Source organism: Nesoenas mayeri (genome assembly GCF_963082525.1).
Source record: "Nesoenas mayeri genome assembly, chromosome: 13".
NCBI classification, from domain to species: Eukaryota; Metazoa; Chordata; class Aves; order Columbiformes; family Columbidae; genus Nesoenas; species Nesoenas mayeri.
This window is the reverse complement of record NC_137550.1, coordinates 18,459,735-18,748,092: the sequence shown is the minus strand read 5'-3', so window position 1 is coordinate 18,748,092 and position 288,358 is coordinate 18,459,735. Positions and strand designations below refer to the sequence as shown.

Below are 288,358 nucleotides of genomic sequence, written 5' to 3'. Positions count from 1 at the left end.
AACTATTCCCAATTGTTTCGGACATGGAGCGGTGGGTTATTTATCAGCCCCACGCCCCAGCCCGTGAGGGGTGAGGTGTGTGTCCTGCCCACGGGCTCCCGAAGGACGAAAAGCTGCAGACAGAGCACCAAGTCAGGCAACTACGGATGTTAGGACCAAACCTGTGGGTGAATCACTTCCATTCATTTAAAAAGTCCAACTAAAACATAGCTTTAGCGTAAACTATTAGCAAAGCTATTCTTGAAAGCACTGTAAGAGAAGTGCAGGCTCCCTGAGACACCAAGCCCAAGGCTTGGCTTCTGCGTGACTTTGCCGAAGGCTGGGCGAGAGCAGATGAAGGAAGAGTTTCAGCTTCCCTTCCCCTGTGAAAGAGCAGAAACCTGACTCCGTGACTGCACGCAGTGAAAAAGCAACATCGGATCCCTTACTCTCAGCCTGGTCCAAAGTTACGACTCCCTTGGGAGCCCAGGAAACCTTGCAAACATTGACTGTGCACGGTGCAGCTTTTACTGAAAATCACAGAGTTTTCACAAGTCTGTGCCTTTGGAGACCACAAAGCCCTTCAACCTGTGCTATTTCAGCCTTCCTGGGTTCTCCGACTACCTTTAAGCTGCCAGATGGAAGCCGACTGTCCCATGCCTGATAGGAAGCTGATGCCCCATGCCTGTCCCACGCCTTTTGGGAAGGGAGACAAAGAGAGGAAGCAAAGGCAGAGACCAGAAAGGGGAAACAGCCCAAACTGCAGAGCTTTCTTGCCACACAGGAGCTGGAGGGCTCCTCCGCACAGCGCGAGCAGCCAGCTGTGCCGAAAACGGGCACGCTGCTCGCAGCACACTGCTGGAGAGGGAAAAGCCGAGCGATGGCGTGGCCTGGGCACCCACTGTCCTGGTTTTGTTAAAAACAAGTTTCTCTTTCAGTGAATTTTGCCTGTCAGCTAAAGCTTCATATTACCTGCATTTTCCTGGAGAACCAGACACATGTTTTGGTAAACCTAGCAATGGAATGCAAACTTATTGATAAGCATGGATGGACATCTCGCGAGAGGGGCGACGAGGAACAACTGACCAACTGTGTGTAACATTCCATTCACGTGAATACTTCATATAAAATGGGAGATCACGAGGATCTCGCTCTCTTGTTCTTATGGCCGACATTAGGAGAGGACCTTGCTAGTCGTCCCTGCAACTGAGGCCAGTGACGGACTGAATCCAGCTCCGGTTGGCTGTGGAGTCTAATCCAGGACTTTGGGTGCCGGCTCTGCAGTTGCTGAGACTTTCAAGATTGGTTTTGTATGTTTTGTATGATTTTCTCTATTCTTGTTAGTAGCATTAGTAAAACATCTTTAATTTTTTCCAACTCTCTTCTCTCTGTTCTTCTTTTCCTCCCAATCACCTGTGCTGAGTGGGAAGGGGGGAGAGGGAGGGGCAAAAGGGGGAAGTGGGGGGGAAGAGGGGGTTAACAATACATCTGCCAGGGGTTTATTGTCACCCCGCAATCTTAACCCTCAACACCCACACAGCCCGGGGCTCGGCAGCGCGAGCTGGACTCGCTCCACGGGTCCGATACCCGGGACAGGCCAGACCTGCGGAGTCTCGCTCAGCCTGATCCGGCCCAGACGTGGACAAGGTGCCGGCTTTGGCCCCACAGGGTGCAGGGAAGCAGGCTGCTCCCTGCTAGATGTCAGTCCTGTGTGACTGGAAGCCCTTCCAGAGCCTGCACATCCCCAAGGTCTGGCCTGCGGTCCCGCAGCGCCTGCCTGAGCCCTGCGTTTTCAGCAAGGGGCTCACCCTGCAAAAGGAAACTCAAAAGCTGCCCTAATTTTAGCGGCCATGCCTGGTGCTTTAGGAGCCTGAGTAGTAGAAGGAGTGACCCGGCTGGACCAGGTCCATCACCAGCCCCGACAGCTACTTTCTCATGTGCTAGAAAAGGCAGGGCTGGCTGTATCAGGACCATGGTGCTGGAGTGTCTCTGTGCCCGGCTGTGCAGAGGCTCCTCAGCCCCTCTGGCCCAGGGACAGCCCTCCCTGAAGCTGCAGCCCCATGGAAACACAGGGTCAGGCAGCCAGTGCAGCAAAGCCAGAGAAAGAAATATTAGCTCTGAGCAGCAAATAGCCTCCTGGTAGCCTTTGTTCCACTGAAAGATGCCTGAGGACTTAAGAGGCCAAAAGCCAGGGAACGTCACCTTTTAGATCTAATCAGACAGACCCTCCCAAACCGATTGCAGTGCTGCCGGCTCACGCTGCCCGAAACTACCAGCACCCGTCCTTGTGCGAGACAGGCGTGCAAGGCTAAATGTCTCGGTAAGAGACCAAGCATCAGCGCTTTCAGAAACACTCAGCTGGGGTGGCCAGGAAGTTAAACAAAGAAAAGTCTTTCCTGAGCAAAAAGAGGAATCCATCCCTTCGAAGAGCTGCCTGATCCTGCTTTCACAGGGAAGGTGCTCAAGCATGGCAGGGATTCGGGAAAGCTTTGCAGCCACCCATCTGCAGGACAGCTCAGTCAGGATGTAACCTGAATGGGGTACGCAGCCCCAAGGGTGGCTCGGATACACCCCAGGGAAGGCACGAGGCCACCGAACAAACCCCTTTCTGCTTCAGCTGGGCAGGAAGGTGGACGCATTCTCCATCCGCTACAGAACTGGTTCTGCCGCGTTTATCACACCTTGCTGGCAATCGACACAACCTGAGCGACACAGCGTGACTGGCAGCTGCGTGTCAGTCGTTTTCATGGGAAGGGGGGGAGTAAAGATCCCATTAATCTCCCGTACTCAGTGGTAGCTGCCAGAGAGCTTGTCCTGCAGATAAAAATAACTCTGACAACTAACTCCCATCCCCATTAACAAAACCCCAACAAGCAGCAACCTATTTCTGGCTCCTGACAGCTACGCGTGTTACGCTGCCCTGCAGCTTTCTGCACAAGCACTCGGCCACCACAGCTCCTGCTCCTGGCCAAGGCTGCTTTAGGTGGGGGCCCCAGGGACCCCTCGCTAGCTCCGCCGAGCAGGGTGTGGAGCGGTAGCACGGCAGGGCTGGTGGAGCTGCACCGGGAGCTGATGCGGGGGGAACGGCACACGGAGGGCTGCTGAAAGCTAACAATTAAATGTTGGGGGCTGCTTGGCCCATGATGTCATGGTTTCCCAGCGCCCCGGCGATTGGCTGCGGGTGAGCATCTGCGGGGAGCTGGGGCTGGTTATTTGCCGGAGGTTCAGACCTTTCCCAGAGGCTCTGAATCAGGCTGGTTGTCGTGACAACCTGGATAGTGGCAGCTCCTGATAACCACGTAATGAGGCTGTCACAAAAAGGAGCCCCTCCATCAGAGGGGTTTAGGGATCATTAATGTTTCCGAGGGAGCGTGAGAGCAGAAGAGGTAAAGGGACCATCTGGCGATGCTGGAGCACGTCAACAGCCTCCCTTGGAAAGGAGCTTCATTAGACAGGAACCACCTACCGACACGTAGCGATGGGAACCAGGCCGGCTGGCTGCCAGCAGCGAGGGCTCCCAGCTGCTCCGCTCTGGGCTCTGGTGTTGCTGAGATGCAGGCACAGACGGAGCGAGGAGGACACGCGAGCGCTGCTTGGGAACAGCCCAGGCCCCTGAGCAGGGAGGGTGCCCGGGGCACTGACACAGGGCAGGTGACACGGTGAGGCTGGCACAGGGACCTTCCCGCTGTGCCACTGGCCTCACGTGCAGCCTCTTGGAGGGTATGTCACTGAACCGCTCTGTGCCTCGGTTTACCCTGTTTGCTGGGAAATTCTGCAAACATTTAGACGACCCTCCCAGCCCACGTGTCCTGCAAACCTCGCACGGGGCACGGCAGGGCAGGGTCTGGCAGCAAATGCCCCTCATTCAAAGAGGATTCCTGCATGACTGTGCTGTCCTGAGGATCCTCTCAGCTCAGGTGCAAGAATAACAAGACAGGACAGAGACATCCTCTCGTTGTTCCTGGAGACGGGGCCTCGGTGGTCACGCAAGGCACCAAGCACGTGTCTTCCCCTGGGACCTGCACATGCGCCGTCCTCTCAGCCCAGGAAGCTCGTCCTTCACTTTGTCCTTGTGAAACGCGGGTTTCGCCCTGTTCTCAACACACCCACAGGTATCTGCCCTGGCTGCAGTAATGGATTTGGGTGCTGCAGTCTCAGACCTCCATGGATGATGATCACACAGCCTGGAGAAGCCCTGTGGCCAAACTGCTGAGCCCTGAGACCGGGTCCCCGCTCACATCCAGGAATGCGCTTTGTAAAAACACCTTCCCACGAAACAACGGAGTCTGAATGTTTCCTCAGAGGAGATGGAAACTACCTCCATAGATAACTCTTTCTGAACCTACAGCAGTAACGGACAGAATGTTTCATTTATGCCATCCTCATCTGTTGTAAAAATACCTACTGTAAACACTTAAGTCAGTATAAGACTTCATTAACAAAGTCTTCATATTAAAAACAACTGTACTTTTATTTTAGTTTATATTTTAACCTCAAATCATAATTTTCCTACTCAAAATTAATGCTTCGACTGTGGATTTAACTGAGATGTAATAAGAATATTAACATATGCCAATTAGATACCGATCAATACCAAAGACTGCATTCAAAAGATACACTGCTACACCTCATCAAAATGTTGTTGAATCTTCACAACCGTTGTAAACAATCAAGTGGGATATAATCCACCTCCAGGAACATTTGTGATATAGAATTCAAAGCTCAGAGAGAGATATAGCTGATTACATATAACAGAAATACTCTCAGATTAATATTAGGCACCGGGTTCACAAATCTCTCGGAAAGGAACCAAGGGATGGGAGTGCCTGCAGGAGATCCCCATCCTGGAGCAGGCTTTACAAGAGGGAAACGATATAAGCCGAGCCTACTTAAACCTGCGCTCTGAAATACTGCCCAGGCTGTGAGTGGTGATGCCCCCCGAGAGGCCCCACAGCCCCCCAGCATCGCTGCTCCGGCCTTGGCAGAGGGGAAACTGAGGCAAGGAGCTGCTGCAGCAGCGCGGTGGCAGCTCCGCACTGACCTCCCAGTGATGTTCCCTCCCACAGGTCCCACTGTCACTTCCAGGCCCTTTATTTTTTGTTGTTAACTGTGATTCAAATCACCTTCCAACACAGCTGTAAACAGAACACATCGCGGCTTCCTGCAGAAATAGCAGCAGGATTCGGAACTTGGGACATGGTTTAGTGCTAGACTTAGGCGAGGTTACGGTTGGACTTGATGATCCTGAGGGTCTCTTCCAACCAAAATGATTGATTCAAAGCTTCTATAGCTTTTCAGGAGACCTCTCTGAAGACCCATCCTGTCTGGTTTGCAGTTAAATGTCTCCCGTCCTCCTTCATGCGGGACATCACATTTGACTGAACCCAAGCAAAGATGACCCACCTGCCCACTGGATTTTATCTGCTAAAGAGGTTGAATTCAATCTGCTCTCAAAATTTACCCTACATATCCAACTGGCACAAGGTTTCCAGTCCCTCCTGGCGTCAGAGAGCACAATTCTGTGCTACCCCAGGTCCAGAACAGCGCGGCCAAGCTCAAACACCAGATTTACCGATACACGACCATGCATGTCCCCCTGCACTGCAGCGTCTCGGTGGAGGTGACAAACTACTTCTCTTTAGGAACAGATATAAGTAACTATGCTCCCATATGCTGTAGGGTAAAAACTGCCAGTAAAACCACCACATCAAGATGGGCAAATGCAGCAAGTTTATCTTCTCCTCAGAAAATACTTGTCATTCAACATTGTTTCTTCACTGGAACTGCCATGAATGACTGTGCCTCCATTTTCAACCCGTAAAATGTCTAGAGCTGAGTGAGAGTTTTGAGCCCCAAGACTAAGGAAGGATGTACTCATGACACCCTCAACTCAAGAAAGTCCATAGAAAGTGAGACCTGTCCTAGATGTGGAGACCTTTTCATATCAATTTCAAGGACCATCTTCTTTAAAAAACTCAAGAAAGCATCAATTTTAACATGCACCCACAGGATGGCAGAACACTTAATTCATGGCAAATTTAGGAAGGTTTTATTCTCCATCTAGATCAGATCAAAACCAAATGCAAAAAGAAAAAGATAGTTCAAGAATCGCGAGCCTGACCTTGTGAGCAGCTTCAGCCAAGTACAGAAAGCGTGACATTTCAGCCCTCGTCTCAGAGAATATAGTCAGGGTTATTAATCTGCTGCTTAAAGATGCCACCTAATCAAGAGCTGGGATCAGGACAAAATCCCCAGCTGACATCAAAATGTGAAATGCAATGAACTGCATCCAATTATTATTTTTATTAGAATTGTTAGTGCATAGGGTGGGGCTGGAGGGTCTGATTTCCAAGATAAACACAAGATGCCAGTGCTGCGGGAGACAGGGATTGAGAGAGCTCTGGGCCTGTCCTGCGCTGCTGCTGGGCCAGGTTGGGGTCCCGTGTCCCCTCGGCCACTGACACCCCGGTGCTCACGGAGCTGCCCCGGGAATCCCTGCTCAGCTGCGGTGACTTGTGGGTCACAGAGGTTACAAACCTGCACGGTCACCCAACTGTTCCACTACCCCCATCTCCCATGAGATATTTCCCTCTTTTCAGATTAGATATTAGGAAATAATTATTCATGGAGAAGGTTGTTGGGCGTTGGAACAGGCTGCCCAGGGCACTGCTGGAGTCATCATCCCTGGAGAGCTTTAAAAGGCGTTTAGACGAGGTTCTTAGGGACACGGGTTAGTGCTGGAGTTGGGTTATGGTTGGACTCGATGATCCTGAGGGTCTCTTCCACCCAAAATGATTCTGTGATTTTATTACTCTTTTGGTACCCATGAAATCTGAAGCTAATGGATTTATGGTCCCTGGCAAACTTAGCATATAAATAGAGAAACCATCTCCTTCCATGAGCAAATGAATTCTCTGTGAAAAGATCTCACAGCAAGCCTTCATCTCTTCAGGTTGCATGTGTGCGACCTGTAGCCAATGTACCAAGATAGCCTTCTTCGTCATGAAAGTGCCCTTGCAGTTAGCTGGTACGTTCCCCTGCCAGTCTGAGCTGCTTCAATGCACGGATATGTCATAAACCTCCCTCCCAAAAAACCCCTCACTGCTTGAGAGGAAAATGACTGGGGTGTGTTGACAGCCTTCAACTATCTGAAATCACTTTGTGAAGTGTTACAGGGACCCAACCCAGCCAAGAACAATCACTCTTAAAATAGAAATTAAAATTAAATACCTTTCCTTTATTATTTGCACAGCAGAACAAGCAACCTGTTTCACTGCAGCACCCGCTCCACCTCTGTCTCTCTGACACCTTCACTGACAATCTCGCTTGTGCCAGTGCCACCCAGAGCCCACCAGGATGGTGTCACCACACTCAACACCCACCTCTCTGCTCCGGGTGTCTGCTGAGCAGATAACGGCGCCGTATGAACAATCTTCCCAAGGGAAGGTACCGTCCCGGATTGAGGCCACAAGCAGAGAGGACCAGAGCCAGCACCGGGTTCGGTGGCATCCGCCCCGCTCTCCCGACACCGTGTACCCACGCTGGACTGCAGACAAAGGATACAGCCAAGTGTAACTGGTGATTCCATGACATGGCTCCAGTTTACACCAGTGTAAATAAGACTGGGCTCCTGCCCTCAATTTTCCTGTGCTACTGGAGTTGCTTTACTGTACGACCGCCAGTCTGAATGCCAATCCAGTCTGCCTCCGGCTTACTGCGGGACCTAGATTCTTATGCTTCAGTGCATCCTTGCAGTTGAAACAAGATGTTTTTTCGTACATATTTTTAATCTTGTTGCTACCCTGGCTGCTTCTTGTTAGCCGCCTTGCACAGCTGCTGGTTCCACACCAGGGAAACAGGCCAATTATCTGGCACAGCCCAAGAGAGAGCAACTGCTCAAGGAGGCGACGGGTGCTCGCCCCGGCAGGAATAGCTGTCCCGTGGTGAGGGGCGAAATCCCACACGTTCAAAGTCTCAGCAAAGCAGGGGAGGAAATGCCAGATCAATTCCTCATCATCAGAGGAACAGAAGCACCATCCTCTGGCAAGGGCTGTCTCTGCTGCACCTCAGAGGGCTGCGTGCAGCCCTGCAGACCGCAGGTCAGGGAGCAGTTCCTCGGGCAGAGCCTGGGGACTGACACAGGGCTGGGCATCGTCTCCAGGGCACGCTCGCTCTGCACAGGGCAGCGTGACACACAGACACAAAGCTGGCAAGTAGTGACGATGTCACTGTGCAGATCAGGCTCACCCATCACTGTCTCAGCTCCCGTTAACTGAGACTGGAGGTCCCAAGGGACCACCAGGCAAGCCCAGTCACCCTACCCACACTGTCTCCTTGGAGCTGACACCTGCAAGCCAAGCTGCAGTGGAGCCCATGAGCCTCACCTGGCTCTCCCCGTGTGCGGGGCAGACACATCAAGCCGGGGCTGCAGTCTGCGACACTGAGGAAGGTAAGTAAGGGACGGGCAGCGTGGCTTTCAACTAACCCAAAAGCTCTCTGTTCGCTTTGCTACACAGACATCATTAGAGAGAGCCAGCCCCAGCTCTCATCCCGGAGAGATGTGATCTGTCAGTTCAGGCTGAGGCACGCAGAGCCCAGCTCCTCCTCCTCACAGGGAGGTAAGGGCTTGTACAGCCTGAGCTGCACTTCCCAGCATCTGCAGTGAGGAACAGAGAGGGGAGAGGAGGGTGATTTGCTCTTTGCAGGTCAGTCCTTCACCAGCTGCCTCCCACAAGCCCTGCACCAGCAAAACACATTTTCACACTAAATCCCGCACGCAACCTTTGAGCCATCCCGCTTGATTTCAGGTGGCAGCCGCGCCCCGTTCCAAACAGTGCATGGTCCAGAACAGACCGACTGCGTGGTAAGGTGAAATACAGCTGTGAACAAAATGTCTGGACAATTGCAATGGCAAAAGGGACTGGCACTGCTTTGTGCTACTGCTGCCAATTATCTCCTGCTTGCACAATGAATCCCTTATCACCTTCTCGCACCAGTGCTGGGCAGGACAAGCTTCGCAGCCTTTGCTTTTGCCTCACTCATCATTGCTGGGCTGACAAGTCCCATGGAGTGGGAACACAGTGCTCTTCTGGCTGAGAAACAGAGCCCACACCTTGTGCTCACTGGCTGCTGACACTGTGCCCTCAGGTGGCCTGCGGTGCCATTTCTGTCTTCTAATGGCAGCTGAACCTCGCTGCTTCCCCCACCAGCAACGAAAGCTGGCAAGCTGAAGCCACTTGTTGCACCACACAGCAGGTAAGCAGGTCTGTCTGAGGACGGGGACGCTGGGACGGCACAACTGGAAGCCCAACTCTTCCCAGTGCCAGGGAGTGCACTCCTTGGAGAGGTGGGAAGTCCAGACGCCAAGAGCAGTCCCCTTGGAAGGAGACTAAGAAACGGTGTTTCATTTATACCCAAGTGATCTGCTCAGGACCAGCTGGATGGACGCAGCAGACAGGAGGAGAAGGGTCTCAGCTGTTTGCTGTGTAGTGGTTTGATGTCAGAAGGCTTTGGGACTGAAAGCACCTCAAGCTTCATCACCTTTGAACTCTTTTGGTTGTAGTTCAAAGAGGCAAACCCCAAACCAGAAGAGCTCACACAGGAATGTTCCTACCTCGCTTATCTTCAAAAACATGAAGCCAAATCCTAGCTCAGGTGGGCTGCAGCCCCAGGGGTGCTTCAATGCAGGGTGACATCGGCATCTGCCCTGTCCCCTGCTGTCACCTCCTGCTGGGGTGCTGGCCCACAAGCAGTGGCGGATCTGTAGTAACTCCACTCCATGAGCTACCCAAACCTGATGTAAACAAGACAAACACATCAATCCTACATAAGGGAAATAGGGAGGCACAGCCAGTCCCATTCACACATTAGGACTGCAGAACAACCCACTGTACTTTGGATTCTTGCTTCCTATACTAACTGTTCCACTTTGTAATTTTCCAAGCAAAAATAATTTTGACCCTCTCTGTCCGGAATGGCCATCAAATCCAGAGGCTGCTGCTCCTCACCCCGGGCTCCCCAAGGCCTCTCTGGCTGCAGCGCTGCCCCGCCTGTGGATTCCACATGGCAATGCTGCGCTTTTGCTACACATGGCCAAAAGAAGTGATTGTGACCCTGCAAAACCCTGAGATAACGTTGTGTATTCGTGGGTGCCATCTACTGGCACTTCTTCCTTTAATTAACCTTTAGGAAGCCGCTCGGTGGGGTGTGGAGCTCTCCAGTGCAGAGCAAGGAATCACCGGCTCCTGTCCCTTCTCTAGCCAGGGAAAAAAGTCTGTGCCTTTGCCAACATCCCAGCCCCTCGGGTGGATCTATCCTACAATCTGCTACAAGGATTGTTTAGTCTTTATTTAGTTTTAAACAAAAGCATAACGAGAATCACAACAAAGACTGGAGGCTGGAAAGAAGTAAGGGGAGCAGTTTTAGACCAACGCAACGCACCACTGAAATAATTTACTAAGTGAAGCAGTAGATTTTCTGAGTTTCTGCCTCCCCACCAGACGTCTGTGCTTGAAGCAGAAATCTCTGGATAGAAGTCTGCAATGTGTTTTGCACGAGAGGTCAGAGTGGCTGGTCAGGACCGTCCGTCCCTGCGAATGGGGCTGTGAGGCGGCAGCTGCAGCCTGAGAACTGGCAGCCGCACAACAGCACGAACAGCAGGAACAGTTTCCCATTACCTGCGATCACAGCACTGTTAAGTCAGTACTTTAGGAGGTAAAATATTCATGTTGCCTACCCAGGGTTTCTCCAGCAGTAATGAAAATGAAGGAGATGTATAGTGTGACTCATAAAGACTGTATGCAGTAAACAAATAATGAAAAGAAACCATCGCAATATGCAGTTTGGGAACTCCTGTACCATATGGATTATAATTTATTAATTGTATTCCCACAGCAATATGCTTCTGCATCACCCTGGAGCCCCTTGTGCCAGGGGAGGTTTAGATTGGATATTAGGAAAAAATTCTTCATGGAAGGGGTTGTCAAGCATTGGAACAGGCTGCCCAGGGCAGTGCTGGAGTCACCATCCCGGGAGGGGCTTAAAGATGTTTAATTGAGGTTCTTAGGGACATGGTTTAGTGCTGGAGTTGGTCAGGTTACGGCTGGACTCGATGATCCTGAGGGTCTCTCTTCCAACTGAAATGATTCCATCATGCTATAAAGCCCCTTGCCTTCTAAGTGTTAATTAGGGCTCACAACAAATGCAGGGAAGCAAGGGAAGTGTGTTCATCTCTCTCCTGCATTTGTAAAGCCCTACAAGCAAACCCCAAAGGGACCTCCACAAGGTCACAAGTGAGTCGATAGCACCGCCAGAAACACAGCTCAGAACTCCTGGCTTTCAGGTTCCTAACACAGAGGAAGGTTGGTAACAAATCCCCAAAGAAGTGGGAATGAGCAAGAAAACCACAGTGTGCAATCTGTGTTCACCGGTGAGTTAATTAGACTGTGCCCTAATTAAAAGACAGCCTTTGCATCTTGCTTGTCTTCCTTCACGACGTGGGCAACAGGTACAGGTTGCCCATAAGTTTAAACTTTGAGCTGGGAGACAGTTTCTCAGCTTGGAGAGAGAGGAACAGCCCTACGATGGGGCAAGAAACCCAATCAATGACTTTGTACAGCCCCGCAGATGCTCATGGAAACGATCAGGGACTATCACTGCCTGCAGTGGGAGAGGAACAGAGACACAACAGGCTTCCCCCAGCGCTCCCTTCCACAGGCAGCACCAAACACTTGCCACTTCAAATGAAATTCCCAGGTGTTGGGCACCTCCTGCACATTAGCAAGTATAACGGACTGATGAGTCCAATATGCTTTTAATGGCCGGAGTTAAAGACGATTTCTGCTGAAAAATGCAAAAATAAGTGACAATCATGCACCTCTGTGTCACAGTGAAGCTGGGGAAACAAGGGCATTGCTTGTGTTATATCTCTCCACCCTTCTTGCCAGCAACACAGTAGGGATGGAAAGGAAACACCAACAGGCCATGAAAATGAAACATAAAGCAAAGATTTGACGTCCACACACAAAACCTAACAAGTGGGAAAACTCTACCACAATAAAAGAGCTTTTTAGTCTCATCAGGGAAAGAGCTCAAACCTGCGGTTCACTTGAGGATGAATAGTTAGAAAATGAAATCCCGGAGCCCAGCACTGCAGGATCAGCTCACGAGCGGTGAAACGCCGAACCGAGCGTGGCCGGACGGAGCCACATGAGGTGCCCGAGGCAGCTCCGCACGGGCTGCACGGCCGGCATCATCCCCCAAGACAGACCCCTCCGGATGCAGACAATGCCGAAAAGCGTTTGGCAGATGAGAAGGGAAAAAGTTATCTGTAAACTCTGAAGGTGAAAGACATTCCTCTCGCCCTTAATAACTCACAGATGTTTTTCCCCTATGTTGTCTGCCAAACATTTCAAACCAGTGTTGCATTTCCTACTAAACCGTGATGCCCACGCAGGGAGACTCAAGTGAGCGGTGGCCCATGAGACGGTACGGTGCTTTGAAAATGAAGTTTCCTAAAGCATTTGAGATAATGGAAGAGAAAGGGAGGAATCAGAAGCAGCAATGAATGAACACAGAGAGACAGGATTTCTCTGTTCATCAGAGCTCTGAGGTTCAAAATCACGTGGAAATCCCAGCTTTCCTGGGTTTAACAGGAAATAAATAGCCCAGGAGATAGACTGAAGGCTCTGAGGCAATGCATTTCCCAACACGACAATGCGGTCTACAGCCCGAGCATCACATTGCAGTCATGCTGCCTGCTACCCAGCGCGAAGAGAGAGGGTCCAGCGTAGGGCAACAAAGATGATTAAGGGAGTGGAGCATCTCCCTTATGAAGAAAGGCTGAGGGAGCTGGGGCTCTTTAGTTTGGAGAAGAGGAGACTAAGGGGGGACCTTATTTATGTTTATAAATATATAAAGGGTGAGTGTCAGGAGGATGGAGCCAGGCTCTTCTGGTGACAACCAATGATAGGACAAGGGGCAGTGGGTTCAAACTGGAACACAAGAGGTTCCACTTAAATATGAGAAGAAACTTCTCCATGGTGAGGGTGTCAGAGCCTGGCCCAGGCTGCCCAGGTGGGTTGTGGAGTCTCCTTCTCTGCAGACATTCCAACCCGCCTGGACACCTTCCTGTGTAACCTCATCTGGGTGTTCCTGCTCCATGGGAGGATTGCACTGGATGAGCTTTTGAGGTCCCTTCCAATCCCAAACATACTGTGATACTGTGAAGAAAGATCCCAGAGCAGGAGGGACGGGATCCAGCGGGGCACGGTGCAATCCTGCAGCTGCGCTGTCCTCGCTGCCTCACAGCCCAAAGCAACGACTCTGCTCAAGCTGCACCTACACAGAGGAGAAACCAAGTAGCCCCTTTCCCCGCTCAGAGCCCCGCGCACATTCCCTGGGCAGGCGGCACTGCAGGTTTAAATGAGCCGTACCTCCAGAAAGGTCTGGTTGCAAACAAAAGTCAAGATTTTATCAACTTCCAGTCCCTTTTCTCTTCTGTTTTGCTGTCACCTACCACTAAAATTAAACAAAGTTCGGTATTGCCACTGTGTTAAGCAAAAGACATATGGATGAGATTCTTAGGGACATGGTTTAGTGCTAGAGCTGGGTTATGGTTGGGCTCGATCTTAAGGGTCTCTTCCAAGCAAAATGATCCTACAATCCCGTGACTCAGAAGATCAAACTCAGTCTAACCTGCTGGACACTCGCTCCTGGTACATTTGACGGGAAAACACAGTCTAAGAGAGAACAGGGGACTTGGCTCTGGAAATGTAAGTGCCTGATGCCTACTCATCTCATAAAAGAAACATTGCAAAGGGGATAGAGCCACAGAAGACTTGTAATCGGGATGACCTTATACAGGCATATGAGTAACTAAAGTTAAGCAGTGTGGAAAAACCTGATTCACAGCCCCGCAGAGGATCTGGGACAGAGAACATGAGCAGCACAATGTCATGCCCAGCCTTCACACGCGGTCTTTATAACAGGTGGTCAATATTCCTGCAAAGTTGCCTGCTTGTGTTTCATACCTGTATTATCCTCCGCAATCATTTTAGTCCTGATCTCAAAAAGCTGCTGTTTATCCGTTCTTCCCAAACGTCACCTCCCCAGTTCCACAAAGCCACAAGCCGCTCACAGATTTGCAAGCCTTAAGAAGTTAGGATAAAGACGCTCCAAAACCCAAAGGAAAATAAAACAGTGCTGGATGCTCCTCAGGTCACCAAAAATACAGCACGGACACAGTGCTTTCTGCTCCTCTGCCAGCACTTTAGGAGGATTCCTGTTTTTCTTCTCTCCTCCTGAAGCTTCCTTATAAATCAGTCTCAGCCCCACCTGCTCCTCCTGCGCTAAAGGTCTCGTTGCAGCTGCAGGGAAGACAAGCGCTCCCCTTGCATGGCTGCCTCTGCGGTTCACCCGCTTGTGCGAGACGCTGCCACCCAGCACAATTTGCGTACGTACCGACACGCGAGACCTGCACAAAACGCAGCAGAAAAGCCACTTGCTTTTCCTCTCGGAAAAGGCGAACGGCACGGATACTTTGCAAATGTTTACTAGGAAGCGTTTCCTCTGAGCTATAGAATTTGGACATAAAAGGAGGTTCGCCCTCTTCCCCCAGTCCTACGGTCCTGTTTGCTTCAGATTAACACGAGTGACCTCTACTTCACTTGAGTTTCATTCATCACCCAGGGAGCAGGGCCTGGTTTTACTGAATTATCTCCCTGCCATCACGAAATGCTATTCAGCCGCACTGGAGGCTGCAGACGCAGGTGTCAGCTTTCTATTACATTAACCATTCAACACCCAAACAAGGTTCCTACTGAACCCTCACTCAGATCAGGAGGGTTGCAGAAAAACCAAGACCCAAGTACAAGATACCTGGACCTGACACCCCAGAACACTAGGCCCAAATATGCAATACAGAAAACGGGGTGAACTTCACCGTGGTGATTCCATGGGATCACACACATCAGAGACAAAGCAGCCTGTGAAGCGCATCATCTCAGCTCCCTCCCTCCCTGTCCCCAGCTGTGTCACCCAACGTGCCCCACAGCTGCCACCTCCAGAGTGTATCAGAGGCTCTGGGATGGGTGCTCTTTGAACTGGCTTAATTTAAATTGACATATGCAGTGTCACCTCCAAATTAAGCCAGGCTGAAGAAAACCCTTCAGGACCTTTCTGTCCCTTCTCTCTCTCCTTCTTCCCCTCTCACGTTGCATAAAAAGAGGGCTTGCATGTCACTCACCTCTCTGGCCATGGAGAGGAAACAGCTCCTACGTGCAAGGTGTCTCCAGCTGCAGACGGTGAGGGCAGGGAGGAGATGCTCTCATTTCCCCAGTCCTCCACGAATAACAGACTGAAGTCCCTCCACAAGTCAGATCTCCTGTGTCAGACACAAACTCAAATTATTCTGGCACATAAACACAGATCTGCGCTGAAAGAATGGCCATTGGGCAATTAACAGAACGAGCATTAAATCTGTCTCGCTCCTTTGTTCTCCAGGCAGGCTGCGAGATGGGCTGAGCCCTTCTACTGGGGAAAACAAGTATTAGGCCCAATGTGCGGCTGGCAGAAAGCCACGCTGTGCCAGCAGCTTCTCTGTTACCTCCACTCAAATTATGACCTATGGCTTCCAACCGCAAAGCTCTTACTTGCTACCTGCACCTCCCATACCTCCAAATGGCACAATAACTCCACTCGCTGTTTTTTGCACACCAGGGACAGATTTTCCCAGACTTCACTTTATTTATTGTGTTTTGTTTTGTACACCTTGCAATTCGGTTCTGCTTTTCCTGCCAGCTGGATGCCCCTACCAGGCCTCTACCTCCCCACCCTGTTCTGCTCTGCGCACGCCAGCTGTGCCGAGCAGTTTGAAGTCAGAAGGCAGATGCCCTCTGGTCCGCTGGGCTCACCCAGGCTGCCCCGATACGGGGCACACTGCGCCACGTTTGGGAGCTTTTGCTGTGATCTGTAAATAATCAGATAGTTCAGACACAACCCATAAATGCTGTGTTTAGATTATCCCCTCATTACTACAAAATACCATCTTGCCCAAAGAAGCAGAGCCCTAAACTTTAAGTCTATAAAGGGCTGGCAGCAGTACTTGTCCTGCTCTCCCAGAGCAAGGGAACCAGACTATTTAAACACCTTCAGCAACCAGACTGTCCCAAGAAATATTCCATCCCTTAGCTCTCCACAGAATTACACACCATTCCTTCCTCTTCACAGACAATCATTTGCTTTTGCATTCATTGAATGGTGGTTGGGATTTTTGGTTTCTAAAACAAACCCATGTATTTACTGAAAATCACATGCGACTCTTGTGACAAGCGAAGCCACCTCAGCCCAGAAGCCGGGGGAACCAGCCGGGACACTGAGGGTTTGCATGGGCCCCTCTTCCACACACACTGAACTCCAAAAAAGCCAGAGACCGACCAAGACTGGTGGGATAATCAGAACTAGGGAGATTCCTCTATGGGAGACCAGAGTAGCCGGCTTTTTTTAGCATAACCAGAGACTGAGAGGGGTCATCGCTGCAATCCAGAAATAACTCAAAGGCAAACATCAAGGAAGAAAAATAGCTACTCAAGATCGGCGACTAGAAATAAACAAAGAATAAAAAGGCCATAAGTAAATTTGGACTGGAAATTATAATGTTTCTATTACCAGATGTATGAGGCAGAAACTACTTTTCAATAGAAATAATGGGGCAAAGAAAGCACAAACCATCTTTGGGAGTTTATAAAGCAGCCTGTAGGACACGGTACCTGCTGTCAGAGGGGCTGAATCAAGACACCCTCGAGCTGCTCGCTACACTGGGTGCTCAGCTCAAACCCAAAGAAGGACAAAACCAACCCTAAAATAGAGGAAAATGTCAACGTCCACCACTGCTGTCAAAAATCCCTCATTAAAACTAGGGCACACAGGCAGCAGCGCCGCGAGGAGGAATGCCCAGAGGAGACAACCGGCATCTCGGTGAACTCGGGCTCCCCGACCGTTTGTGCTTCTCCATGGCAGACACAGACACTCGCCCCGGCCTGCGCTCCAGGTGGGATTTTCCACAGCACATCTACAGTGAGGCACCAGGAGACGCTCTGTAAAACCTACCGGAATAACTCTACCCAAAAACACGCTCTTGCAGGGAAACGGTTGGGCTGGGTGACAAGGGTTCAGTTCCCTGCTCTGAGACTCTTTACACAATTTGGAGGCCGAACTTTGCACAGGCTCCACTCTCTTGTTGTATTCTACAATTCCTCAGTCCCACGTCCCCATCCCCATCGCAGGATGGCTGACTCCTGGTCCTGGCTCCACCTTGGTCTGTCTGTTCCCCAGGTCATTATCAGTGCCTGTTTCCTCAGCTATGAAGGAGAAATTAGGCAAGTGGCCTCATTTATAAAGCACTTGGAGATGTGCTGATGACAAGTGCTCTAGAGGAGTGATTTATTTTTAAGGCGTGACTTCTGATCTCAGTGGCCTCTCAGTCTCTCAGCACATCCAGAGAGCTTAGGACTCAGAACGAAAGCACTGAGGCTGTCTCTGCATTACATCTCACAGACTTTGCACATTAGCTCCTCCTCCCAGAAGCCAATGGGTTTGCTTTCTTCTGCAAAGCTGATAACTTCTCCATCACAAAAGCATTCCAAGTCAGTCGGAATCCAAAACACGGGGGCCGGCTGTGCCTCTCTAGGCTTCCACCTACAAAAGAAACCCTTTCTCAACAGTGAGGCCTCGGCAGCTACTGCCCTCACATGAAAAACCACTGTCCTGTTTGACCAGCCTTCTGCTTCAGCTTTCCCGTTGCAGTGTGGCGCTGAGGAAGCAATACCAGAGTAATCTGCAGCTCAGCACACATGAAGTTGATTAGCACCATATATGAATCACTGTCTGACCTTTGCATCCCTTTATTTCAGCACCAACACTCATTTGAATTGATCTAAGGAGCTGCTTTCTGAAACGCCGGCACACCGATGCAAATAGCTCTTATAAAATTCCTATACAAAGCAACACACCCAGCGCTAGTCGGGAAGCCATTCACCGAGTGCTGTCTGTCCTGGATGGGAGAGCAGTTCATACATGTATGTGTATATATACATTTGCACATACATATGTATATATGCTTGACATAATGGTATGAACTGAAAAAGCTCAGAACACAGGCTCAAGTGGTTTAGTCTGAGACTTTCCAAGCCCAAAGTATCTGGGTGTTCTTCTCTCACTGGTCCAGCTGTGCCAGCAGAGGAAACATTATCCCGCCAAGACCGCACTTTTAACAGTACAGAGCGTTTGAGGGGGCGGCTGTGGGCAGTAAAAACACATAATTTTGCTAGAATCACTCTTTGCCCCCAAGAAATGACGAGAGGGCGGGTGTGGGGGTGCTGCTCTGGTGGTCCAAGCCCACCCCTAGACCAGTGTTAGCCCTCATTCATCCTACAGGTGTATCCACACAAAAGAGATCAAAGAACCCAACCCCCAAAGCCTCAGTCTCTCTCATCTATTATTTTAACAATTTAGCTCAACTTTGCCACCTTGCGAATGATTTTGTGGTCCAGAGATGCTTGCTGAGGGCAAAGCAGAATTAGAGTGCCATTTTAAATACTAGTTGATTAGATAACTTGTGCTTTTAAGTATGTTGCATGATTATCGGCACACAATACACCATAAAGCTTCTGAGCTCTGGCAAGACCTATGCCTCGCACTAACTGCACAAGCTATAAGGTCCATACAGCCTCGGGATATAGGGAATATTCAAAACCTTACCAAGTGCTAGTGCAAAGTTCTATCACCTTATTCGTGTAGTCTCTCCCAGAATGGTGACTTGAGATCCACCCTTCAAATATTTACACACACACTTGACACAGCAGACTAGACGCTGTTGAAGCAGAGCTCTGGCTATGCATAATACACCTTTCCTTTTTTCCTGGGATATTGTTATGAAGTAGGAGGTGAGATTATTCACATATTAGGCCTTCAGTCTCCAGGAAACTGCCTGTGGTTTCTATATTTATACTTTCAGGGTTGTCACAGAAAATACTGCAAGAGATTTTGGTCTTGAAAACTAATGCAAATTATAAAATAAATCTGTGGTGTTTCCACCTCGTCCCCAAAGCTGAAGGAAACAGAGTCTCGCAGAGTTCTGCTCTCCTCTTCCTTAACACAAAAGGACAGAGTAAAGCAGCGGGAGGCCACCACACAAATGGCAATCATAAAATTGATCGGGCTATCAAACAACTGTCATCAAGAAGCAGAAAACAGATTAATGAGCATTGATTATTGACTGGTCAAGTAGCCTGGCAACAGCTCTCTTCAGTCGCTGACAGCAGCAGGACTCGACGGGATCTTTCTTACGCCACTGGTCAGCACAGCTCTGGGATTTTGCTGTTCCCCATGTCAGGAAGATGAAACAGGACTTAGATAAAATAACTGGCTGCTAAGCAAAAATATGCCAAACTTTGAATTTCCTATCGTGTCAGCACCAAGAAAAAGGTGACAATCTAGATGAAGAGACGCACAACTAAGTATTTTGAGCCGTTTATCACAGGTTATTTCAGAGCAGGTGATCTCTGAGGTCACTTTTGCATCAGTGAGAAGCCCTATGACTTGTCCTCTAGTCCCAATCACCAAACGATTATAAAGGGATGTACGGTACTTATGCTTATTTATGCCTATTTAAAAATCTACACTGCGGTCCACATTTGCTCGGTAATTTTACAGAGGTGATATGAAATATGGGTCGATATTTAATGTTTCTTAATGTTAAAAGATTGATTGTAGTAGGGGGTAATTAATAGCGCAGAACATGCAAGTGTGATTCAACGGTGGCAAGTGCCCGTTCCAAAAGAGCTGAGATGCTGCTGCACAGAAAGGACCAGCATTTATGAGTGTCCTTAATAACTGAAGAGTTCACTGCTTTTGTCAGCCAGCTCTAAAATAACCATCATCATTGTCAGCAGTGCAGTGGGGCTGCAAGACCCATCTCCCAAGCCAGGACCCAGCAGGACGAAAGGAGCAGAAGCAGCTTTGGCCAGGGAGCTGATAAACAGAACAGAGCATGGAGTAACACGCGGCTGCAGCTAAAGATCCCCAAGGAAATAAGAGGAGGATTTAGGTAAGATATGGGAATAGTGCTGTCCACTGTCAAAAGAAGCTGAAGAATAGTCTTTAATAAATGTTGCTGTGGAAGATGGAGTTTTGAGGCAGGATAAGAAGGAAGAAAACAAATCTTTACTGCGGAACTCAGAGGAAAAACTTCCCGTACGGAGCCAAAGTCTGACAGTCGGTGAAGTGCGGCCTCCCAAGACGAAACAGCCTTTCAGTTTTCCATAGCTAGTGGGACAGTGGGAGCGAAGTGACTTCCAGGGGGGCTGAGCCAGAGCCTCGTGTCGGGCACTTGGCTGGAAGCGGCTTCGGGGAACAGGCAGGTAGGAACTGGGGAAAGGAAGATGGACAGTTTGTGTCTGACAGGAGGGAGAAGGTGATTGCAGCGGGGAGATCAGCAGAGAAGAGGGAATCACAGAATCCCAGAATGTCAGGGGTTGGAAGGGACCTCAAAGCTCATCCAGTGCAATCCCCCCATGGAGCAGGAACACCCAGATGAGGTTACACAGGAAGGTGTCCAGGCGGGTTGGAATGTCTGCACAGAAGGAGACTCCACAACCCCCTGGGCAGCCTGGGCCAGGCTCTGACACCCTCACCATGGAGAAGTTTCTTCTCATATTTAAGTGGAACCTCTTGTGTTCCAGTTTGCACCCACTACCCCTTGTCCTACCATTGCTTGTCACCGAGAAGAGCCTGGCTCCATCCTCCTGACACTCACACTTCATATATCTGTAAACATTAACAAGGTCACCCCTCAGTGTCCTCTTGTCCAGCTCCAGAGCCCCAGCTCCCTCAGCCTTTCCTCACACGGGAGATGCTCCACTCCCTGCAGCATCTTGGTGGCTGCGCTGGACTCTCTGCAGCAGTTCCCTGTCCTGCTGGAACTGAGGGGCCACAACTGGACACAAGATTCCAGGTGTGGTCTCCCCAGGGCAGAGCAGAGGGGCAGGAGAACCTCTCTGACCTACTGACCACCCCCTTCTAACCCACTCCAGGTACCATTGGCTTCCTGGCCACAAGGGCCCAGTGCTGGCTCACGGCCATGCTGCTGTCCCCTGGTCCCCAACTCCCTTTCCCCTACACTGCTCTCCAACAGCTCGTTCCCCAGCTTATACTGAAACCTGGGGTTGTTCCTGCTCAGTTTCAAGACTCTACACCTGCCTTTGTTGTATTTCATTAAATTTTTCCCCGCCCAGCTCTCCAGCCTGTCCAGGTCTCTGATGGCAGCACAGCTTCCAGCGTCACCCACTCCTTCCAGCTTGGCGTCACCAGCAAACGATGCAGCCATCGTGTCTGGAGCGGTGAGGGAGCTGAGGGAAAATGAGATGCGACAGCTTTCATTGCTTTCCATGAACAATGCAGGGAGCCGAGACAGAAGATAGAGGGGACCTGGACGGAAGAACTTAATTTGTACCTAGGCTTAAAGACAAATACAAACAAAACCAGCAGCAGCCTCTCTATATGCTCTGGATACACTTGACAAAAACACCAAACTAAAAAAAATGTCTGAAGACAACCCAAGCACAGATCATAATTTATTCTAAGCCAGTGTCAATGATTCAGGTAACTCCAAGCTCTACATTCACTGAGACAAAACACCACTATTAGCAAAGAAAATTAAAGCCATTCGCTCTGAGGTCAGTGAGATCAGAACACATGAAGAAATCAAGTTCTGCTACCTCATTTTAATACCATATGTTTTCCAAAATGAATAAATCCTCACGCCATAAACCTGGTTTTTGTAATGGGGGCAAACACCCTCTGTACTGCCCGTCCATCAGTTCAGTCCTCCCCCTCCGCATCTTCCTTACCAGCAGCACCTCTTCTTCTAAACTGAGTGGAAGTAGAGGTAAAAATACCATACCAAAATAAATAAAATAAAATAAAATAAAATAAAATAAAATAAAATAAAACATCCCAGCTCTTGCAGCTGTTTGCACTGCCAGCGTCCCCCTGACAATCCGTCACAATGAACCACTCCCCAAAGAGAAGCTGTTCTGAGATGCTGATGGTTCACAACGTTGTGAAGTCCTGTCTGGGACCAATTTGAAAATAACATTTGATCAAAGATCTGGAAAATGCCCCGGGATAACCTTTCGCCCAAATTGTCAGCAATAGCTTTACATACTCCCGTTCACCACCCCTCTGCTTCTGGCTTCAGATTTCCACAGAGAAAATAATAATAATAATCACAATCCTCATGGGCCATTTTATTATTAATAGGCAACATTCTCTCAGTTCCTTCACTGCTTTTCCCATAGCTGCCAGACAACATTCAGATGCTCTTCTGCTTGTGTTATCCACATACAGCTAAATTTCATTTAATTCAATTAGGAGTGAAAGCCACAGGAAGCCAATGGGACAATAGGACAACTCCACCAGATAATTTCCCACTTATCTGCCACAATTTCATCTGTAAGGTCATTTTCTCATTTTGCTTCAAGATTCCTGACCGCCTCATGGTCTGATTTTCTCATTTTAAGACAAAAGCAGTGATTTGTCTTTTCAGTCATGTCCAAGGTTTTTTGATGTGGGTGGAGATAAATGAAGTTTTGAGATGCTATATTTCTGAAATAGCAAAAACACCTGCTTTTTATACTGCTAAATGAGAAAAAGTAAATGGTTAATTTTCAGCACTAGGAGGGACATTAGTCTTGCTGAGCGCTCCTAACAGAGATTCATGCAAAAAATTCAATGTGCATTGCACAAAATATAAATAACTAAAATAAAATAAAGCTATATAACTATATGGCATTTTAATGGGTCTTTATAATTACATTGCATTTTAATGGGGTTTGGACAATTAACTCCCTTCAGCTCTTTGCAAATCTCTGCCTTAGGCAATAACCTTGTGCCAATGTCCACGCCAAAGCAATGTGTAAAACAAACTCCAGGGTGACTTATGTCTCCACCGAAGCAGCGTCACCTCTGCAGCACCTGCCACTGCTGGGCGGCCAGCACACAAACCCCATTTCGCCACAAGCCAACAGGATTTGACCACACAACATGTAATGCCCCATCCTATCCGCTTCCTTCTGCTCCACAGCCCAGCAAGGCAGACTGAGAGGGAAAAGCATCGTTTCATCTGTCGCTAATGACACACATTAAATCCACATGGAGGGGGATGTTGCCTTGGGAATCTCCCCACCGAACACCAACCTGTGCCAACGTGTTTCTCTTTTAAGAGCTGGTGAGGCAGGACAAGTTCACAGACAAACTCATGGGTCAGGAAATCTAAATTCTCCCTGGGAACAACATTTCTAAATAAAACCCACCCTTTCAGTGCAGTGCTATTTATACGGGCTGCATGTTTATGCCGCTCCTTCCCTATTTAGTTTAGTCTTTCTCTAATATTCATTATCTCACTCTTGACTTCTTGCTGTCTGCATATCCATTGTCACCTCTCATCTAGGAGTGACTCATTCTTAAAAGGATTTAGTCAGCTGTGAACAGCCAAGCTAAGTACTGTGCATGGCACAGCCAGGGAAAGAGAAACTCTAGAAATGTCTGGACAGATCTATTTGGACAATCTCCACGGCAGACAGAGCAAGCGGGCGGTCCAAACAACCCACCTTGAGTCTTTGGCAATTTTGCTCCCAGAATTTAGTATCAAATTATTTTTGTGCCACGTTGACTTCAGATTGGGTAAAGGTGCGAGAGCCTTCTGCCCCACTCCATGACACCCGCCGTGTCCCTCCAAAGCAGCAGTGATTTATCTCCCTTTCTCCTAAGCACAAGAGGCAAAACAGAACATTTCCCCACCTGTCCAGCAGCAGTGTCTGAGAGCAGAATTTTGACCCACTACCCTTCTACATGCCATAAAAAAACCCTTCCCTGAGGAGCTCACCATGTTGGAGCTGTTGGGGCTCATTCCTTGGCCAGGTGGTGATGCCTTCTGAAAACAGGGCTCTGTTAGATCTCATCTTGGTTTATGGCCACCTTCTCCCATGAGGAGATGGCCAGGTGGCTCATGGGTCTGCAGGTGAGCTGGGTGGGTGGCTCAGGGTCTGCAGGTGAGCTGGGTGGATGGCTCAGGGTCTACAGGTGAGCTGGGTGGATGGCTCAGGGTCTGCAGGTGACCTGGGTGGGTGGCTCAAGGGTTTGCAGGTGACCTGGGTGGGTGGCTCACGGGTCTGCAGGTGACCTGGGTGGGCGGCTCAGGGGTCTGCAGGTGAGCTGGGTGGGCGGCTCAGGGTCTGCAGGTGAGTTGGGTGGGTGGCTCACAGGTCCACCCAGGAAGGCACAGGAGGTCAGGAGAAGTGAGGCTGCTTTGGGGCTGGAGGGAAGCGTGCGCTGTGCAGCCCTCGCCTCTGTGGGAAACAACAAGGCAGCCTCGGGGTCCAGGAGAGCGGGGTGTCCTCTCCCATCAGCTCTGTGCTTACTCACTTGGGAAAGGAACAGTAAACCCTCTATTAAATGAGAATTTATTTTAAGGTTGAAGAGCATGGCTGAGGATCACAGAAGTGTCCAAAGTGCTGCACCGGTGAAATGTATCCAGTTTCCCCTTCAAATGAGTCTAATACACTGGGAAAACCCTGTCAGTCTGGATATGCTGTGAGCTGGTGAGACACGCGTCCAGTCCCCACCACGCCTGATGCCACGGAGCGGTCGCGGGTAGTACAACCAAAGCGGGTGACGAGTTACCACAACAGCTTATCTCTCTGCGGCATAGAAGTGCCTCTGCTTTGTTTGCTCCTGCTTTGGGGTTTTATTTTTCTTCAGAAGGACAAATCAACTCTGCCTGGTTCTCATCGCCCGCACAGGCTGTGTCCGCAGGGACCGTGCACCCGGTTCAGTGGTTGCAGGTAGCGACGGGACACTTTCTGCAGCCATGTCCACCACAAGGTCCGATCTCCCTGCGACTGCCCTGCCAGTTCCTGGGACTCAAAAATCAACTCTGCCTTTCAAATTCCCATCTGCAAAACAAAACCATCCCACAAAAACCACAACCAAAGAGAGATAAAGGATGGGAGAGAGCAAAGATTCGCCCTGTTCTTCCACCCTTCTTCCTAGAAGAGGACAAAAGTCAGAACTGGCTTTGACCAAGGCGTTGTTGTAGCTGAAAGTGGTATGTTTGAGGGATGGAAAGGGCAGGCAGATAAATGGTTCTAATTTGGGCATATCCTACTTACAAATGCACCGCGTAGTAAATCACCGCGAACCAAAGCAGATGCCCACAGAACCAGGAGCAACACTGCGACCAAGTCCTGGTTCCAGTATCGACACCGGAATAAAACTCTGCACACAGATGTCCACACCGGTACGGTCACTGGGACTGTGCTGGTGTTCCCATCACCTTCTCCTTGCTCACATCTCCTGGCAAATGATGCTCCGGCGAGGGGGAGGAAAAGTGGAGAAAAAAGAAGTTTACTTAACCTAGAAAACTAGACTGTGTGCTGAAACCAGATTGTGCGAGTATCAGAGACAGCTGCACCTGCGAAGAGGAGCACTTCCCTGCAGAACTAATTCCAGAGGCAATTTTCATCCAGTTAACAAAGTGAAACAAACTTTTGCAAGGCCTAAGGAATTTGCTCAGCCCATCTCTTTGGACGTGGCTTCCGCAGCTTTCCTTATAAGAAGCTGGAGACATGAGTTCCCTTTCCTGATATAGCAGGATCAAACACCAAATAGCCCCTCATGGATCAAATCCACACGTGATGGCAACCGTTATCATCCACATCACACAGCGGCAAAACAACTGGACAGATACAGTCAACCAGGTCACGAAACTAAACCCGCTTTGTTGGTGCAAATCTCAAATCCTTGAGGATTTGTCACAAAGTATAGAACCACTACACTTCCAAAGCAAAATAAAATTGAAGAAAAATCTCTTCCTACAAAACAAGAAAACAAATGAACAAACAAGAGAATGGAGAACTCGTTTTGTAAATAAGAGTTTGCTAAGGCTTGTTCGGCTGGCTCTGTTGCCATATGTCAGGCAAATCCTGTGCATAAGAGATGGGACAGAACCCTGATCAACCTATTTCTTCTTCCTACTTAGGGGGAATTTACTATTCACAAGGCAAGTGCACTAAATGGAACAGCACCGGGCAGGGAGCCCCATTCCCACTAGTGCTTTTCCTGCTCTTATTTGTAACAGCCTATGAGAGTCTCAAAGGAGACGATAAATCTGTTTTTGCTAACCTATGGTATTATAACTGGTATATACACCAGTCTGGTGTATAGATCATATCACAAAATAAAATAAGATCCTGTAGTGCTTTCAGACTCCAAATGGTGGTTGTCTCATCACTGCACTTCAGAAACAAAAATTCATTTGCACTCATCTTCTGCAAAGTTCAATGTTTAGACCATCTCTTTGGCATCAAACAATCCAGGTGCATCTCCAGCCCTTCCTGCATCTCCACACAACACGAACAAACAGCCCCGAGCAGCAGCGACTTTCCTTCCCATAGAAACTCTTCGCCCAACTTTTACACCACTCCACCTCGCAATGATTCAGAAAGAGTTTGAAAAGTATTCCTTGTGATTAGCAATCCAGTTAAATTAGATCCACGTTCTTTCTCCTTCAGCTCAGCTGTGCCCGCAATCCTCTCTTTAGCTCTGGTTAACCACTGTTTGTCAGCACACAGATTGAATCCAAGCAGCGTGTTCCCCGATGGCATCACCACCCTGGAGACTCGGCTTCCCCAGCGCCAAAGCTGCTCCGCCAGGAGACAGAATCACCCACGGTGCTTCCCATGAGAGCTGTTGAAACTCATACCGGCTCTCGTCTTCCAGCTTCAGTCCTTGAACCATCCCGAGAGTGGGAAAAGCTCTCGGAGAGACGGGGAGGGCGGGCACTGCAACCAAACATTTCCATCAATAACTTTCTTTTTGAAGCTTTTTCTCTGTTCTACTCCTGAATGTAAAAATAAGAGTAAAGAGATCGATTTTCCTCCTCTTTATTGTCCCTCATTTTATTCCAAGCTTCCCCGCTTTTGGCAGTTAGAGTGGCAAAATTCCACTGTTGCCTTTTTCCTCTTCATTTCACTTAGGAAATTTTACAGAGAAGCTCGTATTGTATTTTGCTCATTGGTTTGTTTTGCTGGTTGGTTTTGTTTTGATTTTGGTTTGTTTGTTTTGCTGTTGTTTTTATTATGTTTCGTTTGTTTGTTTTTCCCACAAAGCGGGGAAAGGAAAATGTAAAATATCCCTACAAAACCTCCTAAGCTTTGCATTGGGAGTTTAAACTACATTGGGAGTTTAAAATGTTGGAGGTGGTGGAAATAAACATTCAAGAAAACCTGAAGGAAAAAAAATATCAAACACAAAAGTATCTTGTGACAACCACAGGGCCAACAAACTGCAGAACACCGCCGTCCTTCTCTGTACCTACAGAACCACCCGGTGAGATCAACCGCATACAGTGAAAATATTGCGAGCGCATTAGTGGTCTCGCCGCATGTTACAGGTAAATAACCAGCGAGTTCTGTGCGTGCACGCTACACCAGACCTTGTAACCAAGTCAAGGGTTTTCAAACAATCCCGGGAGCCAAAAAGCAGCTTGAACTGTTAGATCAAAAAGTCCTGATGTACACAGGAATGATTTTATTACAAAGATACTCACCCTTCTAAAGGGGGAGCACGCATGACCTGAGCGTTCACCTTCGGTTAGGAAATTCCCTTGCCCCGCACTCGGAGCGCACGTGCCGCTCGCTTTCATCAAAGAGAGATCCAGCAGGCGGGGGAGAGGTGTTGGCACAGCGGCAATTTGTGGGCTACAGAGTAAGCAAGTAATTTCTAAAACCCTAAACACTTCAGCAATACGTGTGCGTTCCCTGGCAGGCGCAGGTCCTGCGGCTGCCTCCCCATCGGCGAGGAGCAGGACACAACCGCGTCTGCTGAAGGACAACCGGGAACGGGAGTTCAGCCGGCAGGGCACACAGGGAGGGGAACACGGCAGCAAAACAAAACTAGCACTTTCTGCTCGCTTGGTCTGTAACGCAGCAAGCCCAACATGACCCCCATTGCGCCCCCGCTCACACATCTCACCTCTCCTCTTGTCCCTCTTTCCTGGAAGGGGAGCGAAGGGTGAAGCAACCTCTGCTTTCCCTACCTCTGCTACAGGAGAACAGCCTCCAGAAAGCCAACAGAGGGCCAAGCAGCAAGAAATGAGCTTTAATTAGCCCCAGCACCAGCTGCCAGCCTCTCGTGGAGCTGCACACCCCCGCCCTGGGCTGACCCAAGGCAGCAGGTGCCTCGGGAGCAGGCCATGGTTGCCATCCTCAAAGGCCTGATCCAAGTCACAGAATCACAGAATCGACTGGGTTGGAAAAGACCTCAGAGATCATCGAGTCCAACCCTTGGTCCAACTCTAGTCCGTTTACTAGATCATGGCACTAAGTGCCGTGTCCAACCTCACTTTAAAAACCTCCAGGGACGGCGAGTCCAGCACCTCCCTGGGCAGCCATTCCAATGCCTGACCACTCTCTCGGTAAAGAATTTCTTTCTAATCTCCAGCCTAAATTTCCCCTGGCAGAGCTGAAGCCCATGGCCCCTTGTCCTATTGCTGATGCCTGGGAGAAGAGCCCAATCCCCACCTGGCTAGAACTGCCCTTCAGGTAGTTCTAGAGAGTGCTGAGCTCACCTCTAAGCCTCCTCTTCTCCAGACTAAACAAGCCCAGCTCCCTCAGCAAGTGCTTTTCTACAGAGGCAAATCCAGACCCAAATTCAGGCCCAAACTGCCGTGGTGGTGTGGCCAGCATGTAGGTGTGAGAGCAGCTGTTGGGGCTTAGGCCACCTCACATGTTCTTCTGCTGCCACAAATGAAGAGGCCGCAACCCGGAGGAGTCAACCTGGGAAGTTGCTTTCACACCATCAACCACGGTGGGTTTGCAGGAGGTCAACTGGCCAGAAAACAAGGCCCTGGACAAAGGGAAATGGAAGCCAAATGGGAAGAAAACACAGATAGATGGGATGCAGGGAGCCACAGGATGCATGACCAACATTTTATAGCCTCCACTCCAGTTTGCTGTCCCTAAAAGCCCTAAATATGGCAACAAAGCATTTGGGGGCCCTCTCCAAAGCTACCAGAAGCAGTGGGAATCACCTCCCTGGGTTTGCTGAGGTCGGGCCCACAAGGCAGCGCACATTTGGGTTTCACTGGGTGCGGGCAGGTTTGCTGTCGCATCTCGGAGCAGCTGAGTCCTGTGAACTTCGCCCATTCCCCCCTGGAGCGCTGGGGACAGAATTCCCCATATTCTCTTGGGAATGGGACATCTTTCCGTGTCTCGGTGGATGCCCAGGAGCATGGACGATCCTCCTGATAACAAAGACTTGTGTTTCTGCCCGAGCCATCCCAGGCATTTCCCAGAAGCTGCTGTGTGGCTCAGAGCAGTTGCCTGTCAAAGTAATGTCTTTTTAATGTGCTCAAGGACACTTTGTGGTGCCATTAAAGTATCTCCCCAGCAAACATGCTATTACACAGCTTGGAAACTTAATTAATTAAACAACACGCACTATTTCTTTTCGGGAGCTGATGCAGCACAGAGGAGGATGATCTGCCGTGCTCTTGCTCACTTCGGTGCTGCTTCCAAGAAGCTCTGAAGACAAGCAGCCCCGTCCTGCCCCAGCTGCGCCTTGTTTTAATCACACAAAATGATTCTGTGCCAAAGGGGATCCTCTCAATGGGCAGATGCCGCAGCCTAAAAGCCCTTTGCATCGTCTCTGCTTCGCACCTGTCCGAGCTATAAGTACTGCTAACACTTTTCTACTTCTTCAAATCCTACTGTGTGGTTTTCCTTGAAGACACCTCTTGGCAAATAATTCCTATGGCCCAGCCTGCTGCTTTGTATGCAATAAGGTCTTTCAGCTGTTATCCACGGCCCATTTTTCAGTTTGAATCTCGCCTTTCTCTCTCAAGGTAAAATAGAGAAGGAATGGACTGATCAGGTTTTCTAATGAAATTCTTCTCTATTTCTCCGCAAGCTTTAAAAGTGGGCAATAATAACATGAAAAATCAGCAAACTGTTGTTAATTTGCCGCACTCCTCTGAGACAATAAACACCAATTTCCATTTTCTCCTCATTTGGATTTTAACTAATGCCATTCCTACAAACAAAGGGTTAAACTGAGTCACAGTTTCATCCATTTCCAATTATGCTGCTGAAATGAGCAAAAAAATGGTGAATCTTTGGGGAATCGATGCTTGGCTTCCATGGAACAAATGACTCCAGCTCAGCAGTTTGCTAATTTATCATTGTTCATTTTAAAAAGAAGCTTTATTGGAAGTTTAATACTATTTGTTTCCCTAGAAATGCAGGGTTTGCCTTGCTTCTCCTGCACAATAAGACAGAAGAGGGAGAGCAAATCCACCCTGAGTGATCTGACAGCTCTCAGGGTTACTAATACTACTTCAATACGAGCAGCTCCCTGATTATATCACCAGAAGAAGTCACTGATACAGGACAGCAAGAGGCAATATCCCCTGTGGAGATGGGGAGCGCCAGGTACATTTCTTCATTGTGCTCCTAAGTGCCCAGGGTTTATCAGCGAGACCCTGAGGACCGTGTTACCTTGGCAGGAAAAGGCTCTGACTTTCGGGGGCAAAACTCAGCGGAGTTCAGCCCGGTCAGCTGCAGGACACGCGCCACACAGGAGGAGCTGGCGGAGGGCACGTCCGTGCGGGGTCCCTGCTGGCATCACACACCGCAGACACAACCGCCGAGACAGCTGTTTTGTAGGACATCTTCCTCGTACCGCATGAGAGATGGGCCCGAGGAGAAGTTTAAGTCCTAAACGCCACATCTCCAAGCTGCAGCCATGCCAGAATCCTCCCTCCAGTTTAAACGTTGCCGTTGTTTAGCTCAAAATGCACAGGACTGGTTTGATGCAAACCCCATCTGCACCGAGCAGGAGCAGCTTCCCCTCCGTCCCCTATTCCGTCACCAAAGCAGCCGTGGCCAAGGGCAGCGAGGCCTCCCCAGCCCGAGCCCTTCTCCTCCTCCTCCTCCGTCCCTCAGAGAGGCTGGCAAAGCAGCAAATCTTTCTTCATCTTCTGTTAACAAGCCCCCTGTCACAAACCCATATTCCAACGACCAGGGGGAACACTAATTAAAGGAGCAAATATGCCCCGGTTTTGAATATGCAAGGGACTCAGGCACAGCCTGGATTTCAAACCAGCTGGCTTATTGTGGGGCCAACAGCTGCTTCATTTGTCAGGCTCCACCGCCCGTGCAGCCCCGCGCCGGGCTGCAAACACACTGAAAAAGAGATTTCCACCGGCACATACGAGACTCTAACTTTCCCTCCCTCAAGCAGGCACATAAGCCATCCCTTTAAATGGGGTCAGTGTTAATTAACCCACTTTAAGCCTCTTTATGGAGGAAAAAGAATACTTTTTCTGTGGACACACAGCTTCATCTGCCAGCTACCACCACCTTGCACAAAACTGAGCTCTCTTTCTTTCCTGGCAAAGAGGGGGATTCTGTGAACCCTCCAGGTTCAGGAAGATCTGCAGTGAACAGAGAACCTCCTGCAACAGGACAACACGGAGGTGCAAATACCATCTCATTTCACTGAAAAGCACAAGCAGAACTGTGGAGCGAAAGGAGCTCATTCAGAGCATCCTGTTAGGAAGGTTTGGCTCGGTACTGTTCACAGCGGGACTTTTGTCTTCAATGTGTATATATTTATTGGAAAGATGAGCAAGTAGAATATATATCATGTGCTCATGTTAGGGACGCTCTTTGCCGCTAGTCGCACACACATGACATTCCACCATCTCACTCAAAAGCCAATTCATCTTCCTTCTCTGCCAAAAAAAACCTGCACAGCCCGGGGAAACCGCTGGAAAAAGAAAACCAACACATTTCTGCCACAGCATCTTTTAAATAGAGAAGGTATCTTGAAATAAAGACTGAGCGTGTGACTTACTAATTTGTTGCCAGTAACTCAAACACAGACTCACACACTTCATGCCAGGCTTACCTGCAAACAAACAAACAAGTAGATTCCCAACATTTTATCAGGCAGTTTCTCCCCTTTCATTCCTGTTGCAAAATTTCAGGTGACTTTAAAACTACAAACCATTCAAAGCTCGGAGTGCTTCTATTATTTCTGGTGATTTGCTGCCCTCGAAGTGGACCTGCCTTCACTGCAAAAAGCACCAAAAGGTCTATTTACAGGGAATTGTTACCCTTAAATTGAAGCCGAGCAGGGATGCAGAACTGCGGTCCTGACCTGGAGTGCGCAACATGCGGAAAACTCCACTGAAATGTGTGACCAGGTTCACTCAGGGACCTTGGGGGAAACCTGGAACATCACTAAACCCCAGCACCCAAAAATCAAGAGTTAGGCCTCAAAATACATACACATAAACCAACAGCAGTCTTGGGGTTGGGGACAGGGAAGGTTTCTCCTCTTTAACGCACAGCTGGCTCAGATTTCCACTGACTCTTCCATGGATGAGGAACATGGGGAATTACTTCCTTAAGGGATACGGAGTATTCCCTGAATCCAAGAGCTGAGGCCATAAAGAAAACCTCAAACCAGCAAAATTTGTAATAAAATGACACCACGAGAAGGGCTTGTCTCCATCAGAACTTTGCAGTGGTACCCACACCCCCCTTTTCTCAAATGAAGATGAATTCCCAATTTGTGGGAAACTGCAGCGGGTCTGTGGAATCCTTGATAGAAAATATGAGAGTAGAGATCAGCCTTGAGATATTAAGATTTACCCTTGTGAAGGATGGGAGTAAAGGAGTATCCAGAGAGAGGAGAGATACACCCGTGAGAGAGAAGGGGATAGGAGAATAACATGGATGATAGAAAAATTAACCAATGAGATGTTAGTGCTGTAACTTGTAATCAATAGTGAAAAGACAAATGAACTGGCAGAATTGTATTAAAATGCACTTGTAGCAATAAATGGCATCTATTACTTTCATCTTGAAAGAATTTGGTCCATGTCGCTTGTCCGTCTCAACCGCGACACCAATTTGAGCAGTTTCACTTTAGGATACGCCTTAGAAAAAGATCCTTTCTGGCTTCCCTTGGTGTTTCTCTACCCTTTAACCTAATTAGTTCCTTAGATGTAAATCTCACCTATGCCGAGTTCATAATATTTTAACATTAATATTTTGTGTTATAGAAGACCGAGAAGACTAAAGGAAGAAGCCCATACTGTAATTTCTTGTTTCAGCCTCAGAGGAGACAGCGTCGCTTACCATAGTTCACCGTTCCGGTGCGGCGCGGCAGGGAGGGCAGAGCTCCGTCCGCGCCGTGCTGCCCCCAGCTGTGTCTGTCTCACTACTGGACCCCAGGCGTGATTTTAATGGGTGATTTTTATAGATGTGACAGCTGGAGCAAAGTACTTAGCACTTGTGAAAACCAGGTCTTTTGTCTCCAAAGACAACCTGGACGTTCAAAAAGCATTACTCACATCCTAAAAAATAATGAGATTGGCTTAGAAAACAAGATGGGTTTAGATATTATGTATTTTATTTGCATTGTGATGTTTATGCCTTTCGTAACTGTGTATTCAAGCCTTCCTTTTATTTTTCCTTCACAGCAAGAACTAGAAACATTCTTCTAAATGAAAATAGAGAATCTTCCCATAAATCACCTGTCTTCTGGAGATAGGATTTCAGGAAAAATATACAACCTCATCAGATTGATGCTAATTCATAGAAGTGAATAACACATCTTCTTGTACAGGTTTCTTCAGGTAAAAAGGTATTGGAAATGCCCTTGTGGATGCTGTTGGGACAGATTTAGCCTGTTACGCAGCCTCTCCCCGTTATCACAAAGGGGATACGATACCTACATCCAATAATTTGCGCTTGGACTTAGAGATCTACACAAAATGTATTTCAGAGGAATCTCTTACATTGTTGGAGCTGTCACACTCTCTTCATGCAGCCTGAAATAGTGTGGGAGACTTGGAGCCCTCTGGCTGTATGAGGGAGACATCAAGGCTCTACTAAACCCATCAGTTCGCGATGGGATGATCCCAGAGCCTGGAGCCCGGCTCTTCGGGAGGCCTTGATCCAAACACTTCCAGAGCTCTGAGGAAGGCTTAAGGCAAGACTTGGCTTTGTATCTTACTCATTGTGAGGGAGGGAGATGAGGGAGCAAACCACTAATTTTATGTATCACATTACACCAGCATGTCTAAACCAACCTACTCCTCCCGCACTCCCATAGACCGCAGGACAAACTCACCCTGAGCTGATAAAAGCCTACCAGACATCAGAGAGGCTGAGAAGTGGCACAATATGGATGGACTTTCAAGTTCCCCCTTGAATTAAAAAATGCAAATGATTCTACAGAGAGAGTGAGTTTTTAACATATATTTATACATTTAGGGTTGTTCAGCCTAGAGAAGAGAAGGCTCCAGGGAGGCCTTACAGAGCCTTCCAGTACCTAACAGGGACCCACAAAGAAGCTGGAGGGACTTTTTATAAGGACGTGTAGTGATAAGACAATGGGTAATGGCTTTAAACTGAAAGAGGGGAGATTTAGATGAGATATAAAGAAGAAACTCTTCCCCATGAGGGTGCTGAGGCCCTGGCACAGCCTGCCCAGAGCAGCTGTGGATGCCCCATCCCTGGAGGTGTTCACAGACAGGTTGGACGGGGCTTTGAGCAACCTGGTCTGGTGGGAGGTGTCCCTGCCCATGGCAGGGGGTTGGGACTAGGTGATCTTTTAGGTCCCTTCCAACCCAAACCGTTCTATGATTCTATTATTTCAGCCTTGCCATATTCTTTGAGTTCTGCTGCTGAATTCTTTTCAGGGAGAAGGGGGGATGGCAAGATGACTCACCTGTTAGTGGAAATAACCAAATAAAAGCTTGCCATGACACAAGAGTGCATCCCCTCGGGAAGCTGACAGGAAGGTCACACTTCCATCTCCTCCCTTATGCTTCAGAAGCTGCACCTCCATTTAATGGGACAAGCCGTGCCCTTGCGCTCTGTTGCTGGCAGCGTGTCACCGCCTGTCACACAGCACTGCCCACAGCAGCCTGGCCCTGCTATACATCCAGTACTGGTACATCACCCTGGAATACCAGATGTCTGAGAAACTCAACGAGTTACAGGCTGAAAGCTCTCAAGAGCTATCATGGCTGTTTCCAAGTTATTATTCCAAGGTGTAAGTCTACCTCCTTTCCCAAGAAGTTCTCCTAGAAGTAGACCAGCAACATACCACTGCCACAATAACACAGATGATCAGGACCTGCCAGTTGTTTATCAATGCTTCACTTCCTACACTATACCCAGAATCAGTTTGGGCTGGAGATGGTGCAGCTAAGGACTAATCATGTTCCTACTGAAGTTAATGGAAGTTAATTTTCCTACCGCTTTCACCTGTGTTGGAAACTTAAGGATATTCAGCTCTCAGTGCAATCAGAGACGGAGTTACACTAAGGTGGAGAAAGTGGCACATAGAACCACTGTGAAATAAAAACAAATGCAGGAGCAAAGATCACCACAACCCATCCTGCTTAAGATCATTTGAGAGGCCTATCTTTACATAACACATTTTTGGAAGAGATGTGCATACTTACTGCTCCGCTCTTCTCCCTGCAAACTCCCCATGCTGCTCTCATAAGCGTCCCCGGTAAAAAGAACTAAACGTGCACAGTGTTTCAAAGAAGGCATCAATGCCCTAGAATAAATAATTCTTTAAACCCTTGTGCATTGCAGCATTTGCTGGGCCTTAGGCGGGGGAAAACAAGACAAACTGCAGCTGTGAAATATGAAGCAAGACAGGAATAAGAAAACATTCCTTTCTCCCGAGGAAGCGTACACAGAGCTGCAAGCATTTTGATCTACCAGTTTAAATTAGGCCTTGCAAACCAGTGGCCTCGTGGACACGCGGAGCTGAGAAGGAGCTCTGGCTGAGCACATGCAGGACGCGCCTGTAAGCGGAAGGTGTCCCAGCAGCTCCAGGAGACGAAGAGAACCGGCAGGAGGAAAACATCAGCCGTGCTCTGCCCCTCTCCTTTGCTATCAGTGTTTTATCCAGTTTTCTTCCTCATCCATCTTCTGGTAAAACTTCTTCTCTTTCTGCTTAGAAAAGAACCATGACTGTGCACAAATAGAATGACATAAATCATGCCACAAGATGTTTTTTAAGGTTTAAAGATGTTCTAATCTGCAGGTAGAAAGTGAGTACTGAGAAGAATTCTGGGAAGGGGAGAACAAACTGTAGCTCTTGCTTTCCAGTCTATGGTAAACCCGACATGGCCACGTATGCTCAGCTCAGGAACGCTATTAGAAGCACTTTTGCTCAACCGTCTCCTGGTTTTGCAGGGTAGGGGGGAGCTATTCCCACTGCTGTTATGATTAATAGCTTACAAAGCCCACTCACCATCTCTAACTGTACATTAAGTCTGAAAACGCAGGAAAGAACAAGTTCTAAATTGCTGTTGCCAGTCTCTGGTTAACCATGAGGCTTTAATTCCCAGCTGGGTCATCACACCAAGCAGCAAATGCCGCGGTGTTTAGGCAGAAGGAAGAAGGCAGAAGGAAGTTTTGCTTTCCAAAACACTCGTGTAACACTGATATCTCAGCATCTTAGAACACCTCCTTAAAAACCAAGTACCTGGCTCAGTTTAGATCAAGTCAGAGACACAAAGATAATCAAGACCAAAGCTGAGCCACTGTCAGAATCCAGCATCTCTGAGACCATCCTTGTCCTCTGGCCTCCTCAACTGTCCTTCCCATCACAAGGAAAACAGGAGACGTCCAGTAGTTGTCGACAAGGGAATAAAAGAAATACGCTGTGGCAGTGAGTTAACTCAGCTTGAAGGAAGCAATATTAGGCATTCCAAAATAATAATTACACTATCCCTAACTAAAGCTGTCACTATAGAGTCTTGCACAGAAGAACCAAGATGTGCCCTTTTCTAAAATATATATGTCATATTAGATCCACCTTTGCTGAGTTTCACTTCACCATGGCACAACTTAGACAAATGCTGAGACCAAAGAGAAGCCTTCTCCTCATTGTCTTAATTTAAGTGAATGAGGTCCACCCAGCTTCATATTTGCAACATTTCCAGAATAAGCTTGTATGCTCAAGCACTTGAGACAGGAATGGGAAAGAACGATAATTGTGCAACAATCCCCTTCCACGGTGTCATTATCTCTCATCTTCCTTGGCCCTGGAGCGCCTCTCTCCTTCACCCATACCTGGAAAAAGCAGCAGAAAGCTCTGGAGGCAAGGGAGGGGACAAAAGCAGCTCCTGCAAGTTGTTCTCCCTGTTGGTTGTTGCTGACTTGGGTAACTGGAGATAATTGGTTCATTGGCCTTTTATTTTTTATCACAGTAAATAAATTCAGCACGCACATCATGCTGAAATGGGGAGATCAGGAGAGTCAGACTCACAAAGCCAAAATTACACTCTTTCTGGATCACCCCGCAGCCTTGGACAACCTGTTCTTTCCCAATTCCATCGCAAAATGCTCCTTCACCGGCAAACCACGAAAAGCTTGACGTGGGCTGAGCCCACCGCCTGTCCCATGCTGTGTCCCCACATCCCAAACATCTTCCCTTCTCCTTGTGCTCCCACCAGGAGCAATTTGGGGCTGAGTCTGGCACAGCCCTAACGCTCCCAGCGCTGAGTCAGGCCTGGGGACGCAAGGCGCAGCATTAGCCAAGCCTCACTTTACTCACCCGGACAATGGAAGCCGGGATGGTATTTTCCCTGGAAGGCTGGAGACGGGTGTGAGCGTGGGAGCTGACAGGGCGAGGGAGGAGACGTGCGGTGCTCTGCCCCTTTCCACAGCAGGTCCCGTGGACCTCGCTCGCTGGCGACCACTCCAACTGTCCTGATTTGTATCTCACAGGTACTTGATAATGAGCAATCGAAGCACTCAAGAGGTTTGAGCAGAAGGACTTGCTTTCTAATTTGAGCCATGGACACGAAAAGAACTATATAGCTAATAAGCACAAACAAAATCATCATTAGGGGAGACTTTATTAAGATACTACTGAGATTGTAGCCATTTGTTCTGCCAATAAGCTCAGGCAAAACTGATGCCTGGTGTCCTTTAAACCTCAACTGGCTCTAATTAGACTAGTTGAGGATATTTGATAACCCATCCCTTTTAGCCCCTCTACAAATAATCACATCTTATGTCCTATTTATTAATTTTGATTTATACCAAGACACTCCTCTGTTCCTCTAGGGGGAATTTACAGAAGTCAAAACGTGGGGCCAGCCAATAAATCCATCCTGTATATCATGAAATGACCTTCCAAGAAAGTAAAACCTACCTCCCTGAAAAGCCAGAGAGGCCTTTGTTGGATTTGCCGAAGGTAACTACAGCATGAAAGACGGCATCTTTGCCTAAGAGCTTGGAAAAAGTGGTAGCTATCACGCTGGAGTGTATTATTAAAAGTGACAATTATGTCTGGATGCTTACAGTTGCAACTTCTGATTTCACGGACTCTAACGAACGCGGCGCTGCTGGATGGCCTGGCGTTAATAAAGCAAACCAATTCTGAATGCCCAAGGCCGGGACCTGGGGGACAGCAGATGGTGCCCAGGACACCCATTCTCACATTAGCATGAGAATGGGCCGGAGCGGTCGCCGCCGCCTTTAAGCAAGATTCCCCTTGTCCATACCAGCTCTGCCTCCCACCAAACCAGATAACACCATTGTTTTGGGTTTCTAATTTAGGCAATCAGTGCTTCATTACATAAAATGTAATTCAAAAGCGAATCAAGCAATAAAGAAATCCATCTCCTTTATAACAACTTGCACTTCATAAGAACCTTATTCAAACTTTGGACAACAAAAGGAAATGAACAGTCCTTATTCATATGCATTAAAACATTTCCAGACAAATGACTCAGAGTTCTTAAAATTAGACTTTTTTTTTTTCCTTTAAATTGCTTCTAATTTTGTGTGCAATCAATTGCAGCTGTAATTGCTTGTAAGCACAAATGGTATATCCAAGGATATCAAACTTGACTTACTCGTTGAGAACGAGAACAAATGCCAGATAGAAAATTGGAAGCTGTGCCTCAAATTCATTAAAAAAATCATGAAATCCACATGCTTACCTGGATTCAAAAATGAGACTGTCGTTATCTCAAAAGAGGCAAAACTTCACCCTCACCCTCATTTCGGCCTCAGAGTGAGGTAAAAAGCGGCCAAGGCCTGGACTCTCGTTCAGATCGAGACTCAAGATACCGTACGCAATCTCTCAGGAGGTATTTCTAGTAAATATAGATAAATTCCTCTTTAAATACGGTGTTTCACATAATGAGTGTTTGGTATCTTAACATGAATAATAAACAGAGCTTCGCATGTTTAGATGTCTTTCTTCTCGGCTGAGCTAATTCAGATTTCTGAATTAATTCATTAATAATTAATTTCTGATTTCTGCAAATACGACTTTGCCGTCCTTTTGTAGTCCACACTTTGCGACCCTTGGACAGGGTTGCCAAGCCAAGTTTGTTTCCTGGCTTGTTATTAATCATCAAGAGAGTGTTTCAGCTCCTGTCACCACACACATCGGTCGAATAACATTTGGAAAAAGCCACGAGAAGCCAGTTTCTCAGAGACAGGATGCGCGTTCCTCAAGAGACAGATCCCACACGCTCTCTGCGAGAAACACACACAGGGGAAGAGCTCATTTATTTTCACAATTCAAGAAACGGGGGAAAAGAAGGGGGTCAGGGCGTGTTATTCTCGCTCCTAAACCCAAGGGATTAAAAAGAGGAGCCAAACCAATCCACACAGATCCCACGTGCCCTGCACCTCCTCATCATTGCGCTCATCCTAGAAAATTCCAATGGTGGCTTCATCTCCTTGCGTCCCCTTGAGGTCCCCATGATGGGAGCTTCTGAAGCAAAGACTGGTATTAAAAGCGGTGGGGTTTCCAATGGGTTGTTAACCTCACTCCAAGGCAGAAGTGCCAGATCTCAGGGATGGCAGCGCCGCGACTCACTCGCACGGGGCTCCGCAGGCTCCAACCAGCCTTAGTTTCCAAAGGCGCTCTCTGAACAAGCCTGACAAGGGGCTGGCAAAGGCCAGCAGCTCCCCGGCCCAGATTCCAGACATGGTGATGGGGAAGCAGCTGAGAATTACAGATTTACACTCAACACAAACTGGCACAAGGAACAGATGAAAATCTTTTGTTGATGTTGCTGTTCTTGTTTCTCATGTAACACAGTTTTAATTCCCCGAAGCCAATGTACTAATTGCCAACTGAAAATAAGTCATCTCATCATCTCACTTGAATAAATACCAATAGTTCTTGAGCTTGACTGCAAAATTCAAGCAGCTTTATCTGGGCATTGAAAGCAAATAACCGTTTCTGGATCTTTCTCAGTACATTTCCTTCTAAATGAACTGCTTGAAAATGATGAGTTCTCTAGAAATATTTTGGAATTAGGGAAAGCTTTTGAATAAACTGGAGCATCTTTTGGGTCACAAGATCACTGGACTCCACTGAATGATGAGTGTCCCTTTTTGGATGAGAAGTTCAGAGGAAGACAGGTCTCAAGCAGAGTTGCTACGGGTTTATTTTTCAGAACTGCTGAGCCTCAAGAATTTCAATTTTCACCTAACTTCCTTCCCATCAAATACTTAAGGGTATGAAATTTCTAAAAATTATATCAAATGAGAATTTGCAACCTGGCCACCGGAACGCAGCCCACTGAAGAGACCCACTGCATCGTTTAACAGAGAGAAAATGTACATCTAGCAGCATTTCTTGACACTACCTTTGGGGAAAGAGCTTTTCCCCGTTGCAGGTGTCTCCTTGTAAGTGGTTCCAGAAGGCGAGCAAATGCAGAGAAGGGGCAACATTCGCTGGGGGGGAGTTTCATCCCCTCCTGTCAGCGCTGAGACCTCACACACTCATCACGGAGGGAGGATGAGAGGAGAGAAGCGCAAACATTACAAATGCATATACAAAATAAAGATATTACACTGCATTTGTACTGGATATTTATAGATATAGAGTTGAGATGCTAGCCATAAGTCTTATTTTTAAATGATCTCTTATATCTAATTTATTCTTCTCAGATACTGCTAAGCAGCCAAGTTGGGGTGGTCTACAGAAAACACTGTAGCTAAAGCACTGCAGACAAGCGCTCAATGTTCTGTAAAAACATAAACAGGTTCTTGCCTGTAAACCTTCTCTCCCTCAGATTTCTCATCTTTCCCTCCTCAGTCCCCAAGATACCAGAATTTCCTCAGTTCTGTCGTTACCTGGAGTTTTCTCATGGAAACAAGCACCGAACACATCGTGAAGAAAACAAACAATAGGCAAAAATCCCCTAAAAACAGCCCTTTGGCTTATTATTCCCTCATTCTTCCTGTGCAGGCTCAGAGCCAGAGACGCTCCAGCTGCAGCTGACGGATCAGTGGGGAACGTCGCTGGCTGCTAGCGGAGGAAAAACCTCAAAATAAACAAGTTCTTCAAGGTCTAATTTTCCCCCTGATAAAAATTAAAGAGGGGCCAAACCAAGCGACCTCTTTATCTCCTCCCTTCATTAATTAATAATATAAGCAATAACTTGAAAATAATAAACGGACTGTTTCTTCGGCCCTATGGGAAAAGCCCAGAACAAGGCTTGTCCCACTCGTCCCGCGGTTGCCACCATGGCAGAAATGCAATTCCACACCGCGACATAACCTCGTGTCATCTGTCCTGGGCACTGAAGTGCCTTTTTGGACATGAAAAAGGAGGATATTCCATTTCAGCCCTTGCAACTATTAAGGAGTTCCAGTGAAACGGTGGTTAAAGATCTGTCAGGTCAAAATACGCTGCACTTATGGAGCTTTTATATGCTTTGCCTCTAGCTGTCTTTGCAAAGAGTGAGGGTGATACTTGGCATCCTTTGTACACAGATCTCAACGAGATAAACAAAACCGATTTTCTCTCTGGAACAGGCAAAGTGCAGGGGGGTTAACTGAACCACCCGGTCTCTCACCGCACGGAAACGGGAGCGTTGGGGACAGAATCCAAATCACCTGATTACAGCGCTGCCATCTCGGCGCTGAATTGGTATGTTCCTGCATTTACCATCCTCTTTCTCGGGCAGCCTTTCCAGGGCTCCTCGCAGAGGTCAGCGATCCTACTGCCTTGGGTGGGTTTGGGCTCTTCCTGGCTTTTAAGTTTACCCTGAAGGATTTGATTCATTGTTTCTCAGCAAAAAAGTGCTTTCCTTAAAAGGGCTAATCAAACTTTGACAAGGACCTTGTGCAATGGAAAGATTGATGGGATGCATTAAAGGTTATGCGTGGAGCAAAACTGAAGGGCAAAAATTCCTATTGAGTTCAATGGAACTGTGATTGCGCTTTCCATGTGTATCTTTTTCCCACTGCTGTATCTCATATTTTAATGTATTTGTGTAACTACCTCAGTGTGCTGGAACAGGGAAACGGTGACCTCTCCCATGCTTTGCTTTGTTTCTCTTTGTTTGCTGGTATCACCATGAAAGAAACGTGTTTCTCACGCTTTGCAGGGCTACAGAACCGCAGCTTCCTCTAGTGCTGATTAAAGCAACTAAGACATGTTTTCTGCCTAAACCATAGATAACGTAAACCTAGAACTAGTCACCCAAACCAGTAACCTAATGGCATTCAAAAAGGGATTAGAGACGCATACAAATCCAGCCCACCAAAGACCCCATGGGCTGGCACCCAGTACATCCCCACGCTCACCCCTGCTGCCCTAGTGCTGCTCAGATCTCCTAAACCCGGCACAAAAGCCGCGGTGCCCCAGGCTCAGCTTTGCCCCGTCAGCCCTGCGATGTACATGCACCACAATGGGATGAAAGGGACGTTTCTGATGGCAAGAGGTGGGAGATGGGCAGAGAAGAGAGTTCCCCAGGTGTGGAAGATGGGAGCTCTCACCTGATGGGGCAAACCTGAGCCCCCACTTCAATATTTATGTCCTCAGCATTACTTGGTTTCTTACTCCCAAAAACCTTCAGCAGTGGAGATGTTGCAGCCTCCCAAGGCAGCCTGTTCTAGGACTTAATATCACTGCTGGTGGAAAGTGTTCTTAAATTTATAATGATAAACTTCTGAAAAACATATTAAACTACAGGCTGATCTCTGAAGGCAAAACATGAGCTATAATGTGAGGAAATGGACCAGCCCGCAAGTTCCTATGGTGTGGTCTGTACACTGTCCCCTGGGCCACCCAGGATGAGCCGCATCAGGCCGGACCAGCAGAGCAGGCGACCTCCAGACCTGCTCTAATATGGCAGTTCCAATGCTTCCACAAAAATAACAAGTTCACACCCATAGCCAGACAGCAGGTCAGTATTTCCAGCTGATCTTCTGTCTTATTATGTAAGATAACACCGTTTGATTATTGCTCTCTGCTAACCTCTGCATAAATTAGCCATTAAGGACTGCAACAGAAATTATTACTGAAAATTCAATCAGTGTTTAACTGATTTTTAATACATCATCACGTGTAGGTCAAAGTGCATTAACCTGCTTGAGCCTATTGGAAAAGATTTCATTAACAAACTCCATACAACCTAACAACGACATTATAGAAAAGAAGCAGCGGTCCAGCAGATGGGAGGGACGGGGAAAATTAAGTCTAAATTGCTCAGCTTCAGCACTCACAAATGGTGTGTTTAGGGGAGGACATTATCCATTATTTCACCTGCAAAGGAGGTGTTCCAGAGCTCTTGTTCACGAGGCGCTAGTGCCCATACCTGTCCCCTTCCCACACACACATCCCTGCTGCAGCGCCCCACGCTCGCGCTCACAACCCGCCTGCACAAAATGCTGCCAGGTCATGGTATCCAAGCTTTGAAGTCTTCCACTGGTGGAAGGAGACAGGTTAATTCAGCACCTCGTCATAGTCCACAGTCTGCCACACAAGGCTGGATTCAAAGGCAGGATTGAAGGAATTCTGCGATGGGTTCATCGCAAGGCTATAGATGTGCTGGTCTTCATGTCGGAGAAAACCACATGAGGATCTCAATGCAAAACATATGGTCTCGCACTGCCACCACCGCTGCCCTAAAACCCTGTCTCAGCAAGGTCTAGTCAGAGAAAAATACATCAGAATATAGGAAAAACTGTAAGGCAGCCTGCACCTATAAAACGGTCCCTTTCACATCACTTCTAGCCTCACTCTATCTATATATGTATGTATATATCTGTATCTAATAAGAAGGTGTAAAAAAGATGGAGTCAGACTCTTCCAAGAGGTGTACAGTGAAAGGTAACAGACACAAAATGAAACACGGGGAATTCAGGTTAGATATTACTTTTTTCATGAGGATGGTCAAACACTGAAATGGCATTGGAGAGGCTGTAGGATCTCCAGTTTTGGAGATAACGTTAATTTAACTGAACCAAGTCCTGAGTAACCTGCTATAATTGGTCCTGCTTTGAGCAGCAGGTTGGACTAGATAACCTCCACAGGTCACTTCCATCCTAACTCATTCTGTGATTTTTCCTGGGTATATTTGGGACCATATCACAGGACCTTTGTAAATATTAATATTAATATTAATACATGTTTATAATCCTTCAACAAGGAGGACCATTTTAAAGTACTCAACCTTAGAGAGCAATGTGAGAGACTGGGAGTACTTACATATACTGGAATAGCTACAATCTGATGATTTAAAGTGATATCTATTGATGCCCAAAGGCTTTCTTGGGCCCGTACTTTCTTCTCTGACTGTCTGTTTTCATGTCGTTGTTTTGCCAACTACTGACAATCTGTTTAGAAATATGAGGAAACATGAAATCTGGAGGTGTATCAGTGTGTGAGCGTCCACTCCAAAACCTCTGTGAAAATAACCTTCCGAATGGCAACTGGCCAGAGATGCAATCTGAAGCCGGCTAAGATGTGAATATTCACATCAGCTAAGGATTTTGGATTAAATGCCATTCTGCTGATATAGATAAATATTCAGATTTCCTTGGCTTCTGTAGACGAAACCTGGTTTAAAAGAGAAATCCATACAATATAACGCAAATATCATTGCCACTGCTGGTAGGGGCTTGGGGAGAGGTGGAACAGGGTTATCATGATTTTTAAAGACCAGATTAAATCTCTGTAATTCAAACACCTATATCAGAAAGCAGATGCAGAAAGTCACACTTCCCAATGGCTGTGGCCTGCTGGCAGAGGGATGGGTCTCCTGCTCACACCGTCCTGTCTCCACCTCAAACTCTAGTCACACCACAGGCAGAAGGGACCTCAGAAGTTATTCCAAGGGAAGCAGAATGAAAGAAAATTATTTCCCTTTCTCTGCACACTCACAAGGAAAAGGATAACTGTGCTCTACAGCACCGTTAACACTCTTTGCAGCCAACGACGCCGTTGGACTCGCAGCCCAGCGGGGTGCTGGCCAAGAATGGAGCTGTGGGACCACCGTAAGTCACTTCACTCTCTCAGATAGAAGTCAGGAGCCTAATTCACATTCTCCAGAATATGAACTTTTCAAGTGCAGCGCCCTGCTCCCCACAGCAGCCCCTGCTCCCCACAGCAGCCCCTGCGCACCACAGCATCACTCTGCGCCCCACAGCAGCCCCTGCTTCCCACAGCAGCCCCTGCTTCCCACAGCAGCCCCTGCTCCCCACAGCAGCGCTCTGCTCCCCACAGCAGCACTCTGCTCCCCACAGCAGCCCCTGCGCCCCACAGCAGCCCCTGCTCCCCACAGCAGCCCCTGCGCACCACAGCATCACTCTGCGCCCCACAGCAGCCCCTGCTCCCCACAGCAGCCCCTGCTCCCCACAGCAACCCCTGCTCCCCACAGCAGCCCCTGCTCCCCACAGCAGCCCCTGCTCCCCACAGCAACCCCTGCTCCCCACAGCAGCGCTCTGCTCCCCACAGCAGCCCCTGCTCCCCACAGCAGCGCTCTGCTCCCCACAGCAGCCCCTGCTCCCCACAGCAGCCCCTGCTCCCCACAGCAGTCCCTGCTCCCCACAGCAGCACTCTGATCCCCACAGCAGCCCCTGCGCCCCAGAGCAGCACTCTGCTCCCCACAGCAGCTCCTGCTCCCCACAGCAGCCCCTGCTCCCCACAGCAGCCCCTGCTCCCCACAGCAGCGCTCTGTGCCCCACAGCAGCCCCTGCTCCCCACAGCAACCCCTGCTCCCCACAGCAACCCCTGCTCCCCACAGCAGCCCCTGCTCCCCACAGCAGCGCCTGCGTCCCACAGCAGCGCCCTGCTCCCCACAGCAGCCCCTGCTCCCCACAGCAGCCCCTGCTCCCCACAGCAGCCCCTGCTCCCCACAGCAGCGCCCTGTGCCCCACAGCAGCCCCTGCTCCCCACAGCAGCCCCTGCTCCCCACAGCAGCGCTCTGATCCCCACAGCAGCCCCTGCTCCCCACAGCAGCGCTCTGCTCCCCACAGCAGCCCCTGCTCCCCACAGCAGCCCCTGCGCCCCACAGCAGCCCCTGCTCCCCACAGCAGCCCCTGCTCCCCACAGCAGCCCCTGCGCCCCACAGCAGCCCCTGCTCCCCACAGCAGCCCCTGCTCCCCACAGCAGCGCTCTGTGCTCCACAGCAGCCCCTGCTCCCCACAGCAGCCCCTGCTCCCCACAGCAGCCCCTGCTCCCCACAGCAGCGCTCTGTGCTCCACAGCAGCCCCTGCTCCCCACAGCAGCGCTCTGCTCCCCACAGCAGCCCCTGCTCCCCACAGCAGCGCTCTGATCCCCACAGCAGCCCCTGCTCCCCACAGCAGCGCTCTGTGCCCCACAGCAGCCCCTGCTCCCCACAGCAGCACTCTGATCCCCACAGCAGCCCCTGCTCCCCACAGCAGCGCTCTGATCCCCACAGCAGCCAGGCCCAGCCAGCTCCACCAAGCACATGCGGGAACGTTTTCCATACAGACAATACTCCCTGTAAGCCCCACACTCACCAGATCCCCCAGAACGGGGAGACAGGGGTCTGGGGTGGTTTGAAGGCACAGATTTGGAAACTATCAAGAAGCGGAGAACTGATAAATACCTCAGGGGCTCTCCCCAGTCCCTCCCAACCCGCAGCCCCGCACGGGCCGCCCGGCTGGGCTGTGTGGCTGGGCCGGCTGGGGAAGCGGCCGCAGGGGCCTGCCTGTCCCTCCCCGCCCGGGACACGGCTGCCCCTGGCACGCACGGTAGGAAAGCGAAGGACAGACCTGCTCTCCGGCCTCCGCGCTGGGGAGGCCGCGCTCGTCCTCCCGCCGGGATGCCGGCGGGCCGCTGGCCGTGCTCACCGGCTGCGCATGGGGCTGCTGCCGGGAGCCTCGCTCGGTTCTTCTCCTCCCTCCAGCCCTTCTTTGCAGGAGAGACACAAAAAAAGGGTGTGGGGGGGAACCTTCCTATTATTATTGTCCTAATATATTCTGGGGGCTTGTGGTTCCTGCAAGCAGGCGGAAGTGAAACCCGTTTTCGCCCCCCTCCTCCTTCCGCGATGCTCCGGGCTGGGTGCAGCCCGGCGGCCGCGGGCCCGGGCCGGCGTGCGTGCGCGGCCCCGGCTGCCCCGCTCCCCGGGCGGCAGCGGCGTCCGGGCTGCCCCGCTCCCCGGGCGGCAGCGGCCCCGGCTGCCCCGCTCCCCGGGCGGCAGCGGCATCCGGGCTGCCCCGCTCCCCGGGCGGCAGCGGCATCCGGGCTGCCCCGCTCCCCGGGCGGCAGCGGCGTCCAGGCTGCCCCGCTCCCCGGCCCCAGGCGGGATGGGCCGGCAAAAAAACAGGAGGAAAACGGTTTTCTTCGCGCTGCTGAGCGGGAACCGTGCCCCACGCGGCCGGGGAGCCGGTGCCTGCGGGCCGGGGCAGCGGGGCCGCCCCGGGCCACCCGAAGGAGCGGCTGCGGGGCGGGGGCGTGCGGAGGGCTCGGCGCCCCGTGCCCGGGGACGGCCCTCGGAAGGCACCAGCTGCGGTTCCGGCAGTGCCGGGCAGTCCGGGCTCGTTAGCACGGGAGAAGAGCCGCAAAGCGGCTCGGTGCAGCGGCATCTGCCGGCTCCTTAGTGACATCCTGTGGCACAGGGACACGCTGCCGAGCTCTGGGCTTCACCGGGGACCCCGCAGCGCCGGGGCAAGTCACACCTTGTCCCCTGGGGTGCGTGGGAGCGGCCGCGTCCGAGCAAGGACCTAAATCGCTGTCGGTGTTCCTGGTTTAAAGCAGTTTGCTGTTTGTTTCCTTGCTGTGCTTCCGCAAGGTAACGGGCTCTCGGTTGCCGTGGGGATTTGTGTTTTATAGCATCTTCGACAGTCCATTACAGAGCAGGGAGCGCTCAGATCGAAATGCTCAGTTGGCCTCATGCCTCGACTGAGGCAGCAAATGAACATCCAGCGAACTAATGCAAATGTTGACTTCTTAATTCAGCATGTGTCATCACATTGAAACAGACGTGAAGAACTAAGGCTGAGAGAGTTGGGTGTTCAGCTGGAGAAGAGAAGCTCCAGGGAGACCTTATTGCGGCCTTTCTGTACTTCAAAGGGGCTGATAAAATGATGGGGACAGACTTTTGAGCAGGGCCTGTTGTGACAGGACAAGGGGTGATGGTTTTAGACTAAAGGAGGGAGATTCAGGCTGGACATGAGGAAGAAATTGTTGCCCTGAGGGTGGTGAGAGCCCGTCTCAGGTTGGCCAGAGAGGTGGTGGATGAACCATCCCTGAGACATCCCAGGCCAGGCTGGACGGGGCTCTGAGCAACCTGAGCTGGTGCAGATGTCCCTGTCATGGCAGGGGGGACACTGGGGAGCTGGGAAGGTCCCTCCAACCCAAACCATGCTGTGATTCACAGGAGTAGAGATGAAACCCTATCCCTCCCTAAGTCTTGGTCTGCTCACCTTGCCCAGATCAGAAAGATTAAGGCAGGCTTGAGCACACAGCAGACGAAACTGCTGGTAACTGTTTGGATGTGTGTGGGTGCTGGTGGTAGATGGGTTGGAGAAGGCTCTCCTAAGCTCTCCCTCACATCAGATGATGCAGACGTTCACAAGAGATGACTGGGACGCTCTTTACTGAGGTCTCTGTTGTCCCCAGAAGCCACCTGCTCACAGCATCGCGGTGGAACCTAATCCCTCCAGAATTCTGGCGCTGCCCCTTCTTTATTGTGGGAAAAGTTAAATGATTGATGATTTTGCCTGGTGACACGTTTAGGCCCTGCTGTTCTGTATTCTGCAGATTCATCTTGTCCAGGCAGTATTTCTGCACTATGGAACATATTTTGCCTCGCAGAGATACAAATATCCCAGATCTCAGTGCATTCAGAAGTAAATGCAAAATTTCTCAGCTTCATTTCTTCGCACAAAACCATGCAGAGAATGCTGGTACCCAGCCCAACAAATCTAAGCCCTTTAAACTAACCAAGCTATTCCTCTTATGGGCTAGAGAAGGAAACAGCTTTTTTCTATTTTAAAATACTTGGGAGGCACACAAGTTCCACAGAGATGGGAACCATCTAAATATATATAAAGACATAGTGAGATAAATGAATCCATCTGTTGTAATCTAGCAGTTTCATAAAACCAAGGAAAAAAATTGACAGTTTCATGAAACCACTAAAGCGCTATTGATACTTTCAAGTATTCAGAATTCCTCTCCAATGTGTATGGACGTAGGAAATCAACCATCCCCTGTTGGATTCCTGAAAGGAATGGAAAAGGAACAAGACTGTGCATGAAGCTGATGTAAACAAATCCACAATGTAATTAAAGCAAATTGCCATTAACAATCTAACACAGACTGTTACAAATCTCTCCTCACACCCCAAAATACGTTTCTGATTTCCATGGTATGTCAGCACACTCATTCCCCACTGCCCTTCTACCGCCCCAGGGATCTCAAAGCATCTCCCAGATGGTGCTTGAATGCAGCCTCGCGACACCTCCGCTCCGTGTGTCCACAGGGGAAGCCGGGAGGCGCAGAGATTTGCTTATCGACTGACGGGAAGAATTAAAACACCTGGAAAGACGTAAGTGTCCTATCTGCACATGTGCCTTGCTCTTACTACTAGATAGCGCTTCCAGTGCAAGTCTGCTTGTAATTAGAGAAAGTTGCTCTTTTAAAGACTGCACGGAGCAATCCACTGACAGCTTTACAGGCAGAGAAGGGCAAAGCCAACAGTGTTTTGCTTCATCCCAATGAGTGATGCCTTTTCTCAGCTCTGTGTCTGAAGAGCCACATGGCAGCTCTGCAACAGCGCTCATGAATATACTGTGGATTCGCACCAGCTTTTGTTGGTTTCAAATGTTCGTATTTTGGTACAGGCAGGTGACAGCCAAAGTTTGGAAGTGTTTGCCATTAAATGTGTGAGCAGGTTCAGCTTCCTCTCTTCCCTCTCCTACGCACACGTTCCATCTCGGTGTGATTTATGGTATGGTCCTGCCATACCTTTCTCTGGGTAAACCTCTGTGCATGGAGTGCAGGCAGAGGGCAGGAGTCTGAGGAACAGGCGGCACAGGAGATTCGTCAGCCTGAGTCCTGAAAAACTTCCTCAGTTAAAGCGCACAGATACCCACCAAAATACACGTGTCCAACACCACCACCCATTAAAAAGGCACCGGCTGCACTACTCACTGCCTTCAGCTACTGTCCTCCTGCGAGACAAGTAAAACTCGACAACAAACAGTCCCACAGCCCACGACGCAAAGTCCTCACTTGGTATTACTGTAGACACAGAGCATTCCCCACGGAACACACAGCTGCCCAGCGGCCACGGCCTTCACGTGCAATACAGTGAAAGAGGCAACAGCTGCTCACTTCTGGAGATGCTGCCTGGGTTCCTATCTTAATGTGCTCTACTATTTTCCTTTTGTTTGAGTTTTTCTTCTAGAACTTGGTAACTGATGTCTCACTGCTATTATCAGTATTTTATTAATAATGTCCTGTCAGTGTGTATAAAAATTACATATTTCTCCCCATAAATGCTACAATATGAAAAACCAATCTGCTGTTAATAAAACAGAGGCAAATTCCCAAAAGAAATGAATGCTTTTAAAAACCACAAACTTGAAGTAAAAAACCTCTCTGCTGCATTTGAGGTAATTACTGGAGAAAAATGACAAAGACTGTTTCTCCTCAAAACTTGGTAATTTTTACATCATGCTACTGATATTCTTAATGAAAAATGGTGCATTTATTCACTGCCACTTCTTTTACTTTGGCCAATGCCGTAGCCAAACATCTGCTTGTTAAGTTAGCAGAGTAAATGGATGGTTAGCAACCAAGTTTCCCAAGAAAATCTCCACAGCCATTTCCAAGGCAGCCCCTCTCTAAAGCTTCGTAAGGATGCACTTAGGAGGGGAGAAGACTATGAAGAAACACAAAGGTCTAGACAAAGCATCCGTGTGAATGTTCGGACCCTAAAAAGCCTCAACGGATGATCTAGGTGAAGTTTCCAGCTGACGGCATTGCAGAGCTAAGAGTGGAAGTTCACTCTGAACTTGCCACCAGGGCTGAAGAAACCTGTGAGCGCAGGAAATGAAGTTAAAGCGGTGGGGAGGCAGCAGATACCTCACTGCTCAAAGGATCCATTCCTTCCCCTTCTATCTGTAGAGAAAAATTAATCATGATTATTGTAGTTACACATTCTGTTCCTGCTGAAATGATGACCCACCTCTATACTGGAAAAATTCTTAGGAGGCAACCCAGCTTCACCCAATATATCCCAACAGACGGAATCCTGTATACCCAGGGTTGAAGAGACAAATCCCCAAAGAGCCTCTTGTCCAAGCAGATACAATGCAGGCAATTGTTAGCAAGTCTCCCAGGTTCTTGGCTTATGTTGTCCCTACATATTGTGGCAGGGCAATCGAGAAGTGTCAGACCTTGGGACGCTCGGGGAGCAGGTACAAAAAGGCCTCGTTATGCAGCCAGACTCCAGCGGCGTTCCCGCCTGGTGCCCTTCCTTCCATATCATGGACAATCAATTGTCAGACACCAGGGTTGAGACAAAAAAATGCTACTGGCAAAAAGACTCCCAGTGTATTGACAGAATAATGATTTGTAAAAGCTCTAAAAGAAGCCACACAAATAGATGTGTAAACAGTATTGCTGTCCTCACAAGGCAATTGGATCTGTTAGGCTGAGGAGTAGAAGATGACAACTCCTGGCTTATTTTTATCAGACATCATTAGTTATTGTACAAAGGGAGGACATAACACAAGGTTTTGCACACTCTGTGCTGCTATTAATTGCTATCAACAAAGACATTCGCCACAATGTAAGATAAATAACTGTGCAACTATTTCCTAAGCAATTCTTCCTCACCACCACTAAGGGACAGTGTTTCCTACAGTTCTACTAATGAGAATGACATATCTGCAAGTTCAGTTTTAACGAACAATGGTTGATGCCTCCTTTTAGTGTTCGAAGTGTTTTCTATTCTGTGTTGTTTGTTTAATAAGTGACTTCTTCATGACACAGTGCATTACAGGCCCACTTACTGTACGTTCACTACCACCAGCAGGCTGCACTAATAAATCAAAGAAGCCTATTAGTAAAGGTAATTTCTCCTATGAACTGATAAGCCTAAGAGGATGGCTAGTCTAATATAACTGGCTTACAGTCAGGTTTTAATCAAAAGGCACAAAGGGCTTTGCAAAACACATCACTTTCTGCATACTAATTCTTTTCAAAATACACAATTTCTATCTGCGAAAACCTCAGAAACCGTCCTCATCTGAGCTGGCAATTCAGTTATTGGTAACTCTGCAACCCGATGCTCTTTGATAGGTACTGATTCTGTCTCCATTTATACCAGAGACACTTCTGCCATTGACTTCCCTCAGAGCAAAGACAACATCTGCTATATTCAGAGGCAAAATTTCCCTAATGGTCCCATTTGTTCAGGCGTATTTTGTGTTCTGAAAAATAGTTTAATCAATTTGAAAGACTCTACCAAGTAACCTTCTTTCCATCTGTGTTTCTGAAAAATACTCTGGAAGTCCCACTCTTACCAGAAAGTAATTAATACACTATAAGGCTGTGGATTATTTTCAACAGGCAAAGGTTTTATAGGGTGGTACAGCAGAGGTACCTGGTTATCCTTACCTTCACACTCATGCAGCTAAGAAATGTCCATGAGGTAGTTGCTACAGTGATAATATATGACTGTATCAAGCCCGGTGCCGTGTGATTTCAAGACCATAATCCAGCATCTCATTTGGTGTCTCAGATATTCAAAGACGTTCAGATTTGGTGGCTACAAGATCAGTAGCTGTACAATCAAGCTGATACTGTAGCTGCACAACCAAAATCCAATCTCCCTGGCATCTCTTCAGTGAGAGAAAGCACAAGGTACATCATAACCCATTAATATGAACAATTCAAACATTTTTGTTTAAAAATCATGAGTCCAATGAACAGAGGTTGTCCAGATCCGGCACTCTGCTGAATGGTATATCTAACCTTATCAACATGGATAACTAGGCGCAATTAACCCCCACTGGTTCTAGCAAGAAACAGTGGCATAACCAAGCAACAGGTATTTTTTCTCCCCGCCCCGATTTCTGCCTGATTAGCTGTTTCAATTAACGAGAGGCTCCGGACGTGGCTCACGTGGATTCCCTGCCACCCACGGCATGGTCCTTGTGGCCACGCACAGCAAACCACGGGTGACACAGAGGACAAGGGGCTGCACACGAACCGGCTCAGCTCCCCGACTTCAGTCACACGTATTGAATGTTTTGGATGTTTGCGCACAAGGGAGCGAAACCTGGCAGTTCCTGTATGGTCATTACCCAAGATATAAAATGTTTGACTTTTAATTAAGGTCTACAATATCAGTGTCACAAATTGAGTCTGAAATTTCAAGAGCAGGAGCTGATGTGATTGTAAAAAGCTCAGCTATTCAGTCGAAGGCCAATGCTCGGTCATAACCAGAGAAAAGTTGAGGTCAGGAGTCCAAGTTCAGGAGTGAAGAAAATAAGAAGCTGAAGGAAACATTATATCCTCCAATAATCCTTGCAGGAGATATGATTTCAGCATGAAAGGATGCGGTCCAGCTTCAAAGTTTCCAGGCAAAAATCATTCTACTATAACTGCAGTGTGAGATAAAAGCAGACATGTGATCTAGTAATACTGGCCCCTTTCACTGCTGTTTTTACTGGTGCTGACCCCCATATTAAAGAAAACAAACACTCCGCTTTTAATATTAAAGATAACTCCAACAGGTCTGCTTTAGAGAACCTTTCTGTATTAATCCATTCCTTGTAATACAGTTCGCTTTGTGTAAATTTGGAAGGTGGCCTGTAAAAGGAAAAGCAAACAGGGGATTGGCTCTTTTTAAAACTTCTACCCGGCTTTTGGGGCTTTGTTTGGGTGCGCTTTTTATTTTTGGTTTAGTATCAGCTTCTTCTCCTTTCTCTGTTAAAGGGTCAGAGTATAATAGAAGAATGAGTCTGGCTGCAACCTCATACATGGTTCTCCCGTTTCTTAACTGAGGAAGAGGGAAATTTGGACCCTTCTGAGAGCTGAGCTACCTTATGGCATGCATAAATTCGGGAAAGAGAATGTTTATGGAGTAGAACTATCGTCCAGTCGGTAGCACACCGAGCTGAAACCCAGGAGACAGGGTCTGTTGTAATTCTGCTCTGTGCCTGACAGGCACCTCCACACAAAGCATTTCACAGAATCATTTTGGTTGGAAGAGACCCTCAGGATCACCAAGTCCAACCATAACCTGACCAACTCCAGCACTAAACCACGTCCCTAAGAACCTCATCTCCACATCTTTTAAAGCCCTCCAGGGTTGGTGACTCCAGCACTGTCCTGGGCAGCCTGTTCCAATGCCTGACAACCCTTTGCGGAAGAATTTTTTCCTAATATCCAATCTAAACCTCTCCTGGTGCAATTTGAGGCCGTTTCCTCTTGTCCTGTCACTTGCTACCTGGGAGAAGAGCCCAACACCCTCCATGCTCCAACCTCCTTCAGGCAGTTGTAGACAGCTGTGTCTCAGCTTCTCCATTTGTAGAAATGATAACCTGAAATGTGCACAAGTTTCAAGTTCCTTCAGACAAGGCAGTGCAGTGTAACAGCAGCGCCAGCCAGGAAACCACAGGCTGAGCGGTATTGAGAGCCCTGGTCAGCAGAGCCCCCTCCCTTCAGATGGGGCACAGACCTTTTGGCCGCACAACATATACCACCAAGCAGCTGAACTGCTCCATTCTCCCTCTTCTTCATGTGGCTGGATTCAAATGAAAAGGACTTTTAAGGATGCTACAACAGTAACAATTTTGCTCTCCCTGTACCTCCAGACAGTCATTTCCTTGTACTTAAATCATGCAATAGATACTGTTAAACATCCCTTAAACTAGTTCTGTCAGCTAGTCAGAAACTGTGGCACACGAGAACCATAAAGCCAGAAATTGCTGAGGTTAATGAGTTCAAGTAAACTGAAGTGAAATTTTCCTGCCTGCTTCCACTAAGCACGCATTTGGCCTGTAAAACATCTCGTGATCGATCACTGGTATAATATTTGTATTTCTGGATGTGCAGAAGAGGGTGGAGCTCTTTGGTGGCTGAATCAGTAGGGAATTCTTCCTCACAAAGCAAAACGAACACAAATCACTTTTGTTATTCATATAATTCTGCTAACGGTTGAGGTTATAGAACATTACAGAATAACAAGCAGAAAACAAGGAAGTCTTGTGAACAATCATGGGTACCCGTGTCAACCAAAACATACAGTGTATTTGCTGAAACAGAAGTTAGAAATATCTTCCTTTCTCTGTGCGGTGTGTTTGTCAGCTGCGTATAGCAATGGGCATCATGGTGTACACCACTTGTCCCTGGGAGCAGCGGGGTGAGCTGGGGTGCAAGGGACGATGCTGCTGACCTGAGCGTTTCTGTGGCCAAAATAAGTCACACATAACTTTGCAACACTAGTAACGTCCAGTTTTCCACAGTGGAGTCCTCATGAACCGCCCGAGGACAGAGTTCTATGCTATGTATTTGCCCATCATGGCAATAATGTGAGGAGCCGGAAAAGAATTAAAAAATGAAAACACTGAGGGAACCATCTCCTCTTTGGTCCAGAGGACCACAGCTGCTCCCCAAAGCATCTCCTCCTGCAGAAGTGAGACATTGGCCTTGGTAATTAGGCAGACATCAAAACCTTTGTGGGGAATTCCTCCTCCTGAGAGGCGCACACAGATCAGAAGAGGCCAGGCTGTCCAAACACCGCCAGCCTCCTCTCCCTCGCTGGGTTATTTTCCTTGTCCCTAGGAGCTCCAGCCAGGGGAAACTCCAGCCTTAGCAGAAGGTGGTTTGGTTTCCTCCCTGTTTTTATAGCAAGAACAAGCTACAAAGGCGTCATTTTGATAATGTCCAGTTCTTCAAAGTCAAGTTCTCTGCAGCATTTGAAATTTCAGTTCTGTTTTCACTGCAGTTTTATCTAGCTACACTATTTCTAACATACCTGGAAGGCTGGTACCCCAAACTGGAGTGTGCCGGTGTCAAACAGCAAAAGAGAACTCATGACTCTTGATTCTCTGCTCATTCCAAGGAAATGTCGAGATCCTCGCCCACAAACAAGATACCGTGTATGTTCAGCAATCAGAAATGCAACATCAGTGGTCACCACAGACCCAGACTGGGTTTGCCAACTCTAGGAGAGACAGGGACCCAGAGGAATAAAGGTGTCACCTCCAGGAGTTGAGGTCCAGGCAGATGGGTGCCAAACTCCTGCCCACTGCCGCTCAGATGCCAGGCCTGGACATACTTATAGGGAAATTGTATCAGCATTAAAAACATCAACATTGGATTATGCTTGGACACATGCTGGCAAAGTATTTCCAATGGATTCAGAATAGCTGGAGATTGGCCACATCCACATAATATTCCTAAAGTTGGATGTTATAAAATGTAACCGTAGTAAATTAGGAAACTTTGCCAACTCCAAAGCACTGCCTCAAACCTGGGCCAAAACGCACTGGCACTCCGGTTCTCTAGAGGGATTTCTCCCTCTGCCAAACGCTGTTGATCAGATAAGAGCCGGGCTGCGGAGCACAGGGATGGCAATGCTGGAGAAGGCTGGGCTTTGGGAAAGAGCCTTTGTGACAAAAACTAAGGAAGCTGCAATTAAAAACTAAAGCTCTTGCAGATCTCTGGGTAGAGAGCGGAGCAGCGGGGTGCTGGGGCATCTGCAGGTCTGGGCTGAAGAGCTTTCTGGACAGTGGGTGTTGCTCAGCCTGCTGCTGAGCTCTCCTTACCCACCGCTCTGTATTCCCCGCTCACCAATCCACAGAGGAAAACGGGAAAATGAATTGCTATGGTGTGTACAAATGTTCCTTCCAGAGAGATATTTGGAGTGCGATGGAGAGGGGAGGGAGAGGAGACAGAAAGAACAAAACAAGTACTAAAGCGGAGACACAATCTGCTGGCACTTAATCTCCTTTCAGACCTCAGCACTAGTGCCTGTTGAGCTAAACTGTGAAATGTGTATTGATCTCGCAGGCTTTGGTGAGGCTGTGGATACACGTTGCCCTGTCTGCCCGCTGGAGCCCCACAGAACCCTCCGGAGCAGCAGCAGAACCTCGCAAGGACCTGCCCTCTGCTTGGGGACTATTCACCCTGATCTTTAAGGGACTCTCCCCATCTCTTCGAATTGAAGCGGGGGAGGATCTGTCTGATTGTTTCTGTGACCCTGGCAACTCTTCACAAGCAGAGACAGCTGAGTCACTAATATTTAGAAAAATAACATAATTGACTGTATTCAGCCCTGTGGAGGAACCCTGCTGGGTATTCACAGTTAAGCATTAGCAACTCGGTCAGTTCTGGCAGCCTTTGTGCGGGGTTGCCAGGGCTGGAGATTCAATTAGATGACCTCCGACAAACCGATTTCCACTGCAAATATCTTTAAAAAAATACATTAAATCCCCAATAAATACAGTGAAATTGGAGGAGACAGCCTTTCCTACCTCATTGAGTGTCCCAAATCACCCTGCAGCCCCAGCTCCAGGTCTCGCCTGGATGTTATGTGTGCACGGGCTCTATTCTCACCACCTCCTAATGTGATTTAGCACTGTCTGCGGATTGTACTCCTTAAATCTGAGAATGTGACAGTGTCGCAGTTGGATGCAGATTAGGATAGAAAATGATGTGGAAAAGCTGAACTATTTGCATGTATCTTTATGTTCCTTTTCATGCGGTAGGGGGGACTATTCTTTCACTACTACTTTTTTATCCTCAGACGGCTTTTTTTCCATTACTAGCCACTGAATTATTTTGATGTAAGAGGAACTAAGATGAATTGCTAGATCTGGTGTTTTGTACTACCCACTGCAACACACCGCAGCACTGCGTTACACTGAGTTGGAATATTTACTTTCTTCTCAGTAATCCATACCAAAAGTGACCAATGTACCACTAAGGCAACTACAAATGAGATTTTTAAAGGTTGGTTTATGCACAGGGTTTTATGACAAACCCTACGACAAAACAACCAATGTGGACACTATTTGTTTATATTTCATAACAGAATCAGCTAACACCTTAATTACACTTTGCAGTTGCTTCTTATAATGTAATAAGGCATTTCTAATTCAGCTTTTAAACATGCCAACTGTATAAGTTCCTGCCCATCTCCTCAGACTACAGGATTTCATTTCAGCCAACATATCCTGCCCTGGTGAATTGGTTCTTAGCTCAACTTGTTGTTTGCTTTTTGCTCTCCTAAATAGCTCTGAAGGGCTACCAAAGCCTCACCTTTCTTGCACACATCAATGCTTTAGGAAATATAAAGAAACACAGCAGTGCTGGCTTGTCAAGATGACCCTCCAGAGAGCAGCTTAACAAAACAATGTTTTAAAATAATATATCCCATTGTTTGGGTTACAATCAGATATAAACTCAACAGCAAAAAAATTACAACAGGATAAGAGCCATTATGAAATGATTATCCAGAGAGCCATCAACTAGCATTTTCTCAGATGGCATTGTAATTATTCATTGTACATGGTGCAAAATATTATAGTAGGGTATTTACAGAGAGGAAACTTTTCTTTACATATAGTGTAAATTGGTATATGGAACAGAGACACTGCATGGAGTTTAGTCTGATTTTTTTCCTCAATGTTCCCTGCTGAGCAGTGCCACAATTAATCAGGCTTTCTAGGTTTTAGTTAATTGCTGGACCCCAATAAATTGGTTTGTACTGGCGCTGGTCCAGGTCTGATAATTTCACAGCCTTGGAAACTGCTGCTTGTTCACACAAGAACCTTGCGAGCAGGGAGCTGGGATAAAAGGAATAAAAGAAACTCTTGTTCTGTGAGGTTCCATTAATACTTGAAAAGCCAGCCCACTAGCAACAGTGTCTTCACTGTTTGTTTTTCCCCACGTGTTTTACACTGATGTTTTTAACGATGAAAGCAAATCCCCCCTACTTTCCTTATTTTAAACTTTTTTTTTCTGTAGATACTGACTCTCAAAGAGGCATTTCTAATTTCACACTGTCTTCTTAGAAATTTCCACTGCTCCCATTCTCTGCTGAAAATTCATTGTGGCTTTTTGACACAGCTCGGCTCCTTTTTCCCTCTTTCTACAATTTTGCTCATGTGAAAGAATCAGCATCTCCTGGTGAATCAAAGCCGGAGACCAGCGTTATGGACCAGACGGGAGACGAGCGGTCGCACAGCCCGGCCCAGCTCGGGGGATGTGGCCCCACAGCACAACGCGGCTTTTCCAAAGTGCGCGGCCTGAATTGCACAGACCAGCCTCACACTTCACACAATCCCAGAGTGTCAGGGCTTGGAAGGGACCTCAAAGCTCATCCAGTGCAATCCTCCCATGGAGCAGGAACACCCAGATGAGGTTACACAGGAAGGTGTCCAGGCGGGTTGGAATGTCTGCACAGAAGGAGACTCCACAACCCCCCTGGGCAGCCTGGGCCAGGCTCTGACACCCTCACCATGAAGAAGTTTCTTCTCATATTTAAGTGGAACCTCTTGTGTTCCAGTATGAACCCATTGCCCCTTGTCCTACCATTGCTTGTCACCGAGAAGAGCCTGGCTCCATCCTCCTGACACTCACACCTTATATATTTATAACCATGAATGAGTCCCCCCTCAGTGTCCTCTTGTCCAGCTCCAGAGCCCCAGCTCCCTCAGCCTTTCCTCACACGGGAGATGCTCCACTCCCTGCAGCATCTTGGTGGCTGCGCTGGACTCTCTGCAGCAGTTCCCTGTCCTGCTGGAACTGAGGGGCCACAGCTGGACACAAGATTCCAGGTGTGGTCTCCCCAGGGCAGAGCAGAGGGGCAGGAGAACCTCTCTGACCTACTGACCACCCCCTGCTAACCCACCCCAGGTACCATTGGCTTCCTGGCCACAAGGGCCCAGTGCAAGTGCTTCAGTGCAAGTCAACACCTTAGGGTCTGCTCTGAGCAATAGGAAATATTCTTCTCAATGTGAAAGACAGGTCCACAGCCATTAGTTCGTTTTACAGCTGGGCTCAGCTCCAGGCGGGGCTTTGCGCGCTCAGCCCGGCTGGCAGCGCTGGCCCCTGGCAGGCCCCGGCTCCGCTCTGCCACGCGTTTGGCTTTGCTCTCCCTGGAGAAGCCTCATTTGGCCAGTTCAGTTTTACTAATGGGTTTCAAAAGCTCTCTCACACCAGCAAGTTTCGGAGCAAAAGAATTACATAAGAGCCAAGGTGTTCGGTGACATCGTTGCTATTGCCTTTGGCTCACCAAGGCGAGATTAGCAGCGCTAATCGCGGTTTTATGAAAGTGCGTTTGAATTGCAATGGGAGCCTCGTTGGGTCTGCCCTGGCTCGTGTCACGCCGCGGAGGACAGGACCGACGGGGTGAAGAAACGCCTCGGCAAGTGCATCTTTATCACGGCGTGACCGACCCGCACGACTTGTTGCTGCCTTTCTCATCCAGAGCTTTATCCTCAGCAAGTGCAAATCACTGTGATTGTTTCAGGCTCCTGCAGAGTTCTAGCAAGTGGGATTCTAGTCAACAATTCCAATGACAGGGAGGATTGTCTGTTGTTTTTATGTGAACTATTCCACCTTTTGCTGTTTTCAAGAATGTGTGGTACTGGAAAACAAATGAAGGTGAAGCTCCCCCCAGACCTCTGAAAGAATCACTTGTAAGGATTGTTGGATGCTGCTTTTCACTTGCTGAAGATAGTAACTGAGATGCTGTTGCATCCTCTGTAGCATCACACTTTGGTAGAAGCAGTAACTGTATGTTGTGCAGGATTCCTGCCCACAAAATTCTGCCCATACAAGAGTTAGAGATGAGAGTTTGGACTGATGATTTGGACTTGATATCTCAAGAAAAAGAATGCTTCTTTCAGTCTTCTCAAATATGAGGCATCAGCTAGGGATTTAGAGAACTATTTCCAACCATTTCATTGATATTATGTCTCCAACACACATTACATTTCAACACAAGATTAAATAATGCAAAAGAAATTCATTACTACTATTAATCATGGAAAAAGACAAAAAAACAAATTTAGCATGTCTGAATATTTTTTTTAAGGTAAATGAGATGGATTAACATACAAAGGGGATAAATTAGAAATCAGTGGTTTCTGTCGAAGCTTACAGTGCATCACTGACAGTAAGATGTACCTGGTCAAGAATTTCCTAACTGGAAATTCAACTCTCTGGATAAGAAGGTACAAGGAAAGATAGGACAGACAGGAAAACGTTCTGGGAATATCACAATGATCAGCCCTTTCCCAGTTTCTTTGTAGTTTGTGTAGATTCCTTGGGCTCTTTCAGAAGTTTGAGTAATAACTGACTCTACATATCTTGATGATGACACTTCACTGCTGTTTAACTCTCAGTAAACCCCTGAGCCCTAGTGTTTGGACACATGGTGATGAAGCTCACAGAGCTCATGAATATACCAAAAATATCTGCGTTCCTAAAAATGATCTTGCAGACTTTGTTTGATGTGACGAGTACAAGAGAGAATTATAGGATCATAAGTACAGCTGCACACACACTGCGGTGGTGATAGGTATTTTATAAATATCCAGAATGGATTGGATTTAGATTAGATTAGATTAGATTAGATTAGATTCAGAACAGCTGCAGATGAGCACTTTGAAATCAATGCAAAATTCACGAGCGCCTCACCTTTGAGTGCATGTACATCTATTCTATACCTATACATTGATATTCTTGACATCGCACCTAGCAAAGCATCATCTGCTCTAGGATGGAATGAAAAATGGTGTGGTGCCCTTCTCCTGCATTTGCATGTTCACTCCTGGCAGCTTGTGTAACTCTCTTCTTACCTGTGTATTAGGAAGTGACATTTAGCAACACATATTTTACTTGCGTTTTCTGAACAATGACAGATTTTCAGCAGAATGCATTGAAATATCAGATTCATTCTATCCATCTGCCTCACTGCTAAATAAGTCAATTAATTTGTAGTGCTAGAGGACCGAAAGCCCACTGCGGATGAAGTCAGTGCTGCAGAATGAAGAGGAGGGTGGAGAATGCTCATGACCATCCTATGCCATAATCACAAAATCACGCACATCTGAAGGCCTTTTTGTTCCACAGTGTATGCGAAGGCTGCTTGATGAACATCCAGCCTGTATTCCCAGTCTGACAGCTGGAGGGCTGATCCAAACCACAAGAAGTAATTCAGAGATTTTTATAAAATCCTGGGAATAATATTTAGCATCTTAAGATACATTTTCCAAAGGGCTCTGCTGAATTTATAGGAATGAAACAAACAAACCCATTCTTTAGTTGAAGAACTCCCTTTCGTAGTTTTTCAGAAGTGAAAATTTGACCATAGATTATTGTTTTCTTGAAATCAAAGGAAAAAATAAGACAGGGAGGTAAATGAAAGTTGTGTCATGTGTTCTAACATCTTTTAAGGCTCAACATCTGCTCCAATTAAGAAAACTCCACATGGTGTATAAACCTGTTAGCACTGGCACAGATCTTTTATCCTGTTTTTTTTCCCTTGCAAGAACTGAGAAATAATAGGATAGCCACGCACTGCCCAGCCACTGTGAGGCACAGCAAAGCGATGGACTTCTGCGGTGTCACAGTTTATTGTCCTAAGTTCCATTGTCTTTAATGGGAATGGCATGGATAAGCCTGTGCTCTTAAAAACTTGGGGCATCCTTGAACCTCTAATGCCAGCTACTGGGAGCAATTCTTTCCTTCCAGAGAGCAGCAAGCAGAGCATGTTCGAGCAGTGAGTTCTGCTCGGCAGCACGACGGGAAACAACTACGTACTCGATGCTTCTCTGGGGCTCTGTGTGTCACACGTGGGCAGCAGCCCCGAACGCCACAAACTGGAACAGCAAGAGGTCAGGCAAGACACAAAGAGCACTGGCTTTAACTTGGGCTGGCTCCGCAGTGGTACTTAGGCGGGGTTGGGAAACCAGAAGCAGCTCAGGCGTGGGCGCAGCACTAGTGGGACACAAGGGCACTGGCAAAGGCCTGGAGCACAAGTGTGATGGAGCGGCTGAGGGACCGGGGGGTTCAGCTGGAGACAGGAGCTGAGGGGAGACCTTCTGATCTCTGAACTGCCTGAAGGAGGTTGGAGCATGGAGGGTGTTGGGCTCTTCTCCCAAGTAACAAGTGACAGGACAAGAGGAAACGGCCTCAAGTTGCACCAGGGGAGGTTTAGATTGGATATTAGGAAAAAATTCTTCCCGGAAAGGGTTGTCAGGCATTGGAACAGGCTGCCCAGGGCAGTGCTGGAGTCACCATCCCGGGAGGGGTTTAAAAGGCATTTAGATGAGGTTCTTAGGGACACGGTTTAGTGCTAGAGTTGGGTTAAGTTACAGTTGGACTCGATGATCCTGAGGATCTCTTCCAGCTGAAATGTTTCTATGATTCTATAAGCTCAGCAAGGGTCACTCACCAAGAGGCCACCTGTGAACATGTCACTCATGCACAATGTCCAGCGTGTGTCACATCATCCCGTGACCTAACAACCATAACACTTGCTGTGACACCGTGCCACATGTATTATGTATGACAAGAAACAGGACGTACATGACGGAGAAAGAAGCAGACCCTGACAACCGTGAACTACATGAGTGACATCCCAGCAACTGACGCACAGCACAGCCTGAGCAGCAGGATCAGGACTAGGAGCAAGACTAAGGCATCCTGCCCTTGGAAGTCTGGGTTTCCACCATGCTGGGGGAAAAAAAGCCCTCAAACCCCCTCATTTGAGAGAAAGGCTCTTTCAGCCCATTCTCTGCAATCTAAATCTGCCAAAGAGTGGGAAAGGGCTCCATTTTGTGCATTTCTATTTTCAGCAAAGGTCTTACACCTGAACTGGTATCTCCAGAGACTGTCTGACACTGTCATCTTCTGAAACAGCCTCACAGAATGCAGTGGAAACTGCTGGCATCTATAGCAACTTCCCCAAGGCGCTCTTCAGGCCAAATAAGGAATTTATTTTCAAAGAATCTCTCTGCAAAAGAATTCAGGTCACAGAGTCTATAGAAAATATTTGATTTCTCATTACTACCACACTGACGACGTGTAACGAGTACCGCACTGATTACCGGTGTCTCTCCCTGCACACACTGGACTTTCTCAGCACACAGAAGGAGACGCGTGTGGTGAATGCTGTTAGGGGGGGTTGACAGGGTGGGGAGCTGTGTTGGCTGGTGGTTTCAGAGGATATCTACACAGTAAAACTGCCCAGCCAAAGCTGCACCCACCAAATCACGTAGGTGCTGTAAAATCAAACTCTCAAGCCAGCCTACAAGGACCTATGGATTCTTGCTCAAAATATTTGCAGCCTCTTTGCTTTTCTAACAGAATTACTAATTGTGCATTTGGTTTTGAGTAGCACTGAATCGAACAGATACATTTCCCAGGATGCTTAAAGTCTTCTGGAAGTGACACCATACGTATGTTCGCTTTGGCGACTTGTATGTAAAGAGAATGCAGCTTCTAATCAATGACATCAACAACAGAACAAAAACCGGGTAGAGACCCAGCATGGAGAATCCAGCCTTCATTTGGCTGCAGTAACACAGTAACACCCTACTGGGGTTTGGACAGCCCACGAGATGCCCCTTTTCTATAAAGAAATGTCATTTTAAAGATGTTACTAATGGCATTTTAATATCTCATTAACTCCTCTGAAATCCGGTGCGGTATCATTTTAGCTCTAACACTGTAGGGAATGGATTGATTTTGATTTGAAAGAAAAACTTGTACATGCAGAGTAACCAGGACAACTTCAGCCTCCCGTAAGGACAGCAGGACAAAAGTGCAGAGCTTCTTGTAATTGCTGCACTAATTTCAAGAAACATCCCTGATGATGCAGTCTAGTTTAAATTTAGAGCTTTCAAGGGATGTACAAGACCTACGATATCTTGCTGGACTCCTTCAAGTTCAAATTACCATCATATATCTGATTCAGAGTTACCATTTGTTTTGCCCATCCCTATTTCACACAGTGGCTCTTGCAAAACGATCAGCCTGAAGCAGGAACCACCACATTCAGGACAAAGAGCTTTAAATGATGATTTTTCCTTAAGAACATGGTTACTGCCTGTGCATAGCGAGGCAAAGAGCGGAGGAGTGACAAAGAAGTGGGCACGGAGCAGCGTTTTCAAAACGCTTCGCTTCAGAATGCAGTTTCATTCTTCCTTTTTTAATATTAAGAGTTATAAAGTCACATTTTACTAACACACAGCCCTGGTTACTCACGAAGCAAACCCCTCAGTAAGTAAGCTATTCTTTCCTCATGCTAATATAAGCTTTCTCCATACACTGTATTTTCAGTATTTCATCCCGCTGAATTACAATGGAAGAAATGAAAGTTCTACTCAGTTTTCAGCCTGGGAGGCGTATGACCCCCAAGCAGTGCTCCCCAAACACCCTGGTCCCAAACTAGGGGAAATAGGTTATAATTTGTTTCTCCACATGATCTCTTTTCATACCTCACCCTTTTTCTCAGATCATTTGTCAAGGGTTCACTGATCTCTTCTTATTAGTTACAGGGGCTACAACAAGACAGAAAAAGAATGTTTGACCAAGCATATAATGTCATGAGTCATCGGTTTAATTTAGTTCCACCAGAATTTCAATGTGACCTTGAAACCTTCTAACACAATAAATCAGAGCAGAGGGTATCAGCAGAGGGTGTCTGACAAATCCCAGCGGACGCCAACTCCGCCGGGGCTGCTCGGAGGGCACCCCGCGTGTGAAAACCCATTAAAGAGCCATCTCGGGAGAGTCCCCCCTCTGAGCAAACCACCCGGGGCTCCGTTACCGAGGGGGGAACGGGCAGCTCTGTTGAAAGGAACCGGCGCAACGCCCGCCCGGTGCGGGTCCTGCGGGACCGCAGGTGGTTCCCCCACGGCGGGAGGGGAGGCCGGAGAGCGAGCACCGACCCCCCGGCCCCCCCGGCCCCCAGAGCGGAGCAAACTCCACCCCGGGCCGTGTCAGTCACGCTGCTGTGCCGGGCGGCGGGAGCGGGGCGCGGAGAGGAGAGAAGAGGAGGGGGCCGGGGCGGAGGCGACTCCTCCTCCCGCCGCCGCTCCAGTGCCGCGGGGCTGCGGGTCAGGACCCGCCGCCGAGCATCCTCCGGCCGCGGGGCCTCGCTGCGCTCCCCGCCGGGGCAGGAGGCGGCGGCAGGTGTCCCAAGCCGGGCAGCCCGGGACTTTCCGGAGCGCCCGCCCCGCAGCGTCCCGGAGGGTTTAGCGGATTTCTCTCTCCCCGCTCCCGTCCATCAGTCGGGGGCTGCCGCAGAATTCGTCGGTTCCCTGCTTGCCCCCTCGCCGCCGCCACAGCGGGAGCGAAGGGGAGACCTAAAAACCCGGGCGAGTCGCGGGAGAAGATTATGGCAACGTGAGTGGGAAGCGGAGCCGCCTGGCCGGAGCCCGCCCGTACCCCGGCGGAGCGGAGAGCGCGGAGCCGCGGCTCATCCCGCCGAAGCCGCTCTCCGCAGGCAGCGCGCAGGGCCCGCGGCGGAGCGGCCTCCAGCCCTGCCCCAGGTGGGTGAGCTTTTCTTCCCTAGGCAAGACCCGGGGAAGGCGCAGTCCCGCTGTCGGAGCCGCGGGCACTGCCCCGCCGACCGGGGTCGCCGCACGGGCAGCCGGGTGGGGGTACCCGCCGCCTTCCGTACTTTCCGTCCGGCCGCTGTCGCCCAGCCCGCGGCAGGACCGGCCCCTGCCGCCCCCCCGGAGGCACCGCCGGCACCTGGCCGGGCCCCGCCGTGCGCCCCGCGGCTGCGCTCCCGGGAGCCCGGGCAAGCGGCGCGGCGCGCTGCGGGACCCGCCGACGGCACCGCCGCACCTCAGCCTCCCCTGGGACGGCGCCCGAGGGACGGCGGTTCTGCCGAAGCGGTGAGAAGCAGGAGCCTCTGGGCACGGCTCACTGGGAGACGCGCCTGCTTCACAACAACCCCTCGACGGTAAAAGCGCAGCTTTGCGGGAATGGAAGCCGCGGGGAAAGCCCGTCCGGGCTGCGCGGGCCGGTCCCCGGTTCCCCCCATCGCCAGCGGCGGGGAGAACCCCCCGCTTTCCAGCGCTCCCAGCCAGGCTGTGTCCTGCTTTTTATTTATGTATATATTTTTTGGCCGGACTCTGCCACTTGTAGTTACTAAACCGGGCTCCTTGGAGGGCGAGGGGTTGAAAACAGACCCCCACGCCTTATTTCTGTGAGTAATTCATATAAGAAGTGCATCACTTTCATTGTTTCTACTAAGCAGAACACACACCAATAATTAACAGGTTAATCCTAACTGAGATTATTTAAATCCAGGAATATTTTTAGGACATTGCCCTTTGGGGAAATAAAGGGAGTGTGCTAACAGTGAAAAGTATGTGTTTATATTTGGAGTAACAACAATACAGAAATGAAAGAGAATTAAGAAAGACATCAAAAGTCCCCATCCCGTGTCTGTTGTTAACTCCTCCATTTCACGGTACTGTGCAGCATTTCTGAGCGCAAGCACTCCCAAGTTTTAAAGTGTTCTTCCTTTTGAAGAGCAGACATGTAAAATGGATGGATTTCTGAGCCGCTCTGTTTGAACTAACCGATCTAGTGAACAGGTAGAGTGCTGCACAAAGGATAATTGTGCTCCATTTATAAATACTGTTTGCCTAAGCAACCCACAAGAAAGCCAAAATATTTAAACATTCCCATTCTGCTAGTCCCCGTGATGTGCTGCTGTTGTTCTCAATGCATGCGTGATGTCCTGGGACTAAATTATGAAGTTTTAATTTTAAACAAGCTTTTAAAAGATTCTTTGGCTTAAAAATGTCTTATGTGATTTGAACATGTTAAAAAAAAAATACTTAAATCTTCTCTTCTGAAATTGGAATATTATTCTCAGCTTCCAAAACAAATGGAAAGTTATATCTTGTTACTACGTAGGGAGAATGCTTTTAAAATAATGTTGTTTTTTGGAATGTTTTCAGCTGCAATTTGCATTCTTTTGAATGAGCTTACTCGGTGTAGACATAGTGGTTACATAGATTGGTTGAGTTAAGGAAGATGTCCGTGTTGGTTGTGGTTTGGGAATGCAGAGCAGAGAACCCTTAAACAGTAAAGGCAATAAAAACACTCTGATAAATCACATCACCTGCCCTTTGTTACAGTATCCTCCACCTCAACAGATTTCCTTTTTAAGTGCTTGATAACTTATTGTTTAGTTCATTTATCTAAGTCATCCACCACTTGATTTTGAATATACATCTATACGTTATTATTTCTGCTTTGGTTATCTGTGAGTCGGGACGTATTCATGTGCAGTTCTGCTATTTACATGAAATCTGAAGAGGTAAAATTAGTTTACAAAGCAGATGGTTTATTTTTCCAATAGTGATTTTCTTTTTCGAACTTCACTGTGAATCCACATCAGGACTCTTAAAATCAAACCCAAATCTTTCCAGCACTATCTATTATGGACACATGTACTCTGGGAAGATAATATTTTTGCAATGAACTCTGATAAACAGTAAAGCATCAACATGTTTCTGAATTTAGAATCTTAGGTTGGCTATCAAAAATAAATAAATTCTACTCTAGTTAATTATTATTTTCTCCCTTTTTCATTATTAAAAAAAAAAAATCACCTTTTAGAAGGCAGGAGAAGATAATTGCGTATGCAGCAAATACGATACCACCTCTGCCCCACAGAGAGATCAAACCTTAGGCATGATTTTGACATGAAAGATGTAGCAGAATGAAGATGACATGTCATTCCCCCATTCTGCTCTCAGCTATCCAGGCAACGGAAGGGTTAACTCCAGGAAAATGAATTATACACAATCCCTGAACAATGGTGGTTGGGAGAGGGGAGGAGGGAATGGGGCTGGAAGCCTCTGAGATGCAGGGAGGGAAACTCCCATCACGGCAGCCGCTGCCATCGATGGGGCCGATATACCACGTGTACTTACACCACGTGTACTTACACCACGTGTACATACACCACGTGTACATACACCACGCGTACCCAAGGTTCATTTGATGATGAAAGGAACACATTACAAGCGACACCTGTGCTTCCTAAGTTACATCCAAGCTGCTGCTCTGCAAGAACATCTCCCAAACTAGTTTCCTGTGATAAAAGAACTTCAAGAATTTAGATTGCTTACTTACTGGCTTTCTCAGCTTTGGAATAAAATGAGGACTTTATTAGAAGCAATAACTGGTTTTCAGCTCTAATGAGTGGCAATGTGCCCCCTTTTCCAAAAATTAAATGATCTGAAGCCAAAGCTCTTTCTGTGAAAGGAAGATCCATCATATAGATGGAGTTTTTGGTTCTGGCAGTTGAAGATTTCTATGTGTTGGATGAAATCATGTCAGATAATTTAAGTATCTGCCAGGATTTCAGTTTAATTCATGTAATCTTTTCTTCTCAACAGCTCAGCGTTCTGGACTTTGGAGACTCGCTGCTTTCCTTTTGTCGATAAAGATGAGAAAAAAGTGGATATTGGAGGATTTTCACTTTATCTTTTGTGGTGTGCTCTGTCTCCTTTTAATAGATGGAAGTAAACTTGAACAAGTAAAACGTAAGTAGACTTCAAACAAAGCTGTCACATTCACCCAAATTTGACATTTTCCTTCTATTTGACAGATGTGGTTCAGCAAAGAGCTTCAAACAAGAGTGTCCTGAACTGCGGGACTGCGTTCAAAACCTAAAATTCTTCCTCCTTCTAATCTTACATTTAGTAGAATCAGGTCACATGCATGTTTGGGGCACATTTTCCTAAAGCTGCACAGGTTTCATTGCATCACAGAGAACATAACACATCAATTGGCGAATCTGTTTTATTTCAAATACCCTGAATCGCGAGAGCGCTTAATTCCATTTTAGTGACCTCTGTAAACATCTGACAGATTATCTGGATTTTGTCCCGTGTGTAAGACTATTGTGCTGAAGTTTTCAGCGAGTGTAAAGCTCGTCCAAAACTCCTCTGGTGTGTTCCAAAAACAACCTCATATGAACTATATTAGATACATCCTTTGAGAAAATTAAGAGTCTAAGCACTGTCAAAAACTTGATGAGAAGGACTGAAAAGAATACAAACAGAACAAAGGGGATATTTCTACAAAGCCTGTCATCTGCGGGAGGTGTTAACACATTGCAGAAATCATGGCAAGCAGGGAGGGCTACCCAAATAAGCCCAGGAGTTAGTGACTACTCAGCCTTATTCCTGCTCTTTGGAGTGCTCTCCCACCTGCACAGGCTTTGGCCGCCTTCTTCAAAAAGACATCGTGTGCCCTTGAGGAGCAGTTTAAATTGGCAGCAGCGGTATCAGCAGCTTCTGCTTCTAAGGCAGTAGCTTAAAAAAAAAAAGAGATCCAAAAAGGCCACTTTTTCTGCTGAACTTGGAAGAAAACGATGTGCGGGTATCCCTGTTACCCCTGTTCGGATCCTGCATTTCGTTTGCCATGCTTTTGTGTGACGTGAGCGCACATCACTTCCCAGTCGCTACTAACAATCCCGGCCTCTTGCTACCTCCTGTTAGCCCAGGAAATGTGAAGAAATGCCTCTTGCTTGCATTATCGCTTGGAAGACAGGTATTTTGTCTTACGCCCTGAAGTATCATCTACACTGAGGGTGAATTATGCGGAATTTGGATGTCATGAAGATAACAGAAAGGGTTTTGCTCATGGGAACACATGAGAAACACCCTTTTATTAAAGATATTTGAGTTTTCAATGTGAAACCATAATGTGACAGGGAGAGATAGGGCAGTAGTGTCTGACAGGTAGGCACATATCTGTAAAACTTCATCTAGAAGATCAGATGTGCTTAATGAACAGCAAGATATTAAAATATTGTGAATGCTGATACATAGGTAAGTAAGTCAGCACAAACTGTTCTGACATACTAGGACAAACTTACTTTTATTAGGTTGTTAAAATAGGGAGATACTGGACCTGCAGTCTAAATAAAGTGCATTTGTCTTCCTTCTGCAGTCTCCTTGCTCAAAATCTCTCTGGTGTACAACCTCAGATTCTCCTCATTTGAGCCAATTGCTTCAGTTTTGCAGTGGTTTTGTTTCCTATAAAGCAGTCTGAGTAATCAAGCACTTTAATTTTGTTACCTAGCAGGACATTAGCCTGTGTTTTCGCAGGTGAAAGGATAAACTTGCCCTGTATGAAAGCCGTTTTGTCAGCTATTTCATGAGCTTCAATTTGGGAAGATGGGAGGTCATGTCATTTACTTTGGTTTGGGAGGTCAGAAACAATAGCACATGAAATTAAGGGCATTTCTGTTCCGTGATTCTCCAGGGAAAGAAAAAATAGTAATTCTTTACTAAATTCTATGTATCATCCACAAACGTGGTCTACAGACAACACTGCACACCTAAAACCACTCTGTAAGTATGGAACGGGAACATTCACTCACAGCTCTTTCAATTCTTTACTGTTTTACAGATTCAGATACATACTGTGTGTTTCAAGACAAGAAGTATCGTGTAGGAGAAAGATGGCATCCTTATCTAGAACCCTACGGCCTCGTTTACTGCGTTAATTGTCTTTGCTCAGAGGTAGGACTGCTGAGTTATTGATCGTACTACAACTACTTGCTTAATTGACTAGAATCCTTTATGTTGTACCTACGGTTTGACAAAGCCCAAACGGGTTTTCACTAGTGGGTCCTGATCATGCTGCAGGAAACAGAGGCAGGTGATGCTGGTGAAAGGAAAATGTGAACAGAGAAGGCCAATACTAGCAAAATATACTTGCATACTTGCATTTCCACAGCCAAAGCATCTGCTGCCCTAAAGTGCTGAAGGAACACGCTTGGATATCCCCCTTTGTAAAAATCTGTGAAAGAAGAGTGAGGTGATGAAAAGTGAGAACAGGGTGTGGGGAGCAGAGGGAGTTGGGTGGGATGTGAACAGACACGTCCTCGGCTACTGTCAGTTGGTGCCTGCTATGAAGAGACAGCGGTCATAGATCCCCTCAGTATGTCACATACAGCTGAGGGGGGACAGGAAAATGAGGGCAGAATATGTCCCTTGGAGTACTTTCAAATAGCTAAACAATACGGGATCTTAATCATTAACACATGAGACACTCCAGATGCTGAGTTTTGCCTGCTGGTTTTAATGCAGAATAAAGTTTTCTTGGCTATTTCCCCCCCTGCACGTGTAAAATATTGTGCCCCTGTGCAGCATTTGCTCTGAGGGATCTGCTACGACAACCGAGCGCAGAGATGCACAACCAGTAGTTCCACAAGCTTGGCTGCATCTCAGGTCTGTGCGGCAGAACACATCTGTATGACAGAACACATCTGTACGACGACAAGCAACGTCGTAGGAAGAAAAGGAAAAATCTGTGGTTACAGCAAAAAGGAGTTTCCACTCAGTTCGGTTGATCTATATGCAAAGTCTGTGTGTGGTAAAATACCCATTAAATTGCTGCAAGGCTGTGACTTGGGTGGGGATGCAATGCACTGGAAACCCTGGAGATCTGCATACAGATTATTGCTCAGTGATTTTTAGGAAGATGTTAGACAGTCTGAGGGATGGGAAAGTGCATGGTATGCTCCTCTAGAGAACAGCGGTGATCCAGGCATACCCCCGCACTGCAGGGCTCCAACAAATGGCCTATATTGTATTTCTTTCCTTCACACATGGGCATGGAAGAGCAGAGCGGCAGTTCAGGGCAACGAGGTTAGCGAAGAAGGAACCTGCTGATGGTAATTATCAGTACATGTGGCTCAGATGTGGTTCTGGACTCTCATTTCTTTGTTTGCTCTGGTTTACCTTTGTTGTACCGTGAGGGTGCAAAATGTAACTTGGGGTTATTACAGCAGGGAGGATGCTGAGGGATCTCTGCGATGTGACTCTTGTTGCCAGGAAGGAAGACCCCAAATAACAACTGCAGCATCCAGCCATTCATTCCAGTTTTGTCCTGGCCAAGAGAAATGCCCTCACAACACTGCCCTACAGGAGAAGCTCCAGATCATTAGGCAACTCTCAATAATTTATAATTTCAACAAAATTAAGACTGGATGACACATTATAAAACATGCCATGACAAAGCACACAAGCACAGCCCTTAAACCAAATATTACAGCATAAAAAATGAAACTTGTTATGTGCCACAGAGAAGATGTGTAATGCATCTGTGATTCCCTGGCACTAAATCAGTCAGACAAAGGATATGTACAGAGGCCGAAGCAGCAAACTGCTCCCTCACGCTGCAGAGAGAAGCAAAAAAAGCCCCAGGGTTCTTCATCACCAGTGTGACCAGAACTTTTTGCTGGCCTCACACATCACGATCTGTACGATCCTGCACAAAGCAAGTGGTACCAGCTGGGCAGCAGACTGAGAGCTCTGCCCCATCGCCAAAGAACAGTCTGTCTGTCCACTTCTCCAGCACAGACACTTGTCGTGTTTAAGAACAAGGAGAGGCAAATTAACTAACTAACCAGAGGCCAAATGATTCAGCCTGGAAATAAAACAAACAAACAGCATTGCTGGCTTTGTGTGTATGTAGTATTGTATTTTTACAAGTTATAATTTACATACTTAAACCAGAAAAAAACATAATTCAGAGCTCTCACCCTGTTCCCTGTTTCTTTTACAACCCCCCACTCAATATACAGTGGAGACAATTTACCTACTGTCAAGTAAATTGGAGCACTCACAGTTTGTCAGACCATTATTTTGCTCTTTAAAATACAGCAGCTTTTTGCTTGTGTTCATAGTCAAATCTGCAGACTGCAGGGGCTGAAATGAATGCTCTCCAGGCTTCGCACTGATAACACAGCTTGGGAGGAGAGACGCATCGTTATTCTTTGGGTATCCGGTGTAGAAATGCTATAATAACCATGGCCCTGACTCACAGAGGCCTAGTCCTGCTCTAGTCTCCCAAATATCACTGTGAATCTCAGCGTAAGCTCAGCCTTAACAAGCACAAGCTCAGTTAGAACAGCTCTGTCGTGCAAAGAGTAGAGTGCTGCAGGCAGCGCTCAGAGTCCCCATCCTGCACAGAGGCTACAGCCTGAAGTTTACTCCTCCTCTATAAAATCAGTATATTTAATTTCAGTCATCATTGGAAACAGATGGTGATATCATTTTTAGTGTCTCTCTCCAAAGCAGATGCGCAAATGTAGTTCGTGGGTAGTAATGATCTAACAGTGTGATTCCAGCTCGCGGTCTGCAGATACTTAGCAGTCAATGGATTATTTGGAAAGAGATGGCTAGAAAAACCCATCCATGTGCTATCTAAGGAAGTCTGCACCTCCCCTGGAAACATTTCAGTGCTCCAGAAGGCATATGAAAATGAAGTGGGTTTATTCCTGACACCACCAAAAACTACAGTCGTAGCATAGTATCAGTGTTCATGCTGAAAGATCTTTCTTGCTATAAACATGAGCAACTCAGAGCTAAATGAGGAGGATGAATTATAGATGGGAAATGGGAATTTGAAATGGATAGTCTGTGCTGGTTACAGACACTGGAGAATGAAAATTCCCTGTGTTTTAATTACAAATCAAACTTTGATGTGGTCAAATAGAATATTATGTTAATGACATGAATAATGAACACTATTCCCAAGACTTGCTCATATTTCTTAGAAAAAAAAGCCTACTTACCAGCTAGTGGTTTTTGTCTATTGGGGAACCCATAAAATGAAAACAAAAGACTCTCCACAGTTTTCAGGAACAATTACAGACGCTATTGTCTCTTGTGGTCTTGAACTAACCCTCAGTAGGGGATATCTCAGAGACCTACCATTCATTATCTGTGTCTTAGTTTTGGAAATGCAATTCCGAAGCATAATCTGCTCAAAAGGAAAACACAAATGAAGATTGTTGCTATCCATTTTTAGACACTTCTTCTGATTTTAAGGTTTGTATGGATTTCTGCTACATTCCGAGCAGCATAAATTCAGAGGGGGTGCAAGCAGTGTGGGCTTATCCTGGTGTGAGTGAAATCAGGATGTTGTAAAAAGGCTTTTGTTTTTAAAACGTCTAGGTGCAGAACAGAGAATCTGGATATCAGTAAGACAGTCCGTTTCATTAAAGTATTGTATTATGTTCCACCTGCAGAATGGAAATGTACTTTGCAGCAGAATAAGATGCCCAAGTCTACACTGCCCTTCCCCGGTGCACGTACCACAGCTGTGCTGCCCACGGTGCCCAGGTAATTCCTGTTAATGACAAGTCTTTTCTGAAATAGTTATTTAATATGATGAGTAACAGCAGAATTAAATGTCCGTGCTGGAAAACTTATGAGAAGTAAAAATCCTTCTATATCCATTTAGGTCATGAAAGGCCTGTCCTTCAGTAAGTTATGGCATTTCTTATGGTAGTTCCTTTGTAGGAAATGGAAAGAATAGATTTAGGAAGGGATCAGGTAAGGTACCAGTCCGGTCCCCTACAATCCAGGCAGGAGGTAGCAGAATTGCCATTGGTGGGGCCTGTGGTCTGTCTGCTCCCCACTCCTTATCTCTGAACAGGATCACAACAAAAACCCTACAGACTTCCTAGGTTCCTGCTTTTGGTGCTTTTCATACGAGCAGGCTAAAATACATGGTTATTTGCAATGGTTCTCTGTTAACAAGCAATTCAAAATCGCTGTGGCAAATGTGCATTTGTGTAGTATCACTGTACAACCAGTCTGGTAACATTTGCCTTTTACATCTCAAATCCAGGCATAGCTTCATAATTAGTAGAGACTGTTGTAAATCATAGAAGCAGTGCTGTAGAAGTTTATGACTATATAAATCCAATTGGATACTGTATAGTAAATTCCTCCAGACTGTACATTTATTATACGCTCATTATTAAGAGCCACTGTATGAAAGAGACTAAGCAGGATCTTTCACAAGGCTGTTACAACATTCCCGACATGGCCTAATGGCTGGTGCGTTTGACTGGAGCTTTTTCCCTAAATGGCTGTCTTAGTGGCACCCCTCATTTCCACGTATAAAAGAGTATTCATGCAGCATCATAGAAAGGGGTTTTATGTGACTTTCTCCAGAGTTTCATTGTCTGAGGAAAACAGCTGTTCCCTGCCCATAACCTGTAAGCAGCGGGCAGCTGGCAGTGATGGAGGGACACGAGGGAACAAGGCAGCTTGCTGTTCAGCTTGGATGTGGTGCCTTCCTGGCACGTACTGGAGAATAAACGGCACCCATCCATCATTTTTTGGTAGGATTCATCTGTCCTGACAATTATATATATCTGTCTGTCAGATGTGTATATTGGTACCTGATCTAGGTATCTAGAAGTCTTGTTTTAATCAGTGATGAGGAAGAAGCATTTCAAGCACATAACTCATCTGATGCCATGATGCCACTCTTCTTGTGTCCTGGGATGAGATTCATCTCATGCAACTTTAGATCTGACACTTTGGCATCCAGTTGATGGTAGAGTTTCACCTGTGACGGTCAAATACATAGGAAAGAAAGTTTGTGGTCTTGATCTGACCAACTAGTACGGTTAGATGCTTGGAACATGAACCCCTTGTCTGTGTTCAGATCAAAAGAAGGATGGGTATGCTGGTGTTTTTCCAGCTAATTTAAACTTCAGTATCTATAGTCTATCTGCTACATATGGTAGGCCATTAAATTACTAGCTGAGCAGCACCTCATTAAAAATGAGAGTCCCACTAAAGGTTTATTCTTTTCCCTAATTGAATTTGTAATTCGGATAGTTCTGCACTAATGTTAGGCAAAAGAAGACCAGGGGTCTCCTGTGATTTCAGGGCTTATTTGCATTCTGCTTTCTGCAGTGATTATGTGTATCATATTTGGTGCTCTATCTTCCATGGTAACGTTCATGCCTGATCTGAATATGAATCTCAAGCATTCCTGCACATCCAGCTTTCCTTTCCTATGTGCCTGGCACACAGGTTTCCCTGGTTATTTTTTAATGGAAGGTGCTAGAGCTCTGGCCATTAGCCATCCATTCGAGTTACTCCCATAAATGCCCATTATATTCTGTCACGTTTGCCCCCAGTTTCTCAAGCCGTGTGTCAGACATGAGTAGCGCCAGTCACAGAGACTCGGGCTCTTCCTCCCGCCGTTCTGCTGGCCTCGTGCACTGGAGCTGCCCACATAACCGCCTCCTTATTTCGTGAAGCAGAGGTCATGCCAGCAGGCAGCAGCTTTCAGTGGAAACTGAACTGCAGAAGTACCTAAAGTGGGGGAGCTGTTGAAGGGATTCCTTTGAGAAAAGTTGGCACTGCTCTCCCCTTGGAACGAGCGCTCCTGCGTCCACAGTGACACTGGCCTTCTGACACAAAGAGATGCAGTGTTTTTATCCCCTCTCCCTGGCACCAGCCATCATGAATCTTAAAGGCTTGTCAGACATACGTTATGAAGCATCTTCTACTTTTCAGCAGTGGTTCAATCCTACCAGCTTCTACCACAGATTCGCTGCTAGCTTGTTTTTTGAAACCTGTTCTTTCTAGCATTGGCAAAATCCAGACCTTGTGGCTTAAACAGAACTAGATATTCCTCCTTTATGCAGCCCTGAAAAGTATTTTACTATCTGAATTAGATACTTAGCATCACACATATGTAACCAAAAATACTAAGTTCACATTCATTGGGACTCTCTTCACCATCCCTGGAGGTGCTTAAAAGACACATAGATGATGTTCTTAGGGACGTGGTTTAGAGATGGACTTGGCAGTGCCACATTAATGGTTGGACTCAATCATCTTAAAGGTCTTTTCCAACCAAAACAATTCGATGGTTCTATTAGCGAGACCCAAAAGGACATCACATGCTTCTGAGCTTGAGCTTCATCCTTTCACCTCAAGGTTCTCCAGGAATCATCAGGGGAGAGATGATTTATAGATTCACAGAGCGAATTCACCATCATTCTTAAGGGTTGGATCTGCTCTTGAGCTCCAGTGGACTTTGGACCTCCTGCCTTCTGTCATGAAAATAAACTTCATATAAAAGTTCTTCAGGCATTTAGCTGCAGCTGTCTCTTATGACACTAGTATGGAACACTTATTGTAGATTGTATCATTCTACATGGAACGGTTGCAAATCAAAGCATTTAGAGTCTAGTTAAAGATCTGAAATTTTTGAGAACTCTCTGGAATTCATAAATCTAAGATGGGAAGTTTACATCACAAGCAAAAATGCACAGTTGCAGGATTTAGAAAGGGTTTCCATATTGCACTTGCTGGTTTGATTTCTCAGCAGATAAGGCTGCACACTGATGTATGAATCAGCCCATCTAGCTCCAGGTTTTTTTAAGCTTGCTGCCCTGACTAAACACACTCGCTTTCAAGAACATTCATGATTAGTAACACATTGAAGTTTAACCTCCTTTGGTACTGTGATTTTTCTGTATCAAATTCAAAAACCACTTTTCGGATGTACTTTTCATTTTTCTTTAGATATTGAAATAACAACAACATGCCAGGTGGTACCTATATACATAGGACTAAACACAAAGATGGATGAGATCAGGTATCTCCCAGCACTGGTCTGAGAACATCACAGAACAATAAATGAGGCTGTGTCTGCACAATAGATTGCAGCATGACTTAGTAATACCTGTATCTTTGAACTAGCTATTTTAGATCCAAGAAGCAGCCTACTTAGGACAGTGCAGAACTCACTGCACCGCAAAACTCACCTTAAGCAGGAAAAACATGCCTGCAATGAGCTCAGCGCTACCTTCTCTCAATTCCTTCCAGGTAACGCGCCGCACTCTGCAGTGTAGACATTCTTGAAGACTCAGCTGTGCAAGGTGTTATGTGCACAGCCTCCTAACCTGGTCTGCATTGTAGATGTAAACTCAGAGGCATGTGCATAACACAATGCATTTTGCACTGAATTAAAACCAAAAACGTCGACCTGGGCAGTTGACTTTCCTCTGCAGAATGCACATGCAAGAAACAATTTGGTGATGAGGTTTTGGGTTCTACCCAGCTCAGGTACCAGAGCTCCTTGGCTCTCAGTTCCAGTCTTCTCACTTTACCTCAGCGCCTGAAGCTCTTGAGACCTTCAGTGTTTGCTGTTGCGCTGCCCACCTCTGCACTTCTCAGATAACGATAAAGAAATCTAAATTAACCTGTGACCCATAATCTCGGCTGTCACAGTATGGGAGACTGCGGAACGGGTTTGCCAACATACACAGCAGCTGATAGTAATAACTGGAGAGCTACTTACTATTATCTGTTGATAAGAGCAGATTGCAAATTTTTCCAGTCTGTGTTTGGTTCCTGTGGAGGAACCACAGAATTACAGAGCTGTGCTTGCTTTATGGTTATTCCACATATACAAACAAGGTGGATATTCATATCTGGAAAGACTCACAGAATGTTACACGGCAACAGAGATTAGTGAGATGCTCTGGTTTTTGTGTAGTCCCAACAATGGGTAGCTTTCAGATAGTTCAAATAAATGGTTTATTTGGAAGTAAATTTGATTTGGAAATATAATGATAGAGGCATTCAGGGGAGATGTCTAATATTTTCCTATTGACGTGCGTTCAGATAATTGAGTTTGGTTTGTGATTTGCCTTTGTTACTGGCTCTGTAAGGAATGTTTGCTATCACAGCCAGATTGGGGTTATCACTTGTTTCCATTCGGCTGTTTTGACCATAAAAATTCAAACAATCTATCTGTAAATCAGCATCCAAAATGAACTCACAATATATGTATCTTCCTGCATGGATGACAGAATTAGAACTTTCATTCTTTGGACTGACATGATAGGACGGGATAGGCTGCTCAGAATTTTTCCAAGATAACTTCCAAGAGCTTCAAAGTTACTTGAGAGGGGATTCAAAGTGCACCAAAGCTTCAATCAGTTTGTTTCCTTGGCTGGGAGAGCGATCGGTAGATTCATGTAATAGTTCAACCTTAGAGCAGGAATTAAAGTGGAGCAACCTAGAAAGTGTTTTATGACTCCTTTAGAGTTGTGCTGGGCATTTTTTTTATGCCACTATAAAAGAAAACACAGGAAATTAAGCTGCAGAAAATATATTAAAATAATGTGAAGAGCTTGGCTTTAGCTCTAGAAAGCTAAAAAACAACCAACAGCCTTTTGAATGTTTGAACTGAAACTACATCTTTGCCTTGAATGTGTATGAAAGTTCATACTGTCTAGATAAGGTGCTACTAGTTCCTTCAAGCAATGAGTTTCATACACTTTCCACCGTCTGACCATATTAAGGACGATTAACTCTGAATTACCTTGGAGTTTTTAGAGCTTAACCTGGTCCTTGAAGTTATTTTAATGTGAAGCATTTTGTGGCTTAATATCTTTGACACCTGCACCTCTGAGGGGCACATATGGATTCTGTTTAGAGCTTGTGGTTGCAGTTTTTGGATAGTGAACAACTTTTCAATGCAAATTTATTGTCAGCCTCAGTCACTGCTTTAAAAACAACATCATTACACTGTTTTGTGTTGTTTTTTAAAGGGACCTTCACACATCATCTATGTTTCTTTAAATCATAGACTTATTCTAAGTTGGATTGTGATGCATGACTGAGGGAAAAGGCTGAATGCAGATGGACCGAGGGTCGATCCACAGCCTATTGTAGTCAATCAACAGATTTCTATTAGCTTTGATAGTTTTTGTACTAAGCCTTCTATGAAAACAGATGCGGTTATTGGCTGTGATACAGTCCCCTCTGTAGAAATGCTAAGGAGTGTGGTAGAAATATGAGACAGAAGATGAAAGAGGAAACTGCCTTTGCGCTGTACCACACAGAGTAGGTGTTTGGGCCAAGTTCCAAATGTCTTTAGTTCAATGGACTTCAGATCAGACCTTGAGGTGACACATTCATGGCGACTGGAAACAAAAGTAGAGGGAAGAAATTAAGCAAAGGAATTTTTAATAGGAAAGAAATCCATTTGCTCTCTTACACTGTGCTGTAATCCCTCAAGGACCCCCAGCCACAAAAGTTATTTAAAATAATACTAGGTGATCCCTAGAAGATAACCTTGCGCTAAAAGAGTATAATTGGTTTTCTCATGTATTCTCATGAGATGATGCATCAGGATTTAGTTCTGGTGATGAAGCAGCTCTAAAGTGTTTGTGTTTTTGCTGTCTTGACATGACAGTGGTAAAAACATTCACCCTTTCGGCAGCTGGTGGGTTTGACCTTTCAACAGCCAGCGTGCAGAGGCAGTTTGTCCCGCAACGTGCCGATGGCACTCAGGGCTCGGAGTAGTTGTCCAGCCCCGAAGCCGCACTAGCACAGCAGATATTATTTATGTGATCTTTTTCCCATGTAAACATGAGGATCTTTTTAAAGAATCTTTAAAAAAACACAGTTTGGTTTGAACTCACAGCAATCAGGGTCAGTTCAATCAACAGAGTTGTTCCAGGTTTTTTCGACGTAACTGTGATCAAAATCTTGCTGTCATTCTCCTAGCAAGCTGCATAATCTCTTTCTTCGCTCACCTCTCCAAGTCTGAGGCTGTTCTGTTTTGAATTTTTAAGGATCAGATTATCAACACATACTCCTCCATTCCAAATATGTGTCTCGTGCGGAATAGCTGTTTCTTCTATATAATAACCGTATTCCATTGGCTTACATGCAGTCGAGGGAAGAGCCTAACACAGAGGATTTCTGCCTGGAGGCAGACTTCTTTATCCGCTACTTGGAATGATACTTAGATTTTTGCAGGAGTGGGCAGAGCTTTGGCTGCACCCCTTAGAACCAGACACCAAGGCAGCAGGGGTCAAAGGACTCGTTACCACTTGTTCAGAGCTCTAATTCTTCAGGTGAAAGGAGGCTGGTTCAGATCGCGTTCATCAGAGCAGCTCCCTGACTGCTCACATCTATACGTGCTTATCTAGCTGTCAAAACAGCTGTTCCAGCAGCAGAAGAGGCACATATCATTTTAGCTGGGCCTGCTTCAGTGAGATCCAGATTGAAGTCCGTCTCTTGCAATCAGTAGGAGCTGCAAAGGAGCTTCAGATTATCAACTATCATACACGTGTCCTTGGTGACACAGAAAGATAAGTCATGTGAGTTTGTACGTAGCAAACATGCACAACTACAAAGGAGAGTCCAAACCTGCTGCCAGCCAACGTGACACCAAAATAGCACTGGCTGTTCTTTCCCCGTACGCAGACACCGTCCAGAATGCAGCACGCCGCTTCATCTCTCAGGACCTTCCTTGTAGTTCAGTTTCTCCTGCATGAGGTGCAAAAGCATTAACTGCTGAAGAGAAATGTTTTGAAGCGAAGCGCAGCTCATGTGCTTTGAGTTAATGTTCAATATTGCTGCCCCGAAACTGAAATTAAAACATTACACCTTGTTCACTTAAGACTCCTACTCTGCAGTGTTATTCAGTGAGGAGTACATCCTTCTAGAAGCCATTCCCTGGCTTCCCATTTGAAAGAAATGGACTGATCTAGACTGTAGTTTAAAAGATCCTGTTCACCACATGCAAGGTAGGAACTCGGGGTATATCATTACCCTTAAGGATTTAAGATTCTGCACCAGGAATTCTGCACCCATTGTCATGGGCGTTTGGCAAAAAACAAAGGACAAGAAGTGGTTTTGGTGCCAGTCCCAGTTCCGCGTTCAGAGAGAAGCTGGAGTGGGAGGCAGAGTTTGTTCTGTCCGGCTCAGGACGGCGCTGTGAGTAACAGAACCCAGGTCGGCCAACGCGGGGAAGTCTTGTCCCGTCCACAGACACCAAGGGAGTTGCATTCTGAGACAGGTGCGCAGCTCCCGGGGGTGACAGCCTGTCCCGTGGTCACCACACATTTCAGAGGCAGAGGAAAACAGCGTTTCTCACATTGTGCTGGCCCTGGCACCTGCATTCCGGGAGCAGCTGAAAGCCGCAGAGATAACAAGGTGCAGAACATAAAGGAAGCTTCCAACATCTTATCTGCAACTCTTTCCTCCCTTTTATGCCTTTTATGCTCCAGCTCCTGGGATGAGCTGCAGTCAGAACCAGTTAGCATTTTATTCTACATTGCTGCCTGGATGTGTTTCTAAATTTCAACTCCACCTGCAGGTTTTTATCCAGAAATGTAATTTTCCGCACATGAATAAGTTACCTCATTACTGTTATTCCAGACTGCTTCAGTTAGTATTTTGGGGCTTCCCAGAATTAATCCTTCACAGTGGAACCTGAAGCCCATTGTGTTAGCTTTTAACATTGCTGTGAAAAACATCAGTAAAAGGTTTCAATAAGCAAGAATGGTCCCTGTATCTCCCCACTGACTCACGTAGAGTTACCTTACAGAATTATTTTGCTTGTAGGGAAAAGAACTGGATTCCACAAAGGAGGAGAATTAACAGTACATTTTTTTTAACAAGGAGACCTAAGAGTATGTGCAGCTCCCACCCCAGCAAACAGTTTTCCAGAAACAGCTGTCAAGTCATCAAAGTGCTGCCTGCTTGTGTTAGACTGTGTGGGTACCTGAGCTGATTCACGTTTCATAACATTTTCTATAAGCAAACCAGGGAGAATTGCTCCCACACTCTAGTCATGTTCCTCTTTGGCATTAGAAATGATCATGGTCTGCACATTTCCAAGAGCTGTGTTTGATTTTGACCCTCATAACTGCTCTTCGTGTGTTGCTTCTGGAGAGTTAACCTGCAATTCTTATGGCAATTTTAAATGTCAAGGCATGATGTTATCACAGAATCACAGAATCGATTGGGTTGGAAAAGACCTCAGAGATCATCGAGTCCAATCCTTGGTCCAACTCCAGTCCATTGACTAGATCATGGCACTAAGTGCCATGTCCAATCTGAGTTTAAAAACCTCCAGGGACGGTGAGTCCAGCACCTCCCTGGGCAGCCATTCCAATGCCTGACCACTCTCTCTGCAAAGAATTTCTTCCTAATCTCCAGCCTAAATTTCCCCTGGCAGAGTTGAAGCCCATGGCCCCTTGTCCTATTGCTGATGCCTGGGAGAAGAGCCCAATCCCCACCTGGCTAGAACTGCCCTTCAGGTAGTTCTAGAGAGTGCTGAGCTCACCTCTAAGCCTCCTCTTCTCCAGACTAAACAAGCCCAGCTCCCTCAGCCTCTCCCTGTAGGTTATGTTAGGATTTGGGGTGACATGATGTCTGTACAGAAGCAGCATGTGAGATGAGCAGGTAGCTGGTGTCCAAAGGCAGTTTCCTGCAGCAGGACACAGCCTATAGAGCTTTGAGGTACCTGCTGCAACCTTGCAGTAAGAAGCAAAATCCCTGGGAACACAAGGGAATATGTGGGAGAGATGGCAGTGCAAACCGCTGTCCCGGAATTACAGCGGAATTCAATTCTTTGCCTAGTGGCTCGGGTTCTAAACCAAATCACAGAGGGTTCTAAACCAAATCACAGAGGGTTCTAAACCAAATCCTCGCTCTCTTGGCCTGTACACGCTTATGCTCCATGTTGATTCAGAAAACACGTTTCGTAAAATCCTCTCTGGATTCAAATTCATAATCTGTCTACTTACAAAAGACCAGAGAGACTATGTGCAGAGCAGTTCCCACTGTGGTAAGCTTCTTAAGGCATTAGACCTCATGATTCATTTCGTATTGTTTAGCACTTGATTGTTTTTATTAGGGCGGTTAATAAAACAGACAAACTGCAAAAAAACAAGGCAGGCCGAGTGCCCAGTGTTTCTGCTTGACGTTAAAAGCCCATCCTTTTCAGCAAATGACACTAGGTGATTCTGAATGGTGCAGTTTAAAAATAGTTTCTTAAGTCAGCAAGCCAAGAGTCTGTAGGATTTTTAAAATATGATCTTTGCCAGATGTTCTGATACTAAAATAAGCAATAGTGAGAGTGTTAAGTACTAGCAAGTATGGCCAGAATATTGTACAAGAAAGGATCTTGTAGGGATAGCAGTAAAACCCCACGGACCCGTCCTGAGGTGGGGGGTCCCAGCAGATCCTGTGGAGGGGCGGGCAGCACACGGACCTGCCCTGCACCCCTATTTGTGTGAGCTGTGCACCCCCTGTTTTGGGAGTACACCCGATTCCCTGCAACCTGGGACGGGCAGAGCAGCCACACTCAGCCCAGGGACGCTCAGAAAGCCAAGACGCTTGGTCTCACCGTCCACGATGATGAGACCACCCAAAAGCAACTGATTTTCTTGTCTTGAAGGTCAGATGTCTCATCAGGAATACTTTGCTGGTTATCATGCCATGACTGTACTGATTCTCAGGTGGTTTTGCCAGCTTATTAGTGGCCTAAAGTTGTTTGCTGGCAATTTTAGCCGTACCCCCTGACTTTAGCCAGCAGGATCCAAGTTCAAAGCTTAATTGACTGTAGTGAGGCCTGGATCCTAAAGCCCTTCCTCAAGTAAGTCACCCTACAGGAACGTTTCCCAAAAGCCCGGTTTGCTCACAGCCAATTATTGCTTTTCACTCTGCACATAAATATTTTTACAGAAGTTACCACTGTTTCAAACACCAAGAAGTGCCCGTGGAATGTGTCTAAGCTATTCAAGGGATTAGTTGCAGATATCTGATGCTCTTCTGCTTCATATCCAAGTAAGGGTAAAGCATCTCAGGGCCAAGCTTTTATAAGAATCCTGGAAGGAATAGTTGTAAACAGAAAAAGCTAAAAGATGGTATTTCCCAAACTGACTGTGATCCATGTGACACAGCGTCTGTTTCCCCCAGGAGACTGGAAAGCCCCAGAAGCCAGGAAACCCTGGTCTGTGTGTGGTGTGGCTGCCCCCAAACCTCAGCCCTTGGCAACCTCCAGTCGTGGGGTGACCATCAGGAGCCCAGCAGGGTCCCATGAAAAATCTGTGACTGGACTAAATTCCACTGAAGCAGAAAATGTCCATAAAATATCTGCGGTTTATCAATCCCTGGCTAACTCTGGTCTGTCAGACGGTGAGGGAAGCACCGGTGCTGCGCTGCCCACCAGGCCGGCATCCCTTCATGGCAAACTTTCTGCCATACGTTTCTTCACATGCCCTGTCTAGTGGACGATAGTTCATGGAATACGTGAACTGGACCTACACGCAGTTCTATTTCCTAGTGAATCAGGCTGTACTACAGATCTGAACTGATACAAATCTTGTTTGTATAGATCAACAGTTCCTCCCAGTTCATGCATCCATCTCAAACATTAGCTTAAAACCAGCATTCAAGCAGGGACCTAGGCTGAATCCTGAAGGCAAACTTTCTGTTGGCTTCATTAAGACCAGGACTTGGAAGAGAGGAATGCTTGGATATAAGAATTCAAGCAGAGCCACCATAGTCTCCAGTTGCTTAAAAACCAATGTTTTGAAGCTAATCAGCTTTTGATACAGTTGTTTTCTGTTGCCTGTTTGTAAAACCTGAAAGATTTCTTCAGCCAGGTTCAACCTTTAAAGCTACTTACAGGATAATTTCAAATCCATATCAAGGCAAATGAAGCTTAGGTCGCACATCTTAGCCCCCTGCCTTTACCTAATGCTAATGTTGGCAATAAATCAGTGCTATCCATATTGCTAACTCATGGGCTTATCTTGATCCCACTAAAACCCCAGGCAAATACAAGCATAGCCTGTCAACTTCTATAGTGACGTCTGAGCCTTTAGAGAATAAATGCCAACCACAGAAACAAAGATACTTCCTTTTCAATTGATGCTATGATATCTTTACCCTGCATGTTTTATATTGCTTCCACTGAATGCCAGAAAGAAAAACTCAGATGGAACCCAGTTAATTAAAAGGATTCACACAGATGGTTTGCCTGGTACTTTACAGAGGCAGCTAATTAAAGCAATGTTAGTCAGCACCATTAAAATGCCTGATAAAGCTTTGTGAACAATCTTGATTAAGAAGCAAGGTTTACAAATAGAGCTTTGAGCAATGCAGTATATTTGCAGTTAATTAATCTAGTTCTGACATATCTGAACTAAGGCACAGAATAACGCATACTGATATCAGTATTAAAGCCAAGATTTTTCAAAGCTCAGACCTGGCACTTATTAAAACAACCCACAATGACTCTAATTGCATATTCTGCAGAACACGATATCATGAGGGAGTCTGAGCTCCTCTAATTAGCCATGATTTAAAGAGCACTAGAAAAGAAACCAAGGCAAGTCCTAGCAGTGGAAGTCAGTCACACACTAGCAAAGATAGAGAAACGGCACCAGACCCAAGTTATATTTAGATGTGCAATATAAACAAACCTTCCTCGCCGTTTTACACAGATGCTGTGTTTGGAGAGGATCAGTGGCACTCTCCAGTATGCTGTCTCCGATATATGTCCATATATATTTATATAGATATTTTTTGCAATAACAGTAGTGTGGTCTTGATCTGAAAACTTCTTCTCAACCTTATTTTGTGCAACCAAATAGCTCCGTTCATCTAATGTGCTAAAAGACATGCACAGGTATCTGCAGCACAGGACTTGAACCATGGTCTTATGTAATTAAAACTGACTTTTCTTATAATTGTTTCAACAAATAAGACTTCAAAACAGGATTTCATCCCATATTCCAAAGATAGGCAGATGTATATGAATTTTGGGCTTCATGTTATGATTTAGCTGTTATAGACCTAACTTCTGTGATCAACTTAAAAGAGATATAGATGAAAACAATTACCTACTGCAACTGTTCACTGTCATTTTCCGAGCAATAAAAACTTCACTATCTTTCTTCCCTTATTTAGAAAAGTTTAAAGGCATTTGGTGATTTCATAGTGATCTGAACAATGTGGCAAATACCCAGGGAAATCTGCGGTCAAACTGACACTCTTCATCCCATACTCTGAAGAGTCACAGTGAGTCCCTCAGGTACTGCAGGTGTCAGACCACAGTCCCTGGGCACGGCCACGTCCTGCAGAGCCTGCGGCAACATTTCGCCTTTCATTTGCATTTCTTTCCAGTTCTGCAGCAAGGGGATAACTCAGGGTCTGGCAGCCGCTCTTTCTGCTTTCTATGAGAACACTCCCAGAAAGCGCAAGGAACTACGGTGACCTAAGTTTCAGGAGGTAGCACAATCCTGAGAAGTGCCTCTTGATTTGTGTCTTCCAGTATTTGTGCCTAATGGGACAGTAGCTGAATTTGTCACTTGAATTGTTTGCTGATGACTTTCAAAGGACGTGTCTCAAGGAGAGCACGCATCTTGCCGTTCCAGCATGTGTATTACCAGCAAACCATACAGAAAGTGCTAAGCACAGGTGGTGTTAAAGCTCTGAACTACTAAGATTTTGGAAAGGTATCATTAGACACCCTTGATTGCACTGAAATAATGATGCATTTGGTGCTTCAAAGGAAGAGGTGCAAATACCATGTCTGTCTCTTGAAGAGAAATGAAATGTTAGGCAGGGAACCCAAAATGGATCATTTCTGCCATTTTCCTGCAGAAGGTTCTTTGCTGACCCACTAGACTCTCAGATACTGTGGTACCTGTATGTTCCATAGCCAGATTTGATGCTTACCATTCAAAATGTTATTAATTTTTATGGCCCAATACAGCTAAATATGTGCTTTTATGGAAAACTCTGAATGTCAGTATTTAATGCCAAGGCATACCAGCAGAAAACTGTTCTTTCACTTGAGCTCTCAGCCGAAAAATGTGTATTCTGTAATGGCACAAAAATCTCTGCAGGTTTATCTGATAGATAATGAAAGGGGCTACAGCAAGAGCTGAATTTTCAGGTCAGGTTTCTTTTACGTGAAAACCCAAACTCACTGAATGAAATTTCAGCTGCATTCCTAGAAATCTGCAGTGACTCAGGCACCAGAGAACAAACACCCCACTGTTACTTCCATAGAGCTCTTGTTCAAAATGCCTCTTCCCGTTCATGTGAATGTAAATGTATAGTGCCAGATTCGCTGCCCAATAGGTATCAGGTGACTTACATTTCATAGGTGAAGTCTAATCCCTTTGAATAGTATGTCAGCTACTAATAGTTAAAAAATCTAGGGATGTTTTAAGGTAAGATATGGGTTGCTTTATCTTAGAAGAAAATTTAACCCATGTGGTACAGAACTCCGTATGATCTTGAGTTGAAACAGGAGGTTTCGGGGTTGAATTGACACTGAATCCTGTGCTTTTGTCATATGCACTGAGTTCTGCAAACAAAATGCACTCGTTTGCATGTCTGGCATTAAAATGCATGTAAGAGAAAACTCAGCTTTTGGGTGGCTTTTGAAGTCTGCCTTTGACAAGTTTTGCCCATTTCGAGAACAACAGCAGCAATGGATTGTGAAAGCCGCTAGGAACAAACCACTTAGATAGTATATAGTTCTCTCTTGACACATTTCCATCATCAGAATCACTGCTCCTCTCCCAGAGGGTTTGTGCCTGTGGATGGCATGGAAGCAGCGTCACATATGCCCTGTGGCGCAACCTGCTGCCCTTCAACTGTGTCTTCTATGTGCAACAATACTACGCATCATTAATAAAATTATACCAGTACTAACAAGGGGGAAATCACACTAGAACGGTGCTATTGACAGTGGGATTCTGTGTGTATACAGGACCTAATGCCTTCTACATTAAAGCATGAAAAAGCCAAGTGAATACAACATGTGGGCACATAACTGCACCTACATATCCTAATACCAAGTGCTACAGCAGACAGAGCAAGAGAAAACGCAGCAGCATGAGACGTGGCCATCAGTGTTGGCATCCCAGTTGATCATCAGCATCCTAAGATTAACTGGGACAGTCAGTTCAAAGTGTGAATTATTAAAATTCAGCAAAATCGCAGCATGAGAATATCACTTATACTTTGTGGCATGACAAAACTTGGCTTTATATAATAAAGAGAAATGAGGGAGAAGGGAGGCTTTTCCTCCCCTGTATTTGTGATACTGCAAGTTGTCAAGAACGTTTGCATGAAGTGTTCCTTTCCCATTGCTTCTAGAAGACTCCCTTTTCTCAGTAAGCAGCAAAATCACCGGGAAATCCTGTGAATACAACGGCACCACCTACCACCATGGTGAAATGTTTGTGGCCGAGGGGCTTTTCCAAAACAGGCAAGCGAACCAGTGTGCCCAGTGCAGCTGCTCAGTGAGTACCAGGATTTCACAGAGCCTTGCTCTGTCTATGCTTCATTTGTCCTTTCTAGAAGGCATGACACTGAAATATAAGCAATACGTAGCGAAGGCTGGGGATTGAGAATTAATGCTGAAGCTCTTGAGAGTGCTCGGAGCCAGGCTGCAGCAGCTGGTAAATGCCAGGCTGCCTCTCAAGCACAGGGGACAAAGCTTACCCTGTCAGGCATCTGCTCTAAGGGAGCTCGCAGCACAGACGCAGCAGGTAAATATTGCTCCTTGGCATATACAGAGTATTTCACTTCAACCTGACTGGAAAATATAGCGCTAAGCCACTGACTGAAACTGAATTCATTTGGGCTGAGCTGATAAGTTGAGAGCCCCCCAGACTGGGAGAGGACACCTCTGTAAACTGGCACTGGGCCACGGAGCCATTCCTGAGATGTCACCAATTCAAATCCAGTTTATATTGAGTCACCCGGAGACCCTCCAGAGCCAGTGTCTGAGCTGAAACGTCCCTCTCCATCCAGCCAGCTCTGCAGTATTGAGTACTGGCAACTCTGGGCCTCCTCTGATCAAATCATCACCAGATTCTACATTAACTACACATTTAACAGGCCAAGTACTGAAAAGACGTTATGACTTTTAGTTACTGCTAAGCTCTTCCTCCACTTCAGTGGTGAGACACAACAGGGGGAGAGCAGAGGCGAGAATTTACACTGGGTGATTTTATTACCAACTATGCCAGGTACATTTTCAGCCTACAATAATTATAGTTCTTCTCCCCACACAGTTTTACTTCTTTCCCCCGTGTTTTTTTTAAAGAATGAGACCTTCCTCTGGTCTGATATTCTGCTTTTGCATGCTGGAGTGGCATTTATGTCAACACACATACTAAACTGAAGCATATTCATAGAAAATGCATATATAATACCAAACAAATTGATGACTCCTTCTAAATTCTCCTTGTGTTTTACTGGCAGGAAGGAAACGTGTACTGTGGGTTGAAGACTTGTCCCAAATTAACTTGCTCTTTCCCAGTTTCTGTGCCGGAGTCCTGCTGTCCGGTTTGCAGAGGTAAGCTCAAGCCCAACCACAGAAGGACGGGCTCTGAATTTACTCCTTCCCCTGTCAGCCCTGGCTGTGCCACCAGCAGCGTCACTCAGGACACGACCTGCAAGTGGCCCCTGTACTTACAGTCCAATGCACGGTGGGAAATGAAACCTCAAATTCCAGCAGGAGGATGTTGCTGCCTTTGTTTTCCTAAATCAAAAGGAGGAGAGAATGCACTGATAATAAACTTGCATCCTCAAATGATGTATTGAAATTGCTCTGGGTAGAAAAACTTAGCAATAAAAGACAAGCTTCTATCTGACAGGTTACCAGACCTGCTCAGGTTCTGCAAGACACAAGAATTTCAATTCAGAGGGTAAGGCAAATTACTCCAGTTTAAATTGGGTGTCAATCTATACTCAGGTGACTTCAGTATTTTACTAGTAATTACATTTTAGATCTTTTACACATAGGGAATTTGATTTTAGGGGCCTTCACAGTCTTTCTGAATGTATTTAATCTCACTATTGGTGTTGTGGCATTTGAATCACCACTTCTAGGGTATATAAGCACCTGTGGCCAGTTCGCAAAGATGCAGATAAGCACCTAAAGGTACCTGTGCTTTTCAAAAGTGCCACTCTATTGATATTGGTGATGCCACGCTGCCTTGAAAAACTCTCCTGCTTGCACCTTTGTGCACTTACACCCTTTGGAGATTCTGCTTGTTGGAAGTCAGTACTATTGCACGGTAAAAATAAGGAGTGTTATATTGTCAGTTGAATAGTTTTGCCCATAGTGCTGGAGTTGTGAAGCACCAGCTACCACAGTCGCCCAGTCCGTGTCCTAAGGAGTTTACTGAGTACATAGGCTGGAACAAAAGCTCGGAGCAGTGTAGGGACCGAGCCAGAAAGAGGGTCCTTTGGGTGCACCGGTGCTCAGTGATGCAGCACGATGCAGGGACAGTACCACACGCCGGGAAGGAACGAGTTCCCAGCTGGAAGCTGTGCTGTCATGTCGGTGTGGGTAGCTCTCTAAGCTACTGAACTGGCGGAGATGCAGCCGTACATGAACGTTAGTGGGACACCGTGCAGGACCTGGGCTCATCTCTCAGCAGGGCAACGCTGTGTGCTGCATAAATCCATCAGCTCCGGCAGAGCAAGGATGAGCATCTCTGTGCACGGCAGTTGTTCTGCCATGTTGTTCCACAGGATCTTTACAGATCATTTTGCCAGGCAAACTGCTTATAAAGCTTTCTGATCTCAAGCAGGCAAGGTGATAGTCCTGGCTTCCTACGGTGACATTTAGTGATATTCTGTTGTAATATATGGACAGTTAATTAAAGTAAATCCTTGCTAATCATATGATTCCTGGTATCTGTTCCCTGATAGTTATTTGAAACCAACCTCTTCCAGTTACAAAAATTAAACTGACTTTCAAACTATGAAGTATCAGACATAGTTATGCTGTAAATTAGCCCTATGCTGGAGAATCAGTCACTTCAGCCAGAGAGAATCATGAGAAACAAGTTCATTAGAATTTCTATAGGAGAGGTGAGATTAAATTGGATTATGCAGTAGAGATGACCCAGTGTCTCCACTGATGCAGGTTTTTCTAAAACATGTTCCACCATCTATTACTCTTATTTTAAAATGTTAAAATGATAGTTTATCTCGTAATCAACTCTGTCCTTTTCAATATATGTGTTCATGGAGTTTGCAGTCCTGAGGGCTGTGAGACAGGTGAAGACTAAAGTCAGGACCCTGAAGTTTAGGGAAGTCAGCTTCCAGCTCTTCAAGGAGTATGACACCTAAATAAGAGGGAAATAAACAACCATATAGATATATGGAGACAGGGATTTTGCAGGACAAAATATGGCTTACTTTTTCTTGACTTATATGATATGTATTAATGGCTACATTTCAGAGCTGACTACAAAATGTAATTCAGGATTCAATTCTCAGTCAGGTTACATTTCAGTTGAGCGACAATAACTGTGCTGGTGGGTTCTCTCAGCCCACAGGGGAAGGAATGTCCCACAACTGAACCCCTCTCTCTGTGAGCTAAACTGAGTCATGGTTGCTGGAAATCACTTTGCCCATAGCATCTTGTTAAGCTGCATAAATCTGAGAGTAAATCTTCATCCTGAGTTTGCATAGTGTTTGGGAAGGGATCTTCCTTTTGGTCTCTACAGAATCTAGTACAGCCAAGTCACACTACAGACTGACACCTCTACACACGGATGCAACATCCACCCTAATTTAGTGGTAAAGCTGAATGAGGCTTTTCCCCTGAGTGTCTCCCAGGGTGTTGTGCAATTACTCCCCTAACTGATACCGCTCTGCTTCCCATACAGGAGATGGAGAATTATCATGGGAACATTCCGACGGAGATATCTTCCGGCAGCCAGCCAACAGGGAAGCTGTAAGTGTGACCTACAATTTAAAGCTGCATTTTCCTGCTGCGCCGTGCATGCCGGTACATTGGGGAAAAGAGAAAAAGATGAGAACGGGTCTGAATATCTACTGCTTCATCCTGGGTTCTGTGAATCTAGCCCAAAATAGGTTTCTTTCACTTCTGCAAACCCCCTAATAAACTCAACCTGAATTCATGAATAACTCTGAATTATAAACTCCCACGAGCTCCTGCAGGCTCTGGATTTGGTCTTTGTTGTATATGGTCTATAAGAATAAAATTCACCAGTGTTTTGTTTGCTGTGCAAGCATCACTTTTAAATCATAATTGCAAACCGTTGTTTCCCAGTTGATATATACACATGTATAAGTTTGCTTTTGGGAGCTTCGCTATATCTGGGCCTGAAAGTATCCATTAACAACTTACTCATCAAGAGATTATTTGTATAATAGCATTTGGAGAGAATATGAAGAGCTTTTAAGCATTAGGTGCACTACCTAAATACATGAAACAACAGGTCTTTGGATTAGTGAGAATAATCATGCCTTATAAAATAACTGCTATACTATATACTATGCCTTTATGCCCGTGGATCTTTTGGAAAATAATTGTCAGAAAACAACCAGTGTTTTTGCTCTAAAAACCACGCTGCACACTACCACAACTACTGCTTTCCTCTGCAAATAAAATGAGGCTTCCCAGTTTGTAAGACAGATTGTAGAAAGGTTTTGTTCAGCGTGCGCAAGGTTGGCTGACCCTGGGGTGCAGGAGAGTTTAGAGCTGCAAGCAGACGAAGCTGCATGGTCATTCTGGACGTGCTCTGCCACTGCAGCCCCCATAGAAAGCAATTTTGATGAGGAAAACTAGACTGGCTTACAATTCCTCTCATCTAATCTTAAACTAGAGTAGATATCTGGCTCTGCACACCATTTTTAATACAAGGAGCACAACAGGCACTTTGAGGTTGTGATTCATCTCCTTATGATACAGAGATCCACAGCAGGTCAAGTTCTAAAATTGCCTCTGTGTCCATTGACTTGATTAGGGACTTGGGATGACCACCTACACACACCACAGGTATAGACACCTACACTGACATATACAGCCTGGTGAGAGGAGTTACAACTGCGTATGTGTAGATGACCTCATTACCACGTTAACTATTACATCCGCAAAACCTGAATGGCCGTTCTTTAGAATGGTGCCATTCATTACATGTAATGATGTCCGATGACAGTGGCAACTCTCTCGTTGCCTGTGTTAAGCTTCAGGTACAGCCTTTTTCCCATGATCGTTGGAATGAGACACTTACTTCCCTGCTCTCTTTCTGCGCCCAGAGACACTCGTACCATCGCTCCCACTACGACCTGTCACCCGGCTCCGCGAGGCAGGTTGTCAACATTCCACGATTTCCCAGTGCCAGGAGTAACCGCGGAGTCCTTCCAGATCCCCAGCAAGCGTCGGGAACAATAGTGCAAATTGTCATCAACAACAAGCATAAGCACGGACGAGGTAAAGATGAGTTATTATAGTATTACTCTGGGTCAGGAATCAATCACATATCGCTCAAAAAGACTTCTCAAAATATACAGCTGCATCTTGGGAATTCCCGTTGGTATCCAGAGACCCAATGTGAATCAGATTTGCTAACTGGTTCACACAGTGACTTGTCCCGTAGGAAATGATTTGTGGTCATTTTCTTTACGCTCTTATTTTGGAGCTAACAGATGATGTTTAAACTGCCGCACAAATCTCAGACCGTAAAGCTTTTTCATAGTATCAAGAGGCAAACCTTATCTAAACATGACTAAGCCATATTCCTGCTGCATTACAGGGGGGGCAAAAATAGAGGGAAAATATCAGTTCTCCAGTTGGTGGGACAGCAGGGTTTGTACAATAGAAAGGGTGGGATGCTCGGTTCCCACGGTGGGTGTATCACAGTGAACAAAAGTCTGCAGGAACAGCCCTAAGAGCCATAAAAAGCTGTAAAAATGCATGTTCAGAAGAGCATCTACCCACAAATATCAGTCAGTGTGCACTTAGAAACTGCCCACAAAGAGTTAAAAGCCCTTGTATTAGGGCCAACTAATCTTTTAAGGTATTAACTAACAGAAGGAATGTTGGCCATAGGATCTTTATTATCCACCTGAACAAGCATGAAAAAACATTCAGATCATGCCAGTGTTTTATGCTGAATCTATGAGCAGGAATTTCCATGCAGTGCAATATCTTTGACATGTAATTCACACATGAAGACATCACCAAAGCAATTTCTAACTGATTTGTTTCAGCAAACAGAGAGAATATAGACGAATAGCATAGTTCTGGATGCAGTGCAGAGTACGTGCCACAACCTCAGACACGTCTGAGAGATCCCCATGATGGAAATGGGAATGCTGACCATGGATTTTCTTTTGTTCTCGCGCAGTTAACAAGTGTTCTATTAATTAACGCCCATGCCCCTTGAGACGCATTTCAACAAGTTAAAAAATAAACACAAACAGTTCTGACATGCAAATACTGTGCAGTTGCATGGATACAGATTTACCGTTCTAAATATGAAGAGCACTAAAAACAGGTCATTGGGGAACTAGAAGTTAATTGCCATATTTTGGCTTCTACTGGAGGCTTCATCTGCTACCTCAGAGTAATTATTTAACTGTTCTGTGCTAAACAAAACCTTAAAACAGAAAGAATATGTATCTACACAGTGTTATGTATTATCCCCTCCCCTGCCAGGGAGAAGTAATGAAATATTTGTATCCATAAAGGATCTGGAGAACTCTAGCAGGGAAAAACATATCCATATAAGCATAAATATAACTAATAATATAGTATTTAAGTGTGTAAGAAGCCTGCTGAGCAGCCAAGTACTTACCAGTTTTCTAATCTGTAGTTTTTTCTCCCATGTTCTTAGGATACAGATAACACTTTGCTTTTATTTGAGAAAAAAACAACCAACCGTGTTGCCTACCTCTAAAATAAAAACATGTCTTAAGAAAGAGTTAAAAAGTAGCAAATTATAAACCAAATGATAGCAAAACCTCCTGAAAGACAATACTTTGCAAAGAACGCTCCCCATAAATCTCAGTAACTCAGTAAAGTATAACCAGTTGGTCACATCTGTTACCAGTTAGATGTAAATTTCAGATTACAGATAAAAATTAAATTGCTTTTGAAAGTTACAGGCAAAATAGGAACATATTTTACAAATAAAGGCATTAATAAAAATGATGGCATATTAGAAGAATTGGAAATATTTACAACATATCCCAGGTTCACTTTAGCTGCTTTCAGAAATCAGGCGGTGCCCTTTCTTTCACCTTGTTAGGATTAGTTTGCATTTTTCTTTGTGTTTATAAAATATTTTAAAAGAAAGATGTAAGGTTTATAGGACAAATGCAAACATGGTGTAAAGTGATATAATTCCCATTAACTGCCGGGTGACCCAAACTGGCTCCCACCAGGCATGGATTTTTCCACTCTCCTTGTGTCAGCTCTATTTCTCTGTCTCCCAAGGGCACTGACAAATAAATATTCTGAGGTGCTTCGATGCTATTGGAATGAAATTTCAGTCCCTTTCATGTCACTGTTTTCCTGTGATTCCAAAAGCCAAACGTCTCTATATAACTTTAGACATAGATATTCCCACAAAGGACATTAAACGTTAATTTTGCAACATTCCCTTGCTTTGTTCTGTGTGTTGTGTAGCAGGAGGTCTCACGCAAAAGCAATTCTTATTGCAGGTGGCCCCAGTCCCTCCTGCCGATACGATAGCGCGGCTCTCCCCGCAAAAGCCACGTTCAGCTAATGGTAGGAAGGTTGTGTAGATGCCGCAGTAGCAAATGTCATGATCCTGTCATCTGCAGATTCAATTCTAGAAGCCAGGGCCAATGTAAACAGGCTGTGTCCTGGGCGTGGAGTGAGATCAGGAGGGGAAGGAGTGAGTTTTATAAGGTGGTTAATGATGCAGAACTGAAATGTGTGCGTTGGGGAGGAGCTATTATAGTCAAAGACTCAGCAACCTCCAGTGTTCTCCTCAAAACAGTGTCAGCAGAGTTGGAGTCAAGGCAGCAAAACTGCTCAGGAAAGGGTGACCACAGGCTTAGACTCATTTTAAGTAGCAAAACTCCAAGTTAAAGTTCAAAAGCAGAGAAATGGGCCAGAGACGATAACAAGTTATGTATAGAGACCCTGCTTTAAACAAAAGTGCATGAATCAAATGGCTGTTCATAGAGAGGTAGCCAGTGAACATACCTTTTCCAGTTGTACTTTTTCTCTTCTTCCATAGTTTGTGTTTCGAACGGCAAAACATACTCACACGGTGAATCTTGGCATCCTAATCTGCGGGCCTTTGGAATCGTAGAGTGTGTGTTGTGCACCTGCAACATCACCAAACAAGAATGTAAGAAAATTCACTGTCCAGAACAATATCCCTGCAAATACCCTCAGAAAGTAGAAGGAAAATGCTGTAAAGTCTGTCCAGGTAAAACAAAGTTGATCACAGACACCTTTTCTTTGTGCATGTTAAGGGGCTCGGCTCAAGCCTTCTGGTCAGCAGAAGATGTGATGAAAGCGGCAGTAGCTGTGCCCGCGGTTCTCCTGGGGGTGCAGAGACCTCCAGGTGGGACAGGCGGAGCTGCCCATCACTCTCTGCCTGTCTCTACCTTTCCACGACTGACGGACACTCATTTCCAAAGAGAATATTACAGAAACCTACCCAAAAAGCACATTACTGTCAAAAGACTCTCCCAACCCTTTCCCCACCGCAGTGCCCTCAGAAGCTTCAAATCATGTTCTAGCTTGTGAAAATTTGCATGGAGATAGTATCGTTTCTGCTTTTTAAAATGTACCAGAAGGATTCAAAACCCCTGATTATAAATTGATTGGTGTCAGTTATGTAACCTAATCCTTACATACTAACTTTTCACAAATTTAGCATTGTTTCTATGCCGCACTAATGATTAAAATTACATAGACATTACTTACTAAAATCGATGCCTACAACTAGTGAAAAATCTGCTAACATGAATCTGCTGACAGCCTGCCAAACGCCCAGCCATGTTGTGTAGGATATAAGGGGTAAAGGAGTATCCAGTTCCCTTCTGTGCCTTTAAACTTCTTTTCGAATCTGCACGGCCCATTTCTGTGTTTGTTCGGTGACGCTCTGGGCAGAAAAGCTCTGAGGAAATGAGTTGTTTAGTCGTATACAGAAATCATTTGTAGAACACACGCCTCCCGTCTTCTCTGGCTGGCCGTGGGCAGGCGGGGGTGTTTATCGACATCCTTTTGGACACTTATGAATCCACAGCTTTTATTTGGCTCATTTTTGATGAGAACAGTCAGCAAAACCCGGCTAACAGACCTCAATAGAAAATTTAACAGCAAAAAGAAAGTTGCTGTGTCTTTCTTTGAGGTTCTATGTGCCGATTTTTAAGAAAGCCGAACCTCTTCCTGCAGTCTGCCCTGTATGTGTGGAGATGTATTAATTATTAGGGTTTTTTTTCCACAAACAGTAGCCTGAGTTTCTGAGTTGCATCATCTCCCTTACATTCTTGTCTAGCTTCCAATTACCAACAGAATAATTACAATTTCTGCGTATCTGCTCGGTGACTTTACCAGGTGCGGCCTGCTCAGGCCTGCGCTGCCCGCCAAAATGCAAACCTTGGAGGTTCTGCCTGCCCTTTTCCTCAGCGAAGCCTCATTTCTGGTCTCTTCACGCCATCCAACCACCAATTTTCATGTAGTTATTTTACTTCTTCTGAGACTTCTGCCATTATTGCAAATCTGCTTGAAAATTGGACAACAGGTTCAAAACCTGAGAGGAGTCTCACAGGCCACGTGGTTTTACACAGCTCATTTCCTTAAGAAACTAGATTATAAAAGTGAATACTGTCTTGCCACCACAGACAGGCCATCAGAATCTAGCAGAACAAAACACTATTAAATGGCTGGGGGTTAGCTGGAGGTGGGTTTGAGTGGCCATGCAAGTGAAAATTCTACTTTTAAATTAAACCTGCTTGGCTTTTGGTACCAAGTAAGTTCTGGAGGACTTGATTACAGCTGCAATATGTGTTTTGGGCTTTTTTTTAAACAGAAGAAGTGCCAAGTCAAACCTTTGACAACAAAGATTACTTCTGTGGGAAGGAGACATTTCCCGTCTATGAATCCGTTTTCACAGAGGAAGGGGAAACCATCAGAAAAATTGCCGTAGAGACTGAAAAACCACCTCAAGTAGAAATACATGTGTGGACAATTAGAAAAGGTGAGTGGAGCAAGTTCTTTCTTTAAACAGTGTATCATCTTCCATTAAAATCCCAGAACAATTTACAAACCCAAGCATCTTGAGACTGCTGTTCTGGCAAGCCGGGATATCGCCATTTCCAACATACTCAGGTTTCACTGCACAAAAACCATTAGGAACACAAAAAGCCCAAGTTCTGCAAGGTCTCACCATTGACTGTGAGCAAACGCACAGTGACAGACGGTTGTGAGCAAAAACCTGTGTAATTTATTGCAGAGAAATGGGTTTGAACCAAGTGCGTGGAGGTTCTTATTTAGGATGGACCAAAATGCTTTCCATTGACATCAGTCTGCCCTGTCTACCTTAGTGATGCTGCACCCATGATGGTCTGGAATACAGGCAAAAACGTGTTAAGGATGGAAACAATGTATTTTACTAGACCAACAGGTAAAATTGGAAAAAATAATAGAAAAGCATTCAGAAGCCCAAGCATTTCTGAAAATCCTTAATTTGTAGTATAACGATTATCGGGGGCCTCCTAAAAATCCTGTCCACGTGACCTACTTGAAGCAAAAAGCAAGTGATCCCCATAGGAATTGGACGAGATGATCTTTTGAGGTCCCTTCCAATCCCAAACATACTGTGATACTGTGAAACACACATATGGTACATTTCTAGAAAGCACTTTAAAGCACAAAGCCAAGCCCAAAGTGTGAGCAGGAGAACGTCACTCAGGGTGAGACGGTTAATAATGACCGTGTGTGTGCAAGAAGCCACAGAGCCTTGTGATGATCTGACAGTGCTGCTCATGACAGGCAAAATGGTACCTGACTGCAAAATGATAATGGTTTTACTCCAAGACGCTGGGGTTTTGGCTTCTGTTGTAATTCTACATTTACTCACGCCAAGGAAGGGTTCACACTATAGGTAAGGGGTTATTTCACAATGTGACTGGACTGGACAGTAACACTACACAGGGCTGGGACAGCAACTCAGTTTAGAACAGGCACATTTCCAGTAACACGCATTTCTCATTCCTTTGCTGAAGGGATTCTGCGTCACTTCTACGTTGAAAAAGTGTCCAAGAGAGAATTTGAAGAACTTCCTTACTTCAAGCAGATAACAAGGACAACCCCTAGTAAGTAAAACTGTGACCTCTTCAGGTTTCTATTCTCCATATAATCATAGCCTTGAAAAACATTCTCTCTTACTCAGCACAAACAGCTCTACTAATTTTTCCATCAGCACATGGCTCCAATCTTTTCTGAGTTGAAATTTAAATAATCAAAACACAGCAATTTAAAATATAGATACATATAATAGCAGTTTATGTCCATGCTGTATTTGGATAAAATGCAAGATCGGCTGTTTTCTGCCCATACTGCCGTAAGTCTGAAATATGACTGATGTCAGTACAGCAGCACAATTTGTATTTATTTAAGTAACATGATAAGATGCCCCAATTTTTTAGAAGGTCGTTTAGAAGGGAAAAAATTCAGAGTTGATTCAAGGAGTTCTCCTATATACATATAAGTTACATTTGAAAGAAACCTTTCCATGTTCTTAACAATATCTTCTCTATTAAAATCTGTCTTTTGAAGGGACCTGTAATTCTTTTGTCACTCTTGATTCCATTTTTTTTTGTATTTCATCCAGCTTGGGCCATGACACTTAATTTGATAGCTAAATTAAGGTATAGACATTTTTAGTTCCCAGTTCCTTTGCATTACAAGTTGTCATTTTTCTCTGAGGTCTCTCAATAGGCAATGAAGTATTTTCCCCAGGAATAATATATTCTTGATTACACAGGATTGGTGAGAAGGAGACACCTTTTCATACAAAAAGCATCCTAATTTTTTGCTGTCAACCATCCATAAACATGTCATTGTTATCTGTAGTACGATGTTCTGGTTACTAGGACAGCGGATATTTCTATTAACATCATCAAAAATACATAGAAATATAAATATCCAGCAAACACAGTTTGCATTACACACAGGCCAAGTCCACAGTGCTTGAAGCACTTAATACTTATTGCTTCCCAACTTTTAAATACTTTGGTTTACCATCAGTTAGATTTTCACATACTCTTGTCATAAAGCAGAGTATCCAATGTCATAAATGGCTGAAAAAAGAGGGTCAGCTCACAGTACTACTTCATTAAAGAAAGAAATAATATTCGGTCCTTGTTTATGATTTTTAACAAAGTTATTTTGCATGGAATATGTTACGTGATTGTAAGATACTCTGAATATTTTCCATGGGAGGACTGGACATTCTCCCTTTGATCACTGTGAATCAGCTGCTCTGGAGAGAGCTTGTAAATGTCTTCAGAGTTCCCGGTGCCCTTTTCTAAGTCAGTATCTGTCTTCTTTGTGTTTTTGTTTTCAGGCCAGTGGAAAATATTTAGCGAGGGAGAAGCTCAGATCAGCCAAATGTGTGAAAGCAGAGTGTGCAGGACTGAGCTGGAGGATTTGGTGAAGGTTTTGTACCTGGAGAAGTCTGAAAAGGGTCACTGTTAAGGGAGACAGCACTGGAGGGAGAAACACAAGAAAACTTATGAAAACTTGGATCTGCAGCTGGACTGCAGGCTTATTTTGCTTAAGTCAACAGTTGCCCTACAAACCAAAACTATAATGCAGTAATTATTCACATCATGCACAGCAAATTTGCTGCTTTATGTGTAGTGGTCTGTGTCAACCGTTCAAATATCTCCTTCAAGAGACCGGGAGGCTCTGTGCTCCTGGGGGGAAGGAGAAAGAGAGGCTGTACTTTCCCAGAGCTGCAGTTCTTTGCAAGTTAAAAAGAGAAAACAGAACATTTGTATTATTATTATTATTATTTGGGAAGTTAATCGAACTAATGAAAAGAAGGACACCTAATAAACGTGCAGGAGCTACAGAGAGCATTATTTCCTGTGCTGAATTTACACCATTTCTGGTGTTGAAAGGACTCAAGTTTTTGGTTTGGTTTGGTTTTTTTCTTTGGTGGTTTTTTTTTGGGGTGTTTTTTTAGTAGTGGAGGAAAAATACAAGTGATAAGAATACTTGTGTTGGAGACATTACAAACAGATTTAAACGAACAAACTCCTAAGCAGCCTGCCTTTGGGATGATGTCTTGTAGCTGAGCAAACCGAGTCCATAAACCGAACAGCAGGTGTTAGTGGCAATCACTGTATTTTTGTAGCAATTTGAGCAAATGTTCACTTTTAAGTGGTTTTCACTGTTTCCTCCACCCACTTCTCTAAAAAATGTGAAGTGTTAGCTCTATCATAGCCCTAATAACTTCATTCTTCTGGGCCCTATTAGCACATGGTCTCGGCTGGCAAACTGACGGGGCAGCAAGTGGTGAAGTACTTGCAGTACTTGCAAAACACCTAGAGGGTTAAACCTCCCTATTAATAACTCCTTAGGAGTTGCAACAGTGCTTAATTTATGCATTCTGATCTGTTACAAACCTAATCTTCTGCATTTTTCTGAGGGTGGCCTCTCAATTCTCACGCTCCAAGGACAGCTCTGTCCCATGACAAACCCCAAACAGCTCCAGTGGGCCTTTAGAAGGCGGCAGCTCTGTTATCATTGTGAAAAACAAATCTGAGAGATTGTTCAATTTAGTATAGCATGTTTACGGGGTGTTTAAGAAAGGTGGCTCTCAGCTGCTGAAAAAAGTGGAATTTTAAACATGGTTTCTCTGAAGAGTCACCAAAATAGTGCACAGCCTCACAGCTGCGGTGTTAAGCTGGGAGAAGCCTTGTTGTGTTGGTGACCCTGCCTTTGCTCCCGGTTTCTTCTCCCCAAGCAGACAGGAATAGTGCTGGTCAATCACATGCAAACGAAGCTTTATGGAAACGCTCAGAGCCAGAGGCTGTGAAATCAACAGGGAGAGTGAGGGTTTTGATTTTGCCGGCAGCCTCGAGAGAGCGTGATGCTGCTCTGAGAGAGCCAGGGAGGAGAACAGACACAAAGCTGAAGAAAGGCGGAAGGAATTAGAAGAACATGGATAGGGTGATCGCAGGTCCTTAGCGATCCTGTCTGTATGTAACCACATCGTTGTCCCTAAGCCTGGACAGAGAGCAGATAATATTTAGGAATGCTTCCCTACCTACCAAGCACGCGACACAGTCCACCGTGTAACAGGAAAACACGCTCAAAAGGGAGCTCCTCCATCAACCGCATGGATTTGGAAGAACAAAATACTTTGATCTGGAATCAGTAAGAATCACGGGGTTCTCTTTCCAAGCCCCCATGGGCTGCAGGGACGACCCCCCTGGTCCCTCCATGGCCACAGCGGAGTCTCTGCTGGGCCCTGCAGTGTCTCCTGCTCCCCTGCCCGGTGTCCCTGTCCCGGGGCTGTTTCTCACACTTTGTCCGTCACCAGCAGGCAGTGTTTTGCCCTTTCCCGACAGCACCGATACGGTGTTGCTGTGCACGGTCTGAACCGCCGCGAGGCCATTACAGGTCCCGTGTCACTGCTTGTTAAAAGGAGAGCAAAGTGAGCTGCTGTCCCACCGCCCTTCCACGGGACCGCAGCCTCTGCCTCCATAAATCCCGTCCGGGTGTTCGGAAGGGTGCAGCGTGTCCTAACTGAGGGCATAAGACCAGAGGTTACTGCAGTGCAACTGTAGAAGAAGCAGATTGACATCAGCAACACCCTGTGCATGTAGCGTCTACAGGGTTGAAATGTTCTGCAGACATGCAAAATGTTATTATAAATCTTCTAATAAGTCATGAATTAACCTTCTAGTTCTTTTGGTGAAGACGTTGTAAGGAGGAGGTTCTGAGGAACTCCAGTGATGTGCAGTTCACTCCTCACCGCACAGGTGGTGTCTGTTTGTAGCAGTAGCTGGTGAAAAGAGACTAAGTGGAAAGTGTACAGCGTTTGTAATTTTTTTTTTAAGAAGAAGAAGGCAACCTGCTTTCTGTGTTTGTGACAGGACAGGTGGAATCCAGATTGTGTATTTATTTTATAATAAACACTTTTTAAGAAAGGCAAAAAAAAAAAATCCTAAGCATCATTTAGTAAAATGCAGTGTTGCATTTTTCCAGTTTCTCATCACATAAGACAACAAAATACACAGTGCCATGTTCTTCATTCTCTTCATGGGATGTACGTCTGTTACTGTACTTATTTATGTACTTGTTGTATCACTTTGACCTGGTTTTATAAATTAATAAACTCTGACGTTGATAAGAAAAGATGGTGTGTATGATGCTGTTTGATCAAGACGTTTGGTTCCAGTTTGCTGGTGCTGCTGCCCCCTCGGAGGCTGCCTGGCCCAGCCGGGTGCTGTGCATGGGCTCAGGACCTGAGCTGTTCGAGGGTCAGGTTCCAGACTTAGGCTGCTGGGCAGGGTGCAAAGTGAGGCTTCAGCACCCACCCGTGTCCTCAACACTTCATGTGGGCGCTTGAGCGACAGGGACTTCAGCGTTGCACCCAAGATGCCACTTTATGGAAAATCTAAGAGATATTTGTAGGTTCTGAGCAGTTCTGACTTGCCGTCACTTAGAACCAGGCCGGAGCAGTTCTGTGCGGTGCACTCACCAGAGTCCCAGGGAACTCATCAGGATTGTGTGGCCCCCCACAGTCAAGTTCACTTCAATTTATTACCTGTTGCAATACATTTAACCCATAGGGATGGTAACGTTGCTCCCATTTAAGTCAGTTTTGGACCAAGGCAGTAAAAGCTTGCTGGAACTCAGCATCCACAGGGTCAACACAGCCCTGACTGCTCCCCACGTCTGAAAGTCAGACACATAGCGCTGGCGGCAGGACAGCTGTGCTCCCACGCCCCAGGGCTTCATTCTTTTCAGGTCTTCTCTTGGGAATGTCTTCTGCAGAATTCTGCAAACCATCTTACCCTAGCGCTCACCTGAGCTAAACTGAAAAGCTATAGAAATTATCTCAACCTGGGTAATGCAAACAGACAAATTAGAAGGACCAGAAGGATGCTCAAACTACCAGCTTATTTAAATTGTGCAATCTCAAGAGCCACAACTGTTTGCTTTCAGGATTCACTAGTAGAGCAACAGTACTATGCCAGGGACACAGCATAGGACCTGCAATATACAGATTTTCTGCTCAAAAATATGTTTGACCTTTGGGAAATTTAACTCAGCTTTCACCTACCCAGCATGATTAATTTTGAAAACTAAAGCACTGACATCCATATATGGAATCCAGCTAAGGATGAAATCAAGCATTGACAGCTGAGAGAACAGTACAGGACATATTGCTTTCTGGGCAATACATATTCTGAAGTTCAAAATGATTGGGGAAATGTTGATGGAATCAATCTGTGCTAATGACTAAAAAGAGATGGTCTTAAGAAACACAAGAAAGAAGTGTAAAACGTTAACTCAGCCGTGGCTAGCAGCGCAACGCAAACGGAGAGTATCAGCCTTGGGAAAGACCATTGTTCAAAGTGGTTCCACAGTAAATCCCGTTGAATCAATAAGTACATTAAATCTGAAAATCAAGATCGCTGTGGAAATTCTTCACAAGCTTCATTTCTGTTATTTCATCCCAAGCTGTATATTCACCTTAGCCACACTCTATTTTAGCAGGGCACGTGTTCCAAGAATCCTTTTGGTAGGACAGGTCCTGGGCAGGGTAGGTGCCCTGCTGCGGTGCCAGCCCCGCTCCCCGAGGGGCGTTCGCCTTCCTCATCCTCGCAGACCGAACGTCCCCGGCACTCGGGCTTGCACAGCTGCATCCCCATGGAATGCCTTCTCTTGATTTCTCCATTTCATAACATCCAAATGCTTTTTAGCAGCACACTAAATCTTATTGCTCTCTTCACCCCTATTTCCCTTTCATGTAACACAGATCATCTCTGACTCCCCGTGACCCCCCAGGCCCGGAGGGGCTGGGTACCGAGGGGAGAGCTCTGGTCGCTGCTGTGTTCTGCTGAAATGACTTTCAAATATACCTACACAAGCACAAGAGAAAGAGCGTGTCAGCCTAACCCTCTCATCTTCATACACTGTCCATTAGAAAAAAAAGCCAAACCATTTCACAACTCAGATGATGAATACTTCCAAAATAATTGATAGCACATGAAGCATTTGCGTAATATTGGTGTACCCTGGTGCCTATTGTGTTATCCATCTAAGATAAAAGCCAAGATTTTTGAGATTTATTGTGGGAGGGGTGAAAATTGACAAAGTTAAGCCTTATTTCCATTTATTGCTTTTGTTTGGGGTTTGAAAAATATCTTCATCTTCTGATCTGAGGTTTTGGAATGTTTTACTTCTTGTGTAAAGTATGTCTGCAACTACGTGAGTGTACGAGTATGAACCCACAGCCCTGCCCTGCTCACATAACACCAACCCAACTGTGAGCAAGAATGCAAAACATCCAAAGCCAAAACAAAGAATTGATTTTAACGCGGCAAAACAGTTTTTAATGTAGATGCACCAGATGACAGATCAGCGTGTTCAGAAATGGCAGTGAGCCCAATTTCACTACTGCTTAAAGCAGAAACTCCGAGTCGGTCCTCAAATGACCTTGGCTCAAGAGACAGAGCTGGTACATCCCCCTGCGCCTGAACTGGAGCCACCTGCTTCTCAAACAGCACCCACACTCAGCTCATGTCTCCGCCAAGATCAATTATATCCCCGATAGATTTGCTTCTCCTGTTTCTCCTTTATTCATTTGTTTCAGGATCACAGCACCACAAAATGAGGTGTGTTAAGGCCATGATAAATTAGAACTGCATTCTGTTCCCACTGAATAGCAAAACTCGCGATCCATTTAAGGTGTCCCTGAAGAGCTCCCACTGATACGCGCTGTACTGGCATTAAACAAGTCAGTGTTCTCTAGTACTCAGTGTGTACCAAAGGTACCTTTTACACTTTTCTCAGCCAGATTCCCAGTCACTCGATGTTCCTGAGCCAGCACCGTCACTCTGCCCTGTTCTTCCCCAGGTCACTTCTCCCCTCTGCCAACAGCTCGAGTGGGACAAGGAATTTGCCTCCTAATTTTAGAGGCATAAATAGGATGCTTAAGGTTTATGTACTGGGGTAATTTTGCTCCACATCTCTAAATGGTAAGATTCAGACCTTCTCATTAAAACGTCTCACTTGAAATTCATGCAGTATTGAATGTCGTTTGCTGTGCTGAAGTGCTGTGCGCTGTGGAACATGCGGCTTGAGGCAGGAGCAGTTCAATGGGCTGAAACAGTTCTGAAGAAACTCTTGGTGGTGTACGCAGGGTGGAACAGCAAACGCTGCAGAGACATCAAACGAGAAAAAGGGAGCTCTTGGGACGGTTGTTTCATTAGCGAAATGAAAGGACACCATGTAGAAGTATTTATAGTTATGGCTGCATAACTATCTCATCAACTAATAGACAACAGTCATCAACTAATCAATCTTCACAAAGTTCTTCCCAGAAAAAGGAAGATTTGACCATAAATATGGTTATTTAGTTAACAAAGAGCTCCAAGTGATGATACTTTCCAGAAATCTGTGTTTTGGTATCTGAGATCATGTTTTCAATTCTGTGCTATTAGAAAATATTCCCTTGGTTTGAGTGCCATATTATATATCCACTTAAGCTAAGTCTCACAACATCTTTGGGTTTAGATGTAGCCAGACAGTGGCGTCCTTTAAAAAATAGCCCAACAACTGCATTAAAAAACATTAGAGGATGTTTACAATCAGTACAGATCATTCCCTAAGTTTAACTTTGCCACTTAATTAACGCAAACCAGTTGTAAAATCATGCAACCAAATCCCAGCAGTAGCCCCTTCTCACTTCTCATTATGAAAATTACTAGAACCAAGTCTAAAGTTAAAAAGAAAAAAAAAAGAAAAAGAAGATATTTTGAGCTTCAGCAAATATGCCAAATTTCTGGAAATAAAACCCCTGCTGCTATTTTGTTTGAAAGACATAGTTTATAAATTACGGATTGTTTTCATAAGTGAGAGGGGAAAAACTGCAGATTTTTTTATTAATTCAAAGAATATTCAGCCTAGAGTTTCTTTTCTTTTGCAATCATGAACAACTGAAAGATCCAACCGATAATAATGGTCAAAGCCTACAGGGACTTAAGAACTTGTGACAGCTCTTCCCACCCTGATTTTTCATCTTAATTCAAAGTCAGACATTTTTGAGAGACTTTTGCACTGATGAGTCCCTGGTGAAGTGACCGGGCTCTTCCCATGACATCAGCCTACAACAAGCTCCCCATTTCTTTACAGTCAGCATGCACTGGGAATTATTTACCCCATCGAAATGATGTCCACGGTGAGGTCACTCTTACTAAGGCAAAGCTATCATAACCACCACGCTCGTGCTGATCGCGGCTTATATTAATATATAGAGTGCCTAAGAAAGCCACTAATTGACTTTTCAAGCAGGGAAGTTCAGCAAACTGAGGAGCAGAGAAACTCTGGACGACTCCAAAGTGCTTTTGAATGTGAAATGTTGCAAGCTGGAGCGCTGTTTTCTAGCCTCTCCACCATGATCTTCTCCAGCTCGTGGATTATTACACAGCTCAGAGGTACCAGGAACTCAGTGCCAGCCACTGTTCCCTTAAAATCCATTTCCCCATAAAGCTACATAATAGTAATCATAAACTCTGAAGGTTTTTGTGAAACTCAGTAGAAAAAGATAAATCAAGTAGGACTTCAAAGGAAATGATCAGATCAATTCTATGTAAATCAGTCTATTTGTACATTAGAGGGATGTTTGACCCAACAGAGGAACAAGTATATTCTGGACAGAAAGCACAGGAAAAAAATTAGGAAAAATTAGGAAAACTATGACATTGTCTGTTATAAGGAGAAAGATTTTTCTCATCTGCACATTTGCCTTTTAAATGGCAGTTTACAGAGCCACTGCGAATCATTCCTGCTGAACATGGGAAATCCTCAGAGACTCCCCAGCTGAGGTTCCCGGGGTTGCTGAGCCCAGGGAACCCAGGACCAGAGGGGTTGTCACCTGGACTTGTCACTTGGAGTTCTGCTCCAGGGCCATGGGATAAACCCAGCAGACTCACTTTTATTTCCACCTCAGATCTTGTTTGTAACTATAGATTGCTCTGGTCTAATACATGACACGTAGTCAAGGTGAACCCCAGGATGGCTTCTGGCGCTGCCTCCATCAGCCAACGTATCTTAAAGCCACTGCTACTGGTCTAGAATATGTTACCTAACGTGTATTAACAAAAAACTAGTAAAAAATATAGACTTCCCCCTTGTAACAAAATAACCTGATTCCTATCAAGCATCTCCTCTCTACCAGCATCCTTCTAGTCCTAAGGACACCCCTTCTTGTACCTATTCTGCTCTGGAAACAAAGGCGAAACAAGATTTTGTGACCAAAAAAAGCAGGAGAGCCAAAATCTGCATGCTAAGAAGTCCTGGTGCCATAGCTGGGACAAGCTCGGTAAAATTCCAGCTGTGCTGCCCTGGAAATCAGAACAGTGCAAAAACGTGTGAAAAGCCAGTGCGCTTCTGCCACCAGCACCACTGTCATTGGCACTAATGGCCAACTGGGAGAGAATCCCAAAAGAAAGTTGATTAGGCTTCAGAGACCTCAGAATGATGGAATGTTTGACAATAAGCTTTCCACCTAAAACAAGTTTGAAGCACATTTAATTGAAATATTTTATAGATCAAAGGGATTTTTCTTTCTGACAAAGGTACAGGTGCCACATAATCATAAACTTTTTAATTTGAAGGCCGGACCAAAATCAGGGAGGAAATGGGAAAAATTGACAAAACCCCTTCAAAGTGAGCGTTTAAGTTAAAATAGTCTGTCCTCTTTTCTATGCCTTACATTTTGCCCTATAAGCTAAGTACCTTGGATGTGCTTATATCTCTTCGCTCCATTATAAAATCTCGTTAACTGGAAACACAACATCTTCCACTACCTATCTTGTAGAAAATTCATTTTTCCAAAATAATAACAGATAAAATAGGGTGAAAACAAGCTTAAGGCAGTGATGGAACTCTTTTATGAAGTGAAGAGGTGCTCCTTGTGCCAATACAGTCTGTTTAATCACAGCTTAACATTTTAATTATGTATATAGCTAAGCAGACTTGCTTGCATTGGCTTAATTATTCTGCATGATAATCTGAACAAAGGGCCTCTGTTGAAGTAATCAACAAAAATTTTAGCTGGCTGAGTTTCCTCCAATGCTCCAGAAGCAATGAAAGATCTGATCATTAAGCATTTACTGCCTCTGAGAGCTATTTTAAACCTGCTCCCTTCATATCACAGCTGGCCCTTTGAGTAGCCTCAAATTCTTTTTATCCGAAAGCCCTAGTAAGGCAGAACAAAAGAACGTTTCTCGTTTGGAGTGAGCTGTCTATGTCATGTGTGTGATGTTCGCTAGCAGGAGATGTCTATCTTAATGAGCTTTTGGCCAGGAACAGCGCTGCCGCGTTCTAACTTTTGTGCAGTTCACAGGCCTCCTGATGCAGGGCGCGCTGGATGTGTCAGAATTGTAAATGAGCCCCGGCAACTGCACATTGCGTAAGGATCCCGCAGTAACAATTAAGCAACAGTCTCCGCTGTTGTGGGCCTCTCCACCCAGATAATTGATCACGACGGGAGCTATGCCGACAACCCACACTGAGGGCCAGGAGACACAACCGAAGTGAAGGTTCATTATCTTGCAATGAAAGGGAAGTTAGCACCAATGGGAATTGGCTTTCAAAGGACCAAAGGGTTAAAGCTTTCACATTTTGGAGGCATTTACTATTAATTTTTCCCTTGCCCAACAGAAGCCGAGTGTTTTGAAATACACTCCATTTTAGGGCACCCTGGGAATCAGATCAGCAGTAGCCACGTAAACACTCCAAACCTACCCACGTATATGGTAGAAGAGTCCAAGAACGCTACAAAGTTGTGCAGAATGTGTGTCTTTATTAGAGAGCTAAACATTCTGTCACTGTAAAAGCTTTCCATGCAACATCTGGAAGCTCAGGAAGAAAACTGAAGTGTTACAACAAGGGATGATCTCTCTGGTACCCTGTGAGGTGCTTGATGATCCCACTTCCTTCTGTGAGTCTCCCACATCACATCAATTCACATCAATCACATCCCATCACGTCAATCACATTCACATCAATCACATCGCACTGCCCACCGCACACAAGCTGCTCTCACACCCCGCAGGAGCACCTGTCCATGCTAACAGGCACATTTACTCCGGGGGGAATAGGAGCTCTACCGTACTTGCAGGCAGCCCGGTGCAGTATGGATTTCCTCCACGTGAGTGAGCAGGAGCTGTAGCACTCACTATATTATCCCCACGTCACCACCACAGCTAATTCAAACTCACACCCAGCATATATCAATGCGATATTCCTCCTCGTCAGTACAGTCTTTACCCCTGAACGAAACTCCTGTTTTGCGGTCCTGCTTCTGGCTCACCCTCGTTCCCTTCCCTGCCCCATCGCTCCTGCTAACAGACCTTATCGTTTTGCTCAGGCCTGGCCGTTCTCCTCGCCTTTCAGCTCCTCTGCCCCTCAGACTGCAAGCACATTCCTTTTCAAACATCTTCTTTATGCGGCAGATCGTATCAGTGAAAAGGCAGCGGTGACAGATGATCATTTGAATAAACTTGTGCCAAAAAGAAAGAGCAGAGCTAACAGGAGGTAGCGCGGTCGCGCTGTACAGCGGGGTAGCACCGGTCCCATTAGCCTGTTCTGTTATTGAGGAAAGTGCCTCTAGGTGACAGTGAAATTCTTAACACACTACATCATCAAACAAGGCAATAATCAATATGTATTTTTCAATTCACACTCATTAATAAAGGCAAAGCCATTCTAGAACTGACTGTTCCCAGGATCTTACTTCCCTCATCTATATTCTAGTCCAGTCCCTGAAGCTTTCCGCTTACCTCATCTGCATTTTTCCTCATTATTTTCACTTTCCACAAATTCAATTAGTTTTGACCACCAACTCAGAAACACTAAAGGCTGCGGGAGAATAGTGGGGTTTCTTTCTGTCATCTTATTGGCAAGGATTGCTGTTAGAAAGTCAGCCTGACGAATAAGAGGAGAAATAAACCAAGGGAAAACAATGACTGAAACTCCTACAGTGCACCTGTGGTTTCAGAGAGCTGCACGTTTGTGAGGGGTTATTCTACTTTCCTCCAGTCTGCCCTTCTGAAACATCGGCATTCACTCCCGACAGGAGATGGTTGGAAGGAAGGAAGCGAAGGAGGGGGGAAGAGAACGTTTACAGTTGTGCAATGGCCAACAGAAGGAGCTATATTGGTGAAGAAAGGGTGAAGAAAGCACCACACCAGTCTTGTCTTGTCTCTTACCGAACTACAGTTGACAGACTTTGCAGATTCTTGGGTGGTTTCTTATGTAGCCCTGCATTGTTTGTTCGCACTCAAGCCTTTCTGCTGTGGTCTTGGCTCCCCTGTTTGGCACATATACCTCCTCCGTGGGCTGCACCTTATTTCCAGACATACTTCTCCCACCACACGCCTGGTCACAGCACAAAAATTATGCCCTTGAATCGTTCACAAATGTCAATATATATGGCACAGCGATGGCACGATGCCCTTGGGGAGAGGGCACGCAGCAGGTGCCTACCGGTCCTGTCGGTAAGAGCTACACTGCGCTGAAGCCCAGACTTACAGTTCACATTTCAGATCATCCCCCAGCACATGCTGGGACAAACAAACAAGACATCTCCAACTTCATTGTGCTCTCACTCCAAAAATGCAAATCCCAGAATTGATCTGGATCATCAGATCTCATTTTTGGGTGTCTGAAAATATCTACGAAGCTCTGAAAATATCACAACCTGACCAGAAACTGCATGGAGAAATATTTTGTCATACTGTACATTTCTCTGGCCTGCAAATTCCAAAAAGTGTGGCTAACTCCAGAGTTTTCTCACTGAAGTTATTTTGATGCAATTCACATTCATTTATTAATCCTTCCATCTGAAAATACAGCTCTGTATTACATATGTTCTGATCTTCATTTAGAACCATTCATAGAATTAATAACCTTTGACTGGGGGTAAAAACCAGCCCCGGTTCTCTGTCGCGTGGATTTGCCTCAATACTCAGCAGAAGTCAGAAGGAGGAATGGATGTGATGTAAACATGCCACTACGTTAAAGTCAAACCGTTACCACCAGGAATGAGCTACACCCTAAGATCTTAACAAATCCTTGCTTTTCCCCTTCTTTGATTTATTGAAGAGCAGCAAATTCAAAACTGGTAAGAAAAATCTCTTCTGCCAGCAGTCTTTGCAAACAGTGCTGCAGGAGACCACACACAGCAGTGTTAAAAACAGATTGGAAACTTATGTGAATAATCAATAATTTAAACCCTAACCATTTCACTTTTATAATGGAACAGCAAGAAAGAAGCAAATTAGAGCTGATTTCTGGCAGTGTGCAGTGTTAGCATTCTGGCATCGTTTTCCATACACACAGATCTACCAAAATAGAAACAACAACCATTAAAAGAGCTTTAAAAAAATAAACTTGCTTTCACTAGAGATAATAACACTTCTCCCCACCCTGCAAAAACATCCTTTTATTTGTCAAGTCAGAAAAAAAGGTCATGACAGTTTTCATAAAATTTGGACCGTTTTCAGCCAGCTCGAACGACGACAGCGAAGAGACTTAAAGCTCATGTAGGAGGCAGAGAGAGCTCTGCACCGTGAGGGATTCGTGCTTGCCTTTATTTCATTGCTGTATTATTTCTACTTTATGAGTTTTGAAAAGAATCTATACACAGGTCTAAATTTAAGCCTGGTTTCAGGCAAGCTGTACCTCTGTCTCTCCTGCCTGCCCTGCCAGCTCTTACCAACTCCAGTCTGTCTGCGTTCATTCCTGAAAAGCCCCAACTATAGTTTTCTAATAAGGAAAACAAAATGTTTGTGAAAAAATTACATTAATCTTTCCTTTCTCCACTAAGTTTCCTTTTTCAAATGCACTGGGTTTGTCTGAGATAGAGTTAGTTTTCTCTGTAGAAGCTGGTATGGGGCTGCGGTTTGGATTTGTGCTGGAGACAGCGTTGATAACAAAGGGATGTTTTACTTACCGCTGAGCAGTTTTCATCTGTACCGCTTGTCTTTCTTGAGCTTTATTTTTCTCCTTTTTCTTTTCCTTTTCCTTGTCTTTTTTAAATTATTCAACTGTTTTTATCTCAATCCACAATTTTTTTCACGTTTACACTTCCGAATGTATCCCGCATCTCGCCAGCTCTCTGTTTATTTTACAGGAAGAAAAGACTAAGAATGAGTGTGGAAGCACAAGAGGGGAAGCAGCAGGTTTGGCTGGCTCGAGTCTCCCACTGGAAATGCTTCTCAGGCCCTTCCTGTGCAAAGGTGGCATCTCACGGTCCAAGGTGCAGCACCCAGGCTTATCACTCCTCATCTGCCAAATTCTGTTAAGTCCGTGCTGGATCACTTATAGCACCCAACTTGGATCAGTTACAAAACTTCCAAAAAAGTTATGTATCTATAAAGACTGTAAAGCTGAGTACCAAAAATTATCCATCCTTTGATCAGGATGGTTTATTAACTTAGACAGTGGTGATCAATATTCTCCTCCCTGAACATAAAAAATTGTGAATCTTTCTTTACAGTGGAATTCCAACATTGAAAACTGTATTAGGGTCAAAATCTCTTACCTGCTTTTGTTTGTCAGCATGTGTATTCCAGAGTTGTTGAGTTCATCATGGTTCTCAGCTTTAGGAACAGCATCTCAACACACCCCTGTCCATACCTATCATGAACAAAGACATAAGTACATGGATAGTCAGTGCATGTTATTTACCACCCTTATGTCACCGTGGTCAGTTCTAAGAGCATTTTCCATCCCCAAATAACCTGCCTTCCGCCTAAAAAAGTCTCTGAAAAGGACAACTGTGTCACAGAATCACAGAATTGACTGGGTTGGAAAAGACCTCAGAGATCATCCAGTCCAACCCTTGGTCCAACTCTAGTCCGTTTACTAGATCATGGCACTAAGTGCCATGTCCAATCTCAGTTTAAAAACCTCCAGGGACGGCGAGGCCACCACCTCCCTGGGCAGCCATTCCAATGCCTGACCACTCTCTCTGTAAAGAATTGCTTTCTAATCTCCAGCCTAAATTTCCCCTGGCAGAGTTGAAGCCCATGGCCCCTTGTCCTATTGCTGATGCCTGGGAGAAGAGCCCAATCCCCACCTGGCTAGAACTGCCCTCCAGGTAGTTCTAGAGAGTGCTGAGCTCACCTCTAAGCCTCCTCTTCTCTAGACTAAACAACCCCAGCTCCCTCAGCCTCTCCCCATAGGTCTTATGTGTCTATGCTGCGTGGCCAAGTCCACAGCAGAGAACAAAGCGAGGTTCCAGATGACATGAGCTGCCTCTGGTGTTTGGTGCCTACAGCCCCGGGGACGCCGGGCAGCGATGACCGGCAAGAGTGAACCATTATAGAAGCCAACAACGTTCCAAAAATTCAAACACACTTCCTAGTGCAAAATCTCGCCTTTTCTGATGTTGAGTAACAGAAGTCAGAAGCAAAAGAAGCATTGCCTGCTGTGTATATGCTGCAAGAAGCATCTTTCTAGCCAAAGGGGTATTCAGGGCTCTAAGATGTCCCACGATGGCTACATGCTTCTTAGTTCACTTGTGGACTGTTGGATCAGCCGCTCCCTGTAGCAGTGAGATTTTACCAACCATTCTCTGCTAAGTGAGTAGGAGAGCTGCATGGAGGCTGGTGAGATCCACTCGGCCCAGCACTAATGCTGCGCACGAGCCGAATGAGCCAGGACAACATTTACAGGGGGTTTGGCCGACATTTCCAAACTGGGTTCTGAGTTGGTGCAGATTCAGAGTCATCTGGCAGAAACCTCAGAGCATCTATTCTCTAAAAATTAATCTTTTCCCAGTATCTCAAACTAGACACTCAAAGAATAAATAAATCCGCAGCACTAATATTCAACTTCCTATGTTCACTAGTAGCAGCTTTTGCAGGGATAATTTAATTCTTGTGTTTCATCTAGCATCGGGGCTTGTAAACTCCTTTGACGATCCCTACCAGGAATTCATCAACATGAAGGATATATACTGGGAAGATCATAATCAAGTCAATCAAGGGGAGAAATTCAAAAGCTTTGCCACTAAAGGAATCAAACATAAAAGCCTCCCTGGGGGGGAAGAGGTTTATGTACCATGCCTGGCCTATGTTAAGAAAATTAAAACTCGTTTCACAACATAAAAGAGCCAAAGTGTCAAGTCACTAAAACCAGTTTCCAGTACAGACGCCCTTTTCCAGACTGGTTTATGAGGAAAATACAGATTTATAATACATTTAAAGAAACACAACTGACAAAAACATAACTAAGGGATATATACAAGGAAGACCGCACAGAACATAAATTAAACAAGGACAATTTAAACGCAATTTAGCAGCCGTCCATGTTGCTATAACTAAGGATACTTGTGTTTATACACATGGCAAACTTCTTAGTTTTTTCAAAGGCAAAGTTTGCAGAGCAGATACCTCTAAGGAAGCTGGCCCAGCACGAGAGTTCAGATCTGCTCTATTATTCCCCAGCATCTATTCACATGGAGGGCAGCAAAGCATGAGAAAGGGAATCCAGACTGCCCTGGGGTATGTGCGTCAATGAATGGAAAATGGACGTGGGTTTGCTGCTTTTTAGTTCTGTTGGATTCTCCTTGTCTGGCTCAGCAGTTTGCTTTTGAAATCTTATGTATTTAAGGTGAAGCACATTTGAAATGTGTCACTCAGAGCGGGATGGAAAGACATCAGTTTTCTGAAAAAGGTTGTCAGCGTAACACCCAGGAAAGGAGAACAGGATACAAAGGGACCGATAGAGGGTGTGTGACAAAAAGAAAGTAGCATTTTCCTTGCCTGCAAAAAGGCTGATCTACTAGTTCCTTTTCAAAACTGTCATCTCGCTCTGAAACTGTGCCATACAGAGGGCTCAACACAAATGAAATAGAAAGTTTGGCTGCATTGTCCTGTTGTGGGGCTCTTTAAACCTGAGGCTGTGCGCTAATCTCCAGCTTCGTGGCTGCAGCATGTTGGACACGCAGCTCCATAACTGGGTGAACATTTTGTTGCCTCCACGAAGAGCCGTAAAGAACCTGGTGGAGATTTTTCAAAGCTGCCTTAGGGGCTGGATGTCCAATCCCCATTAAAATGAACAGAAACTGGCTCCTCAAACCCTGTCAATGGCTTTGAAGAATCAGCTCCGTGGGGGTAACACGTGGTATCAAAGGGCAGGGATGAGTTGTCTGGTTAATGGCATCACAGGGGAGTTACTTGTTTGCTCGGTTTTTTCTTTGAATAAAAAGGAAGTGGGGCAGAGGAAAATGACAATGACAACAACAACAAAAATAATAATAGAGATTGAGCTAAATAGGGTTTTAAACACTTTACACGCTGCAGAAGGTTTTATGACGGCAACTGGAATTCTCCAACTGAACTCAAGTCTCAGATTTTTTCTGGCGTGATGATACAATTTAGCAAATCATTATTGGCTCAAACATAGTTATTTATTTTTAAGTTTGCCATTTTTCTCATTTTATTCTCTTTAGATTAATGAGAAGCTTTTAGATATCCAGTAAGAAAGAAAACAATGAACTACAATGTCATTAATGTAAACGGTGAGCAATTTCAACTACGCAAATGACACTCCTTTTAATGATGCTTTTTTTGGAGCATTAATAATCCTGAACACTTCGAAACAATTGCCACCAACTGCACTTTAAAAGCACTTTTAATCTACAAATGGTCCTTTCCTTAAATTACTACAAAGGTTTATGAACTGCTGTTCTTGTTCAATATTGGTAATATCCAATAAAACGGAGAGGTAACAAATCAAAATTGATAAAAGGTAAATATTTAATGTAGAATGAGATGAGCATCTCTAGAACTCATAGACACAGGAGATAGTTGAGGAAAAGCTTAATTGGATTCACTGAAATATTAAATGATTACATGAATAAAAATACCCATGGCTCCATAAGACTGGATCAACAGCTCATCTTTAGGAATCTGTCAGCACTTATATAGGTGAGATTTCCAAAAACGACATTGTGTATGGGCAACACATTCTATTTTCCTGGTCTTACATAAGATAAAAGTGTCTTTCATACTTATCTACATTTAAAAATATTTCTTTAACAGGAAAACCCCTCTTCCCTGGAATGATTCCTACAACTAAAGATAAAATGGATAATTTTGAGACCACGTACAAAGTATTTTTCCTTTAGCCTCTTGTAATATTTGGAGGGAGCGTTTGTCGCCACGCAGAAAAATACGTGGGACTTGAAATGAAGCTTGGACAGTATTTGGTTTCCCTTCCAATTAAACAGCTCCTGCCCTCTCAGACAACCCACACTTGGTAGGAGCTTTTCTCCTGACCTCTGGCTTCAGGGCTTTATTTCTACAGAATAAAACGAGAGTGAGTCCATACTTAGGTGCCAAATGGAGGTAAAAGTCACCAAAAACACATGAATAATGCTCAACATTACCAGAAGTAAATGAAGTCTAACTAAACAAGCTGTGGCAAAGGGGGTGAACTCACACTGTAAGGTGGACGTTCACACAGAAGGCAGCTATAAACTGAGTGTGGCCTGCAAATCAATCAGCCCCCTGCCTCTGCCTAATGAGATCCTTTTCTTTATTGCATTTTTATAGACTTGTAAAACCAGCATAGGATGGATTATATGGGCCGTCTGTCTGGCCTGTCCATCTGTCGCTGTGCTATTAGTGTTTACCCCCGTAGACCAGCGGAGGACTTGGCAAAGGTTGGAGCTTCAGGGAATGCAGAGGTGATGGAGAGACTTTTAAAAAGTAAACCAAACAACAACAGACGTAGAAACCCTCCCCACTAAAACACTGAATTCCAGCAATGCCAGTTTGTATAAAGGGCTGTAAAATCAAAGTGAGCCAACAGGAAAACTTGTCTAGAAATGTGGCACAAGCCAGAGCCTTTGTGTGAGCGCGCATGGGGCTGTCGCTCCCAATTCGCACTCGTACGGGAATTTCTCAGAACTCGAAATGCAACATAATCACTTAAAAACAACCAGTTATGTCTATCTGGGTGGAATTCTTTCAAAGTTCTAGGACAATGACTTCATTTAACCTGCATTACACAAAAGACATTTTTGGAGCTATGCCCATAGAATCAAAGCTTTCCTGTTCACGTAACTCATTTTTGTGATTCTTTGCTTTGTCGGGGTTGCTGTAAACAACGTGATGCCCATGGCAGGGAGGGGAGAGGAGAGATTGTTTAAGGAAAAATAGTCAGCCCTGCACCAAATTTTGTAGTTACATTTACCAGCTGCGTAAGTGTTCTGATAAACTGCCAAAAAGGGTCACTATAAAGCAATGCTCCTTTAAAGTTTTAATCCCTATTAAAGGAAATTATCTGGAGTCTCTCCAGAAACATTTTGAGGGGGAGAAAGGGGCAAAAGCTTCCGCAGGAGATCAAATGTTGGTGATTATAAATTCATTACCAGCATAGCTGCTAACTTCAGTAAATTAACAAGGAACTTTTATTACATCCAATCAAGCTCTTGTTAAAGATAACAAGTTCTTTTCATTCCTTGGACTTGTCTAACAGTCACTTTTCTGGAACTCATCAAAGCTTGTTGCGAATCCACGCCAAAGCACCACGCTCGCTTTGAACGCCTTTAAAAAGAATAAGGAAAGCTCATGATCACAGTGAAAAAGCACCGATTATGTGAAAACATTTCAAGATAGAAGATTTGGAATTACAGACAAATCTGCCCCAGTATCAGCAAAAAGATTGCTATTCAACAGCACAAGAGCCCTCAATGAGGAGGCTTTCACGCTTGTTTTTCATTGTTTTGTTTGTACAGAAAAAGCTTTGCTAAACAGCCTCTTGATGAAATCCGATAGTGTAACAAAGATCCATGGTGGTTTCGCTTTAGACCAGGCTTTCACTCAAATATTAATTGCTAAAAAGCTAGTTTACATAATCAGTTTAACCATACAATTATGTTAAGAATCCTCTCTTTATCAAATAATCAAAAGTGGGAGGGAAGAATGTTTCGCTTTGAAGCTTCTCACTAATAATCTATTTTACAGAAAGCTGAGGATTTTCTAAAACAAAAACGACTTCAAAAGCAAATATCTTGGTGCCAGGCTGTTGCACTGAGACCTTTCTGACGTGCCATGAGCTAAATACATGGTTTTCATCCCTTTCAGTTGTCTGCCGTCCAAGTTTACTGGTGATGAAAAACCCTCTGAAAAATATGCAAGAAAGTTCCACTGTCCACTGAAATCAACGTCAAGACTGGATTAGTCTAATAGGAGCAGTTTTCATCTAAAACTTAAAATGATGCCTACAATAAAGTCTGATAAAAGCATACCAAATTGATGAGAGTCATCACTTCATAAAACACAACAGCAAACAGTTTGTCTCAGTCCCACCCCTCCGGTAATACAGAAACAAAAAAGACAACAACATACTGAATAATATGTGCCTTTGTAGGTAGGTCAACTAAAAATCTTTCTATATACAGTAAGATATTGCCACAATTTCAAATCTTTTCCTACTGTCAATCAGGAGGTTAATGCTTATTACTGAGATTGCTTGAAGCTCTTTGTTCTGATGAGCTGTTTGAGTAGGAGCTTTTACTGAAAGTGCAGTTCCTTTGTTTCTTTCTTTTCTGTGTCTGTTGGCCAGAATGAAATACTCATGCACAGAGAAGCTGAACATGAAGATGGTCGTTTCTCCTCCGCCCAGTAGGACACAAGTTGTATCTGGGCAGCTTTCCATCGTCTGTTGTGCCGGCACAGAAGTGTTTGAAAATCCTCTGTAGAGGCACAGTCCAAAAGTCAAGAGGTGAAGCTGAGAGAGCAGCCACCTGCAGTCTTTTTATATCTGCATAATATCAAATACCTTGGCCTTACAATGTTCTTGGACAGCTCTAGCATCCTGTAATTATCAAGTAATGCATCCCTCCTCCCCGAAGCAGTCTCTGGTTAGATAAAACGGGTCATCATTAACATGACCAACGTTACATAATGCGCTGATAGACGAGCTCCGGAGTAGCACCGTGGTCCGAAGCACAAGCGCTCATTTCCTGCGGGAGATTTGGTGCTGAGTGCTGCCACTGGTCTTCTGTGGAGCCTCAAGCAAGTCACTTGATCTTTGTGCCATCTCCTTTGTGCTGTGAGAGCGAGAGGCAAAGAGCTCGGTTAGTCCTGCACTGTGGGGCTGGCTTGGCCGTTGCTCTTGGCCGGGTCTCTGTGCTGTCTCAGAGGAACAAAGCAGCTTTTCCCTTGGGGTCCCACTGCCAGCAGCAGTTACAGCACTGGCCGTGCTGCATTTGCTCTTCTGTCCAAGCCTGTTCCTCTGCAGAGCCATTAGTCTCCACTCCTGAATACACCACACTGTGTTCTTGGACAGGGGCAAGTACTGCGTGAACTCACCTTTGGACATGGGGAGAGAAAAGCCCTGGGGACAACGTGAGGCTTAAGAGGGGACTCACATACACCCAAGTGTCCCACACGTTCCTCTGAACACGAAAAACCCAGCTAGAGTTGAAGTGTTGTACAGGTAATTGTGGACGATAAAGGCTTCTTTGCAGAACCGTGGCATGATATGTTACCCCATAACTACAGCATTGGTTCTTTACTGCAACTTAGAGGTTCTCTGAGGAACACAGCAAGGCAATACTTGGATTCCACAAGTGGTGTCCTTCCTACCCAAGGATGCGTGGCCGCAAGGAGGTGTAGGAAGGAGGAAAAAGAAAACAACAGCTAACTAACCTAAGAAAAGACAAAGGAGATGAAAATAAGTTGTCCAGAAAAGATAACATAACCATCCCTGGAGACATCCCAGGCCGGGCTGGACGGAGCTCTGAGCAACCTGAGCTGGTGAAGATGTCCCTGCTCATGGGGGCAATGGGGAGCTGGGGAGGTCCCTCCAACCCAAACCATCCTGTGATTTTGTGATTACATGACTGTTTTGTTCTTTCAAGCAAGCAAAATGTCAGGAAAACAACACTGCCACGGTCAGCACATTAAAAATATATTGAAGATTTTTCTCACAGCAGCAGGCAGAAAGAAACACTAGAAAAACTATGCGACTCTCCAAACAAAATACAGGAAGATTTGTTTTCTGTATCAAAGACTTAAAATGTAACAGTCTATGAACAGAAAATATTAAATAATTAGTTACATAATAAGATAGGTAACAACATGCATACGTCCATTTCCTCCTTTGAACTATAGATTTATTGGCTGACGCAGGATACTTAAGTATTCTAAACCTTGTACAAGTCAGAAACAACAAGCTCTGCCATTGATATTTATCATGTGTTCAAAGGCTGAATGAAATTTGAACATCTAAAACTGAAAAATGACCTTACTAGTCATGGCAAAAAGTTTCCTTGTGGTACCAACAGCAATTACACGTCATTAAACATAAGCTAAAGCTCCTGTGTTGTTCTTTTTCTTCTTTCTTTGTTTACTTTGTTTCTGTACTTGCCTTTCATCCCATTAAATTCATTGGCCAAATTAGTCACTGTTATCTGTTTTAAGAATCATTTCATAATTAACCAAATGGAAAAAAAACCCAGGTTGTTTCCAATTCCCTAAAGCCCCAATCTTATCCACCCACTCCAACATCTGCAGATGGTAAGCACAGAACGTCTCTTCATTAATATCAATAATATTAGTTGTTAATATCTACATAGAATAATCTTTTGATCTATGCTGAAACTATTTGTATGGCCAACTTCTGCACTCACTGCTCGGGCAAAACTGACTCTTGAATCAAAGAGAGCTCAGCTGAATCAAAGGCTCCAGGAAAGCGCTTGTATTTTGCTCTTGGCACCATGTGCGCTGCAGGAATCCCCTGAGCAGCAGCAGCGCTCGGGGGTTTGTGCCTCTGAGTCCGGCAGCTGCAGGAAGGCGTCTCGGCCCTGGGAGTCAGCCCAGTGTCGGTAAAGCAGCTCCTGGTGGCAATATATGAACAGATACTTTGTGAAGCCAATCAAACCAGATTTTGGCAGGAACTCAGTATGGTCTGCTACAGTTTGAGTGTCTCTTACCATGTCAGAAGGGAGATGTTAAGGACTGTCCGTCTCAAGCATTTGAAAGCAAATCGACTTCTCCTTCCCTAAAGAATACACACCTTGGGCTTTTAAAAACAGATTTTAAGCCTTCGAGATGTGTGTTTCTGAGCTTTTCTCACAACAAGGGGCTCAATAACTTATTTTGAAAAATGCTTGCAGAATTGAATTATTCTAGTAGCTCAGGCTTTAGGAAAAGAACACCCTAAAACTCATTAAAAAATCATTAGGTATTTCTGTATGTCCTACAGATTTAGAATTACATTCCACACCGGTTTGAAGACAGAGAAAATAAAATCTGTTTCCTGAAATATGAAACTTTTTCTAATGCTTATCATTCAGTTGTGTGTATTTCATATTTCTGCAGGTTTCACTTCGTATTCACAACTGCCCTGCCTACAGGGCCCTGTTAACTCAGCTTTGCTGGGGTTATTTTCAGCCAGGATAAGAACAGGAAGGTGGCTGCTGTTGGATGAGCTGGTTTAGAGTCCTCGCTCCATCCACAAATGACAAAAGAGATACAAGAAAATTGCTTCTCTGTGACAAAAAAAGTGGTGATCGCACTCATTCAGTGAAGGCTGAGCACACTGTATTTCATCAGCTGATTGATATTCCCAGAACACGCAATTAAAACGCAGCTGTTCATTAGGAAAATAATACACCATTCTTGCATAAGTAAGGTGTGTCGTGAGCAAATAAAGGGGTCATTTGTGGTCCAAAGCCAGCCTGGGAATGAACGTCGGACAGGAGATTTCATATACAATTTGATCATTTGCAAGAAAGAGGCACAACTTGAAGCAAGATCAACAGTAATATTTAGAAAGTTGAAAATATGACATGGAGAAAGTCTTCAAACTTACTTTCAATAGTCAAATCAATGCCAGGAACACTTACACTGAATTTAGTTAGTTAAAACATCTGACATTTTTAGGAACTTTTCTTCCCAAAAACAAATACCAAGCCCAAAGATATGCAGTCTCAAAACCACTTATGTGTTCAATACTAAGAAACTCGGAGGGAAGAGGTAAGGGACAGATTCTCACTTTCACACCAACTCTTGTTACTGCTGCAGCGGGTCAGAAGTCTTCAAAACTGCCAGTTACACTCACTCCTTGTTTAAGCTCATTTTTAAATTATTACAATATGAAAAAGACCTTTGTGTAAGTATAGCGTGACTATATGGTACAGGTGCTGATCTAGTTGTTATCTACATTAAGAAAAGAAAACCTGCTACGCTTTTTATCCATCTCGTCATTCCTCGCAGATTCACCATCCTCTAAGGGTCTGGATGCAGGAGGCAGCCCTGTGTTTCCAGTCCCACACTGGCAAACTCTCCAAAGCTGCTATACAATCATAATGTCACAAAACCTGGTTGTGCGGCATTCCCTGCCCATGGGACAGCAGCGGCTGTTCCCCCAGGACCTGTGGATTTACCCCCAGTAAGTCCTGTCCAGTCTGGGATCCTTCCTTGGGGTTGGGGCTCTTCCCCAAAACCTGTGTTTATTCTGTAATTTAAATCTGCAATGTTAATTCCTGCTGCTTCACAAAAAGGAAGGTTGTGTTCTCTTTCTCACTTTCACATGGAACAAACGTAGTGACTGAACAGAGTAAGACTCAAAACCTGAAGACAATTCAAAGAGGTACGTTTGAGTCACCCCAGTAAAATGGCCATTAGGGGACAAGGTCTGCTTGTTCATTAACTTAGAGAAAGGCCCTGTCCAAAGATTATACCGATGAATTAAAGCAATATGATCCATCCAATGTGGTTTTAATTGCACGGGCGCCAATGGGATAAAGGTGATTGTTACCTCTAGGGCATAATCTACCTTTATTCCAGTAACTGCATCTAAGGTATGACTAAGCATTACTGTATAATTTTAATAAAAAATAACAAGCCAGTGTAATCTATCCACACCTCTAAAAGATTACATGCACTCCTGCTTTCAGTTCATTCCCTGTCAAATATCAATATATAGAATGGCCACTTAAATTTTTATGATACAAACCATGCTTATTCAGACATACTATCTCCTCAGAGACGTAGCTCGCCAAGGTCATCTTGCATGTATAAATTCCTTAGTCAGAGGCCATATTATTACAAACTGGCTTAAGGAGAGAAGCCAGAGAGTGGTAGTCAATGGTGCGGAGTCTAGTTGGAGACCAGTATCTAGTGGAGTACCTCAGGGGTCAGTACTGGGGCCAGTATTATTCAATATATTCATTAACGACTTAGACGAGGGAATAGAGTGTACTATCAGCAAGTTTGCTGATGACACTAAGCTGGGAGGAGTGGCTGACACGCCAGAAGGCTGTGCTGCCATCAGAGACCTGGACAGGCTGGAGAGTTGGGCAGGGAATAACCTAATGAAATTTAACAAGGAAAAGTGTAGAGTCCTGCATCTGGGCAGGAACAACCCCAGGTTCCAGTATCGGTTGGGAAATTACATATTAGAGAGCAGTGTAGGGGAAAGGGACCTGGGGATCCTGGTGGACAACAGGATGACCATGAGCCAGCACTGTGCCCTTGTGGCCAGGAAGGCCAATGGCATCCTGGGATGTATTAGAAGGGGGGTGGTTAGTAGATCAAGAGAGGTCCTCCTTCCCCTCTACTCTGCCCTGGTGAGACCCCATCTGGAATATTGTGTCCAGTTCTGGGCCCCTCAGTTCAAGAAGGACAGGGAACTGCTGGAGAGGGTCCAGCATAGGGCAACCAAGATGATTAAGGGAGTGGAGCACCTCCCTTATGAGGAAAGGCTGAGGGAGCTGGGTCTCTTTAGTTTGGAGAAGAGGAGACTGAGGGGTGACCTTATTAATGTTTATAAATATATAAAGGGTGAGTGCCATGAGGATGGAGCCAGGCTCTTCTCGTTGGCAAACAATGATAGGACAAGGGGCAATGGGATCAAGCTGGAACACAAGAGGTTCCACTTAAATTTGAGAAAAAACTTCTTCTCAGTAAGGGTGACAGAACACTGGAACAGGCTGCCCAGGGGGGTTGTGGAGTCTCCTTCTCTGGAGACATTCAAGACCCACCTGGACATGTTCCTGTGCAACCTCACCTAGGCGTTCCTGCTCCAGCAGGGGGATTGGACTAGATGATCTTTTGAGGTCCCTTCCAATCCCAAACATACTGTGATACTGTGTGATACTGTGATTATGAATTATTAACACTAAGAGAAAAAACTGCATTTGATCATTAGTTTTTCATGATTCTAGTCTAATGTGCATCATATTTATCACCAGACAGGGGAGAATATAGGAAAATTTATGCTCATCTCTGAAAACATGCTTATCCAATTCAGTTCCAAACCAAAACAGGTAACAGGTAACGTCAGTTGAATAAATCAAAAACTGATTAGCTCACAGGAGGAAAACAGAGCACTCATGAGAACCGTCAGCCAGAAGGGTGCCAGTTTTCATCCACAGCAAGAATTTCTCAAGGTCTCTTTTTTGCCATCAAAATACTAAGTTTCCACGCCCAAGCCTCACTGGGCAGTCAGAAGGCTATTTATTTTCTCTTTTCCACTGGATTTCTATTTGAAAAACCAGGAATGTTCAAGGCTGAGCATACAAATGGCACCTAAAAAGCACATGAGGATCCTCTTCTGAATCGTTCTCAGAAGAGCCTGTTTTGCTCTGACTGTGTCACCTCTGTCAGTCTCCTGGAGAGAAAAGCCTAGAAACACTGTCTCTAAAGACACTTTCATATTCCTCTTTTTACAAATTCTAAGCCAGCAAAGAGACACGTCTTCTAAGCAAAAAGGTTGGTTAATGCTTGATTCCTATACATATTTGAATAAATATAGTGGATTCTAGGCACAAGCAAACATAAAGACACACAAAGGGGATATACTTAAGGTAAAAGCAAATAGAAATATCCTCAGGTAAAGGCATCTTTCTGCTAACAACACAGGAACATGGTATCAGTGCAAAATGACTCCTGTGTTTGCCAATGGCCATCGTCACTGTTACACCTCACTAAGTTGGTGCGTGGATGCAAAACTTGGCCAATGGCTCGCAGGGGACCTACTGGCAAAATGGAATTTATAGGATGGTATTTATCTTAAATGTTGCATGCAACATATCCGTCATTTGGCATCAATAGTCCATGGGAAGCAGCTGCTCTGAAGCTCTGCAGGGTGCTGCACAGCAGCTTCACTGCTTCTTTCTTGCATTAAGTTCTGTCAAGATGGTGCCTGGTTCCCAGCCGAACTTTTCCATGGGCCAAGGCATAAGCAAGAGGGATCACGTTGACATAAAAAGAAACTTATCCATTGAAGACATTTGAAAAATGTCCATCTGAAAATCCACAAAGACATCCATCCATCCATCCATCCATCCATCCATCCATCCATCCATCCATCCCACCAAGTGTTATTTTGCTTTACCTCAACCACGAGTCAAGAATGATTTTCACAGTATGAAGTTCGCAACCTGAAACTATAGGATATAAATAAAACCACAGGATGAAATAATGATACCGGTCATTCTGCTATGCATAGGAAGAGACAGTATTACAGAGAGAGATTTAGAACTTCTCCGTTAAACTCCAGTACTTAACATTTCAAATCTGAAGAGCATTTCGAGGTACAGAACATACACAGGAAGGTCAAACTTTCATTTAGTTAAAAAATATCCCACTAGTTTCCCCTTAAAAGTACGACGTAGCCATTCATTCCTATGCAGTACATTTGTCAAGTGAGGGGAGAAGCCACCAGGACTACTGTTCTAAAATTTGCAACGTTCAAAGCAATGCTCTTAAAATCAGTTTAGAGAGAAAAGACTATTCAATCCCCTTTCATGTTCTGTGATTATCGCAGCTTACACATTACAATTAAATGCATTTGCAGGCACCAAAACAAAAACATTCTGGCTTCAGAAACTGTCAACCACCTGCATCAGACATTGACTCCCAATTATTTTGCAGGGACTCGTTCCAAATAGAGACTTTCTTCAGGTGTATCCAGCTTCAATCAGCCACAGCACTTTTGAGCGCTCTTCAAAACACAAATGTTGAAAAGGCCCGTTCCCTCCTCCTTTGCAGTGAACGGATTCTCTGAGGAAATGGGGTATTAACTGTGACACGGCTCCCCTGTTCTTCAAATTCTTTCACAAAGACATCACTGCTTCTGGGACCCACAGGCCCACGTATTATTCACAGACCACACACTGGGAGGAGAAGCGCTGACCTCAGGTCTGTTACATCACCATTGCCGTTACTCCACCCAGGATCTGAATCGTTCATTTGGATGAAGTTTCAGAAGTTATCAAGAGCGGCTTGCATAATAAGCCACAAATCTGGGTTGATTCCGTTTTGAAAGTCTGAACAGTGCTCAAAGAGTTAAAGAGGATACATTTTCCTTAGTTGTTTGTTTGGGTTTTGTTGGTGTTGTTATTTGTTTGGTTGGTTTTGTTGGGTTTTTTTGTTATCTTTTAAATTCATATCACAGAGTCCCTATTTTATTGTTTGGTCCTAAGGAAGTGAGACAAAACTTTAATCTGTGTTCATTTATCTCATCTATGATTTAGAGGAATCAGACAAGAATCTCTTCAGGAGGACACGGCCTCCTGAATTGTTCAAGCTGGACGTGAGGCAAAGAGCACATCTCCAGAGACCGGCCACAGGGTTCTCCTGCTTCCCTTGGACAGCTGAAGCAACACAAAGCAAGTGAGAAATGACTAAGGATTCCCTCCCTTGACACAGGCGATCTGTTGGGTGCATGAACGGCAGGGTAACCCGCTTTACGCAAGAAATGTGGGTCCTTCCCAAAAGGGGCTTGTCAAGCGTTGTAAGTAACTAAATAGATTGGGAGCAGACATGATAATGTAAAAAGACTGAGCGGCAGAATGAAGGAAGAAGCTTCAAGAAGCTTCAGTCTTGAAGGTGTGCTAAATTACTAATAGACTATAAGCCAGAATCTTAAGATGAGGGAATAGAAAGAGACTTCCATGTTCTTCCCTCTTCACATTTACTGGGCATGAACCAAATAAGATGGGAGCGCTTTTGTTCTGTGCTTTTGGTTTTTCATTTCTCAATCCACTTACCCTTTCATGTGCTCATAGGACAAATGGTGAAAGTAGCAGAGAGGGTTAATGGCTTTACTACATTTGAGGGTGTTAAAGCTAGGGCAGATGTGGGCTTTAATTAGAAAGCAGCTGCACATACATAAACCATAGCAATCTTAATCCAGAGAGTGACAATGTGAATATAGACCTGTTGCAAAAGCACATACCTTTAATCTGTATTTGTCTGTGTTTTTAGAGTGAGAGGGTTTCAGCAGAACTCTATCCAGGAGTTCATAGGAGATAGAAGGAAAAAGTACATATATGTCTAAAAATCAGAAAAGGGCACTAAGAATGTAAACAGAAAAGAATAAAAATAACCACATAGATCAAGTTACTCAGCACCAAAACAGAACAGTAAAGTTTTCCATTACCTTTCACAGAATGGAGCTCTCCCACTATGAGCAAGGCTCCAGCTGTTCTCTTGGCTTTCCCTTGGGCATTGACTATGCTGGACATCCTGTGAGCTCCCCCCCAAAACTGGCAATTATATCTAGAATATCCTGGCCCTTTTGGAATTCAGGTACCAGATTTGCTAGAAATACTGCAGAGGAGGAAATCATGAACATCAGCTTTATTCTGTGAACGAGATGAGAGCAGGTCACAGCTCTCCCTGGTACTCCTGAACCAGTTCTGACATACCCCCGGCCCAGGCAAAGCCCTGACCATAGTGTCAAAAGGTGTAGACATCTTTAAAGATAGATCAGAACAGAAAATATGGGTGTGGATTTCATAGATTTGGAATCCCTGATGATTATTGTTACTGATCTTAACACAGAGCAGAAATCAACCTTCAGGTTGAGCAGAAACCAGCCCTTCATAAAGGCAGATGAATCTGGAAACACTGATCACATACAGAGCCCTTAACTGGATCGCTGCTTAATGAAGGTTATGATTCACTTTCTATTTCATTTGTGGATATTTAACACATTGTCTCCATTCCCCAAACACCCCAGTGATGGCTGCTGGCATTGCTGTGCACAGCAAAGTCACTAGTAAAGTATTCAATATATTGCGGCTTCTTCAATTCAACCTGGCAGCAAGAAATGGCCACTTGTGTGTCAGTGCTTCAGGGACCAACGGCCAGCACCTGATACAATACTGGTGGATCTTGGAAGCAGCGCAAGAATTACCAGCACAGAGCGAATAATTAGTGAACGAACTGCACTTCCTCCAAATGAGAGACTCCTACCCCAATCTCCAGCTATAAAATACTGTGCTGCAGCTGTTTGCTAACATCCACATTACGCTGCAGCTAGTTTTCCATGTATCTTCTTTGGTACAAAGCACATCGAAGTGGGGAGTGATGGGAAGGTCAGATTTGTTTTGGAAAAGTCCAAAAGCTCTTTCTGCAGCACAGTTATTAGGAGGGCTGTGAGAAGGCCCAGTGGCAATGATGTATAGATAAACATCTGCATTCTTTACATACCACAATCATTTTTGCTTCAAGTAGAACTTCACACTTCCAATGCTAAGCAGATTGTGGATGTGTCAATTAGACACCCAAATTCTCTCTCCCCACTTGGTGTCAGGTATCCATTCGATAATTTGCTTTTGTATTATGGAGAACCATGACTATTCTGTGATTGTTTCTTCAGATTTGTCAAAGCTCTCTTGCACACGAAGCAAATGCTTAGTCCCCTTACAATACTGTGTTAGCCGATTCTGTAGTCAAAATGTATTCCAATACCTTAGAGTTGCATTGCAAAGATCCCCAACTATTTTATGCACTGTCTACTTAAAAAATAAATAAAGATTGAATTACATTCCTGAGCCCAGGATCCTCTTGCACTATACAAATATAAGTATTTAATTTGGCTTTCCCTGTTTATGTTAGTTTGTTTTAGTTGCTCTGTGTCTTACTCAACCACAAGAATGCAGCATAATTGGACTTACTCAGTACTTTACTCAGTACTGTGTGTCTTTGGCTGCTTTTTGCTTCCCAGAAGTAAAAGAAAAGTGTTTTTTGTTCTTTAGTTGTGAAACTAAAAACTAGACAAACAACCAAAAGAAATTTCATACAGAGAGCCTGCAAAAAAAAAGGCAGAGAGTTAAAAAATGACCTGATTGTAGCGTTGGTGAAGGGAAGCAGATTGGCAGGCTGTAGGGGTGAAGTCTGCTGCTCAGCCCTGCAGGAAGATGTTGGAGATTAGAACCGTGCAGTGCCCCCTCCAGAACTCTCCTGCCAGCTTGAGTTGGTTTGTGGCAGGTACAGGGGAGAAGAGGAATAAACCAACACAACAGACAGTGACGGGGTGACCTTCCCTGGGAAAGTTTATTCAAGCCTACAAGAACTGGGAGGTACCAGAAACCTGTTTCAGCTCCCACTGTGGGAAACGAAAAGCCGACCGGTGGCTGCCCATAGCGGGTGTCAGCAGAATCTAATCCCAGCTGGGTTTGTTGGGTGGCTGCAAAAGGCTTGCAAGTGAAAGCCTGAGCTAAAGCCCAACTCGTTTGACACTGATGTCCCCAGGAACGCCACCCTGAGAGACCAGAGCCTGGCACCCAGTCTGAGGAGCAGCTCTCGGGGTGTGAGGGTTTATCTACAGGGAGCTCCTTGCACATGTAGAGCCCGGTGATCTGGGCAGGCTGCCCTCTGCGTGTTGGGAGGTGGTGATCACACACTAAACCAGGGCTTTCAACTTAGTAGTCCAAGCGAATAAACTGTCAGAGGTTCAACACCTATTGAACTTATTCTGACTTTCCATCCATCCCATCATTTAATTAAACACAGATTAATTCCTTAATTTAGCTTTTGTAAAACAAAGGGTTTTCAAATTACAGGGTGCATTTTTATCAGCACACATTACTGGCAAAACACAAGAGGCCAGGAGGAGCACATTTGTTGCTTGTGTAAGTTCACCTCATTGGTTTCAACAGTACTATCCTATTTTGCACTTCTTTAGAAGCTGTTCTGGGTTTTGTGACTTCATTTAAAATGGTTAAATACTTCTTTTATATCCGAGTGAAAGAAATTTGCACCAGCATCAGTATCTACTACGGCTCAGTACTGACAGTGCTCACATCCAGAGCGGATCTTGTGTCTCAGCTCTTCTCTGACATTTCTCTGCACTCAGGGGTAAGAAGTAGGTTCAGGGGGGAACGAGGGAGAGTGGGTGGGATGAGAGACCATCCCTGACTCTGCAGGACAGAAATGCTGCTCCAATGTCACACTCCAAGGGAAATTCTGTCAGCCATTAAGCAGCAGAGGAATTTAAAGGAATAACTCTGGCCTCACAGATCTTGAAGGGCATCAGTAGAGCTTAGAAGTCATGGGCACACATCTGGGACAATATGGAAGAAACTTTGTGACTGATGTTACTTTTGGCATCTTCCCTTAGATTTGTGGTAGTTTGCAAGTCCATAACACTGAGGATTCTCCTGTGAAAGGTGGTTTGTCTGTTAATAAAGATGCCCCCAAATCAATTGCCACATTTTAAAAGACTGCTTTTCTTACACTGACTTCTGTGCCACAAAAAGCTCTATCTAGCCATAAAAAACACAATAATTTTAATGAAGTTGTAGGAATTTCTGATCTTTATGCTTTATAATTGTTTCTAATTTAAAATTGGGCTATACAATATTTGAAATGAGAATTTATTGTAAGTATTGTTCTAGATGGGTTGCTTATGAGCACTGTGAACAAAACTGATCCTATACTCAGTTTTAAAATGCCTGTACAGCAAGCATTGCATTAGCAAAATAAGGAACAAGCAAAGAGGAGTAACATAATGCACACCCTTCTGAGACAGAATGCAAAGCAACACCCATAAATAACAAATACATAATTTGTCACAAGTTTTATACCTTATTGTTACCTATTTCTGGGGCCAATACATAAATATGTTGCAAATGCCATCTACTGGGGAAGCAAGAAAATTAATTAATTGTACATTATTTTAATGTAGTAAATAAAATAAATAGGGAAACTATTCCTAAAATCTCATAATTTCTTATGTTAGCTCTTGCAAGAAGAAAAGCAACCAAGCAACTGTCTCTTAGGCTTTTATGATGAGCCAAAAAGAAACAGAGGAAGTGTAGATACATTAATGTTAATGTCACTGAGAGAGCAATCAAAGTAGAAATGGCTCTTTTATTTAAACTCTGATGACAAAACTGAGAAACCACTGATATCCTTGATAAGTACCACATTTAAACTGAGATCAGATGCTTACAGACCTCAAGGCGTCAGACTCTTATTGTTTATCCGATGCTGCCCTCTAGCAACTCCAAAGCGGTGCACAGCATTCAGGAAGGTTGTTCTCTGAATACAGGTTTTCTTTTCCTTTCAAAAAGTGTTTGTTGTTTGTCACATCTGTGCTTTAAAATGCATTTTAAAGCTCTTATTCGGTACATTTTCTATACTAATTGCTTTTCTGCTGCCTAAAGAGAAACATCAAAATTGGCTGCTTCCTTGGAATGGTGGAAGTTAAACACATTTGGAGACAGCTGCTGCTTTATAAAGATACATATATACCCGACTAATCTGCTCCATTAGACCACCAGATTCCCCGATGTATTTATTATTAGGGAACCTGGCTCCGGCCCCTTGCTTCCTCAGTGCAAACTGCACTATAACAAAACCAATCCGGTGCCAGTGACCTCAAGCAATGGCTCTACAAGCTTCCAAAACCCCGGGTCACATATTGTCCCTTTTTTATAGCTCTACATGTACAGGGCACATCCCAGTTGAAGGCTGGAACTGTAAATCCCAACCACACTGGCACATTCTGAGTGGTTTTGCCTCCCCAACACGTTCCCCCTGGAACCTGTGATCACCCTCTGCTCTTAACTCAACCCTGGGAATTAAGATGCCAATAAAATACACATTAATTGAAACTAAAAATTAAAGCAGTAATTTTTAGGGCAGTTACAAAACAGTTACAATTTTGTTTCTGCTTTGGCCTGGTAAAATACATTAAAATTCCCAGGTCTAGGCTAGCGAGGCATCAAAACACATGAAAAACACATGCTCATCTCCAGGGTACCCTGAACAGTCCCACTCAAACCAGTATGAGCTCAAGACAGACTTACAGACTTCTCTGAACGCCGGCTCCAACCAGAAGTGCAGATTCTGATCTCTAACTGAGTTGAAAGCCATTGAAAAAGAGCTTAATTTAGAAAATCTTGTTCTAATTACAACAAACCCAAACTGGCTCCAGACCTAAACTGGAGAGAAACATAATTGAATATTCTGATTAAATGGCTTCCATGATTAGAAAAAAATAAATAAACACAGGTTTTCTGTTAAAAAGAAGAAGAAAAAAAAAGCCATCTCAGGGAAAGCACCAGAAATGCCGACAAAAGAGTGAAGGTGAGCTGGCAGCCTCTGGGGCAAGCGAGGATCCTCATCTACCTATACGATCAAAATGTTGTTTGAAATCATGCAGAAATGGAAAGTCATAGCAAAGTAAAGGCCAGGCATCTATAGAAACATACTTCAAAAGGCAAAGATATGTGTATTTTAAAGCATATATGCCCTAAGAACCTGGGAAAAGATCACTGCTGTCATGTTAATCCAGTCGAGCTGAGGAAGCGTTGAAAGTGTCAGTGAGATGCATTTGACTCCATGGGCTGGGCTGCTCAGGGTGCCCACACCGACCTCCGGGTCCTGCTTCCCCTCTTTCTTTTCAGCGTCTTTTGTAGACAGCCCAAGTGTGGGGGTGTAACTACCCGGAATGGCACATTCGCGCTAGAAAAGTCAGCTGTGCATTTGAGGAGGCTTTTGTATTGCCCAAGCAGGGCAGCAATCTTGATCATTACAGAGCAAACACTAAATAAACATCTGAGGGGTGAAGGCATAGTTATCATAGAAGAGAATCATGGAATTATTTCAGTTGGAAGAGACCCTCAGAATCATCAAGTCCAACTGTAACCTAAGTGAACTCCAACACTAACCCATGTCCCTAAGAACCTCGACTAAACGCCTTTAAACCCCTCCCGGGATGGTGAGTCCAGCACTGCCCTGTGCAGCCTGTTCCAATGCCCCACAGCCCTTTTAGTGAATAATTTTTTCCTAATATCCAATCCGAACCTCTGACTTAGGGACACCAGGGTACTGAAATGTCATCACACAGTAAACTGCTACTTGCCATCTGCTGAGAACTTAATACGAAACTAAAAGCATTTCCACTAACATTTCCCTCATCAATTTAAGCCTTGGGAGGGGTTGAGAAGTGATGCTACCGAAAAGCGTGGTGCAGCGGTGGAAAAATGTGTTACATGGAACAAATCAGGAGATTAAAACCTCCACCTCTATTTGTCCAAACAAATATTCTTTTCCATTAACCATAGCACAGGAATCCTGTATCACCACCTGCAACGCTGATTATGTGCAACTGCTTTTAAATATTACTTTTGGGTTTCTCTTTTTAACTAACCAAGGAGACATTCTTAAAATACCATGAAATTATTTCCCTTGCTTAATATTAACAACAACACTCTTAAAAATGTTCAGCTTCTGGTCCACACCCAATTTGCTAAAAGGTCAGAATTAGATCCACTAGGGATTCACAGTGGGTAATTTTTCAGTGTGTTATAACCAATAATTGTCAAATTGCACAGTGAAGTCTCGGGCAGGACTCTACAGGCCACAGGCAAAATCCCTACTGCACTCATGCGGATTTTTCTTGAGAAAAGACCGAAGGATTAAACTTTTGAAGGAAAAGAGTAATTTTATGAAGCCCTGCTGGCCAGTTTCCACATCAGATAAACTGGTGCTGGAACTGGGCGGCTGTTTGCCCAGGAATAGAGGATCTTACCCACTTAGACCTCTGATTCAACTGCCGCAAAATCTTGTCTCTGGAAATGCAAAGTTTGCATATGAAGGGGAAGATGAGAAAGCCCTAGTACTGAAGATACCTCAGAACAGTACTGAAGTAGCTCAGACATGAAAATTACACTTAATCAAAAGAATGGTTAAATACAGTCGCACTCCAACACAAACTCATCTTCAGGTACAAGCTTCTGTGCTTTCCTGAGTCAAGCGCTTAATGAACACAATGTTTCCTATGGGCAGTATTATCCAAATCGAGAAACACAACAAGAGTACATCCAGCCACAGAAGATGGGTGACATCTTCACTCACCTTGAGCTGATCAAAATCCCACTGCCATGGAGAAATCAGATGCAGAGCAAAGAGCTCCGAGGGACAGAAAGGCAGCAACAAGCGTCTGAGGTAAAGGGAAATTTTGGAATGACGGTACACGCTGTGAAACCTTACTGGCATTACATTTTATTCCTCTTTGTTTGCATCTTTTTTAACTGGTGTTGGACAGTTCCACATTTCCCCAGATTCGAAATGTACCACTAACGAGCTATAGATTGAAAAAAGCACATGCGTGGGCTCCAGTCTGGATCCTGACATATTCTTCTTGTGCAGCTCTTTACAAGACATTTAACTGATTCTGCTCTGTTGTACAGATCCGAATACAAAGAATTCTTTCTAACCTTATACATTTTGGATCAGTTTAGAAGTTGATTTAGATAATTGGTATATCCTTTCTTGAGATTATGTTCACAGTGACAAAAAGGAGAGATACTTTATCTAACAGTTCTTCTTCATATTCTTATTCATATTCTTCTTGTGCAGCTCTTTACAAGACATTTAACTTCTCCACTCCAGTTCTTCTTTATTATAAAATCACCACCCTACCTCAAAGGACTACACTGATAAAATTTTGCTACGTGTTCTTCCTCAGGATATTTAGATAGTCTGAGTGCAGGCAGCAGAGATATAAAAAGCATGTTTAAACAAGAGGAACCTCTAAGGCGTCTTAGAACAGAGTCACTGCGCTGCAGACAGCGGATGACAAGCAGAGATGAGAAGGGAAAGGCAACGCAGCAGCGGCCAATTTTCCCCACAGTCAGCGTATCAGCCAGAATGACACTGATGGGCTTCAGGTGGAACTTTCCTGATCTATACACTCCAGAGCAAACCCAAGCCCAACAATAAAGCCCTGTCTGTTTTCACTGAAGTCCGTGCATTTAGAAACCAGATAATCACAACTATGAGATAAAGTATCTCTCCTTTTTGTCACTGTGAACATAATCTCAAGAAAAGATGTACCAATTATCTAAATCAACTTCTAAACTGATCCAAAATGTATAAGTTTAGGAAGAATTCTTTGTATTTGAATCTGTACAACAGAGCAGAATCAGGACCATTTTGCTCACTGTTTTCCCTGACGTTCAGAACAAAACTTTTGGTAAAGGAGCTGTTAGTATCCAGGAGTCTGCTGCTTTGGAGTACTCTGGTTTATACGATTATATAAACAAAACTGAACAAATATAGTAAGGCTAAGTTAAATGCTTCATAGCATGGGAATAATTCTGCATGTGGTGGTTGTTAATATCAAATTCCTATTATATTCTCTCACTTTGCTAAGGCAAACCTGCAACGCTCGGGCCAAGCAGATGCAGAATGTATCAAATTAGTACCTTAGGGCAAGGAATACAATAACACATTTCGTTATAAACTCAGGGAAGCAAACTATATCCTTGACATACTCTGCTCCCAGACATTGCTGAGGCAATTGATAATTCTTTATGTCTCATGCGAGGATCACCAGAGTAAACCTCTGGAATTAGTGATTCATCAAACAAAGCATAGCACAGAGTTAGAATTTTTGAAATGGTGCCAAAAGCAGTTGTGGCAATCGCAATGACAACTGATGAGAAACTCAATGCCCAGAGGGAGGGCAGGCTTGTAGCTTTCCTCTGGTTTTGTATTTTTCATGTTCTTTTTGCACTGATTGTGACAGAATCTTTACAGGGAGCTCAGAAAATATTCCAGTCAATCGTTTGTACAAAAGAAAATCAATTTTACAACCGGTGACATCCCACTGAAGTGTGTAAAACATTCACCTGCATTTCCCGGCTTGTTTTGCTCAACAAGTTTCTGTTACCGAGTTCTCATTTCCAGCCACGCTAGTCCAGCAAGTCAACTGCACGGCTACAAACAGGACTTTGTGTCTCCAAATGAACCAACACTCGCAGGCAAGGACACCAACAAATCCCGATGCGCACACAGAAACAGGGGCAGATGATTTATTGATCACACTAAACTACCCACCAGGCTCACCGGTAAGTCAGTCCTGGTGGGACAGCACTAGTTTCGGGTGCTTCTTCCCTTCTTGGAGGGGAAATCCAAGGTGAAAGCCAGCACTTTGCTTCTACTTTGCTCAGGCAAAGCTCAAGTCAATGGGATGAAGTTCAATAAGGCCAAGTTCCGGGTGCTGCACTTTGGTCACAACAACCCCCTGCAGCTCCAGGCTGGGCGCAGAGTGGCTGCAGAGCAATCAGGCAGAAAGGGACCTGGAGGGACTAATTGACAGGAAGCTCAACATGAGCCATCAGTGTGCCCAGGTGGCCAAGAAGGCCAACGGTATCCTGTCCTGTATCAAAAATAGCGTGGTCAGCAGGCCAAGGGCAGTGACCCTTCCCCTGTGCTCTGCATTGGGGAGGCCACACCTGGAGTATTGTGGTCAGTTCTGGGCCCCTCAGTTCAGGAAAGAGATTGAAGTGCTGGAGTGGGTCCAGAGAAGAGCAACAAGACTGGGGAAGGGACTTGAACACAAGCCCTTTGGGGAGAGGCTGAGGGAGCTGGGGTTGTTTAGTCTGGAGAAGAGGAGGCTTAGAGCTGAGCTCAGCACTCTCTAGAACTACCTGAAGGGCAGTTCTAGCCAGGTGGAGATTGGGCTCTTCTCCCAGGCATCAGCAATAGGACAAGGGGCCATGGGCTTCAACTCTGCCAGGGGAAATTTAGGCTGGAGATTAGAAAGCAATTCTTTACCGAGAGAGTGGTCAGGCATTGGAATGGCTGCCCAGGGAGGTGCTGGACTCACCGTCCCTGGAGGTTTTTAAACTCAGATTGGACATGGCACTTAGTGCCATGATCTAATAAATGGACTGGAGTTGGACCAAGGGTTGGACTTGATGATCTCTGAGGTCTTTTCCAACCCAGTCAATTCTGTGATTCTGTGATAGTAAAGAAATGACTGAATTGAAGAAAATAAGAAAAAGAACATTCAAGCATTTAGCTCTCAAGAGCGTGTTGGATAATTTCGATGTGTCATGCTATAAAGCAGCATGCCTAGTGGAAGAGGTACTTTCTCCATATATCTATTTGATGGGCACCATAAGCATTAGTGTCTCACTGGAAGAAGGATGAATGTGTGCTAACGTCTTTGTTTCCGTGCCAAACCACCCATCTGTTTTCTGCTCAGAATTCAGTCATGCTCTTTTCTTTTCACTTTTGCCCTATGTTGTATTTAAGTTAAAAATACAAAAATAAGCATTATCTCATATATATAATTTATGATCTAGACTCGCGGTACTAATGAGATTCAACAAAAAGAGAATGGAACAAAGAGAGAATGGTCCAGAATACTAAGTTTCCGATTGTTGGAGAGGAAGCGCTGCTTTATTGTGTTGCATTAGCAACCTCTTCACAACAAGGAGAGACAAAAAGAGGGTTTGAATTAATGATCTCATTTGTGGGGGAAAAAATGTCATTTTTTAATGCATAGTTCATCTGTTGACACACAGACACAGCCTCTAATGATAGTCTAATGCTGATATATCACTAGCAGTGTACCATACATGATGAATTACCCACTAGCTGTCATGATTACTGGATTTAGGTTTTATTAACATAGAAAAAAGGTACTTACAAAGTCTTTTGTATTATCACTTGCTGCTTCAAAGACAGAGGAGCAGAGGTTTGAATTAGGAGGTTTTAGAAGATTAGTAATCAGGCTTCTTGAGCTTACCATGAAATTTATGAGATCATATATACCAACACTAGATATGAATAAGTGCTTACTGCCTTTTGTCTGAGAGTGAATGCTGCAACATGAGTCATAATTATTTAGGCCATCATTTCTAATATTCTGCATTTCCTTTTGGTTAGCAGAAGTACTTCGGAAAGTGCCTGCTGGGGTGTAAACATGAATAAAATGACCAGCTTACTTCAGAAAGTGCCTGCTGTTCTAGTGCCCACAACAAAACGGATGGTCAGAACGGTTAGAGCTGGAGATAGATGAACAGACCTGATAACGGGCCTTTTTCTCCAAAGCACCTACAAAGGAGAAGGTCAGAGCTGGGCATCCTCAGCTGCCCTTGTACATGTGCAACTTAAACACCTATTTATTTTCATAGGACAAATGCTGAACTCGTTAGCCCCACAGAACTTCACTGAGTGTGACACTACAGCAACCAGTACACATTAAATACATTCACATACGCACAGCATCTTCAGGATCAAATGCTCAGATGCCCTTGAAGAAGTACAGCTTCATCATGTGGAGTGGACAGTCCCACCAGGATGATTAAGTGATCACACACCACTATGGCTGAAGCACATTAAATATTTTGTTCTTCCTGTGATACCACTATTATTTGGCACATCTTAAAAAACTGGTGTTAAAACAAAAGCACATTCTGGAGTCAGGGCCATATTTGGCTCTTTTCTTAGATGCACAACTGCTTTTTCAAGGCAGCAGCTTCTCATAATCCAGTCCCATGTGCCTTGAATCTAACCCAGTTATAGCACTGAAGCTCTTTCCCTTTTCAGTGTGTCAGTACAAAGAAAACTGGGGACTAGCTCCTAGCCCATGCTCTGGGAGCTTTAATATTGTCCTAAGTAGGTTACTGAGGATTACTTTTGGCACCGCTCGAGCAACTTAACTGCTGTCAAGCCAGTGTACCCAATTTTGTGCCAACTGCTTCTTGTTCTCTTCTAAATCAGGGAAGTAACATTAAAAAGAAAAGTGCCAGGGAGCAAGCTGGGGACCGAGGCTACAGTGTACAACGCTCCAGTGATCAGTGTGAGCCTGAGGAATCCAAAGGGGACACTCAGAGACCAGAACCACCTGGAGCAGTCCTTGAGCTACTGTAATTCGCTTGGGCACAGCATAGAGAGAGCAGTGCCTCCTCCAAGGCTGTGCCAAATACTCTGGCAATCCTTGATATTTTGTCCTTAAGTCAGTATTTCCTAAGGTGTTGCGTTATCCTTCCTTCCTCAAAGTTCTGCCTGAAATCCCTTCACTCTGTGGGACCACAAACAAACAGCTCAAAGGGGGTATTTAGTGCCGACCCTAAACAAGACTGAGCTTTTCAGAAGTTAGAACTATGCAGCTGCCAAGACCCCCACAAAATATCAGCTTGCCCGACTGCTTTGAAATTGAGGAAATAGGACACTGAGTGTAGGTCACTACATCACAGATATTATAGTTAAAAAGAACTTTTTGGGGGGTCATATTTCCTCTCCCATCCGCTATTGCAGAACTTGCTCCCATGCTGAACTCTTAAGGGTTAACTGGCATTGGGTGGAGGAGGGGGGAACCAGAGGTCAGCTCATGTTCTGATACCAGTGAACTCACAAGTTACTCCTCAAGCATGTAGTTTCACCCTAGGTTCTTCCTGCCAGCGATTCCTCACTTTAATCATACACCCACAGCAACCCAGATCTTTAAATTCAGCAATTCTTTCTCAGGTTTCAGCAAGTCATTGGCAGCCTGAGCTATTTTGGGGATATTTTCTCTACTGCAGATGCAGCTCAGGAAAACGCAGGGAGCATGCTAAAGACCTGCAGCTATTTGCCTTGTACAATTTGCTCATTTCTCTTTATTTCTCTGTTTTCCTGCACTGATCACTTAAAGGACAATCTCTCTTGCAAACAAAATCCCCGGAGCCTGATTAGAAGGACTGACGGCTCCCAGACACGGATTGCCTGCCAGCCCCAGCACGGTAAGGACATGGACACTTTTGGCTAGCCTCGCATTGCAGCTTTTTCAGCTTTGCTGAACGTTTATTTGTGTCCATCGCTTCCAAATCAACACTGCTGGCATGGCAGGCAGTCTCCAGCTCCTGGTCTCCATTTTCATTCCCTAAAATCCTCAGCACTTGTAAGTAACACATTTCTACTCACCGTCTCTTTGTGTGTTCTAGAAATCAATGACTGACACTCATTTTGCTGAGTTCCAGGGGTTGGGGTTTTTTCCTTACATTTTAGCATCTTTTGGAGATCTGTAATTTGTAATCCTGATTGAAACTGTGGGTATTTCTATTGCCTGATCTTCTCTATTTCAGATATACTGTGAGTCTTATTATTTAGCTTAGCAAATTATTCTAATCAGGGAATGATTTTATGTACGGTAGATGGAAACATTATAAAAAAGACCTGCTACTGCTGATTTATAGTTCTTCTCTGCATAGCTTCCTTGTCTTGTGTGCCGGCTCTGCTATAATACCTTTAAGCTGCCACACAGCAGTGCGCTAACACTACAAAGACATGTACAGCATCAAACCAACGCAGCAGAGCGAGCTGTACTAAAAACGAATAGGTTTTATCATGCAGTTCTTTTTATATATGCTCACAGAAATGCACCAAGTAAGCTTGGCAAAAATGGCGAGATTCCAATTTTATAGGACATAACTATTTTACTGAAATACTTGTAAGAATAGTTTAACATCCTCAGGGATATTGTACTTATACATACTATTGCAGGAGGATGAATGCAGCTCATGTCTAATAAATGCACAAACCAAATTCTGTGAATATCTGGTGACAGGAATTAGAAAAGGGATTCTTTGGGTCCTTTCCTGTACTTCAGGCTTTTTAGAAAAACTGGAATTGCTTTATGCTTTATCCTTTCTTGTTCAGTAATGCGATGATTGCAAACAGAGAATTCCCCCGGGGGCTTAATGTACATTATCCAAATATTTGACTGCAACTCGGTGTTTGTTGTGCTATTAGGTGGGGTTTTAGAAAGCCTAACTTTGCCCAGAGCCGGGGAGGCCGCCTCTGATAGAAGCAGCGATCCAACGCTACCTGTGTGTGCTGCCAGCACAGCCGGGAGCGCACTGTGCAGCTGCAGCCCCATCCCATTTCCCATCAAAACGCTCAGACATTACAGTCTGCAGCAGAAGCAGAAGTTAGCACAGCCTTTGAAACAGTATTTTAGGAACTAATTCCAACTCCACCTTCCACCTTTTCAATGCGGGAGAATTTTTAATTCATTTTCTAGCTTGTGAATATTTCTGGAGTGATTTATGAAAGCAGTTGGAGGGATGGGAGAAATGCTGTATGTGCACCTAAGTGGACTGAAGGTCTTGAAGGCTTAATTTTCAGTATGGGAAAAGTTCGGATCTTGACATGCAACACATGGTAAAAAAAGAAAAAGCCATGCAAGATACAATGACTTACAACTCAGAGCACTAGAAGCAATATGAAAACTTCAACTGGTATAAATAGATTTAGGATCAGGCTCTGAAATGGGTATTTTTGCTTCTGAAAGCCTCTCATCTATTTTGAGACAGTTCCTATGGTTCTGTCTCTGTTACTTCTGAACGTAAGACTGATGTACGAGCCCGGCTCTCTCCTCCCACTGGTGAATCACTGCCTCAGTTTCACTGAAGTCACTGATACTAAATTAGCTTAATGACAAATATGAACCAATCCTTTCATCCCTAGATCCACCTTACACTCAAAGCCAAACGTTAGCACTCAGTTTGCTGGAAATCTTGAGACTCAATATATTTCCCAGAGACTGCAGGAAGAAATTATTACAGCTGGATGTGCTTTGATTGTTTACTGGTAACAGAGGAACTGAATAGACAAGTTACAAGGCATGCTTGTAAATCTAGATTCTATATTTCTTTCTCAAAAATAAAGTTATTCTCAGGACAAACAGAAGTTGTTGAAAGAAAGTTCTACCCACAGGACAGGTCTGTGCAGAATTGAGTGCTTTGGGAATTCCGTGAGAGAAAACTCAATACAGTGCTGCACCTGTACAGATCACCGTTCCAGTGGTCAGCGGTGTTCTTTGGGCTTGTTTTAGAAAATGTCATACTAAATTGTGCCATCAATAAGAATTATTATTAGGAAGACAATGCATGTTATTTCACAATACGTACAGAAAGGAAATAATCTGAATAATCAGAAAGCAGATGCCATCTAGGATATATTAACTTTTTAAACAAACTGTTGCATACAGGAGCTCTCTGGAAGCTGAAAAACCTGTCTTTGTTGGAGAAGGAACATAGACTATGGGGATTAGTAACTCTCCAGGTGTTCCCAGCTGAGGATACACTCATGCTATGTTAATACATGGGGGGAGTCTGTGCATATACATTAAATCAGCCACACACAAGATACTAAAGATGAACTGCCTCTATAAATGTACTAATTTATAATTCAGCAGCAGCTCTGATGCAGGCACTCCATAACTCATACTTGATGGTCCTTGCCTAGAGCCAAGTACATATAAAGGACTAATGGATACCAAGAAGGGCAATGGCTAAAGTGGAACCCATGCTGACTTACAGTAGGACTTGTTCTGGAGTCCAAATATGAGGCAAAACCACAGTTATTCCTGCACCTAGAAAATCACAGAAGTGGGTCCCTCCAATTTTAATGACATTCTCAGACACCCAGAGTTACAATAAATTTTGTGCATGAACACAGCTGCAGTAATTGGTTATTTCTCTTTACCTGACTTTTTTAAGTTTACTTTTTTTTCAATTTTAGCTTAAACTTTGGTTGAAAAGCAAGGTTTAATTTGTCCTGCACCACTCTGTGAGTGGCTAGACTAAAAGTGCCCATAGTCTCAATGGCCCCATTGACCAGCAGTAACGCACTGCACTGCAACAACCTGATCAGATGGCTGAGCCCTTCATTAAAATTGAAGGAAGAGTTTTCTTTTTCCTGGCTGTCACTTTGCACCAGACTAATTCTATTAAATCCAGCCGAGGGGCTGGCTTGAAAGAGGAATCATCAACAAAAAGTGAATAGTACAAGAATTCTTCATGGACTGGAGCTGAATTTTAATAATCTTCTAGAGAGAGGGTCTGCAACAAAACCCAGGGATATACTGTCAAATTTTGCTGGTGATATATTGGGAGGCAGCATCAATTTAGAGGACAAATATGACAGAATAACAGAAATGAGAGGAAATGTAGTAGAAGTGTAAGTCTCACGGGAGGCAGGGAGCTGCAGTGAGGGCCCAGCAGCTCAGCTTTGGCTTCAGCTCAGCTTTGTCCTCTGGGTTCCCAGTTTTCTCCCAAGTGGCAGCATGAAGATGCTCTGGAGCCCATTTCTCCCTGATCCTCCATCCTCTGTTTCTTCCCACACCATCCTGCAGCAGGAGTGGGCCTTGGCTTTCATCTCTGCCTGTGATAACAGGCAGAGAAGCACAAGTATAGCACTGGTGGCATCCTATAAGCATGGGTGAGTCCCTGTTTGGAACATTATATAGTTCTTGTCACTCACAGTACAGAAAGATCAATACTTATCATAACAATGCACCAGGAATGTGAGTGCTATTTGGTAAAGTTATCATCAGGGAAATGAATCATTTAAGATGTATGACAACGTTGGCCCAAGAAAAAATAGATAGAAATCAAGCATAGCAACTAGAGTTCGGAGAATACATTGAAACAGTGAGATGGGAGCAAGAATCCTAACTATCTTTTCTTAAAAAATGAAGCATGATCAATTAGAAAAAGCACCGAATGTTTTTGCAAGTTGCTGCAACACTGTAACCACTTCAGGACTGTTTTCTAGGTCACTGTGATACATGTTAATGGGAGATAAGAATCAGTTCCTGGATGAAACGCATGGTTGAATGGATAGGTGCTATACCTTACTTCAGCAGATGCTGCTCCTTTTGACATCACTTATATATCGGTACAAAGACTAAGATAACATCAATGTGATAACATCAGCCTCTTCAAGGCACACGAACAAAACTAGGGATTTGAGCTGGAGAACAAGGAATGGAGCAGACTTGGTTTTTCTTGACTTTCTATGTAGATTCTACAACTGCCATCCAAAATACAGCATGTTTTATTGCAGACTTCACAGCTCTTTCCACAGGCTGCGGTATCAATAAAGAGCCTTCAACAAAGCAGCATTTCTGTTGCAATTAACCTTTAGAAATGGATGACTCTTGTTTTCAAACTAACTTTTGAAAGACATCCTTGCAAAATATATGACTGAAATTCCATCCCTAAAAGTGGAATCAGTCACTGCAAATTGCATAATATTCAAGTATTTCAATTACCTTGAGATTGTAAGGAAGAGAGCTCTCACAACAGCAGCAGGGAATACAATATATCAGAGAGATGCGTTTAAGGATTACATTTCTGAGGCTCCAGAAAACAGCGGCTACAAGAAACAGTTCAGCTGCAGTCAGTGGGTAACGTCACCTTAACTGCACAGAGAAGAAATTCATCCATTGCATGAAAAGACTAGATTTCTGGCATTTAGTATATCTCATTTGCTGCCACAAAATAAGCAGAACCGTTGAAACAGGTAAGCTAGATACTTCAGAAAGTTATGTGCATAAAGACTGACTTAGTTGAATCACTTAATAATTTTCCTTAAAACTAGTTGTGAAAACAAACCATTGTCATTAACGTTTGATGAATTTCAGTGATAACACTTTGTAGTCTGCCAGATAGATACATACAATCGCTGATACCATCTTCTGGCTTTCTAGACATTGGCTCCAGTTAAATGCAGCTGCAACAGTCTCCTTAACCTTCCCCACCAAAGCTATCAAACCTTTAGTCAACTCCTGTGCACGTTAATCTTGCTGATTTTTGATTGACTTCATTTTTACTACATCTGATGACCAGGCCAGCAATCATAGGAAGGAGAACCATTAGCAAAGCATCTAAAACTGCTCTATTCATTCCTGAACGTCCAAGCCCAAGTCACTAAGGCAAGTCACTGACAGACACTAATGACACACAGCACGTCCTAACTCGGACTTCTCATTACACAATATTGTTCCCTCTGCCACATCCTGTGAGTAACTAAAGTCACTAACTTGATCTGAAGCTACATAAGGTACACAAACCCAACAAATAGAATATATCAATGCAGCAGTGGTCTGTGACACGTCAATACTACTTTTAACAAGGATAACAAATGCAGGCAAACTTCGGCTCCCGTTAACACTGCCTCTCATTTACGCTGTGACCGTGTCTTTCTTGATGCCAGACGCAGTATCCAGCTGTCAGTCCTCAAAAGCTGAAGGTATAAAAGTGTTGAAACAAATATTTTTTCAATTTGCAAAAGAAAAACAAAAGGCTCTTCTGGGAAAGAGGAAAGAGATGATTACTGCTAAGCGTGAGAAGGTCTTCAGATAAGATATCGATCTAAGCGTATTTATGTCAAATAATTAAACCATTTTAGAGTTAAATGGAAACAAATGATATTTCAGCCTTGCAGAGCATGCTGACATCACACAGCCCCCAAATTTAGTACTTTCCTGTAGTTTGGCAGTGCTGGTGTTATTAATAGGCACAGTGAAATGGGAACTTCACCCCGGCTCAGCTTTGACTCACTGAATGGCCTTGGGCATCACATAACCTCTGTCTGCATAATGCATTTGTCTATCTGGTGACTTTACAGAGTCACAGGGCACATAAATGAGCCACTTCACAGAATTTTCAGCTTGCAATACATTGGCTTCCCTAATAATCCCTGTGCACTTTTATAATATATTTCCTAAATTTTAACATAAACTTACATTTTAATGAAGGCAACTCAACTGTTTGAACAGAAAGAAGAGCTATTAAAATCTTCCAAATTCAGCCTCCTAGGATTATTACCTTGAAGTAAAAGAACAGAACCATAGCCACATAACAAAGCTTGTAGTCTCATAGCACAAAATATCTTTATTTGGTGATGATTTTAAAGAAGCTCTTCACTGCTCACAGGAGAGGGAAGAAAGAAAGAAGCTTAATTTCTCACCTTGCAAAGAAATAATAGATAACGTGGTTAGGAAAATCTGCGCTGCAAAGGATGGTCTGGGCATACCAGATGGGAGAATCCGTCACCAGTCTCTGTTATTAAATTGGCAGGGAAAAGAGCTGTATTATTTTCGAATCCAAACTGACTGTGAGTGCAGGACAGTCATTTTCATTTGACTGCACCAGAGGACATAAATCCTCAGTGTAGCTGAGTTATTTGCCCAAAGGTAATTGAGTTAGTTATGTGCTTAGTTAATTTTTGCCCATTGCCCATTGAAACTATTCCAATTTTCTAGCATTCTCTAGATTATAACTTCTCTGCCCCAAGTCTGACCTTTTCTGTCTTAGAGAAAGAAAGATCCCTTCCCATCAAGGAAGCCCCTGAGGGGCCTTTTAAGATATTTACACGTAACACTCAAGTGTTCATTTATTTATTATATAACGGGAGCCTGAGGTATATGCAAAAATAAATTATAGTGCCATCTGCCATGAGCTGAAAATGCAAAGATGGACAAAGCAAGCACCTAAATTATCAAAAGTTGAATAGTTCAACACCGAGTATTGCATCGGTGAATGCCAGGAGATGTTAGGCTGACTGCTGGTGCCTCATGAGATACAAGCCATTGAATCTTGCAAGGTGATATTCTTGGGATACTCACTCAGCCATCGTTTGTTGATGTTTTCTTGTGCCTTGATTCACTCTTTGCTTGGATTAGGGTCTAGATCAATAATGAACAGACAGTAATGTAAAGGAATATCTATAATCCTGAGATGCATGAGACACACGTTGAACAGTGTTGCCTTAAGTCCCTGAGCAGTGAGGTGTTTCCAGATAGCACAACTCCTAGAGAGTGGTAAATGCCATTCCATTCCTAACTATATCACTACAGAACAGTGAGAAAAAACAATTGATTACCCCAATAGGGCTGCAAGTAGATATGTGTGAATGCATAACAGATGCCTGGTGTTAGAATTGCCTTGTCCACTCCACAAGAAACAAAGAATTCGGAGCTGGCATCTAACTTGCAGCTTGTGTCCTCATGGAACTTGGCAACAGGACAAGGGAAAAAAAATCTAAAGCTGATCTAATCACTAATAATGACATAATTATGATGACATAACTAAAAATGCATGATGTATCTAGTCTGACAATGCTATTTTAGGACGATAGTTCAAACGAGGATGCAAAAAACCCAAGGTCTAATTCATTCCCAGTGTCAGCTGGCAGTATTCCTGCTAACTTCAATAGAGATTTACTCGTTTAGCCCAGTTCTAATTTTGGGTCACGATCTTTTCAGTATTTAGGATTGAGTTGCACCAGCCTAAAAACTCCTCACTCTTCAATCCAAATCAAGCATCTCCAGGGAGCTGGGGGAAAGGCATATTTTCATCTAAGTGTCTGCATTTAGAACATTTAGATTTACTGTTACTGGAGTAACTTACCCATATAAAAAGTTCTTAAAAAAGAAAATTTAAAAGCCTCGGAGGCAGAGCAACAAGAGTCAGTCTAAAATATCTACGTGACTCTTTTATACTCAGATACCCAGAAAGCAAGACTTGAAAGTTGCTTAATGGCTGAGCAAAATAAAGGCTCTCTTACAATCTGATGGGAATGGCTTTGCAAGTCAGATGGAAAAAGGTCCAAATAATTCGCAAAAAGAGAATGAAAGATAATGGGAAATTTGGGTACACAGAACCCCCCACTATGATCCTGACTAGAAGACAGTTTTACCACAGGGGAAACATACGGTCACGACGAGCGGAGGAGAGAACAGAAGAGTCCCTGAAATAGCAAATAATAAGGAAGAACAGGCAGAGCCTTAGATATATGTAATCTGCTTGGGTTGTGTAAGCAACAATAATAAATTCAAACATGAACTCAAAATGAATTTTTTTTTGCTTTGCAGGAAACAGAATTTTGTTTTAATTGTGATGCAACCAAACAAGGGTTTCAAAACAGCAAAATTTCCTGAGGAAGGGAAATTTTGAGTCGCCCTATGCAAAATACTTTAGCCATGGTAGTGTGCCAATTGCACAAAAGATACTCCACCCTAATGCAACCCAAATGGTACCAGCAATGAGGCTGGAGGATCTGTAGTAGCCCACAGCCAAACCAAAAGGATTGCAACAGAAACTTCTTGATCCTGGAGAAAAGAGTTCACCGTACTTTGGCCTAGCTTTATAATTGCTGTGATGATAAAGCATATATTTAGATACTTTACTGCATTATCTGAAGGATTCTGCCACAAAGTAGCTCTACGAAGGGAAAAATGAAGAGAGAACTGAGGCAGCCAAGTGGTCCATTATGTCTTCTCAGAAGACAAAACAGCGACTCTTTTATGGTTAGTTCAATAAGCAAAACCACTGGTTTTAGAGCTTAGCTATAAATACATTTTTTAATGTGGTTATTGATTTAATATTTAATGATGGGTGGTTAAAGGTGAGGTTGCCCAAGATCTGTATCCATTATCATTAAAGGATAAGCGCCTAGGACTTGTGGATAGGTGCTGTTTATTGACTTTGATATATTGCATAAATATGGTGGCCACATGACAATGACTCTGTCAGGTAAGGGTGTGTTGTTCAAAACTTTCTACAAACCAGTGAAACCCCTGAATCAGTATTTTATATATTAAAACACAAAAAGTTTTATAAAAGCACAGGACTTGACCAGTAGTTTCTGAGCTGTTCAGTTACTTTCAATAACGATCACCTAAATTTTCACCCACTGTGACTATTGCTTTGCATCAAAAAGCAAAGGAACGGGCAGGGCTCCATTGCCCAAATGGCACTGCAAGGTTCTGCCACTAGAGTGTGTCAAGGCTTATGTGAGGACTAAACCTCTTCATAATCGGTATCGCTGAATTCAAACTCCTGCCATAGCGCTGGACAAAGACAAGCAGCTCGAATGGACCATTTTTATGATTTCCTGCTCGATTGCTAGAGCTTGTCACAATGGTTCTGCTCTTGAGAAAAGGTCTCACCCCATTACGCTGCTTGTGCTGGGTGTAGGGATTTTCATACGAATACCAAACAACGCGGGCGTCCAGAAACAGTCCAGCCAATTTTAAGATCTATTACGCTGTGCCTGTGTTTTCAGTTCGCTGTCAATGAAATAGCCCTCCCAGGCTAAGACTCTTACTTTGATGCAGCACAATAAGCCTTTCATGCTGGAGTGAAAAGTCAGCACATCTAGGCAATGTATGTCAATCTGGCCCTCCCTGCTTTTTGCTCTGCTGGACGTGTGCAGTTGAAAAGTTGCAGTCAAATTTGGGAAAAGAAGCCCACATACCTATGCAAAAATTGCACATCGACTGTTGTGCTGAGAATGGAGACGCTCAGCTGTATTTAAGGAATCAATTTGGAGAGAAACTATAAAAACCCCTCTCTTTGATAGCAATAAAAAAAGAAAAAAAATCAGAACAGTTAAAATTAGAAACGCGTAGGCATAAAGCATTGCCAGTATCAAACAGAATATGTTGAAATGTACACATTTGGAAATGCTAAAAATCAGGTTCTGCCTCCATGCTGTAGGGAATCAAGGCTTGGCCCCTTCTCCATCTGTAAAACTGCACTGACGGTGCTCTTTGTTTTGCTCATTTTTGTCCCTTTGGATTGCAAACCCTTATCAGCAGTTTTGATTACAGAGACTAGCTCTTACTAGTAGTTTTTCACTGTCCATAGTGTCACCCTCTTGCTGAAGATTTTATCTACTTGACCAACCCTATTAACCATTCTTTAAAATACATTAAAACCAACCAACCAACCAACACCCCACCCAAACAACTACCAGATGAGACACAGCAATGCTACCCACAGATTTGTAGTCACACAGATGCTCACATGGTGTTCTGAATGGAGACACGGAGCACTTGATGTCATTATCTACTTTATTTCCCTTTGGAAAGGTCTGCCAAGCCTTTCTTGACTGTATCAGGTTGCTGAGTTCCCACAGGTCCCCAGTGTTGTAAGTGACAATGACGACTGAGGAAAACACCTTCTGAAACCCTTAAGGTTCAATACAAATGTGGGAGAAGAGCCCCAGGTCTGAACACGTAGCCTTTGAGTGGCTTAGATCGGCCTGAGAAAAAGAGTCTGAGTGGGCACCTGGAGTTCCCATCTCTGGAACTTCACATGAAAATATTAAATGTCGTATTTATTTGCGACGAACTGGTGGCTGACAAGAGAAAAAGGAACACGAAAGAGAAGAACAGGAACATGAAGGGAAAGATCTGTGAGTGATAAGGTTCCTTTTACCATGTGTGTACTGAGCTAGGGATGCACTAGGCAGGTGTCCCACATCCCATCAGAACTAAGAGCTCCTTCTTTCCATGTGTCGCTTGCTGAAATCACAGCTCCTTGTACACCGCATTTTGTCCCAAAGAACGCAAGTACCGCACAGGCAGATTATGCAGTAAGGTTCAGGGTCTAACACCGGTACGGCACAAGGGAGGAACTATTATCCTTACACACTAACAGAGTTGTAAGCAAAGATCTTTTCACAAATCACCTGAAAATTATCAGGACAGGGTCTCATGAAGATTTCAGAACTAGAGCTGAGCAACTGAAGTTCTCTCCAATTCAATAACCCAACCAAAACGTTAGAAAAAGCAAGCAGAAAGCTCCGCTCACATAGAGCTCACACACAATCATTTTTGCTTACAAAATAAAAAACCACTCATTTTAATTTGAGGTAAACCTGAAATATTACATTTAATTACAAATAAAATCTTTCATGCCATTTACATTGTTTTAAAAAACCCTTTTTTAAGTTAGACTAATGTTGAAGTGGAAAATGGTATTTCAGTTTCAAAAGATGAACATTTCGTTTCACGAATGTTAAAGTGTTTCCTTTAAAAAGTGAGGAAATGTTTTCATATTTTGCTATTATTTCATTTGAAACTATTTGTCTATTTCAACCTAATCTCACAAATGGTCCCAGCGTTTTCAAACCTCTGTTATTCTAGGAATTTAAAAATCATTCAAAATATTTGTCCACATCTGTTCATAAATTCCAGCAACATTTTTGCCCAACGATATTGGGAAGGAAATATTGAAGAGCTTTTCTAAATTCCATTTCCCTTTCCTCCTCCCGTGTCCCCAATGATATTGCCGGAACCCTTGTGCAGCGGGGGCTCAACCTCACTGTGCCAGCGTCCCTCGCTAAGCATTTTCTAGAATCAGCATGTGAAGGCCAGAAAGTGGACTTGCTGCTTTTATAAAGAGGGAAGAACACCCAGGAGAAGGTATTTAAATTATGTCCTAAGGCAGAATGAAGTTGATTTATGTCAGGGATTATTTTTATCTCTCCAGTCAACTAGAAGTTATGCAGCAAAGCCGGCATGGGCACAGACACGCAGCACTGGTTTGTACCAGCCTCTGACAGGAGTTGAAAAGAAAACTTAATGGCAGGTGGAGCTGTGTGTTCTGCAGCCCTTACCGTGGGTCTCCATGGGAAGGGTTCCCTGTCCAAGCACCCAGAGCCAGCTCTGCCCAGGGAGGCACCACGTCTACCCCGTTTCACAGCTCAGGACAAGCTTCCATTGACTTGTAGGTTGCCAGAGGAAGGAGACTGTTGGGTTGGGCTCCTGCATCTACCGCTCCACACTCACCCCAGCATCATGATAATGGAAAAGTAGGATGGTTACGGCAGAATCCCATGCCTCGTTCTTCATGCACATACTGCCACGAGCCATCGCTAATCTGTGCTGGGATCAGGATAGTTAAATCATGAACACCTGGGATCGTTCTCCCTCCTTTTTGGGCTGGCTCCGACACAGGAAAACATAAATTCTTCCAGCACTGTGACCTCAATCCAAAGCCCACAACCTTTCCATTGGTTTCAAAAATCCTTGGATTACCCCCTAAACAATTATCTCTGCAGAATAACAACAGGAGAACAAACAACAAACCCCAAAACTGAGACCTTACAGAGCCTTCCAGTACCTAAAAGGGACCCACAAGGAAGCCGGAGGGATTTTTTACAAGTACATGTAGCAATAGGACAATGAGCGATGGCTTTACACCAAAAGAGGGGAGATTTAGATGAGATACGAGGAAGAACTGGTGGACAGCAGCGATGTGCAAGCTCATAAATAAGAAACTTAAATGCATTTGTATGTTAATAAATGTAATGACGTATACAGCTTAATTTTAATCACCTAGCGACTACAACTCCCAAATTACAAAGAGTAAGGAATTAGTGGGATTCTCCTCATTTTGTCTGTTGGCTGCGAGTAGCGTTTTGGGAGTTCCCTAGCACTGAGAAAGGACAACGCTCGGGAGGAGGAAGGAGTTACATCCAGAGCCCATCAAGTGGCTTGAACTTTATGATGAGGAGCTTATCATCTTTTTTTCTTCTTTACAAGTTTCTAAGTAAAAATACCACTTATTTGAAGAGACCCCTCATCCTTTTAAGCAAATACGATTGTCAACCAGCAAGATCTGTTATTTAAAAAACAATAATTATCAAAATAGTGACTAAAAGGAATAGTTTAATCTCTCTGAAATTTCCGAGAGCACATCTTCACTAGAGCTAAGATGTGATTTTACTTTAATTAATACACTGCAGACATGAACAGGTTCCTTATGAACCTGTCTTTGAGTTCTTGACTGTTTGAATCAGAGCAGCAAAAAGCACTGGGACATAAGATGGGGTAATAATAACAAAAAAACTAGAAGAAAATAAATTCTGTATGTTTTCTGCTAAATACATGGTATATACATACTACACTCACAAGCCTTATTCCTTTCTTGGCATGGATTTTTAAGGCAACACTACTTGGAAGTAGAACAGAAAGATTATAATATATATTTTTAACACATATAAATAGTGTTCTGCCAACTAATTTATTTTTTTTATTTATATTGTATTTGCTTATCGTTTTTCCTGTCACAAGAGGAAACTCGTATCATTCCTATGAGATAATGACGTCTAATAAGAGCAGATGAAATTTGCACAGCAGTTTGCAAGAAAGAGAACTATTTTTTAATCTCCATTTTACATAAACAAAGCTGATAATAGCAAAGCTTCTGGTGAATAAATTATTAGTAATTAGCCTTAATTTGGGTAGTGTATACTATTGGAGCATTTCAGTGGTAGACAAATGCAATTTGAGAGAGGTTTGTTCTCTAGCAGTAAAATAACAGGCTGAGGTCCCTTTAAACAAATGTTTGAAATGCAGTGTATTATTAGTATTTCAATCACTGCCAATTGCCTTTACTTACTATAATTATTGTTTCATAAGATTTAGAACAAACATGTTTTGCTATCTGTTGCAAGACAACTTATCACAAATTGAGGTGATTCAGGGAGAGACTTGCCTTCTTGTAATCACATTCTGAAGCCAAGACTTTAATCCTAATATTAATTAATCAAATATTCTCACAACTGTACCTGTTTCCTTTAAAAAATAAAGTAAACCTTGTATGGATTTGCCCTTCCTTCTCAGAGATGGCTGCTTCTCTGATTCTCTTAGGCCGTTCCAAGTACTAATTCCTTTCTACCACTTGTCCTTTCCTAATTTTTCAAAAGGAATCTTAGTGACCACAGTTATCTGATTTTGTCCAAAAGAACTAATTTACAGCTGTTTCCAAGTGCTGTGGAGTGGATTCCCTTTTTCCACAGAAGAGTGATGCAAGAGGCCACTCTGTTTTACCTAGCAATTCAAAACAAACATTGGAATAACTTGCTTGCAATCTAATGAGTTGTTAATGAACAGAGAATTAGCCAATAATGTTACTCATGATAATTTTACGGACGTCGATGTTGCTGATGACCAGGAGTGGCCTTACTAAGGGAGCATATGGTTGGGACACTGATGACCAGAGAAGACATGACATTGACTTTAGTGACTGATCCAACATTTTTAAAGCAGATGGTCTTTTGATGTTCTACCTTACGAGTGATTATAGTAAGATAATGCCATCAGATTTTCATAAGTGAAAAGTACACACATTTTCCATTGTTGTCAGCTGGAGAGCTAGCACAGCACTTCTCTTCTCGTGCACTTGTTTATAATAACAATTACCTCAAATATTGACAATCATTAATACATTGCATTATTAAACGCTGTATGAACATGTAACTGTCTTTCCAACAGATGTTTTATAATAGAAACTTTGAAAGTTTTATGATAAATGCATCATCATTGGCTTTGCAAAAAAACCCAAAACAAACCTCCAAACTTTTAATCTATCTTTCAGGGGAAAAAATGGTGTCTGTAGGATGGTTAGCACAAAAGGCTATTATTATCTCCTTGATCTTGGAATTTGTGAATTTATAAATACAACAGTTCACACCACTCACGTTATACATTGCAGCTAGAACAGGTTTTCTGCATTGTGCTCATGGGGCCCATAAGAATCGAAACTCTGCATTAAGGCAATAATTGTAATCAAACCACATAGTTCAGCGAGCAACAGGACTCAGGAAGGAGTTGGTTTCCTGATGCACAATTAGTTATATCTGTTGGATTTAGGTTTGGGCATTTGTCACCTCCTTCTGAAGCATCAGCTCAGCCCTAGTTGTCTGGACATACATCCAAACTCACTCCACCCAGATCAAGCCAGGAGTTCAATCAGATAGTGCCAACAGACTTTTAAAATTAAAAGCAATGTAATTTCACAGTGTATAAATCATTTTCTTCCACTAGCAGCTAGCTAAGCAGCTTCTAAAGCTTGTCAGGTGAGTCTTGTTCCAAAGCAGAAAGAAATAATTCCATCCTCATTATAACAGTTTATCAAATAATTTCACAAACTTTCTATAGCACAAATGACTTTTCTGGTATTTTGCTTTATTTTTCCCTACTAGTGACAAATATATAAGTAGGACTAGAAAAGTGCACTATTATGTTACAGAATTCTGTTTTGGTTAATATATCGCTAGTCTTTGTGCCACTTTTCATGACTGCGCAGCTTGGCCCTCACGCTCCATGATCCTGAGACCCTTCCCTCTCTGTTTCCTCCCTACTCTGCATTTTGTGCTTTTTACAGCCCTTTTTCTCAAGCACGCAGCCTAGGTTGGCTATGGAGTGCACCTCATGGCACACTGCAGCTTCAGACCTTGAGTCTCAGAGTCTGATTCTCTGCATCTCTTAGTTTCCTCTCTATCTGGCAGAGAAGGCAACCTGTGGGACTCTTGTGCTCTTAGTGTCACCACTGGGCAGAGGTTATAACTCATACAAGAGTCATCTCCCGCCGGGCTGTCAGCCCTATGTTGATGTGACAGCTTGGCAAGTATTTGAGAATGTCACTTCTGGCCAAATAACTGTCCTGAACAGTATTTGTTGTATTACAATCAGATATCCATCAACAAAAGCCCTACAAAATTCAACTCTAATATATATTTCAAATGAGATGCCCACAGGCACTTACAACATGAGCACTTGTCAGCAGCCATATGTGTTGTAATCCTCTTCTTTATACGTACACCCAGCATAATCCTTTCATGCACCATACTCTAATCTGTATTCTCTGCTTTGGAAGCAAGATTAATCTAAAAATTTCAGAAGTAATTCAAATGCACTAAATAGAATATGAATCTTCCTTACTTTGGCTACAAAGCAGTTAAAGTACATGGCAAATGACCAACTCATCCCTCTGTCATTCAGTTTCAGCTATATGCTGTGCTACTATTCAGTTTCAGGTTCTTCAAAGCCCTGCAGCTGAACTACAGCCCAGTATTTAATGCAGAATTGTATCTTTTGGGGGAATGTGTTATTTTTAAATGCTTAATAATTATGGATTCATTTGCCATTCTTTTTATAAGCAGGGGATCATAACGAACTCATCTGTTATTCATGTGAATGTCAAATGTGTTCCCACAAGAGTTTTATTCTAATTCACTATTAGTTAGTGGACTCATAAAATAAAATGCTATCCCATTTTTGCTCTGAACTTGTGACGCTTGGTAATTGTTCATCAAAGAGCAAATGTAATATTTTTCTGTGATAACTTTCAATTCTGATTTAACCAGGTAAAGAACTAGGTTTAAAATAAGGTTTAGAAACAGTTATAAGTAGATTAGATAAGCTGTGAGTCTTCCATTCAAAATGCAATCAATGAGATTATTGTGAGCTAGTATTTAAAAATGTAGATGTATTATGCTATAAGCATACATGCTTGAACTACAGGCATTTAACAAGACAGACTCTACCCCAATTATAATGCCTAATGATAGCTCAAGAAAAGACATATTTTCAGTATTCAGGAGACGATCACAACAGTTTTCATGCAGCTGTTCTATTGCAACAGAAAATGTAGAGGTGAGATACTTACAGGTCACCGCAGGATTTGAATGTGATGACACTGGACAGCAGAACTTTGACCTGTGAAAACAAACACCAACTAAGCAATAAAAACACAGAATCAGACTTTGATTTGGGCTTTTTTTTCAGAGAGTTAAATACATGGGGTTTTTAAAATGAAATTATTTTCAATTTGCTTCTCCAACCGTAATCTAAACTGAATGTTAGCAGTAAGGACTCACCTCATGAGACAATAGCCCTGAAATACTTCAGCAACAGCTTCTTCGATCTGACACGCTGTGCTGGACTTCTCCTCAAGTATTTCACAATGACTCTTCCAATCTTGAAATGCTCTTTAGGAATCCTAACAAAAATTAATGAATTATTATAAAGATGCATTTTCAAGGGAGATAGTAAACAAATCCAGAATCCCATTTGTAATTGGAACCACTAGATTAATATGTTTATAGTTTTACTTTAAAATACGCAAGAAAATGAGTTATATTTTCAGTTGAGGTAACAGAAGAATATGTTTTTAGTGTTAAGGATGATATCAATCACTTTTTTCTGCATGGAAATGGTCATTTCCTCAAATCAGATGTATAGTGTTCAAATCACAATATGTTACCCCTGTGCAATCTCTGGCAGTCAGTAGGTCATTAGAATATTAACCATGAAGAAACCATTGAGAAGAACAAGAAAGCAATCCAAAGCTCAGATGCGAGTCTTGATAGTCACAGATATTTCTATATATTAAATATTGTAGCTTCACGTTTTATAACGGATAGAAAAACCTAAAAAGCAACAGTGCTTCCTGAATGCTATGTCTTCTTTCGTAGTTGAAGAAATACTATCTATTTTACTCTTTTAAAATACTTTTTACTTATTTAAGTCATGATCATGTTTAAAACGAAAGGCCTGTCTTTAATTGCTGTAATGTCAGACAGAACAGACTGAGTTATATAGATAATGTGAAAACAGGAGTATCAGAAATAGTGCATGAAAGGAAGAGTGCACAAGAGGGCTAACACTACTACACCCAGAACTGCATTAAGCTGTGTTGTATCTTGCAAGTTTATCAGCTGCTTTTTATTCAAAAGGAATGTAACGTATTCATTTTATACATTAAATAACTGTGACAAAAAATATCACCACCAGCAGGCAGCCTGAAGGCTCCTCCCCAGAGTGAGAACATAAATGTGGGAGATAAGAAGAATAAGAAGACATATAGTTTTGTTTAATGGAATTTGTGTGTGCATGGATGTCTATTTATATAAATACCACTTCCCTTGAAAGCGGAGGATAGCTCAGGAGACCTAGGAACAGACAAATCATTCATCAATTTACAAGGGAACCTGTAGGTTTAAAGACCTGATTTTGAGCTCATTATTCTGTAATGGCGAAATTCTATTGACTTCATTGGAGTAATTTGATTTATACGTGTCTGAAAGGAGAACTGATTTCTGCAATAGAAAGTACGTTAGAAAATGTTACGTTGGAGAACACGAGTTCTACAGAATGGAAGCAATAAAACAATGAATGAGTAACTATGAATAAGTGAGGTACCGGAATGCTACCAACTCCTGTAGATTCCATGTTATTCAGAAGCTTGCAGCACTGGGGGTTCAGGCTTGCTGGTCTCCTCTAAAGCCTTAAGGATAGAAGAACGAGTTATGGACGCAGAGCACATGAGCTGTTTGGCTTTTGCTACCACAACCAAAAGACTAACAAAAAGAATCTGCAGGACTGAATACACAAAGGCAGAGAGGGGTGAGGGTGAGGGGTGACTCTGAAGCGCCCTGAGGATCAGCCTCTCTGGGGCTGCACTTGCAAATCACTCATGATGAAAGTAGCAACTGCAATGAGAAAGGTTTTGCCAGAGCCCTGCTTGCTTTTTGCCACAAAAGGTAACATCTGTTATTAATTAACACTCTATTTATATCTCTAGGCTCTTTTAAGACAATGTATTTAGTGCTTTTAGCAGCTATAGGCTAATACCATTGAAGCAGCAACAGCTTTATAGCAAAACGCTGGCGTTTGTCTGTTTTTACTTTGCACAGAAAACGAGAGAGAAATGTGCACCAAAGCGACATAAACGGTGATTTTATAGAACTAGTCACAGAAAGGAGGATCCACATGACATTCAGGGTGACATGTACCGATCAGAGGCACTGGTAGATACAAGGTGAAGTAGTTTAGGCATTGAGTATAAAGAAAGCTAATACTTCTAGGGAAAAATGAAAATAAAAACCATTCAATAAATAACAATATGTTACAATACTGAAGAAGGAGAAATGCTTATGACTGCAATAGTCTACTACAGCTAATAAACATTCTTTTAAAACAATAGCCAAAATATTTCAAGAGGCATGACTAAAACCATTCAATATAAAGCGATGAGATGTTCCCATTTGGAACGGTGGAAGCGGGTCTTGGCCATTTTAAGATTAACAGGTTTTTTTCTAGAAGTGGGAATGGTGAAGGAAAAGCAAAAGGATTCACAGATTTTTTGGTACTCACAAAGGCTAAAGAAAAAAGTTCTTCAGTCTTTGGAGAAAAGAGCAGTGTATCTCATCTCTCCGAGAGAAACAGAGACAACGGCTTCAGTGCTGGTTGAGCAGTGTAAAGTACCAGAGCAAGGGAGCGTGAACCTCAGCGATCAAGTGGCCATTAGAGGAGTGGAGGCGGAATTCCTGCACACCAAAAGCTACATAATGTGCAAAAAGATGAACAGAGGAACTGAAACCATTTCACAAGAAAATTAAACGTGAAAAAGGAAGCTCAATGCCATCTTAATCAAAAGGAAGATCAACGTTTATGCCCATTAGATTCCTTACATCAAAGCATTTCTGCCATCCTACTCAATTAACATTGCTAACAATCATTTCACACTGCTAACATTCCTCTGTTTTCTGAAATTTCTGCTCCTTGCATTAACTAAATACACATGAAAGTTTCATTTTTTTTTTAGATGAGATATAAAATCAAGTGCTGACCACTTGGGATGGTGAAAGATCTTGTGCAATTCTTTGAAACAAAAAGGCACGCACCCGTGGTGTCCTGATTAGACTTTAATTCTTGGCAATTGCAGTCTATCCTCCTAATTTATTCATTCATTTAAAAATTAATGATACATGAAAATTAACAACACACCTCAGTTGTTGTGTCGTATTGAATAGTTGCTAGGTTTCTTTAGGGGTGGCTGTGGGACTGCACTGGATAAACGAACACCTATATACTGTTCTAAATTTATTAACTTGAACTCTTCAAGCCAGCACTTTAGACTCTCCAGCAATGAGAAATGCTATTAATACATATGGTTGCTCCACAGTAGTGGAAAATATTTTGTGAAGGAGACCAACCACAAACAGCCATGTCAAAAAATATGTCCTAAGGCTTATTATTAATATATCAGCGAGCATAAATCACTGTAGCTCCACTGACCTCAATGAAACCATGGTGAATATATACTGAGAATAAGCTACATCTTCTTTTATCACTGTACAATGAAAACATACATTCAAAAAGGATAGGATATTGCATTAACACAATATTTGAGGAACATTCCAGCTCACAGAACTAAGTGAAAAGAATTCCATTAAAAAGCTACTACTAGTCTCACCTTTCATTTATTGCAAGTGCTTTGATCCTTAGGTTTTTAATTAAATAACTCTCCTGACTCCATCAACACATTTAATGTTTTATCTCAAGTTAGAAAACTGTCCTGTCCTAGATATTTAGTTACACAAAGAACATTTTAGACTATAGGGGTTTTGTTCGTTCATTTTCTTGCTTGTTTGTTTTGGGAGGTTCATTTAGTGGGAGGTTTGTCTGTTTGTTTTGGGTATTTGGGGTGATTTTTTAACAAACGGATGCCCAGTTTTGCAGTGCAAGCTCCATGCACAGATGGCTTAACAGGACCAAACCCTAAATTTGTGTAAGAGTGAAAAATGTCTGTAAAACAATGTTAATTTTAAAATAACACAGATTGGATTGACACTATGGTGAAATTATAACATAGCTCAAAATATGAAACAGGGCCAGGATTCCAGTAACACAACATGCAAGGACCTTTTGTCTGCTGGCTGGTATCACATCCTGAGATGACTTTTTGTACAAGGTTTTTTAGAAGAGACTTCAATAGGGGCTTGATATATGAAACAATAGCAGGATATGGCCTCTAACTGGTAGGAACAATTACTGTTCCCAGACATGTGCAAGTTAACTTGCATTAACTTTATTGGATTTTGTGGACACTTTCTGGCCTAGATTCAGAGCTGCATCTAATTTCTCCTGGGGACAGCTGAGACGGGGAGCGTACTGAAGAACACTAACAGAATATACTGAGGAAAACTCACATGTGCCTCAAGAGTGTGATAGACCAGTTTGGTAATAATGTGAGAAAGTAATACAGGCAAACCCACTTTCTTCCCAGCCTTGTAGGCTGCAGGGCAAGGGAAGGGTTGTCTAGACTGTCTCCATAGCGGGTGGAAACTCCACAGACCAAAGGAATTCTCAGCATGTAAATCTTCCAGTTTATTGGCAGGCCCATCCAAAACTGATCATTAGGATGGGAAAATACAAAGAGAGAATTTAACCCCTGAATTTTGAGAGATGTAAGTACAGACTCCACTCTAGAGTAATAACTAACTAGAATAATAACTAACAGCTTCACAGAGATGCTAGCTGTTTATACTGTTCAATTTTTGGAGTTTGGTTTTTCCAAAATTATCTGTAGTATAACATCTGCTTTAGTTCTAAGACAGTGGAAAATGATATATTTTGAAAAGCGCTTTCTGTTTCCCTTTCTTTCATTCCCTAGCTCTGACTTTTCTACAATCTCAAGTATAAACTACTTCCCTTCACTTTCAAGGCCCTTTATCCACCCCATATCTTTCATCTCTTTCCTCAACTGGCTTTCTTCACCTAATATTTAAAATTCAAACTTGCCTGTGTTTTCTGACAGTTTCCCCATAAATACATGCAATGCCACTTTAGGCTGCATCTTCTCATTTTTCACCAGTACTGTTTAAGCTGCCTAAGGCTGTTAATTCTCAATTTTGTATAGCCACTCCAGTAGGCCCTCTGATCAACCAGACCGGAGAACTGATTTGGCTGAAAAAGAATAATTGTTTTTCAGCTTGATTTTCTGTCTCACATCTGCACAAACAGCTGCATGAACACAACAGAATGGGTGGGACAGGAAAGAGAACAATTAGCTGAGGTAGAACTGCTTAAACCAACATTACTACTGCTGCAGAAACGCACACAGAACCACAGCCTAAACGCGCTATTCTAAGTACCCTTTTAAATCCCTCACATGTCACAGTGCCTATTAAAAGAATTGATACTAATAAGACAAGGATTATATCACTCCTGCTTACTGATGCAGCCCAGTTTTGGCTCATTGTTTCCTTGTTCTGGTTGTTCTCGTCTTGTAATTAGATTGTAAGAACACAGATCATCTTTTGGCCTGCTTGAGAACAATCTGACTTCTACTACAGTCAGTGTAAATTCCACCTTGAATTCAAAGGGCATTGGCCCATGTCTGTTAGGATACCGCTTCTTCCGGATACCAGCTGTACTGATCTTTTTGTTTAAGAAGGGCAATCCTTCAGAGCAGCTTTGGATCATGGAGAAACCTATTTCTGCAAATAGTTCTGGTTTTCGTACCATTTCTCTAACAACTTTTTTCAAGAATCATGGCTTGCGATTTTTAATTACAAAATTAATGTTGGTCTCTCGCCTGTAACAAGCGGCAATTCTAAAATCACTGGGGCTTTAGAACATGAGGTGAGCAATAGTGCTAAACAGCTGGAGTTGGAAAGGAAAGCTACATCACACCTAAATTAAACTGATCTAACTGCAGTGCCATACTGACTCCATTCGTACTGCTGAAAGAGTTTGTTTATACTGAGTTCACTCAGTACATTTGACTGGATATGAGGCACAGCATTCATCAACCAACAGGAGAAAATCTGCTAAACTTAGCAAAATATAGAAACACTATATACATGAAGGAACTGAACACATTTAGTGTTCCTTGTAATAAGAAATGTAAAAGTCTTTGAGACTAAGTGAAGCAAAGGGCCAGTGAAACAGATGTTGCAGTTAACCGAAGCCATCTTAGCCAAAGAATAAACTCTTCTTCAAATTTAAATGGAAATGTTCCACTGAAAAACGTTTTGCAAGTCTGCAGTTCACTTTAAGACATGGATAAAAATATATGATAATAGAATTATGTCTTCCTGATTCCACTAAACAATAATTGCCACAGTGGTGTTTGTATATTTGCTGTTGTCCCTGCAAGAGATTTGGTATGCATTATGAGAGATTCTGTATACATTACGTTGCATGGAGGTAAAATAGGGGCAGAACTACAATCAAATACAGCTAAGAACATCTGCAGAGGTGGAAAAATGTGTTTTTAATGAATAAGTAATATATTTAAACTAACCTTTCATTCAGGGGCCACTGCAATACAAGTAGACTTGATATTGCATAAGGATATCAGTCCCAGCTTTGAAACTTACACTGAACCTTACAAATCTCTGTCCCAGGGGAATTCACACAATTTATACTTGTGTCTATATCATAAGCTTTTGCAATTACTTGATACTTTAATAAATGTTGGTGTTAAATAATGTTGGATGGTAAAAAAAAAATAAAAATAGAAAAAGCCAGAATTTAATACCTGAAGAAACTATTTTCCCAAAAGCAACAGAAGGTGTCACTGCTAACTGATTTTAAACAAATGAATCCCTTAAGTGGAAAACACTGCCTTTGTTTTGAAAGAAACTTGAAAGTTGTTCAAGAGAGGGGAACTGGGTTTCCTTCTCAAGTATTCTGCAGCTCCAAACATAAACATTACATTTTAAAATGGAAAAGGCTGCTTTACACCATGTAATTCTCCTTTCCGTCTGCTGTTATTCCCTGCAGCTGTTTCACCTCAGGCTATGATTCACAGTCAAGGCAAGAGAAGTTTAGGCCAGTATTTGGACAGAAACCCTCAAAGGGCTTTTTAACCCATTAGTATTAGAGCCCTAGTAACCAAGGATTTTCTCTTCAGATCTCTGATAATTCAAGATCCAGACAAAATTAAGACCATGAAGATACTGGAGAAACCATTTCCAACAAGAAACGTAAAACCAAGTCTCTGAGTAGTTTGCAACTGTGAAAACTTTCTGCAGAGTGTATTTTTGCTTGGATAATGACTGCCTCTCTAAACTTGTGATATTATTTTAACTCTGTGTGGCAGCCCTCACTCCTTTGCCTTCCTTGTAGTGTTGCTATTCTGTGTTAAACAGCTGGTTAGGTCCTATGCCAGAGATGGCTGCGTAACAGACAGGTGAGGTGTTATTTTCTAAAGACACATATAGTGTGAGCTTTTGAAGTACTTTATGGCTGTTTGCAAGTCTCTCAAAAAACTCAGATGGATCTATATATGAGGTTAACATGAAACACATTCCCTCCCACACCCCAGTAGCTTGGTCAGCATAATCTTCGATGCCCAAAGCACCGCAGGAACTCACATCATCCCGCCGACCTCCCTCCCAGCGCCCCGGCCAAGGGGCAGCCGGGCCTGCGGGCCGTGGTCGCACAGGGTCCTGGCCACTTGCCCTGGAGCTGGGCCTGCGCTCTGAGCCGCTGCTTACAGGATGGGAAGTAAACGCCAAAGCTGTAATTAAAAAAAAATTATATATATATATATCTATATATCTAAAGCCTGTGGCTTTTAGCCATCCCAGCTGCACGTTGAATAGGTGCCAGCCCTCGCTGCAGACTCCTGCCGACTGCAACACAGCCCCTCACTTCTCTTCTATTTCCCCCCCCCTCCCTTCTCTTCCCAAGAGAAAGGCATCTCAGGTCACTTGAATTATTTAGCGGGGCGTTTTTAACCATCTCAAGGGCTTTGCTTCTGCCGCGCGGCTCCTGCAGAGCTCGGCTTTGTGGGTCTATTATTATTATTATTCTTATTCTTTTTTTTTTACCACACGAGGTGGAGTTGCTCCACTTCCCCAGCAGAAGGAGGAGGAAGAGCACGGGGGGAAGGCAGGAGGGGTGGCCCAGAGTGCGGAGGGGAGGGGAAAGGCCGGCAGGCCCCGCCACACCTGCGGGCCGCGCTCCCCCTCAGCCGGCCCTGCCAGCCGGGGCCACTCACCGGGTCGCTCTAACGCAGCTCTCTCTGTCTCTCCCCCCCCTCCATCTTCCTCTCCTTCCTGCTCCCCATTCATTCTTCCCCCTCTCCCGCCGCCTCTCTCCCGCCCCCTCCCCGTTGCAGGCGGAGCGGGCCCGGCAGGAGGCGGAGCGGGCCGCCGCACGTCCCCCGGCCGGTCGGCCGGCCCCCCCGCCATGGGTCGGAAGCGCTGCGTGGGGGGAGACGGCTCCAAGATGGCGGCGGGTTGCTGCGGGGTGAAGAAGCAGAAACTCTCCAGTTCCCCTCCGTCGGGCTCGGCCGGCCCGGGAGGCGGCGGCAGCGGCTCCCACTGCGGCGGGGCGGCGGCGGCGGGGGGCGAGCCGGGGGCGCTGCCCCCGCCAGGTGGCCCCCGCCTCAACGGCCTTGGGGGGCTGGCGGGGGGCGCCGCCGGCTGCGCCCTCTCCCCGCCGCTGCCGCCCAGCTGCGGCGGGGGCCCCGCCGGCCTCTCCCCGCCGGCCGCCTCGCTGCTCTCCTCCCCCGGCGCCGGCTCCGGTGGGCCCGGCTGCAGGAAGATGGTGGTGTCGGCCGAGATGTGCTGCTTCTGCTTCGATGTGCTCTACTGTCACCTGTACGGCTACCAGCCCCCGCGGAGCCCCCGCTTCACCAACGACCCCTAGTGAGTATCGCCGCCGCCGTGCCCCGGCCCGCCCTCGTGGGCGCCTCGTGCGCGCCCGTCCCGCCCGGCGCCCCGCCGGCACTCGCCTCCTCGCCCGCCACCTTCCCCGCCGCCGCCCGGCCCCTGTCCGCGCCTGGCCCGCCTGTCCCGGGGCCCGGCCCGCGGGCGCCCCCGCCCCGCGGCCGTGCGGGCGCCGGCCGGGCTCCCCGGCGCGCCCTGGGGGCCGCGCTGCCCTCCCGCGCCCGGCTGTCCTCAGAGGGCGCCCCGCTCCGCGCTGCCGCCGGCTGCCCCGCGGCGCGACCCCCTGGGCCAGTCGCGCTGTTGCCCCCCGCCCGGCCCCTCTGGTGCACGGGACTCGCGGGTGGCATCTCCTGCGTGTTCTCTGACACCCCGGTCCGTCCCTGCTCTGAGCCTTTGTGCGAGCGGGTCGTGCTGGGCTCCGTGCCCCGGGCGGGCTCCGCGGGGCTTTGTGCCGATGTCCGGCTGTGGGTGCTGCCCGCAGCGCCCCGTGCTCGGCGCCCTGTCCCCGCTCCCGGGCTGTGTTCAGTGGCACCTGAGTAGACCGCTCCATGCTCATTTCACCAGTAGTCCTTACTGGGACCCCTTCACTGGACAGGCTCTCTGTCCGTGTGTTCTGCATGAGTACGGGCCTCTGCTTCACCGGTGCGGGATGGTGAGTACCCAGTGTGAGACCTGTTGTGTAAATCCCGGATTTGTGAGCACTGGTATACCAGTATGTCCCCTGTGCCAGGCACTCGTAATGCCACTTTGGTGTCAAACTGTGCAGAGTCCTTGCTTTGTAACGACCCCTGAAGATCACCCGGTGCCAGACAGCGCGGGTTCCTGAGTAACCCACCACATCAAATTCCCAGAGTTTTGAACAGATCACATAAACACCTGTTACTCCCATCCTCCTCTGCCTCCCAAGCCTCCACCAAGGGCCTGCTTCATTCCCATCCCTGGCCACTCTTGTTCAGTGTCTGTGTTGAGCCCCGTCCCCTCCTGCGTTGGGAGGTGACCCGCCGGGACGGCGTTGCCCGGCGTGTCAGCACCTGCAGCCGGTGCGGGGAGCCGGGCGTGCTGCTGCAGACCCACTTCACACACTGCAGGGAGTAACTTCCTTCTGACAGGAAGTTACTTCCTCTCAGCTGGGATGAGTTACCGAGTTGCTGCATGCTCCGAGGCTGTTTGAATGCAAAGTTAATGTGGGGGCTTGTTGAAATTAGTTTCTGCTGGTTTACTTTGCTTTTAAATGGGATGGAGCTCATGTGGTGAGTTTCCAAGCTTCAGCTGAGACTCGAATGCGTTGGTCCACCAGAGTGCATGTCACTTGTTTCCTCTCGTGTATAGCATGACTGTTGGATCTGTGAGAACCTGTACTTTGTCAGTACTTAATTAATACGAATTTTTTGTGTATGTCCCAAACCCTTGTGCACCCTCACCAATGGAAATAGTTATCATGCAGACCGTGTTTCATTAATGAGATGTGGTGTATGTTTCTCAGTGTTTAAAATAATGTAATGTATTAATGACCTTATTTGGAGTCCCTGCTGTTCTAACACCCAGGATCTATACATCTCTTGCATACTTTCAGCTGCTGTCATGACAACCCAGCTCTGTGGATTCCTACTTAACCTGCCACCCCAGCAAGTCTTCCCTATATGCTCTTCATAACTCCTATGTGATTACATCAGAGTACCAATAATGAAAGGAGGGCAGGGAGACTCCACTGTGAGTTTCTTTACCCAGGTCTTTTGTAAATCCATGTCTGTCCTTTTGTAGATACCAACTGTTTAGGAACTGTTGCTCTAAGTCGCCGTTCTGCTTTGCATTGTCTTGTATCTGTTTTCCATCCCAGACCACTATAGGTTACAGCATCAGCGTTGTGCTGTTTCACTCTTTCATTGCTGTAAGCGAATTGAATTCTGTCTGTGTCTCTCTGTAATGGTATTACCTTGTTGTTATTATGTTTTTAATTGTATTACAGAATGTTTTGTTGAACGGGTTAGTGCTATTGTCTGTTTTATTAGTGGAGGAAACTGAGGCAGGGGTGAAGATCTCGCCACTGAAGTGTTTTCCAGTAAGCACTTTGATTCCTCTTCGTAACCAGTAGATCACTTCACCTTTCTTTTCCCACTTCTTACTTTTAATAACAAAACAATAGCAAATTAAGTAAAAAAAATTGTATTTTTCTAAAATCCATATGTGTCCCTAAAATGTTCTTTGGATTTAGTTGCTAGACCTGGTGAAAAGTTGCTGCATCAATGGACTGCTGAAAAGGGCACTGCCATTAAAATTAACTGGTATCATTTCTGCTTATTCCCATCCTTGTGCCAGCATGCACAGTTGTACAGATTGAGAAATGATCTAGTTGTAACTTGATTTTTTTCCCTGGTTAGTTTTCACAGAGCTTGGTTCTAGTTCGTTGCGTGGCTTCACAAACACTTGTGCCTGCACAAGTGTGAGGTGGGAACAAGCAGACAGATGGCAGAACTGCTGCTTTCAGCAGCCTTGTGAGCTAATTATGTTTGTGCAATTGAGGAAGCAACTTCGAAAAAGTTCTTTGGTATTACCTGTGAAATTCTAGGTCGGTGAATAAATTGCCCGTGCTAAACGTTCAGAGGCAGGATGACTTGTAGCATTCAAAAGGTTTGCAGGCAGTCTTATCGATAACTGGGTAGCTCACAAAGGTACGATGTTGTCTTTGAAGCTGAGCTTCATCCTGTGCAGCAGAAAAACCTGCATGAAGTCTGGCAGTTTTCAGTGAATGTATGTTGCAGCTTTCTGCCTGGAATCCTTTTGGAAGTTTTGTCCATAGACCAAAATATCTGTTCTAAGAGTAGTAGTCTAAATAAGTGTTTGTATGTGAATTTTAGAAATGTTTTTAAAAATGACATTAATTACAGGAAGGACGGAAGACTTGTGAGTAGGTATCCTCACACAAGCATGACTCACAGTCTTTGCAGGTCTTTGAACAATGAAGCTGGGCATGATCAAAGAAAAGCAGGTGGCTGAATCACTTGGACAAGGGGTTCTGGTGTGTTGTCTTTTGAACAAAACCTGCTTGTGACACCTCTGGATTTTCGTAACTTTTTGATGCCAAGACAGGGACCACAGCAGGGCTCAAAGGGAAGGGAATTTGGAGCAGTTAGTAGGAATGAGACAAAATGCCTGTTTGAAAGGGTGCAGGTTTTGGACTCTAGCATGGGTGAAATAGCTGGCGTGTTTGTATCTCTGAGTGCACAGGGTATGGGGTGTTGGTGGCGGGTCTTGCTTGGGAGCTGTTGGCTTGGAGAGAATGACTCATGGAGTCAAAAGAAGACAGCTGGAAGTTACTGAGTCTGTCCAGCAGTGGTGAGAATCAGAAAACCCTTCCAGCCACAGGCTTCCTCTTCTCTTGTAGGCTTCCACTGATCTGCTAACACTTTATTCTATCACTGTGTGAATAGCAGAGCTTTCTTCTACTTATAATTTCACTTCCCTTTGAGTCGCTCTCTAAGCCACCCCTTCTTCAGGGCATGTGCTTTCCTCTTGCTTCTACCAGTGTGGTGGCTCTCAGGCTGTGGAAGGAATATAAAAAATGTCTTGGAAGTGTGGAAGCTGATACAAAGTTTTAAAATTGCCGCCTCAAACAAAAATTGTCACTTGTACAAAGTTTCACTCAGACGCTGTTCTTGAAACTCCATTTGATGAGGAAAGTTATGGAACACCGCAGCTGCTTAAAAGCAGGTTTTTTAGAAGTGGCAATAGAAATAAACTGTAAGGGAATGCAGGAGGAGTTCTAAAACATTTTGACCCACTTATTTGGGTAGATTTTTATTTTTCTGTGTCTCTTACCTTTCTGACAAATAACTCAAACGCCTTTATTTCCTTTCTGGTTTGGTCTTGTGCAACACACCCTGTGCCTCTGTGATCAGTGAAAACAATACCATGTCCTGCCTTCCATTGTGGGAAAGGGCTGCCCACCAGTGCGTAAAGGCTCAAGGTTCATGCTACTCAGTACTGATTTTCTTCTAGTAGGAAAGTTTGAGTGGAAGCACAAGCATGTGCAAGGAGGTTGTGACAGGATGGGGAGGGTCAGTGTGCAAAGAGAAGTTCAGTCGGAGCTGTGCTGTGGGGAATGAGGAGGACTTTTTCTTGAAGATTCTCACGTCTCTGACCACTATAAAGATCTCCCTTGGCACACATTAATCACTCTTCTGAGTTTTGATCCTGCACCGTGTCTGCCTTAAGCTCTCCAGCTTGCCTGCTTAATGTCAGCATCTTTGTGGGGAGGATGTTGTATGGCAGTCCAGCAGGTTAACTCATTTGCCGGCTGTTTACTTCTTATAGTCCTTTCCTGGAGGTCACCTGCTAGCAAACAGCACTATTTTAGTGGTGGCCACCCATACTTGACACAATTTGTAAGGGGAATTGTTTGTTCTGCCCCTGTCATCTGGTTCATGGTAACAGAGAAAAAGATTTTGCAGCTGGAATGGCTAATGCAGCCTGTGCCTTGCTTCCCATCTGCCCGAGCAGCTCTTGGGAAAGATGTTTACCCTAAGTGCCTTGCAGCAAATGCCTGGATGATGGCTTGCTCATCTCCTCCTCGTTTAGGGGGCTCTGCCAGAGGCACTGAATGGTGTGTACAGCTGATGTGCATACCTGGGGTGTAATAGAAGTGGTGTACGTGCGGAGGCTCCGGCCGTCAGATGAGAAATGTCGCTGGCAACCAGGTTCTTCTGCACAGGAGTCATCTGTATGGCTTGACCATCTTATGTGGTTGAAGGCCTCTGGTTTAAAATATTTTCTAGGTGATACCTAGTCTTGACCTAAAGATTTAGCTTGGAAATCCATCACTTCCTTTCTTCACTGATGACTTGGTGTATTTTGGAACAACTGTTCCGTTTGGCTACAGGACAGAGATACAGATATGCTGCGGTGTTGATGTGCCTGACCTTTGTGTTTCATTGTGGGTTTGAGTCTAAGATCTGTCAATTTACATGCTCTAGAAGGCTACGAGATAATAATACTACACTACTTGAGTTTTTCCTTAGTTCTGAGACATTTAAATCCAATACAGTTTAAAAATCTGGCGCTAATTTTGTGCCCTTTAGTTTTTACACTCTCAAAGAAAGCTCTGACTCTGCTCAGAGTGAGTGTCAGTTGACCCTGTAGTAAAGAAATGATTCTAGGGTTTGTTACTGACTGTTCATTTTTTGGCCTTAGTTGCTACATGGTGTGATTGGCTAGTAATTTAGGTGGAAATAATTTAAAATCTTCCTGTACTGTGTGGTGGTGGTGGTGTTTTTTTTTCTTTTGCCAAAATGTTGAATTACTGTCTGATGTTCTCTTTCAAAGCACTGAAGAAAGATCAGGCTTGTCTGTAGGTGTGTACATATGCTTACACGTACATGTAAATAAAAGTGTTATGACTTGCAAGTTGATAGGATTGCATACTTTTCTCAATTTCTTGGGTTTGGCTGCAGCCTAATTTCCTGTTTTAGTCTCGACAGTGTATTGTAATGTTTAAAGTTGGAGCCTTGTGCTTGTGCTATATGTTTCTTTACAGGCATTTTTATGAAACTTTGCCTAGAAGTTTACCCCAAAGTATGAACTTCATATGGTCTTAAAAAAACCCAACATTCTTCTTCTGCAATTCCTGCTCCGAGTTCATCTGTACCTATTGACCTTACTGTTCTTGATGCCAGACGTTTGAAATTGTGCTTTTTCTCTGCAGGACTTGGTTGTGTGGCAGTGGAGACTTGCCTGGCAGGCTCTGTGCAATAATTTATATTTGTTGTCACACTTAGTAACATTACACAACAGCTATAATGATTGCTTGGTCGTGGCTAAAGATGACCACCTGTCATAAAACAAAAAACACAGCAACAAAACATGCAGACAGCGAAGTGTTCTCCCGTGTCTCTGTGTCTGTCTGACTTCATCCTGGTTTTCATGTGTATGTCGTGTGGTTTTGTTATAAGCTTCAGTATTTTCTTCTGGCTTAACACAGTCTATACTGTTGAACATGAAATGCTGGAATATGAAGTGGTGGTTCTTTCAGAGTGGCGTTCTGTCATCGATTTAAAATACAGTGCAGTGCAAAAATGTGTATTTTGGCTGGCATTAGAGGGGAATGCCCAGCATATTTGAAAGCAGGACTGGTGAATGCATCTCGGTACGGCAGAGGAGGAAACGGGATAAAGCTGTGTGGCTTCAGAAAGAACTTACCTGTGCCAGGAGGTTTGTAATCTGATACAACTGGTGAATGGAGAAGATATTACTGTGACAAACTCGAAATTAGGTTAACTGTCATTGAGGACTCTTTCCCTTATAAACTCATTTTAGTGAGCGGTTCTTATGTCCAAATGAGGTAGTTTCTTTTAGTACGGGAGATCACATCAGAGACGGTCTTAAGGATGGAACCTATTTGTTTCTTTACCTAAAAGCAGTCACCACGAAGTTTTAATAGGTGCTCTGATTCACTGCAATACTAGTTTTGCAGAATTGTTCTCATACCCCTGGCAGGTGGGGAGGAGTCGACAGCCGCCTATCCCTGTGACATCAGTCCAGTCGCTCATTTTTATTGCCTCCTTTGAGTTACATTCCTATTTTTGCCATGTTTTCTTTTACTCTGATAAGATTTCTGTGGATTCTGCAAATTCAAATTTTGGCATTGTTTTTGATGTTATGTATTCCTGTTTAACCTGTCTGCCTCTGAGAAAAATGTGGTTTGGGTCTGGATTTGACTTACTTCACATGTACATTTAACTCTAATATTCTTTGCTGGAAATTATCGTGAAGTTAATGATTTAAGAATACAAATATTTTGTTTAGAGTTGTTAAAAGAGTGCAAAGCTCTGCCTATTCTTCAGCTGTGAGTTAAACATGTTTCTGATGACACTGTTATAATTGTAATGTCATTTGACATTGAATGCTAAAACAAAAGGGATCTACCGTTGGTGCTTTTTTGTCATATCTGTTAAGAAACAAGTAGGTATCATCTCTAAGTGTATAGACAGTTGTGTTATCAAACCCTAAACATCCTTTTAACTGCCCATCTCCAGATAGTTGAGAACCAAGAGAGAAAAGCTCAGAAGTCTGGGCTGGCTCAGTTCACTTGGTTTGCAGATCTGGGCTGTGCTAGTCAGTGAATGAAATATATTTACCTAATCTGTAGTTTTTGGTTCTCTCAAGACTCCTGCCATATTTAATGGAGCTAACTCAGTATCCCAAGCTCTCTATTTGTACATTAAATACTTGTTTACAGTTAACCGTGTGTTTTCCATAGCATCAAATTATTGTCTTCAGAAGCAGAAGTGCGGTATGCTGACACAGAAGTTGTTTGAGCCATATACTGGTGGTTTCTGTGGTAAAAGTCTCTATGGAAGGCAGGAAAGATGCAAATTATTTAAAAATAATAGTAGACTTGGCAGAGTTGAGCCAATACAGAAACTGTTGCTAGGCTGGAGGCCACAACAAGTCCAGTCAGGCCCTGACCCTCATTAGCAAAGCATTATGAAAATGCTTGACCTTTTTTATGATGTTTATGCTCCTACGGTGCGGGGTATTATATTGGTACTCAGTTTAGCATTGCAAAGCTTGCATTTGAATAACAAGACAGGGCAGCTCTGCTGCAGTTAATTCACAGATTCTCAAAAGCATGTCCTTAATAACAAAGCGTTAGGGAGTGCAGTAGCTATAAAATGGAATGTAGCTGTTAAGTTGGCCCTGGTGCTGCATTCAGATAGCACATAGTGAATGATTTGAACTTGGATTGAAACGCTCTGGAGATTCGCTGTCAGTGCTGTGGTGTGTGCTGATGCTGGGGTGAAGCACAGCAGGTATCTCCTGGGCTACCCGTATGACCTTTCAAAAAGCCCAGCATTTTCGTAACTGGCATCTTGGCAAAAGGGACCGATGTAAAGGGCTTCATTTCTTCCATGCGATACCCCGCTGCTCCAGTGGCCATAAACATTTATTTGGTGAGATATTCGTTGCTTTTGTCTATCCACTCCTGCTGTCCCCTGCCGGACCGCACGTATGTTTCTGTACCTTGCAGGATATGCCTTAAATGTTTGCAATCTGACTGGGCTTTGACAGCTTCCTGGAAGGCAGAGCTTGTTGTAAGCACGTGGGTATTGCTTTGCCACACAGAGTGCTTGCAGCCAAGGTTATTAAAGTGCTAATTTCATGAGAATGACATCTTACGGAACGCAGAACAGCTCTGCTGAGTTGTGGCAAGGTTACTGGGGCAGCAGCTGTGTAGGGATGTGTGTGTCTTTCTGTGTGACAGGGAGATGAGAAGAGCTGGGCTGCTCTGGAGGATCACAACATACCCGAGAGGTGCACAGTTTGGTTGGTGTGTATGTATACGTATGTATACACACTAGTGCGTGTGTCCACATATGTTTGTGTATATAGGAAGAGAAAGACAAAGGGACACAAATTAACTGATTAAACTAGATGCCAGTACTGCCAGAAGAATGAAAGGATGTAAAATGACTGTGAAGAAGTTTTATATTTAGAGCATAAGATTTCTACTTACTGGAGCAGTGTGGCTTTATAGTAACCTTTAGTAGGATTAGTGGGGGCAAGCAATACAAATAGTTTAGCTAGATCTTGATCACTTTATGATGAGAAATACATGATGCATGGGCTTTGGTAGTGAGTTTATTGGAGTGGATTTGGGCTTTAGACATCAGTGTGGGTTTTTACTCCTCCTCGTGGTCCCGCCTGTGCGAAGGGACTGATGGGTGCCAATAATCCTGGTCTCTAAGTGGCTCCTGCTTTGGTAGTGTGTTCTAGATTGAGAAATGCCGGTGATGAAGTTTTCAAGAATGAAAACATTAGTTTTACTGTCAAGTCTCCAGTTATCAGGCTGTTGTGACAAAGCATTGTTCTATCATCTTCCTGTCAATTTATTTCTAGTCTTAAAATCCCTCTTTTTTTTTTAATTGACACTTGCAGATGTTGGCAAACTGTTCATGGCCTCTTGTACAGCCATAGTCGTTAGTAATGATCCACAGGTACTTCTGACATAGAAGTTCAGTGCTGTCAGTAATAAATAGCTTCTGTGTCTGGATATGGGGATAGGTCTCTTAAACTGTGTCACTGCTTTGCTTTACTTTTTTCTTCTAAAGGAAAGATTGTTATTGGAGAATAGTGATAATAGATGAAGTTTATTATCTTCTCTCTGAGGACTGTTAGATGAACTCTCTGTGGGCAGCTTCTCATAGAAAGTGGAACGATTTATTTCTGAGCAGATTATTTTCTGTGTGGGCTCAGAGATGCCCAAGTTGGCTGTGACCTGTTTGGGTCTAGCAGCATTACTAACTTGGGGTTTGTTTTCTAATAAACTGGTTTGCTTTGGCAAAGAAACTTTTACTGTTCTTTCCATCCTGCTTTTGGCTTGAATGAGATTTATGTGTTTCTAGAGGTAGAGATGAATAGAGGCAAATGGTCAATAACAGAGTTCCGTGGAGGTAATGCATTCGGAGAATGGTGTGTGTATATATAAATTTTTCACTGAATTGGAACTGAGCCATAACTCAGTAATAGTTCATGTTGAACAGGGAATTGGGATATTGCTTTTCTGAACACAGTACCTTTGCTGTTAATAAGAAGGTTGCCAAAATAAAACCCAAGGAAATGACAATTCACATGGCAAACCAAGTGTTTGTTAAGCAGTAAATTTTTTGAAATAGTGATACTGGTGACTTTACTGCCTGATTTCAGCCAGCTAACAAAATGGATTTTGATTTGCACAGCAATCCATGATGGCAAAGAAATGGAGCAGTTTAGGAGCACAGGTTCTGTAAAGGGGGTGTCAGGAAGCTGAGCTGACAGGTTATCCTGGGGTGTCTGGGGAAGTCAAGGCCCCCACATTTACTGTGAGATGGCAGAAGACTTCAAACTGATCGGGTTTGAAATTGTGGTATGTGAACAACTCTTAAGCAAAGCTGGGTTTTCATGGGTTTTCTGTTGTGTGTGTAGGGGCTGGGGTTTTTTTTTGTGTGTGTTTGTGTGGCATGCATTTGTTTCTTTAAAAACCCACAAACAAACAAAACCCAAGCCAAACCAGGAAAGTGCGATAGTAAGGTGATTATAGCTTCTGCAGCTGATAACATGTTTATTGGTGTTTTTGCATGGTGGTGGTTCTGTTTCCCCTCATCCTAGCTGAGGTTTCCCCAGGGAGTGGCAGCCTCAAAGGAGCTGGAACTGGAACCGATGCTCAGAGGAAGAGTTTGGCCTCACCCCATGAGGTGACCTGAGGTGGGACATGCCACCTCCCACTCACGTGTATGATGCTGTACCTGAGCAAGGCCATGGATGTCAATCCACGCTTCAGTTTTCAGTCGAGCTTGCTGATCACAATGCAGACCCACCTGTCACAGGTTACCCAAAGAAAAATAGGTACCAACCTTCAGCTGCCTTGGCTGGTGAATTAGAGTTGAAGCCTGGGCAACGACTGAGAAAATAGTTAAACTTTTCTGCCCTGGAAGAGGTGAAAATAGGAGGTTTGGCAGCTTGAAGCATTGCACTGAGAAATCCAAAAAGGACCAACTTAGACCTCTCTGTTTTTGAGGAATTTATAGCCTTTTTCCTAGTGCTTTAAAAGCCCTTTACCATCATCAGTGTGTTGATTTTAAAAATAGTAGGATAGTTGAATCTCTAGTCTTCTCAAATAAAGATACGTATTGAGTGGTTTGGCCTTTAGAAACTTCATTGACTAACCAATATACAGATTTAATAACAACAAAATGATATTGCCCTTTAGGTCAGCGATTTGGTCCACAGGTGTCTTATTTCAGTTAATTACCAGAATAACGATTGAATTATGGTTGTGTGGGATCTGCTGATGGATAGTGAGTTGTTGGGGTCTTTTGGTAGTATACCAAATAACGATCTTTGACAAAACTAGCAATTTTATATGACATATTTTTGTGACGGAGTTGTAGCGTATGGTATTTATAGAGAACTCCGGTGCTACTTTTGAAAGGCTATGTATAGTTTGCTGGTGCAGTGTAGTTGTAGTTTTGTGTTAGAGAGCTTCAGAAATGTTGCGTAATTTGCAAAGTTAATTTGAAAATGTAGTTAGCTTTCTGCTTTCATAAAACAATATCTAGTGAAGCAAAACAAACCAAAACATGAACGCACAGGTTTTAATGCATCAGAATTAAAATGCACCCTGGTTATTTTCCAGTGTTTCCAGGCCGATGAGATGGGTTTTGAAATTCTGTTTTGACATCCAAAGGGCTCTTAGTGAAGGTGTTCTGTACATAGTTAGCAGAGATTGTTTGTATCACGTGTGGTGTTTGAGAGAATATTTAATTTCAGAAAGAAATGTCTAAGCTTTGTTGTGGAAACGTTGTCGTCTCTCTGCCTGAGGTTAATTCTAGGTCTTCCACAATTTTGTTTTCCTTTAGTATTGTTAGTGTTGAGTAGCTGACTGTCTCATGCAGTGTATTTGTATCCTGCGAGGCACTTGAATGACATTATAGAACTGGACTGTAATTTCACAATGTGACTTCACTCACGTACTGAATGTATTGCAGACACAATTAATGGTGTGGCAATAGTCTCCTGGTTTGGGGAAGCGATGTGAGTTCAGTGCAACTTTAGGACGAGACTGCGTGTCCGTGGCACAGAAATCCAGCTCGTGTGTGTGCCCCACACCCCCACTTGTGGGGCTTGCATTGATCAGGGGATGCTTGCTGTGCTGTTTCTGCTTGATAAGTCAGCAGCAGATACTCTGCTGCTTTTTGTTACATTATATTTTTCGCTGAGTTGTAAGAGTGTTTTTGCTGAGTCTTTCCGCACGCTGAATGCTGGGGCTGGCCGAAGGGATCGGGTCTTCTGTACAGTCTGGCAAGAGATGAGACCCTTGCAACCAGCCGTTATTAATTTTAGGCTGCCAAGAACTGCAGTTTAAGTTGCTTTGACCTGGATTTGTTTTCTGCTCTGAGAATATAATCGCTCTCCTGTTGAGACCGGTAGCCTGCTGTTGTCTCTAGCAGTGCTAAAGGTACCAGTGGAGAGAAATACTTGAGTTTCAAGCTGATTTTTTTCTTGTGGGCTCACCTCAATGACTTTTTCCAGCTTTTGACACCATCGGGATGTAGATTGGTGCCTGCAAGTACATCCAGAAGCTGTGGAAGGAAAAGCAACTGCATATGACAAACTTGCTTTCGTGTATCTGCTGTTTGCAGTGTTGCCAGTTGTTTGCCCTACATCCAATTCCCCAGTCACCAGAACAAAGCTTACAGGCTGGAATATAAAGCCTAAACAAGGTTATGGGATTTTTTTTTCCCCTCCTGAGTTCCTCTAGGTGTGTCTTAGTGCTTTTAAGCACGTAGATGAAAACATTGCCATGTAGCGCAAACCTGTGCATTGCAGTTTTAAGGTGGTGAAGTTTGCCGGGAACCTGCAATGTGTAGCAGAGAAATGTGAGGCTGTCACACAGTCTCGAGCCCCTTTTGCGTGGCTGAAGATTGCACTTACAAGTTTTTTCCAAAATAATCCTGATTGATCCCTCCTATAAGACTCTCCGGTGTTCAATCCAGATATTCAGTGGATCCAACAGTTCGCTCCCCACATTCAAAGGGCTCTGTAAGCTGGCACCAGCTGGGGGGCAGAGTTCTGCTCCTGGTAGGATTTCCACTGACAGAAGGAGACAGACTATGGTTGTCTATGTGCCCAGTGATCTGACCCGTTGTTACTTTGCAGGTATGGAAATCACATTTGTTTCTCTGTAGCAGCAGCCTCTGTCGGGTGTTTTGTGCTCACCGGGTTGCACTGACAGCCTGTTGCCCATCAGGGTGCGGTTTGGACCTGTCCAGTAAATGCCCGGTCTGGGTGAACAGTGTTTAACTTGTGTGTTCAGCCTAATGCTTCGTCTGTACTTCATTCCAAGTGACCTAGTCCCTCTGGCCTATAGACTATAAAGGTAGGTGTGCAAGTCTTTCCCAGTTGCTTCACCAGTAAAGACTGGGAACAGTGGTGAGTGAGCTTTTTCAGCTTGTGCTGAAAGAGATCCCACTGGTTTTTCTAGTTGGTTTCCTGCTTTTGATGTAGTTAAGTAACTTTGCAAGGTGCTACCCAAATATTTTTGTTCTATATTTACTGTTTACTTTTGTCCTACCTGTTGCTTTATAATCTCTTGTGTTGTCATGAGGCGAGTTTTCTGTTTTTCAAAGCTGACCTGTCTGATGCCCTCCTTAACGTCCCCACTCAGTCATGCAGGGTGGAGGCTTTGGTTGCTGGAACTCAGATATTATTTCAACTACTTTTGTTTTCTCTTCTAACTGTGGTGAATGTTTTACCTGTGTTTGTCTTGTATTCTTTGTTTGGTTTTTAATACAGAATTTTGTCTTGGGGCCGGGGCGGGGGGGGGGAACGTCTGCAGAGGAGGAGACTCCACAACCCCCCTGGGCAGCCTGGGCCACTGTTCTAACTGGATGTTCTATACTGCTGAAAACCACACCAAAATGACTTATTTTTATGTAGGTCATAGAAGGAGTCATTACTTTTGGGGGGGGGGGGGGGTGGGAATTCTTCCATGTCATTCTGATGAGACATGGGGTCCACTTTATATCATGGGATTTCAGTTACCCACTGTTATTACCTTTCCTAAATTTGCAACTTTATAATCTCCCTGAACTGGTAGCGCAGTTGGTGCTACATCTTTATGACTTGATTGTGCAACTTCTACCATACGAAGTTCATTGGCCTTCTCTTCTCCCATAATACTTTATGCCATTAAGTGTTATATGTCCTTCGCATGCAGTGCCATTCCCCACCTGCCCGTTGTCGTTCCTGTTGGAATTGCGGACTAAGCTGGTAGCCTCTGAGCATCACACTATGCTGATTTGTCCTCCTTCCACCAAGTCTTGGAGATGCTTCTGACTTTAAGGGTGTCAGGTGAGGCAAAGCATTTGGGCTTCCCATGTGAACTTGTGAAGTTTCTGGCAGCAGTCTGGAGGTGTTGGGAAGTTCTAGAACTCTGGTTAACATGCTGGTCTGACTGATTCCGATGTGACTAATGTCCGTGCCTGACAAGTTCATCCTGTTCCCATCATGCCTGAATCCTTTCCCTCTGTATCACCCGCTTCCCTCTCAGACCTCGTGTGTGGAACTGGCAGCATTTCAGAAAGTAACCCTGTGAAAATCCTGAATTTAAGTCTTCTTCAGTGACTTGAGCTTACTCTCCAGAGCCCCCAGCCTGTGTTTTCATACACTGCGGCGTATCCACTGCTGTTTTCTCTGCTGAATCACCGCGTAGTCAGTGTAGATGGGCTGTGTGGTTGCTGCCTTTGCATCTGCTGGGCGATATGCCAGCTGCTGGTCAGGTGCCACCGATACAGCTGTGTGTCAGTGAAGTCATCCCGGTCCCCTAGTGCTCCTTCCTCATCTTCAGGTCTGTCTGCTCCAACGAGGATCAACAGGATGCAGTGAGGGTGGATTGTGCCCAAGATGTTTGCTCTGACCCAATTATGACCACAGGAAAGCTTGAGATGGCAAAAGAGACAACGAGGCGTGGATGAGAAAACAAGCAGCCAATATGAAAGTGCCTTTTTTCAGTGGCATTGCTAGTTATTGAGTATAAATCTGCATTAATGTTCATATGGGATGGTGTTTTGTGATTTGTTTGTTTGTTTTTAAACTTTTTCGATTTGTTCCCTTGTAATGAAAGCATAACCCTAAACTTGTCAGTCTTCAATGTAAGTGCATTTTTTGGATGAGAAATTACTGTATTGGAGTTGGCATTTCTGTATCTGTGTGAACTTGTGTTTGATAAGAGACAGTGGAAGAACTGATGTCCCAAATGATGATCCGCTTAGCCCTGTGTTGTCTCCCAGGGGTGACCAATGGCAGATCCTGCTGCAAGAACATAAGAACAGGGGCAGCCTGTGAAGATGCTGCTGTATCCTCCAGTAGTTCCCTGTACTGGAGCTGGGGCCTTTGTGTTTATTGCTTGTATGGCTAGTGACAGCATGTAGTAACCAGTATGATACTTGCTCAGAAAACGCCTGAAAGTAACTAAGGTTTGTCTGCTGTGTAAAAATAATTGGAGACTCAAGTAGGGACACTGGCTTTATGTATAACTGCCTCAGTCTGCCACTTGCTGCTGTTTATGCCTCTTCCAAAGGGACCGGTGACGGGTCATCTGGCCTGTCGCTGCCACACTTCTCTGTTGCCTAAATGCCAAGTGCTTTTCTTGTTCCGAGGCTAGCATGGTTATTAGGAGCAGTTTTGTTTTGTGCTTTGCCTAAGTTGCCAAAGCAGCCATGTGTCTGAAAGCTCCTCTGCTTTTCCCAGCAATATAAGCTGGCCTAATAAAAGTAATTATCTTTTAAAATTGTAGTGCTGTTCCTTTTTGTTTAAGCTGGGCTGCATGCATTTCTTGTCCTGGAGTGCAGATGTAAGCAGTCATCATCCTTGCCCATTTCGCTGTCCCTTTTCCCCTCTTTTTGAGCTGACGTCCCTGCACGTGCTCCTGCACAGAGAAACAAGCTTGGTCTTAGTTAAACTGGCAAAAAGGAGAGATGTTCTAACCAGAACAGTTCCCCGGTCACGCGGGTTTGTCTGGGGATGGGAAGGTTGGGTGAGGCTGTTTTTATTTAAGCAACAACTCGGAGCTTCACTGTTACTCAGCCATCTCTGGAGTCAATTGTGATTTAAGGGCTGGAAAGATATTGAGAGATCATCTTGTTCATCTGAAGGCCTGATATCTCTGTATTTTATATCGGTGCTGACTGACACATGTCTGTCTGTCTTAAAAGCATATACAGTCTCGGTAGCAGACATTACTTTCCAACCAGTGAGAACTCCTTGATTTGGAATTACCTTTGTCAGTCTTAAAAGTGCTGCCTTTAGTATGTCTTCTCTGTGACAAAAATATAAATTCCATTTGGCTCTAATTCCAGTACTGTATTTAGTTTGCCTTTGAAGCGTTGTCTCATTGGTTAAATTACATGGCTAGTTCTATACAAATAGTGCAATCTAGAGTGCATTGATTTAACAGCAATTCTTGTGATCCAAAAGATTAATTCATTCCAGCTGTAGCATTAGTGGAGTCTGAATTAGAGGACAAATTCATATTCTGCTGAGGCTTGGTTTTTTAACTTATCTTGCAACATTATCATAAGCTTCTTAAAACCAGTACTGAAGTAATAGAATGTTTATGAAATTTTCAAAGTGACGCATTTTAAAAAATATTTAAGTGTTCTCTAATGTAACTTGTTACTCCATAGTTCCTAGTCTTTCGGTTCTCTTGCAAGCTCCTGTTACGCAGTGGAGCTTTAGAACACGTAATTTAACATGAAGAAGCATCAATGATATTTAAAGGAATAGTTTTGAATGAATTGCAGCCTCTCCTGTCAGCTGACACCTTGGCATAGAAGTTTTGTAACGTATTACCGCTATTAAAAAAGCGTGTGTAGTTCCAGTTTTTTCTTCTCTTTCTTTAAATACTTCTCGTTCCTTTGAACTAATTTCCAGTTCAGCAGAAAACTCCTTTATGTTCCTTTCTCACAGGCTTGGAAGATTTTCATTTATTGGCATAATTTTTGCGTTCAGCTGTTTGTGTGCCCGTAGGTGCTCATGTCTCAGCATGCGTTGTGCATTTGGCAACTAGCAAAAGGCATTTTAAAGGTCCAAATGGATGCCTTGATGACTCTATGTCTGGTGTCTTGTATGTATAAAGTGTGCGAATTTAATTAACAAAATTATTTTCCAGAACAAGTTGCATACGTTTCTGCCTCCTTCCACTCATTCATCTAATATTTTGAAAGAACAATATGTTTCGCAGTTAGCCGAAATTCATTAAAACGTCGCTTATGATTCGTTTGTAGCATGAGAATCCCAGTTACAGCTCTAATAAAATTTTGTGTGACCTTTTAATAGCTACTGCTTTTCACTGGTGTCTTGATTAACTGCTTCGGGTAATATTTCAGCAGAACAACAAGAACAAAATTATGAAAATCCCCTTTGCTGGCAGTTTGCGTAAAACTGTCAAATAATCAGAAGGAAAGATTCAGTCTCTTTGTTGGCAATGAGAACAGACCTTCTTTTAAGGCAGCGTGTGTAGACTCTGAAGGTAGGAGTTGTGTGTGAAGCTGCTGTCTGAAATCTATGCAAAACAATATTCCCTGGCTCTTGGTTTGTAGTTAATATGCAACAACTATGTGTGAGCAGGGAATCGCTCGCTCTCTTAGAAGAATGGAAATGGTGGTGTGGCACCGAACTTCCAGACTTTCAGTGCCTAGAGAAAGGTTTTCGCTGTCAGCTTTGACAACTGATTTAATGCCTGAACTATCCTGCTGGTGATGGACGGAGAAACATGATGCTGGCTCCTCCAAACCAGTGGTCGCTGTGTTCTTGCTGGTGATTTCCAAGGAAAGATTTTGGATGTGATGTTTTTAAAATATTTGGGTTTGGATATTTGGAATTTTAGGAAAGGGTTCTACTGAATCCTTTCAGTGCATTGATTGCTATTCAAAGGAAGATGCTTTCACTGGAAGTATTTTGTATCAATTCCAGTTTGCAAGTAGAATGATCATAAACTATGTGTGAGCTCTTTGGTACTGAAATGGTTTCAATTTTGATTTGCACAGCTTCTAATTGTATGTTTTTAAGGTGACTGTGTTGCATCCTTTTGAATGTTTTTTCTTTGACATTAGTGTATCTAATTCGGGACTATGTGGTCTTCCCTTAGAGGAGACTGCGGTTGCTGACTTCGGATAAGTGGTGCCAGTCCTTTTAAGTGCTTTGTAATTTGAACACTTGATAATTTGGAACATGCTTGTTAATCTCACTACACTTGAACGTGGGGTACATGGGTCTTGAGCTCATTTGTAGATATGGGAGCAGCATGTGGTTTTAAGTTGCTCCCTTTCTTAGAATGAAAATGGGGTGAGGAGGTTGTGGCTGGGACCTGGCTGGTTCAAAACACTTCAAATGGAGCCAGAGTTACTTGATGCAAACTATTTATTGGACCAAATGCAGTATTTTCCTGTTTTCTGCTACAAAAGGGAACATGGAGTCATTTAATGTCTTCTGGGGTATGAGAAATGTAGGAATAACCACAGAGAAAATACTGACTTTGCTTTAATAGGTTTTGTGAATGTTTTTTGTGAACAAACCAATAATTTCAATGTATAATCTGAAGTTAGAGTTAATTAAAAGGAGTATTATGCATGACTAATAATAAAGGTATTGGGAAACAAAATTGTATTTCTTAGAAATATTTAAATATTCCTCATAGAAAGTCATAGTCAGGTGAGTGCAAACTCCATAGTAACGATGTTTATAATCTGTAATAACACCGTATTGATTTATTAACTTCATAAAGTCTGATTTTTCTGCTCTGTTTCATAATCGTGCAATTAGGGAAATATAATTTGCTTAAGTAGGTCAGAGCATCAATGTGAACAGTTTTATAATGTAAATATACATATTGTTATATAGTTTTATTCAGTGTTAAAGTTACGGTGTCTTAATAACCTAGAATATGCTGACACTCGTTCTTGGTTGCTTTTGACATTAAAGCATGGAGGTACAGTCCTTACCCTGGATGTGTTTAATAAACACGTGTTCTATCTTGAGAGACTGAGCGTCGTGTTGATAACAGGAGTTAAGTCCTCATGTTTGCATTCCAAAAGTCAAAATCCACCTTCTCAGAACTTTATCCTGGCTTTTTGGGAACATACTGAATACTCCGGAGGTTTTAATCAAAATGAGATTTCAAGAATTTATGAAAGCAAATAGTGACCCGTTTAGGGAGAAAGGCGTCAACCCTCAATGACTTGTAATGGGCGTGTGGTGTGCAGTATCTTGAGTATTACTTTATTCTCCCTCCTTTTCAAAAGCTGGTCACAAAGAGACCTAGATTAAGTATGAAAAAGATGGAGGGAGATCAGAAATGGAAAAGGAGATGGGAAGGGAAACAAAAGATAAGAACCACATGAAATACAGAAATGAGCACAATGCGTGGAAGAATGAATTTTGGGGCGTAGTGAGTCCAGAGTCTGATGGAGGCAGGAATAGACACTTGAGCTGTCAGTTCCCAAATAAACAACTGGTTTTTAAATTTGTGTCTACCGATGGTATTTGGCATAGAGGATACAAGTGTCCTACTGTTTGCCATAAGGAGCTGTGTGCAGATGGGCTTCTGTGGCTTCTCCATCTGGAAGCCTGTGGGTTGGATGGCTCCCGTCTTGGTAAGAAATGGGAGCTGGGGAATCCACACTCGCACCTGCTTTCATTACCTTTACCTTGAGCAGTGTCCACAGTGCCTCTTACTGCTCTATTTCTCTAGTGTTCATTGAATAAATTATGATTTTTGGTCATATATTCCCATTCTGTAACAGCTTGTCACGTCTCAAGTTGTGTGAGGCCGATCAGAGGGGTCTTATGTGGTAGTGGCTTTGTTATAAAAGGGTGTCTTGTTGAGCAGTTCCTGATCTCCTGCTTAAGAAGAGCCAGAATCAGCTAGGCTGAGAGCAGAGCCATCCTATCTGCTCTCGCACGGCTGGCGCTGGGCAGCTCCGATAAGCTGAGCGGTATCTGTCTGCAACTGCATCGCTCCCTCCAGACCTGTGTCCAGCGCCTCCGAGGCACCTTGTGTGGAAAGAATAGAAAACAATAAGCCTTTTAAAAGAATGAAAGCTGATTGTTTATTGTCTTCAGTGATTTTTGGTGTGGAAATAGATTTTGGTTTTGAGGAGCATGCTTGTGTGTTTCCTTTGCTGGCCAGGGCTTGGATAGGATTAGCAGAAGTTTACAAGATAGACGGCTAAACCGACTAGTCAGAGGTAAATATGGAAGAGCAGGGGATCATGGTGTGCATGATCACAGAAAGTACTGTGATAATACCCTGGTGAGGAGCCTTGGCATCCCGATTGCTGTGCTGTAAAGAGGATGTGACCCCTTGTCCTGTTCTGCTAGTTCCTTTTTACTTTGTTAGCTTTTATTATTTTAGACTGTCAGACCCATTCTACTCGGCGTTCAGAGCAAGATGAAAAAGCTCTTCTCTTTCCCCACTGTTCCCTCATTTCCAGAGTCTTCCGGAGGAACTATGAGTTTTCCATTTTACTTCTCCTTCCTTTTTGCTTCCTTATCTCTACTCCCAAATCGTGTCCTCCCGTCTCTCTTTTGTGTGGGTGGCAGCTTTGTGCCACTGTTCTTCATCATTGCAGAGAATATTTTAAATCTGGAATGACTAATGGTTTCTGTGTTGCATGCGTGATTCTGACAAGAAATAGTAAACATGAGGGCTGTGTTCGTGCTGCCGTTGCTAAGATCAGCGGCCAAGGTGCTGGAATAACCTTGTGATCCTGCATTGGCTAATACTCGGGTCGTACTTGGAAAGCTGTCTCTGCAGCTGTATGGGTGAAATAGTTTTAAGGTTTGATTTTTTAAAAAATTATTATTATTTTTTTAAAAATTATTTTTAAATTTAGAATTTTTTAATTATATGGCCATGCCTATACCCTCACTTAAACTTGATCTTAATGTCTTGGAAACACAACTGGCTTTAGTGGCTGAGGTACAACCCCAGGGATTGATGTTTTGAAGATACCCACTTCTAGATGACTTAATTTAACTTGGTGATTTAAGAGCTCTCCAGATGTATAAACCTGATATCTGCTGATTGAGATATAAACCAGCTGGATGATCTTGGAGCTTGTGGCGGATGAGAACTGCGGTTGGGACGTGTTGGAGTGTTGTAATTTGAAGCAGAATGAGCTGATGAACCGGTGTGTCTCCTGGGCTGGGGTTTGCACCCTCCGCAGTGTGACAGATCAGCCGCTCACACAAACCCAGTCTGTACCCAGCTGAGGTGTCATTATGGGAATTGGAGGAAGAGGACGGTGCCATTTCAAATGTTGTTTCTCAAAAGTGCAGTTCAGTCCTGCTACAAATCCCTCTGGTTGGTTTCAAACACGCTTGTGGGCTGGCAACACTGTCTTTGAGTATAAAAGGGGGTAGAAGCGCTTTGATCCTGAGCTGTGATTCTCTCCTTGTGTAGAATGTAACTTTTACTGTGGATTGTGTTTCTCTGAGGAACTGTAAACATTCAAATCTTTTTTTAGCAGTGCTAAATAAGCCTACATAACCAACTTGTGTGATTTCTGAGTAGTTCTGGATCTTGTTACATGTAAATATTTATTTTAGCAAAGTGAACAGCGAACTTAAGAACATATGTCATAGAAACTCAATTTGTTTCATAAAGTTTATGGATTGTCTTGTGGGAGTCGGAGGGTAGAGGTGCAAAAGAACCACTTTGTAAATACAGGCTAGTGCCGAACTGAGTGTCCTATCCTGAAAAGTTGTCGTCCCCGCCTTAGAAATTGTTACTTTCACCTTGTCTTTTCTGGAATGCTGCCCATATTCCATCAGCTCATAATCTAGTATACGAGAACAGCAGCACCGCTCCTGCGGTTGAATGAACAACCACATCATCTGGCTGCATTGGTGAAGTTATGTCCATTTTAAAATGAATTTGAATATCTTGAATGCAATCTTAATTAAGGTGTCGTAGGTTCACTCTAGAAAATGACCTACGAGTAAGCAGTCCTCTTATTTTTAACCCCGATTATGTCGTTGTTTAAACTAGATTTTCTTAAAATAGTAGCTGCTTTCTGACCTTCCTTAAGATTAGCTGCTTAGATAAACAGAACTTGCAAACAAATTCACACCTAGCAGCTCAGGTTTTGGTTGGGAGGCCGATCTCTCTAGGGCATGTGGCCATTTATACTAAGTCTGTTATATCGGTAAAGAAAGAAATCTCTAAATGCTTGTTTCTGAAATACGGTATTTGGAAGAGTTGCTGGTTTGATGATTAAGTCCTAAGAATGACTGAAAGAATAGGCTGTGCCCTCAGAAGTATTTAATGACTTTTTCAGTAATTATGTAGTATTTGAATAGAAAACTTGAAGCTCCTGCTTCCAGCTTCTGAAGCCAGTAGATTGTGCTGATTGTCTTTGGATCATCATCTATTGGCAAGAATGAACCTTCTTCATCGACTAAATGTGCTGAAGGACTAATGCAATATAAAGCTGTTTTAAGAATATCTCCCACAAGGAAAAACATTCTCACAGAATAAATTTCCTGCTGTTCGGGGTAATCTGTGTTATTTTCAGACATAGTCCAGTCTTTATGAATGTTGCTGGATGAAGTCATTATCCCAGTATATTGGGGGTGGGAGGTAGTTTGTGTATATGTGTGTAATTGAACACAGGCAGGGTAATGTATTTCAGACACTTAGTAGCTAATTCTTTCTCTGATTGTGTAAAAGTAGTCAAGCAAGTAGTGCTTTTTAAATCATGTCAAATTTGTGTTAAGTGGGGAAACTAGCTTTTTGTTTCCATCTAGGCTAACTAGGCTGAAGGACTGAAGTCTTTAAGGTGAGCTAATACTAGAAAAAATATATATATTTACCCCAGCCAAAAGGCTCTTTATATTGCCTTTCAGAATAGGAGGACTACCATCTGTGTGCTGCTTTACATTTTCACTTCAGAGCCCTCTTTGAACTTGTAGATAAGTTGCTGAAGAAACCGCCTTCTATTCTTGATTCAGAAAGGGCTTCCACACGAAAATGTTGAATAGCACCTTGAACCTCAGTGGAACTATGGATCTTCCACTCCTTGAAGCAATAAAATGAATGTTTTCTGATCTTTAGGATGTGGTTAATGTTATGTATCTCTTTTTCTCAGTTTGTGTAATACTGCTACACAGAAGGAAGCGTACAGAAGTGTGAGATGAATGTGGTTTCTATCAGATTTTTTTTCCCAGTCCTGGAGGTTTATAATGACAACTGTCTCTTCCCCAATTTAACGGCCAGTTTTGTGTGTGAATTGTCCCTTTGTTCTCTTACATTGCGTCATACCAAATCAGAAACCGGGTCTGCAGTAAACATCAGGAGGCCATTTGGTCTCCTCTCCTGTTAAAGGGCGGATTCAAATACATTTACAGTATTGCTGGCAGTGCGCTGGTTTTGGAGGCGTTTGAGGAGATGCTGGTGATGGGGATGTACGTCCTCCCATGCACACAGTCCCACCATTCATGTTTCTTACCATTGGGATTTTTTAAATGGCACATTTTACAGTTTGGGTTTCTCAGCCTCCTCTGCTGCTGGGTGTCCCCCCAAGTCTCTCGAGCTGAGTAACTGGCCAACAATTTCCATGTCTCTCTTTCTTCTCACACGATAGTTGTTTTTCCTTTATAATCATGAATATCCATCTCTCATGTTGCAAATTGATTGTCAGCATTTTTGGTGCTTTGTTGCTTTTCTGTCTGTCTTTTCAATAACCTGATTTATTTCCGCTTTCTCCAGGTGGATCTGTTACTGTGAGCGTTACTCTTTGTTTGCATTTGTGTCCGTTTCCTGTGAGGAAATTTCCTTTCCTGTGCGGAGCTACTGACTTTTGCTTCATTTTCTTGCTTCTGTTGTCTTCCAGAAAAATCTTATGTGTTAATTGTCTACATTTATCTAATTCTATCTTTATAAAGTGGGGGTGGGAGTGGTGTCATTCTCCCTTATTCCTCTTTGGAGATTCACAACTGCTTGTCTTGACTTTCTTGTGTCTTACCAGCTTTTTTTCCAGAACATATCTGTTCAACTAAAATGTCCTTGCACCACATTGTGTGCTCATACAACTGTTGCAGAAAAGCACTCACTAGCTTTGTTGTTGTTGACCAGCTCCATAGTATCATCCATCAAGTTTCCCCTTTCATCACAAACTAGAAAACTTTCAACATATCTACCTCCATCCTGTGCCTCGGTGCGTAGATGCCCCTGATAAAGCCATCGGTGTACGTGTTGGCGCCTCCTTCGTTACGGAGTTGTGCTCTCTTGTATTGAGTAATGTGGATTAGCTCACTGAATTGTGACATCTGGAAACGCCGCAGCCTGGAGTTTAATGAAGTTAGCGGGGAGGCTGTGCTCTGCGTGGCTCACTAAGGCTGCCATCGCATGCTGCTCTGAGGATAAGCTGTAATTTCCCTTTATCCAGATGCTTCTCGTTTGAAACAGTATGGCGTGAGGGTTTAGCGTTATTTGAAGGTGTACAATGATCCCAAATAAGATAAAGCTTTATGTCAAGAAGTATAAATGTTTACATTTCTAGAATGTAGGAACAACAGCTCATTCAGTTGTGTAAAACAAAACCATAAGAACTGCTGTTGGTGCTGTGCTTGTTTGAAGTCCTTTCTGGGCACGTTGTACCTTGGAAATCCTCAGGAGCACGCGGGCCTTCCGAAGGGATGAGCGTGCGACTCTTCCGAGGGTCTGATCCTGCAGCCCCAGGTGGCGGGGAACATTGGGGCTGTAGAGACTTTCCTTCCTTCTCTGGATATAAAAGATGGTAGGTTAAATAACTATAATTAAGGGCTATGTCTAAATGTAAGTTTATCTATCAGTTCATCAAGTGTAATCCTTTTCAAACTCCTACAAGTTTGTTTACTACTTAGAAGCCTTCAACTGAAACCAAGAAAGTTGTCTCTCATCTTTTATGAAAGTAGAGGAATATTCTTGGTCTGTTTCCCATCCTTTCCCCTGTTCTTCCCACCTTCCTCCCCTTTCTCTTCCTCCCTATCCATCATAAGGAAGAGAAACTGCTTCTGACGGTACCAGAAAAAGACAAATATATTCATACTTCTTGCCTTCTCCCCCTCGCCCCAGCTTAAAGAACCCCCACACCTTTTAATTAAATGTGCTAATAAATAAAAGGGAGCTTGTATCCAGTGTTACTTTACATTAAGGTATTTTTGACAATGCTTTCTCCCCAATGTCAGTGTAAGTTGTGGGCCTGCTGACTCTTACTGCGATAGCTGATTACTAAGGTAGCTTGCACACTTCTGCTTTCAGTCTAAATATTTTCAGTAATGTATAGCAAGCAGGTCGATCATTGTTTTAGGTAACTTTTGATTGTAAAACTTTAATAAGAAATATGCTTAAGGCACTGGTAAGCATGGTGTATGAGTGTTTCGATGCTTTCTGCCAGTGTTAATATAGTTTTATATCTCGTGACCTTCACGTTAAGTGCTCCGGCTCTCCAGAAGTTGTAACAGATAAATGCTCCAGTAAAGTACAGGGCTGTCCTAGTTTCTTCATTAATGAAAATGGTGTAACAGTAGCTGAAGTGACAGGCAGGGCAGCGCTCTGATCGGGTGACCCATGCTTCAGCCACATGTTTGCTGGCCAGACGTTAAGGTCAGCGTTCAGGGTGTTGGACACACGCCTGTATCGCAGCCGCCTGTCAAGGAGACAGACTATGTATGTATGCCCCTTTTGATTGTATCTAAGGCAGCAATATTAATTTAAACTCTTACTGCCTTGCAGCTGTCTCTTTAATTTGGTTTTGCAACTGAACGTAGGGAAAAACAATAGACATGATCAGCTGGTTTTTGTGGAATAGTGCATGACAACCTCTATAGCAAATAGCCAAAACAATTGCCTACTATTTAGGTTAGAGCTGGGTAAGACTTTTCCATAAACAGCAGTGACTGGCTGGAAAATTTATAGTCTTCAGGTTGCTTGGAAATATTTTTTTGTGTCTGGCTCACAAACAAATGAAAAATCACAAAATACAGACCCTTATGAAAGAAGAATGATTAAGGTGTTTACAGATGCTTCTAAGGATCTGGATTTGGTCCCTTCTTCTGCTTCTGTACAGTTTGAAACACATTGTACACAGTCTGCTCTACATGGTTAGTGGGAGAATGATACCTGTGAGACATGGTGGAGACACCCCAGGCCAGGCTGGACGGGGCTCTGAGCAACCTGGGCTGGTGAAGATGTCCCTGCCATGGCAGGGGGGCACTGGGGAGGTCCCTCCAACCCAAACCATTCTGTGATTACCACCAGCTTTCAGGAACTGAGTGTTTAGGATGTTCTGTTGTTGTTAACACTATCAGCAGGATCTGTTAGAGGTTCCTGGCTCCATGATGAGAAGCTGGATAACCCAACAGACAAGCAAATTTCCAAGTCTCTTGCTTCAAGAAGGCTCATTCCCAAGCTCGCAGCTGTTTTCCTGTTTAACAAGATGCTTCACCCTAAACTGAGTTAGAGAACTATTTGAAGGTGATTGTTAGAGCCCTCCCAGGGAAGCTCAGCACCTGCTTTTGTGAATTTAAAAAACAAACCAAATAAAACCAAACAAAAGAAACAAAAAACCCCAAACCAACCAAACCCAGCTTAGCTTTCATACTACATCAAGAGGGAGCCAGGGGCAGAAAGCTGCACGCATTCCACCCCGATACGCTCTCCCACTCTTGTGGGGTGCATGGGTTCAAACTTCTTTAGGCAAAAAAAGGCCTCGTCTCCAGCCTGTGATGTGTATCTGCATTCTTGCTGTATGTCGTTGGACTCCTAGCATCACATCTGCTGCCTCTTCTGCTTTTTACTGAAGATTTTATCTTCTCTTCTGTTTTCTTTCAAGTGCCTGGAGGTATAAATTTTCGTTTTAGATCTATCAATGTGTTGTTCAAAAAAATCCCTCCTTTTTATTCTAAGAAAAACAGATAACAGATGAAGATCAGGATTCTTTTTCAGGTTGAAAATGTACCTATTTACTTAGCTGTTCTTGACATCGATATCTGTGGAGTTTGGCACTTAGCCTCAGATCTCAGATTTGCAGTTATGTTAGATGGCAAGTTTATTTGTGGCTTATTGGCTTTAATAGACAAGAGAAGCATTGCAGGCTTGGAGGAAAGAGGCAAGCAGCTGGAACCAGGGATGCCAATAAAAAGCTGAAGAGCATCACTAGAAACAAACCAATTCTTTGCATAGCTTGTCGAGATTCTATGAGAAGGTTTTCTATTGTCTTTGTTTAGTGTAAGACTAGAAATGCTCTGTAAAGTTTTGAACGGCGGACTTGGACTTTATATTAGGCTGTGAGAATTAATCCTAAAATGTAGCAGTCAGTGTTTGTAGTTCAGAGATGGAAGCATTAATGCAGGTGTGGGACCCGCCTCTGTAATTCCACAGATGGTTCTGGACACTGATGTTCAAGAAGGTGAATTTAAACTGGAAAAAGCTGCAGAGAAGAGCTGGTATGGTCAGACTGGAAAGATCCTCTTTGAGCCAAAACTGAATGAACACAACCCATTTACCTCAGCAAAGTGAGGTCTGGAGAGGCATGTGAATTCTTTCTATAAATACTTTGGGGAATAATAACCGGGAGGGGAAAAAGAACTATTTAAACTAAAGGACAATGTTGGCACAGGAATGGCTGGGTACAAGCTGGCTGGGAAAACATTTCAGCAGGAAATCAGAATTTTTCCAGAGGTTTTGAACTTCAGGGAAGTTTTGAGGCACCTTCTAATTTTTCATTGTGGGGGGATGGTGTCCCCATTATTTCAAGTAATTTTTAAGATGGAGAATGTGGATTGCTTATGAGGAGAATTATAGAATATAATTATTCCTTATGATAGCAGCAACTGTTTCGGCCTTATTTTTGAGAGTCAGAATCCTCTTGGGTCGCTGACTGTTCTGAACCTCTGGTCCCTGTGACACTTTGAAATCATGTGTGATGGTAATTAAGAGAAGTAATTCTGTTCAGTAGGCTTATCTCTTCTGTGTAGACACACTGACACCTTCAGTGACTCCTGGGGAACAGAGAGGCAAATGTGGGGGAATACAGAAGCTGAAAGGCTGGAAGAATGTCTTTAGGCAGATTTTGTGCTGTATAGTGTGGCTGGATACCAGTGGTGGTTCATTTAGCCCATAGACAGAGGTTTATATTCTGTCTTGATGGTATGTATGTATATAACATTTACTTTTTTCCTGTCGGTACTCATTGACAAGGACCTTCAAAGCATATACAGAAGTTTCACTAATCTGTTTGACATTCGGCAACGGTCTTTGGATGTTTTCTTCTATTGTCCTTTTAAAGTAGCAGTAATGATGCATCCTAAAAGGAATTCAGTTTTGATGAGAAAGTAAATGTGTATATGCATCCCTGAATTATAGCCCTCCACTAAGTGTATTACAGCTAATAAATCTCATCATCCAAATATAAAGGTCAAGAGGATAATCCTGGAGTCCAATTTGAATCATAGTCAGGCTTTTTTTTGTGCAAGGAGAGAGTGTTCTCAGTGCCATTGCGATCTCATAATTTTGTTGATAACGTTTAGGGGAGCTGGGATACCTTTCATGAAAATGTTAGTACTTGCTGCATTCTACTAAATGTTAGTTAATAGTCTCTTCTGGCTTTATGCTCTTCGGTTTTTATCAAACAACAACAACAACAAAAAAGGGAGATGGGAGGGTAGGGCAAAAAGGAATAAAAGGATATCCAAAAGAAAGATATGACTTCAGCTGCTTCTTCTATTTGTCATCATTGAAAGAAGGCAACTTGTCCAGTTCAGCGAAATAAGGAGGAACGTGCTCAGGTTTTGGAAGGTTTGGAGTGGTTGGGGCGCCGCCACAGAGGCTGCGGAACGTCCTTCTCTGCCGTCACACGGGGAATATCCTGTGCCACAGCAGGCAAAGCGAACGGGCTGGGAGGAGGTGAGGAATATGGGCTATTCCTTGAGAATCCAACCCCCCCTCATACCTATGTATATATCCACCCGCACAGCTACATCCACCTCTGTTACACTGTGCACTGATCCATGCAGTTGGATCCGTGCAGCTGCTCATACAATAAAGCTCTTGGCCTTAGTACATTTTAAGAGTCTTTAACGTAGCTAGAAAGGGAGGTTCACAGAACACAGAGAAACTTGCAGGTTGTATTTTTACTGATCCTTCACATGAGGAGCCAGATAAGACATAGTTATCAAAGGTTGTCTTGCAGTGCAGCATCGTTAATCTTCCAGTGCGCTTTTGTAAATCTGCTCATTATTTGCAACTGATAGTAGTAACAGAAGAAAATTATTACTTTTTTCATGCAACCACTGCAGCTTGATATTTTGTGAATTTTTGACTGTATCTGCGTTTCTGGATCTCCTTCCCTCCTTAAAGCCACCATCCCTGGAGGTGTTTAAAAGATGTTTAGTTGAGGTTCTCAGGAACATGGTGTAGTGCTAGAGTTGGTCAGGTTGTGGCTGGACTTGATGATCCTGAGGGTCTCTCTCCCAACTGAAATGATTCTATGATTCTCTGTGGTAATGATGTTTGCTTTGTAATGTCCCGCTTCTCAGGTGCTGGCCTGGGGCAGGTCGCTGCATCTTAGATGTCTCAATCATCATAGCAACGGCTATGGACTATATACTACAGACACTATGAAAAAAACCCCAAGATAAATGCAGCGTGATGGTTTGTCCGTGTGTCCACAGCTGCAGGTAACAATGCCTGGTCCAAGAGCTTTGTGGAGGAATCATTGTGCTTCCTCCAGTGGCCATGTGGCCATTGCAGGAGCGTTAAATGGCAGAGATGCGCCTTGCCAGCTTCAGAGCCACGTGGCTGTGGTCTGCAGCTCAAGAATCGTCTGTATTTATGTCTGAAGGGCCTATGACTTTCTGCGAAAATGAGCACCAGATATGTTTTGGTATTTAACAAGGAGCTGCTCCCTGGTTTGGTGGCGTGGGGTTGCTTGTTCTGCAGAAAAGTGCACCTATTGGTGATGAAGAATAGCCTGTGTCAAGTTCTTTTACTAAAATGCCTTTTATTAAATTATTATTATTTATTAAGCCTAACAGTAAGGGAAAGTGCACTGTTGTGTGTGTCTTCCACTTCGATTTGTCTCATTTCTGGAAAAATAGTGAATTTTATATGCTTTTTCTTCTCTATACATCCCCATTCATCTGAGGAATATGAATGTTTGTTAGAATTGAGAGTACTGGGTATCCAGGAGGCACATGCACTCCCTTGAGAAATTCAAGTTTGTGTAGTTTACTGTTGCTTGTGTGTTGATGCGATGCCCTCAAACTGCAGGGAAAACCTTGGTCCCCAAAAGCTATACCATTTCTCTCTTCTTGTTAATTAGTGTATAGATGGGCACAAAGCTGTCTGGTAGAAACATTTTTTTGTCACACTCATATAACTGAGCCATGTTCAACTTACTGGAGATTTTGTTCCACTCCTGGACGTTTTTGAGATTCTTGAATACTGACTTGGGATTCATGGGGAAAATACCCTTGCCCCAGGCAGTTCTTTAAGTTTGGAGAGTGTTCCTAAATTGGAGAGTGTTCGTAAAGCAGTGTTAAGGACCAAAGTGTTCGTGTTCAGGTGGAGGGGTGACCGGTGTGACGGGTGTTTTTCCCTTCTGTAAAGGGTTACTTACATAGAGATGTCTGAGGCTTTTCCCATTTATAGGAGAAGGTTAATGGGTAACATTGAGGGACACTGAGCACGTCATATATTACCAAGCAGTTTAATTCTGTCCATTAACTATTCCACTAATCTTATTTTCTATTATATCACATGAGCCACACTTATAGTACAGCCAAAACAATTGCAAAGGACATTTCTAAATACTACAGCCTGCTCAGATACAGTTATTCTAGAGATTTGCCCCCCGCTGCCCGAAATGGAAGGGCACTGTTGCTAAAATTTCCCACCGACTGTCAATATTGCTTCTGTGATCATGTCTTTTTTTCTTCCCTAACACAGCCCACTGTTTGTAACGTGGAAGATTGGTCGAGATAAACGATTGCGTGGATGCATAGGTACTTTTTCCGCCATGAACCTGCATTCAGGACTCAGGGAGTACACACTTACTAGGTAAGATTTTGGTTTTTGGAGCCTTGACTTACATATTTCGATAGCGTACTGAGGAGATGATAGGTGTGCTTGGGCTGTGCCACTACTCATCAACCAAAACCTTTATCTCCTTTTGCTACCAAGTGTATTGCCTGGTTATTTGACTCCTGGTGTCAGTCGTGAGGCTATGGTCTCAGTTAAAAACCATAATTGAGCAGTTTTTCTTTGTATTGGTCTGCAAAACTACTCTCCAATAGCTTATTGTAACTGACTATAATAGTATTTTTTCCAGTGTTCAGGCAAATTTTAACCTTAATAGTTAATGTCAGGGCAGAAGACGAAAAAGTCAGATTTGGGGATTATCCTATTCACACTTCTAAAACAGCAGGTATTCTCACCTCTTCTCCATCAGGTGCTTCCAATCAGCTGCAGTTAATTTAATGCTACAAATTTCCATTACATGTTACTCTTCAGATACATCCCAGCCCCTGAGTGGGAAGCTTCTGGATGAGGGAGGTAAGTGATGATAATCCTTCACTCCCTGGCAGCATAATCCTTCATTTTTTTGATCTACACCTAAATTCATTCACCTTAATATTGTTCCATTTCCTTTGCGTAGAGTGAAAACTAATAAGTTTATCACTAGAGCTAGTAGCAAGCTTTCTACTTGCTTTTTCTAAGAGTTTTCTTAAGTTTATTTTCTAAAGAATCAATGGAATGTTGTTCCACTCAGTTACAATAGACTGTTTATAGTGCTTTAAAATAGAAACTACATTCTGGCATGTGTAGACATCTAAAATTGTCATCACTTATAATAATTGGTGCCTCCGGATCACTCCAGATTTGAGGCTTTCCTCCACTAAAGGATCTTCCTCTTTGCTGTTAAAACTCTTTGTCAGTCCTGGTATTAAATAATATGAAAATGGGACATGTTCCTTCTTACATGTCTTCCAAGTTTGTTGCAAGCTGAAGTTCATTTCATGCTTCTCAGCTTGAAGGAATCAACTGCTCATCTCCTGGAGCCCTTGCAAACTTCTGAAAGACCCGGTTACCTTCATTATGTTGGTTTTATTTATTATGTGGTCTGCAGTGGTTCTGGTTGTGTTCTTTAAAACCTCAGCAATCAAAAGGGTCAGTGAGAAGAAGCTTATAATAAAACTCAAAGCCATTTCTCTGTTGAAGGTTAAAAGTCATTAATGAGCCAAAGTGGAGGACAAGCAACTTGTCCCCTGCACTGGAGACCATTTGATTTAAGTGTCCGCTTTATAGTGCCTGATTGAGAACAATGAACTTGTGCAGAAAATTACCCCTAAGACTAAGAAAAGAAGGCGATAGCCAAAATAGTACTCTTGGTTGCTCATAGATTTCTCCATTCTCACAAGTCAAACAGGGACATATTCTTACATACATTTAAAAATGCTTGAAGATTCTAACTCTGAAAGCTGAAGTCAAAGTATATGAAAAGTGATATAAATGAAAGGGAACTGAAATCTTTTCAGTGTAGTATTTAAATGATGACCGCATGCTGTGGAAGTTTATATGAGGCTATTCAGAGGATAGATCGTTCGGTAATTTTCAAGATGAGAGAAATGAAACTACGTACCAACCTATTTGTAAAAAATCTCTGAGACATCATCACTCATTCTAAATTAAAATATTATATGAAGTGGCATATTGGATTTTGTCACCTTTTATAGGGAACCGTTCTCATGTCTATGGCACCAAAAATGCGTTGCATGTTTTGGGTTTTTTTTTTAAACTTCAGGTATGATCACTGAAATGTAAAGTTCATATCTGAATGTATGAAAAAGTTATTCGCTTCTATCAATCATTATTTTTAAAAAAAGAGAGAGAGGGTTATGTGGGATCGGTTTCCTTCGTGGTGTTGGTCTGTTCAACTGCCGTGCTTGCAGAAGAGAGAGATGAGCAGTAACAAAACTGCCTTTGAAATGTCAGTGAACTCTCAGAGTTTGCAGCTCCACAGGCCTCCCTGGAAGGGATCAGAAACCAGAACGTTACAGCTTGATCCAGTCGCACGTGGGCAATGGGCTCCTGCAGGAGATGCAACAATTCCTGAGAGAGGAAAAAGAATCTTCAAAAATTAATCAGCAAAATAGGCAGCGTGAGAATGGACTTCCCACTTCAGAAAGTAACCTGACCAAAATTTTCAGTTGAGGATGCGGACAGATGTTCTTCTGGCTTTATTTTACTTTTGAGGCTGGGAGGCACGTTTCTCCGCCCGTTCTGAAGATGCAGCGTGTTTAAACAGAACCAGGTTGTTTGTCTAGTTCATTCTTCTCTTTTCCAGCACCTCCTGTGCAATCGTGGCCCAACTTTCAGTGATGAAGAGGGTGCAGAAGAACAGCTGTTCTTAAATGCCCTGGTGCTTAGTGATCAAAATATCCTCGGTTTCCTTCACACATGATTTTTATTACAGCCGAGTAGTGGTTAGGGTCGCAATAAATCAAATTCTTCTTCTGGTAGTGATCTGTAGTTGTATATTGTATACAATGTGTTGTGTGTACATGTCTATCTGCATGCAATAGTGTAGTTTCTTTGAAATGGCATGATAGCTCATCTAGGAATCCAAAGTGAACAGTTTCTTTCTTGGGACACCTGCAGCTCCCACTTCAAACAAACAAACCAACCAAAACCCAAACCTTTTTGGGGGGGTCTGTAGACAAAAACGGGGATGATACGTGACCAAGTGAGTTTCTGTTCCCTGTTTTGAGGTCTGTAGGTTGTTATGCTGGTATTGCCAGTATGCGCTAAACAGGAAATTTATGTGCAATGATTCATCATTAATTGGATGCATCTGCCTAAATCATGAGGAGGGATGAGAATACCCGTAGTTAAAAATGCTAGCACTGCATTCCGAATAAAATCTCCAGGTTAGAAGTCCATTTTCTCTGCAGTTATATCAGTGAAACACCGATGTAAGGAAAGGCCACGCTGAAAGGAGGTGTATTATTGAAGTCTTCTGCAGAACTTTATGAAAAGAGAGATTCAGATTTAGTAGTTTTTATATCATTTTACTAGGAGATTAGTTGCATAAAAACCTAACCTTGTCCAAAATGTTTTACAGTATGGAATATTGTATATTAGGATGTAAGAAGTTTATTATGGGCAAAGTAGTCCTTTAGACTGAATATGTTAATACAATATCCCACCTGAACATGTAAAAATAAACCAATCCAGAAAATACCTTGTGTTTTACAGCTCCTTCAAGCAAATGCACTGAACTTGGAAGCAGGTTACTACAGCATTTCATAACAGGTTGAGAAATTATTTTTTCATGTATCCTGTTCAGCCATAAGACTTAGGTTTTGGCATTGAAGTTTTAAACTCCTGCTCTTGAGATACTGAATAAAATGCTTTCATGTATTCGTTTTTAGTTTAGTTTTTCTACTCATTTCATGTAATTTGAAGTCATGTTTTGCACCTAGTGGGTGTAACAAGTATAGATGTTTAAATGAAGTTTTATCTATATGTTGGTTTATCCTGTCAGGGCTACAATATGTATTTGGGCAGGGAGATGGTGGAGAAGAGGCAGAGAAAGGGATGTGTTACATGACAGAGCCTTCTGTTGGAGAAGAAAGCAGCGAAGAAAAACTGGAGGACTCCAAGCATTAAGTGGATTAGCGTAATGGCTGCAAACTGGTTTTAAATTTTAAAATAATATGAAACCCCCCCTCCTTAACTAGTATAGGGCTGTCTCTACTGACTGCACGGTGTAATGAGGCTTTTTGTTGTGTGTTCTACTTGCCGCTCCACCTGAGAGCAACGTGACCGCCGTCAGCCATTCAGCCTAGATGTGCTCCATCAACACAAGAAAACAGAGATTGGGAAGCATGAGATTGAAGGAAATGAAACCTGCAGCCCAACTGTCTCATAACCGAACTCAGGTGTAGGTTCCATATGAGGATTTGGCTGCCAGTGGCATCAACTACTGCTCGATATTTGTCAGCGATTTCAAGATTCTTAGTCGGTGTAGCGGCCGTTTTGCTGCCTGCTCTCTGTCGAAAGCACTGGCCCTTTCCTCCTGTTCCACACAGTAAAGCAAACTGTCCAGCTGCAAAATTGGAGCACGGCAAACTTATTAAGGGGTAAAATGGAAAAATATGGAATGACTGATCACGTTAATATTGATGTTGGCTGTATTTACTAAAGACTAGAGGCAAGTATTTGTGCAGACAGGGCAGCTTCCCATTCAGTTTAGTTGAGGTTATTACTTTCTTTAATTCCTGTTTCTTTTGACTAATAACAGACTTGCTCTACCTTCCCTATAACCAGCCCCTGCAACTCAGTGCTCACTTCCCAAAGCCTTTGCTGTCAGGCGGTGTTGCTGTGGGTGTAAATAGTCATTGCTCATGGATCTGACTGCAATTTTTGAACTGCAGAGCTGGGGGGAATTACATGTTTTTGACACTTGTTGTGACCTTCGTTGCTCACAGCAGTCTAGTCTGAATTAATTCCTGCAAATTGCATTTCGTGTAATATTTCAGAGCACGTTGTTGCTTCTGTGTTGCCCACTGATCATACTTTGCAGGCTGTCTTATTTTGTGGGTTTGATTTATCGCAGACCACTGCTGAAAGTCAGCTTGTTTAATTCTATTACTACCCTGTGTCTGGTGGCCACCAGTGAAAAGTGCCTGATAATTGTGAGATGAAGCTTACATTATCACTCTCAAAATTAAACTCTGCAGAGAGCAACATATGCTCTTGACAGCCTGAACTCCCCAGCGTTATGCTATTCTTGTATGTTTAACACCGTCTTTAAAGCCAGGAAGCATCATGTTGCTTTCCTTTTCATTTGTACCTGTCTGTGAAAAGCTGGCAGCTGCTGGTTGCCTCCGAGTTTTCAAGGTCTTCTTGTTGAGGCAGAGGGCACAGATTTTGCCCCTGCTAAAGGAAGATCAGCAACAGATGGAGGATCTCAAGGTGAGAACAGGTGGTTAAGGGAGATCCCTGGTGACATGGTTCTGTGTCTGGTTGAGTGGACAGCCAGCCAGTGTGTCCACGGAGCATGTGAGACCCAGTGGCGATGGCCATCCTGAGTAACTCCAAACTCCCACTTACCCCTCATGACCCCAGTTATTTTTTTAGTTGGGGTTTAACTTGAAAAATCCACTAAGCTTTAATCATAGTAGCATCCTACATGCTGTCAAAGCCTTCAGAGCCAGAAAGACTGGAGGCGGCTGGGGCTCCTTGGTGGTCACAGCACTTGTCTTACGTTGACACCATCGTATCCCTTCGCTGGGTGACAACGTTCTGTCCTAGAGTCTGCAGTCAGGAGGGATTTCAGAGCACCCTGGGGAGGCTGGAAGTGGGGAACCAGACTGACACCTAAACCCGCGTAGTGGGTGTTGTTTCCTCAGGCCAGGATGGGCTCTCCCTGGGCCCTAAGGAAGTTTTGAGGATGCTGAAGAAGCTGCAGAACTGCTGCTTTGCTGATTTGTACCACGGGTCCCATTGGAAGGCTGGTAGTTGAAGGTGTTGCCATGACGTGGACATCTTGCAGTGACCAGGATAAGGCAGATCCTGCTCCTCATGTCATCAGCAGCAGAGAGAGTAGTTCAAGTGATTCTCACCACTCTGTAGCGATCTCCAGCCACTAAAACTCCACAGCAAAGGAAAGAGGCGTCTGAGCTAAAGCCGTGTTTGAAGGAGATTCGGAAACACGTAGTAGTGTTATTACTCTGAAGGAAGGACGGAGTAGTTGTCACAGAGAAGGTGGGAATGGACCCAAGGAAATCCATATCAAGGTGAATTTAAACCAGTTTTTACTAGACATTTTTAAAACATATTCTATCATGATTCAAAGTGCAAGGACTGAAGATGTGGCATCTTTAAGGCTTTTGTTGTGTGTTGTTGACCTCCAGAGGTGGTATTAATAATCTTAGAACCTGCTTTTTGTTTTCCAAAATACTTCTGGTAAAATACAAAATTAAGGTATTAACACCCTAATTTTTAAATTTCTAAATTTCATCTGGGCCAGAAAAAAGCCTGTCACTGAACTATTCTAAGCATTGATTTTACAAATAACACCACTTTAATTTGGGTAAATCCTCAGATCTGTTGTAGTGGAATATAATTGTTTATTAGTAAAACGGGTTGTGATGTAAACTGACAATACCAGAAACTCGAAGTGTAGTATACAAATCTGAATGTATTGAGCCAGGCTTAGTTACTGTACATGAGTCAGTTCAGTAAGTAGATCTGTAATGATTTTGTGCACCCAGTGCCAGGTCGTTATTTCAGGGAACTGTTGCTTAACAGAACCATCTAGTGCCTTTTCTCAAAGGACAAAGCTAAATGCTGTAGAAGTGGAAAAAACCCCAAACTTCTGCTTTAATGATGAGTTAAATGCTTCTTCTGATTTTGTTCTGAAATGAAAATAATGTTGTTTGGGAGGGAGAAGGAGCATGTCCTGGTGAATATACGCTTCTTGCATATTATGTGTGTTGGGCAGGTAGTATTTCTGCCTTAATTTTTTCTTATTTTGAAAAAAAAGAATACTGGTTTTGTAATTGTTACTCTGTTTTTCCTGAGAAAAACCTTGCTAGACCCTTGCACCTAAGAGTAGATGATAGTCCTGTTTCCTTAGCAACACTTCCTGAAAGAAAGCAAAGGAAAACACTATAAATGGAGGGACAGTCCTTAGATTATCTTTGTGAAAGGAGGAGCATGTAATGATGCCCTAACAAAGCTTTTTAAACACATCTAGAGATATCAAACATTGATAAGCATTTTACCGTTTTGCTGGGAAAACTGAATTGCAGAATGTGGATTTTTTGGCACAGGGGAACGCGTTACTGTGTTTGATGGGATAAATTTACGCCGAATTGACTATTTTTGAAAGGTAACCGGTTACAAAATTACTACATCTTTATAAAGTGGCTCAGTGAAGTTCGGAGGGAGTTTTTCTAAGGCTGTTGTAAGTCTAAGGTCTCAGCAATAGACTTCGGTGTAACTAAGGAAACTGTCCACAATTAAAATACTTACTTTGTTCTCTTATTTTTAAAAACATGCATTAAAAATGGAGGATTTTAAAAATACGCTTTTTGTCAAAACCACGCTTTGAAAAAGCCACGATCGAGCCAAGTAACTTGCATTAGTTGATATAATTAGTGGTATTTTGAATAAATCAGATATTCCTGAAATTTGGTTGGATGCGAATGAGCAAGTGGGGACACAAGCAGTTACTCAGCGGTTCCAGGGAGGAGCCGTGGCGTTTGGGACTCTTTCCCACGATGCTCTTGAATTTCACCTTCTTCCCATACAGTCGCCTTCCATTATGGGAAGAAAAGGGCGCACACCCCGCGAGTTCAAAGAACGGGCTTCTAGTCGACTTGAAACACTAGTTTGGTGGAAAGTCAGATTTGTATTTGGCTTTGAATATTACTTGACAGAAGCGTTTGGGAGGGAGGGTGGAGCGGGGGAACTGGCCGCCCCGGTTTTCCTAGCAGAGCTCTGCTTTGGCCTGACTCCCGCTTTGCCATTGCTACTGGGGGTACTTGTTGGTACTCCATGGATTTTGCTCCGTTTTTTGGTCTTTTTGTATGAGGCTCTGAAGGGGAATTTCTTCCATTTCCTAAAAATCTTTAGGAATGGAATTTGCTTTCGTTTGAGGTTTTTGGTGACTTGTTTCCTTAGCTCTACAAAGCCTGGCTTGTGGGCTGGGGCTCAAGGACACAGCCAGGCCCATGTGCTCATAGGTGTCCATGGAGCGTGTCTGGGAGCACCTGCCTTTTAAAGTAGGGTTTTGTGTATTTGGAAACTCTTAGCTAGGACAGAATGGAAGAAGTTGGTGTAGAAGTTACCTGCTTCTGGGCAAGTCTCAGCTTAACAGCAGGTGTTTATTTTTAACACACAGTAAGGGTTGTTTCATACAACTTTACTGGTACGGTGGTGCTGGAGCAAACTGCCCACTGCGTACGCTGGCCAGTGCTTATATGTGCTATACGAGAAGGATGTTAACGGAGTTTGTCCATCACTTCCTAAGATGCTGGACAAGGAGGTGCAGCAGTGGTACCTGAGATACCTGGCCCAGTAGGAGTGAACTTAAAGCCTTTTTGTTTGCCTCAAGGAGTTAAATTTTGGTGAGATCTACTGTTTTAGTACTAGTTATTAGAAATTAAGCTTGGTCAAAGGAAAAAGAATTGTCTCTTATGCTTATAAGCTGTTAAAATCTTTCAAGTCTGCAGCTTTGTGTGGGAGGCCCTGTGGGAAAGCAGTCTCAATTAAAATCTTCAGTCTGTCAGCACCTCCTCCATTGAGGTGTTTGCTGGTGCTTCCTTTTAAGACTGTAGAAAGAAGAAATAGCAGGAACTGGGTGTGGGGGACAGGCTCCAGGATCCCTCCTTATCTACGCTGGCTTTTACACAGACATGCTGAAGCTTTGGAAATAGAATTTACCATTCCATAGACCAGAGTAATGAGAATTTAAAATGCTCTTGCAAGCTGTAGCAGATTTTTCTGGTATTTTTAAACAGTACCAACAGATACTTATTTCTAAAAATCATTCCTTTTTGACACTAGGAAGAGAGAAACTGTGTCTTTCCAGAGCTGTACAGTCGAGATGGTAGAAAAGCTCTTGGAAGAAGAAACAGCATTTCCACCTAGAAAATGCTGAAGAATGGCTGAAGACACCTCAGCCTGAGGACACGTCACGTTCTGAGGTAGCCCAAAAATCTTATAGGCCCCAGCAGGCTGTACTGTTTCAGCTTGGTTTAACTATTCATTTGAGGCATTGTATGAGGGAATATACATTTACCTGAAAATAACAGGGTTGTTTTGTTTTTCTAGCATGATTCTACAATATAAGGGTCAAAAGCACTCCAGGTTTGTCTGTTCCATTTGAGTTGTTGACACACTTTTCAAATTCTTTCATTTTCAACTGCACTCCATACAAGTGTATGGAGTGATATATATACTCCATACAACTGCATATTGCTGATAACCTTTACTTTAGAAACAGAAATGGATCATCCTTTGATTTCTTAGCTATGTAAATGACAACGCATTGATACAGTTTACAAAACATCAAGTGCTGTGGAAGTACGTGAATAAACTCTTTGCTAGAAATATTTGATGTGGATCCAAAAAGTATTTCTGACTTCACAGATTCCTACTTTTATATGAATTTTCAAAACTTTTAATTAAAACTTTTCTAAATATAGTTGTAATTAAGACACAAAGAATAGCTTTTTAACTGTAGTGGAGAGCAGCTCTTTTGCCATCAATACTAATTACACTCAGTTCTTAAAGCAAGGCTGTTGGGGGTTGGGAATGATGACATGTGCTTGTGTTTTAAATATAATATGCAGACTACGAATTCTGTCAGCTCACGTGCTTCAATTTAGGTTTGCTGTTGCAGTGCAATGGTCTAATTGTTTTTCTTAGCGCAGATGACTTGTAATGAAGGGTCAGTAGCCAGGCAAGCAGTCTCTGAGGCTGGAGAAGGACAGTATATAAATAATACAATAATATAAATGATATTCTTTCAATAACTCCTCCAAGGAGCTGGGGAACTCGTGCAGATGTTACCAACTCGGAGCCCGAGCGCAGCTCCTGGGAACGGCCCCGTCTGTGGGGACCTGCAGCCTTGGAAAGGGCCTTTGTGATCATGGCAATCACCGACGGTTGTGTCAGGATGTGAAATCAGGTCTATCAGACTTGAGCCAGCGAGGAAACGTGACTTTGTTGAGGGGAATAATGTTACGCCTTTTTATTTTTACTGAATTTTTCAGCTGAGTAAATTAGTTTTAATTGGGTTTGATTTGACAGGGGAAAAGAAGAAAAGCTCTTGGTTCTTTGAACAGTACAAGTTTTTGATGCTTCAGGTAATTGTAATGACTTACACTTCTGTGATACCACAAACTGAAATAGATCCCAGGCTACCTGGAACACGCCGTTAATTCAGCCCTTTGATACCAACGGAATTGCCAGCAATGTTCTCAGTGTTTTATTCATAAACAAAAGCCAGATTAGAAATGCGTTCACATTGATACATTCAAACATTATTTCTCAGTTTAGAAGACTATTGATTTTTTCTCTGCGAGAAAAGTTGCTAAAGCAAATAACTTAAAAAATATTAAGCAATTATTTTTTCCTCAAATATTGGCTTATATCCTGTTCAACTGAAGTGTCAGTGTAATGCCAAGAATATTTAAAGCCAAAATATAACCTGACTCAACTGTATGAAGGTTGAAAGAGATTTCAATATCTCTATCTAACAGCAAGTTCTGTGTGCATATGTATTAACAGCTTCAATTCTTATGAAAGACAATTAAAAGAGCTGCTTCTGTTTTCTCTAGGCCAGATGCTGTTGTTAAAGCCCAATGGACAGCACGGTGCTCCTTGCCATGATAAAAGAAGTGCTGGCTATGAAGAAGGGAAAGGGGAAATGTAGTTTTAAAATAACTCGAAGGTCACTGCAGCCTCAATCCTGTAACAGCGCATCACCGCTTTTCACCAGAAAGATTTTGTACGTGCTCTATCAAGAAACTGCTGCTGGCTTTGTTTCTGTTCCCAGAAGCTTCTGCACGGTTTGCAGGCTGGTGAGATGGCCCTTTCTGGTGGGTGCTGAGGATGCATTCTGCAGTTTGCTCACTTAGCTGCGGAGGCTTGTTTTGCTCTGACCTAGACTGCTAATCCCTTGCTGCAAAGAGCAGCAGCTGGGCTTTGTCTGCAGAGCCCGCGCTGCCCGCAGCCTCGGTCCGCACAGCAACCCCCTCTTTGTTCTACTCTTTCAATTACTCAAAGGGTGACTTTCTGTTTTCTTGCTTGGAAAACCCTCTTCAGTGTTGGAATTCTACAATGCATGCTCTTTTTTTTTACATACAATTTCACAAAACCGTGTGTTTGACTTGTTTCTGACATTCAGGACGTTTTTGAGTTGCTTTTTAGAAAGGTGATGGAACCTATTTCTGTTTAGATATTAAACATTTTATATAGGCGTGTTGACTTGTCAGTCTAATGGATATGATTACAAATAAACCAATTTTGTGTGTGTGGCCCCACTGTATCCTCATGTGACATGGCTTCAGTTGCTCTTGGTATAATTCCCTTGGTTAAACATAGGTAGCAATGCAAGATGGTGCTGGTAGTTGGAAGCTGAGTTATGAGAAGAACAGAACAAACAGTAATTTGCCGTTTTGGGCTTTGCTGCAGTGAATGGGAAAACTCCCTCTCGCTTTGAAGTTAGTAGAATTTGGCCTGTAGTTTCTCTAAGAAGATATGATGTAAAATATTTAACTAGTAAGCACAAATTTCACTTAATCATTTGTGTTTATACTTCCATGTTTATTAATAATCTTTTTTCTGTAGCTGAGCAGAATATGTAATGCTACCGAGTTAAATGCATTCTTTGAATACTTATAGATTTTGAGGCTATAGACAGATATAGCTGAACCTGAACCTTCTGTCTCTTCTTCATTTCAGACCTTCCTTTTCATTCCACTTCAGCTGAATTTTTCCAGGCATGGTGACCTGAGAACAGTGATTTGTGAATGGCCCTTGAAGTCCCTTCTGTAGGATGAGGCAGGTACAGGTGGCACTGAATGTGCCCCCCAAGCAGACAGAATTGTGACAGAAAACTTGAAGGAATAAAGAGATTAAATGGTGACCTTCCCTCATGAGAGAGAGGTGGCAGAGCTGCTAAAAGGAGAATAAGAAGGTGGCTTACAGACAACTTATTTGTGTGCGGAGGAAGATCAAGGGAAGGACATGCAGGAAGCGAAGCTTCCAGCTGGAGAGAACGTGTCTAAAATATACTCTATTTTTAAAATTGGTGGTTTGTAGAGATACTGAACAATCATGGCTTCATCTCTTAATGAGATTCATGTATGAAGTGCGCAGGAAAATTGTTGAAAACCCTTGTTTGTTGCTTTAAATAAGGAATTTGTCCTGATGCAGCAATTCTCATGGCTGCATTCTAGGATGGCTTCATAGTAGCAGGAGTAGGTGTCTAGAACCCCAAATTCTCATGAAATAAGGAGCGGCTGTTTCTTTCCCCGAGGTCTCGTTGCACACGACATGCCACGAGGGGTTATCTTGTGCCTGTCTTTCTTACTGCCCTTCTAAAACCAGTGAGAATGAGCAAGATGCCGTGAGCTCATCCGCCGAGCGTCGTCCTGCCGGTGCTCGGGTTGGCAGCTGCACAGATGTGCTGCCGGGTGTGTCAGAGATAAAAACCAGCTGCTTTAAACACGGTACACGTTGAGTTGTGATAGTGACAAAACACAGCTCTTGGGAAAGCAGCCAGGGTATCATTCCGTGCCCTGTGTTACAAGTGGTCATGTTCCAGTCTGTAAGACAGTGCGGACCCTGTGTTATTCTCAATTTACACACTCATTCAAGAACTTTAAGACTGGATTCTGTCAGCTTTCATTTCATTTACCAGGCTATATTCATCAAGGCCTTCATATTTCAGAATATTTTATTGTCTTAATCTTTTTAATGCAACATTTAAATAGTGAATATGATCCTTTTCCTTCTCAATTCAGTTACCGAATATTTTACTACGCCTTTTGCGTTTCTTATTCTTAACCACATTATATAGATTTAATTTGTCCATCATTGTGGTTTTGAAGTCCCGATCATAAAACATAGTTTCTGTATGTGTGAAACACGGTATCAAAACTGAGCTGAATTGTAAAAATCCATCCCCAGCATTTACTGTCTTGGTTGGTTTTAGAGTGAATCACTTTGGCAACTAATAACATTTTAATTACATCTTGTTATTATGTATAAATATAGTTGCTAGTATTTCTGGTGACAAAATGAGAAAATGGAGTACTGTCATCTGCCAGACTTTCAACAGTATAATAAAAGTCCTTTTTACAAACTGCGGGGAATCGGGCAGGTAGATGTTCCAATTATATTAATGTATTTCTATACTGTTGCATTGCTGAGACGTTTAGGAATGCATTTTTCCACATATGTGTAAGAGAAGGCCTTTTAAAGTTTGTAAAGAATTTAAAATACTTCATGTTAACTTGTTCTTTCTTAGAATTGCGACTTGAGTGCATCTTTAGAGACAAGTGATATTTTGTGCGTTGATTAAATGAGGGTTCAATTCAGCAATGAAGTCACCTTGAAGATTTTTGTCTTAACTACAGTATCTGTTTTGGGGTAAAGTGGTGATATTAGGTGAATATTGAGAGATTTGCTGGAGAAGTGAAGAATTCTGGAGACTTCTTTATATGCTCTTAGGGATTTGAGTGCTCAGGCTTAGAGTTCTAAATGTAATTGAGCAGTTCATTTTGTTAATTATCTAAACTTTGCCATCTGCTGGAGAGCCTTTTAGTGGCATTATAATTTAGTCCAGTTGGAGCTCGGAGTTTTCTAACTAGTCTGTTATCATGTGTTCCCCAAACAAAAACCTACACACCAAACGCTGGTCAGTTTTGTTACTCATTTTTCACAGAAGCGCCTGGAATGACTGTGACGAGCTCTTACTGTGTGTGTTCTGCTGTGAGGCTGGTTTAAGTGCTGCCGGTTTTGCTTTTCGTATATCAAACCAGGACATTTCCATGGCAATTGACACCTTTCAGCTTCCCCAGTGTTTGCAGGAGTCTGACGGAAAAATGGTCACATCTTTTTGAATGCCATTGTCCTCGATTACCCCAGCGCGATGGGAGGTGCGGGGAGGGCTGAGGGACAATACAGAAAGGCAGAAAAGCAGCTGCCACCTTCGAAGCAACTTCTGCACATGCAGCTGCTTTACCTTGGGTGCCCCTGCGCTCAGAGAACGTTCGGGCTGCACGCTGAGCAGTGCAGGCGGTTCCGCACGGCTCTTCCCAGCTGTGGTTCAGCTCTACAGGTATGGAGCATATAGAGCAGAGCACTTACAGCTTTGGTGCTACACCGTGCAAACGCACAGAAGCTGTAATTTGCGATCAGCTGTGCCTCATGTGTGAGTATTCGGGATTTCACGTACCTTTGTGCAGCCCTACCATAGAACTATTACTGAAGCTCTGCTACATCTTAAAGTTAAGATGTTTTATTTTTCAGTGTAATAGGACATAACTGTATAGGAATGCAAAATGATCCCCCACGCCCTGCAGCATTAAAACAGTATGAGAAAAACGCGGAGTTTTTCATCTGTTTGTTCTTTCTTTGCATTCAAGGAGAAAATTAAGTCCTTCAGAACCGCAGAAGGGATACAGTGGAAGAATTCTAGCTTCAGGAAACAGGAAGGAAGTTGAAGCCGTAGAAACTTGACTCTTATTAATGTAATACAATATTGTACTACACTATTACTTGGTGGATTTCTTCAGTTCTAACTATGTTCTATTTTCTGATGAGAGCACATTGCAGAGCTGTGACTTTTGTGATCGTGCTTTTCCACTCGAAGACCATAACAGCACATCCACAATATTACCTTAAACTTTAAGGGACCACCCCACACAAGCCTTCATTGTTTCCTTGATATATTATAGCAGTAAGAAATAAAAATTCATTTCAGGCATTATGTCCATACAATGTAACGTTATTGTGGCATAAGGGGTTTATTTGGAAGAATCCAGAGTGTGATGGAATATTTCTCTGGGTAATTGTTAGAGCGGCAGTAAAAACATCTTTATTCTGTTTTTCTTCTAAAAAGCTCAGTTTAAATTTATGGAAGCCTTAACTTTTACAGCTTCTGTGGTTGTGAGCTTGCTTTTCTTAGGAGCAGTTTTGTAATGCTGAGGAGTTTGATGATTCCCAGCTGCGATTTAGGTGGGTCTGATGGACCCAGATGAAGAACCAGCAGCCCTGGGGAGCTGGGGCAGCGTCTGTGCGGGTGTATTGACAGATACAGGAGGTGCAGAGTCCCCGGAGCATCCCAGCCCGTGTTAGTCGTGCCATATGTGCTGCGGAGTTACCTGAACGTGTAGCCAGAGGAAGAAATCGAGGTTAAAATAAAGGTTTTGCCGGGAAGTTTAAGTGCCCCTAGAATTATTCTATAAATACCTCTCTTGTTGTTTTAAACTAGTGAACTTGTTTGGGAAGAACCGCTGTGATCCCACAGCCGTATCAGCGATACCGGCGTGGTTTGTATGGGTGGCACAATGCACGTGTGTGCACACAAAAATACTGTTAAGGCTACAATTGAAGCCATTAAATACTTTTCCACTTGTGCCTGCGCTCCATATCAAACTCAGTATGTATTCCAGAACTTTCTGAAGATGTCCGTAACCCTTTTCCTCCCCGCTGTGGTGACTGTGGCGTTGGCTGCTGGCACCGCATCTGCACAAATGCAGTATCAGTGAGTTCATACAGCACGAGGAACAGGTGGTAGGACATACTGAAATAAGCAGTGATGGAGAACCGGTTGAATGCCGTATATCCTAATTGTCTTTGTTCAGGTTTCAGAAGTACTCCAAAGAAAATAACTGAATTGTTATGGCTTCCCCCACCCCCTTTTGTATTAGACTTATATTTACATTAATATTTTTATAACTTATGTCTTTCAAGAATTTCTAGGGCAATGACAAAGTGTTGACAAAAATCTTGATGTACGGCCATAAATACATACCATTTGTAATACAGCTTTTGTTAGCTCCACCTGTCTTACAGTACCTTTTATTCAGCACTGTTGTTGAACCCAATCCCATCGAGTGGGGTTGTTGAGGCTTTGCTGGTGGTGACAGAACCCGGCAACAGCCACTTCTGTTTGATTCCAGACCACGAAGCGTTTTGACGTGACTTGTTTGAACTCACCACAACTGGGTGTCTTGTCGCAGATACAGAAACAAGGGTGTCCCGGGGGTGGGCGACCCTGCCTTGTTCTGCACGAAGCTGCTGCTCCGACCCAGAACCTTGCACTTTTTATTCTTATTTTAGCATGTCTTAGATTCAGATGAATAATTTCACCAACCAAGAAGTTTAGGTGTCTTGACTTGACTCCTAAAGATGAAGTTTTTAGGTCTGTTGACATCTGAATTCAGAAAAAGCTTTGAAATGTGGTTGTTCTCGTCCCTGTTGTCTGAGTCAGAGATCAGGAAACCACTGAAGTGAGCAAATCTCTTTGATAGATGGTTCTTTTCTTCCTTGTCAATCAGCGATCTGAACGGGTAATAAAAACTCTATATTGCTTTGTCCTTTGGGATACGGTGAACAAATCAAAGTGTTTTCTCAGAATGTTTGAGGTACAACACTGGCAGCTTGTTGTTATCTCTTTGTTGCTGGGTCTGCTCTTAATAGCTATTAAGAATTTTCTTTTAATTGGTGTATCCTCTTAATGTGTTCTGTAGTGTTGTTATGCCACCTGCAAGAAGGCCGACAATATTCAGTGCTGCATAGTTTAACTAAATAAAAAGGAACAGAAAATCCACAAACAAAAATCAAAACGAACAACAGAACTGAGCACACACACACACAACCTGAATGACTCTTGGTGAATACAAACCATGCAGATATGATTGTAAAAGCTGCAGCCTTGCTGATACCAACCAGTTAACAATTATGCTTGGGAGAAAGTTAAGGCATTTTGGAGGACATACAGACAGTTTATTTTAGGTACTTCTGGCTGCCTAAAATAGAGACTTAATAGTCCTATCTGGTCAATGAATGGAGGTTGCCTTTTCTACTGGGCCTTTCTAAACACTTAATTTAGGTATGAAGTATAGTATTCTTTTCAAAACTAGAATAAACATCTAAAATAGAGTATCAGAATGGTCCCTCTTCCTATTAAACTCCATGTCTGAATCCAGACAGAGGTCGGGAGAAGCTTTGTGCCATACCACAGCCTTGTGCACCGCAAGAAACGTGATTGAAGAGCCAAAATGCCAGATCAATATTTCATTTCTCCTCCTGTTCCTTGCAGCGCTGTGCTAAGAACTTCAGACAAGTATTTCCAATGCGTATTCCTTTCTTTTTACCCCGTGGCTGCCCCATAGCAACATAAAGTGCAGGAAGCACAAGTGTTGTTCTTTCCCTTTCTGCCTCCCAAATGTAAGGGAGGGTTCAGGAAAAACACGTCACTTGTTTTGTTTCCTGGAAATTTTTACAGTCTGACCAAAAAAAAACCCCCACCACTATATAAATAAATTCCTTTTCCTTGCATTCAAGTGATTTGATGCATGTAAATCACTCCTTGAAATCTCGGTGTAAGTTGGCAAGGCTCTGCTGGTCATAAAGAAGAGTTGTCAGAAGGCTGTTGTGGGTGTGTGAGGCTGGCTGGTCCCTTCTGCCGAAAGCTCGGGGAATTCTATGCGTAATAATCTCAGTTTCTGAAGAAGAGCACGCTCTGCAACGCTTTTCTGGCTTAAAAATGAATTGCAGATCGTGACTTGGAAGCTGCTGGTTTTTTGTGCTGTCTGCCAAGCCGAGCTACAGTAGCTGATTTTCATTAGGAAACTACTGGTGATCTGCTCAAGTGTTCCCTAATTTCTTCCCATTGAAGTTACTGAATGAAGTTACTTTGCTGATCAGTAACCCAGCAATGGAAAAAAGACCAAACATATATACTATATATATATATATACACGTATACATCCACTTTGCTTCTTTCTGAAACTGTGGTACCAAGTGTCTCTTGTTGCTGTTATCTGAAACGCGGTGAGTTTGCCACTCACGAATTTCAGGATGTTTTCAATGAATTGAAGAGCGGTATGTAAGCCCTTTGGGCTCAGTTTATGGACACAGGGCCATTTCTTTGTTAAATGCATTTTGTAAGGTAATTTTGCTGAGCACATTTCGCTCGGTGAAGGAATCGAGAATCAGAGGGTTGTGCTTACTGAGCTAAATGAATAGAAGTTTTCAGAGCAGATAGAATTAAAGTCCTTTCCGTCCCATGTAAAAGCAATGCCAATGTACTGTTTATCAGAAGAGAGCAGTAATTTGTAAAATGAGATTTTTAGTCTGTTTTTCACAACTCTATTGATGATATTTGAATAATTGTTTAGATGCCAAAAAAAGTGTGGTTTGGTTTAGCTGTGTTCAATATCGGAAACTGGTTAAGAGAAAATTGACGATAGCAGAATGAACTGAAAAAGCAATGGGAAATGTATTTTTTTTTTTTAATTGGATTAATTTGATGAAACGTATCGGTTCTATGTCAACTAATCCTGTGGGAGCGGCGTTTCTACACGGCAGGCTGAGCAGATGGGGGAAGAGAAGCTGTCACGAAAGGGAGATTTTGAGGAGCTGGGATCTCGGATTCTGTTCTGGGCTCTGGCAGCGACTCGCTGCACCAACCTGGACTGCGTGAGTCACATCGTGTCTCTGCCGCCTCGACACGTCCTAGAAAAGGGAGTTTTGCTTGTATCGTGCCCAGCGTTTGTCAGTTCCCTTTGCATCTCCTTCCCCTGTGTTATGGCTGAACCCCCAAAGTCATTTCTAGTAACATAGAAAATGGGACCCAATTTTGTGTAAACTCTCTATCCAGTTTGGGTCTGTAGATGCGACTGTCCCCAAAAAGGAGGTTTAGCGAGAAATTTCATTTTTAATTCATTTAATATCTTCATTCATCTACACTTAAATTCTTCTTTACTATTTTTGATCCTTACACACTGTCAAACTTTTTAAAGGATCCTTTAAATCTGATGACAAAGATTTTCAGGCACTTCTAAACTGAGTAATGTAGCTCCATGACTATTTATTCCCCAATTTGCGTGCGGCTCTTTGTTCCCATCTGCCACATCACATTTAAGAGCCGTGCTTTCCTAAAGCACTTCTGTAGACTGCAGGGATTGCAGCTGGACACCACACTGACGTATCGCCTGTATCTCAGATGATTCCCAGAGCTCCTCTGGTGGGATTTGACAAAAACAAGATGTAGTCTTAAGGAATACAAGCCTTAGTTTTCTCTTTTGCCAAGCTGCATGCTGTCTGTTGTGGTGATTTCCTTTCCTTTAAATATTTCCAGTGTCTTTAAAGCGTTTGCAAGCTTTTCTGTAGCCCAAATGAAGGAGGAGTGGAACATGGATAATTAATTTCTGGAGAGGTTATGGTCAAATAAATATCATTAAGAAGCTGAGATTTCTATAGGATGACTCAGCTGAAGACAAACTGATAGATAGATGTGCATGCATGTTGTGTCTAAATAGAATTGTCTTTGAACAGGATTCAATTTAGACTTTGCCCGCTTCACTTCTGACGTGGAACAGAACTCCATGTGGAAAACTAATGTCCTGTTCCTGGCCAGCCCCTCCTCGCCTTGCTGGGCCCCGCTGCTTCGCTACCGTGCGCTTCAGCACCAGCGATAGGTGGGAATTGGTTCTGGGCATCAAAGAATCAGGAACAGATGGTTTAGAAAACGCCTTTAAAATGACTATTTTTTATTTAAAAGTCATTTTGAACTCTGCCTAATTTTTCCAACTTATTTTACTAATTATTTCCTCTCATCCTTCCTTAATTCTAAGTCTAGCAGAAAAAAATGTGGAGCTAATATATGTGTGTATATAGATATAGATATAGATATAGATATAGATATATATTTTAACCTGATATCTAATGTGCCAGATTTTGTTCTTAAGAATCCTTTTGTGTTTCTAATGGAAGAACACGGCATTGAATTAAGATTGTAGAATCACCTTCTAATAACACAGAAATAGTGGTTCCGTCAAATGGACAGAACAAAGTCTGCTCTGCTAATCAAGAATGTTACACAGCGACTCGTCATTCTGAACAGCTCAGACCAGTAACAAGCTTTGTGAGGAAAACAAGCATGTATTTATCTTGTCTGTACTTGCTGCGTCCTTTGGGTTGGTCACCAAGCTGCACGCTGCTGTGCAAAGCGAGGCACAAAGCTCAATTTCCATACATACATCTTTATAGTGTCCAAAGCATATGGGAGGTGCCGAACTGCTGCCTCTAGAAACTGATGTTGTTCCTCCCAGAACAGGAGCGGTGAAGGAAAAGCTCCCACGAGCGTTTTCATCCTTGGGAAGGGCTGAGATCTTGTTTCCTGACACATCACATGGGGATTGATCCCCTGCTCACAACGTTTGGGTGTAAGGACAACGCTGGATTCCATCTCTAATGACATAATGTGTATTAAAAACTGCAAAAATGAAAACAGTCGATGTGTGGAGAGGTGATGGGAAGCTCCTCTGCATTTAGGCTTCTCAAAGGTATCTGGAACTGGCTTTGGAGTTGTAACCTTGATAGTAATAAGAAGGATTGAGAAGACAACTCATACTCTAATATACGGCACTTAAAAGCTAAACGTTTCCTAGTTTTAAGGTAGTATATGACACACTTAAATCAAACTCATTAGGGCAGGGTTATTCAGTTTAAAGCTGGTTGTTCTACGACGAGCACTTGATAAAATTGCTGAACCATTTTAGTGGCATAAGTTTTGCGTTAGCAGACAGAGTGTTTCACATATAGCTCACCGGTTCACGTAAATACTTTCTTGTTGGCGTCTCCCCTCAATACGTTTCGTTCCAATTGCTGATTGTTTGTCCACACAAATTTCTCCAGGTAAATGTTGGTTTTATGTCTGTGTTGGGAGAGACAAAGCTGGTTTGAAAGATGAAAACGCATTGGGGTCTGGAGCCAGGGAAAGGAGAAATGGAATAGCAGCAGCATCCATACGGACCAGTCACAGCGGTGTTGGAGACACCATTGATCAACACACAATGTTTTAGTTATCGCGAGGTAGTTACATGAAAGCAAGATATTTGTGCCAGTGTCACATTATTAAATAACGCGCCTTTCTGCTTCCACTGTGTTGGTGTGAAGCTTTCAGATGGCCGCTTTTTACCGATATTCGAATTTGTCATGATTCGCCCCCCCTGTTTCATGGTATGATATCAGCACTGGATCAGGCCAGCTGAGATGCACCTTATGCCCGTGTTGTATGGTACTTGTTTCTGTAGAGCTAAAAGTAGGTTAAATGAGGCAGGTTTCCCATCTGTGCAGCAGATCTTCAGGGAATGGGACTTTTCCTGAGGCTTTTACTGCTGACATTACTGGGATCGCGCTTGCAAGCCATTTTTGCTTCAAAAAGTTGAGCTTCACAAGTGCGTTTTGGCAGTTTTAGTAAGAGGAATTGAAAGTTGGATCAATTCCTAGTATCAACTTGTGCAAAATAAACCCTCCGTTTTTCGAAGGTTGTAAGTTCTTAAAATAACGCGCAACGTTTTGCATTGTAAGATCGTTGCGTAAATCGTGAAAACCAGGTTTAAACAAGTATTGGCAATATCTATGCGTACAGTTGTTCTGCAAGATCACTGAATATGTTGTTTCTGAATTGCAATAACGCTTCTCTCTGGGTGCGCTTCAGTAGCGCGTTCACATCAGTTGGGGACACGGTAGAGGTGGAGCAAACCTCAGGGAAATGAGCAATTTGCACGTATGCAAACTTGTAGGAGCGATGAATTTTAAAAGGATTGGGGTTTCTGAACCTCATTTTTTAGTTTGCAGTAAAAGGTGAGGTAAAATATTTAAAGTGTGTATGCGTGTCCTTATTAAATAACCTGTGAAGAGCATGTGAGTGCAGAGGTACCATCTCTGGCTCAAAATACCAAAGCCTTAAGCAGCTGGATTCCTGCAGAGCGTTCCAGGAAAGTACCCCTGGATATTCACCGCGTTCTTCCATTCATTCATTTTGCTAACTGGTCATTAATACGAGGCTGGATGGACTTTTAGTTTGAGCCGCCCTTGTGTTCGGAGTATTCTCCCTTTATATGTATATATCTATTATTTCCCCTGCGTGGAGGGATATGGAGGCTGAATGAGCTGTTTGTATGCTCATACGTTGCCGTTGTGCTGCAGCTCTATGAGTGGATCTCTGATGTCCCTCCAGAACACCAAGTGATGCAGGATGGTTCCCAGGGTTCTCAGGCTACCTCTGTAATCCCATCAGGCCAGTCTTGGACAGTGCTGTCTTTGGATACATCCTCAGTGAAAGGCATTGGTTAAATATCACACGCATGATGCTTTAAGTCTCCTTAGTGTTCCCAGTTCTTCCCAGGCCTGTGTGCCTGTCAGTCCTACAGAAATGTCAACACATTCCTCTTGGCTCGTTACTTACTGGCCCAACACCTTCTCTCGCTTCTATGGCAGCTTTACCTGGAGTTACTCCTAAATAATGGGTGGCATAATTAAGTGTTAATTATATCACAAATTTGTCTTCATAATGCAAATCTAAATTTCTGAGCTATTTTGTAATGTAAAAATACCAAAGCTCGGAGAAGGGCTTCCAGTCTAAATTCCACTACTATGTTCTTTTTTGTAATAACTGCAAAAAAACTTTCCTTCCCCCTGTCCCAGAAGAATCAAGGTTCTATTTTAACTCTTCAGTGTATGGTATTAATTTGTGATGGGAAGCTATTTCTGGTTATAGGTATGATTTCCTTTTGCTAAACTTTACCTTTTTCTTTGCTTATACATCCTTATTTGGTCTATTCTGTTATATAAAATAGTGGTATCTGATGCAGAGACATCAGCCGTACGCGGGCTGTGTCCATGGCTGTGATGATACCAGCTAATGGCAACCATTGGCTATATGCCAAGCGAAACAAATAAAGATCTGTTAGATGAAACAATGAGAGACGTGAAGAACTTGGTGGGACTTCAGCGAGTCTCTAAATCGTCAATTCTCTTTACTCCCCAAAAGGCTCAGTTAGCAGATCAGCGTGTCTGCTGGAGATGAGCACGTTTGTATTCGTAGATGTCATACTGCAAACCTTAAGAGAATAAAAAATGATGAGATAGTGTACTCGCTTTAACCTTCCCTGTTCTGATTTAAGTGGTTCTCAGCCACGCTGCCCCAGGTGGGACGTGCGGCTGTTCTCCCCCGCGGCACCGCTGGTGTCTGGTTTTTGGAGGCACTCTGGAGCGTGTGCTCGGGGCTCCTCTCCCGAACCCCCCCGGCCTGGGGTGTGTGGAACAGGGGAGCCTGGGGACCAGCCAGCTGTTCACAGCCTCCCCCTTACTAATCGTGACCTCTGCTTTGCAGAACATCTTCATGTCTTGTGCGTTCACGGGTCTGTAGAGCCCTGGGATGTTTTTACCTTTTCATACTCACCTTTGCCAGTAAGCATGAATACCATACATTTTTCGGAGAATATTCTACTTGTTTGGATTTTTTCCGCTGAAAGTTCTACAGTTTTATTACTGCATTACGTGTTCGATTATTGCAGTTGTGTAGTTTAATCCTTTTCGAAAGGCATTTACTAAATTGCAAGTAGAAGAGCTATTGCTTTTATAACTTTTTCCCAAAAACTTTCTGCTGCTTTATTACTAAGTTTGTCACATTAGCCAAATGAGCTCAGGAGGGAACGACCCTCCCAGTTGCCACCGGCCAAGAGCTGGGACGTGTGTCTAAGGAGAGAATCGGGAACATTGCTCAGCGTCTTTCGCTGGCAACCGGATTATCACGCTAGTCACCATTTCATCAGGAATTTTTGTTTGTCCTTTGTACTTTTCAGTTGATTCATTAGATCCTTGAATTAACAAAAGAAAAACGAATCCTTTGAAATTGTGTTTTGTCTCCAACAGTGCCCTTAAAGACAGTCGCTTCCCCCCAGTGACGAGGGATGAGCTGCCGCGGCTTTTCTGCTCAGTGTCTCTACTCACTAACTTTGAAGATGTCTGTGACTACATGGACTGGGAGGTAAGAAGATGACACTGATACATTAACATCTCGAGCAGGAGTCACACCGTTTAAACTCCCTGCATGTATTTATTCTGGTTGTTACTGTTTTGCGCTCTCTACACATTGTTCTGTGCGTAGATTCAGAAGATCTTTTTGACAGAACTGTCATCACCTTCAAAGTGTGAGCTATGAAAATGGAATAAAGTTGTGGTTTTGCCCACGTAGGCACTCAAATCCAAGTGCTCTGCACAGCTGTATTGCTGCCCAGGCCTCCATCGAGCCAGGTGCTTGGCGATGGTGTCCTGAGCCGCTTTAGCAGCACCACGAGCTACAGAAAACCAGATCAGCGCGGTGATCCTGGAAAGAGGACGTTCCAGAATGAACGATCACGGTCTGATTATGCTTCTGGAAACAAGCACCGCAAAACATCACCATCCCAAACAAGCTGCCCTGTTTAGCTGGTAGGAGCGAGCTGTTCATCTTTGCCCAAACCTGCTTTGCTTGCGGAGCGAGTGGCCCACACAGACCCCACCAGTGAATCTTGTTTTCCTTTGCTGCTTCAGCGTGGAGCTGGATCTGGTTTAATTGTCAGGTTCCTGAGGACCTGCACGCGTTCTCTTGGAACAGCAGCATAAAAGGGATTAATAGGGAAATGCTGCTTTTAGCGATATTTCTGGGAAGGCTCGCTGAAGGAAACGTTATTCTGTATTCTTTTTCCCAAATTGTTTGGTATTAGACACTTGCAGAAAACCAAGGTACTGCAGTTAAGCTGAACTCCTCATCTCAGTCCGTGTGACCATTGTGTTGAGTTTGAATCTAAATGTGAAATTGTTGTATATGATAGCAGACCATATAACGCCAAAGACACCATGCAAGTTACAGTTTCTCCTTTTAATCGTGACTTAGCCCTACTAAATATTTAGGATTTCTTAACAGAAAAAGAGGCTTCGTATTACATTCACACATAAAAAATGTATATTGAATAGAAGTTTCCTTCCTTGTTACAATTTGAAGAGGCCCCACTGTATCAGAAGGGTATTGCTGTATCAGAAGGGTATTGCTGTATCCAGCCACAGCCTCGGCATTAGGAATTTTACCGTAGCTGAAAGGCTTAATTAAAATGCATTTCGTTTTCATTTCATAATGACGAGGGCATCCCACTCTGGGTAATTCTGAATGAGATGAGTGTAAGTTGCCTTTGGGGTTTATCAGCATTTTCAGCATTATTCATTGTTTCTATAATGTCAGACCAGAGCTCAATCTGAGCTGAAACTGTGTGAGTGTTCTCAACAAGAGGCTTTTTTAGAGTAGTTTGTCTTGTCACTGAGCTGATACTTTAAACAACATTTTCGAGTCATCAGACTGTAGTGACTTTTAATACTAAACCAAGCTGGAAGTCAAAATTAAAACTAGGTGGACTTCTGGTAGTAACCATTGTTGTGTTATCAATTCAATTGCATTTATTATAGTTTATTAAAAATCAGACTATGAATGCACTCAGAAAATGTTTCTTTAAAAGTGATAGAAGCACAGTGATAGATCTTCTCTCTGATTAATGAAATAAATTAGTATTTCAGTTGTAAGAAGCAATGTGAGATCCCTTTCCAGCAGCAACTGCAACCAAGTAAACAGGAGATCTGAGTGGACTGAGTGCTATAAGCTCCTATAGGGTTTTTCAAATTGCTGCCATTTCCACCTTTCATAAAGGTAACGAGGAGGAAGTACGAACCTTTAAAGGGCCATTCCAATGCCGTGCTTCATGGGAATGCTTCTCAAAGCATAATGTAGCATTGTGACTTTCTATGGAGGGCAACGCGCTTTAGTTGTTGGACAGACACAGGGTGCAGGGGCTGCTCTTCGGTTCTGGAGCCCGTGGGTCCCGCTGTGGTCCCGGTGCTGCTGGGCTGCGGTTTCACAGCCTGAGCAATATGGGAAACTATTAAGATACGTTTCTTTTATTGATAGGACTGCTCTTCTATTAAAGATCAGATATCAAAGGACTACTCGGGAGATAAGTCATAAAGAGGAGTTATTTTTAAACACGTCTGATATGCATAGCAGGCATTCCTTCCCTGCTTTAGCCGTAGTTACGTTCATCTTTTTGATCTGTTCTCCCACCACGTCTCTTCTTTCTGCACAATCTGGATCCCTGCCCGGGACGGCTCTGGTTTGCTGTGTGTTCCCAATGCAGGTGTGTTTGCACGGGCACCGTGTGCCCCCCGCAGCGCCCGGGGCCGGAACAGAACACCGAGCTGGAATAGATCACTGTGAACTATCATGTGCTGTGTCCTTTAGGAAGAACTTTAGGAAGATTCTAAGTGTGCAGTGGCAAATGATTTAATGTGTCTCCTGCATGCCGCTTTCCCTAGAAATACAGGACAGAAAAGCCAAGTGCCTCTACTCAGTCCCTCTCTAGTTCATATTATAGCAAATGAACTCTTTTTTTCCCCTCATTAATTAAGAATTTGTGGGGGGGTTTCTGGAAGGTAAAGCCTTTCTAATTCAGACCCTCTTCTCATTTTTTTTTCAGTTAAAACAACACAAAATATGTAATTATAAGACGACACTTTTTGGAAAACAATATTGTCATTCCAACAGGGTAATAACCAGCTAGAATTGACTAGAATTAAGCGGCTCTTCCTTAAAGCACCTTGAAAGAGATCTTTGCCCTCAAGTTGCTCTCCTTCAGTGAAGTAAAATGTGCAGAATTGTACCCGCTTACTGTGTTGATACAAAAGGCCTTTCGCCTGTGTGCGCTGGTTTAAATATCAGCTTCAATAGATGTCGCCAGTAATGTTGACTGACAGGTGGCTTTTCATTGCTGACAAAGTTATTGTAGTGCTGTGGAAATCCTCTCCTTCCTGCAGCCGCAGCAGCACCAGCAACTCCTGCATCTTCTGTTCCTCAGAACAGGAAAGAAAGAGTCTTGATCTCTACATTTCATTCTCTGTGGGTGATATTCAGTGATTCCATGTATGTAAATAAATGATTCATTAAAAAACAGCATGCTTGTCATGAAGTAGAGAGCGTATCTCCCGACTAGTCTTTTGCCTCTGTTATTAAATCAGAATGTCCTATTTAAGCTCTACTAAAGATGATCAGAAGCAAGCCAGCGTATTTGTTACCCATCAGGCTAAATAGCTGTAGAATTCAGCTGATAAAGAGTGGGGTCACCTTCGATATATTGCAATAGTGGCTTGCCCTGAATTGTTCCATTGCAGCCAACGTTGTGTGCAGCTGTTCCAGAGCACTGGTTGGGTAAATAAAGGGGAAAGTCACCCTGTTCTGCGGTGGCGTAAGGAACACGGTACAACTTGCAGAGCAGCTTGTTTGTTTGAGAATGTCTGTAGCTTGCGGCTGTTCAAAGATGGAGCTGACAAACCACCACATTTCTTCCTCTCGGTGTGGTTGGAGAGTTGGTACAAGAGGAGAGATTTGTAACCTGTGTTTGGAACTTTGCGTTAGAGCAGAGGAACACAAGAGGTGCTTGAGCAACTGATTTGGTTTTGACTGTCGTGCAGTTACAGTAAAATAGGTTGTCACTGGGGGAAACTGGGTTTTGATTTATTTGTGTCCAAAAAGAAGTGTCATACCAAAGAACACCGTATGCTTTGGAAGAAACTCTTCATTTCTACTTTGGATTTCAATGGCAGTAACAGTTATGTGGGCATGAACATAAGAATGTCCATTGACGAATGCTTTGTGATACACACAGAACTCAAATGCCAGTTACAATGCCTGGCAATAGAACACGTTTGCTGGCGTGGCCGATCCAGTACCTGGAAAACAAGGCTGCTTAAAAAATGCCCTGGAAAGGTGTTTTTACAAATGGGGCGGGGAGCAGCTCAACTTTATATACATCTGAATCTTTGGTATTAGTAATCTTTGTTTCCATACCATCATTTTGTCATATTAGAGCACATAGCAGCACGGAAACAGGAGTTGGAAGCTGAATGCTTTGGAATATCTTCTTGTCTTACCTTAGTGGGAATTTTGAAGGCTCCGGGCTCAAGTTGATAACGTGACAAATCTTTCCTTGTTCAGAAATAAATGCTCTTATTGAAACATCATTAGATTTGCCAGCTTTCCCCCTCAGTGCCACCTCTTGAAACTCTGTGCAGAATGGTATTAACCACCAAATGCTTCACACTCTGGGCTTTATCATGTTAGAAATCTCTTGTGTATATATATATTTTCTTTTAATGTACTAAAAGCTGCCAATTTCTTGCAGGTGGGTGTCCATGGCATTAGAATAGAATTCATCAATGAAAAAGGATCAAAACGCACCGCCACCTACTTACCGGAGGTTGCAAAGGAGCAAGGTCAGCGTTGCACTTTATTTCGTATGATCTGGTGAAGAATTTAAACATAGATATAAATCTAAAACGCAATATTTGACCTTGCGCTGCCGTCAGATGATGGAGCGATATTGAATTGTAATAAGGCTCTTCTATGAAAGGCCGATTTCATCCTGTTTCAGTGCCCTTGTGGGGTTCAGTGGGATTTAAACACGTTATAAGTGCATTGGAGCTGTAGGAAAATAAAATGTGGAGGGGTGGTAACAGCGCTGGCAACGGTGCAGGTGTCACAAGCTTCCTGTACTTGTTCTGTTGTGGTATTAGTGACGTGCAAATACTCTATTAAGTGATGAGATGTCTGATCAATTATCTTAACAGCTGATTTATTCCTAAATTTGCAATAATATATATGTATATTTTTATTTCCAACTCTGTACTTTCTGCTAGTACTGCATTCCCTTTAGAAACACGGCTTCCCTGGATTTTTTGATGGATGAAAGGGCATTACTTTCAATATGAAAGCCCAAAATGCTGTTAAAGTCCCTTCTAATAGAGGCGCAGACTTACCAGTGGATTAAAAATCTGGAGTAGATTCGGTGAGGTAGGAACCATTTGGACCGAGCAGCCGACTCTGACTGCGCTTTCTATATTGGAGTTGAGCCCCTCAGAACAGGATGAAACCTTCACCGAGGATCAGATGCACTTGGGAATTCTGGTTCCAAAGAGGCACTTGAAGGTTCAGAGGCTTTCCAAGACATTTATTGCCCAGACCCCTATAACGTGATGTAGCAGTTCTGAAGTGAGACCTATCACTGTGAAGTTAAGTCGTATTTATGAAGAATTCTGATCTCTAAAGTTCTCTGCACGTGTTCAGCTCATAATTCTTTCGAATTTGATTTTATACAGAAATGTAACTTTTCCTGCTGTCGTAGCCGTTTGTAACCCATGAAGCGATTGTGATACACGATCACACCCCAGCATTTCAGAGAAGTTTCATTTGGTATCTTGTCCCACATCTCGGACACCTGCCGATATTGGGTCCACTCTTAAAATATTTCAACTATGAGTTAAAAACGTGTGTGTTGTTCGTAGAGCGAACTTTGCATGTAAAGAAATCCATAGGTCGTATTTCCTCCAACTGCTCTTGAGCAGGGAAGAATATTCTGAGTTTTCTGCAGCACTTTAGTACCAATAACGCTATTGTTTTTGCAATAACGCATTGTTTTATTCTATTTTTGCAACATCTGTTCTTCTTCCTGCCGTGTTTCTCACTAATTTTCCCCACTGTCCAATTCAACAGGATGGGACCACATTCAAACCATAGATTCCTTATTGAGGAAAGGAGGCTACAAAGCTCCGATCACTAACGACTTCAGGAAAACAATCAAGCTCACCAGGTACGGGGACAGCACCGATGGGCGCCGTTCTTGTCACGCTGTCACCTGCTCATTCCTCATCGGTGCTCAGTGCAGATCTTTATAGCTCCTGTATGTATTACTAACGATTTCTTTCCTTTGGCCACAGCAGCGAGAACATCGGTGCCCCGCACGGGGCTCAGTGACGCTCAGCAAGAAAGAAGAGGCTGTTGTTAAATATCAGGCTTCAGATACATCAGGGTACCTGCCCAGTTTGTCTCCGCAGTGTCGCTCTTGCACTGCTCTGTTTTCATTTTGATAACTTAAGAAAATGTTCTTAGTGGGCGGGAGTAAAAATATTTCAGAATTAGCAGCAGATATTCTGCCCATAATGTTGTAGTTACACGGTGAAGGGTGGAGGAGGAAACGTCTGCAAGAATGCTTCTAAAACTTTATCTTTTGATAAGTTTGCAGGATAAAATTACTGCTAAGCCCTCCTTAGCCATTCCATGCTTGGAGAAATAAGAGGGTTTTTTAATCTTGACTGTTGATCTTTAGAGAGGCCGCACTTGACGTACTATTGATACAAATAACAAACTGTTATCCTTCCTTTTATCAACTTTTAGGGACTTAACAGGGTCACCAGATGAGTTGTATAAATGTATATATTATCTTGGGTTTGTGTCTTGATCTCGTAGGAGTTTCTTTCCTCCCTAATACAGCTGTAAGCTAGGCTTGACTCCCTTGTCCATCATTAAAACCCAGTCCTTCCAGACATGGGAAATACTCGGGTTCTGCTGGTTGTTAATTCACTCATAGAGGACAAGGCCTGAGATTTTGGTTCTTTTCAGTTTCCACGTTTGTCGTCTTCCATCTACAAATCTTGCTGTTACTTGCTAGTAGTTCATGTTTAGACCAGATAGAACGCAAAGCATTTCTTAGACAAATATTTTAATAGGAGAGGAATTACTTGCCCAGTGATCTTGTGGATGAAGAACAAAGACAACGTGTCCCAGCGACTGTCCAGTCGGCTGGATTCTTACAGAACCTGACTATGTGGAGTAGCTGTGACTAAGGAGAATGTGCTGTTCTGAGTGTTAAATGAGGGAGGATTTCCAGAATCCAGCTACATTTTCAACTGGAGAACCTGCACCTTTTAATGTATTTCAGCTTTACACCTTACCTTCTGTTCAAAAAGAACAGAGATGGCTGAGGAGAAGAGTAACAGTGCTGTAGTTCCTCAACGACCATCTCTGTGCACCTCAACGGATAAGGAATATATTTTGCCAGGAAACCAGAACTGGATGGGACATGAGGAAATGGGCTGAAGCTGCGCCAGGGCAAGTTCAGATGGGCCGGTAGGAAAAGGTTCTTCACCCTCACTGGAACGGGCTCCCCAGGGCCTGGCCGTGTCTGGACAGTGCTGTTCGTTGTATGGTTTAGCTTTGGGTAATCCTGCAAGGGATTGATCCTTAGGGGTCCCTTCCAACTTGAGATAACCAATGATTTGATCCTTAGGGGTCCCTTCCAACTTGAGATAACCAATGATTTGATCCTTAGGGGTCCCTTCTAACTTGAGATATCCAATGATTTGAGTCTAAAAAGAACGTAACTCCGTGTAACGTAGCTGGGATTATTTTTCAAAGCAGCCTCTGGCAGGCAATTGATACTGATTGTTTAAAAACAGCCCAAAAATGTGTAGTGCTTGTTTACAGTTTTTCTTCCAGGTTTTACGTAGAGTTGGCTGAAGATACGGGACATTCTCAATCAATGATCTCGAGTTTCTATTCCCTGTGCTCGGGGCAGCAATTTTTAACAGTTGTGTTTGCTTAAAATACTTTTCCTAAGCACGCACGTTGTGATTTGTCGTGTGATTCAGGAACAGCGGTTCCCCCACCCTCATGCAACTGAGGTTCGTCTGATTCCTGCAGCACCGTCACCATTGAACACCGTTCAACAAACGCACCGCTCCCACCGTGTTTTTGGTGCTGCTTTCAGCTTCGTGGTGTCAGTTCTTGAATTTGCCTCTTTGCTCTTTCCTAGGTACCGTAGTGAGAAGATGACGATGAGCTACACAGAGTACCTTGCCCATCGTCAGCATCATCACTTCCAAAATGGTATCGGGCACCCCCTTCCACCGTACAACCATTATTCCTGACACTGAGCCGCATGACCAGTCACTGGACCTCTCTGCAGACCTCTTCCCCGGAGACCCTGCCCCGTCCTGGTCTAGCTATCTCTATTACTGTACCATTTTATGATGATAGTTTCCGTTGCCGTGTTGAGGCTTCGCACTTGGTTGAGCTCATCATGGCAACGGGAGGGAAAAAATGCATTACTACAAAGATCCCGTACTTTTTTTATTATTGAGTCACTGCAGATTTTTTTGCAGCATATATAGCCCTCGGGTTTTTTATGAAACTTTAAATTTCTACTTCGTTAACATTGAATTATATATCAATCAAGGCTTTCTGTGACTGTGGATGGAAGGAAGAGTTGAAGGATTACGGTTAGGGATGCTTTGCTTAGCAAAAAGGCGTTCGTGGCTTTTGCATTAATAGGTGTGACAGGGAACGAAACATATCAGATTCAGGTATATACTAGACAATGAATTGCATTTTCATAACATTCTTAATAATGTTTTGTGTACAACATCTCACCCCCCCCAGTAAAGATTTCATGTAGCTATATACAGCACATTCAGCCAAAATGCAGAAGGTGATATTCAATGCTTTTTTGGATGAAGAGGAGCGAGTGCAGGTACAATGGGAGGTGACGTTCGCGTGGCAGCATCTTCCGAGGGGGCAGGATGTGACCCGGGAGGTGACCAGGCGCCTCTGGCTCCCGCTCTGCGCTGGCAATGGAGGACAGTCCAGCCCTGTCAGCAATTGTCACCGTGACACGTTTGTAAAGAGCCGATGCCTTTCTGATGAGCTCACGTTAGGAGTGACGTTTGCTTTAAAAACGGGCTGGTGAGTAACAGATTTCATATTGGGAAGAAAACGGATTTAGATTTTAGTGCCTTTGACTATGACATAACTATATACTTGTATGTAACATTCGTAGGAAAAACACAGCAAATAAGCCAGACATTCTAGCAAACTATTGAATCTGCTCTGCTGTCAGGTTTTTGGGGGATTTCTTTTTTTAAGTAATATTATTTTTTAATAGCAAACCTGTTTTAGAGAAGAAAAACCCCAGATTTGTTCGTTCTGCTTTCGACCTTGTTGAGTTTTATCAAGTCTTGAATAGTTAGATACATTAACTATTGTTTCAAAAAGGTTGTTGTGGACGAGCACAGGACAAGTATGCCAGAATTTGACTTGTTTTCGTCAACAGGAATAGTTGTTGTGAGCTCTAATACTGCGTGTAGGGCAGAACAAAGACAACTAACTGGAAGCGTTTCCTGCTGTAAACCCAGGATTTAGCAGAAGGTCTGTGCGGTGTATTTGCAAACCCAGGATATGTTGGGAGCCGGTTGCTCACGCGCTCCCAACAACAGTGCGAATTATAAGGGACAACGCACGCCGTCTGTTCTAGAAAGACCTTCCTAATGTGAGCGAGTAAAGCAGAAATCCCAGTAATTTCGCATAATGAATGTCTGTAAATATATAGATGTAAAATACAGATGGACAAAATCAGTTCAAATTCAGTCGTTGAGAAAAATCAAGACTCATTGTGAAAACGTTTGGGGAAGTTTTCAAACCAGATGTGGGTCAATAGCTCATCCCTTCCGCCAGGTTGGCTTGGCCATTCATTCTAATGGAGGTTCTTGTAGAAGGTCGTAGGTATTTCCTTCATCCACAGCATTTGATGTCCAAATATTAACATTTTCAGTTGTGATGCCTTAATTTCTAAGCAGAGGGCCTGAAATTTCAGGAGCCACGAGAAGCCAGCCAGAAGCTGCAGAAATTACTAGATGTTTATACAGAAGCTATTTTGGATGGTCGCTGTTGTCTTGTTTCTACTTGGGGAACGCTTTTTAAATGGATTCGTCTTCGAGTGGAAATGGTGAAGCGGTGGCTACCTGATAAGAGTTGTATTGGGTTGTTTTTCCTTGCCCTTATAGGGAAACTGAGCACAAACGGAACCATTCTGCTGCAAAAAATAGAGAGCAAATAGTCATCCGACCCCATCTCTAGCTGTCATCTCGTCCAGCACGCTCATGCTGCCGTATGAGCGCACCCATAGATGTGTTTTTTTTAAAAAAAGATCTATTATATATAGAAATATATATGTATTGAAAGGTGCTAATCAACCTCAAGCAGGTCACGTGACTGGTCATGCGGATCTAAAATCATATCAGATTTTTTTAAGAAAAATCTTCGATATATGCAGATGTTATACAGAATTTCTTACCAGTGTAATAATGATATACTGATGAATAAACAATCCTGCAGGTTTTTAAGGACAAGGTCAGCAATACTTCCCACCATGGCTTGGGGGGGAAAAGGATAGTTTTGTCTCCTTTTTGTATCCAGCATAATGCACAATGCATTTTTGTCTATCTCTTAGTAGCTGTTGCTTAAAAATATAGTGAAAAGGGTGTTATACAAACTGTAAAGGTGTGCTTTGGAATGAGTTAACGCCAGACCCTTCTGGACCAGAGTTTTGTATTGCTAATTAAACTGTTACAGAGTCTGTGGTCAAATCAGGTTGTACGATATTCTGTTGTTGTTGTTAAAGATCGGAATAATCAGCCTGTCTACAGTGTTCTAGGGCACCTACCTCCTCAGCACGCCAGTGCTGAAACGCTTTGGATTGTTTGTGTGTGACCGTGGGTTTCTTTGTACGCACCGTGCAGTTCACTGTGACACGCTGGGACAGAACAGGTCTGTTCGCTTCACGCCTCCCCAGGTGCCATTCCCCGCGAGCTGTGGTCAGTACCTTTGAGCTACGTCGCTGGGTTTTGATACCGATTTGTATTGTGTTTTTATTTAATTTGGGGTACTTTAAAACAAGTTAAGGTACAACCAAGTAGCTTATTTCTCTGCTTTTTAAGTTGGAACGCGAATGTTTCTGAGCACTACTCAGTTTGCCTTATTCACTAAAGAGATTGTTGCTTGGTTGTTTAAATTCTTTTGCTTAATGTTCTTAAAAACCCTGTTCTGTAAACTGAGTTAGACAACAAAACCATAGACCTGACCTAAAGTGTGACGTAGCCCGGCGGCGAGCGGCGTCCCGTGCCGCACCGGTGGCACCACCGTGTCCCCCGTGGGGCCGCGGCGCAGCTCTGACCTCACGCCTCCCGTTCCACCGAGGCAGCCAAATCATTTGCACACCCCGGCGTTTGTATACGGACCTCGTGACTCGTCTTCAAATGCGCGGGTTTCTCAACCGTGTTGTCTGGAGTAGGTTACACCTCCCGTGTGTGTCCGATGGAACCAAAGACGCCTCCAGCCATGCCCAGATGCTGCTCCTAAGCCTGCCTTCCCGTCCTTACCGCAGCCCTGCAGGATTGAAGGTGTTCACTTTTTTATTTTTGTACAGTTTCTAACTGATTTTTTGCTAGTGATGTTAATTAAGTTTATTTGGGGAGTCAGAGTGGCTCCTCCATTTAAATAAACTGGTGACTTTCCTTTATGTTTAAAAAATGATTAAAAAATAGAAAAAAAAAGAGAAACCCAACGTGTGCCTCTCAGATTTAAGGGTTTCTGGTTACATTTATTCTTAAGACCAGCAGTGATTCTTTATATACAAAGATACGTTTTCCTCATTTTTTATTACTGTCAAAAAATAAAGGAGAGAAACCTCTTTGTTCGCTCTGGACCCAGTAACTGCGCTGGTACATAAACGCACTGAGAAAACCAACTTTTGTTTGGAACTTTTGTAACAACTTCTGACTGTTTTTTGTATATCAAAGTTGATTCTTTTCGAGATATTTGGATCTAGTTTCTAAGTTATTTTAGTGTTTTATATGTTACCAAAAAGAGAAAAAAAAAAAGCAAGAAATGACTTTAAAAGGTTCACCAGCATCTTGAGTTGCCGTGAACGCGGTGGTGACACCAGGGGTCGGAGCTGCCTGGAGTAGCTCGGGGGCCTCTGTCCTTCCCTTCCCTCCTTAGTGACTTGATTGATGACAATAATATCACAGATCACCCGACCCCCTTCCTTTATAACTAGATCCTCCTTCCTTCCACATTTAATTGCTGTTAGTGTGAAGAAACTGTTGAAACGGGCATTTTAATATAAGTATGGCTTAAAAAAAAAAGAGAAAAATGAGGAAAAAGACAAAAAAATCTAGAAGGTTATCTGTGGGTCTGTGAGATATGGCTGTGGAAAGATATTGTAGTAGTTTTAACACTATTGTTATTACCTTTTAAATCATTTACCCAATAAAATAAGGAAAAAGAATCACCATTTCTTTTTATGTTTCTCTGCTTAATTGTGCGGCTTGGTCAGTTATTTTTATTTAAGTAATTTGCACTTAGTGCTCTCATTAAGGGCTAATGATGCGTTAGGAGTATTTGCCTGTGACTGACTCTTTCTATTTTGCTGTAGGAACAGGTTGTGGATACTCCAAGTTAAATCGGTGTTTGTATCGGTTACATCAGGGATATCATCATTTGTATCAGTCACATCAGGGATATCATTATGTTTATCAGTATGTTTATGAGTGTTCATACAAGTGATTTGCTTTTCTGCCCTGATATGCATCTGGACTCAGGGGGTTCTGTCCAGGCTCGGGCTGCTCCATCACCGCGAGGGAGAAGCGCTTTCCACATTGCTGTAGAACCAGTTCTACTGGAGTAACCAGACATTGCCAAACTACTTGAGGAGCAACAGGAGGAGGGTGTGTGGGGAGGAGTCATTTCGCCTTCCCCAAAAGCTTTGAGTCTTAACATTCAGGCCATTTTTAAATGGTTTTACTTGAGCCGATCCCAGCAGCTTCGGTTCATGACCAGCTTGACCTGCGGCAGGTTTGGGTGTCCCCAGGGCTGTGCTGCTTTACTGGAGAGGGCAGGAACCCTGCGAACCAGCAAACCCACCATCCAGCTGCTGCCAGCACCAAGCAGCCAGACAGGTCAGTCCCACTTGGAGAACGTTTTGCCCTCAGCCAAATTCTTAGTGCGCTGGGAGACGTTTTCTACTGAGTCTGAATTCAAGGGGGTGTATTTCCCAAGGGGGTGTAGGTCCCAAAACAAAGCAAGAAATTGTTAACCTGTCCTGGAATTCAGATCTGATTTTAGAACTGGTTTTGTTCGCCTTTGACTAATTCAGTATTACCAGATCTCCTGGCTGTAGATGCAGTGTTTGAGAACAAACCAGTAAAACCCCTGTCACATTTAGATGTTGAAGAGCGATGCAGCCGTTACTCCATTTGCACTGAAACCTTGGGTTAGAAAATAAAAAAACCCTACTAAGAGAAAATTTGCCCAAGTAAGTACGTTCTTCTGTTGGTTTAGTACCTCACGGCTTTGGTATCATTAGTCAGCACTGGGTAAAACCTGCCTAAAACTCCATTCCTTTGTGACGTACAGCTAGTTCAGATTGCCTACCAAAATCTGCCCGCTCTTCTTGCTCCTTCAGCCAGCTGTGTGGTTATTACACCGTACCAAACTAGCAGAATAGGACTAAGGATGTTTCAGAGGTGGAAACTTGCTTATTCCTACATATACGTTGCTATTAAACAATGAAAGGCTGACTTACAGTTAGACGCAGAGGATCATTAGCAGTGCCTGGCAAAGGAAATTGCCTGCTTAGTTCATCTCAGGTTTCCACAAAGCACTTCACACTAGATTTCTGCTTTGGTTTTATCAGCCTTTTTAAAGAGAAATTAAGGTGAGAATTGGTTCTGCTGCTCCGCTGCGTGAAAGATTAAAACCTCTACAGTGCATGTATAATAATAAAGGGAGAGCCACATCTGCCAGGAACCTCTCACAATTAAATACCTGCCTGGCTGAGATGCAGGAGTCACAACATTATTACAGTCTATTTAAATATATTTATAATGGCAACCAGAAACATTTTGGAAGTGCATTGAAACTATCTATGGTATGAGATCCTCTGAGTACCTTAATTACAGTGGCTTTCTGAACGAAGCTTTGAGCTGAAAACTTCTGCACGTGTTCTACAGTTTCCTACCGAAGAGCCGCAGAACAGGAACAGATAGTGGTTCCTGAGTTCTTTACCTGCAAGACACGGACAGGGGACATTTAAAGAGCCATTAAAGGATTTATGGCCGACACTGAGGTCTGCCAGCAAACTGGGGCTCGGCTGCTGCTGCCGGACAGATTAACAGGCACAGGTCCCATGGAAACAACAACAGCTCCTTGAAATCCGCGTTCCCGCTTCCAGACTCACCCGGCAACACCAGAACCCCTGTTCTCATCCGATGTGATGATCCACTATCTAATATTAAAGCCCCTCTGTGACTCTTAACTGTTAATATTACAAAGCGGAAAGTCAATTTTGCTTTTCTTACCTAGTTATAAAAGTCTTAAGCACGACGGGCTCAGTGCCCGACCCGATGAGAATGAAAACAAAACTACAGTTAGCGGTTAAAACGCATTTATTTGTTTTAATTCAAAGGTTTAACAACTATTCGCCCAGTGATCTGGACTTAGGGCACAACGACAGAAAACCCCATCAGACCAAAATATGAAACAAAAAAAAACCCCCAACCAAGTACACAAATTACCCCCATCTGTAAATGTTACCTCATAACCAAATTTTAGCACATTAAAAAGTGTACAAAATTTATACCATTCTTACAAATGATTGGGAAGGAACAGCACGTGGCAGCGGAGCCTCCCCTGTCCATCCCTGTGTGTGCGGGGAGCGCGGGTTGAACCGCAGAGCTCGGGTCCTGGTGCAGCCTGGATGTGGCCGGGGGTGCTGTGCCCACCGCGGCCTCTGCAGCGTTGGGATCGTGACTCGCTGAATGCAGAAACCGTTTTTAAAAAGTACAAAATTGACCCTGAATTACAAATAAAACCATTTAAAAAACAAGAAAAACCAGCTTGGCTTTGACTAAGTTACACTCAAAGCTGCAAGACGGATTTACAGCAATAGCACTTGACGTACGAGACCACGGAAACCAACAGATTTGTTATGAGTCTTGTTACTGTCAAAATGAAAACATCAAAAGCTGACCTGTCTGTGTGTAGAAACCTTTTGCCTCCTACCAGAAGGGCTGACATACGCTCGCTTCCTCGCCTTCGGCCTTTCCAGAGCTTTGTTAACTATTAGGACTGATTCGATGCCTGAGAATCCACCTCCAGTGAAAAAATTGCAACACTGAGAAAAACGGTACATTTCTATTTTGCCATGAGCATAGGAAACAAATGCCTGTGGTTTAGGTGCAAGAACTAGGACATAAAAGCAAAGTTCAGTAATTTAATGGTTTGCAAATAGTTATTTCCGAAAGGAAAATAGAATTGGACTTTACATTATCAAATATACAGATACATCAAAACCCTGATTGTGGCCAGAAACAGATGGATAAGCCTATAGGAGGTACTCTAGACCCTGACTTCTCCCATCTTGCACTTCAGCAAGGCAGCGGCTGCGCAGCGCTCCCAAGCAGCCGAGCCCACCCCACATCTGGGGCCATATTCGTAGGCTGTGCCTTCTCAGTGATTTACACAAGCCTGGTCAAGAGCTGCTATTTTTCACACTTCAAAAGAAACAAGACGCAAATTCTTTGGTGCTTAAATAGGAGGGAGTTAAAAAGCTACAGCTCAAAGGCAGCGCGCAGGGTCTGAGCGCTCGAAAGCAGCCCTGCGTGGAGCCGAGCTGCAGCGCCAGATGTTTCCGCGGTGCAGAATTTCACCAGCTCACCTTCAGCTTTGGCGGACTGCTCACCCTAAGGCTGCGTCCACAAACAAGTTTGGTGTAGGTGCTAATGCTTCGTTTCTGTGTACAAATGGAGGCAAATCTAAACAGGCGCTCACTGGCAGAGTCAATTGCATCGCTCCTTGTTTCTTTTGTTTGAAGTGCCTGCAGTGCTAAAAATCAGGAGAGTAGAGGGTGCAGACACCTTAATACATCCCACCCTCCCTGGGCAGCCTGGGCAGTGGCACCGCACCAGAATTTTGTCTGGTGTTGTGCCTGACCCGCTGTGGTCACCAGCGCAGGGTGAGATGGACACTCGGCTGCTGCCAGAACAGCCTGTCCAGGCACCTCCCGCGCTGCCCCAAAGCTGCTGCTCACGTTCTCACATCTCTTAGTGCTGTGGCAAAAGATTTAGGGTCATTTGACCAGGGAGAACCTGGACTCCCCCTGCACTTGCACCTTGCGCTGCAGCAGTGTGAGAATCCCACCCCTGGGTCCTGTGGAACAGCTCCAGGCTCTCTTGCCGAGGACTGTGCACGATGCCGCAGGAGAGAACGGCAGTCGGCCTTCAACTGCGCTACAGTTGTGCTCTTTAATTGCCAGCATAAATAAGCATAAAAGCAACCAAAGAAATCATCTATAGAGCATCACTGCCTATAAAATAAACCATTCAGGGAAAAGGAAACCAGCCTCTGCCAGGGAGGAGAATAACGAACCTGTATGAGATGAAGCACGCTGCTTTCCCGTTCAAACAGTGTCCTGCACACTGAGCAAGCTCTGTCTGATGTATATTCCAAACAGACACCAGAGACATGTGAGGAACAGAGGACGTGACGTTCCAGGACATGAGCTTCTGAAGTTTGCTCCCTTTCTGCTCCCATTCCCACCTGTTCTGTGCCTTCTGCAAAGCTTGTGTCTCAAGCTATGCCGATGCAGTTTCTCGTGGCACCATACCATAAACCAAAACGAAACACCGAGTTTAAAAAGCCTTCCTAAAGAGGTGAGGGGAGGGAATAATTTAACTTTGGGGCCCCTCAATACAAGAAAGACATGGAGGTGCTGGATTACACCCAAAGAGCAATGGAGCTGGTGAGGGGCTGGAGCACAAGTGTGATGGAGCGGCTGAGGGACCTGGAGGTTCAGCTGGAGAACAGGAGCTGAGGGGAGACCTTCTGATCTCTGACCTGCCTGAAAGGAGCTTGGAGCCAGGGGGGTCGGGCTCTGCTCCCCAGGAACAAGCGCCAGGATAAGATTAAATGGCCTCATTTGCAGCAGAGGAGGTTTAGACTGGATACTGGGGTAAATTTCTTTCCAGAAAGGTTTGTCAGGCATTGGAACAGGCTGCCCAGGGCAGTGCTGGAGTCACCATCCCTGGAGGGGTCAAAAGACACGTTGATGAGGTTCTCAGGGACATGGTTTAGTGCTGGACTTAGCAGTGTTAGGTTAATGGTTGGACTCAATCATCTTGAGGGTCTTTTCCAACCTAAATGATTCTACTCTCCGCCAGCTTTGTTGATACCATACAACAAGCAAAGAAGTAACAGCTTTCGTGCCAGGTGAAGGCTCCGCTGCCTCCCACCCCATCCGGCTGCACCATTCGACTCTTACAGCAGCTCCATTGAATGCAATAGTTGGTTTCCCCCTCTACCTTGTTCCATTAGCCAGTTTAGCAACTTAAATTGGTATGGAAGGGTTCAACACGCTCCACAACCTGCTCAACACCCCTCGTGTTGCCTGTATTTAACATTCCTGCTACTGAGTTTAAGTCAGTCAGAAGAGCTCACAAACTGCGCATTCCAAGACACCTGAGCTTATTTAAATGCTTCTGCAGTCTTAATTGACCAGAGGCAGCCAATGAGGGCAATTAGCAGCTGGTTTGTACTGGCTGAGAATGCCCCAATGCATATGACTATAGATGATAGGAAATGTAGTTTGAAAACAAACAAAAAAAGAGCTGCTGCTTTCACAGAACTCAGAAATTTTTCCTGTAGCTGTGATATTCGGAAGAAAAAATAATTCTTTTTTAAAGTAGTAATTAAAAAAAAAAAACAGGGATAAGTAAAGTTAAGCAAATAATAATTCTAAATAACATTTGGAAATTTGGCTAAAATCATTCTATTGTAATACCAAACATTCCTGCTAAACAGGATTGAATCCAAGATAAGGCATGTTGCCAAATTCTTAAGAAAATAAACCAACCATGATACACTTGACGGTGACCATGAGCATGTTTCATTCAACTATTCACAGCAGACGAAGTCTATTAATGGGGGCCATGCTTTTAGCATCCAGCGCTCTGCACCTCAGCATCTCCCAGCAACATCCTCTATTCACCATAAAACACTGAATCTGCTGAAATAAACAGCAAAACTTCCATCAGTTCAGCAGCTAATTAAGTGTCTTCCACAGGCTGGCTCAGGCCTTCAACACTTTCTTTAGGCTCGACTCCATCAACACAAGCCCAGCTTTACCGAGCAGCAGCGAGACCACTTGATGGAATTCACCATGTACTCGGACAGGTGCAGGATCAGCAGCTGGTCCTTAGCGCTCTCTCACAAGAACTCTGATTAAAACCACAAGGAGCTGTATAGTCTGTCTAACTAAGACTAGCTATACATGTCTAATGGATAGTTTAGGTATATGCTGCACGTCCTCAAGTTGTGAGAGTACAGTATATTTATTCTGTATATCTATACACAGCAACACCTGGGAGAAAGCCAGAAACCAGTTTGTAAATTAGAGCCTGGGACAGTACATTTCTGATTGAGGTGGAGTAAAGATATTGGAAGTAGCCATTTGATCCCAAACCAATTAGAACATCTATATTTAAAGGCAAAAAAAAGAAAGCCAACCCCATCTCATTCTTACTTTTTGCTTCTTGAGGTATAAATGACTGCACCTTAACTTGAGGATACACCTGCAGGTGGCCCAGCTGGAGGAGGTATGATGGTTTTATCTTACAAGTCACAGCTTTGACAACACAATGAATCTATAAATTGCAATCAACTTCTGTACAATAAAATTCCCGCAGCCCTGAAACACAAGAGTCTGCAAAACAGACTCACCGTTAACTATCTGGAGGAAGACACCCGAGATTTCCCACCGTTCTGCCCAACAGTTTGTCCTCTAGCCTTGGAACGTTTGCACCGGTTCGCACCATTTACTTGTTATTATTCTGCCTATCTGCACCCTCTTCTCCAAAAGACACGTTGATAGATTTAGTCATACAAGGAAACTGGAACACTTCCTTTTCAGGAGAGGCCTGCACTGATTTGACATTCCATTTTCTATCTGTATTTAAAATCAGTGCACAGAATGTATTAGAGCTGTAGAAGGAGAACACGGGTTCGTTTTGTTTCTTCACTAACCACTCTCCTGAGCGACAACCAGTCTAGAACAGAGGAGGAATGTTTCAAAATCTAGTCAGTAAAGAAGAAAACTGATGTCTACACATTGGACTTTGTATCTCCACTCCCTCTCCAGTCTAAGTGAAGTGAAAACAACATTCTGTTCAAAGTCAGAACAGTGGATGAAATATCTTGTCGCAGCTTATGCGTCACATGGGCTTCTGCAATTATTTCAACTCACTTGAATATAATCATCTCCAAAGCATCAAGATCTGATGGGACTTGGCCAGATAGATATTTATCCACAGCAGCTTAGAAATTAAGTAGTTGATTAAAAAATTTTTAAGGAGTTATTGTTCCCCAACATTTTCAACCAGCTTAAAGGAAATACAGTAGAACCTTTTGCACTTAGGGCTGGGAGTCTCAGTGTACAGCGTTTCACTGGGACCGTTTTGCAACATTCAAGTGCTAGGAGTTGTGCCAGGACGATGCACTCCAACGTGTGCTCCGTTCACAGCAGTGGAGAGCTGTAATTCAGCTTTATTTCCTGTCCTATGATCTACGGGTACTTATATTTAATGGAAAATAAGTCAAAACAAGGTAGCACCATCACACTCTTTGCTGGAATGTGGACAGATCCTGGCCTCATTTTAAACAGTGGCTTAGCAAGATTCTACTGTAATCTACACAAAATGTATAAAACACGAACCTTTTGCAGAATAAGGCCACTAATTTTGCCACTGGCAATAGGCAGTGAGAAACAGCAGTTTAAAAAACCCTCACTTGATTACAGAGGTGTTTTTGAGGCAATAAACTGTGGGGAGAAGTAGAAACGCATTGTCCTCTCAGCCCTCCTCTTTGTTTTCCAGTAGAAGTATCTTGGATTCCTGTACGTATCACTCTGCGGGGACACATTTCAGTCTATTTTCTTAGCCGGGAGTCTAAGCAAGTCCAGGGTACATTTAAAGACGGGGACAGCGCTGTAGTACAGCAGGATTACCAGCTTCCCGTGAGCCATGGTCATGACAGTCTGGTGTCCGGACGCCCAGATTCGATACCAGGGCCCGTAAAAAGGATCTGAGATGGCAGGACACAGCATGTTGTTCAGATTCACTTCTGTAGCCTGAGAAAGTGACAACATATGTATAAATTAACAGTATTTTCGGGTTGCACTGATTCAGACGCCTAAAATGGTAATTCTGAAATTACCGTAATAATCGAAAATGTTTAGGTGCCGATCTTTGTTCCACACAAGCTTCCAGAAGGAAAGCGGATCCAAATTCAGTTGTGCATTTAATAGATGGATTTACGCAGGTACGTAACAAATTTATGATATATTTTATTGATGCTTGTGCAAGACAAGATGCAAATGCCCACTGAACACGCAATTAAAAGTTTGCATGCAAGTACTCTTATCCATATATATCTGGACACTTTGAAAAACTAGTCAGTGTTTTTACTTCAAATGTATTTGCGAACGATCCATTTGTTAACCTGTATTTACTTACCAATCCCAGAATCTGCAAGATGCTAAAATGATACACAAACATAAACCCCATGGATAAAAGAGCCCACCAGAAATTGCAGAGTGGTTCTGGAGTGTAGATACCTTGAAAAGAGAGGAATACATCAATATTCCAGCTGAACTGCTGTGTCCATCCAACACTCATGAATAACCCTCTCTCTTCAGTGGATGTCAGGGCATCCGGCTTTAGCTGATAACCTCCTCAATACCATTATAGTGATTAATATTCCAGAGCCTTATTTCTTACCTGGAGCATCCCGATCAGTTTTTTCCCTCCTCCTGGTCCAGCGGGAAGATGTTACACCTCATTAAATTTGCTGGTTTTTCACCAACACCAGTGATTTTTACCTCATTCTTCCTTCTACCACAGAAGTACCACATGATTTTGAAATATTGTAATAGTGCACAATGAATTTTTAAAAATCAGGTTATTTCTACTTAAACACCAGCTTCTTAGGGGATCTATGGCTTCAGCACGCACAGAGCTAACCTAGGAATTGGCAGCTCCAGCACAGGGCTGCATGAGAATACAACCTAATTGCCGCTTCTTAATTTTATGGTTGTTTAACTATTCAAAACTTGCATCAATAACGCCCAGGAACAGAACAGCTGTATGAAGTAATCAATCCATTAATGACAGACTGTGCTATTAAATGAAAACTGCTCTGCAGATAGTTTCAGATACACACTACAAACAATATTATAATCAGTAGATATCACACAGTTACCGTAAAATATTTTTTCCCTTCAAATGAAGACTCGGATATCACATTATTCCTGGGTTCACCTTTCTCTCTCCTCCCAAAACTGGGTTTTGTCATTTTATTGACAAAACACAAAGTCACGTCATCTAGAATGCACCAAGGAAACTGGATCTAATAAAAGCACCCTTAAATACAAGACTATTTTTGGAATTAAACACTCAAACATCATATGGTGAGAAGAAAAAACCAGTTTACAGAGTTCTCAAGATTCTTCCTAGCAGACCTGAAAATTTCAGTGCAAGATATGGGAAAAACAGTTATTTTCCTTATGACTTTAATGACTTGATCTAGGGACGCAAAAGATGCACAATGTCACGCGCCTCAGTTGCTACAAGAAGTAGAGTTCCAGATACAATGGCATTTTTAATCTGCCTTTGTCTGCTCTATGACCCATTAGATATGATTAAATATTGGAAGATGTGTCAGAAAAGCTATAATCCAGAGACCTGGATATTTGGGGGGACTTACAGTGCAGGTAGCATACAAACACTAAACCAGAGAGGAGAAGCAAGCTGTGAAACATGACTGGAGGGAGAAAGCAGTCATTGAACGGCTGAGGGAACTGCACAAGATGACACAACAGATCGGTGGCATAACTTGGCTCTCAACCCAAGCTTCTCGTGTCCAGCCTCAATCTAGTCAGGGAATCACGCTTCACAAGTCACGGGGGAGAGCTGCTCAGGTTCCTCCAGCAAAGAATCTCTCACCGCTACAACCTCCCTCCATCACAAAGCTTAAAAAAATACATCAGTGACTCCCTACAGACTTTTGATCTCGCCGTATCATAGAAAAATCCCTCCTTGCTAGGCTTTGCAACCCTGAAAAGAAGAGTGTGATTTTTCAGCAGTAGCATTACTTGGACATCACGGGACAAAAAGGAAACGATGACCTTCACACAAAAATATTTCAGAGCATTCCGGATTCCCAGGTGTGCTCTGGGAAAGCCATTTTAAATTAATGCCTAGGATATTTTCTGTACATGTCTCATTAGATAAATAATCACTATAGATTTGATTACAGTCCCGCTCCTTGACAGGTGACTGTTTAATGGAGCAGTCAGGCTATTTTCTGTTACCAGAAACAAGCAGGACAATTGAGACCCAGTGGAGTGGTTGTCTGAACGGCCTGTGTTGGCTTTGGTACAAGCTGCTTACATAGGAAATACATTTCAATAGGTAGCAATGAGTTTCACTCTATTCACAGGCCAATTCTTACATGTTAAGCACTTTCAAAAATGTAATCCAGCTGCCAACCTGGCACTGTTCACATTCTCAAAAATACTCACGGCCCAGCCAGCTGAGTGTTCAAATGAGGGTCATCCAAGTAGGTTGGAGATCTGCTCTTGTGTTGAAATAGCACGGCAGTGACTACTTCAGTTTAAATTAAACTTCATTATTTCAATAGCATTGATAGGAAGGATTTCACACAGACTGAAGGGTTTGGGGTTCCTCATCTGCTTCTGCAACACGAATCTGTGGGCCTTGCACATGCCATCTGGTTAAGTTTGCTGTCTAGGAGATGGAAGCGTGGCTTTAAAGACCAACAAAGAGCCTCGAATTCTTTTACACTGCAACTTAATAGAAAGTAATATTTCTGTGAAAACATAACGCAGGAGAAAATTACTCCTCTGTTTGAATTAGAGCCTAAATATAATACATTCTTTCAGTTTAGTAGGGTGTTAAAATAATGTCTGTTTCCTAATTAATGTCTAGCTTTCCTTACCACTGCATTCAATAGAGCTTTGCCAGTTTTCCAGCCTTCAGTAGACTCGCAATTACAGGTAAACCTGATTAATCCAAAACTCAGAGCAACTATTACAATTCCTTCATATTCCAGCCTATAAAAATGCGAGGGCTAATTGATTTCCATTTTAATTGCCTCGGTCAATGAGTTAATTCTGGCAGCGCGGCCTGCTGAGCCAGCCTAGAGACCGAACTTCTTTCCAGGGGAAAACAGGGAAAATGTTCTCAAGAGGATAAGCCTGAAAAGCAGTTTCCCCACAGCTGCTCTGAATTCTGTGTAGATCCCAAAATACTACCTGATGCCATGGGATTTCCATGTCCCTGCATGCAGCTACTGTCACCAGGATCAGCTCAGACAGGGCTTGTATTACCTGCTGCTCTCAGAAACTATTCTTTCTATTCCTTACAGAAATAGCAGCAGTTCTTCTACTCAGTACTTTAAAAAAGGTGCTAGTGAAATGACAAAATATACACAAAACTGTTTAGGCCAAGTAATTTTTCCTTCAAAAATCATGCATTAAGTCTCCTGTGGCACCAGCCATAACCACCACAAAACTCCACGGGTGTTTTGCTAACGAGGAATTACAGTCAGGCAGGTGATCAGGAGCCAAATGCCAAGAATTGAACAGTTATTGGATACACAGCCTACGGCAATCTCCATTGATCTTCAGCCAACAAAGTTCTTTTAGACATGTCAGTGCTATCATCTCAACATTAGATGGCGGCAAATGCTGGTAAATAAAGGGCCAACACTTGGAAAAGGGCACCAGGGTGACAACTGTACGGCACAAAGCCCTTCAAACTATAGGGATGGTCCTATCAGCCCCAGAAAACAGGTACTGAAGAACCCAGAGAAGCTTTACTTCAAAACAACCAAAACAACCAACCAACCAACAAAAATCAAAGGAAAACATCAAGTGGCATTCAAGGCCAAACTTCAAAGCCAATTAAATACACATCTTAAAATGATGTTAAGCGGGAACTTCAAGGCCATCAAAAGAGGTGATTTAAGGAGACCAGGAGAGCTCGGTTTGCCATTGCCTACACTGCAGGGCTTTTTGCACCGTCCCCCCATCCCGCTTCTGCACTGATTGGGAGCTTGTGTAACTTCTACAACTATACTGCACTTCAGTATTATTTGCCAGAACTGGGGCTATCCAAAATGGGTTAAAATTCAACATGGCCTGCATACTTCTCTGGTAAGAGAAAGAAAAAAGAATGATCTTTTGAAGTATGGTAATTCTCTTTTTCCTTTGGATCGTTTTTATTTAGTTTCACTCAGCAGCGAAAACCAAAAAGGTTACAAATCTATAGTGAAATAAGTGTGAAGGATTATAAGTGACCGCTGGTATAAAACACAAAAGATTCACCGCAATGGAAGAGGCTGACTGTGGTTCTTCTGAGCGTTTGCTAAATCGTACCCCACTGCTTGACATCACATTCTCAGGGTTTTCGTTACAGGTTACTGAGCATCTGGACCATAAATTAGCATCTTTTATTTCCTGGATGAAACAATTTTGGTCTGTTAGGCATGCAGCCGGAGGCCCGTCAACGCTAGAGGGGGGCAGAGCATCACACCAGATGAACACACATGGTTCCCTTCTAACCAGGGACAATTAGAAAAATCACTGCCCGCGGAACAGTGTGGGATTCCCAGACTTACCCAACGATTATGGTACAAGTGATTGGAACACAGTATTAGCAATGTTGCTAGAAGAGATAACAAGCAAGCATTTCACTAATATGTGCCACTACATTTCATCAGAGCTTCAGAATGTCAGGATTTTATCTAACTAGGCAATTAATATTTACATGGGGTATAGTGATAATTTTTTTCAGCTCATTTTAAGTTGCAGCACTTCCCTAGAGACACACAGGAAGGCAAAGCCTTAAAAATGCACCCCACCATCAGCTTGGAATATTTCAAGACAGCAGAGATGCTACTCAAGACGACAGTGCAAATTATGCCAATAGATTCTTGATATCCCTCTGGGCAAGAGCACGTTTTTACTGCCATTTCAGTGCCTGGCAGAAGAAGTCTTTGCTACCCACGTTACAAATCCAACACCAGAAACTATTAAGTAAAAACACACAGAAAACTGGTAAAAAGGAGTAAGAGAAAAGCCTGTGGGAACCATTTAAGTACAGCGTTTTCATTGCGTGGGACCCATTCAACACGTAGAGACTGAAGAGCCAACCTACCTCCTTTCCCCAGCAGATAGATGGGCACAACATAAAGCATCACGTGCTGGATGTAATAGATTTCCATTTCAAATGGAAGCTGTGGAATAAGGAAAATACTTGTCAATGTTTTTCATCACTAACTGAATTACAAGAAACCGTTTTCCGTATGACCCACGACAACCCCTTCAGTTCAGTTATTTTATCACCTGTGTATATTAACAAAGAGATGACATTAATGGTCGGCGCTCTGAATGTGCAGCTACCCGTACACATTCCATCCCCCTGGCCACAAATGCAACTCAGGACTCCAAGCAGACAACTCGCAAAGTCAGGCAGGACAACAAAGAAGGAATAACCTAAGATTGCTCTTTTCCCTCTCTTAGTTAGGATAACTTGCCAAGAACAACGCAAAACCCTCAAGTAACGAAGCCAGAAACTATATACACCCCATATGACAGAGTAGCCTTTTTAGAGAGAAAAGATAATTGCTACCTTGTGAGTGACAGAACTCTATAAATGAGGTCTTCTATATAGAAAAGTATAGAAATAAATATATAAAAGTAATTACTGAGGAGGCCTGTGCAAAAATCAAAAGACCTGATTCACAGCAATCTGCATGCACGTGTGAAATTACTAAGCTTCACCAAATATAAAATAAAATAGAAAACAAGCAGTATTTTATTGGTTTTAAAGAGAAGCTGCAGAAGGATATATGTAAACAAGTTACTTGTTAGTAGTAAATCAGATATTTCTCACCTGCTGACAGCTTTTTGGGAAATGACAATTAGTCACTTGTGTGTTTATCTAATTTCATGTTAATTCTTAGAGAACTCAGACACACTGTGCTAAAAATGACTTGAACCACAGCTCTGAGTTTAATTTGAGCCCCTTAATCGAGACCCAACTAATTCTAGCTCTTTATCAGCTAGAAGAGGCAATGCACTCTGAAAGTTATTCCCAGCTATAAATGCCTTTGCCTACATCTATTTGCTAAACTACAGCGACACATTTAAAACCAAACACTAGCAGAAAAGGTTCAACCTCAAAATTCAGAATTGGGCTTCTTGCTGCGGCTCACTGACAAAGCTGAAATAACACCACGCAAGTAGGAAATGTCACAGGAGTAATGCAAAGCCAGGAGCTTTGCTTCAAATACAGACTCGTTCTATCATTCTACAGGCTAAAGAGAATCGAGGCGCAAGTCCCACCACTGCGGCTTGTCTGCTGGGAAGGAAAGACAAGAAAAACCCTAAAAACCTTCATTTTCTATTAATGTTCTGAGACACTGAAGTCATGGTATTGAAACAGAACATTACAAAAATATCTACATCAACAGAAGTTAAGAGAGGCTGAAACAGAGTTGGGTTTTCTTCCTACATAGCAGTCAATCAACAACTGGTAATTAATATAGTGATCTTTTAAATTCAACAATAATTCTTACACCCTGTTTTAAATGTCAAAGATGCTAAAGCCAACAGCTGGATTCTGCCAGCCCTGGCATCCCCAGCCGAACGCTCGCAGTGTCCTCATGGCAACCTCAGCCAACTCTTGAAAGACTGAGCTAAAACAATCTTCCCTACCATCTGTTGGGTTATTTTTTTCCAAGTACTCTGCACCAAAACATAAAACCAAGCAAGACGATAGCATGCAAAAGCAAGAACTTCAGGGGAGTTGTGAGATTTCTTGAATCTAAACCTTTTCTGCTGTCCCGCATTGAAAGACACAGAGATCAAAGTGAGGGACTCAAAATTATTTGGGAAGAGGTTAAAGCAGTTTTCTGAACTGGAGCAAAAAGCTGGAACTGGCACACTCCAAAAACAAGAGCTCCTGAGATAAAGAACACAACGTGAGGCACTTACTCCTGCCAAGGAGCATTCTCCATTTAGTATCTGTGGTTTCAGAAGAGCTTCTACGCTGGCTGAGTTGTGAGGGCTCGTTACACAAACAGGACGCTCAGGACACTTCTGAGAACACAGTAACAGTTGTTTTGCTGCAGTAGCCTTGACAATATTTTGTGTGTGTGTAAAACAAAACATCTTTTTTTGCCCTATAAAAGGTTGCTTGTTCTGAAGCCTGGTGAGTTCCGCGAGTGCATTTCCTGGTACAGAGCTGCAAAAGCAGAACTTGTGTAGAGCCAAGCACTCAAGTTGTACAGCCAGGCTACGAAAAACACAGAGAACAAACACAAAAGATGAACCATAAAGTCGCCCTGAGCAACGGACTCACCTACCGCTAAAGGTCATGTCTATAAACTGTTCTATCAATAAAACACTGGCAAATACCACACAGGTACCATTTACACGCAAAGAGAAATGGCATGTGAAGACAAGGTCAAAGGGATCACCCATCAGGATTTAAAGAATCTCTCTGTGAATACAAGTAAGCACTTCGGCAAGTGGTAAAGTTCTAAAAAAATGGAAAAACTAACAAACGAACAAACAAAAACAACAAAGTAACACTCACAGAGCGAAGTCAAAATATTGAGCTGGTCCCTCTAATAATATTTGACCATAATCACCCATGAAGGCCACGTGTATTTAAACCCAGACTCCAACTATCTCCACGGGCCCCAAGGGACTTGTCCTCTCCTGGCAGATGCCACGGTGGAATCCCAGCAGTATTTCCCCAGAACAAACCAATGATGTTCATGGCACACTATCTTCAACCACAACAAAGTCCTGTCTCCCTCGCCAGCATCACTCCTGCACTTCATCTTGTTTCGCTTACTCAGAATCTTAAAACAACTAATGGTACAACACAAAAGGGCAAATTACCTATTTCTTCCACTAACAATATATTCCGGGCTCCCTTAACAGCATAAATGAATACAGAGAGCAGGTTACAGTAAGTTATTTTTTTCTCTTTTAAAGAGTCTTACTTGTGGCAAAGCACATCTGCTCCAGCAATGCATTGGTTTTAACACTGGTATAAAATCATCCACATTTCAAAACACACCAAACTCTTACTGGCATCCACAATTCTTCTAACATACAAGATCAAAGCATGCTAACTAAGTACTAAGTGCTCTGGAAATATTCAGACTTTTTACATTTTGTAATGAAGTTTTTTTTAGAATATAAATGATGTTTTGTCCTCTTCTTACAGTAGCACTCCTCCCTCTGTTAATTATTGATACCTTGGTCTTATATTTGCAAGAAGAGCTCAAGCACCGTACTGTCTTCCTCCATCGCCCTCCCCAAACACTGTGGAGTACGGCAGAAAAGGGAATAGAAGGAATTCAGCTCCTGAACTCTGGACTTTTCTGAAGAGCACCCAGCATAAAGCCCAGTAAAGATCAAATGTCATTCTGTACATTATCAGTGCTTTGAGTATTTGACTAGCGCTGTATTTGATGTTTACTGTGTCCCATAAAAAAGCACGGCTGTCTTCTGGTCACGCAATGTGGTTACACAAACCAGCTACGCTAATGATGCAACGGGCACAATCGGGCACTTGCAGAGTCAAGTTTAAAAACAGGAATTATATGAGGTAAATAACACTAATTTCAGCAACAGTATTTTTCCAGTTCCTCTAGAGATAATATTAGGGCTCCTTATCACCACCAGCAGAATGTAGATTGAGATGATCAAATAAAAGTGTGATTGTAGACTGGACTTACACATTCATACCCTTTTAACACACATAGCACAGGTAACTGCTGAAAGATGCAGAAACCTGGGTCTTAGCGCCTCCAGCAACCAAAGCACAACCTCACAAGAGCCCCAATGTGCAAGTGCTCCAGTATTTTCCCCGTACCAGTTTAGATATGACATAATGTGCTACCATAATGATTCCATTCTGCTGTGTAGGCACGGGCACTTCAGGCAAACTATGTGGTACACTGAATTATTACCTTAATAGTCAACAGAAATACTGTCGGCAATGATCAGAGGCGCTACACAGAGTGCACTGTAAGTACTTCTCAGAGTACGATTCTGCTCCTAAACCAGATTTAGAATGCATACCTCTCAAGCCAAATAGTTCTAATAATAGAATATAGCAGCTTCTGGAAATATTAAAACTGCACCATCTCAGCTGCGTGAGCAGGGACTGCAAGTCCAACACCTCTGGGACACGTCCTTTTTTTTACTTTATCTATATCAACATTTTCAGGACATCATCTTGCAAAAAACCCATTTTTAAACCAGCAGAAAGAGTTTCCTTTAAAATTTAACTAATGCAATAAGAAAGTTCAAAATAGTTACCCTGCAAACAGTGGAAGTCTTTGTGGCGGTTGGATGAATTTTCTCTCATAGCTAGGTTATCAGAACCTACACTGTCCTCCATACAATATAAATACAGAGTAAAAAGAAAACCTTCTATTCCTGTGTATCTTCTTATACCTTCCCAGGCTCCCACTTGGGAACCCAGCGATCTGATTCCCTTACCATCTTCTTCTCTGCTTACTTAAAGGTCATGGACGTTTTCCATACGTTCTGGTGAATTATTAATGCTGACCAACACTTATTTGCATCATGAGAAAGGAATGAAATTACGAGAGAAAATTAAAATACCCTTTATTTATGAAAGGGCAATAAGGACTCACAAACATTAACTGAATAAGAAGCAAACTGTTCTGTCTTTATCCAATGACTGTTCCAAAGCACAAAAGTTAACTCCAACAGCACACTGTCAATAATTTTGCAAACCTGGAATATTTAGTTGCCAAATAAATACAAGTGGGCGCATCTGCTGCTCAAGACTGTTAATTGTTGGCACCTCGACACCATGCCAAGACAAGGTATTTTCTTGGAAAGAACAGAATAGAAATGGAAAATGTCAAATTGCGCTACAACTGTCAAAAAAATTAGTTTTCAGGATAATTTAGCATTGAATCGTATATACAAAAAGAATACTTACAGTGCATTAAGTAATGTAATTGGGAGCCAAAAGACATGACCCTAACAGAGTGAACCACAAAGTGTTGTAAGAGGTGTTCTGGAAATGACTAAACGCGAAACACAGCCCTGAAACAGCGACTGGGGAGAAAATTAACTCTACCCCAGTCACAATCAGGACAAGGTTACAACTTCTTACAGATGTCACTAAATCTACAAGATTTTGGCATGAAGCATGCACACGCTAAAAATATATCTTAAAATACCATGAAAGAGAAATTAAAAAGCTCAGGCATTGAGACATAACAGTTCTTGACAGAATCAAAAGTTTTTCACTTAGATCCTACAAACCAGAGCACGCAGTATGGACAGAATTATTGTGCTTTTTTTAAGCTTCCTACTAAGTTTTAAGAAACATTTCTCGCTTTCAGGACAGTGTCAGTGCAAACAACTGCAGTGGCAGCTGCAGAGCAGAATGTGTGTCTGCCACGAGGGAATCCGGGTCAAAGCAGCAGGGCCATAAAACATCACCCACATTATCCTGTGCCAGGAGAAATACTGAACAGAGAACAGCCCACCAAGCAGCTGTCAGGCCAAAAATATCCTAAGTTGTATTTATTCCAAAAATATTTGCTCTTGGACATTATTCTTTGGCTCCTCTATCCCTAATTAAGGAACAAATTTTATATAAGTAGTCTGTATTTTTCCTGTTTAATCACCACTGCCCTAATACAAACGAGATCTATGATGATGGCAGAGAAAATGCACGCTAATGATTTATTAAATATTTCAACATTTTGCCTTTAAAAGTTTACCCAGAAAAATAATTTTGTTATGTTAAAGTTTCTATTTATTTAAAAACTAGATAGTCTGAAATACAAAATAAAATGAGCTCTCCTTAACAGGAAAAATCACTTGTTTTATCAGTTGATGCCCCTCCAGCACTAACAGGTTTTATTAAAACATATTTGCAAACTGCACATAAGCTGTTATAGTATGGAAAATACTGTATGTAGTTACCAGATTAGGAAGGGCAATGTAATTCTTGAAAGGACTCCAGGGTTACTATGCAACTTAATCCACTGAAATCTGAAAAAATATGATCCATCCTCCTGTGCTCGTGCATGTCATACTGTATGGAAGATTATTTTTAACATGCAAAAGCCGACAGATGTATTATCCTCTCTCTAGTAACTAAACTGTGCCTCAGTCCAAAATTTTATAGTCTTAAAAGAGCGGAGAAAAGAAACCATTTCCAAGCCAACCATAAAGCTGTCAGTTTTCAGGTCTCTTAGCTACCAGTGTGGCCAATCAACATAGCATATCATCCGAAAAGTTCAAAACAGATGCGGATTTTTAGAATTAATCTTATTAAGACAGTCAAGATTTGCAAACAGAGTAATGGAGTCTGAAGTCCACAACAATTTTGTTACTAATATTAATTCCCATGCTGTATGGATACAGATAAGAGTACTTCATCCAGACACCATAAACACGTGAGCAGATAAATTTAAGTGAGCTCTATCTTAAACCAGACATTTATATAACTGCAGCAGCAGATTTTTGGAAATAAGTCAAATGACAAAAAATGAACAAGCATGTCGGCATATGTGCATATACACATAGACAGATACCCTCCTGTGCAGGCAGAACAGCTCTTAAAAATCCTCCTTGGAAGTATTTCATGTGGCTCAGACTCAGAATGACGTTTCTAACCATTAACTCTCCATAGGTTTAAGAATCTTACCAGGCACAGCAACAGGCTAATTTTTCACCCAGGAGACAAGAGTTTTATAGCAGATTTGAAAAGCTGGATGGAAAAAAGAAACCTGTTCTGCCTAATATGGAGGAGAGAGGGTGACAGCCAACAACAGTTGGCATTTTCCATGCCTGAGGAATCTTACACTTACATATAGTCTGAAACACCTGAATTTGGAGCGCAGACCGCAACACTAACCTATGAAAGCCTCTTCCAACGCCATTCTGCTTTGCCTCCGTTGAAAAGCTAGGATGGAACTGACGTTGGTTTTTTCCTACTCTTAGAATACAGCGGTGTTAACTTTCCATGTTGATTTATAAATATAAAAAAGTACAAGATTGGTATTTCGGCTCCACTACAGTGACCTGTACCAAAAATCTACAGACTGGTAAAATGAGCTTTAAAAAAAAGTCTCAAAGCAAAGGTCTAACAACTTTGCAAAGAAAATCTTTTAGAAATAAATAAAAAAGGAGGAGGAAAAGCCGAGTACACTCACCAGGCGTGTGTTAACAACAGGAAACAGCAATGCCAAGAGGGCCCCATTCAGCATATGCATCTGCAACCTTAGAAAAGGAATGTGATGTTATTTTCACAGATAGAAATAAATCGCCATGTTTTCACATATTTTATGTAGTATCTCTTCAATAAAAGGGAGCAAAAGATTTAAGAAGATTCTTTTGGGCTTGAATTTGAATAAAGCCACTGTTAACTGCAATAACCAGATACCGCTAAATGCAATAACCAAGATAAAAACCTTTATTTAAATACACACTTAAATGATTTCCTAAAGTAGGACTGCTTTCTATAATGAGCTTTGGATTCCTAGAAAGCCTGGACACCTCGTTTGTGTTAATCTTGTTCACAATGCAAGCAGCTAAATAGTTGGAATTTTACTGTTCGTTTCTCTTTCAGAACTTAAAATAGCATATTTGATAAAGGTCTTACTCCTCTCTAGCTCTATAAATGTACAGCTTCAAAGTCCCTTAAATAAATTCGGAAGGAATTTGGAAGAAGTCCCTTAAATAAAAGAATTACATTAGTCAAAATGCAACAGCAAGCCCTAAGCAACGAATAAGGAAGTACTGTTACCATACTGTATTTTGTATAGATTTCAGACACCTTTTTCTGAACCACTGTTGCATTCCAACAACAGAAAAATAGTATCTATACTGTTTCAGCCTTACTTCACGTAAGACAGAAGGTAAAGGAATGAACTCTATAACATTGCTTGTCATAAAACTGTTAGGAACGCAGAAGTAACTTGAGGGGGGAAAAAGGTACGACAATTTCAAAACAGTTCCTCAAATGTAATTTACATGCTGTCAGGGTGTTAGAAAAGCTCCTTCTGAAACACAACAAATGTCGTGGCCTTCACTCTGCAGTCGGTCTTCTGCAAATGCACAGTAAAACCAGGGTTTCCTGGCCACCAGACATACTTTTCGTGCTCTCTGTGGTTCCTAAGTTAGTAACAACACCCAATACTTTAGAAAAGCTTGCAGAGATCTGAGAAATACCCAAGTCAACGAGAAGTTGCTTTCACTATTGACCTTATATCCACAATTTAAAAACTAGACCCATACTGCACGTATAGTCTTCAACGAAGCCCAGATACTATTTTTTAGCGAGGATAATAAAAAGGTACGAGGCACATGACATAAAGTACACAAGGCCATATGTTAATCTGTAGAAAGACGCCTGCGTTCTCACCTGTTACTGAGCTCATTCATGTTGTTAAACAAGCCCAAAACCACCAGTACAACAGAACCGAGGGTAATCGGCTCAACACCCAAGATTTAAGCCCTGGCCCTTTTCAACATGTTGTTTTTCACTCTAACCAAGACACCTTTCCAACTGGATATATATCTTAATATTTTATGACTTCAGCTGCGATTAATTTCTACAATACATTATGCAAGTAGACAGAAAGATGGTCAGGAAGAGCCATTACCTGAAGAGAATCATCGCGCTCCGACACGGAGGACAGGCAAGAAGGAAAATCTGAAATGTTAGAAAGAAAGTGAAATTAATGATCTCTTTTAGACTCCATTTTCTAGACCTTTCTTTCCCAGATCTGTATGTCACAAATAATTTTGAGCCAGAAGAACTTCTTACAGCAGAACTAGGAAAGACTAAAGATCTTGAACAAATTAAAAGATGTGACATTACCTACATATGAAAGGGTTTAAGCCGCATGAGCAGCATCTAAGGTTCGGCTTCTGCCAGTGCCTAAGAAACAAGGCAAATTCTAGCATATTTGATATTGTCATTATAAAAGGTCTCTCATAATTATAGCAGATTACTCTACTACCAATCATTTTACTACAGCATCTCCTTTAGCCCTCAGTCCCAGTAAGGTCCTTGCTGTGCTATCGACCCAGTATTTACAGCAACAATAATTCACTTTAGTAGTGCAGGAGATCTCATACGAGATGGTGTCTATAAATGCTTCTTAATACTCCCCAAAATAAGGCTACCACAGGATCTGCTCTATGCAAAAGCTTAGTAACGATCTTTAAATATATCCGTTGCCACACTCAATAAAGCATTTTTAAAGTACTGTAAAAATTTCAGGCAGTAAATAACCAAATACAGTTGGAGCAGCATGTTTGTTTTTCTTTACAGGCCATACTCCTGCCATAAAGAGGACCCAACCTAAATTTTTATGTAATATTGTTGATTTGTACCAATGCCCCATCTATAATTTAGAGGATAACCATCATCTTTTGATACCGCTGTCCCAAACCTCTCACAGCAACTGGAAATACTTTGTATCAGCAAGTCTTATTCTAGATACAAGAGACTACTACAGAAGTGTTCAATGATAAAAATCTCACTTTTTATATTGTCCACAGCTTCAAAGAAGAGATTTTGGCCTACTGTCTGCTAAGAATTATTTCAGACAAAAAGGCATCATGCTTTTTCCTGCTGTTGCTAAATAAATACACCATAGATTATTTCACTGTCAACCTATGAAACAAATTATCATTAAATCGCTCCGAGTGAGGACATTTGGAGAATGTGGCTGCTTTGTGGACAAGCCAGACAAGTCACCATTACTACTGGAACATGTACTTGTCTGAATATCACCACCGAGGATAAAAAACAGCTAATATTCAAAAAGTATTCATTGTTACAAAGATTGAGGTGGACGTACCAATGGAAAATACTTCACCACCGTGGAGACAGGCAAAGAAGGGAACAAGTTTCACAACTGCTTATTTTTATGTCAACTCTGATGCAAGAAACACAGTTTCAGGAAACGATGAGGGGAAAAAGAAAATATTCAATATTTTTAAGCATGCAAGTCCCTCTGTTATGAGGGATCTTTTAGAAAATAAGTCTGACTCATCTTTTATGACAGTAGGGAAAACATAACTAGAATGTTTCTATTAAAACTTTCAGATGAGTGAAAAGACCTTCAGATGCTTCAGCTTTACCAGTTTAATATCAAGCACTTTCTCTCTAAATATGTATATACTTTACCTAATAAATAAACCTCATCTTCTTAAAAGGGATGTTTTACAAGATGCGCTTGTATCTGATGTTCAAAGAACTGCATCACTGAGTAGATTCAAGCATTATAAAAAATGTAATCATTCAGCTCAGAGTAATTAGCAGTCTTAAAATATCTAGTTCACAGCAGACAAGCTCACAAGCTCCAACACAAGTGTTCACATACTTATCCCATAATCATATTACATTTCACTGTCATACTGGAAATAAACCCTGTTGCCTCGCAGGAGGACACAGCCACGCTCTACAAACGACGCCGTGTCGCATTGAATTAGCAGCACGGCTGTTTTATTGCTGGAACTCTCGAGGTTCTCAGCGCCCGCGCCAGCACAGATGTTAAACCCGCTCTGCTGGCACATTGCGGAGCTCTGGGGCAGGCAGGACGGTGTATATTAAATCACACCCAACTAGGGTTCTCTTGTTCAGGGTAGAATAGCTAAACCTTCCATTTAGAAGATATTTAAGAGACAACCTCAACGTCCCTCCTTATTCTGTCACATCTGTTACCTCGTATATTTTCACGTTACAAAAAGAAAGGCAAAGGTTTTAACCAGAAATCCAAGATGTACAAAAGTAACTATTTTGAGAGGGGAAAAATAAACTCTAAAATATACATTGTCTGACAGGCTGAATTCTGGCACAGTTCTGATCATTCCCTTCCCCTTTAACCTCTCTCTCTCAAGAAGAAAAAAGGCAGATTTAGAAAAGGGTTACAGAGGTCAACAAGAATGATCAAGAAGGACAGAACACTCTCCATACATGGATTCATTTAACACACTAACTCTTCAATCACTAAATTATTATACTATAGGCTAATGAGAGTGAGATAAAAAGAGGGTACAAAATCCTGAGTGGCCCTGAGGACACACATAGATAAGAAGTTCTAGGTGGGGACAATGTTGTGGGTCAGGACGTCTCTGTTTCGCCAGCACAGAACTAGAAGATTCTACAGTTGTTGTCAGGCAATAAACTGCTATAAACTGCGAAGAAACTTGTAACACGCCAATGCACAAACTGAAGCTCGCTTCAACCTTGAGGATCCGGGTGAAAACAGACGTCATAAATTCTTCATATTTGCTCTGCAAGACCATAAATACCATTGTCCATGCCCATATGTAAAGGGTAAGACACAGCGATAAGGTTAAATGTTATTTAACTGTAAATGCGCAAATCATCCTTTTCGCCCACGATGGTTAAACGTAAGGCAAGGAACATTCAAACAGCTGGGTAATATAAAAGATCTAGAAGACTTTGTTAATTACATCTCAATTTTTTTTAAGTTCAAAACAACAACCCTATCATTTATCAGAAAGTAATGGTTTAACAACTTCATACAGCTTTCATTCAGCATCTAGGTATAGGTTAGATGTCAACTGCTTTTGTATAAACTATCAGTTCAGCATAGAACAGCCATATCACTTAAAAGACATCTGTTTGCCTTCTAAAAGGTAACTTAAAAAAAATCACAACTGTGGTTTGACAAGTTCAGACTGTCGGATCTGAAAAGAGAACAGAGATGAGAGATGTTACATTCTCAGTGCTAAACAGCAGCAATTTGAATGTATTTAATATTTTAGCATTAAAAAAACCCACAGCTGTCAGACAGGTTCAGGGATTAACTAATGTGTCCTGTGGAACTGTTAGTCTACCATTAAGAATACTCATGATTCAAAGCAACATTGCTGGCAGAGCCTTAAGTAATACTGCAGTAAAAGTAGTTTGTGTTAAACAAACCAGACTCTGGGAACATAAGAAGCTGCCGGTCCCTCCCTCTGACCTCCCAGTTTCCCAGTTCCACCCAGGGATTGCAGCAAGGTGAACAATTTCCACCTGATGTCTTGTAAATTATATATACGTTCATTGTGACACTGTAGGTTGGTCTCCCCTTCCACAGGCTTAGTTTGTTTACTGGACAAACCTGTACTCACCTCTCCCCTTCTACGGTCTTAGGTGAAAGATTTCTAGATTTCTCATAATTTAGATTAATTATTAACATAAGACTCAGGTCTTTCTATGTGTGCAGTGGCATTAGTTATCACATCTTAGGAATTAGTGGTTCAGAGAAAAAGTGTCACTGAGGTTATTTTTCTTCCTATCCTCACAAGCCCTTCACTAGCAGTGGGTTATTTCCTTCCCCACTCCTAACTTAGAGCCTCAGGAAAACTTGACAATCAACAACTTAAGTGGAGGTAGAAGAACAAAAAAGGCTGAATTTAAAAACATATTCAGAAGCCGAATTTGTTAAAGAAATTCAACTGGCACTGAATATAGATTAATTTGCATTTACATCCGACAGTGACGGTGTGGAAGCTTGCATGAGTTCACAATAGGATTCTCATGTACATATTCATATACATTCTGTTTTGTTACTTTTTCCTCAAGCATGACATTTCATATCAGTTTCCTATGGAAGTACAACCATCATAGAAATGTCCTGCTCTACTCTGCCTCAAGTTACCACCACCTTTTTCTTGTCACAGTTCACAATTCCTCCATTTGTAGGATTTTACGACAAAAATTTGTAATCTTTAAAACAGCAGGATGATAAATATCTAATAACTTTATAATTACAGATAATTTTTTGCCAAAGAAACAGAAACAGTAATACAATCCATAAAAAGCTAAAACACATAACATCACATTTCTGATAATTTAAGTTGGCATTTCACTAACTACCAAAGTATTAAAACATAAACAAATAAACTTGACACTAACAACTGAGCAATCTGGATAAATGTAAAGCCTTATCACCCCTATCTCAAGCCCTGAGGAAGTGTCACAAGAAGCATGAGTCCCGTTACACTCTTCACAGGTTTCAAATTCATGGCAAGAACTTGTTCTGGGTGCACAGTTCCAGTTGCTGCCGTGAATGTGGCCGCTCTGCAGCAAAACTCATCCTGTGATTAGGAGTGGAAACATTCACAGTGGTGCAAGGGAGACAACAAAGAGGGGTTTTTCTGAGTGGAAATGATTAGATAGAAGTCATCCCGATTTGTGGAGTTTATAAGGTGTCCAGCACGGTTCCTGCTGCTGTTTGACTTAGTTCCACGCTCCACTGAAGTTCCTAAAGGCCTCAGGCAGCTGAAACATCAGTTTAAGCTGCTACCAAACAACCTGTATGGAATGGTGTGTGAAACCGCTAAGTGGGTTAAAAAAATCCACCCCAAAAATACATTATAGCCAATGGTGGTACATTACAACACTGAAACAGTTATTAACAGCTCCGTTCACAAATAAAAATATATATATTAAAAAAAAAAAAATAAACAGAAGAAGAAAGAAACCAAAAAGGCCCCTCTCTCCAGAACATATTGCTCAAGCTACATATGTTACACTTTGTTCGATATTTGCTTTAAATCTCTGACGATCTAATCAAAACAAACCAATATATGCTTACCTAATTATTCACCTAATGACCTTTAGGATAATAACCCTCAGTATCAATATTTGGGGCAAGAGAAAATTAAGCTTTTGCAGCTAGAATTTCCAATCATTCAATTCCTACTGCTTTTTAGAGAGTGATTACTTCTTGTCAGGTCCTCACTTTTTAGATCCATTTTTCCTAAGGATATGGAGAATAAGGAGAGAATTACCAAAGTATGCATTCTATCCCCAAGCACAGCAGGCATTTCCAAATCCCAGAAACTTCAAAACAGAGGCTTAACCTAGAGCTTTAGACTCCAATTCCTCAACTAGAACATTCACTGGTGCAATGACATGTTACTGTGATGTGATCCCTGTCACCTTGACTAAAGCACCCACATTTTCAGCTCAAGATAAAACACGTACTGGCCAAATCTTGTCTAAATTAAAGCGGCTGAACCGTAATCTTCAAACAAGGAAAACTGTGAATCACAGGATTAAAACACATTTGCTCATCTTTTTATAAGAATCCTTGCCTTGCTTCATACTAATATTTCTCAATTTCTCTACTACATGCTGAGACTTACTAAAAATAAGCACAGTGGCAAACAAACTATACACTATGTTAAAATTATCACAGAAAAGCTTTTCCTCAGCTCAATAAGTAATTATGACATTAATTACAGTATCAGTTAAAGTCTCTCAACTTCAGTTGACAGCACTTTTTAAACACAACAACATAATTGCTTAAAAGTAAATTGTAACAATTAAGAAAAAATTGACAGTTATTGGAACCAAGGGCAGATTAAACTATACAAGAAAACCATGGGGTTTTTTTAAAGCCAAACTAACAGGTCTGGATCATCCCAGGATAAAGGAACTGATAATCTGTCTCATGACCTGTCACTTCAGATCTATGGCCCTTGAGCTGCTCTCATCTTCCCACCAGTAAAACACACTCTCTTTTGCAAGAAATAAGGCTTACCACCAAGAAATACTGGTGCTTTCAGTGCTGTAATTGCTCTTCATCTGCCCTTTTACACCACGTGCTATGATGAATTTCCTCTCTACAATCTGCTTTAAGAGGAATTATCACAAGTTAATGTGCAGTTGTATAAAGAAAGACTTGTATTACGCCCATCTAAAAATTGAGCTGCATACTTAATAAACCAGTATGTTCGCGAGCTGTGATTGTGCACATCTTCCACTTACGTGACGAATTTTATGCCTACCAGACAGCATTTCAGAGCACTGAAAGGATTGCTGACCTCGCAACAACAGCCTCATGCACCTCCTAACATACTGATTTGGGAATAAAATCATACTGTACTCCAAATATATAGCCTTGTTTTTCTCCTTTTTTTTTAAACAATCCTAAACATATCAAATTTTATTAAATCTCCGTTTTTTCATATCTTCTGAAACCGAGTCCTGTCTTCTGAGGTGCTTTAAAAATTACAAGTTCTGCAGGTAGCAGTACTGGGTTTTGGACACAAAAATTCTGTAGATACAGCAAATACGCACACATACAAAAAATAATATTTATAAGCTTACATTTACAAGCTTACATTTTGAAAAATGTGTGTATATATATATATCCATAAGAAATTTTGCCTTCACTGCTCTACATCTTGCCCAACAATCTTCATATATTAAGCAGTGAATGAAACTACTGAAAAACATCTTTGATTTAGAATACTGCTACCCTTTAAAAATTGAATAACTCGTTAAACTTTTCCTTGCAGGCTGCTGGTCATGTAACCCAATATCATCACTGAATGTTCATTTCTATAAAAAACTACTGAATTTCTATAGCCAAAAGTTCTTCGTGTTCACTCCCAAGTAACAGGATCTGAATCTTGCTTTAATTCAAGGTTTTGAAGAGACAGAGTATAGAAAACTATACACAACTTAACTGGACTCTTCCAAATATTACAAAGCATTTAGAAGCAGTGTATGCAAATGAAATCAGGATTCACACTTTTCAATCACAGATGACCACAGATGAGATTTTTTCCCAAGGTTTAAAAAAAATGAGGAAGAAGAGGGGACAGAGAGGGAGATACTCAGTTATATGTTGGGATATATTCCCAAGTTATACAGAATTCAGTCAGGCCATGTTTATTATGTAAGTTCTGAAAACAGCCCATTGTTTCCAAACACACAGTAACGTCTTTTGCAGAGGACAGAAAGGAACCAGGTCTCTAAAGAAGCTCAAACTGGAAATGATGAACACAGGATTTAGTATTTACTGAACTGCAGATGCACTTTGCACTGGTTCTAGTTATGCAAACATCAGATCAAGATCACTGGATGAAACTGGACTCTCCTATACTTCTTTCCCTTGCCTTTTTTCCACCCATCACTTCCTCTTTAGTTTACTTCTCTTTACCTAAAAAGATGACTGTTTGAAGTATTCATTCAGCTATACGGGTGTTTCCTACAAAAACACTGTCTTTATTTCAGACAAGTGTCTATGCTTTACTATCTTAAGGATGTCCTCAGTCCTAAAAAGAGAAGAGTGGTTCTGAGTTTGTGGCATTTTTTGTTTGGTTGGTTCGTTGGGGGTTTTTGGTGTTTTGTTTTGTTTTAATAAAGGTATTCAAATAATTTTCAATAAGACTACTCTTGATGTAAAGGAGTTCAGTATGAATTTGTTCATAGACTTCCTCCCCACTGCACCACACACTAACTAAATATTGTACTGTACAAAAACAACCCCATCCCTATCAGGTAGCTGTTAAAAAAACCCACTGAAGTTTCCATTTCACCTTTGGTTTTATACATACATATATATACATACATTTAAAAAAATTGAAGTATGTATCCCTCAACGATGCTGCACTTGCGTCACTAGTGAAGAAACAATACTGCCCTTCTTCCTCCCAAACCTGCGCAAGAAGCTGAACCCAATACTAGGGCTGGAAGCAAGCAGAACATAACTCTACATAATTCAACTAGGTGGAGAATGGCAACTGATTCTCTGAATCTGATTAACCATGAGGACTGTTTAGGCAGTTAAATACGCCCATTTAATTGACACTTCATCCTTGCAAAGACACAGCTAAACTACTTCTTCCCACTTTTGAAAAAGATTGAATTTTAACACCATTTGGCATGACAGGCAGGAATTGGACACCTGATCAAAACAGACTCATTTGTAGAACTCAGTATCCTTTATATTACGCAGTTTTGTCTGCCCAAATGTACCACAGAGATGTAATTCCCATTTTATTTTGTGATTTCATGTCAGTCTTAGGTCTTCTAAAAGCAAGACTTCTGCTTCTATGCAGTGAAAATCTGAAGGATAATTTCCAGTTCCACATATTTTTGGCTCAGAGCCCAGAGCCTTTGTTACTCTGAGGTGAAATACTCCGAGAGCAAAGGAAAACAGAACTTGAGTGAAAGAAGAGACCTTCACCACCAGCTCCACTTCCCTTTGAAGTGATCTTGATTATTGTAGCACATTTCATCTCTGCACCTCCTACTTTGTTCATCCTAATGTTTAGGCACAGCAGCAGGATTATGTACAAAACTTCACAGAAGTGAAAGGTAAATTATATTTTCACATATTTCTTCTTGCCAACCTGTTGCCCTCAGCAAATTCAGGCCAGAAAAACAATGCTCGCAAGACTCCAACTACAATGTGTTACTTTTCTGCTGATGGAGGTCATAGACTATCTTTGTATTTAACCTGTTTTCTCTGCTGAAAGCTGTTGGTTTTGCACCTATTTTCATCCTCTACATTAAGCCCAGGCCTATTTCTAATACATCTGCTTAAGGATGAAGAGGCATGACTTCTGGATTTTGCTGACACACCCATCTTTTCACTTTCACAAATGCTGGAACACCATTTCTAATGACTAATTAGCACAGGTTTATTAAAAAAGCTTCACAGTTGGTCTGAAAGAGATTAAGAACTGCCCAGGCCTGACTACAGATGCTAAGTCTCTGTCTTCTTGAGGGAGAACGTTAATGAATGAGGTAAATAATACTAGTTCCCCCACTTATGTATAAACATTAGCTTCTGCTGAATATGTATCACAGCCTCATATTATAGTACTATATCAAGACAATTAAACATTCAAATCATAATGATAACATAACCTCACCTTCTTCCCAGAGAATTAATAGGAAAATTTTCCCGTAAGCATTGAGTATTGCCAAGAAATGGAATGTGACTATATTATTTTAATTATTTATAGAGCTCCTGCACGCCTCCTACTTTTCCCTTCTTTACCAATACTGACTAATTGATTGCACAACAATTATTACCACTTCATGGAAAGCAAGTGTCCTACGGTGTAAAATACTGAGCTAACATTTCATCACTGCTTAGGAATTTATATAACCTAGTAATTAAGTTCAGGAACTGTAAGTTAGTTGCTGAATATTGCTGGAAGAGCTTGTTTTTCTCCTCTTGAAATAACACCCATCTCCCTCAAACTTCTGGTACAACCAGAAAAGCTGTTTCCATTCGTGTCAAGAAATGCTCTCCAGGAGTAGAACTATAATCAACCGGCTTGATCTGATCCAGCCCAGATCACTCAGCATTCTGCAAAGGGAGACTAAGGACAGCATTGCTCTGATTCTCCTCTGTTACTGACCTTAGACAGATGTTGTTATCGTGGCAGCTTTTCTGAAAGCCTTTTTGACATTCAATTCCTGAGCTCAAATTTGTAAGCTGTCCAGTGGTGAGCGTACAATATTAGCAAAATTAAACAAAATAATAATAATTTTAGACATTTCTCACACTCCTTACCAAGCTCAGCAAAACTGACAGTTAAGTACATTCATGGGACTATCGACGGATACAGCCTGTAAGCTTTAAATATCACAGTTCAGTAACTGTTCAGGAATGTTTCCATTATTTTGGAAGGTACACAAATTGCACATTCTCGTGCATCAACAACCAAGCCACAAGTCACTGTGGTGGTGTTCTCCCCACCAACACCACCTGACCTCTTCCTATAACAGTGCTCAAGCATTAACCACCAGTGCTGGTCCTGACGGATGCATCTGGTCACGACAGATGCGTCTGGCTCAAAGTGGGTTCAGGGGAGACAGGTAACAACGCAATAGCCTCTCAAGGTTACTCCTTGAAGCTGAGAGATTCCTTGCTGCAACAGATCCTCGTTAAGTGACTGAGAGCACACTAAACTTCGAAATCTAAGTGATATGAAGGATTGGTTGTGCATATATAATGCTTTAGATGTAAATGGCTGACCAAGACTGAGACTAAGTCTGGATTCAGCCACACCTGGACTCCTCTCTGAGAAGGAGTTTAGAAAACAACGGGGTCCTTTCTGAACCTCATGACTCAGCGGGAGGGTCTCCCTGACAGTTTTGTCTGACCCTATCCTCCTACACAGTCAATAATCAAGTGTACTTCACCATCGAATCTTGTTAAACCATTGACACATTTATCATTGAAATTTGTTACCTCGCTGCTTTATATCAATGAAGTTTATTGTTGCTTCTTTTTCCAAGTGAAGCGCATCCCTCTCACTTCAACAGCGACCATCATTAAAGCACATACTTTATCCACAGGTATTAAGCCAGATCAGTTTGTTCACCCCATGTATGAGACATGGGTAACACTTGCTTCCTTACTATTCCCTTTCTAAAATTAGAGAAGTAAAACAACATTGTCTGCTCAAAATAAGGAGAAATTTGTTTCTTCGAAACCTTCACAAAATACATTCACACCCCTAAGAGTCACTTGCTTGAGAAAGTTGAACGTAAGTTACACAGCCACTTTAGCAATAATCTTGTTTTCATCAAATTGCGTGCAGATTTTACCACTGCTGATGATGGAAACAGGATTTTCTATTCCTGAAACAAGGATCAGGTGAAAGTAAGTGCTGAGACAGCCTTATCTTTTTGCATTTTCAACCAGAGATTTGGACGTTAGTCATAGCTACAATTTCGGTTTTTTATTTGACTAGGGTTTTTTTAATATATTTCAATTCAGATGATTAAAAACTAAGTTTTAAAATGTTTACACCAAGATTTGGCATTTGTACTTTTGCTACGCGCTTTTGGTCCACAAACCAACTATGAGAAAAAACACTGCTTTGCAAGCATAAAACTAAAGCAAAACTTCCTGGTTGACTTACTTGCATCATGGTGACCACATGGCAGGGGTTCAGGAGGTAAATGACAGTCCTGGTGGCAAACTTGAACCCCACCTCCAGTCCAAAGACGAGACAGAGCACCACCAGCAGCACATTCTTGCCCAAGCTCTCCTGCTTAGTCTGAGGCTGCTGCAGCAGATGAGTCTCCAGCTCCCTGACATGCAGCTGCCGGAGCTTCCACAGGGACACGAGGATCTCCACGATGCCCACGCTGAGGAAGACCAAACTCTCCAGAAAGCGCTGCTGCCCGGAGAGAAAGGCCGCGCACTCCGGCCCGCCGTTGCCAGCAAAGCTGGGGTCCACACCCCCGTACATCCAGTCCAGGAGATTATGGAGGCTGTACCGAGACATGGCGGGACGGTGCCTCTTCTCCCCCCTGTCACTGTCCAGGAACGGCTAGCAGCACGGTGGACTCAAAGCCAAAATGCTGTCGGGCTGATGAAACATGAAACGCAAGGGCAGCCTGTCTGTGGTCCCCTTCCTTCCTGAGCTCCAGGTGAAGCAATCAGCTCAGCTCGGGGCAAGGCTGATTTTGACTTTTCCGTGCGATGCACAAGCAGCAGCCTGCAAGAAGGGAGGAGCCACGGATGAATGGAGCCCGTGAGCAGAGACGAAAGCCCCTCGCCTCAGGACCCGTGCTCTCCCCCGCCCGGCACTGTCCGCCCACCCCCGCCTGCACTCGCCGCTCTTCCCTTCCCGGCTCCCGCAGGGCTGCCCTTCTCGGCAGGACACCCCGCGACCGGCCCCCTGTCCACGCTCCGCCCGGCCCCGGCACCGCCCGCCGGCCCCTCCGCCGGCCCCGCCCGCGCCCACCCCTTCCCGCCGCGCGGGCCCGGTACCTCTGTCGGCGGGGGCGGGTGGCCGCTCCGTTAGCGAGCGCGGCGCGGGGGGGCCGGGGCAGGCCCAGCGGCCCCGGCCACGGGGCCGGCCTTGGCGAGGGAGGGGAAGGAGGAAGCGGCGCTCCCCTCAGCGGCGGCGCCGGCACGGCTGGGAGGACGAGCCCGGGCGCACGGGCCGCTCCCCGCTGCCGCCGCGCCTCTCCCGGCCCCTTCCCAGCGCCGTAGCATCACCCCACCGACGTGCCTGACTCACACCGAAAAATGGACGAGCCCCCCGGGTTGGCTGCGCCCGGCCGCCCGCTCCTCCCCCCGACCCGCCTGCTCCCGCCTCCCGCGGCTGCCTTCGTTCGCCGCCGCCTCCCTTCCCTTCCGCGGCTGCTTCTTGCTCGGCGGGTTGTGCTTAACGTTCTCCTGCTTCCTCCTGCCTGTTGCCTCTCCCCTCGCCCGGCTGCTCCCCTTCCTCCTCCCCGCAGGCAGCCCCGCGCTGCGCGTTCCCGCCCGCCGGCCCCCCTGTGCCGCCAGCAGAGCGGGAGCAAAGGGCCGGCAATGGTTCCCGCCGCGCTCCTGGGGTCCGCGCCCGGAGCCTCGGTGCTCATCGCCGACGGGCTTCACCGAGCGGCGCTAACTTGAGAAAGTAGTTTCTCAAGCGCCATCGCAGCAGGTGTTCGTTGGCCGCCAAACTGCGGTGGCCGGCGCCAAACTTGAGCGGGGCCTTGGGCTCAGCTGTGCCCTGTGCGGAGCGCGGGTCCCGTGTATGCGCGCAGAGCTGATCTACCGACGTGTCCGTGGAGCAGCGATGGGTGCGGGGCTGCGAGGCGGGAAAGAAGCCCCAGGTCGGTCACCGCCGCCTCAGCGTGACCGTGTGGCGGGTGTGAAGAGAAGGTCAGCGCTGGAGAGGCCGCGGCTCGGCTGCGGGGCGGCGGGAGCGCTCGCCGCCCGCCTCCTGACCGCTTTCCCCTCAGCGTGCCCCGGCGGAGCGCGCCCCGCGGCCCGAGGGGCGATGTCAGGTAAGGACGGCGGCGGGGCTGGGAGCGGGGAGGGCTGGGCCGAGCCCAAGCATCAGGCTACAGGCTCGGGGGATAGTGGCTGGAAAGCTGCCCAGCGGAAAAGGACCTGAGGGTGTTGGTCGAGTGACCCAGCATGTGCCCAGGTGGCCGGAAAGGCCACCAGCATCCTGGCTTGTATCAGCGCTGGTGTGACCAGCAGGCCCAGGACAGTGCCCGTCCCCTGCACTGGGGAGGCCAAACCTCCAATCTTGGGGTCAGTTTTGGGCCTTGAGGTGCTGGAGCAAGTTCAGAGAAGGGAACGGAGCTGGGGAAGGGGCTTGAGCACAAGTGTGATGGGGAAAGGAGGCTGAGGGGAGACCTGCTCACTCGCTACAGGTACCTGAAAAAAGGTTGTAGTGAGGAGGGGATCCTTCTCTTCTCCTAAGTAACAAGTGATAAGACAAAGGAAATGGTCTCAGGATGTGTCAGGGGAGGTTTACATTGGATATTAGGAAAAATTTCTTCCTATGAAAGGTTGTCTGGCATTAGAACAGGCTGCCCAGGGCAGCAGTGGAGCCACCATCCCTGGAGGGGTTGGACAGACACGTAGTTGCGGTGCTTAGGAACATGGTTTAGGAGGAAGCTGATTAACATGACAGTGATAATTCTAGAGGTAGTTGTAACCTGGAACACTTTGCTGATCTGTTTGGGTGATGGTGATGGATGAGGTGATCTCTTGTTTTTATACCAACATAATTGTTATAAAACTGGACATCCTGGTATGATTGTTTATTTCTTTGCAACAGCACAGTATCGTTAATTCACGTTCAGCTTGTCATCCACTACAAATCCACAAGATCTGTTTCTCTGATCTTGATCTGCTGGGTGGCCTAGGCACAGTTCCTTCATTTTCTGTTTCAGTTTCTTCAGCTTCTTTGAAAACACTCTGAAATCTCTGAATAAGAATTTAGTATTATTGACTGAATGCTAAGCCATTGCTCTTTTCTGTTTGTTAACCATTTCTTCTCATCCTTTCACTGAGTTATTTAGGCTCTTACTCAGATCCATTGTAAACATGTATATCCCCTATATCAATAGAAATGCTTCTCTAAAAGCACTAAATTCCTGTGACTAAAATGTTTGCACAAGAGCCCGAGGCTTGTTCTTGTATCTAACATGGGATTTATTGTTCTGACTGTGGCTTCTTGAAGTATAAAAAGGGTGAAATCTAATGTTAATCCATGAAGAAATGCTGGGGCCCTGAGTGTGCCCGTGGTCCTTAGCCCCTGGAGCAACCTCGTGTGGATCAGCTACCTGGGAGTAGCTGTAGTAGCTCTGGCCTGGACCCCAGGCCTCAGCCAAGCTCTGTCCTCTGCTGTTCCCAGACTGGTCTTGGACCTGACTTGTCACTTCTCATTTCTCTAATGGTCACTGGACTCTCAACAGAACCTGTCACCATCCCTAACCCTGTTCTGCTCACCTGGCTTGTTGGCAAAGTTGCTGCCCCTACCTGTGGCTCCTGGATTGCCAGCCCTGGGGGAGCAGCCACGCTCTCGCTGCTCTGTGCCAACCTATAGAATTCAAAGTCACCTTATATAGCAGGGCTCCCTCTGTAAAATAAAACTCTGCATCCATTCTCTCCTTAATGTATCATTTGCAACTTCCTTCTTAAGTAAGCCTGGAAGTAAAGGCAAGGCCTGATGTCGTGTATGTGGTAGATATCACCAATAAACATCAGAAGTTGAACTTCAAAGCAGAGGGACTAAAAGAACTTAAATCTTATTTAAAAAACACTTAAACATGTGCTTAGCTTAAGGCTGTACTCAAATCCTTTGAATTTAAGCACATAAATTGAGACCTTTCCTCAACATCAAGATGTACTTTAGAAATGTGATTCTAGACATCAGTATGCAGTTAACACCCGTAGATTTAAGAGAAACTGTTTGTCCTTGTTGTATAGGAGGTTTTTTGGGTTTTTTTTCTTTTTAAAGCAACAAAGTAATATTTTAATTCTTGAAATGCTTCTGGCGATTAGCAACATTCACAGGTATAACTAAAGACATCAGCAGAGCTACTTTAACAGTGAAGCTGTAATTTATCGTACACTTCTATGCACAAAGTAATAAAACAATTTCTAATGAGTAGGAGTTTATTAGTCTAGCGGACGGAAAACAAGATTGCTTGAAGTGACAGGGTGAATGATTAATCTTGCATTTATTCATAATGTATTATGCAAAGCAGATGACCACAGCTTTAGGAAGGAAAAATCCACTCCATTGTGGGTACTAATGTAAATAAATAAATACATAGACTGAGAGGAACTGTCATCTTGAAAATGCTTGGAAATGGGTGCAACTGTCAGATCTCTGAGCACATTCCCCATGCTGTCCTCTCACACCAGCCTTGGTTTGGAGCTGTTGCATCCCTCTGCAGCATAAGGAAAAGGGATTTTATTCCTGTCACTTGAAAGAAACCTGAAGCACAAGGCAACTGTGTCCTGTCTAATTTCACATAGTCTGTGGCGGTCAGGACTGAAACAAAAAACCTTCCCAACTCTGTGTATCTGTAACTCGTCCATTTCATCCTCTTGTCCATTTCCTTTTTTCTTCTCCCACCTTTTTTGGACATTTCTTGGTCAGCCCTGAGTGACACAGTCTTGCAAGATTTATTGTGCATTGGAGACATCCATTTGTTTTGTTCCCTCAGATTGCAAATTAGCATTCTTGTAGTTTTATGTGCTTGGTCTAGATAGCTAGAAGTGAGCCTTGTGTGAATTCCTACTCGTTCAGATATAGGAACTAGGAAGGAAGTTGGAATTGCCTGCCTAAGACAAGAAGGAAAGCTGGCCTCTAGCTTGAAGGGAGGAGCAGGAATAGGGACAAGTTTTGCAGATAGTTGGGATTAGGTGGCCAGTTAACATACTGGTGTTTATTTGCAATTTTTTTGTTATAAAAGTACGTGAACGTTACGTGCAGGATCTTTGGCCTGATGATCTCTGGAGATGCAAATGGAGTTAAGAGTCAGCAACAAATTTTATCACTGTTGCAGGTTTAAAACAGAAACTGGGTTGAGGCTCCTTGTTAGTGTGTCATTTCTTGTCTGAAGAGCAGCACTGGCTGCGGTGTTGCAGTCCAGAGTGTGCTTTGAGCAGCCAGAACGAGACTTTGAATTGCCCCAGGGCAACGCTTGCAGGCTATGGGCATGAATATATTCAGGTCATGTGCACAGAAAGCAACAACATTTCTACTGCTTAGACTTGTAAACCTGAGAGCTTCTTTCTGTACAAAATAGAAACCAGAGTCTCTGGCTTTCTGCTAACATCCTGCCTCTTTCTGCTTTTCACCCGGCCTTCTTGCTGCATTCCTTGTAGCCCAGGAATTAAGTAAAATGTACTTTCCCTTCACGAATTAGGAAAATTGCTCCCATACCCTGACTAAATCTTCAGAAGTGTACACATGTACATGCTTCCTCTCTCCTTCTCTCATTTTCAATGTGTTTTTTGTTGTTAGGTTGGCTGCGATACCCCAGGCGACTAAGTCCTGAAATATTCTTATAGTCTTAAGAAAATTCTCTTTATATCCACCTTCCAGAAAGTAATCAAAACCAGGATCACTTGTGAAAGCAGTGGGGCTGCAAGCAATGCTATACTGACTACAGTAAATGCTCATTACTTGCTTTGTTTTATTGAGCATGAACATGGGAAATAGACTGTGATAATTAAGTGGTCAAACACTCTACTACTTACTATATTTCTCATAATTAACCTGTAGATGGGTATATATCAATGTCGCCAGCATACAATACACTTTTAGATCTAATATAAATGTCACTTACCTCGCTGTAGGTATCAGAAGAGGAAAATGTGAGGAAGTCCTTTCTCTGAACAGCTGACTATGGTAAGTGCTGGATTTTTGTGTTGTTTTCCTGAGCGTGAATGTGGGAAATAGACTGATCAGTTTTGATTTCTATTTGTAAACAATTTTCTTGTACTTCAGTGACAGAGCAAGAGAATATTAAATGTAGTCTTCAAAACTATTTAGTTTAAAAAGAAAAAATGTAACCATTAATATTTCCGTCGTTGTTAATTTTGATAGATGCAGCATGCTTAAGTTGAACATGAGTGAGCAGAAATACTAGGTCAGTAATAGGTGTCTTTTCTCTTCCATTTTTTGTAAATAACTTAAAAAAGGTAATGTTCAGAATAACTGTTGGTGGTTCATTCTCAAATTTTGGCAAAAAAATAACTATTTCTCCTAGGACACAAGAAGATGCCTCCCAACAAATCAGTAATGTTGTGTCTTTGTCCTTGTGCGCTTATATCAGCAAGTGAAAAAACCAAGAGCCAGTGGTTATATTGTCATTAATCCCTAGAGTAAATATTCTCTCTCCCCCCCAATTCATGTTGAATTATCTACAGTTCATATTTTGAAAACTACATTTGCAACCAGAAGTGCCTATAGGGCAACCACCTGGAAAAGTTAAATCTGGCAAGTCACTCAGTGCAGGGAGGCTTTGTTGTTGTTATTTTGCTCTTTGCTTTTGCTTGGTTGGTTTTTCTTGCTGCAAATCTAGGAACACAGAGATTCTTCCATCAGTTATTCTGACTTCCTTCTGTTTATTCAGTTGCTCGCATGTATTTTTAATGAATTTAAAGAAAGGCTTGTGGTAGTGTAATTGCTGATTTCCTCTTGAGGAGGTTTCTTGAGAGAAAGATGAAAGGCTGTTGCATTTATCACATCTCTCCTTGTCAGCTAATTCAGCTAGAACTTATGCTAGACAATACTGGAAAAAAGTAAATGTCAACTTGAAACATTCAAAATAGAAGCTTAAAAAGCATATCACATTTGCATGGTTTTTAATCTGACGGACTGAAAATAATTATATAAAGCAGCAACATAAACTTGTTAGATAACAACTGTGTGAACCAGCTTTTCATTGAATCACATTTCTGTCATGTTTGCGATATTTGAGTTTTCTTCCCTTACATAAAAAGCTGCAATATTAATAGACGCAAAAACAGTTGGATAGAAAAGCAGGGAGAAATAAATATCCTGAATGTGTGAGGTTTGCTTTGAGATAAAGAAAATAATAGTTACAAGGTCATTTGCGTATTGATTACCCATGCTGAAGTTAAAAGGTCAAACAGTATGGTAAGTAACTAATACAGGTTGAGGATGCATCTGAGAAATGGTGATGCGTGTTCATGTGTTAAATGAGTAAAGGCATCCTCTGGACTTGTTTGGAGCTTGGGGAAAATATTTTTGTTAAAATGAGTGTGAAAAAAATAGCTCTGCTATAAAATATGTATCGTGTTTTTAAGAAAATTAGAGTTCCCATCCAGATGTTATGTGTTCTTCTTAAACTTGAAGTATCTTGAGAACTAACAGAAGGACAACTGCTCTTTTCACACATCAGTAACTAAACGTTTTATGCCTTCCAGTGCTCAATGACATTCACTCCCTTTTGCGTTTGCGTCCTGTATTGTTTAGCCATTTTTTATTTTCAAGGCATTTGCTTTATGTTTAACTTGTTTCATGTTTAGCACCACAATATTGCGAAATATAATAAAAGGCATTTCACAAAGAACCACCTGAACTCTTCTTCTTGGAAGCTCAGCCTTAACAGCACTTTTTCACTATTGCCTTCCAAGTCAAAATATTATAATAATATAATGCACACTTATAGATGTTTATATCCACAACAATTCAATAGATTTCCTAACAATGCTTAGCTAGTCTTTTAGTGAACCAGGTCCAAATGGAAGGTGATCTCTCAAACATCTACAGGTAGACTAAAAGATACTTTTCCTGCTGATGTCTCAGGAAAATAAGTCAATGAATGAAATAATGGATTATTTGATTGCCATATTAGTTTTACAAGAATTGTCACCCTGCTTCATGTTCCTGAGAGTTGATTTTAGCAATGACTGCTATACGTAGGAGGTGTGTGATTCTATAAATCTACATAGATATGCAGGGAGCAGAATCTGTGCTTTCTATTTTTGTTCTATTTTGCTGTAGTTTATTTGGCACATTGACATCTATGAAGACTTACTGAAAACCCTTCTAGCTAAGACTGAGTTCAGTCTTAAAAACAGAAATCTAACTTCTGATTATGAGACACGCTGTCGTTACTTATGAATCTCAGCCTGATTCTGAACACTCGTGTCTTCTCTAAATTTCTGTGTGTAATTTGCCTTTATTATTAATAGCACAGCCACATTTGGTATTCAAAATGAGGGAACTGCTATGTTTAACATAATGTAAACCAAATGTAATTCCTGTCTCAGAAACAAAATGAAAGGTAGGAAGGAGAACAATTGCATGGTGTGATCTCTGGTTAATTAAGTTGTATTGACGCATGGAAACAACTTTACAACCTATAAAGTCATAAAACTTTACAACTCACGAGGTTATAAAGCAGATACGTTTATTTTGATGTCGGGTACAAGGGGGATTGTTCCACCATTCATGCGCAACTTCTAACAATATGAGGTGGGTTTAAATACAGTAAGGTGTTACATATTCATAATGACCCCAGGAACATATTCATAACCTTTCCCCGCTTCTTATTAAAATGAGTCCCAGGTGATCATTTCCATACTCTGCTCCTTGACCCCTCCCTGCACAGTGCCATCTGGTGGTCTTGAGGAGGGGTCTTTGGGGGTCTGTGGATGAAGGCTCCTTCAGCTTCATCACAGTGAACTTTTTGCCTTTGGCTCATTATGTTGAATTGACTGGAACCCAAGCTGCCAAGTCGATTGAAACCAGACTGGTTCCCCCCCTTTTGCTCTAAATCTTCGTTATCTCGTCTCTCAAGTGTTCAGCTGGGTGCCTTAAGTTTACATCTAGGTGCTGTAAAACTTCTTATTGTGGTTCTGTTTTTTCTTAACATAATTGGTTACATAAAGCTCTAAACTAGGCACCCTTAAAGTGTTGGTTAGTTAGTTCCCTGTATCAGTATTAAATTTGTACTATTCCATTCCATCGTGGAATAGTATGTGATCAGGTCTGTTATATTATGGTGTTATCACTGTGTATTTTTATCTGTTGTGATATTTAGGGAAGGTGTTCAATACCTCAGCTTCTACAGTGATACATCAGGCAGTGTATTATACATTTTTCGCAAAGATGTCTGAGCTAGACATGGGTTTTGCTACATCCTCCTGTCATTTTTTAGCATACCTAGGTAGCGCTCACACATTTTAACATTTCTGTTGAATATAATCCATGGTAATGGAACCTGTAAAATGCCAAAAGTCTGCTCTTCTACCCTCCTATTTGGTTTGTGTGGCCAGGTTCTGGCAGCAGGGGGCTGCAGCAGTGGCTTCTGTGAGAAGATGCCAGAAGCCTCCCCCATGTCCAAAAACTGCAGGAAGAGCAGCTGGGAGAGACGAGTGAGAACATGTGAGAGGAGCAACTCTGCAGACACCACGGTCAGTGGAGGAAGAGGAGCAGGAGCTGCTCCACGCACCAGAGCAGAGATTCCCCTGCAGCCCCTAGTGCAGACCACGGAGAGGTGGGTCTTTAATTTGTTTTAATAAGTTATTGAGGAAAAAACGAGTATACTCACATGTTTTTTGTGCAAGTTTATGCATTTCATAATGTAGGAGCCTCATACAAGACAGAGGTCACGTTTAAGTTCTTTGTTATTGAAAGCTTTATTTCACCATTTTGTTAAAAAGACTATATGGAATAATGAGCCCTCTAGTGGTTGTTCACTCTCTTAAATTCTCATTATAATGCTGTGCTAATTAATAAAACAAACAAAAAAAGCCCTTTCTTTTTCAGCAAAAGCACAATTTTTGTAGTTTTATTTCTTCACAATGTTGTTATCACTATTTTTCTACAAATAGAAAATGAAATAGTAAGAATTAGACCAGTTTTGTTCTAATAATACATGGCACACCTGCATGATACTCTTCTATAATGGAGTTTTACTTTAAATACCAAGAATACATGCCTGTTCGTGCAACAGGCGAGAACACAGGGCATTTGGTCACTGAAGGCTTGGCATGGGCCCAGCTACATCAAGCAGTTTTTAATACTTCGTACACTGATAGAACAAATGTTGGAAAAAGGTGTCACTGTTTGCAGAAAGGAAGGCAGGAATTGTGTTTTCTCTGTTAGAGCTCAAAGAGGGAAACAGGTTTCATGGTTTTCTAATGAGATGGGTAGGAAGGAACCAGCTCTAAACCGCAGCTGTCACTGGACTGAAATGTAGTGACAAATAACTTGAATTAAGTTTTCTTGAAATGTGTAAGTATTGCATGTTTTTGAAAGGAGATGATGTGTAAATATAAGAGGGTTTTTTCGCTTAGGCCAACATCATGCACAATGTTTGAAGGAAACAAGGAAATACGAACATTATGCAGATTTAAAATTTCTGCTTATGTTCTTATCTCAGTATTCAGATGAAACCCATAGTCGAAGGCTCTTTTATTCATATCACATCAGTGGATGCTTGCCAATAGCTTTCATCAATAGAACAGGCGAAAGAGCATTTGTTTTTCAGATATGTCATTCCCAAGTGGCTCAGCCCCTTTTAGTCTCTTTCATAAGTCTAGAAATATTTACTGCAGAAGTCTCAAAATTTATCAGGACTCATGGCTTATGTTCACACGAGCATTTTAACAGCTTGGCTGATGGTGCTTCAGAGCAACTTGGGTTTTGTTTTCTCCTCTAAATGGTTGCTGGGAAGATTTTATCCAAAATCCCAACATTGACACAATCTATTCCTGCTCAGCCAGGGACACGGGACTATGAACTCAACACAGTGTTTTACCCAGCACATCATATTGGACTCAGTAACTGATTTTTCTCTTTAAAAACCCTGACTAATGGTGAAAAGAGAGAAAAGCTTCTTTGAGACTTGCTTTTTCTGCTTGGAAATTTTGTGAGCAAGTGGGTTCACGCAAAGGATCTAATTAAACCTTCCTTGGCTAGACGGGTGACTTCGGAAAAGGGCTTCAGGTCTTTCAGTGACATTACGGGAGAAACACCAAGCACTGAGGCATTGTCAGCAACTAAATACCTGCTGCAAACATGTACTGTTAGAAACATGGTGATTTTTTTTCCTGTTCAAAAGGTCTTGCAGATGTTTGCCAAGTGACCACGTCGTCTTTTTAGTTAGCATTTGTCAATATTTTAGTCACCGTAACATCTTTTCCCAAAAAGTTTTAATAGTAATTGCAGAGAGCATAGGGGGCACTAGTGATCAAATGGAGAGAATTGTTCTATCTATGTAATGAACACAACGTAGGTCTCAACAGATTATGGTTTACAAGTCTGCTTTATTTATTTATTCTTCAATTTCCATCTGCCTCCACCCAAAGACAGCTTTTAAATTCAATATATTGCACCTACCTGGAACAATTCTCATGAAGAATTTAAAGAGCTTTCCGAAGCGACACAAGTCTAGTGTTCCTCTTATTAATTAGGTATCTTGGTATTTCAGTAACAGGTGGGTGGAAAAGTTCTGAGAAGGACAAACATTTTTTGTCATAGTGGGCTACTTACCTAATAACTGCAGAACGCCTGCTGGGAAGCCTTATATAGCTGATATGAACATTTCTTAGCTGAGACCACTTCTATGCTCTATAACTGAGGAAAGCCCACACATCATCTGCTTTTCTTTCAAAAATAAAAACAGGGAAAAAAGCCTCAGCCAAGCAGGTGAGTGCAGTTTAGTATGTTGAACACTTAGCCAAAACTTGGTGTTATCTGTAAGGAAAAAGACAGCTCTTATGCGTTCATTCACATACTTTGTAAAACAGTTTAAATGTCACCAGTAGGTGTTTTTTTGAGACTATTTATTTTGTAGAGATTGACATATATTAGGTTGTAAACATGCAGATAGTACACACACAAACTGATGTCCCAGAGCAGACGTGTGCAGCCTGCTCAGATGAGGCACCTACCTGTTTGATTTTGCATTAGGACACCAGGAGTGTACACTGTGAACATGCCTCCACTTCAAGACATGTTTTCCTCCATTCCTGTGTGTGTCTAAATCTTCCCCTTAGAGGATTTGTAATGGAGAAATTAGGCTAGCCACCTGCACGCTGCCATAGAACCTTTTGTCACCAAATTGCGACATCTTTAAGTGAGGGGAAAAACCAAACAGCACAGCAGGCGGCAGCACAGGTCCGGCTGATTGCAGCCTGGTTTGCGCCCCTAAGAAGTCAGGTTTCCAGTCTTGCAGTGGCTGCTGCTATTAAAGAGGTGCCCTTTCCTTTCTTCAAAGTAGGTGATTTTTAGCAAAGAAATCACAATTACCTGGATTTTTCACTGCCATACTACGGAGGCAGAGTGGTTTGGGGGAAGTTCGTTAACGAAAAAAAATCAGTAAAGGATGCAAGCAGCACAACTCAATAAACTCAATGGTGATATGGGATAGAGCTTGTATAGATACAAGTTGTGTCAATAGAACGTCAAAATAAACAGTAAATCTAACTCTTTATAATCCTGCTTGAGTGCTGCTACACAGACACCTAGATACAGCTCTCGATTAGCAGAAGCAAGAGGCTTCCATAGTGTATTTTTGGATGTTGAATGGCCTGAATAATCTGAAAGATTCTGGCTGAACTGCAAGGAGTAGAGCGTAGTAGTCAAAACCTTGTAGAACCGAGGATGTTAAAATTCTCAATCGGTTTCTGAAATTTAATTCCCAGATGCTCCTTCCCTCTCTTCTCTGATCCTTAAAAGGTGTGTGTGTTAGAGAAAGGGTGAGGGTTCATATCTTCTTTGCAAAAGGCCTCGAAATACTTTCAACCAGAATTCTCAGGAAGTTTACTCGTCAGCTCCAGCATTTGCATCCATTCTGTATCCAGACAGGCCTAAACAACTTGACGTTATCACTGACTATTACACATCCTTGTTTGATTTCCTCACCGAGTTTATGAGGAAAAAACATGAATCCTTCTGGGAATGCATTGATCATTAGACAAAAACTTGACAGCATTTATTTATTGGTATTTTGGGTTAACGGCAAGCATTTTAATCTTGCTCTGCTAAAACGATTTATTTGTTTATTTGCCTGAATGCACATTTCAGTATTTAGCTAAAATATCACCTAATACCCAAGGGAATGTCTTAGAGCTATAGACTTATGAGATTATTAAGCTTAATTGGTAATTATTACTGTAGATCTCCAACGGTATTGAATATGGCTGGCTTATTTTAAACTTTTAAATCCGTTATTAAGAGGAATTGCTGTTAAGTTACGCCATAGAAAAATAATTAATCTAAAGTTAATCTTGGGTGGTTAGTTTAAAACTATTTAAGCCTCCTATTCCTCACAAATCCTCTAGTATTTTTCCCAAATTCCTTTACATTTGTGCCAACACTTTCTGTAGCATCTGGGCCAGGCTTGTGCCCAGTCTAGCACCAGAGAAATCAGTGTGGTCGTACTGGAGATTGATTTGATAATGTTTTATAATATATCAGTCATTTAAGTTGCTCTGTTTTAACCTACCCTTGAAATTCTGAGACGTAGCACATAGTCCTCCACCACAAACTCTGCACTTGCCATTTTCCAGGCTTGCTGAACAACCTCTGTGGGCAGGACGGATACTTAAAACTGCCAAGAGGAAAGGTGCCACTGCCGCTGTGCTCCATTATCCTAAAATAAGACTTACGTGACTGTTGACTTTTCTCTTGAAGGGTGTTACTGTAAATACTGATCAATAATGCTTAAAGGAAACAAATATCCATAGTGCTGTTTGTGGCCTTAATAATAAGGAGAGAAACAAGACAAAGTTGGTGAAGGGTAACATCTCTTCTTAGGCCCAGAGATAACGTTGGAAGAAGTCATTAAAATAATGCTCAAAAATTTGGTAAGAGATAGAATTTCTCGGGCTGTTTGTCTAGTGAATATAATGTATCTTTTGTTACCCCGCGTATTTTTGCAAGAACTTTTCATTTTCTCAAACTGCTACAAGTCTTTTACTTGAAAATGCCTCTATTGTATATTAATGAAGTTAAATTATCTAGGTAACAGAGGCTAAGGCTGAAATTCCCCCAGCATCATCTTTCTTAACTGTCATTGTCCAGGAAGAAAATAGGTCTGTAAGTGATACTATTCACCTGAACAAAAAGCAGCTGTCACCATGGTACTTGTCAGCTGTGTGTAATCGTGATACCCGCACTGGCCTTTGGAGCCAGGTACCAGATTACAGATAGTGGGATGGTGTCTGTTTTCAGGCCGTTTGGAATTCTGAATACAAGACCAGCAGGAGCAGAGAACGCCTCAGAATGCAGCCATTCCCCACCCCAAATATTCCCAACTACGTTTCAGTCGCAAGCAGTTACTACAACAATAACAGTTATTTCTGCGTACAATTCACAGATGTAGTGTTGCGCGAGTAAATTAAATCGTTGACTCCAGAAGTCAACTTGCAAAACGACTCCTGACAGAAAGTACAGTCATTAGAAGTATTGTGTAAATGAAGCATATTCTATTAATATTTCTTGCATATATGACATTATTTAGAGCCAAGGAACAACATGTACAAGTAGGTAGCAGCTACTGATATGATGAAGTGATTGTGTAAGTAGAATTGTCTTCTGTTTTAACGGCAAAAGGGAAGTCAATGTCACAAGTGCTTGCATTTCAAACAGTCACAGTTTTGTTAAGGTTACCACAGTGTTAAGGATTGAAATTCATCTGGACTCTACATTAAAACTGCTTTTACTCTACACATCTGAGTGCTGAGTCAAACCCTTGGTCTTACAGGAAGTACTTTTTAAGGAAAGAATTCAAATATATTTTTGTTAAGCCATACTTTGTATGTCATTTCTGGTTTTTCATGGATAGACATTTTGTGTACCACAAATGTTTACAAATAGAAACAGATCAATATAGACCCACATATTTTGACAATGAAGTTATTATGCAAAGGAAGTATTTACTTGGTGACTGAAAAATGCTACTAAGAATGTAGGAACTTGTTACTCTGGCATCTTTGTCCATGAACACAAGAGCCTGTGTAGACATATGGTGGCTAGAGAGATAAAAGTGTCCCTGTGGGATGTTTTGTAGGTAACTTCTAAAGGACCTGATAAAGGTGACCAAGAAAAAAAAATCATGTAAAATGAGATTTGTCATGTAAATCATGACAAAGTATGGAAGCTGCAAGACTCCCTTCTAAGCTCAGGAGCAGCTGGAGCAGAACTGCTGGAACATGGCAGGGCAGACTGGCAGCTTGCTGGAATTTGGACAGGACGTGTAGAATATCTGAAGACTGGAAGGCTACCTACTTGCTTGGACGCATATATAATCCTCCTGTCCTTGGGCTGGAGCTTTGTGTTGGCACTCCAGAGTTTTACCTTCTGGGCACAGTGATGTCTGAAAGAAAAGAGAATATATCTGATGAAAGCAGGATCAGTTTGTACAGATTCTTACAGGGATATATAATCATAGAAAGAGATGTTGCAGAAGTCGTTTACAGTTTGGGACAAACAAAACAAAACATAAGGGAGTTTACAATAACAAGAAGATTTTACAAGACTTGCATAAGTAGATTGTCAATTCATCACCAAATAATTTTCAGAAATTACTCTTGGATGTGATTTTACATGAATAAGTGTAGAAAAGAACTTGTAGTCTGTCAGTGTTATCAGTTGATTTATGGTTTTTGCTTTAAGAAAGAACCATCAATAAACAAAGACAGACATCATTTAATCTTTGTGTAATAGTTAAATTGTTACATAGGAAGCCAGTTATTCTAAAGTAAGTATTCCTTCATGCACCAAAACATGTTCTGAACATAAGATTATGTCAGTCCTTCATGCAAATCTACTGTTGTAGATTTGCCTCCAAAACTTACAGGAATGACAACAAACAAATGAGCCAAGAGTTGAGTCATCCTAATCTTATCAGCATTACTGCTCACATTACACATTTGGAGGAATAGACGCACATGCAACTCTTCCCAGCAAGAACGATTTGTATGGGAGGACAATAGAGGATGTTGTTTATACTTGCTTGCTACATATTCCTTGGAAATTACTTGAAGTGGCACCCAGCCCATAGATGTACATGATTAGGACTTGCGGTATTTTTTTAATCGAGTATCATATTTTTATAAAAATTGAGCCCAGCTGACAAATGGTAACAAAGTTAAGGTGAACAAGTAGTTTTTCTTTGCTATCTAGGTTCTAAAGAAAAACAAATTATGCAAAAAGGTATCGTTTAGGAGGTTGGCCTGGCTGTTTCTGGCAAGACAAACTTCTGCCGTGGCGTATGTTATTAGAAAGACTATTGAGGTCAGGCAGGTTCTCACTGAATTTTGGTCTTTGCTCTAATGAATTCCCCAAATGTTTTCATGCTAAATTAGGGCACCATAGTGTTTAAAATGTTATGATTCCCTTAAAGGAAACTGTAAGACTCAAGAGATCCTGATGAGAAGAGTGTGGAGTAGACAGGAAGAAGACAATTATTAACCCATATTTTTAGCCATGCTCTATCCTAATCTAACAGGCTCTTTACAGTAAGCCTGGCCTGGTGTGGCTGTTGCTAACTGTGGTTCTGCACTTTAGACTGGATCTTGTGAAAAATTGAGGAGACATTTCATTTTAATAGCATTTTATATTATTTCTTTTGAACATCTCTAGGCAGCACTAGAACGTATTTCATTATGTGAGAACTACTCAAAGTCCTCCTTATAATGCCTGTTCAAAGTTCCCTCCGAAGTCCAGAAAATAATTTGTAGGTACTTTGTTTTGTACAGCAATATCATGATTGTACGGTTGCATGTGTTCTACTAATAAGACACGTAACGGCACCAACAAAATTAGAGTGCCAAATCTCTCCCTAGATTTATTGTGGTATGGACCAGAAATACCTCTTGTCAATACTCCTTTCCTTTCTTAAACTGCATATTCTTCAGTCAGGAATTCCATGTTGATATAGCATCCTCTTTAGGATCTAATACTCTAAATCTCTGCTGCTGATGGGGCTTTTCAGTTTTGTCATAAACTGGACAGTAAGGCAGCACGGAAACCGCACTCTCATTTGACTTTATGTAGTGTGCAAACCTACCGATCTCAATGGCACGGTCTATGAAGTGCTGATTTGACCCAAGATCAGTAAATAACTGGGAGCCCACTTGGATGAAACAATCAAAATCCAAGCAGAAACGCGTGAAGACGTGTGCTGGCATAGCTGTGCAGTCTTGAAGCCCGCTGGGCTGGACATACTGAAATGCAGTGCAGCTCGTGTGTCTGATGAGTTAATTGAGTATATCACCATCTCTGAAATTCCGCGGATATTTAGGTGTTGTGGAGCATAATAGGTATCTGGGTAACGCTACAAGTTGTCTCTCTTGCTTCCTAAGCAGCAGAAAGTTACTGTCAGGCATCACCTCTGGAAAAGAAAATAGCTCTACACTCTGCACGGATCTCAGCAGGTACTGAACATGATGTTTGTACAGAATGTAAATGTTATGTCTGCAAGCAGGCACATGTTTCTGTTCCATGCGTGGAAGATGGCTTAAAACAAAGATTTAATTACCTAATGCAAGTAAATGTTCAATGTTTGCAAGCTGCTGCACATTTTCCTACGTAATGACTCAGAATGAGAAGTCATACTTGTGTAGGTCAGGGTAACAAAATCGGTTAGAGGTTTTTAGTTCAGAAGACCTATTAAACTTGGTCTCTGCTTCCCCCTAGTCCTTCCCCAAAAGGCCCCGTAGTTTGGCTGCAGACACCAGATGTGATAAAGATATTTTTATCCTTTATGTAAAACAGCGAATTTGGTTATTTTATGGCAGCTGTTATAAACAGATTTTTTACAGATAATTTTCCAAGCTGGTTCCATGTCTAAGAGTAAGAAGGAAATGGAACCAGCTTGAACAAAAAGCTTGAAAGAACAATTAATACATAATGGAAGTAAGGCCCCTTCTCTTAAAACACTACCCTTTATTCAATAGGCCATCCCTCAACTCCCCCCTACCTGAAATTCCTCCTCGAAATGCACGTCTTTGGAGAGATCAATAATCTTTTGTGTCACCAAAGGTGACTGACCGACTGCTATGTTGCTTTTGCTGTGTTTTCTTTTAAAACTCAGTTTAAAAAGATCTAGAGTGAACAAAAACATATTATTCCTGAGGGGCAGAGTTAATGCGGAGGTCTAACATGCCTCACCCTTGTTTTCATTATGTGCTCCAAGATTATTGAGAAGTAGCAGAAATACAATTAAAAAAAAAAGAACACATTAAAACTTTACCAGCCTGAGACAAAACTGAGGCCATTTTTTTTTTGGGAGTGCGTGCTACAAAATGGCAACGTTTATTTTACGAAATTTGTTTTCCAATGTTTGGATTCTAACTGTACACTCTGTGAAGAAACGGGATTGCATCAAAGAAATACTTGATTTCACCAGTCACTGCTTCTACTGGAAATAAACAACTCACGAGGCTCCAAATATTGATTTACTGCTTAGCTTAGAGTGCTAATGTTATGCAATCCCTTTGCTGATATCAGGAATGAGGTGAGAAGCTGTTGACTATTTCCAAGCTTGCCCCGAATCGTGGGTGAAAAACAGAGACGTTCTAGATTCACTTTAGTCTCTCCTCAACAAACCTTTCTCTTGCTTCTTTTGGAGCTCTGTGGTGAAAATGGAGTTGGTACAGAACAACTGCACTGTCTGGAGGTTCTGTTCTACTGATCACACTCCACCGAGATCTTCGCTGGGTTTTTCTTACTGGAAAGACACAAAGCAGTTGCAACACGGGAGAAAATGAGTCTCCTTTCATTGAGATTTGTTTTTAAAGATAGCGTGACATACTGTTATGTAAAGGCAGCTTTCATTTTTGTTTGTGGACTCCTAAAATGTTTGCAAAGGCATTTCTGAGCTCTCGTAGTCAAAGTCAGCTTCCTGACAATGGGCTTGCTTTTCTTAGCTACCTTTTTGGAAGCCTATGGAAGTTTCCACTTATCCTCAGGGTATTGCTGGTTGACCATAGCTTTATATACAGAGAGCAGATCAATCTGTTTCTGCTTTGCTTTCAAAAAAGAATGTTTGAAAGCTTACAAAGAACTGGTTTAAACAGAACTATTTCCGATGACAAATAGAAGAGCAGCTGCTGCATGGGTAAATTCAGTCAGGCATTTGCACACCTGTAGCTACAGGAAAGGTTTCCCATAAGTGTTTTTTCTAAAGCCTTCACAGAACAAGGAACATTTGACTCTTCAGCTGAATACTGTCTCTGTAGTAAGTCTAAGTTGAGGACACATTATTGTAAATCTAACCCAACAGGTTATATTTTTTCCTTAGATTGTAATTAACCAAAATACGTTTCCAACTTTGCTGAAATCATTAATTTTACCTAGATGTCCATCCTTCTGAAAGAAACAAAGCAGTTTATTGAGCACCCCTGACAATGCCACTGAACCTGGATGTCATTCAGAGGTGCCTCGCTTAGGGACATGAGTGGACAAGGCACCAGGATTCCCCGTTGAGCTTCTTGCCATGAGCAAGGCCAGCTTGTCCAGGGACAAGAAAAGGTTGGTGAGGAGTCTTGCAGCTTGGTGAGGTCTCCAATAGTGAGGACATAAAGGAAGAGGTGAGGGAAGAGTTGCTCTCTGTAGGAGTACACAACCTGCAGCATTGAAACCCATGTGGGAGGAAGAACGTGCAGTCTGAGATAGAGAGAGGGAAGCTCCAATGTAAATTTGCTGGGGTGCTATGAAACTGCACCAGAGAGATGAATGAGGTAGTAGTGCAAGGAATCTGTGATACAAATCCCTAAAGCAAGGAGCGGCATGGAAACAGTTAAGAGAGAATGATAATTGATGGATAATTAACACAGAAGTCAAGGGACGTCAAATGGAAACACCACACAGAAGGCTCACAACCTACCGAGGTGATTTTCACCCAGCATGAAGTTAAGCTGTGGAACTACACCAAGCTGTAGTTGCCAAAACCCTACCTGGATGAAGGACACATCACGGTAAATCCAAGCTCAGTTAATTCAAAACCTAAGACTATAGGATGTGTAAAATAGTTGGAACAAATTACAAATATATTCTCTTACACATTTACTGTTTATGAGAAAGGTTTAGAAAACAGGCTAATACATTAGTGTTTTTGATGGGAAAAAAAAAGATGTAGCAAGTTTATTTGCAGAACCTTTCCTAAATAGAGGGAGCTTAGATCAAAAAAATATTTAGTCTGCATAAAGGAGATGTGCCTTTGGGGCATCTTGCACAATCCAGGCCCTCTCATTAGCATTGGTCTGACATTAGGCAAAACAATGGGGTTTGAAACAAATTGGAACAAAGTGAGAGTAATAAGAGACTGCCCTAATTTCATATAGCCCAAGAAAAGCAAAAATCACACGGTGACTCAGTCCAGCCTCCATCCAAGGAAGTGATGCACTTCTTGCTTCTCTAAGAACTATTACGTAGAGCCTCCACATTGTGTATGCAGGTGTTGACAGAAAATTTTAACCTCCTGCAAAGTGTTGTCTTTTATAGGAGCAAACTTTTACCCAATATAGCTATGGCTTGTTTTGTAGTTTTGCTTTTTTTCACACTCTGTCTCACTCCATATGGGACGGGGGAGGATTGTGCTGGACTTCTGCTCGGCATAGATGCAACACGAAATGTTTCCTCTTCTTTACATGTTGTTAGGAAGTGGCTCTGTGTCTTGTCAAACGTTATTTTGTGCTAGTTCTCTTCTGAAGAAGCCCGAGACTCCAAAACATGTAAAACCATCCATCTGGCAAACTCTGGAATGAATCACAGGGATATTTGTGGCCTCTGGCTTTTTGAACTGCACTGAGTAATCCCAGTTGCTGCTGCTGAGACTCATTTATTGTGCTCCGAGTAAAGACCATAGGGTCTCCAGCTCAGCGTGGTGGTCTCCAGATGGTCAGGAGGCAAAACTAGGAAACAAACTGTGCTGTCTAGTCCAGCCTCAAAGATCTGGACTAGTGGCGGCGCTTCCAGTTGGAGCTGCTAACAGCAGCAGGGGGCCTGTCTGTGCTTGGGGAGGCTGGGGCTGCTGCTTGAAGTGGTTTGTGCCATGTGCCCGTGTCTGACTGTCCCTCAGCTTTTGTGAGCCTCACTGGAAAACTAACCCCAAAAGAGTGCAGCGGCATGGCAGCCGCAGAGCTCCGCCTAACCCAGCGCTGCAGCCCGCTCTCCCGCCACAGCCCGCTGCTCCGTCAGGTGCAAACCCCCTGCCGAGGGGGCGTGTGTCCCCGTTCAGCACTGCGAGGGGCACCGGGGCGGCCCGTCCCCAGCCCCGCCTCACCCGCTCCGGCCCGCGGACCCCCGGGCCCACCCCGCCCCTTCCCCCGCGCGGCGCGTCACGGAGGCGGTGGCGGGAGGATTGGCCGGCGGAGCCGGCAGAGCGGGGGCTCGCTCCGCCCTCCCTCCCCCCGCCGCTCTCCTCTCCCTCCTCCCCCGCGCTCTCAGCCATTTTAGCAGCCGGTACAGCCGCGGGCTCCGTTTTCCGCCGGCAGCGCCGGGACCAGGCGGGGTGAGTGCGCGCTTGGCGCTGCATAACGGTCGGGGCGCGGCCGGTGCGGCGCGGGGAGAGCGGCCAGGGAAGGGGAGGGCAGGGACGGGGCAGGTCCCCCGTGCCCCTCGGCAGCATCTGGGATGAGGTGAGATGAGATGAGGGGCGGGAAGGTCGCGGGGGCCCCTCCACGGGGCCGGCGCTCCCCTCCAGACCCTCCTCCGCCCCCGGCGGGGGTGGGACCGCGGGCGCTGCCGCCTGGGCGGAGGCAGCGGGGTCAGCTCAGGGAAGGAGCGGGGGGTTACATGGGGTCAGGTCCCTCCCGGCCCCCGTGGAGCCGCGGGCCTGG

The 288,358-nt window shown here is 43.5% G+C and overlaps 3 protein-coding genes and 1 long non-coding RNA gene across 6 annotated transcripts; 2 read left to right on the top strand and 2 right to left on the bottom strand.

Moving 5' to 3' along the window:
- Nucleotides 1–69,835: 69,835 nt before the first annotated feature.
- Nucleotides 69,836–102,522, top strand: CHRDL1 (chordin like 1; the record flags this gene model as incomplete). The annotated part of the gene is made up of 11 exons (XM_080352592.1): nucleotides 69,836–69,932; nucleotides 71,809–71,921; nucleotides 75,440–75,533; nucleotides 90,162–90,307; nucleotides 91,275–91,368; nucleotides 93,698–93,765; nucleotides 95,094–95,268; nucleotides 98,048–98,242; nucleotides 99,854–100,021; nucleotides 101,049–101,138; nucleotides 102,392–102,522. The coding sequence occupies 11 exons, from the start codon at nucleotides 69,836–69,838 to the stop codon at nucleotides 102,520–102,522; spliced, it is 1,371 nt and encodes a 456-aa protein (XP_080208718.1).
- Nucleotides 102,523–148,883: 46,361 nt separating this feature from the next.
- Nucleotides 148,884–159,493, bottom strand: LOC308045523. The gene is made up of 4 exons (XR_013922796.1): nucleotides 159,372–159,493; nucleotides 159,161–159,210; nucleotides 149,542–149,601; nucleotides 148,884–148,975 (listed from the first exon to the last, which is right to left on the bottom strand). It is a non-coding gene; the product is annotated as an uncharacterized lncRNA (long non-coding RNA).
- A 7,669-nt stretch (nucleotides 159,494–167,162) lies between these two features.
- On the top strand, nucleotides 167,163–234,114 carry AMMECR1 (AMMECR nuclear protein 1). 2 transcript variants are annotated; one of them, XM_080352841.1, is made up of 6 exons: nucleotides 167,163–167,942; nucleotides 198,487–198,597; nucleotides 222,019–222,133; nucleotides 226,347–226,437; nucleotides 227,714–227,810; nucleotides 229,812–234,114. In XM_080352841.1, exons 1-6 carry the CDS (start codon nucleotides 167,482–167,484, stop codon nucleotides 229,924–229,926), a joined length of 990 nt encoding a protein of 329 aa, XP_080208967.1. In that variant the 5' UTR covers nucleotides 167,163–167,481; the 3' UTR covers nucleotides 229,927–234,114. The 2 variants fall into 2 exon arrangements, with proteins under 2 accessions (XP_080208967.1, XP_080208966.1); XM_080352840.1 differs by lacking the exon at nucleotides 198,487–198,597 and having other exon boundaries at nucleotides 167,364–167,942.
- A 7,694-nt stretch (nucleotides 234,115–241,808) lies between these two features.
- TMEM164 (transmembrane protein 164) lies at nucleotides 241,809–267,164 on the bottom strand (the record flags this gene model as incomplete). 2 transcript variants are annotated; one of them, XM_080352456.1, is made up of 6 exons in its annotated part: nucleotides 241,809–242,015; nucleotides 242,401–242,501; nucleotides 247,126–247,204; nucleotides 254,201–254,267; nucleotides 255,653–255,702; nucleotides 266,700–267,164. In XM_080352456.1, 6 exons carry the CDS (start codon nucleotides 267,066–267,068, stop codon nucleotides 241,809–241,811), a joined length of 873 nt encoding a protein of 290 aa, XP_080208582.1. The 2 variants fall into 2 exon arrangements, with proteins under 2 accessions (XP_080208582.1, XP_080208583.1); XM_080352457.1 differs by lacking the exons at nucleotides 254,201–254,267; nucleotides 255,653–255,702 and having other exon boundaries at nucleotides 266,700–267,068.
- Between the last annotated feature and the right edge of the window lie 21,194 nt (nucleotides 267,165–288,358).

Excerpts from the sequence above, each read along its gene's own strand:
- AMMECR1 (XM_080352841.1), top strand. The coding sequence starts at position 167,482 with ATGGGTCGGAAGCGCTGCGTGGGGGGAGACGGCTCCAAGATGGCGGCG. Across the intron at positions 198,598-222,018 it reads AGGGAGTACACACTTACTAG|TGCCCTTAAAGACAGTCGCT; the intron begins GTAAGATTTTGG and ends TGTCTCCAACAG. Across the intron at positions 222,134-226,346 it reads GTGACTACATGGACTGGGAG|GTGGGTGTCCATGGCATTAG; the intron begins GTAAGAAGATGA and ends AATTTCTTGCAG.